The 240,226-nt window shown below is 32.5% G+C and overlaps 2 protein-coding genes and 1 non-coding gene across 8 annotated transcripts; 1 reads left to right on the forward strand and 2 right to left on the reverse strand.

The window, feature by feature from the left end:
* The first annotated feature begins 4,900 nt into the window (after positions 1–4,900).
* On the forward strand, positions 4,901–229,756 carry LOC113396502 (calmodulin-A-like). 6 transcript variants are annotated; one of them, XM_026634463.2, is made up of 10 exons: positions 95,085–95,391; positions 158,394–158,663; positions 166,518–166,559; positions 199,411–199,495; positions 202,407–202,579; positions 215,356–215,389; positions 217,664–217,765; positions 225,606–225,741; positions 226,282–226,430; positions 227,226–229,756. In XM_026634463.2, exons 2-10 carry the CDS (start codon positions 158,574–158,576, stop codon positions 227,255–227,257), a joined length of 843 nt encoding a protein of 280 aa, XP_026490248.1. In that variant the 5' UTR covers positions 95,085–95,391; positions 158,394–158,573; the 3' UTR covers positions 227,258–229,756. The 6 variants fall into 6 exon arrangements, with proteins under 6 accessions (XP_026490250.1, XP_064072836.1, XP_026490248.1 ...); XM_064216765.1 differs by having other exon boundaries at positions 166,518–166,550; XM_064216766.1 differs by lacking the exons at positions 95,085–95,391; positions 158,394–158,663 and adding an exon at positions 4,912–4,976.
* Positions 168,816–189,709, reverse strand: LOC113396503 (troponin C-like). Its single transcript, XM_026634467.2, has 6 exons — positions 189,611–189,709; positions 189,422–189,452; positions 183,710–183,853; positions 177,711–177,827; positions 170,854–170,985; positions 168,816–169,348 (listed from the first exon to the last, which is right to left on the reverse strand). The coding sequence occupies exons 1-6, from the start codon at positions 189,611–189,613 to the stop codon at positions 169,320–169,322; spliced, it is 456 nt and encodes a 151-aa protein (XP_026490252.1). The 5' UTR covers positions 189,614–189,709; the 3' UTR covers positions 168,816–169,319.
* Positions 218,765–218,838, reverse strand: Trnat-agu (transfer RNA threonine (anticodon AGU)). Its single transcript has one exon. It is a non-coding gene; the product is annotated as a tRNA-Thr (tRNA).
* Positions 229,757–240,226: the final 10,470 nt, after the last annotated feature.

The following is a 240,226-nucleotide window of genomic DNA, read 5'->3' on the forward strand; positions in this document are numbered from 1 at the left end:
GCTGAGCTTTTATTTATTCAAGTTAAAAAGTATTAAGTAGTTACGCCTATGAAATTTTAAGCAATCGTAGTTAAAACTAAATAGTCAGGCTGTATATAGTGAAATTAGAAGGAACGGCCGAGCCCTTGAGAGAGTCATTAGCCAACTCCGAGGGAATTGTCAGGCTTATTACACTTTAGTAAAGTGTATTTAAATAAGTACCTTGTTAATTAAAAATCGTTTTGTGACACACCAAAACATCTGTCGTATATACTAGATCTACTTCTCTTTTACATATGTAGTAATAATCATAATACTATACTGTACAAAAATATACAGTCTCTAACAGCTGTAAAAATAGACGGCTTTATTGCTGAAAAGCAATGACTACTAGGTAACCTAGGGGAGCATTCCACGTCACGGCAGAATGCGAAAACGATCCCGTGGCGCCCGACGGTGAAACGGAGAGGGTACTGCTGGTTTTTTAGTGGGTATTCCGGTGTACCGTGGCGCACTCGGCGTCCTCGTCCCCATACACGTGGGGGTAACGCCTAATACGTTTTTCCAGCGAGAAAAAAGGGGAGCATTTCATGGCACTCTATGGTGTACCCATTGGTCCACTAAAAATAATGCTTCTGCTGAGTCTCCGTCGAGATCGTGATACGATGTCGTGGACGGCAGTGACACTCCCCTGCCACAAGCGCCGCAAGGGACTTTGTACTCCGGGAAACCCTTTAGATTGGAGACCCGATTTGAGATGGTCCAATGTATATTAATATGAATCTTAAGCGATGGTTTTGGTTTCATTGAATGAGTGTGGTAGAATAAATTCCAACTCTTCTCATTAAGGGGGGATGACTTTAGTCCAGCAGTGAGATAAAGCCGGCTGTTTGATAGTGCTGTAGAAGTTTCTAGAACTTTTTGCAGGGATTGTATACATACAGAGTATTATAATTTTAAATTTTAATTGTATGTATAATTTTAAATTCACGAAATAACCGGAAATATTGAAATGAATAATGGAAAAGTGTCTATTATAATGAAGTATAAACTCTTTATGCAGATATGCGGACTAAGAATAATTTAACGGTATTTTATGAGGTCACTATAATTCATTTTTAAGAGTGTCTGTGAAACAGCAAAACTCTCGTTGCATTTTAAAATTTTCACTGAATCCTCAAGGGAATTCGAGATCATATGTAATTCAAGAGTTCGATGGCTTAGCTTTATTAGATTTTGAGTTTATCTCGTCCGTGGGGATACTCGGTACGTCCTACTCAAATGGAAAGCGAAATTAAGCGGAATTCTAAAAGAATAGTTTCAAACGAATTCTTCTGAATCAGCTGACTTGAGTTTCTATAAGACTAATAATTATCCGCGGCTTCGCTTAAATATTATCATGTTTCTTTTTTAGTTTATCATATAGATTAACATAATTTATTAACATAACAATAAATACATACATTCATGTAAATTTGTTTGAAGACTGGTAAGAGTTAGTACTAAAGTTCGCTGCAGCGATACATCTTAATTATGTCATCTAATCAAACTATGAAAACACAGCGCTAGATCATATATAGAGAATAGTTTTTTCGCGATCAAAATGTCGTAAGCGCCGGGATACTCATGGCGCTTACGCTTTTAGTTCAACGGAGTGCAACAATGTGTCGTCCCCATAGATTTATTTCATATTATATAAATAATACCATTTGTTTCTAAAATAAAAATCGTAATTAATACTGAGCTACCGTAGCCGTAGTTTTTTTATTCCACTGACACAAAGATCCAGGTACAGTTTGGTCGAATTTGGATCGGAACTTAATAGGGAACGTACAGTGACTTTTATAAATTAGTAGAATTAACCCCTATATGACATATTTTATTATGTTTAGCATTATCAATAATTTATTTTATATACATTAAGTTTCTATGTACTGATGTATATAAACGGCGTTATATTTAATACTTATTTGTCTAACTAAAACGACGATATAAGGTGCAATGTACCTCTGGTGAGTTTGTTTACATTTTATTATATCAACACTAAATGATATTCTTTTCCTGGTATAGCGATAATAAAATACCAATAATAAATAACTATTGATTGACCAGGAACCTTTAACTAAGTAATATTTTGAAGACGGACCGTCATTTTTCTCAGTCCGTCTGAAGAGGCAAATATTCTAGTGGTAGTACAATTTAGAAGAAAGAAAGAAAGAAAGAAGAAAGAAAAAACATTTATTGACATACACACATATAAAGAAAAAAAAAAATATATACAAAAATGGATATAAAAACAACATAATAATAAAGAAAAAATAATTAAATATAATGAATATGACACTTGTGTGCAGTCAAAAGGAGACTGCTCAGGCTATGAGGGATTTTTATCCCTCTGCTGATTTTCAGCTGTCTCCCTTTATTTATATGAAACTGTTCATATTTAAACCGATCCGAGAAAAGAGCGGTCTAAACGCCCGATTTGGATAAAATGTGAATTAATCTGCTGATGAGAGGGCACCTCAGAGACCGAAGATATAAGATAAACTTTCTCGCTGAGTTTTTTTTGTGGCACTTGTGCGTGGACGTGCAAATAAGCCACCTGATGCTAAGTTGTCACAAATGCCAACAGATATTTGAGCCATATAAAAATTATACGTTTTCTTACATCACCATTGTGCTAACAAACTTGGGAACTGAATTTTTATATCTCTTGTGGCTTTAGTTAGTTATACTGGCTAACTCATTGTTCAAACCGGAACACAACAATACTAAATATTATGCCTGGCGGTTAAATATCTGATGAGTACCTATATATGCCAAGAAGGGCTTGCACAACGCCCTGCCAAGTATACAAACGATGCTATCAACCATTGAGCTGTTTTATTTCCATCGGCAAATCTGATCATCATTTAAATAGTACCTCAACATGAGTAAAATTATGGAGATCGTGACTGTAGTTGATTTAACTTAAATCATAAGAGTAATTCTAGGAATTCTTAACTTGAATGCTGTTCAGTTCGAGATGACGTATGCTATTTGCAATTCTAAAGTAGAATCAAGAACATAGGAGTTTGGCATATGTATATATAGATATATTCACTCACAAAGGCGATCCACGATAAAATGATAAAAATATAATCTAATTTGTTTTTGTTTTGTTGTCTGTACTTTATTTGTAATAACGTTTTCGTGAGTGATTAGATCTATACTCGTATTTGTAATATTGAAACGATTTCCTTGTCTAAGTTTAAAATATGTAATGTACTTTATTAATTAGTAAGGAGTTTGTAAGAATTTTTTTCAAATATTCAAATATTCACATTAAATGTTTTATTTTTAGAAGCATGTTTATGTGTCTGCATTTACGTTCGTTGTCAATCTTCGTCTCCCATTTTTAAGAAAAAAAAAATGTTTTTCATAGTAGTTCAATGTGGAATGTGGTTACAGTAATTTTTTTTTTTTCACAGCTAAAGAACATATTTTAAGGCATTAAATTACATTATATTATAATGGTAGTGTAAAGCTTCAATTGTTTTTCTAAGCGAAGGTTAGCTATGGAAAATTAATAAGCAATCTTTATGTACAATAAGGCCTTAACTATGTACAAACAAAAATTATAAACAGTAACTGTACACCGTGAGCGTGTAGAATGGTGGCAAAAATAGCGGCATTTCCCCATTGAAACGCAATTCCTCGGGGCAAAAAAACAACCTCCTTTCACCAGTGGACCCAATAAGGGAAGGTTTTTTCACTCCTACTCCAAGGTCCAAGTATTTTAACTACAAATGGGATAATGGCATGATTTGGATTACGAAACGAATATTTGGATCGTTTGTTCGCTTTAACTTGTTTCGCGACGGCTGCGTCCATCGCGGTCCAGCGTGTCGACGTATGTAGCGTCCCACAGTAGAACCTCCTCATTCTCAGGGAGCTAATGTCAGTCCATCGGAAATTATCATCAGCTCTTGAGCAATTTTTTTTGATAATACTGTTGATTGATTGCTTTTGATAATACTGTGAGATTCAATGAGATGATGATGATGAGAGTTTCAATTCGAGGTAAAAAAAAATATTAAAACTTTGAGAACATGACGTATGATCGATTTTTATATTTAAAATGTCCGCAATTTATGTATTCATAACAAGAAGTCAAAGTATATAAAATTATAATACAAATTTTATACGACATAAAAATAAACTTCACATTCTTAAATATTTATATTCAATGCAGCTTAAATGATCTGCGATACACAATCCTTTCCCGCGATGGTCTAATGACGGCAATACTTCGAAAATACGATTTCAATAACAATTTTCAAAACAGATATAACCATAAATTTAATTTCCATTACCTAGCTTATATGTCAAGGTTAATTTTACCATAACTGCAGCAGTAATGTATTCGTTTTCATGGAAAATTTCCGAGTATAACATTCTAATAGGAACGTTCTGTGGTGAGCATATAAATTCAATTCATCCTGTATCTCTCCGTTCCGTCCAACCAGACGTAGGCAAAAGCGAGATCGCGCTAGATATCCTTCAAAAGTTTTATTTTTTCCACAAATAAATATCAATTCTAACGTTTAGGTATAGAGTCGTAATTCCAATGGACTTGGCGGTACTTAGGGTGTTTTATCTGAAACAAATCATGTGTCCTTTTCACCCCGCTTTCAGAGGGTAAGCAATCAGTCGCGAATATACCGTCCGGAGCGTCGCTCGTTCTCACTATAGAAAATATTTTACATATAAATAATACTGACATTGATATATATTTTGTAGGTTATATTATTGTCCGGATGTAAAACTGAATTAAATATTTTTTAATATATTAAATAGTCCTTAGCTCAGTGTTTGCTTATTCGCATATAAATAATTATATAAAAATACTAATATAAATTAAAAGTGCGTAAGTAGTTATATATTTTTAAAGTGTGTGTTTCGTTCAAAAAATAAACATGAAGGCTTCATCATTTTCCCTGCGTGTTATGCGAAGGGTGAGTGTGTTTTTGTTTGTTATTTGAACATCAATTGATATATTATATTTATGTAATTGGGTTTTTAGTTCAGAGTGTAACAGGTTGGGACCGCCCCCGCATCTGCGACTCTACAGGTTGGTCGGAGAATTCTTCGAAGTGTATTGACGCTCTACCGACCACACCCTGATAATATTAATCAATTAATTACTATCATTATATTATTGGACATATATTTTGATGTCTAATTGCTATCAGCCCCAGTGACATATAGGTTCAAAGCCGTGCAAAATTCGCGTAAGCTTCTGCAGAACGAATACGATTTTTATGAAAGTTATTTTTTATTATAACGGAAAATATCCGAAATATATTTATTATTGTAAAATATTCATGTTTATATTTAATATTGATATATATGTAATCAAAATATTTATACATACATACATGTGTACATTTAAGAGTTTACCATACGTTTATAATGAAATTAAGTGTTACTGGTACAAATTTTAATATTACGAAAAATATAACTTAACTCATTTATTTTAAAAATACGTTTACACCTGATTTGGTTCGTTGGAAATAGAAATATATTTTTTTATATACTCCTTGATTATTTTAAGATCATAAATGAGTGTACAAGTTTGTTATGTGTAGTGTCAAAACATACAATAGTTAAATCTTATTGTTTTTTGTTTAAAACGGGCGCTATTTAGAAAAATAAAAATTCTAATATAAAAAATTATCGTATGAATTTTATTGTTTAATAAGATTTAAAACATCTAAGACTGTCTAGATGTGAAATAATATATATTTCACTTTCCGATACTGCAAAGTCAATTCATTCATTTTCAATAAGCATTCATTGATGACCTTGAATACTATAGTAATAATTCTTAGTAATTATTTACTTTAAAACTTTAACGATTAAATATTAAAAAAATAAGTCGTCAAGGCATCCGATCTCATCAAAATGGATTAAATTTATTTCATAAAACTTAATTAGTTTTTCGTGTGCATAGGAAAAAATACGTTTTATGGAAGGACAGGACAGAAAAAAAAGAGTACAAAAAATCCTATTGTCCTCGAACTGGGTAAAAACGTGTATTTCAGATGACAGTGCTCTGCTAAAAACAGGTATATTTTGTCAACGTGTTACATAACAATTGAGTAAATCTATGACATAGTTTATACTATGTCGCTTCCCGCCGTCTTCAAGCTTAGATCTTTTAAACTACGCAACAGATTTTAATCAGTGGCGTGCATGGTAGTGCACCAGGGCCCCGGAGCTCAGGGGACTCTCTAACCTAAGCGTTGAAAAGAGCGGGTCAATCACCCCGCCGGCTCCTGAAGCTAGAAAACCTCGACTTGCCTCATAAGTTTTTTTTCCTATCTATAATTTTGAAGGGGGATAAGTTAAAACGGGAATGGAAAGAGGGAGTGAGGGCCCGATTATTTTTCTATGCACCGGGGCCCTTACCCACCTATTAAAAAAAATGTGGTTTTCATCAATAGATATAGCGATTCAAGATGAAGGTTTATATGTATAATAAATGCATATTATAGAAGAGAAAAAACGGGTATAATTTTCGCAGCCAGAAAAAAACTTTTTGTTTTCTTTTAGGATTTTCTAATCTAAAAGTCTAAGAAGACCCTTATTGTTCCCACCACTAGTACACAATATAGTATATTTAAAAACGATAAAGTTTACAAATTATTTCTAGATTTAGTTTTAATCGTTCGTCCTAACTGTTAGATAGATAGTTTTATAAGTATAGATAGACTACATTTTTATACAAAGGTTGAATATATTAGAGAAATATTTTTTTTTATTGAAGCTACGGCAAGGGAAATATTGCATTAATTGTGATTTAAAGTCATATTTTTATGGATAGAGAACTCGCAAGGTCGAGCGTGCCGGTCGTACGCGAAGAGAATATAAAATTTGTTAGAAGGAACTAGTTGAAACGAGTTGTTTCATTTACTTTTAATTGAATCTAAAAGAGAGCGTTACACTTACCCTACAGAGATGAATGCAGAATTAAAATGACATATGTATATTTAAGATTTTGCGAAACAGATTACAGATAGAACAATCTTTACTAATATTATAAAGGCGAATGTAACTCTGTCTATTTATGACGCGCTCACGGCCGCATCACTGAACCTATTTTGATTAAACATGGTATGAGCAAGTTCGAAAACCAAGAAATACGCTTTTTATAACTGACAACTAACCCCTAAAACGCAAGCGAAGCTGTGCGACACGTAGTATTATATAAAAAACAAAGTGTATTCGATTTTTCAATCCTATATAGTAAAAATAATCTATATAGTATATTTAAACTAATACGAAACCGGTTAAAATATAATTAATTTACTAATTTATTAATTATTATTACGCGGTAATCACAGCCACAGTGGACATAATTGCAGAATATACACATAACTTAGAATTAATCAAACCGAATTATCGTATAATGGACCTGTTTTGAGTTCGGTTACATAATTAAAAAACCCAAAACTTATGGATTGTAGATTGTCTAATTATTGTTTACATATTCTTATTGAATCACTCGTATCTCTCATCATTATAAATTTACTCTACTATCCGTTATTCGTAGCGTGATCCTTAAGTAGTGAGCCGATGGTAAATCTTACTATCCGTAAGTAAAACGATTTGTTCATGAGATATAGTGACTGGGCATAAGTACCTATCTTTATAATTTCGCATTGATTTAATTGTACCTTTATTGATGTAACTTTGAATGAAACGGTTCTTTATACGGACGAGCAAGTAGAACATTTTATAGTCTGTGTATTTGTTCGTGATATGTTCTTCTCCAATATAAGACAACCGTAGCACATATCATAGTAAAAACTTAGTTTTATTTAATACCTGTATTATGGTGGACGGAAGTGTTCACCATTGCTCAAGGACATTGGTGCTGTAAGAAATATTAATCATTCCTCATTTTAACCTTGGGAACTAAGATGTTATGCCCCTTGTACCTGTAGGTACTCTGGCTCACTTACCCTTAAAACCATAACACAACAATACTTAGTATTAATGTGTGGCGATAGAATGTATGAGAGGGTGGTACCTACCCAGACGGGCTTGCACAAACCCCCCTACCAAGTAATAATTTTCAATAGGTTTAATGTATATTATTAAAATTTTTAAAGCAATTGCTTCGTTTCGAAATGTTCTCATTTGTAGCTTACGAAGATAGAAATTTAACGGACACTCATACGATTTAATTACTGTTCAAAACTTCCTAGAACATTATAATTGTATGTTAATTTCTCTTTACTTTTGTTGCTCGCGAGAGCAAATTATGTTAACGCATTAAAATTCTAATTACGACATTCCAGTTTCGTTACTTAATATAAATGTCCAATTTTAAATCTATGCCTTTTACGTAAAGGTACTTGGTGATGTATAGTGACTTATCGTGATTATCAAATAAAGAACTGTTCCAAAGTGTATAGTTCCGTGGCATGCAATAGAGGCATGTCGATCGTGCAGTTCGTTTTGGGTGGGTCACGTATCGTACTCTAAGAATTGGTTATTTACTACTAATTAGATTCCAATACATTCGTTTAAGCAGCAATTGTACTTTCATTTATATAAATGGCATATTATTTCTTACATATTCATTAAGATGATAATGTTGTTATCATTGTTGATATTTTGTATTGTTTATAATTAAGAATTATACGTTATGAAATAATTGAATATTTGCAAGAACTGTTTTTAAGTCACTTTCGTGGTTAGAATGTATATTCCGATACAGTGTTAAGTTGTTTGATACAATTGTGTAAATTCGTTTTTTGAAACCTTGTCATTTATGCAATTTTTATAAACGTGAAAGTAACTCTATCTGTGTCTCACTTTTTCTTGGTCAAACCACTGGACCGAATTTAGAGAGAAGCAAGCTGGAACCACAAGGAAAGACATAGGCTAGATATTCTTTGTATAATAAACAGCTGACGACCAACCCCTAAAACGCAAACGAAGCCGCGGGCAACAACTAGTTAATATATATTTTTAAGTAACATATAACAAAGAAACGGAAATTTAATTTTGAAGAGTGTGTTTGTTTGCACGTCTTAATTACAAGATATCGGAGCCCAATTATTAGCAAAGGTTAAGACGAAATAAAATGAAGCTACAACTAACTTGGGATGTGTAACGCTTAACACGTGGAGCAGTTAGTCATTACGTAGACCCAACAGTTAGCGTATCTTTAATGTTATGGTCATAGCCTTGTGTCTGCCAATGTGTCTCAGTCATGGTAATCCTTGATACTCAATAGCTTCCATTCTCGGGGACAATATTACAATAACAAGGTTATTCTTAATTATGATTTCCTGGTGATTTTCGATCACGGTGACCATTATAATAGAAGAAAAGCTAATCGGGAAGGTTATATTACAGTAGAGCACTAAATGTGTGAATACAGGCAGACTCTCTATCTCTTTCAAGGAGTACTCTTTCTCTTAATGTTGGATAGAAAATCCGAAACGACCTGAGACGATGAAAGTGCTTGCGTGCTTTACGGTTACCAATTCAACAATTTATTGTTTTAATGAGAAACTAAGTCTTCTCAGAGCATGTCTGATCTGAATTCCAACAGGCTATTCAATAGATCTAAGAGTTATTAATTATAGATTATTGGCTAAGCTTAGCTAGGCGGTAGGACTTTGTGTAAGATGGTCTAGGTAGGTACAACCTACTCATATACGCTACCGCCAAGCAAAACATTTTGTATTGTTGTGTACGGTTTGAAGGGTGAGTGAGCTAGTGTAACTACAGGCAGATGGGACATAATAACTCAGTTCCCAATATTGTTGGCGCTTTGGAATGATTAATATTATGTAAGCCTATAAATTACTTTATATAAAATATTTATAAATAATCATTTAAGATTGTATAGCTTTTAGCTATTGAGTTATATTCAATCACAGAATATTTTTGAATTTGACATGGGAATTTTAAATCTGGGCTGAAAGGCGGAAGATAATGGATGATTGTAATAAAAGCTGGAAAAATAAATATTGTAAACTATATTAAATATTGTTAATTATTTGACGTTCCTATTTACTTGAAGCTGGGTCTTCAATTAGTAACGGCACCAATGTCTATAGGCGGGGTCAGGTAGACTATTTGCCAATCCCCTTACTTATTTCATAACAAAATGGAATGTCTTACGAATCGATAAAGTTAACATTATCAAGCGCTTAAAGTAAGAAGTGTTAGGATGAACAACATAGTGCTTATTGATTTGGTGGGCTCGTGTGTATGAGTGACCTAAATACACATGTTCCGGCTGAATATCCGCTGGGTACTAACAAGCTACTTGGTAAAGGACAATGGTTTATTGTCCTTTACCAACTTAACTTCGGAGTTAGAGTTCCGTGACTCCTTTGATGTGATCGTCTAAAGTTCCTGTTTTAATTTTTTAATTTAATACTGTACGACTGGTTATATCTACCACTAATACCTTTGTAATGTTGTGTCCTGGTTGGAAGGGCGAGTGAGTCAGTGTAATTATAGGTACAAGGGACATAACATCTTACTTCCTAATGTAGGCGTATTGACAATATAAGGAATGGTTAATATTACTTACAGCGTTGACGTCTATGGGGATGATGACCATTTAATACAAGGTGGTCTATTTGCCCGTTCGTCAATTTATTTAATAAATATATGTGTATTAAATAAAGACGTAATTGTATAGAAGTTTGAAAATTAATGGATTAAATAACTACTTTGGTGTATTATTTGTAATATTGACAAAAAACCAATCAGTAACAGTGAACTGAAGAGATTTTCTGTCAGTAATTTTAACAGAATCGAGAACTCGAAATTCACAGCAGAACGTGATCGTGGATTATGAAAATTCAATGGATACACGCGTTACACTAGCATACCATCGGTTTTTCAACATTTTACGAGTGTGATACGAAGTGAGATCTTACAGAATACCACACATGAGATACGTGGTAACGTCTCCTTCTACTCTTACAATTGGAACTCATCAAACAATTCTTAGCAATAGGCATGGCAAACGTGATATTTTAGTGTACGCGTGTACGCGAAAACCTGATTGGAATTTAATTCCATAAACTTATCTTTGTACTATTATGTTTTAATAATTTCAATATCTCTTTTATGAATAAAGTTTTTATTATGTGTGCAATCTCTATTCCTTAATTTTCCTAGCTCGATAAAACGGCGAAACCAACACTAGTGGAAAAAGTTCAGGAGCAGGACCTACGGCTTACGTGCTTCCTAAGGCAGCAGCAGCAGGCTCGATCCAGGGTGTAGGACTCAGGTTTCGAACACAGAACCTCTAGATCATCATAGCCCTCATAAGTTCATCTTAATGAGACCTACGATGGAAACATAAAATATAAATGGTTTTTAATATCTAGCAGTTTAAAATTTGATGATATTTATATATACAATTATATATTAATTTATCAAACAATGGACATTTAATTCAAAACCTTTTCTTAAATATAATGAGATCTGACAAAATGAATATATTTGCGTAACGAGTCAGTCATACTCATAATATACGCGATTGCTAAGAAATTACTCGGTCCGCTTGAGAAAGGTCTGACTAGTTTCGTTAGCGAAGCGAGAAATTACATCGGGGGTGTACAGTTATTTCTAGATTTCTATTCATGAAGTTATTACACTGATATTATTCTTTTAAATAAAAAAAGTCGACATGAACAATAGGCTCCTATTTTTTATTACATAACCATTTAGAGCGAGAGTTTGAATGTTTTGTATAGTTTGATTTTCATAGAGGATAAATATAATTAATTGGTGAATAAGAATATTTACTAACTTTCTTGTCGGTTTTTCTAGATACAATCTACAATTCGAAACTGTGGTAAATTGTAATTTTATCTTTAAAATGACGATTCTAATATCCAAGATAATATGCGTGTCCAACTAAAAGTATACTTTAATAAAATATATTTTGATTAATTTAAGGGTGATTATTTTGACAAAATATAAAGAAATTAATTATGGTATAAGGAAAATCAGTAGTTAAAATCCATATGTAATGACGTCGATACCGTACGCATGAAAATTTACTGGTGCATGACAGATCATTAGTTAAGATGCATGCATTCTAACCACTGGGCCATCGCGGCTTAGCGGAGGCAACACATGTATTTTACCAACCAGCAGGGCAATAGTTTAGCTTTAAATCATTCTTCTGAACAGAACAGGAAGCGTTATACGAAGCAGTTGGTGACATACGGGCTGTTATCCAGAGGTAATGTACAAGAAATCGTATGTATGTTTTTTAAAACAGCAAATATGAAACCTCTCTTGTAATGCGTTGCGTGTTAATATGACGTTTAACGACTAAATCGACCATTTAGCGGCGTTTATACAAGGAAAAACAAATAATGATTATAAAAAATAATTTATTTTTTGTTGTTAGCGACATTTATTTATCGTCGCGGTAATCGGGTCTTTATTAAAGTTTTTTCGCGCAAATTTAATTTGAAGTATCAATAGGACTTTGTAAGGACAGTCAGGTAGTGTGGTGCTTAGTCACATCAGGCGTGTACATTAGTCAAATCAGTTAGGTATTAAAAAAAAAATGACGCGTTCAATTTCATTCGACGTTAAAACCTTTTTAATATACCAATATCACTTATTTGATATAAATAAACCTATTCCAATATAAGTGATAAATTATAAATAAAGCAATGCTACTTACGCCCGGTCACTATATTCCAATAACTAATCGTTTCGCTTACGGATAGTAAAATTGACAACATCTTTGCTACGACTAACGGATATTGAGGTAAAGATGAAAGGTATACGACAATTACAAGTGTTTCAATGAGAAAATGTAAACTTGAATAAGAAACCGAACTTTAACTTAAAACGGATCCTTTATACGATAATTCGTTTTGATTCTTTCTAAGTTATGAGTAACTTCAGATTTACGAGTTATTTCTGCCTCGTAAAGAGATTGTAATAGCCTTAAGTTATTATTGTAGCCTTATGAATGAAAATTACGTTAGCGGGCACAAAGAAACTCTGCAGAAACTATTGTTCAAGCAGTAAATTGCTACAATGACCTAAAATACTAAGGTCGTGGAGGAAGGTCTGAGCAAATTAATTTCATATAGATATATTATTGGTAAAGAGTTCAATGTTCAAACCTTGACGAGGTTGGTAGATTGACATCTTTCTGATCAATCTTGGCCACATATATACGAAATAATTATTGGTATAAGAATATACATTTTTTTTTACATTTACAGCCTGCACATTTCCCACTGCTGAGTTAAGGCATCCTCTCCCATTGAGGAGAAGATTTGGAGCAAATTCCACTACACCGCTCCAATGCGGGTTAGTGGATACAAATGTGGAAGAATTTCGTTGAAATTAGACACATGCAGGTTTCCTTATTAACACAAATAAAGCACATGAAAATTCAGTGGTGCTTGCCCGGGTTTGAACCCGTAATCATCGGTTAAGATGCATGCATTTCAACCACTGAGCCATCTCGGCTCAATAATTATTATAAGAATATAATTATTGTTTAATATTGTGTGCAACTATAATTAACGTAATTAGGTATTATTTTACCTAACTCTATAATATTAAACAAATCTGGCAAGACCAGAATGAATTCAAGCGCAGGACCAACGGCCTAAATAGCTGCCAACTGTAGAATTTTAAATGTTATGTCCCTTCTAGGTACTTTTAAATATCCCAGCGAACATATTCTTTAAATTGGAACAGAGATACACAAACTTTAAAGGTGGCAGTAATAATCGTTATGGACAAAATCAAAATCTTAATATTTTCGACCGATGTTGTTTTGTGCGGCTTAAAGTACAAAGAACTAGCAGAAATAAAGAAGTAAGGAAAAAGCGTTACGCCCCCCCCCTCCAGGCGAACTTTTCCCTTTCTTTCTCTTTGTCTCTCAATTTTATATACAGTTTTATTTAAACTTTTGTTATTCTTTTTTTTATGACAGTTAAATGAAAGGGCAATTGGTCGACTTGGTGGTAACTGTTCACCACTGCCCAAAGGCACAGACACTGGAATGAAGATGCTACGACCCTCAAGCCTGTAGTTACCGTGTTCACACGCACCTTTCAAACCAGAACACAAAAATACTTACTATTACTGTTTGGTGGTGGAAGACCTACCTAAACGGGCTTGCACCGAGTCTTACCACCAAGTAAAATATTTAAATAAGATTTTACATAATTAAATTAAATTCAAATGTATTTTATCTCGAAGGTTTACTAATATCTCACTCGCTAAATGTTGTAAATCGACTTACGGTCATACGCTATTATGATTCGTTTATCCTTTAAATATTATAATTTTAATAGTTAATGTCGCATATCTATATCCGGCATCTACGATCTTGTTCTACGATGACTATCGAGTTTGTTCTTAAAGAGTAATTTTACTGTATGATGTTGAAAAGAAAAACGTCAAGCGGTGCATTGCATGAACGTTAATATGGAAAAGTTATTATAAAAATAACCATTTTTCATTCTGATTGCAGTTGACAAACGATTCAAAGTATTAACAGGTTGATTTAAATAAATTTGATCCATATAATCAGCGATATAAAGATCAAATTTGTTTACACATTATTTCTGCTCACCGGTGGGCCGCACCTCACCCAAATAGCTTTGAAAATGACATTGAAGAAAATTTAGCTTCGATTAAAAGGCTTATAAGTAATCGTATTACTAAGTAACAAGGGCTTTACCTAGTTTTCTTAGAAATAATTCTTATATATAAAGTGATAAATGTTTTAATATTTGAAATTTTGAGTGAGAGTGAGACATGAGATGAATATGAAAGGTATTCCTTGATAATGTTTTGTAGAATATATTTACGAGAAGATTTTTTAGAAATCAATTTGTATTCAATAATTGCACCAAGTCTTAATTTGATTCTCGTTATTTTCACGAATAGAGATTCTAAGTTCTGTCAATGGTATCGCTATTTTTTATATTATTTATTTATTTAAAATGGTACATTCAATTATATGTATAAACATCAACGTATAAAATTAAATTAGAATTATATAATATTAAGAAGAAAGAAAGTACATTCATAAATTTTATTCAAAGCTGGTAAATTTAGGAAGTTTGATATAAATTTTGGAATCAAACTAAAAAGTGTATTCCGAAAAGTGTTTAGTAAGTTTTTTTTTAATGTGGGCCGTGAAATATTTCGATGTCAGTAATAGATTTCGACATTTCATTATTGAATATAATATGCGCATATCGTTATGATAAATAATAACGGTAATTTAAAACGGAAAAGTTTTAAAACGAATCTGTAAACCAGATGGCCAAGTGGTTAGGTCCACGTGAATCTTAAGTGAGTAGTGCGACCAAGCAGTACCACTAAGTTTCAATTTGTTAATTTATGTGTATTTTACCGAAGAGGAAAATTTCATGTATCGAATGAAAATCTGGCAAATGTCACGTCACCGACCCGCATTTAAGCATCGTGGCGGAATTCCTCTAAGCTACTCATAATTAGAGGATGCACACAGCCTGTAGTAAATATGGGACGCTATAATGAACGCATCTGCAACCCCCTGGTGTTGCAGATGTCCATGGGCGGTGGTAATCACTTTCCATCAGGTGAGCCTCCTGCTAGTTTGCCCCCTATAACATAAAAAAAAAGTCGTACATACTCCTCGGTATAAATAGTCTTTCGAATTTCATATTTATAATTATGCTGAAGTCTAGCATTAAGGATCTTCTGGATTACAATCCAAAAATGACGATTCATAATAAAGATGACCAGATTATGAACAAACCGGCCTCTACTACTACTATCCAGATCGGCTGATGAATATAGAATTACACGATAAGTAATAAACTAAAATTACTCATCAAAGATCAGCTCAGAGTCAATGAAAAGTCACCTTCGTAGAGTTCAGTGCAAACTTTTCGACATAAATTTGCAATCCAAAAATTCAGATTGTGATGTTGCCTGACAATAAAACGCAGACAAAAATAAATAACATAATTTAATATAAAAATCATAAATATTATGATGTAACTATGTCACGGATAGAGCGTCTGTAGAGAAATTATAAATATATATGCTAAAGTAATTTCATGACATAGGACATATTATTATATTCATATTATTTCACGAGCGATTGGTCGTTATCGATTCTGCTATAAATTTTATTACAAAAAAAAAAAAAAATATAACGCTTAGACCTTGGGAGCGTAATGATCAATGTTGACACGATAGCTTTTACGATGCAATAATAAGTGGTTTACACTCATTCATGACGACAGTCTGTCGCACGCATAAAAAATACTTTTTAATCTTATTAATGACAATTTTCTTTACACAAGAACTAGCCGAAACTACGCGTTTATACGCGTGAAATTTATAAAACTTAAACTATAGTACGCAAACCGTCACCCCCCATTTTACGGCTTCAATTGAAACAAGTAGCCTCCGTCACCGGGACGTCTATCTCTATAACAAATTTCATCTAATTCGATTCAGGGGTTTAAGCTTCACATCACACATTTATATAGAAGATATAGAATATTTACAGTGAAGATTTAAATGAATATTGATTAAAATTGTATTGAAAATAACCGTACAAACATGTATGAACGCGTGGTTAGTCAGAACGCTATTGGCATTTTCTCATTTAATCGCAATTCCTTTTTTCCAGAGTCTAGGCGATAAACCAGCTCTACCCTGTAACCAGAGAAGGCAATAGAGTATTATACGTTTAGTACAAGTGTACTAATACTCCAAGATCTAAATGTTTCAACTGCGAATGGTATAAAAATGTAATTTTGAATGAATAGCAAATATTTGCGCCGTTTGTTCGCTACCGCAGATTCCGAGGTGGCTTGTGCCTTCATCGGTTGAACGCATAATTATGAAAATGGAGCGAATTTATGTATACTTAAGTGATGGTTCATTTTTTTACTCGGTATGGCCAAGCACCGGGCGGTTTTTTTCTTAAATACTTGTTATCAAAGTCAAAAATCTTTATTCAATATAGAACTGTTTACACTTGCTTATTGATTGTCAAAAATCTACCACCGGTTCGGAATTTAGCACCTCGGACCTGAGAAGAACATTTATAAGCCGAGTGGTTAGAATACTTATCTAATATATAATACTTATATAAATAGAATCTTAACCGATGATTGTTGATTCAAACCCAGGTAAGCACCGCTGAATTTTCACGAGGAACCGTGAACCGTGAGGAAACATGCATGTGGCTAATTTTAATGACATTCTGACACATGTTTATCCACCATACCATTGGAGCAGCAGTGTTGGATTAAGCTCCAAACCTTCTCCTTACATGGAGAGTAAGCCTTAGCCCAACTGTGGAATATTTACAGGTGATAATTTACTGTTACTTTTCCTTTCTTAGTATCATTTTATTTTGACATGGAAACTTGCTTACTATGTAGGTTATATATAAATGCATGCATATCTTTAGTACCTCACTATCGTAAGTCCCATGACCTATACGACACGACTAGAAAGGGATTGTCGCGGCACGAGAATGTTAGACTACCAATTTATCATACTAATACTATAAAGTCTTTTTTTTCGTACTTCATATTGTACGTAGCTGCAAAATATAGAAAAATATATCTAATAAACATTTAGGCAAACTATTAATTTCATATAATATCATATCAAAGTTATTATTTACTCGTATGTTTTGTTAAATACTGGCTAAGAAGGTCAGGAAAACATCATGATAAGTTATATAAACTAGTGGTCGCAACAAACCAATAATTATTGAATGAGAAAATTACTATGTCTGTCTGTTACACATTCACAGGTAAGTCCCTAAACTGAATTCAAGGAAATTTTATATAAAATCTTGAACTAGGTTTTACTGGAAAATCTTAAGATTTACCTTAGTTCGAGCTTTTACAGTGACATATATTATGAGAGAATTGTATTGATATTTAGAATATTAATTAGAAACAAACAGTTTTATTGTTTTATGTCACAATAACACGCTCTAGAGTAGGTACTTGATGTTATCCAGTTTATTGTTTTGAACATTTATTTTCATCGTCATAACAATGTAGCGAATGAGCGCGGTTAACGGGCTAGAAGTTATGACGGTGTACAGAACAATGAATTCAGAAGTGGTAGGAGCGTACCATCTACATGTTTATTGATTTTCTATCTATTCATGCGAAAAATACTCCTGCTTCAACGCGGATTGGTGGATTTAATATGAGGTAGAATTTTCATTGGACACAAGCAATTTCCATGTGACGTTTATTTTGTACGAGATTATTTATATTTCATTAAACAATTCATTTGACAATCATTAAACAAATAGTTTCAATAATAGAGGTCCTCTCTATAATTATGACGAAAAAATCTAGAAAAAATTCCTGCTCCAACGCGTATAGGTAGATTTAATATGAGGTATAATATTCATTGGACACTAGCAGATTTTCATGTGACGTTTATTTTGTACGAGATTATTTATTATTTTAATAAATTAAGCGCATGTAACTCAACAGTGCCGGGTAATGAACCCACTGTTTCTAATATATTAATGTTTTTTTTATTTATCTTGCGAAATATATATTTAGAAGTTATTCTACATAATTATAGAGAGGACTTTGAGGAATAAAAAAAAGAAACAGTATAATTACTTTGTAGTGTTCCTGACGGCTCTAGTGTTTGCGATTTTTAGCTGTAATGACCTGGTCGTTAGCCTACCACCTGCGGCGAATCGCTTTGTGGTTTTAACGCACACTACGAAATGAGGTGTCGGTCACTACTTGGTATATGGAATATGTGTAATTTTATTCAATCAAACGTACATAGAAAGTAATGTCCATTATAATAATTAATTTTATTACGCAATTTTAATAATTTATTACGCAATTGTCATTTCTAATATCTTCTTGCTTCTATAAATTATGATGATAATAATGTCGACGTAGATGACTCCGCAGAGTCAATAAATCCTTATTGGTGCAAGGTATTCGTTTCTATAATACAATTCCGCAGATATTTCGAAAATTGCCGATTCATAAATTCAAATCATTTGTAAAAATTTACATTGGTAAAAAAAGGCATATTATTCAATACAACATTTTAATAGACGATAAAAAAGCGTGGCGCAAATACTTGTTGACTTCCAAATAGGATATATTATATAAATATATAATTGTATTGAACTAAAATAACTTTGTATTTCAAATGTTGAAATAGAGTAACCACTGAGTTTCTTGCCGGTTCATCTAATTCAGTAGAATCTGCATTCCGAACCGGTGGTAGCTTTTAAAATAACGATTCTAAAGTGCTTGTATAAGCCTATTTCACAATATTTATATGTACAAATATCTACGTGAGGAGCTTACTACTTATATCAGGTGACCCATTTGCTAAACTGCCTACCTGCTTTAAATTTAAAAAATATATCTAATAAACATTCAGACAAATTATTAATTTTGATATATTTTCATACTTTAATAAAGTATATTTTGATATTGATTTTGTCTTCTCATTTCTACGTATTTGGCTAAAATTTAAGCTTCCTTCTTTAGTGTAGGTATTACTTTTTATTATTCTAGAAAGGCCGACGAAGGAATGGGTAACTTTATATCACTTGGTAATATTCGTCCATAGACATTGTAAGAAATAGAGGTCGCATATAAAATGTTATATCCCTTGTGCCTGTAACATTGGCTTACCCTCGTTTTAAAACTGAAACAAAACAATACAAAATTTATTGAAACTGGAATTATTGATGTACAGGTGAGGAGGTGGTACTCACCCAAAGGGCCTGCACGACGCGCTGGGTAACTTTGATATGAGTGCAAGATATTATTGTTAGATATAGATTGGCGGCATTTATATAATTGCTTTTATGATTGGTTGGCTTTTTAATTATTCGTGATTCGTGATTGGATAATATTGAATTACCTCCGGTACGAACTTTAATAATTTCCATTATATTATTTATAGAGTGAAAACTTAATGAGATTTTTTTTTAGTAAAGGTGGTCCAAGTATAAGTTATCAACACCGCCCATAGACGCTGTAAGAAATATTAGCCATTCCTTCCATATCCAATGCGCCACTAACCTTGAGAGGGAGATGTTATGTCCCTTTTGCCCGAGGATATACTGGACCTTGACGCACATTCACCCTTCAAACTGGGAAATAGCAATACTAAGTACTGCTATTTAGTTGTACAATATCTGATGAGTAGGTGGTAATTACCCAGAGGGGCTTGCACTAAGATCAACTACCAATTAAATTGTAAATCTCGTATCGATTTATCCTCCCAACTTTAGAAATAGAAGATACATGTATACGTATATAAATACATACATATATAGATACATATATACATATATAGATACCTAAATGCTTACAAACTTATGCACTATAGACATTATATCGTGCAGTTGACTGGTTATTAAGAATGACCTTGAATTTTGGTTAGGACTACATACGTGAAAGACTTAGTTTTACATCAAAAATGCTATATCGTTCGATATCGATGACGATATTAAGTAATTCAATGGTATATATATATATATTATATAATGGTGTTTTCTTTGAATTATTTTTAAAGGAAATAAATCGAGAAATAAAATGACTGTTTCTTTTTTTTTTATGTTATAGGGGCCAAACGAGCAGGATGCTCACCTGATGGAAAGTGATTATCACCGCCCATGGACATCTGCAACACCAGGGAAGTTGCAGGTGTATTTTTATAATCCCATAAAAATTGTTTTAAATAGTAATGATAGTAACTTTATAAAGGTAAATCATTTTAATATATAATCGTATAAAAAAATCTAAAAAAACAAGTGTAATAGTATTGTGTCTTTGTAATTGAAATGAAAATCTATTGTCATGGTATTACTTACGATAGATAGCCGCCATTTTATGAAATGGACGCCATTTGTTAAAATGGCGTCATTTTCTTAAGGCAATGACCTTCCAATTAATTTATATTTGCATTTATAAAAATCTAAACTCAATCAACGTGGATTTTTTTAGTATAGTTTAAAACATGGAAATGTCCGTTTTGTATCTTTAATAGGAATTAACGTTATTTCAAAGTCACCGTGTGAATTCGTAATAACAGACGGTCATTAGCGCAACACCCGCGGCGCGCGGTGGCGCTAACTCGTTAAATATTCACACGCTACGTAAATAAGGTAGAAGTGTGAAATACCTTAAAAGAGCTCGTTAAAACGCACAGTTTATCGTATTAGATATTTAATACATTCATAATAGTAACATACATCTTAATCCAAATCAAGTCAAAGTCAGTACTTTTTACTTCGTATTAGAATAATTTAAAACTTGATTTTATTTATTTATTTATGCATAAAAGTTTGCAAAACAAAACAATTATAGCTAGCATCAGAAAACCATCCGGGTTTGTGATAAATGCTAACAAAGAGTTAAATCTAGGTACGTTATCTACAGAACATTAATGCCAGTAGAACATGTGTATAAATTATCATAACTGACTTAAAAAGTATGATTTCAGTTTTTTCTTAATGTTACAAGGAGCAATATGTTCCCCTACATCAGTAGGTAAGTCATTAACTATATATAAGGCCGACAATGCATTTGCAAGTCTTCCGATGTTGTAGATGTCCATGGGCGGTGGTAGTCACTTCCCACTCCAAGTAGTAAGCCTCTAGAACGTTTGCCACATACGCCTTCAAAAATTACAAGAGATATGGTTGCAGGAATCAAAAGTTATATTTCAATTTGTTTGCGTAGTAAAGACAGCTATGAAATTGTAGCTTGGAACCTTTTAAATAATCTTAGTTATTTGTATTATTACTTTCATTCCTTGTTGATTATGAGAGTTTTTATTTGTGATATAACTTATCAGACGAGCGAATGGGCCACCTGATGGTAAGTGGTCACTACCGCCCACGGACAGTAGTGCTTCAAGAAATATTAACCATTCCTTACATCGCCAATGCACCACCAAATTTGGGAACTAAGGTGTTATGTCCCTTGTGCCTGTAGTTACACTGGCTCACTAAACCTTTATGCCGGAATACAACAATACTGAGTACTGCTGTATGGCGGTAGAACATCTGATGACTGGGTGGTCCCTACTCAGACGGGCTTGCTCAAAGCCCTCCCACCAATTAAAAATAATAATAAGAGTTCAGGAATAGATAGTAAGGAAATGAGAGAGTGTTAGGAAATAAAGACCAAGGGGATAGAGAGTCAGAGAAAACAGATTTAAATAATCAAGAACGTTACCTGTGCTGCAGATGCAGTACAAAGATAGTTTTTCTGAAGGTTAAAATGGCCGCCTTTGTTCAAATTCAATCGTTTTATTCTAATGTGTAGAAATATTCTGACAGAGCGAAGTAGGAATAAGTCATCAGTAACTAAAAATTCTAAAAAATCAATTAAGTCCCGTGCGAAGGTACCGAAGAAAAACGTCAAAGGGAATCAAAATAAATTCAATTTATGTCGTCAATTTTCTTATTAAAAACGTGATCGCTTTGAAATGTCGATAGAAAAATATCCGATTCTGACGTTTTATTGCAAACCAATCATATATTTATTTCTATTAGGCGTAATGGAAATATGCGGATTTATTAAGAGTAAACGTTATTATAAAAAAAAAAACAAAAAAACAAAAGTGGCTTCATTCATTTATGTTTTTTTGCAAAAGAGGTTTTATATGTCTAATTGCTTAGTGAGCAGTATTATGAATAACTGTAGTCTAATATCATCGATTCCGATTAGGGTTCCGTACCCTAAGGGTAAACGGGAAACTATTACTAAGATTCCACTGTCCGTTCATCTGTCTGTCCGTCTGTATATCATGAACCGTGATAGTTAGTTGTAATTTTCATATATTATATAATTGCCGCTATAACAACAGATACTAAATAATAGCTTAAAATACATATTTAAGGAGGTTCCGATAGAACAAACGTGATTTTTTTGCTGGTTTTATAGATAATAGTACTGAGCCCTTTGTGCGCGAGTCCGACTCGCACTTTGCTGGTTTTTGTTAAATTTAACCTGACCATTCACACTAACATACCAACATTACGATATAATCATACGATGCCTTGGTTAAATGACCGTTTGAATTATTGTATCCTTTTTTTTATAAGTTACAATACAATACTTTTGTAGAGGTTTCATTCAAATTCTTAATTTAAATTCCAACAAAGCGTATAGTTTTTGTTAGAAGTCCACAATATCGAAAATATCGAATCTGTAACTTTCACATCGCTAGCCGTATTGCGTTTGGCGATTGATGCTCAAATTGACTTTAAAATTTAGCTATAATAAAGTACCTGTACTTCTTTATAACATATTATATTTATTTCGCCTAAATTAAAACGTCTTGTAAGTTTTTTCTTAAATAAAAATCATTTAAAGTTCACCTGTTGTTGCTTCACTTTCCTCATTCAAAGAACAAATTGCAGCTATTATTTTTAAGTCGTTGTACAACGAAAGAGTATTAGAACAAGCCTGCTATTGCTATTAAGAATTCTAAGTACTAAAACCATGATGCAAAGATGTTTTCTTAGTTCAAAGTTGTTTTTAATTGAGTTCATTTGTAAAGGAAACTTTGAATGGATTTTTGAAGTTGCTAGGTTTATTTTTAATGAATTTAACTCAGCTGAGCTTAGGTACCAACGTGTATGCCTCATTTCATGATGATCGGTTAAGTTTGTTAATAATATAATTTGACGACAAACAGACACGTTTGTGCATTAATAATATTAACTAGTTGTCACCTGCGACTTTAATTGCTTTTTATGGATTGGTCGTCAGATATTACTCATACAAATAGCCCATGACCTTCCTTGGAGTTCATATTTCCTTCATACCAAATTTCATCCGTTCAGTTCCGTGGTTTGGCCGTGAAAGAGCAACAGATAGACAGACATACATACAGAGCTACATTAGCATTTATAATATTAATATAGATAGTATATATATAAGATGTTTTAAAAGGTCTTTTAGTCAAAACATTGTGAATGTGTTTGAAAAGATTTGTCACATCGAGGTGGTATGACCAGCTGAAAGTTGTTCTAACTTTGGTTACAATTTTTTTTCAAATATGTATCGGCCAACAGTTGGCCCTAATCGTCTCTACAACGTGAGGCAGTTGATGCTAAGTGGTCACCATCGCCCATTGGCGTTGTAAGAAATATATAGGATTCCTTACATCGCCAATGCGCCACCAACCTTGGGAACTAAGATCTTATATCCATTGTGCCTGTAGTTGCCCTGGCTCACCCATTCTTCAAAATGAAACATATTATAACGCCACTGGATAATGCTGTTTTGCGGTAGAATATTTGAGAAATAATATTATGCGAAAGCTTTTTCGTTTTTATATCAAAAGTAATATAACCTATCTCGTGCAAAATAGCATAAAGGAATCTATGCTCTAGTTCCAATCCCCTCAGACTTTTATATGCTAGATACTGAATCCTTTGAGACTACCGACGGCAAAGCGTGAACGTTAGATAACATATTTCTATATAGCGTAGATACGCTATATAGAAATATGTAACACCCAAGTGTCATACTCAATTCTTGGCTCCTGTCTTTATATTTTATATAAAGATACGTATCAAACTATAGTAGATAAACTAAATGACAGCATGTTCAACTCTTCTAAAAACATTGCCTTGCCGTTCTATCAATCAACGTCCAAATTGATTGCCTTTTTTATATAAAGCGAAACTACTAAATCAGATTTTCAAAAATCGAATACTTTATTGAATTCGGTAAAATCTATTAGCGACAAAATAAATGTATAAATGAATAAAATAGGCGATACGCTCGAATACACAGATGACAACAAACCCACACGACCAAACGAAAATGTTGTTGAATATTCGAATTTGCTTGCGAATTCTAAATGGAACGTTAATAAAAATTAATAGTTTTCCAAGGGATTGAAACAGCTATTTTATTTATAAGGTAGTGTGGGTGGATATCGGTGATTTGTCTTGTTAGTGAGTGCTGACAAGGCGGTCTTAATGTTGATGTATCTGTTCCAAGATGAAAAATGTTATGCTTACAACAGGTGATAAAATGACACCGAATTAAATGGCCAGTGATATAGGCAAATACAGTTGAAAGAAATAACATTTTGTATTTAATAGAATTACATTCTACTCAGATAGAGTTTATTCGAGAAGAAAATTGATTTAACATAGAATAGATACGAAATAATGCATCTTTATATATATAAATCATCTGTACGTCTGTTTGTTACTCAATTCCTTCTAAACGAATTTACTGATTTTGATGGTTTTTTGTGTGTATGAGTCGGTTTCTGGATGGTTAACATTCAGTAGGTGGCGCTGCGATCGGGAACTAAATACAATCTTGTAATAAAGATAATATCGAATTATATTAAAAGAAACCATACTTATAGTATTTTGTTTAAAAAAAACTCGTAAATGTCTCATTGAAATATGTTTTTGTCTTAAATTTCGTAGTAAAGTAAGAAATTACAGATATTCTACCGTCCAGCAGCAGTATCCAGTACTTTTGTGTTCTGGTTTGAAAGTTGAGCGAGCCAGCGTAACTATAGGCACAAGGGACATAACATCTTAGTTTCCAAGATGTAAGGAATGATTAATATTTCTTACGGCGCCCTTGTCTATGGTTGGTGATGACTACTTACCATTAGATGGCTTATTTGCTCGTCCACCTACTTGTCAACATAAAAAAAAAAAAAAAACAAAAATAATTTGAAGTGTAAGTATGGAGATAATTCATACATACAATTTTCCTCATGTTAATTTCCTTCACCGTCGAGTATGATATAAGTTATAAAAAAGATTATTTAACAATTTCTTTAAAAAGAAGTATTTAACTTGAAAATAGTGCTTGCCTGGGTTTGAACACGCAATCTTACTAACATTCACCCGTCCTGAGAGCTGACGGCCCAGAGGTTAGACCGGTTCATTTAGATGAATATATTCTGCATTATACCTTTACGACGAAAGCGTTATTACAAAACAGACGCGATATTAAACACTGTCGAGCATATTGATTTCACACCACGCTGATGACACTTTTGGATATTTTAACGTAAAATACGAAAAGAATATTCCATCGACGTCTCAAATGACGTTAACGATAAGATATTTTCTTCGCCTCGAATCAACGCTCGTAAAGTTAAATTCTATTATGATAATATACATCATATTTTATGTAGCTGAAAAATATATATAAATATATATATATATATATATAATAAATATATTCTGGGATCACATCACATGTAGGTCCAACAATGATTTATCTCCTTCTGATACCATTGATTGCACATTTGAATGAATGTGTGTGTTTATGCGTGTGCTGTGCGGTCTTTACGTGATAATATCTAGTGCGTTTGTAAACAAATACAGATATTGTCAGCATATTATTATACTCTTTATGCCTACGGTAGTAAGCACTGCTATTGCTTGAATATATATGTGTATTGGATCATTTTTATTAGAAGGTCTTTTGAGATAGTTTCAGTTGAATTACAGAAAATTACAGGTTATCATTCGCAGATAAGGACTATACGCGGATACTGTCTTGGCTCTGAAGTTTATTTGATAAATTGAAAGATTTAATAATGTGTATATCCATAAAATAATTTTCCAAAAAGTCTTACGCTATATTTGTTGAGATAAGCATAAGACAGTGATGTCTGTTATCTGACTAAAGAGGGTTCGTTATTATTTTGCGCTAGAACATTTGTTTATATTTTGTGTACTAGCTGCTCGCTCCTGAATTCGCTCGGTTATATTTATCTTAAACTTAACTGTTTACGCAGCACAGAAGCACGGAAGCTTCTGTACATTTTTCCCCCATTTTGTAACATTTTTCATTGATACCACGCCCCTATTAATCATATCGCGATGATATATACTCTATAGCCTTCCTCGATAAATGGGCTATCCGACAATGTTATGTTATGTTGAATTTTTCAAATCGGACTTGTAGTACCTGAGATTAGCGCTATCAACCGAACATACTAACAAAAACTTTTTAATATAAGATCAGATAGAAAATGATTGAAATATTGCAAGTGCAAAGCTTATTCATATTGGATAAAGAATTTGTCTTTGTTTTTAACATAAGGTTATTAATACTAATAACAAAATAAGGTTACGTTATTTTATTTTACTATACAACATTATAAAAATCTTTGTATGTATAAAATTAAGTAATTATTTTAAATACGTGACGTGTTTTGACAGTTTTATTATTTTTTTATCAAGTTGGTCAGAGCTCGTTGACTTAGATCGGTGACTGTAGAGTTGGACATGAAACTGTTCTCCCTCCCTTAATTTGTTAGTAACTCAATTAGAAGTGATAGCGTATTTTGACTATTACATAAGTGGTCGTATTTACTAGAAGCATTTATACATAAAGTGGCCTCTGTTGGGAATCTACATATCTTAATTTTTGAAGTAACCAAGTTCGAAGAAAAATTATAAAATTATAATGAGTTAACATGGTCTAAAACATTTACCTGAGTAATAGTGGCAAATATACTGATGTTACTTGTTCTAATCCCAGCGTGTTTTTAATTAATCTATGTGGTGAACAACATCGCGAGGAAACCAGAATCTATCGAATTAAACTTAGTCGCATGTGTGGATAAACAGGATAACCTAATTGGGGCCTTAAGTTAGTAGTAGAATATTGTATAAAACAATATTATTTAAATTCACAGTATTATTGATCACTTTGATAGTATCATTCATAATCATTGTATATACACGATACGTAAGGATAAGCTTATAACGCTAATTTTCCGACTCCGCAAAGACAATAAATCCTTCTCGGGGCATAGTATCCGTCTCTATAATAAAATCCCGCAGATATTTAAAAAAAATACATTAATAAAAAATGTGATAAAAAATATATAGGTGATAAAAAAGCGTGGCGCTAATACTGGTCGACTTCCAGGCAAGATATATTATATACATATATATTTGTATTTAACTAACATAACTTTGTATTTTAAATGTTGAAAAAGAGTAAGTACTTAGTTTCTCTCCGGTTCTTCGGTAGAATCTACATTCCGAAACGGTAGTAGCTTCACTTAATATAGTTTTGTGAAATGACGATTCAAAAGTGCTTGTAAAAACCTACTTGAATAAAGTATATTCCGATTTTGACTTGATTTTAACAGACTGTTATTTTTTATATATGAAATGTTTATGATTTTATTTATCAACTAGATTCACGAAAAAAACTATCAATTCGTTAGATTCAATGATCTTTAGCATTATTTGTTCGTGATGTATATTGTATATATGTTATTACGTCAACGCTTTCGAGAAGACAAATGTCTGCCCGGGATCATACCAAGCTAACGCTATAATAGCTATAATAAATACAAGCCCATTTGATACGTATAATATGTACATAAAACACAGAGATAAAAATTCGGAATTGTATATTATATGGAAATTTTTGCGTATAGTTTTGCGGTAATTTTAATCAAATACTTAAATTCTTTTATGTACGTAATATTAAGGTTTATTTTTAAATAAAATCATATTTAATAATAAATTTAAGTGAGTAAGATATTATTTTTAAGACAACTAATTAATATTTTTATTTGATAATTACAAAACTATAGTCCATTCTAATGGCAAGAGGAACGGAAATGAACAAAAGTATCATAAACACACTCCATGCTCTTTGAAAATAATTTTGTCAAATAGTTTAATACTACTCTTTATAATTTCAATTCATTACACTTAACTAAGTCAGTTTTTAACACGCCTATTTTACTGTACTCTCAATGCACAGAATAACTAAATCTCGATCAAGAATGTTCTGCTGAATTTCACTTTTGGACATTGTGTCAAAATCCGCACCAACTAGAGGTATGAAAATCCACAACAGCGCAATTTTAAGGCATTTTCATGTGGGACCAGCTTCGGCAGGCGGTTTTTCCGAACCGATACGACTTGGGAACCTTCAAGACAAGAGCGTACACATTTCTTAAAGGCCGGCGAAGCACCTGCGATCTCCCTGGCGTTGTAGATGTCCATGGGCGGTGGTAGTCACTTTCCATCACGTGAGCCCGCTGCTCCTTTGCCACCTATATCATTAAAAAAATCTTATTCATTTTTTAACGCGTATTAAAAATATTTTAAATTAGAATGAATTCTAATGCAATATTACTTATACAATACCTAAAAAATGCGCTATCGCGTAACAGAAGCTTGGGTGTCCTTTTTTTGGAAGTTTTGGGGTACTTCGGACATTATCCAAGCCATATTAAAGCCATAGCTTTAGTTGGTTTTTATTATTTATTAATATTATAGTAATTAATGTTATTGTTATTTGTATATTATAAAGCCAGATCTTTATTATTTTCATTTTATAAAAGTAGTTTCACTTAAACACTTGTCAAATAATTTAATCGCTACTTTAACTTTTACCAGTGAAAATATAATATCAAGACAAGGTCAAAGTTGTTTATTTACTTTTACTTCTCCTTCCATTGGAACGGACTATACATACGGCAATTAATTCAGAAGTTAAGCTGACGTCCAACGAAAATGTTGACTCATCAATTGCATTAAGTAAACGAAACCATGAAGACCTTATAATTTTTCTACAGAGGAATATCAACTTTACACCTCACATATAAAGTTGACATTTCAATAATCTCGTTACTCTGTCAACAGTTAAATAACTTCTGGCTATTCGCAAAATCTATTATCTATGTCTAAATCAATATTTAAGCGAATTTAAACTCTATATGGTATCTTTAAGATCCAGAATGTTTAATAAAGTATTCAATAACCGTACACGCTATCAACATTTTCAAGTGTCAACATTTTCAACAGTCAACATTTTAAATATGAATGACCAACGAACATCGATGTATGGAAATTGTGTTTAGCATGTGCTAACTTTATACCGACTTGGCAAGAAAACTATTCATTAATATCCTTTTTTCCTATATCCTTTTTATCTGTAACATGCTTTTCTATAATCTGTATGTTTGATTTCGAGAAAAAGGACGCAAGCGACGCAATGAGTGCGCGCATTGTTAGAGTTGACCTTCAGATGGTACCTATCCAATTTCCGAGGTGATATAATTTTCATGTTGCTTATTACGAAGGTGAGATATCAGATGTTACACTGAGACTATTGTAAGGCTCGGTTTTTATGGAATGATTTCTCTAATCGGTGGAGTACTTTAGCTATAGGAGAGGAGCAAGGAGGAAGTCGAGGCAGCGCGCGCCTTTTGAATTGACCAATGAGCGCGCATTGCTAGAGTTCACCTTCAGATGGTACCAACCCATCTTTCAAGGGGATATAATGTTAATGTTGCTTATTACCAAGTTGATATATCAGATGTTGCTCATTATATTCGACTATTGGAAGTCTCGCTTTTATTTGGAACGTTCTTTTACGCGGCTAGTAAAGTCAACTGGCAGAAATCGTCACGGAAGGAAAAACCGTTACCCACACGTACAGGCGACCTTTTTAACTCTTTCTCATTCTCTATGTTTCTTCTTTATTATGTATGGTTTTATATAATATTATTTAAATTTATTTTTGCTATTTAATAATTCTCAAACGTTTTTAATTTTTTTTATCTTTGTGTTTGTTATTTAACACATTAATTTTATTATATCGAAAGCAATTTCGTTTCAAAGGAAGTCCCACCAAACATCACTTTAAAATAATATTGTGTTTGATTGTAACTCTTATGTTTACTATTTTAGGGTAGCAAGTTGCTAAATGGAATTTCTCATCTGTGTTCAGAGGTTGTCTCAAATATTAGAGTTTTGTGCAACCTACTGTCTATCTTCTCTTTATCAATTTACTACGGCGAGAAAGTGGTTCCGCATAAGTAAACAGATACTCGAACAGTCTACGTAAATTTAAAGTTTCTAACAACAAGAAACGCAAGTCTCATATACATTTGTCTACGCGCTTTACAGTACACCCTTAGGGGATAACTTAAACTTAAACACAATATTCTTTTTTTATGGTGTAGTTAGACATTAAAATATAGATTAAAAAGATTAGATATCACAGGCAAGGACAAAATGTTAGTGGAGCTACAAATATAACAATTATAAAAATAATAATGTCTGAGTTATATAATACATTATACAATATAAAACATAATAATAGAATCACTGCCTTTTTGTTAGAATTCTCACTCGTGAAAGGTTGAAAACGGATATTTATTCATATGAAATTTTTATCCATGTATCCTTTAAATGTTGTAATTGTTATAGTCAGTCACTTATCACAACATTTTACGATACGTTTCTGTGGTGGACAGAATCTGTTTATACATATATAATATTGAGATCGTTGAGACGAGATATAGACTTTCATAAACATAAATGCAGGTTAGTACGACGTACGTTTAGATAACACATTTATTGAAGATCTTCGTGCCTTAACATATACCTACTCGTTTATATACTACTATAGGTAAAGTATAAGACGTGTACATAAGACATTTTTAAAAGGACCGCCTAGCCTTGTTAATAATACACAGCATATTAAATGTTTTCCATGTGGTGCAGGATATTTACGAATACATAAATTGTTTACATTCACAAATAATACATTTATTACTTAGTATTAGTATTACTAGTGACGCTTGAGTTATAAAGTTATAAAAAACATATGACCTTCATTGGATTTTAAGCTTGCTTCATATTAAATATCATCAGATTCGGTTCATCAAAAGAGAAACAGACAGACAGACAGTTACGTTTGCATTAATAATATTAGTATAGATGATTAGACTTATTTTCTTATCTTCACGATGAATCAGAAAGGAAGCAATCTGGCAGAAATGGGGTATCCATTGCTGCCAGCTTGAGTTCTTATAAACTTCGTTTTTAGTCAAATCAACAACTATAAAGTAAAATACACTTTTACAAAGAAAATAAAATTATCAAATCAACAACTATTTAAACTAATAAATTATACACGAGTTCAATCATAAACAATAGATTACAATAGTCATAAATAAAATAAATAATCACGCTAACAATATGAATTTTAGAAATTGTACCTCTTTCTATGAAACAAAATATACTTTATTAAAGCAAGATTTCACAAGTGTTTTTGAATCGTGATTGCGTCATTTCACAAGATTATATTAAATTTTAAGTTGCTACCGTCTTGGAATTAAATTTCAAATTAGAAATATTTATTAAATACATACATACAAAATTGATATAATTATAGAATTTTTTGTTTTGCAATATAAATAGGTGGACCGGCAAATGGCCCACCTGATGGTGAGTGGTCACAGCCGCCCATAGACATTGGTGCTGTAAGTAACATTAACCATTTCTTACATAACCAATGCGCCACCAACTTCGGGAATTAAGACGTTTTGACCCTTGTGCCTGTAGTTCCCGTGGCTCTGCCTTCAAACCCGGATACAACACTAATTATTATTGCTATTTGGCGGTAAAATATTTAATGAGTGCATTGTACCAACCTAGTTCTGCGGATTGTTTGTGGGATTAAGCAAAGTTTGTCACCAAGCGAGTTGATCACGTCGAGTTCTTTCATCAATTAACAATACATCTTACGTGGTACGAATGAACTATTTATCAAATACTATAAAGACTAAAGAGACAGTGAGATGCAATGAATAAGAAAGGGATAAAGGTATGTGATTATTAGAGAATTGGATACGAGTATTAAGAGATGGAAAGAGACAGGGAGATATATGTGAAAGAAAATATTCATAAAATAAAATAGGCGCGAGAGGGGAAGAACGGGAGGTTGAGTTAGTGAGCAGACCCCGAGGTGATTGGAGTTAAGAGGATAATGATGTTGATGATGAAACAAATAGGTTTTTTATATAGGTTGACGAATGAGTAAATGTACTACCTGGTGGTAAGTGGTCACCACCGCTCATAGACAATGGCGCTGTAAGAAATATTAATAATTCCTTACGTTGTCAATGCGTCGCCATCATTGGGAACTAAGATGTTTTTTGGCACTTGAGCGACATATCTGACGAGTGAATGGTACCTACCCAGACGGTCTTGCTCAAAGCCCTACCATCAAGATAATATACCTAATGCTCTTTTTCTTTTATATTGAGTTCTCGGACCAAATGAGTGATAGTTATTGATTAAATATGTGATTTTAAATCGATGTTTGTAGTTCTAAACTATCATGTGCTTAATTTGTATTTATTATGCATTACGTGCTCGGCCATATAATAAAGCATCGTGGAAATATGCATTTGTTGATTAACTTCGACATATGTATCTACTTGATAAGTATTGGGGCTGAGTGATGGAATTTCAAACCTTCCCCTCAAAAGCCTTAGCCCAGCCGAAGACTTTTACGAACAAATAGCACACATAAACAGATAAGACAATTTTTTTGTTGTTGTGTATTATCGTATTATGATATTGGGACGTTTGCCAAATCGAAACGGACGATAAGACTTAGTTGAATAAACTATTTCACAAAACTAGGGAATATATTTTTGAATATGGAGTTGCTAAATAATAGTCTTTTGAAAAATGGCGACTTATCAATGTTTACGAGATGATCGTTCCGCGTCTGGACGTTAAATACCGACAAATCGTAATTTAAATCAGTTCCAGTAGTCTTATACAATTTGAATGAGGAAAAATAATGGACGTTCCATTGTTTGCTTTTTAATACAGCTTTTACATCAGAGTAACACATATGCTCTAATATCCAGACAAGAATTGCATAGATTTCGTCATTGTAATAAACCGTATTAAAACCTTGCCAGGATAGGCGGTGTTTTTTTATTTTTATTAAATACACGCCACTGAAATGTACCCCTTAAACCGATTATATGAATTTAGATATCGAGATACTTTAGGTCCCGAGAAAGGACATAAGATAGACATATTTTTATCACATCATCGTAGAAATCATCTTTAATAGAGTAAAAAGGGGTGGAATTACCTATAGAAGTATGATGATTGATGGATCTCTTATGGGCTTAAATATACCGCATATATATGCGTACGAAGTTGCAGTCAAAACCTAGTATTATACGTTATAATTTTATGTATAGTTTGCGTTTTTGTCCGTTTTATACTCTTTTAGTTTTCACTAAACGAGTTTTAGTTAGAATTTTTGTAATTTTAATGGGTACGAAAAGGCTTTGTTGTCGTTTCAACTTCGTTATAAAAATATAAATTTGAATTTTAAATTTCTCCCGGGATTTCCACCTCTTTTTAAATTTTATCGGTAGATTATTTGTGCACGCGAATTCCTTCGAGTTTTCAAGTAACGTTGGATGGTGAATTATTTTTTTTACTTTTTGTAACTGCTCCTTTAAAATTTATTAAGAATAAATTGATTACCAATTAATTTCATGTAAAGTGTAATGTTAGTGATGGTGCCTTCGTGATCGAATTGTAGCATCAGTATCCAGCCTCAAGAACTTTAGGGTCAATTGAGATATATCGTACACAAGTGTCTCGAACTGTCTGATTGCCTAGTTGGTCTAGATATAATTTATTTCTTAAAGGGCGGCAATGCACTTGCAAGCCCCCCGGTGTTGCAGATGTCTATGGGCCGTGGTATGGACACTTTGCATCAGGTGAGCCTCCTAAAAAAGGCCGAAGATTCCGAAAGTATATTTTAAAATATAAGCCCTCTAAAATCAAATTGAATTTTATTGCCAAGATTTATTTTGTCTTCTATATTTTATTCAGCTGTAATATAAAGTACTGACGCCAGTTGTGATAGAATAGTGTATACTGTGACTATAGTCCAAGGAGTTCTATTAAAAACTTGGTTTCTCACCCTTGATATTTATCTTACTAATCTTACGATAGCATTATTAATGCGAAAGTTCGGATGGATGGATGTTTGTTACTCAATCACAGATCTGTATGAAATTTAGCACATAAATAGATTTTAGTCTGTTATGGCACATCGAGAGCCGAGATGGCCCAGTGGTTAGAACGCGTGCATCTTAACCGATGATTTCGGGTTCAAACCCAGGCAGGCACCACTGAATTTTCGTGTGCTTAATTTGTGTTTATAATTCATCTCGTGCTCGGCGGTGAAGGAAAACATCTGGAGGAAACCTGCATGTGTCTAATTTCAATGAAATTCTGCCACTTGTGTATTCCACCAACCCGCATTGAAGCAGCATGGTGGAATATGCTCTAACCCTTCTCCTCAAAGGGAGAGGAGGCCTTAGCCCAGCAGTGGGAAATTTACAGGCTGCTAATGTAAAAAATGTAATGTAATGGCACATAGGTTACTTTTTATCCCTAACACTTGTATTTTACCCCCCACTCTCCCCATTAACGTGGACGAAGCTGCGTGAGGAACTTAGTGCGTTATAATTATTATAATATCCGCATATCTATACCGAATTCTACGATTTTGAATTCTCACAGAATAGCGCTTTTGTCATCGTGTTTTCTTGTTTACTCCTTTGGATTGAGGTATAAATGTATATGTGTATAAAACCAGCGGGAATGAATATTCTTAATAAAATTCCTTCCTAAATTACAACGTTGCCCTTAAAAAGGTAATTTAGCTGTCTTAGTAATTCTTTTTAGACGTAAACTTGGCATGTAATGACTCAATTCTTGAATTTATTGCGACGGCTATTAAATTTATAAATAAAAAGTACATTTAATGGTAACGAGATAAAAGTAATAGGTATAGAGATTTTTTTATTATATCTGTGGAAGGATCGCGTCACATGATGGTAAGTGGTCACCACTCATAGACATTGACGCGGTAAAACCATTGCTTGCAACGCCATTGCGCCACGAACCTTGGGAACTAATTTGCTTTGCTTTAGTAGTCATAATGGCTTATTCACCGATCAAACGAATCACGACAATACTATTGCTGCTTGGTGGCAGAAGACACGAGTTCTACCCAAACTGGCTTGCAAAAAACCCTACCGAGTATTTATTGGTATCATCACAGGCTTTATATCAATGTTCTAAGGTTTTATTCCCGATGTGTTTCTTTGTATTCAAAAGTTACATATATATGACTAATTTATACATTATATATGTATCTGATGATGATATTATCGTTAAAAATGTCGGTCACGGTTGCTAAAGTCAACGGAGGTTGCCCAATTACACAGGAAGTAATATTACAGTTCAAGTGTGTGCGTTAGTATTGTTGCACTACCTATTTTTGACTCTTATAATCCAATCGAACGCCTATTCGACGTGAGGCGATATTATATGAAAACTTTGATTAATATTGCCTCTAATGGCGTCAAATGTAACGACGTTATTCTGAACAGACAAAGTTGGACTCTAACTAAAAGGACTAAGGTGTTCTATCAAAAAATGTATTATTCATCAATAAAGAAATACGCGTTCTCTCATAAAGCTAAAGGTTTATAGAGATGTCCTTCCCACGGCCGGCTCTTTGTATTTCAATATAAACAAAATATATTGACCTATAAAAAAGGCAGTTAATTTTTAGACTTAAAGTTAATATGGGTGTTAAATATGTAACCAATATAGGTTTACGATTATTTTGATGTATTTTTTATTCAGTTTATTTATGGATTTTCTTTCCTTTTATTTGAATATAGACTGAATAAAATAGGATTTACTAGATAGGTTGACTTTAGCCAGTACCATTTAGCTGGCGAACGAGCTAGGAAATAAAAAGCTCTTTGGTTAATTAGGAACGACCGAATTAATTGACTAGCGAGCTGGTTTAATTACGAAAAATGTAACTAAATACGTGGTACAAGTGAAAACTTTATATTAAAATGTTTATTCAATTTGCTTTTGAAATTAACTTGAAAAATAATTTTGAAATGTTCCCTTTCAGGTAAAATTATATATTAAAATCTTCTCTCAAACGCGCCGCATTTTCTCGTATAAATTTAATTTATATTATTTTAGTAGATATTTTTAAATATTAAGATTACACATGAAAAATTTATTTCAAATAATATGATTGTAGCATATTAACGACAATGAACTTTTTTGATTCAGTTTCGAATACAATTGTATGTTTTTCTTCGATTTGTTGATTACAAAAACACTTCCTGCCTTAAAACTTAGCTATAATTGTTTACAATTATCATATCTGTCCAGGTAATATTCATATTTGAAAGTTGTTAATATTATAATAAAATATTGCTCCACCCGTTAGGCTAGTGTTAAGTTGTATTGCGTATAAACCTTACTTAGTCCATGGCAGCTATCGCAAAAATATTGTTCAACAATACTTGTACAATAATATATATAATATCGTATATTGAGCTACCAGTGTTATCTATTTATATAAAATAACAAGTCCTGACTGACTGATTCATCATCGCCGAGCGTAAACTGTTAAAGTTAGGGCCTTGAAATTTGGTGAGTAGGATCTTTTTATTGAGTAGACACCCACTAAGAAAGGAATTTTGGAAATTTAACCTCTAAGGGGGTGAAATAGGGGTTGAACGTTTGTATGGAAGTCCGTCATTTTTTAAGTTATGAACATGAAACTTCATTTTTGAGATACTAATTAAAAATAAGTACATACATATTTAAGCGTTTCTGGATATTTTACCCCTAAAGGGGTGAAATAAGGCTTGAAAGTTTATAGGGCATACCGTCATTTTTTTAAGTTAGAAACATGAAACTTCATTTTTGGGATACTGATTAAAAATAAGTAGATACGTATTTAAGGGAGTGAAATAAGGGTTGAAAATTTGTATGGAAGTCCTTATTATTTAAGTTAGAAACACGAAACTTTATTTTTAGGATATAGGTTGAAAATGTGTAGATACTTATTTAAGCGTTTCTGCATATTCTACCCCTAAGCGGGTGAAATAAGGATTGAAAATTTGTATCGAAGTCTGTTAGTGTTTGAGGTAGCAACACGAAACTTTGTTTTTTCGATACTCATTAAAAATAAGTAGATACATATTTTAGCCTGGATATACTACCTCTAAGGGGGTGAAATAAGGATTGAAATTGTATTCCATACAATTTCAATCCTTATTTCCAATTTTTAAGTCGCGGTGTTTTAGAACCGGCAGCAATTCATCAAGTAAGGAAAAAGCGTTAACCCCCACCAGGCTCCCTTTCCTTTTTTCTCTGTCTCTTTCTAAACGGTTTAATATATGATTATATCTCTTTTGATTTAATTCATATGGGATTATTAATTATTATAATCATTTCTTTTCATTTAATTATTCTCAAACGTTGTCTTTACGTCTGTATGGATATAAAGGTTTCTTGAAATCGGAGACGAGTAATTATTAATCTTTTTTGGTATGTTCAAAGTTTATTTGTTATCAAAGTATAATTCTTCATTTTTAAACCTCATTTTTTCATTCATTTTCATTCTTTATTTAAATTATTTCATTATTTATATTTCAATTCGTTATTACTGTCTTGTTCTGTTCTTTTGAAGGTAAGATTTTTAATAAATAGATTCCATTTATTATTTATATTAATCAATACGATACTGTTTTAGTCGTTTTTTTCAGTTAGGTAATACAACGAATTAATGTCTCCTCACAGCCGAGATGGCCCAGTGGTTAGAACGCGTGCATCTTAACCGACGATTGCGGTTTCAAGCCCAGGCAAGCACCACTGAATTTTCATGTGCTTGAGGAAACTTGCATGTGTCTAATTTGTACGAAATGTGTCACATGTGTATCCACCAACCTGCATTGGAGCAGCGTGGTGGAATATGCTCCAAACCTTCTCCTCAAATGGAGAGGAGACCTTATCCCAGCAGTGGGAAATGTACAGGCTGTTAATGTTATGTTATGTTATGTCTCCTCATTTATTTAGTAACTACATTTTAAAGGTTCCACATACTTTGGGCATTTCTAGATTTATAATATCGTAATTTAGTTATTATAAAAACAATATCTAACAATATACCACTATTAAATACGTCAGTTCTGCTTGTACACACATTCATACCGGAACATAGAATTTTAGAGAGGTGGTATTTGGCGATATACTAACTAGTCAGGAATTAAAGCAATATATTTTATTATTCATTTCGGTTGCTAATCATATTCTGAGTATCTCACTTTAAATATCATCCTTATTGCAAATGAGTTAAGGTTGATTTAAAGAACAGAAGCTCTAAATATCAGTCTAGATGATTTATTTATCCATACTTTACATTATTCTTTTCATATAACCAAAATTCTATTTTTTTTTGTAAGGAAAGTCACTTTTACTTGACGAGAGATTAATATGTTTAATTGTTTATAATAAATTGTATAAATTTGAATATGAATCGAATAGAATTGAAGATTCAAATGATTTTACAAATACAAATGTTCAAATAAAAATGTATTCTATTAACGTAGCATTAAGATTTATTTTTAATTGTTATAAATAAATGTAATATCAATAACGTTAGTGTATACTTCTTATATACAACCTATATAAGTTCTGAACGCCACTGCTTATGTATTGCGTCGCACTAAATGGTAGACGTCGCTGCTACGTCCATTAATCTTTAACCTATCACGCGAGCCGCATTAGGAGCTATGCACCCAGTATATACTTGAGTACTATCAGCTGTTCTTTGTAATAAAGACACTGATACCTAGATCGTACGTAGAAGTAGCACTAAGGCATAATGTAGCTTTATACTAGTGAAAAAAATATTAGAGTTAGATAAAAGTTAAGTAAATTTCCCACTGCTGGGCCTGATTTCCCTTTGAGGTTCTCCTCACCTTCGTCTTCGTCCTAACCTTCTGGTTAGGAACATATTCACCACGCTGCTCGAATGCAGGTTGTTGGATTCATATGTGTCAGAATTTTGTTGAAATTAGATACATGCAGGCTTCCTCACGATGTTTTTCTTTACCGACGAACACGAGATGAATTATAAGGACAAATTAAGCACATGAAAATTCAGTGGTGCCTGGCTGGGCTTGAACCCGCAATCATCAGTTTAAAATATATGCGTTCTAACCATTAGACCATGCCGGCTTTTCTCCCCCTACATACAAATAAACAAATTTTACCTTAGAAATAAATATGATATGTATATCGACCCTAAAATGTTAAATAGGTTTCTAAAATAGGTCCATAAGATTTAGTTTTAGCTAAATCGAAAGCGAATAGAAGCAATAATTCAAGTTCGTTATATTTTATTGTTGACCAATAAATATATCGATCAACTAAAATCTCATGTTATTAATCTCTCTGTTGTCATCTCTGATCTCATATCCCGGGATTGGCCTTACAAGTTAATCACAAGACCAATGATACGTTGAGTGGATTTAAAGAATACATAACTTGCAGAGATTACTTGAATAAAATGTAACTTCAGTACTTACAATTAAATTTAACCGTTGTCAGAACTTTGTTTGTTCTCCCGTGTGTCTCCCCCGTTGTAAAATATACGACCTCGTCCCACACTGGTCCCACGGAGAGTTGAAATTGTTTAATTTTGTAAATGTTAAATGCTTTACACGAGGCTAAGTAATTGTGGAATTCAATTATTTCTAATTAACTTATAAAACAATTATTAAAAATGTTTATAAACTATTTTAATGGAACCCAGTTTAGACATTTCTTTTACAATATTTGTAATAATATTATTTAGTAATTATAACCCAGCGCAAATTTGGAACATAAACGAAGACTGCGGATTCAAATTCAGTCACTCCATATTCAGTATTCATGCGCTTTTGTATTATAATTTTTATAACAATTCTCAGGAACAGCTCAAAATTTGGAAGACAGTAGTGTCAACGATCTTGTATCAGATTGCAACAGATTTCTTTCCAGCCGTTTCGAGTTGTCGTCCCATCAGATTTTGAGGGTGATATCGCCAAGGATAGACAATAGACCTGTGCATATACACTTGATCACTTTCTCGTGCTCAATTCTGAATAGCCACTTCGTGGAGGAAAATGAATTCTTCGGCGCAGTGGTTATTGAGTATGAAGAATGGTCGCCGCATCTATAATCCCTCAGGAGGATCATAATCATTACCGTATTATTGCCATAATATTTCATTCACAGTTTCATATGTTGCAACCATTTAAATATCCCACTGCTGGGCCTTTCCATTCGAAGAGAATGTAAGGAACTTATTCCACCACGTGGCTCGAATGTCGGTTGGTGGAAACATGTGGCTTAGGGGTTCCTATCACTCACGATCTTCTTCATCGTCAAAAACGATATCAATTGTAAACACAAATTAAGCACTTGAAAATCAATCAAACTTAATGTATTATATAAATGAAGACTCAATAAAACTTAGTAAAAACTTAGTAAATATTATTGCTTCGCCACATCCCTGTGTAAGTAACTAATAAGACTTTTACAGTTAAAAACTGAAATAACTGCGGATAAATACGCGATCTCAGCTAGTTATCCAAAATAATTGTGTTGAATAATATGCTTTATTTATTAATGTTCTTTTAACAAATGATTTGCATTTTTGAATAGGTAAAGTTAAAAATAAACGTAATATACCTTCACGTCACGAAATGATAATCATTAATTAAGGGCAGTCTACTGTCACGTGTAGCTTGTTCGAGTAATTACAATTAAAACTATTTCTGAAACAACGTTACAGAAGTTTCATTGAAAATGGTACCCTCGGTTATCACAATATTAAATCAGGCCATTCATGCCTGGCAGCTTTTAAGACATCGACGATCGATCGGACTATCTTCCAACCTCCAGCACCGGCAATACTTGTTTAGATAATCCGTAAATCGAAGGTATCTTGGCCTTGATATAACTTATCGTTCCACGAGTATTTGGTGATGTAATCATTTATACACAAGTTGTATTTAAAACGTAATTTGTTATTACATTGAAAGCTCAACAGTGTGATGTCAAAGTCGCAAGAAAATTATCTAAAATAAACTTAGTGGCATGGCTTCGTACAAGTCTGTCGGTCTTGTCCAAACTCATCCTATATTCAATCGCCAAACAACAATGCTTATTGTATTTCGGTTTGAAGTGTGAATCAGTGACACTTTAGGACAAAGGACATAGCATCTTAGTTCTCAAGGTGGCGCATTGCTGATGTAAGGAATGATAAATATTTATTACAACGTTTACATCTCTAGGCCATGGTTTACACTTGTTAATTATCTGTGCATCTAATAATTATATAAAAAGATCTACATTACTGTCTACTATTTTTTTTTATGATGTCGGTAGGCGGACGAGCAAATGGGCCACCTGATGGTAAGTGGTCACCGCCGCCCATAGACAATGGAGTTGTAAGAAATATCAACCATTCCTTAACATCACCAATGCGCCACCAACCTTGGGAACTAAGATGTTACGTCCCTTGTGCCTGTAGTTACACTGGGTCACTCACCCTTCAAACTGAAACACAACGATACTGAGTACTGCTGTTTGTTGGTAGAATGTCTGATGAGTGGTTGGTACCTACCCAGACGGGCTTGCACAAAGCCCTACCACCAAGTAAATATTACTTAATATTTTGTACTACTAAAATATTACTTAATATTTTGTCGTTTTTATTGGAGCAGTGGTAGGTTTTCTTTATATTCAATCTATGGAATGGTGATTGCTTGTAAGAACCAATCTAAATAAAAAATAACATATTTTGAAACATTTAGATTTTTGATTAACGCCGGGCGACAACAGTTAATATGACACTAAATTGTTTGTTAAAATTTATAATACGCATTTCGGGCTCAAATTACGGAATTAATGCAACTAGAATAATAATCATAGCACAGGACGATCAATCAAACTTGTCGGGTAATTTACAATAACAAAGCAATACTTGCAGGAAATGATTTTGAATTTACCAATATTATCTTCCGATCTATCGTAGAATAGACATACCTATATCAATTAATTTATCAAAGGCTTGATAAATTAATACCACAATAGACTGGTAGACTAAACAATTAATGACGTATAGTCTATGAACAGTGCAAAACGAGTTTCTCTTCTGTTGGACAAATGTTGATTTATTTGTTTCACGGACAAAGGCTCGACATCGATTGATTTTTAATTTGATTGCCTCTGCTTTGTTTGCTATCCGTATTCAAATAGGAGGAGGTTTGACATTCGACGCGTACGTATCTCTTAATAATGTATGTTATATTCCACTGAACTTTAAGAGTTTGGTATAAGCTTTTATTCCCATTAAGTAACAAATTAGTATCTTATAAGCTTGGTGTGCTCAGCTAGGCACGAAGGTACTTTACCTCGTCCTATTGCCTAAAACTATACATAGTACAAATTCGGCCCCTAATGGAGCTCAGCTCTCACTTCTGGGCGAGACCTCCCCACTACAGGCTTCTTCCACGCGCATTCAACGCGGATTGGCTTGAATTATCGACGATCGGAACCTGTACCTGCAAGTCTCCCGGTGTTGCAGTTATCCATGGTGATAGTCACTTTCCATCAGGCGAATCTTCTGCTCGTTTTCCATCTACACGATAAAATAGTTTTTGTCAAATATTATAAAACTATTATTTATATTATAAAACTAGGAGAGAATCAAACTGCCGCAGAATGGAAGGGTTGGATGGAGATAATAAATCATACATAGTATTATAGTAACTGTACAGTCTTTACAAGTATTTACTCTATAGAGTAAGTCAGAGTTTTTAATTTTAGTTTTTCATCACCGGTAAACCGTTGGCAGTTCAAAAATAAGTAAAAAGTTACGTTTGCCGAGTTTGAAACCAGATGTTGTATTGAAATGGAATATTCCGGAAACGGTTATTTTCACTGTATTCGGTATTAATATTTAATTTTAGTGTTTCAAGCACAGATATATAACATATCCTAAGAAATAATTAATTTCTATTTTTAAATATTTTCGACCTGTTTGTCTAGTCAATTTAGAAAATATATTTTTATTTATTTGGAACACATAACTGATTACGGTTGATAAAGGCAACATATTATTATAAAAATAAAGCGTAAATATAATATTACACAACGTTTGCACATATAGCGCAAATAGACAGTACTGGGCTTTTATTTCGTCACGGCAGCATACGAAAGCAATCCCGTGGGGCCCGCCATTTTTTTGTGGGTACACCGGTGTACTAGTCATCCAGAGTACCTACGCGTCCCACACACCTCTCCACAAAAAAAGGCACAATTATTTAAAAAAATATAACGGCTTTGAATTGGAAAAAATACCACAAGTCAGAATAATAAATTTGTTAACCTTTTTTATGTTTAAATTATATCAATGAAAGAACAAAAGAAATAATCAAGTTTGTGAATTCATATTGTGTTTACGTCTTAATATTATGATATGATGTGAACGAAACTAATTTAAAACAGACAAATATTAAACTTGTAAACATATATAAAGATTTTATCGAGAAATATAAAAAATATTCAATTTCAGTTTTATTAAAATGATACCTCCTATATCAATTTAAAATTGTACTTTTATTTTTTGTGTTACCGACGAGAAGTGAAAATGAATTGAAAAATAAATAGAAAAATAACTATTTGACTTTATAATAACAAACAAGAATCATCAATAGCATTAATTACTCTAAATTAATTATAATTAATAACAAAATCAAAAAATCTATTTTCAAACAGACGTACGCGCGCAATTTTTTTTAATGTATTACACTACAAGGTATTAATGCATTCGGCGATAAGACTACTAATAACTGCTTACTTGACGTTTTAGTTAATTTCGTTCTCAGAAAGAAAATAGAAAATTTATATAAAAAAGAAAAAAGAAAATTCGAAATTCTGTTATATTAAAATCAAGCGCGTTCAAGTTGAAGATTGGCTAACGTTCTTAACAGAAAAGGAGGCTTTTAATCAGAAGGAAAATCTATAATATTAAAAAGTAAATCATATTCCAATTCACGTTTTGTCCAAAAACAAACAGGCCGAGTAAATTTCGTTTTATGTTATAGTATTAATCTTTCAAGTATATGTCAGGATACAGTTACAGATAGGATCATTTCTCAATGTCCTCGGGCGTCTGAATTCACATTTGTACCTCCGCTCTCATCCGTGTGAACAAATGATAGAGTTTTAGTTGGGTTTAGTTCACGAGACCGATCGTTTCTATACTCGTCAGCTGATCGAAATCACGCGGGTTTTTATCCAAAATTGTTTACGACAAAGGAGCATCGCTGTACTCGTCATACCTTACGTTATTTGTGTTTATTTTGAATATTATTATGACTGGTACATTAGTGTAACATGTGAGATTATTACGAGAATGTTCTATAAGTGGCTCAAATGGTAACTTAGGTACTTTGGCAAGTTGCGTTTTAGAACTTGTAGGTTTGTATTTCATTATAAAATGGAGATTAAGTGAATCCGATCCAAGTTAGTGTTACAATCATTTGTTATAGGGAATATTGGAACGAACAGATATGTCTACTTTCGATAAGACTTATAAAAGTTATTAGTAATTATTTAAATCTGGATTTGAATTAATATAAATACGATGATATTATTTGGTGATTGTTTGTGATAAACAATGTATCAAATTATTATTTAAAATAAACATTTAAAAGTTAAGTTACGTTTTGCTATCGGTAACTACAGTTAATATTTAGTAAGTAATCTTCGCTTTCCCACGGTATTCAAGAGATTTCTTGTTTTTGTTCGCATTGTATGTATATTTTTGATGCAGAATTATATTAAAATGTATTTTTGTATCTGACGCTTTTCTCAAAAAAACTTTTTTTATAGTAAGAAGGTGCAATATTAAAGAGTTACAAGCGACACAAGTGTGTAAAATTTCAGTCGTGTATGATGCACTCTTGAACAATTTACTTGATGGAGATTTTCCGACTACGATAGGACGACATTTTCCACACGACCAGAGATTTCAAGCTCCCGATGAACGGCTTATGGTTTCTAAGAAACGGAATTATAAGCACTGCCTAGTTCCAATCTTCGGACTACCAGTGAAAAATTCTTGACATAAAAATCCGATGCATTTCAATATTCGAACACATTCTAGGATTTTCAGAAAATCCTATTAGATTGGAATGTAATTTTTATCGGATGATATTTTTAAGGATAAATGAATCAGAAAATAAATATATCAGAAAAGAAAATAAACATTGTAGAGATTTGAGACAAAGCCCTGAGGCGCGAGAAAACGTTTTCCACTAGAAATAATGTCTTAAAATAATACTGTCTATTCAGATGGTCTTATAGAAAGGAAAGAAATTACTTTGAGATCATTTTGCGATTAATTTATTATTATTACGTGTATTTATTATTTTTAAGAGCCGAGATGGCCCAGTGCAAACACCACTGAATTTTCATATGCTTAATTTGTATTTATAATTTATCTCGACTTGGTGGTGAAGTAAAACATTGTGAGGAAACCTGCATTGGTCTAATTTCAACGAAATTCAGCCACATTGGAGCAGCGTGATGGAATAAACTCCAACCTTCTCTTAAAAGGGAGAGGAGTTACTGTTACTAGGTGCAAAGTTAAGCTTTTAATACACAGTTGTAAGAAAAGCTTTACTTTCCATAAACTTTGAAATTTTAACATAATTTTGACCCCTGATTCTGTTTCACTTGGAAGCTACAATTAGTTAATTGCTTTGGGATAAGAAGGTTACAATACGTAGGATAAATATATGAACTGGAAATAATGACTGTCGAAGTGTAAATAAGAATGTAATTTATTTGAAATCGATTACAAATGAACTGACATTGATACCGCTCGTCTAGTATATTTTGGTTATTTTCATAGTATTATATCTTATGGCATATTACTATGGGGATATGCTACTAGTGCGATTCTGTATGAAATCACTTCGTATCTCACTCGTCAAATATTGAGATCTGACTTACAGTGATACGCCATTTTGATCCATATATCCAATAATTTATATAATTATTATAGTCAAAGTCCTATATCACGTTCTGATATTTCAAGCGCGTGTTGTGGAGTGAGTTTCGAATTCATTGTTACAGAATAGCCTATCAGATATTGAATCTATTTTCATTTTACAAAAGAGAGTTGTCCGGTCTATTAATAGTCTTGGGGAATTTACAGTTGCATCACAATATATGTTCTAATATAGAATAATGTTATGTACGAGTAAATTCACAATAACATTGGTCACTTTGATAGAATCAGTGATAAAATTATTGTATAAAAACACAATCTATATTCTGGTCAGGTGGTAGCTTTACTTTTAATACAATTCTGTAAAATGACGATTCAAAAGTACTTGTAAGAGCCTACTTGAATAAAGTATATTTTGATTTTGTATTTGATTGTTTTATGTTTTTAGACAATTTTACTATCCGTTGACAAAACAAACGTACCACGTAACGCTTCAGTTGTAAAGATTATTTACTTCAGGCCATAAAAGAATTTAAGCACATAAAATAAATACAATTTTTAGGAGAGATACACAAAGGCACGGACAGCAAACAAGACGTCTGTAGATATTTGTTCGTCTGTACCATACCTGAAATAGAAAAAAAATTCATTAGTGTCAAGAAAAATAAAATTACGCGTAGAAAATTAATCAAAATACAAAAATGAAGTGATATGGGTCTTTTTACCACGATAGTGATATTTACCACGATTTTATTACACGAACAAATTGAGTCCAATTTGTAAAATCAAATTTGGTTGAAATGGATGAATTAAATAAACTTTAATAACACAAGTTTTATTGGATTCATTTGATTTTATAGAAACTTCAAATATCTTCAAGTAGCCGGAGGGTCTCCGAACGAATGGTGCAATTACAGATATTCAGAGAAAAAGTTGATTGTTCACTGAACCTTTTTATCACACTTGTCTGATCAATCAGCCAATTGCGTTGAAAATATAAAGAAATATATATATATATATATATTATTTGAACAATAACTCAAAAATATTGAATTATACAGCTAACCTTCGTTATCCTCAAACAATTATTTTACTCGAATATCTCTCGACCAAATGATATTTGGCCTGATGCTGATAGTGGCAAGCTGTTACACGAGGAATGGAAACATGAATTGAAGCATTTTGTAGCTACAAGGTCATTTATTTACGAGTAAAGAGGAGTTACTGCTAAGTAACTTGTCCAATTTCTGCACCTTGTAAAGATCAAATAACTATTGTACATTTAAGGTCTTAACGTGATGAAGAGCGAAAAGTTTTCCCACACATTTCTTAGAATAATAAATTAAAACTAACGTTCATTCTTATAAAACTTTTTATTCCGGAAGAAGGTTAAAAGCTGGAAAGTATACTTCAACGATCCGCATTCGAATTTAATTTGAAGTAATTATTTTTGTACTATTCAATTTAATGAAGTCTAATTTGAATTTAACTGCTTTTTAAATGTAGTGGTTAACTTATAAGGCTACAGATTATATGGTTCTGAGCCAAAATCCCAGGATTATCATTATTATAGAATGAGTGGGTGATACCCAGACGGGCCTGCACGAAGCCCTACCTCCAATTAAAATAATAATAAGAGTTGAGGAATAGATAGTAAGGAAATAGATGGTTAGGAAATAAAGACTGAGGGGATAGAGAGCCTTACCACCAAGTAAACATACAGCATTATATGAGCTGCGGAACTGACGCACATACATATATATTGCAAATACAGAGCCCTTGACCGTACCCAAAACTTTATTGAATTATTATTTAGGGAGATGAATAATTTACATAAAAATGGTTCTTATTCTGGTAATTTATGAACTACTAACTTTTTCTTGTACATTTTTTACAAAGGATTCTGATTGCGACCGAAATTATGAAAAGATGTCCTCATTGCTAAAGTATTTTTTACTTGAAAGATATCAAGGAATTTGAGTTTTTGTAAAAATATGTTTCAATAGAACATTATGAATACATTAAATTTGTTTTGTTAAATAATGTTGTGTAACATTACTGTAGCCCCTTACTGGGAGCATTCGCTTTTATTGTAACAGTTCGGATTTGAGCATTACATAAGTATGCCAAGCTGAAATAATACAATATGTAACATTACATCAGTAATAAAAACAATTACAGTGTAAATATAACCAAAATAACTGCAGGCAAATGCTCAAATTTTACAGTGTTACATTACAAGTGAGTGCTGCCAGTGAGGGACATTTTTTTTCATCGAACCCAAACGTGTATGATATTATATATATATATGGGGTATCTATGAATAGGTCTTCAAAAATGATAATGAGGTTTCTAATATTATTTTTTTCTAAACTGAATAGTTTGCTAGAGACACTTTCAAAGTAGTAAAATGTGTCCCCCCACCCGTAACTTCTAGAGTAAGAGAATGATAAAACTAAAAATAATATACGATATACCATGCAAACTTCCACCCAAAATTGGTTTGAACGAGATCTAGTAATTAGTTTTTTTTTAATACGACTTAAATCGAAAACCGCAGTTTACCTTTCATTCAATCAACTCAAATATAAAAAAAAAAAACATTTAATTTCATAAACATAAACCTTGTTACTTGTTGTTACGGATCCCTTCATGGGCGAGTCCGACTCGCACTTGGCCGCTTTTTTATAATTCTTTCACCAAGGTTATTTATATATAACTCAGTGGAAGGTTTAAAAGTAAAATAATTCAGCTTGTACACATGAGACAAAATTTGATCCGACTCATGTAGGTTTCCTTGCAATGAAAATAATTTTCCTTTACCGCTGAGCACGAGATAAATTATAAACATAAATTTAGCACATGAAAAATAATGCTCTTATCACAACTGGAGGCAATAATAAGGGCTCTTTGATTTACCTCAAACGAGCAGGAGGCTCACCTGATGGAAAATGTCTTAAAAATCGCGCTGTTGTGGATTTTCGGACATCTAGGTGGTGCGGGTGATATTTGGAATTTTGACGAGATGTCCGAAGGTGATATTCAGCATCCGGGATTAATCCGAACAATTCCTCGGAACATTCCCCGTGAAAAATTCTGTAGAAGATGCAGAGCGATCCAACATCTCTACGCAAAGCCAAAGGATCAAGCAGATCGAAAAGGGCTTGATCGTCGATAATTCAAGCCGCTCTACGTTGGATATGGTCAAATGGAAGGAGCTGGTATTGGGGAGCACCTGCCCAGAGGTGAGAGCAGTATTCCATGTGAGGCCGAATTTGCGCCTTGTACAGTCTTAGACGATGGGCCGACGTGAAATACTGTCTTGCCTTGCTGAGCACACCGAGCTTTTTTGATGCCAATTTGGCTTTGCCTTCCAATTGACCGCGGAACTGAACGAGGCTCGAAATATCGACGCCAAGTATTCCGATACTAGCTGTGGTGGCTAACGGAATGTTCTCTGTTTTTTTAGCAGTTAACGCGCAAACTTGCGTCTTTTTGGGGTTGAAATGGACTAGGTTTAGCTGACCCCAGTTCGAGACTTTGTTTAACGAAGACTCAATTTCAGACACAAGTTTGTTCCGGTTTTCTTCGACGTTTTCCCGAGAAATATTAGCACGGCCGGTGTATGAGGTGTCTACGGTGCTGTAGTCTGCATAGCAGTGAATGTTACTGTTTTGCAACAAGTCATTGATATGCAGAAGAAACAGAGTGGGTGATAGAATGCAGCCTTGTGGAACACCAACATGGACGAATTTTAAGTCGGAGCATGCACCGTCGATAACGACCTTGATGCTCCGATCTGCCAAAAAACTGGTAATCCAATTGCATAATTTCACGGGAAGCCCATAGGAAGGAAGCTTCGAAAGAAGCGCTTTGTGCCACACGCGATCGAAGGCCTTCGCTATGTCCAGACTGGCTGCTAATGCCTCGCTCTCAAATGCTTCCGCCCATCTGTTGGTAAGGTAAACTAGAAGATCACCGGCTGAGCGACCCCGACGGAAACCGTACTGGCGGTCGCTAATCAGCTGGTACTCCTCTAGATACCGCAGGAGCTGGCAGTTTATAATGGACTCCATTACCTTGGAGAACAAGGAGGTGATGGCTATAGGCCTATAATTGGACGGGTCTGAGCGGTTGCCCTTTTTAGGGATCGGATGCACCAAAACAGTCTTCCAGGAGTTCGGGACGTCGCCGAATGCATAGGATTGCCGGAAAAGACGCGTTAAGACCGGCGCCAACTCGGGAGCACAAGTCCGTATCACGATTGGAGGGATGACATCGGGTCCATTCGACTTATGAATATCCAAGGAAAGAAGTGCTTTACGAACTGCACTTTGCCGGAATTTAACCTCCGGCATTATGGTATCACACCGCGGGATTGTTGGTGGTGACTTTCCTCGGTCATCCAGAGTCGAGTTCGCCGCGAAGAGAGAACCTAAAAGATCAGCTTTCTCCTTCGCGGTATGGGCCAATGACTCACCGTCCCTGTGCAAAGATGGAAAGGAGGGCTGACAGAAATTCCCTAAGACAGCCTTAGCGAGAGACCAGAACGCATATGTTCCTGAAGGGAGGCGCACCAGTCTCTCGCCAATTCTGCCAATGTACTCCGTCTTCGCCTTAGCAATCACGTTTTTGAAGGACCTAGAGGCAGCGTTATATTCCTTTTTGAATGCGCTGGTATTTACATCACGAGACGCCGATGCGTTAGCCCAGTCTTGGTAGCGTTCCCATTTTCGGCGTGAAGCCGTTTTGCCGAAGCCGAAGAAACGACCAAACCAGGGCTGGGACTTGCCACCGATGGGGACCGCAGAATACGGAATGAACAGTCCTATACCGTGAAGTACCACATCGGCGACAGTGTCAGCAACAACGCTCGGATCATCTGGCGAGAATCCAATCTGCTGACTTGTAGTGCCACACTCGGTGGCAGCCCACGAAACGAGGTCGTGAGTACCGTGCAACCGGCACTTTACTCCAGACGAGACAGTGGTCCGACGAGCCTAGAGGGAGATCGACGATAACCTGGTAGCCATCCGGATGGGAAGTTAGCAGAAGGTCCAACAGGGACGGTGTATGATCCTCCACGTCTGGTATTCGCGTTGGCGAGGTGACCAGTTGTGTCAAATCATATGCTAAAGCGAAGTCGAGAACAGATCTACCCGCATGATCGGTAGTGCGTGATCCAAGCCATTCGGCATGGTGGGCATTAAAATCGCCAAGAATTACTATCTCTGCGGATGGGACCTGCTGCAGCAAGGAATTTGTAGCCATTTGGACGTGCTCAACCAGTCGATCGGTTTCGGCATTACCGCTATGGGATCTATAAAGGCACGCGTAGATTCGCGGATGGTCGTCGCAGTCTACACGCAACCAGATAATCGATAGGTCCTGCCCTTCAAGGCTGCCGAGGCGTCGAGAGCAGATATCATCTGTGACGTAAACGCACACCCCAGCTCGTTGAACAAAAGAATGTTCCAATTAGTACCTGGGGTAAGAGAGAAAAGTCGTATCGGTAGGAGAGGATATCTGGGTCTCGGTAAGAAAGAGCAAGGCCGGCTTCGCCGTCTCAACGTGAAAGTGAACGACGTTCAGGTTGGAGTTGAGTCCCCTTATGTTGCAGAAGTCCACAGTAAGGGTGGTAGGGGTAGCCTTATGATGCCTGCTCCGCTAGCCTCGAACAGTGGCGAGCGCAAAATTGCCTCCCCCAGAATTCGGAGGGCAGCCTGGGCATCCTTGCTCAGGTGGTGTACGTCCTGAGCATGTATGCCCAGAGAGGGATTCTACACCGCAGTCGCTGATGGTACCCACCTGGGGTAATAAAACGAAATTCTGCACAGCCATTATGTTTTGGGGGGGAAGGGGATCGGGCCTCCGGGACTCTCACATACCGGACGAAACGCGGTAGCATAGCTACCACTTTTTACCGATTTTAAGTGAGAGAGTGGTACTTCCCCGGGCGTGCCGGCCCATTCGGCTGCAACCCGAAGTTATGCATTGTGGCACTACTACTATAATTAGATAGAGTGTCGCATACTATATATCAGAGTGTCACATAACTATATATATATCTTGGTGTGTGACAGCTACGCTTGACAATACTACTTTACTAGTGTGTGTGTACCTAGGTGTCAACTGTTCGCCACAATTGTTTTTGATGTGCTTTGACATTCTACCTAGAAATAAAAAATATCAAAGGATCGTTTATTCAAATATAATAGTACCATATTTAGCCACCTTCCAAATAAAGGAGGTTATCAATTCGTTTTGTACGTATTTCTAAATATGTTAGTATGTTCTTCGTCAAATAATCAATATTTTTAGCCTACTTCAGTGTAAAGGAATCATATTTTTTTATTTAATAGTTTTTAGTTATACGAAATTGAAAACAAATATTCTACCGTTAGGATAAATGTAGACAAATCAACGTTATATTTCGTGTATATATTACTCGATATATTTCCTTATTCTGTCAATAAAATGTAATTAATATTTTATAAAATAATTAGCGACCTGCTCCGGCTTCGCAGATGTGCAATGCTGATAATAAATATTCTACAGAAGTGCATGTATTATACTTATAAACCTTCCTCTTGAATCAATCTATCTATTAAAAAGACCGCATCGAAATCCGTTGTGTAATTTTAAAGATCTAAGCATACACAGGGACAGACAGCGGTAAGCGACTTTGTTTTATACTATGCAACGATTTCTACTTTAATGAGAAAAAAAAACAACCAAAAGCATTATTAAACTTTTCACGTTAGAACTTATTCATTTCAAGTTAGGTTGGTTTAAAGATAGTTTTATCGTTAAATATTTAAGCTTCTTACCGCTGCTAGCGAAGAGAAGTCGATTAAAGTACTTAGTTTTGTAATTATTACATAAACTTCTTCGCAAAATAAAACGTATATAATTCACCGTGTAACATTTAAACTTAAATCTTATGCTCATGTTTGAAAGACAATTTTTTACCTTTTTGAAAGTTTATTTGTTCTGGGCAAAAGCTCATATCATGTACAGTTGTTGATAAATCTTTCACACACACACAGAAACATACAGCACATTAAAAATTATATTATATGTGGAGAAAGAAAAGAAATAGAAAATTGTATAGAATATTATGTGAAATTCGGGTTTCCTGCTACAATTTGCAGATTACAGTTTCGTAACATGAAGCGATTGAAGTATATATTTGACTTAATTAATATATTATTTACCTTTCATGAAAAAAGTAGCGAACGAGCGTAACGAACGGGCATGTGGTCCATCTAGTGGATTATATAGTAGAAATTGGTGCTCTAAGAAATTTCAACCATTCCTTACATGTCCAAGGTTGGTCGCAAACCTTGGATGCAAATGATTTGTATTTCTTGTGCCTGTTACAGTTACATTTGGTTTTGTGCCTGTAGTCACCCTTCAAGCCGGAACACAACTATACAAGACATTACTGCTTGGCAGTGGAATAAATGTTGAGTGGGTGTTACCAGACGGGCCTGCACAAAGCCCCGATCAAGTAAATCTTTAAAATATACATACATATATAAAAACCTAAAGTAACAGGCAGAGTAACTGAGACTGTAAATATTCCACTGCTGTACAAAGATCTGTTGAGGATATGGCTTGGAGCTCACTCCACGCTTTATTAGGTGGTAGGACTTTATGCAAGCTTGTCTAGGTAGGTACCACCCACTCGTCATATATTCTACCACCAAGCAGCAATACTTAGTATTGTTGTGTTCCAATTGGAAGATTGACTACAGTAAGTGAGCCAGTGTAACTACAGACACAACGGAAATTACATCTTAGCTCCCAAGGTTGGTGGCGTATTGGTATAATGATCTTACAGCGTGAATGTCTATGGGCGGTGGTGAACACTTACCATCAGATGGCGCACTTGCAGGTCCACCTACCTATTAGATAAAAAAAAAATCGCTGCTTCGATACGGGTTGCTAGAATCACGTATGGGAGAGCGTATAATCGTACATAATTAATTTAAAGTCTTCATATAATTTATGAAACTGTTTTCGTTTTGATATCAAAAACTATAACCTCGTGCAAAACAGCATTAAAGGAAATCGAAACTCTAGTTCCAATCCCCTCAGACCTTTATATACGAGATACTGAATCCTTCGAGAATACCGACGGCGAAGCGTGAACGTTATCTGAGCTATAGAGAAATATGTAACACCCAAACGTCCAATTTAATTCTTGACTATTGGCTTTATAGTTTGTCTACGATTTACGAGTCCATTATGCTATCTAAGATGTTAAGTCCTTTGTATCTATCATTACACTGTTTCACTCTCCCTGCAAACGTGTACAAATATTCTGTGTAACTCGAAACTTAATTCAGAATATGATGGTGATATGACTGATAGTGATGTAAGTGATATTGACTCATATAATTATAGCATTTACAATTCAAAATAGCGTATCATCGAATGTCTTAAAACATTTTATTCGTGAGATATGTAATGAGTTCTTACACAATAGTACTGCTGGGCATTGCAATACAATTATATTAATTGACGAGTATGTGTTACCACCATAAGATATCCACAAAAGATATACAGTTCTTTATAGGTATTCTGTAATAGGAATCGCAGAAAACGAGATTGACTATAATTAGTATATTTATAAGTATCAAAATGGCGTAACACAGTAAGTCGGTTGTCAACATTTTAAGAGTGAGAAATGACGTGACTTTTTTTTAGAATCGCACTGTTTTTTTGCCATTGCACACGGAATCGTATCGCTCGGTTTTTTTTTTAAATACGAATAACTCTTTGTTTTCACAGTCTGGACGCTTTGTGGCAATGCATTATATTAATAATCAATCAAGTGTGTGGTACCAGCAAGATTTTGACTAAAAATATATTGGGAAACACCATTTTGAGCATCGCTTGGTTTGTTTAATACGAATGTGCCTTTAGTTTCTAGAGAATGTTTTGTAGATACGAAATATATCAAAGCCATTTATGTATTAGGTAAAGTTACGTCCCAGGTGTTATTTGGTCAAGTTAGGGAACTGAATTATTTGACTGCGACAGGCTTAGTATGAAAGTTTTAACACAGTTATACGGTAGGAACAACTTTGTTGATGTTATTTTAGTTTTGGCATTGTCCGCCTTGCATGCCTAACGACTGTTAATTCGTTTTTTAATTGCGATATCATTACTTAACTTTTATGAATATTTGAAAATTATATCACTGTATAAATTATACTACGATTTATATTGTGTTTATTTTGATATTTTCAATATTTTCACAGTGGTATATATTGTAATTAGTGTTGCCATAATGGTTTTTTTTACACGCCAGAAAAGAAAAAAAAAGTGGTGATGGGATGGGGATGCCCTGTTGGAACGAATCTTTGCTTTCGATATATATTAAATAACAAACAATAAAATAATTTAACAACGTTTGAATATAATTAAAAATGTAATTGTCATAATTGTTATTAAAATCGCGTGGTAATTAAAACTATAACAAAATATAAGTTTCAATAATTTTATATAAAACCATTTACTATATAGTGGGAAATGTCAATTGGAGGGGTTATAATGCGTTTTCCTTACGTGATGATTGCTGCCAATTTAATCTACTGGTAGAAGTCCGCATAAAATAACTTCGTTTCAAAAAAAAAAATCCTACTAGTTCCAAAAATCATGAGAGATATTTAGTTTTAAGTAAAGGTCGAAAATCATATTATATTACGTCAGTCTGTCATTCTGTACACGAAGTAGAATGCTCAATGAACAAATGTAGTTGTATTTGTTTATCTATAATTCACCCAGGTGCTACAGTAACAGCACTAGCATTCGTTTCTTTTTAAATTATTTTACACAAGTAAATGATTCTAGAGAATTTCATACTTATTTACTGACGACGTTTTTGAAAACTATGAATTTTCCCGAGCTCAATGCATGTAGTCGTAATTTTTTACAAAACCTTTAACTGAACTGCATATAAAATACTAGAAAACTAATTAAATCTTTACTTAACTTGGTTTTGTTTTTAATGAATGATGTCATCATATCCAAAAGTACCTCTCTATCACTCTACAGACAATTCATGGAGTCCTATAAAATTTCAAGCCGTTATGATCTTAGCTTAGCTCTGTGTTGACTTTTAGTCAGCTAGAAGGTTGCATTTTTATATGTGCGGATGGATATACTATTATATAAAATATAAATCGGTCGGTATTTCGCAATAAGCGTCTCTTTTCTAACTTCGACATATATAATATATATTTATTTGTGCTTGTCTCGTTGAAAGGGAACGTGTGTTCTATGTAAGTGGATATGCATGTTCTCCTTTCTCTAATATTGTAAAGCTTATAGTGCTTCCAGGGAGCATTTATCTATACTTCTATACTAATATTATAAATATGGAAATAACCCTGTCTGTCTGTCGCTCTTTCATTACCAAACCAATGAACCCAATTTGACGAAAATTGTTATGAAGCAAACTTGAACTCCAAGGAAGGACATAGGCTTTTTTGCCTTACACATGACAACCAACCACTAAAACGCGAGCGAAGCCGAGGCCACTATTAGTATAGTATATGACAAATATCGTTTTTGAATATGCTCATCCCACATGTTCGTGATTCTTACCTTAAGATAGAAATGGCGAACCATGAAAGAGATGACTCAATCTTGGGACTAGCCGAGCATAATATAATTATAACATACATTGTAAAGAATTAGATACTTTTTTATTTATTTTTTATGATATCGGTAGGCGGACGAGCAAATGGGCCACCTGATGGTAAGTGGTCACCACCGCCCATAGACAATGGCGTTGTAAGAAATATTAACCATTCCTTAAACCACCAATGCACCACCAACCTTGGGAACTAAGATGTTACGTCCCTTGTGCCTGTAGTTAAATATATTTAACATAAAAAATTGTGAATTTAAATTTAGTTTACGTCCTATAATTAAACTTTAACAGTTTTACTTGCTTTTTATACTTTCTGTTTTTGTTTTTATTTTTATTGTAAGTTTTTTATTGTTTTGTATAAATTTTAAGTGGAAATATCATTTTTCTTATATTTGTTTTTTTCCATTAAGTGTAATTATAATTGTTTGTTTCCCAAATAAATAAATAAAACATCATTAGGCAAAGTGTAGGTAACCTCACGATGATCAGTAACCCTTCAAAGAAGACAAATGGCATATAAAATTCCGATTCAACAGAAGTCGCTGTCGTTGATTATTATAAAAACTCGTATGATATCGTCATGACATGAAAAATATGAACCCAGAACCTAGGAATCTGTGGCCTTATATTTAACCACTATACCAACGAGGCTGAATACTACTTTAATTAAAATAGTTATACTGTCTGGACATGAAAACATGCTGTCATTTCATATCAAAGTAAAGTATCCAAATAGAAAACATACAAGTCAATTTAGGGACGAGGACAACAAGTCTATAGAGATATGATTATTCGAGGAGAAAAAAAAAAGTTAAAATCTCTTGTGCAACAGTGGCATTTTCTATGTATGTATATTTTTTGTGAGGCTAGAAATTTCAATTCTATACTTATAAGATTATTCTACTATACAGAACATTTTTTTGTTTTTTATTCTAGTATTTTTAAGGGGCCTTTATAGCAGCCTATAGGTCGGCCCCATCGTTACACGTTATATTAAATCAAAATTAGTTCAACAAGTATGACTAAATCAGTTTGAGAGAATCAATAACAAATTCATAGATTTTAATTGCTGAAATACTCGTAGGGTTACTAAGGATAGAATTAAAAGCAACAATATTAAACAAATTTAAATTTAGTTCATATTTTAGTGTTTCTCTAAAACTGTGGTTACGGACACATGCCAATACAGTACATTATATCATGAATTAACGGATAAGGCTCTATTTTGATAACTAGCCTGATAGATCTGAACCAAATCTGGGAGGATAGTAGGTTCTGAGATTTCCCACTGTGGCCGTAATTACATCAGAAGATGTTTTTTATTATTGAAACAATACATTGATGAAGACGATATTCCTCCTAGACATAATCTTTTTGTGCCATCTTAAATCGAAAAATGCTAAAACTTCATAATACGAAAGATTTCTTAATAAAATTCTTCGGACAAGAAAGTAATTCGACCTTCAATTTTTATTAATAAGAAAGTCCATCCTACTCGTTAAACTTTAGTAGCAGTTTAAACAATACAGATGGCGCGAAGAAAATTTATATTACGGTACGAATTCATAATTTATTCTGCTTCATTAAAATACACTTTATAGAGGCTCGACCAAAAGACGCGAAACTGTCGTAAATTAAAAACGATATATTTTTTATATTAATTATTTTTTAAACAAAATCCCTCCATTATAAATTTCGTTCTAAGTGTAAATCTATGTACATATATTCCAGATTCGTGACGAAGCGAATTAAATTGCTGTGAGTGCTAACTAAACTTGTATTTACAAGGTACTAGTACGAATTTAACACGATATACCTATTTAGGAATAAAAAATTAATTTTTAAATTATTAAAATGATCAAATAGCCACCTACACGGAAAGTACAGCTTGTGTGATTATTTTTTGCCAGTTTTAAATATAAATCAAAGACAATAATAATCTCGTACAACATAGAATAACATCAATATCTCGTAGTACATTTTGTTTGAGGGTAGGACTATGTACAAACGCGGTTTTTACCCCTTTTTACGAAAAAACGCGGATGGTGAGGATGACGTTTAAGCCAGAATTATAACACAAAAAAATGAACACATGAAATTTATAAAACGTCGCATATTAGGTTTGAACCCGCAAACTTTGCTTAAGATCATGTGTTCTCGGGTTTTAATGTAACGATGACCTTATATTATAATTAAAAAAAACCGAAGCTCCATTTGCCTCTTATTCACGGTCACATATAGCTCACAATATTGAATATTTTGGAATCATGAAAATCTGTAATCTTTAAGAAAAAAAAATGTTAGTGCCATATCTAACCCATTTGTTGATCTGTGGTTTTGAAATAAAGTAAAAAACAAATATTTTGTTAAGTTAATGTTACGATAGTACTCGCGTGATGTATAAACATTAATACAGTGTTAAACAACTGGCAATTTCGGAACCTTCAAGAATGTACGAATAAAATGCTTCTTTAGTGCAGCAAATAATGCAATCACTATAAGTAACAATATGTACCGACCAAATAGAACTTGTCATGTCGTGTTGGACGAAATTTCGTACAAACATAAATATTACTCTTTGAATATGGGAAGTTATATGAAAATCGAAGGTCGTTACGCTTATTTGATTTTCAAATCGTTGGAAAATATTAACCATTTCTTACATCCCCAATGCGCAACCAACCTTGGGAGCTAAGATGTTATGTCCCTTATGATTGCAGTTACACTGGCTCACTTACCCTTCAAACCGGATCACACCAATACGAAGTATCGCTGCTTGATGGTACAATATATGATAAGTGAGTGGCGCTTACCCACAGGCTTACACAAAAACCTACCACCACTAAGACTATTCGCTAAAAACTAGTAATAACCTATCTTAAAACCACCAAACTAATCATTTCCTTCGCAGTGGGACATCATAGGATCGCTTTCGCATATTGAACACAACTATGATAATGATACTATGATGTGCTGAGAACGTGGGCTAATGAACACTTATTTGCATATATTAACTAAATCCAATTACGTGACCTTGGATTTAAAAATAAAGGCCAATTTTCAAAATGGCGTATAATTTTATTACAACAGTGTTTGAATATAAAGGAGATACTCAATTCCTATCTGATATTATTAGTCTGCAACTTGTGCGTCATATAACAGTTATCACATCAGAGTAATTGCATTTTTATTGTATTGAACATTCTAGAAAGACCTTTCGTGATATGTTTCTTAGAAAATCAAAATGACGTCTCTTTCATGTCCGTGGGAAATAGCTAAAGAGGGAGAGGAAAGGAAGCTGTTTTCTAATAGCACGTGTTTCCGCTTCGTAACGAGTTTCCTTGCTCATGTAGCGAGTTTGAAAGGCGTTACTATTGGTTATTCTGACCGTGGAATGAATTTGTAGAATGATCTGATGTACAAAGGATGGATAAAGTCCAAACCTTTTTGTTTATCTTTTATATAAAACTAGTCGAATCTGCGGCTTTGCCCGCGTGAAATTTTGAAAACAGACAACCCTCCTTTTTTCTGGGGGGTTAATTAAAAAAAGTAGCCATATTTCACATAAATCAGTGAAAGGTACTTTAATTCGAAACTGTTTGACTGATCATCATGAAAATTAACTCAGCTTAGGTTTTTATAATATCTAATTTCAAATGCAGGCAATCAACTTTTGTACTGTTCAACCAACATCTTAGGTTTGGTCACGATTTTCACACGGTTGTATGAACAAGCGATCCCGTGGCGTCCTTCGAAGAGACAGAGAGGGTACCGCTGGTTTTTTAGTGGGCATTCCGGCCCTCAGTTACTGGTATGTCCCACATAGCATAACAATGTTTCAGTATATATTTTTTATATTTGAAAAAACAAATGGTAATGATATACAAAAACCTACGACCTGAAATAATAACATACATACCAATTATAGTAGTGTTGATGAATTCATAATAATAGTTACAATTATATTTTATTATTTGCACGTACTTACAGCAGAACATTAGATTTATATAGTAGTAGCTTTGACTTACAAATATTACTTAACTTTCTCTTTTAAATGTTCCCTTGAAATATTTTTAATTTTTCTGTGTAATTTTATTTTAGAACCCAATTAGACCCGAAAGTACCAGTTAGGAATTATTCCAAGAAAACCGGCATAAACCGGATTAAACCAGTATTTATGTACAAAACTTTAAGACTATTTAATTCTTTGTATAGCTTTTTTCAAGGGCTTATTATAACCGGCTAGATTGTTTGAGTGCATTTGAAACACTGCCAAGGAAAACACTTAGCTTAAGACATTAAAGAAGTAATAAACGACTTAGTCTCAATTTATATTACACTTAACCGACTTGAAAGGCAATAAGTTTAGTGTAACCGTGTTTTAGTGTTAGTGATTCTGATTTCACGGTTAAGCAAATTGCTTTGACTTTTATTGCGTATAACTTCACTTAAAGTTTTTACTTCTACATGTGGATATAAATTTTTTAATAATTTTTGGGAGTCTGGTTTTAGAATCAACATAATTTAAAATGATTGATTAACACATTTCGACCGTGGAAGCCATTATAAGATATCCGAACTCATATTCTACCAAGTAAGGCTTTGTGCAAGCCTGTCTTGATACTTACCGGTGCAACGGATGTAACTTTTTAGTTACTGAGGTTGGTAACGCATTCGCGATATAAGGCCACAGGGTGGTGACCACTTAAAATCAGGTCCATAAGCCTGTGATTCTATTTTAAATAAAAATAAATTATACTGTATCTTATTTGTTGATATAATCAATAAACATCTTTATATTTCTTTATAATAGTTATTTCTATTAAATTATATAATATAATGCCATTTCTCATTTAAATGTATATTAAAGTGATGCTCTTAAATCAAGAGCTCGATTAAAATTGATCTCATTTTAATGGAATCACGGAGACAACCGATTCTTATTCGCTCACCGCAGACCGGCTGAAATACAGAATTAAGAATTTTTAGAAGTGACATTAAACTTATTAATTGTGTAATGAACTGTACACATTTTTTTGATATTGACGTAATATATCGAGGGCCTCATAATATATGTAGAAAACAGTTTTGTCTTTTATCTATGGTATACGGAAGTATAAATGTGCCATCTGATGGTAAAGGGTCACTACATTTTATTGTATTTAATTTATTTTCATCATATGCTCGGTGGAGAAGTAAAATATTGCGTGGACCTGTATGTGTCGACTGAAATTCTGTCACATGTGTATCGACATGCAGTAGATCAGCGTGGTGATATAAGCTCTAAACCACATAGGAGATCTCTAAATTGAACAACGATAAATATACTAATATACTTTAATTGACATTGACTATATAAAGATAGCGCTATAATTATATGGCTTCTACTCTAGCTACAACATCTACTCAAATTCTTGTTCTTAGTCCTTAACGTGGCGGCAGAAATGCAAACTCTTAACGTTTAATTTAAAGCGAGATTATGTTTCTGATTATTATGTAATAGTGAATCTTCATGAAAAATGTAAATTTAATAAAATTGTTTTCAAAAAATTTTGCTATAAACACAGTATTAATGTAAAGAGTGAAGGTTTAATTTGATTAATATTTAAGTTTACAAGACACACCGTCCTCGTTTTGAAAACTGTTCAACAATACTTGATCTAAAGAATTATATTTATTTAATTACTCAACTGTATGTATGTCCTGAAAAAGTAAACTATATTATTGTAAAAGTTTTATATCATTCGGATATAACATGTTTTTACTTGAATCAAAAATAAAGTGTAAATTATTTTAACGGTCGTAATTTTCATCCGTGTTTTGTTACCGATTGCAGTTTAGTTGTATGTAGTGTTGTACTGTATCGTTTATATTGGTCTGATGAGAACTGGATTAAGTTTTATTTTAGAACGAATATCTGAAGCTACGCTAACAGGTTCTAATCAAATTTGGCTAGCCAGGGCAACACGAGCAATAAAGGTGAGCATTGATGCGCATTTCAAAGGCCCTTCAACCAACGCCCGGGTCGCAAGTCCCAGGAACTTCTCGAAATTTCTCCATCTTCTACACGATGGATCCATGAAATACGAAATCTTTCTCGTATTGAATATCAAGACTACCTATAAAAAAAAAATAAAGTTGGATATTTTGTTAAGTAGGAATATCCTTTTAAATAGTAGAACTGAGATCGCACAGATGTTAGAAAATTGTGATTTTAACCGAGTATTGCGGATTCAATCCGAACACAAATATAACTGAATTGTCAAATTACTTTGTGTTTAAAACTGATCTCACGATTCACGGTGAAGGAAAACATCGATGAAATTGACACATACTCATATGTGGAGTAAACGTAAGGAAGCGTGGTGAAACGTGCTCCAAGCCTCCACTCAAGGAGGCTTTAGCCCAGCAGTGTCAAATATCAGGCTGTTTACATTACTTTACTTCATTTTATAAATTTCAAGCTCATAACGCTAAGTAATGTTTTCGAACCTCTGACTCATTTCTTTGCGGTATTCATTTAAAAAGCCTCTTAAGCTAGCGATTCGCTTCGCCATGAAATGAGTTTTACGAATTATAGACACATACAATAATTAATCATTAATTATTAATCATTCTAAAATCGTATATCACGAATACAATCATTAGTTTTAATAACAATATTAAGAATACAAACTTTATTCATTACAAATTATCTGAACTAACTCTTTAGCATTCAAATATTGCTCCGTATAAATGTATGACACATCCCATTATGCCTGACAGCTTCGAAATGTAATATTATTATGCAGTCGGCTGGCGGTATTCAACATCGAATTATGTTAATCAGACACGTCCTAATACTGTGATATAAGTCAGGTTTTTATATATACCTATACATAGGTACGATAGAGTCGTGTATTGATTTAACTCCACGCGTGCATATTGGTCGTCTTGCAACTGAATTTAAATCTGTTCCACACATCGGATTTAACTGAAATATTGATGTACTAGCCACCCGCCCCGGCTGTGCACGGGCGCTATTTACTAATAAATAAAATTATATGGTATAAATATACTTTAGAGAGATCATTACCGCCGAAGATTACCGCCTAGATACAAACAATATAACTGTTTGTTCCGATGTGTAAGTGCGACCTCTACCATTTCCTATATAAAGTATGTATTTAATAAAGTATGTAGACTTCCTCACAATATTCCCACCAATCACTAGCCACGAAATAAGTTATAGATATAAATATGAAGATCCGGGCTTCGGTTTAAGCTGACGTCTTTTTATACAGGCTTCTCTCGGCCCTTGAAAACTTCAGTAGTAGTAAGTAGAACTGGAAATGAAGCATCTCTAAGCTGTCGATATGTCCTATATGAGCTGCGATAACGCTTAGACACTAAAATATGATTAAATCATATTAATTAAGCAAACTCAAGGTCGCCTTTTCAGTTTTCTAATGAATTTCTCGACGTTATGTAGGTACAGTCGTATCTAGTTGTTTTATAGCCATTACGACATTTTTTTCTGATTCAAATATTTTTGTCTTTGTTTCCTTCTTATAGGAAATTAAATGCCAACAAATACTTACATTATTATCAATATAAATTGAATAAAAATAAATAATTCTTTGACGAACGCATAGGCTGAAATTTAAACAGTTTTATCGTAAATTAAAGTGAGATTGAGTGAGATGTTTGTTATTATTACGTATTGAATATTCATGGAAATGTAAATTAAAGCACATTCTATTCTACAAGTTATATAAATATGCTAGTTTGAGCAAAATACTGTTTGAGCAAAAGTTGTTTGAATAAAATACTTATTATTTTTATGATAAATGTAATTTCATCTTTTTTCACAATTGATATTTGTAACAAAATAAAAACTAAAATAAGATGAGGTGTGAAAATTAGCGAGTAACTTCATGTAGTTTTCGTATCACTATATGCGAATCTCATAAAAAAATCACCGTCATCATATTTTAAAAACACATCAAAAGAAACAAAGTTATAAATAATAAATACATAGCGATACACAACCATGCGTTTGACACACAAACATAATAAGAAACTTTCATAGTTTACGTTCATCCTGTCATCGGGTATACCTTCAAAAATTATTAAATATATTGCAGGTATATGATCTTAACCGCCCACTGCACAGAAAATATTGTAATAATAACCTCTGGATATTTATCACCGTCACATTATATATCCTACTGCCTGTTAGCAATACTTGGTTAGCAAGGTGAGTGAGCCAGTGTAACTACTGGCACAAGATACATAATGTCTTAGTTCCCAATTGCAATGTTTTCGTAGTGGTAATTTTTTTACAGTGCCAATGTATGTAGATCGTGGTGACCATTTTCTGTCAGATGGCGTTTCTAAGCTCTTCATCCAATTTTGATGAAACTTTAGAAGTGGAGAAGCTTTCTAGCTCAAGACAACAAGAGTATATGTTTGTATTTCAATATAAGGTTTTATAAAGACTCTTATTCTAACATGACCAAAGTCGAAATCAGCTAGTAATAACTAATATTTACGTCGTTATAACATTGGTACAATAGTAAATAATATTGAAAAAAGTATCCAATATAAAGAAGAGCAACTGAAAAATCTATTGAATTAAATTCTATGAAGTTATTTCATGAACAAATATAAAAATAACTTCTCCAAGTCTTAAACAAACAAAGGAAAAGATCACGATTCAAGTTTGAAATGTAAATCCTTTCGTTAGCGTCGTCTTGCTTCTGATCTGCGGATGTTTGTGACATTATTCATAAAATCAAGACTACATTACGTTTAGTTTTTCATTTCGTCACTTTGCTTTATATTTTTATTCATAAAACTTTAGTTTGTAAAATATATAAATACATTTTACCAACCATTTATGTATTTAGAAATATATTTACTGCGAAAGGTTATGGTCGAGCATTACATTTGTGATACCACGTAGTCACCAAATATTTAAGTGCGATTTATATTTTAGCTACAAATAGCCCTAAGTACATTAGGTAGGTACAATCTATTCATGATAGAATCGTAGTTTCTAAAGGTTTTGCAACATTGCGGATTTAACGGGTTCAAGAACCAATGCGACACGTGCTTATTATAGGGAGATTAATATTTATTCTCTTGTTTACGAATAAAAGAGATTGACGTAAAAAAAACTGCAGGTTTCGGCCAAAATCTGTTACAATTCCTCGAGAAGAGACAGGCTTATGGCCCGCAGAGAGATATGGAGCGTGTTTTTAGCTTATTTTGTCTAATTCTAAAATGAATTCCATTATTTTTAAATAAATATTCTCTCATTACCCATGATTAATATACAATAAATTTATTTTAGCAATCAATTGGTAATCTATCTGAAAATAACTTCGTAACTTTTTTTAGTAATTCTTTGATAAATAAGTAATTATAGTGAGAGAAAGAGAAAGGAATATGTTTATGTTTATAATTAATATTTCTAATTTTATCATGTAAAGTAAGTTATAAAGCAAACAGTATACCTTCATTAGCTAACACCCTTGCTTACGGGGAAGGCACGTAACGGAAGCAATTTCACATGCACACAATTTTGTCGGCGTTTCCGTTTAAACCGAGATTTAAAGCCGAGATGGCCCAGTGGTTAGAACGCGTACATCTTGACCGATGATTTCGGGTTCAAACCCATGCAGGCACCATTGAATTTTCATGTGCTTAATTTGTGTTTATAATTCGTCTCATGCTCGGCGGTGAAGGAAAACATCGTGAGGAAACCTGCATGTGTCTAATTTCAACGAAATTCTGCCACATGTGTATTCCACCAACCCGCATTGGAGCAGCGTGGTGGAATATGTTCCAAACCTTCTCCTCAAAGGGAGACGAGGTCTTAGCCCAGCAGTGGGAAATTTACAGGCTGCTAATGTTCCGTTTAAATATTTTCAAGAATATTAACATTCAAATAGCATTTAAACAAAAAAAAAAATTCAATTTGACCATTTTTCGACAACAAAATTTCATTTTTGAATTTTCAAAATTATTGCAATCCATTACTCAGTATATGTCACCCCCAAAAAGTATGGTTCCAAGATTAATTTCATGCATTCATCGAAGATATACAGAGGTTTGAAAAGTCGAAGTGCAAATTTGTACCAGTGTGGTGAGTGTGTGACCTCCAAGGGAGTGGTCATATGGTGTCTACGGGTTAAAACTTATGAAACATTTTTCTTTATCAAGGCATACATACGAGCATTGTATACTGTTGATATTACTGTGACACTAAAAGAAGTAATAGTTTGGTGGTAGGGCTCTATACGATCCCTTTTGAATAGGTACCACCCCCTCATCATATATTCCATTTTCAAATATAGTTCCAGTTTGAAGAGAGAGTTAGCCAGTGTAACTACAGGCATCTTAGTTCTCGAGGTTGAAATTACATTGCCGATGTCTATGGGTGTTGACAACCACTTAACTAGCAGATACATTTGGTCGTCCGCAAATATATTTGAATTAAAACCACTGATAACGCACTGACAACCAAGGTATCAAATTTGACCATTAATAAACACATATATTGAATTCGAGTAGAAAATAATCTGTTTGATATACATATGTCAATAATAAAAGTTACTATCAATTATTTTACTCGTCTGTTTTTTCTCCACATATGTATTTATATCTCTACTATGTTCGTACGTAGAGATTTCTTTTTTATATCATATAATTTTTTTTTTTAATTAATTGTATCCGTGCGTACAGGGCTGACTTGCAAGTCTATCTATTTTATATTTATAGGCGGCTGAAACGTGCCTCATTGATGTAACTGAAGCTGGTCTTAGTAACAATCTTCTATCGGAATTAATTCGTACGATGTTTTGTATCCTGGAAAATAAAAGATCTTCGGGATATAGTTACGAAAACTATTCGGTAACTATTGTATTAAAATGTTTGCACGAAAAATCGACGTTGAAAACTATACAAAAAAAACACACATATTTTTCAACGAGAATATACCTCTTTAATTCATTAAAATTTTATGTATTTTATTTTAAAAAACAAGAGCAATCCTTGTTATTAAAAATATATCTGAAAACTGAAGAAAATTACATTCATTCAGTAGTATCTATCTTTTTTACTATTCATGTAACGCTGACTTTATCTCATCTCACGTTACATAAAGAAACGTAGTATCTACTTAATTTCGACCTTGAAATTTTACTCACTGTACCCAAAGACTTTTCACTTAAAAATGAGACTACTATAAATGCGGATTTTGCTGTGTCTGTCCGTCAAAATCAAAATATACTTGATACAAGTAGGTTCATGCGAGCACATTTGAATTGAATGTCCTCCACATGATTAAATTTTATTAAAAGTTACCACCGGTTCGGAATGTAGATTCTAGCGAGAACCGGGAAAAAACTCAGTAGTCTTTTCCGACGGTCAGTTACATAGATTATTAAATACAATAATAATTTTGCCCGAATTATTACCGCTCGGTTTGGGGACCGAGAGTGCTCTCTGCTGACCAGGAGCGACTCCGTGACATACCCGCTGCGTCAGTCTTAGCCTTGGTTGATAAGCAAACTCGTCGACCCCGTTGCCCAGGGTACACAAAGTGGAGGTGAATTACAAGCACCTCATTTCACATTCTGCCTGGAACAACGAAATCTACTCCACACTTTTTTATCATCAATACAATCAGTACAATCCTGTATCGAGTAATACACCGAATTAATCAAAGATTTTGACTTTTAACATATAATTTAATAATTGACAATGCTAAAAGTATTTGAGGTATTTTAGTATATAAGCCTTGCCCAAGGAAGGATGGATGCGAAGTCAAAATCAAAAGTCAAAAAGTCAATTAATTGATAATCCAGAGTCGCGGCACAGGGCTTGTATACAGACGTCGAAACATTTTAGAGACTCTCTATCTCTGTGTTCTCTGCCGACAAATTGCGTTACGTTTTCGTTCATTCCTCTGCCAAGCTACGCGGAAATATAATTACCACAGTCGTTTCATTTGTGTACAGTTAGCACAGTTAATGATAAATGTGAACTTAAATCTTTGTATACATTTAAATGAACGAATAATAACGTATTTTTTTTAATGAATTTGCTTACTAATACGATTATAACTTATTTAATTAATAATTAAAAAACACGTGACTCCCAAGCAAAGATTGTTTGTTAAATGGTATATCTGAGTTTTATAGAAAATTATAGTAAGGGAACTTCCATAAATATGTTTAATGATATTCTTCCCCGTCCAGCTAATCGCAATATTCTTTTATACAACTATGTCGCAGTGAGTTATTGTTTATGTATATATCTTAATAAAGAAATAGTTATTAATATAATTCTATGCCCATTTCTGTACCCCTCAATTTTGCATACATGGGGTATGTAAAAATTCACGATGGTCATATGGTTAAAGTCATATGGTTAAAGAGTAACAAACGAACTCACTTTCACTTTCATAATATTAGTTAGGATTAATATACAAACAACGATATGTACACAACGTGCAATAAGCTAATTCCGTTAAACAAAGCTTCGTGTTTGCGTTTTGATATTCAACGCGTAACCGAACTTTGACCGCATTCAACTGCACCTGCTGAGCTAGACAGTGGGAACTAAATTATATAATTTAAAATGTATCCTATACGTTAAACGAATTGTATTTAAAAAATAAATGTTTATGAGATAACATATTCGGAAGGAAATAACTAAACAATTTTTCGTATACAATAATATAACGGGCAGTTAATGTCAAAGAAAATACAATGTATGCCATATATGCCATATGCTATATGCCTATCCACCCTTGTAGTTCAAGCGTGTAACGTAACAGATTTAATCAAAATTGGTTTAGTGGTTTGGCCTTGAAAGCACAACAGACAAATCCACTTCGTAAAATAAATAATCTACCGAAAAATAATGCGTTAAATTGTAAGCAGTATGTTACGGTTCACAATCTTACGACGGTTTATAATGTCGCGAGATAGATTATATTATATCTAACGGTATTTACAATTCTATACTGAAATAATATATAATTTTATGCATAATATAATGGCTGAGAATAAAAACCCTGTGTGCTTTGTTTTAACGGCTTAAACGGCTGATCTAGTTTTGGTGAAATTTTGTTAATATTATTAAAATGATAATTATTATTATGATATAAAATATTACGCTGTTAAAATATAAAGACCTCCTCTTCCACAGGTGATGTAGAATTGGATTACAATTATTATACAAATGTTGCCAGATTCAATTAAAATTATAATCACAGGAGGTTTTCCTCGAAGGAAAATGGGTATTTTGCAAAACTTCAGGGATAAGCTAGACGAAAAAGAATTAGCAAGTTACAAAATAAATTTAATAAATGTCAACATTTCTTTTTATGGTATTAAATCGCTTTTCATCTTCACAAATATCCTTTGTCGGCGTTTCGGGGTATCTTATATATTATTATTCTGAGAAACATTTCATTTTAGAAAGGAAATATTACTCTAATTTATTATAAAAATTGCTGTAATACACAGAACCAGGATGTATTCTTGGATAATTCTTATATATAATTAACTTTTAATGTATTATGTTAATTATAAAAAGTTAAAGGAATAGATCAATTAATTATCTTTTGTTAAAGCACTTGGGCAAATATACCACCTGATGGTAAGTGGTCACCATCGCCCATAGACATAGGCACTGTTAGAAATATTACCCCATCCCTACATCGCCATTGCGCCACCAACCTTGGGAACTAAGTAATTATATCCCTTGTGCCTGTAGTTATACTGGCTAATTCACTCTTCAAACCGGATCACCGCAATATTAATTATTGAAGAATATCTAATGAGTACATACGAAATAAAAATTACCGAATCTCGATCAATAAGTTATAAAGATCGAAGTCCAAATCGGATAGAGTATTATCTAATTATTTATGGCTTTCTATCTCGTGTGATTTTAGTTCTCTTGGCGATTGTCCAATATTCGAAATGCCAGCACCACAAAACATTTTACCATAAATAAAAACGTAGAAAAATTAAGCTAAATGCTTACTCGATGTTGTTTATCTTAAGTTATATATTTTCGAAATCTACTAAGTCTTATAACTATTGGTATACATATATATATGCCGGCGGAAATACAAATATTTAACAAAAACACGTGCCCGGAAATTATTGTTTTAATTATTTTTAATAATTGAAAACTGTTTGATTATTAAATTAATAATATTTAGTGAATTTTGAGATGTTAAATTAGTCTGAAATATTTTACCATTCATAAATAGGTGTTATATTGAATGAATAGTGCCCCACCCATTTTTGTTATAAAAGGCCGAACGCCCGCCGGTATCTGAAGGCTTGTTCGAGCCCTCGAAGCGATCGGACCTCCTCAGTTTGGAATAAGCCAAAGAAGAATATTTCCTGCCTTTAATTTCATACCGTCGTGGATGGATAGAAATCCAAACCCTGACATTCGTGACGTCAACAATGCTGACGTTATGTTTTTAAAAACAAGGCAGGACAAGCCACTCCCTCATAAATATATAGTTGCTAGACAAAGTGATTCGTTAATTTATTTTCCCGAAAAGTACTACTGAGTTTTATGCGAATGAATTGAATTGTGAATCAAATAGAGATTGAAATTTATTTTAATATTATAAAATAACGATTCGAAAGTGTTCGCAAAAAGCTAACTTGAATAAAGTATACATATATATATGTTTATAATACATAATAATACTTGTTATTATTGATAAAATGAGGAATACGGCATGCTTCTATTTGCTTTTTTTTATTAAATGTTTTATCATTTGTTATTTTTAGATATAAGAAAGTATTGGTTTTGTATTTCGTGTATTGTGGTGTTATTACAAATAACATATTATTCTATAAAAAAATAAGACCTCCAACAGTAGCAATATTTGTACCTTCATAATGATTGAATCAAAAATATAATCATGGATGTCTTAAGTTATTTTCGTAAACGATAGATAATCAAAGTTGAGTGGTAGGAAATTACTCGTAACGTTAACCTTTAGGGATTACTAAAACGAATGAATAGAGTTTGGTACTTACACAGGTATGTAATTCATGTATTTTACATGATATTTTTACTTCACATATATACTGTAAAATAACATTAAGTAAATGCCCACTACTGGGCTAAGACATCCTCTCCTATTGAGAAGATTAATAGCTTATATATTTGGTAGAATTTCATCCGACAAATTTTTTTTGCACTTTTTGAATGAAATTAAAATGAATGTTAATTTAAAAGATTCGGATTAAAGCATGTTGATTTCCTTTTGAGTTTCCTGCGTCCAATTTGTATTTTAATTAATCTCCTACTCGAGTGAATACCATGAGAAATCTTGCAAGCGTCGGGTAAAACCTGCCGTATATATATCCTCCTGAATGTAATGAAGCACCGTGATTGGATTCGTTCAACACCTTTTTATAGAAGAGGCCTAAACCTTGCATTGTGACAGTTGTGATTCTAAGCATTTTTAGTGACGCATGTCAAAGACTGTCGGCCTGACTTATAAACAAAGCATTATCTCTTTCTGTCATCATTGATTTGACGTGCAAAAGAAGAAGACGTCATTGCTTAACTAATCACTCCCAAAACATATTAAATTGAATCGTATATTCCAAATAAATGATTCAGAAGGAATTTACAGCAGAATTTATTACCTTTCGATTCCTATTGAAGTGGAAAATATATTATAAAGTTTCTTAAAGTATTGTAAGACTCTGAGATTCGAGTTGAGGGAACCAATCAAGTGGATGATTAACCCTTTTGAAGATGGCGTGTAATGAATCTATTAAAAACTTTTTAATCAGATTCTATTGAGTCGAAAGCAAGTTTGGAGCGAAGAGATTATTCGAATTTTAAATCAAAATATCTTAACGGTCAAAGGTATACGACTATTACGATTATCAATAGATATTTGGAACTTGGAGAAAAACTAAAAAATAGGAAGGTAGACTATCTATAAGAAATATTAACCGTTCGTCGCTTACGACATATTCAACTAACTATGGACATAATAAACTGAGATTGCCCAGTAGCTTGAACACGTGAATCTGATCAAAAAATTGCGGGTTCAAATCTAGATTAGCACCACTGAGTTTTTATATACTTAATTTGAATTCCATATAAATAAATAAATTCAAATTTATAACTCAACAAGTGTAACACTCTGTATTGAACAAAGATTTTGCTTTGGCTTTGATCTTGACTTATGACCTATTTGTTATAAATACTTAAATCTCCGATTTCTACCAGATCCCTAAGGTCATGATTTATAAGTTATTCAAACAATTATTGTTAAATGTTCGTATCGTCAATTATTTAGTATGGCTGTGTCAATTATATAATTTAATGACTTAATGGCTTACTTGGAATTTAATTATTTAAGCAAATGTTTCTATTAAATATAGCCTCAACACGAGAAAGTAATCCTTATTTTTTATATTATTAAGTATCGTTATTCAAAGAATGTGTTCTCATTACGTGAATGTAAAATTTATAACATACAATCATTGTAAAGAATAGTTATATTTAACTGAAAAAATAGTGAGAATAAAAGGAGCTTACGTAAAATATTTTAACCTTAAGTACATTATTTTAATCTATTTCGTAGCCAGCTTTTGAAATGTAAGCGCAAAAAAATGTGTTTATTTACGACATAACTTCAGAAATTATCAGTATTTCTCTACTATATCGTGTATGTATTATACATATAAACCTTCCCCTTGAATCAATCTATCTATTAAAATAAACGCATCAAAATCCGTTAAGTAATTTTAAAGATCTAAGCATACACAGGAACAGACAGCGGTAAGCGACTTTGTTTTATACTATGTAATGATAATTTATACTAATTTGTGTGTTTAATAAAAAATACATACTGATTCAGTTTTGAGACAGTAAATTTTATTTTAATATAATGTCTTGGTGAAACTACGTAATAAGTTTGTGTTTATAAATGGAACATCGATCTTTTATAGAAGCGTGTTTTATAGATGGTCATAACGAATTACCATCAGGCAGTATTTTTTTTTTTTCGGTTGTATTTGCAATCAGCCCTAGAGCTATGAGCAAATCTGTTCAGTGATGCTGTCATGCGAAGCGGCTTCCCATTGGAGGCACTACATCTGTTGCTCAGAGCTACTGCCGGTCTTCTAGCTCTAAGACGTGATGACGTTTTAGTCGTTTCACATATTTGTCCATGGTGAGTTCGCGAGCGAGGTCGTTGGGGTGACGGATTAATCGCTCTTTGTATTTAGTTGCCAAACTTCGAATTTCCTCTTTAATTGTTTTCATTTCATGGTGCTCGTGAACTTTTCTTGAAGGATTTTGTTCTGTTGGCGCTGAAGAATATTTATGTTGGATTCGCTTTCACTGCCCCATAGTTGCAGACCATATGTCCAAATGGGCTTTAGGATTACTTTATATATAAGCAGTTTGTTGTCCAAAGAGAGTCTTGAGTTCTTTCCTAGCATCCAGTATAGTTTGTCACACTTCAGCTGAAGCTCCTGTTTCTTCCATTTGATGTGGTGCCTCCAGGTTAGTCTGCGATCAATGTGTAAGCCAAGATATCTTACGTGGTCACTGTGGGGTAGAATACATTGACCCAATTTAACAGGTGGGCAATCTCCTCCTCTAAGTGTAAATGTCACCTGTACTGATTTTGCAACACTGGTCTTTATTTTCCATTTTTCGAGCCAACCGTTTACTTTGTTAAGGGCCTTCTGCAAGTTCTCTGATGCCAGTTTTGGGTCTTTGTTACTTGCCAATATAGCAGTGTTGTCTGCAAATGTTGCTGTGGTTATCCCTGGTGATAGCGGTAGGTCAGCAGTGTACAATGTGTAGAGCATGGGGCCGAGAACAGATCCTTGTGGTACCCCAGCATTAATTTCTTTGAAGCCAGAAGTGGCGTCACCTTCTTTTACATAAAATATGCGATCATCGAGGTAAGATTTGAATAATGCAAAGTATGAGTGGGAAAAATTTTGCTTAATCTTACATAACAGGCCATCGTGCCAAACCTTATCAAATGCCTGCTGGATGTCCAAAAACACTGACGAACAGTATTCCTTTTATTCTAACGACTTTCTTATTACGTCACATACTCTGTGGGCTTGTTCGACTATACTATGGTGTTCTCTAAACCCGAATTGGTGATCTGGTATCACTTTGCGCTCCAAGAGGCTTGGCATTATTCTGCGAATTATCATATTCTCCAATACCTTGGATAAAGTAGGCAGCAGGCTGATTGGTCGATAGGATGTTTTTTCCGTCATTGGTTTTCCAGTCTTGTAAATCATGATGATTTCCGAGACTTTCTACGCACTCGGTAAGTATCCTACTCGTAGTATGGCATTGAAGATGATGGTGATGAAGACAATAGCCTTTTTCGGTAGTTCCAGCAATACTTTTTTACTGTCTAGCCGTTTTATCGTTTTTATGATTTTCGCGGGTGACACAGATCTAGGGGGAAGGTCCATTTCAAGGTCTTGTTTTAAGATGAGATCAACATATTCTTCCGATGAGTTGTCTGCTATATTAGGTTTGAAAGCGCTTGTTAGATGATCGGCAAATAGGTCCGCTTTGTCCTGGCTTGTTCTAGTCCTGTCATTTCCCTTTTTTATTGGGACTTTTGGTATGTTGGGTCTGTCACTAGAAAGGGTGATTTTTCAGAGTAGTCGCTGGCTTTAATAGCAGCTAGAGACTCTAACTTAGCTTTCATCGTTAAGTTATTGGCATTCTTTATTGCTTCCTTCAATTCTACAATGGCTTTATTAAGGGCAGCCTTGTCTTGTAGATGACGGCTCAAGTGCCAAATTCTGCGAAATCTGCATTTTTATGGATCGTGATCTTTATTTCTAATGGTACGTTTGTGGACTGGTTCCTATTATTAGTAGTAGGCGTGCTTCTCAATGCGGCAACTTGTAAGAGATTAGTAAATTGCACTACTGCTTGAGTCTGATGTTTAGGTCAAGGATTTCTTCAATATGTTCCCTGAAGGAGGGCCAGTCAGTATGCTGGTTGTGTAATAATGTGGGTCTCCCGACATCAAATATAGTAGCACTGGGGTGTGGTCAGATGACCCATCAGCACATGACTCGATCTTCATATACTGATTGGAGAGTCCTTTTTTTAGGAAGAATTCAAGTATGTCCGGGATTCGATTGTGATCAGGCGGTATAGATCTATTTACTCTCGACGGCGCGGCCTTCCACGTACAATATTATCGGCATGCATTTGTATGAGTGTAAGATTTCTTAGTGTGCGTTCACGTTCACGACTGCAAAAATACGACGATAGCAAAAATATACAAATTAGATCATATCCGTTAAGTCTATTTTATTAAAAATATATAAATACAACGTGTCGGCCTGGTTTTCTAATATATAAATACAATAAATATGTTAATGTATTACATAAATGGTATGAGTTATTTGATTGAATGTTATATTTAATTTAATTATACTACTAATATTATTAATACAAGATGTATGTCTGGATATTTGTTTCTCAATCACGCAAATCGGGCTGTACGGATTTTCATGGAATTTGGAAGATATATCTTATACCACAACATACCATATACGGTACTCAACCCTTGCTCCTCTCTTACAAGCGTTTACATGGTCAATGTTAACATCAGGTGGTCCATCGATTCGTCCAACTAAGGATTTTATAATTAAATATATATATGTATATTTATAAAAATATATATTCGAAAATACACAATGTTTTTAACTAATAACCTCCTAAAAAAACTTATTGTTTTCATTGTTTATAATAACCTCTACTATTTGAAATGTAACTGAATATCAAAATATATCGTATATAATCACAAATCATCTGATGGTAACTGCTCAGACGAATCTATATTAACTCCTTCCATATGTTAATAATGAACGATACAACAATAACTAGTATGTATTAAAGAGTATTTATAATTTTAAAATAATGGTGTAATTGCAGCTTAAAATGGCGAATAAATTTGTAAATACAAACCTCGATATCTAGTTGACTTCAGACTTGACCGCTAACTGTGCCACGGACTTACGAATGTCGGAATTGGAAATCGTAGAGTTGGGGCAAGTTTGAGATAAATGCAAATGTAATCACAACTTTACGCTACTGTATTTGCTAGTCATGGAATAAGAAACTTGAATTTTGAGTAGATTTTATGAGAATTTAAGGAAAGATTTACTTCGAAATTAAAGCGACGTAAAATAGTTAAAATATCCTAATTGTTTATGTTTATAATTATCCTGGAAGAGACTATCATATATTGTTCGTTCAAGATATGGTAACTTGGTAGATCTTTGTACAAGTCTGCGTGACACTGATCACATATTCTACCGCCAAGCAACAATACTTTGTATTGCTGTATTCCGGTTTGAAGAGTGAGTGAACCAATTTAACTAAAGGCACAAGGGACATATTAACTTAGTTTCCAAGGTTGGTGGCGCATCAGAGATTATTAAAATTTCTTAAAGTGCCATTGTCTATGGGAGGCGGTGACCACTCAAACTCAAAACTCAAACTCAAATTCCTTTATTCAACATAGAAGCATTATACTTACTTATTGATAGTCAAATTAAAACTACCACCGGTTCGGAAAAGGAAACACCCTGAAATGAGAAGAACCGGCGAAAGAAACTCAGCGGGTATTTTTTTTTGTCAATCTAATTATTTACATATATTGAATATGATTAGAAATAGTCAGGAGGCGATCGTTTCATTCCCATTTCATTCATTCATTCATCATTCACTTGTCACCATGAGGCTCATTTGCCCGTTCGCCTAGCTACTTCATAAAAAAAAGATTAATTTCTACTACTATTGTAGCGTCTCAGCAGGATGTAAATGTCTTACTGATGAACTTACGCATCCTCTTCCCTTAAGAATATAATTTGAAGATTTTTAACACACTGCTAGATAGCTGATTGCTGGATACACACGTGGTGGATTATTATAATCCAAATGATCTCAGATTTCAATACAATGCTTTCCTTCACACCCGATCACGAGATGAATTTGAAATATAAATTAAGCACGTGAAAATTTGGAGGTGCTTATTGATTTATTTTATATAAGTTTTATAGAATCCTATACAGGCTATAATGACTTAACGGAGTCGAAAACTTAGTGCTGAAACTATATCTTTACTTCTCGTAATTATGGTGGTCACATTTTATAAATAGCTAACTGCTTGTCCCGACTACACTTGGCTATATTACATATTCAGTCAAACATGATTTTTGGGAAACTTTAACCATATATACTGCACACGCAACGGAAGCTCTCAAAAGGAATATTTTTTCCCCTGTTTTTGCAACATTTTTCATTGATACTCCGCTCTCATTAGTCGTAACGTGAAGGTATATAGTCCAAAGACTTTCTCGGTAAATCTAACAGTTTTTTTTTTCAAACAAATTGACTCTTCGGTTTTGTAATAATAATATGAATTTATTAAAGTGATATTTATTTATAAATTACTGTTGCAAATTTCTTGTGATCCAACAAAAGCTATTTTCTAAATATAACCAGTAAGTTCAAGATTAAAAATAAATCAAATAGCTCGTTTTTGCAGCACAAAGAGTTTTGATATCAAAATACTTCTATGATATGTCATAAAATATCTATCTATATCTGTACTTACCAGTTTTCGTTTCAAGGTTATCTGTGGGAGATCGCTATAAGTGATAAGACCGCCTTTGCGCACCATCTGTCAAATATTTTTCGTTTCTCTAATGTACTCAATTATTGTTGTGTAATAGTGGTGTGCAAAAAAAATATTTTAAATCAATTAAATAAATAAATAAAGTGTTATACTAAATAACTAAAGCTACTAATTTAGTATCAATGTCAGTTAGCTGTCTAACTTTTCAAACCGCGTATGCTGTGGTGCCGGATATTCCGTTAGTCATGAGATGTTAAATGAGAACTATGTTTCGAATCTAAAGTACCATTAACGCCATCATTGTTTGTGATTATCTTAGAATGGAGTTGAATTTATAAATAGATTCAAACTCAGGCAAGGACCGCTGAATTTTCAAGTGCTTAATTTGTATATAATCCAGCTCATGCTTTCTGTGAAGGAAAACATCCTGAGGAAACCTGCATGTGTCTGATTTCAATGAAATTGTGTCATGTGTATCCATCAACATTGGAGCAGTATGGTGTAGTTAGCTCCAAATCTTCTCCTTAACGGGAGAGGAGGCCTAAGGCCAGCAGTGGGATGTCTAGGGCCTGTTACTTTTATAAATAGGCAAAGTTTCTTGTCACGCAAAAACACTATTGAATCGATTTGAATGAAATTTGAAACAGCACTAGCTTATACTTTGACCTCACATATCTGCTTCCGTTTTGTCCGAAAGCACCGACTGAAACACGTATAGTATAAAAATAACACAAATACTTCGAACAAAGAAACGGAGATCATTTATATATACTTAAAATAACATGTGAACTAAAATGTATCTCGGCGGAACACCTACTTTTAGCTCAGTGGAAATTCTTAGAAGACTATTTATTAAATGTTAAATTCTGAGATATGATGATATAGCTTCATTTGGTGGTGGGGCTTTGTGCAAGCAAAGTTCTTTTAGACGGTGGTAACCACTTACCATTAGGTGGCCCATTATCCTGTCGCCTACCAATGTTATAAAAAATATGTATTTCATATTTAACTCCCTTAAATTTTAATCTATACTATATATTTAATATTATAAATTTGAAAGTAACTCTGTCTGTCTGTCTGTCTGTCTGTCGCTCTTTCACTGCTAAACCAATGAACCGAATTTGACGAAATTTGGTACGAAGCCAACTTGAACTCCAAGAAAGGACATAGGCTTACTTTTACTCACACATGACAACCAACCCTAAATTGCGAGCGAAGCCACGGGCGACAACTAGTATACAATACAATGTTGAATATTTAAAACTACTGCAATAATATTTGTTAGTTTTTTTTGTGAATTCTTGAAAGCAGAAAGTATTTCTGAATTTAATCAAAGACAACGGAACTACACAGAGTGCTAGTAACAAGTAAATATATTACGTAATCCTACAAAGACCGGCTGTGTTTCTGACGTTTCTTATTTCCGAAAAATAATTACAGTGTCACATTGTATCCGAATAGGATGTAGACGATTTATTTACGTACAGTTTTTCATGTCTCGTCTTATAAATGGACATTAGGTTTATGGATGTATTAACATTTCCTATTATTAATTAATTATTACTAACTAGCTTACGATAGTGGTTTCTCCCACCTATAAGAGGAGGACAGTTAGGTATCCTTTGTTTTAATTTAGGTTATAAAATATTTCAATTCCAATTTTGATTTAGTAACAAACATACACACTTTAAAAGGTATAATAAGGAGAGCCAAAACGGAAACTGAGTTTAATAGAGCTTTCGTATATGCAATAACAAATACTCGTACTATTTATTTTATGACATTGATATCATTCATTTAAAATGTTTTTTTATTTGCTTTTAATCCAATCACGTGCATGGAATTAATTTGATTGACAATGACCGTCTCTTAACGTGATCAGTGTGCCAGTGTGTGTGCGTTTTGTAAGGGTGTGGATGGTACTCCTTTACCGTACCTTTGGATCGATAGACACGTCTCGTCAACTCAATTAAAAAAAATATTTTGAATACGCAATACATATGTCTTGTGAATTACGATACTTGTTGACTTTCAGGCAGATTTATATATTGGAAAGTAGAAACTACTGAGTTTCTTGCCGGTTCTTCTAGAATATACATTCCGAACGGGTGGTGGCTTCCCTCAATATAGTTCTGTAAAATGATGATTCAAAAGTGCTTGTAAAATGCTACTTCAATGAATTATATTTGGTATTTGATTTTTTATCATTAGATGGTCCATATTCAAGTATATCAGGTGGTAAGTACCCTATATAAATATCTGTGTAATCGTTCGTTTTAGTAGCAAGATATGAAATGATAACACACGAAAGAACAAATAAATATTATTACCGAGCGTCGGTTACGTTCGGTAATAATATTAGTTAAGATATTATTTTGCATTATGTGCATAATACACCGTAGTTTCTACTAACTATTCCCATAAGGTCTTAATCAAAGCAAAAGTTCTTATTGGTTTCCAGGATTTCCAGCTTAATCGGCAACGAAAATAAGATTACCTGAGAGGTGGAAAAATACTCGTGTAGCGGTAATCCTTTGGGATTAACATTGATGCGATATATATATTTATTCTGTAGTAAGGACTTTTTTTTGTTGTTGATGGACAATTGTTGTTTGAGAATTTTTGCTGGAAATATATTTTTTGTGCCTAATTTGACAGATTTATATGCTGCATAGTCTATATATGAAATCTATATAAGATGTTTAATATATGTTATAAAAAGATAATATTTTTACTAATGCAAATTAATTAAAAATCACATTAATTTAATATGATGTCACGCTGCACACTTACGAACTGTCAGATAGATTTGGCTGAGTATTACACAAGCCATCCAGAATTGCTAAGGAATCTAGAATCCGACAGATAACAACCCTTGAAGGACATATTCCTGTTCAATGAGGATGGCGCCTGGAATCTACGACTTCAAATGAAGACCGATTTTTATATCGCCCAAAAATATCTTAAAAATTAAAGTTAGATACTTTCTGGTAATAAAAATATGCAGACGCATTAATATAACAAATACTAATTAAATAGTCATCAAAGGCACGGACAACATATCGGGCAGTAGGGGGAGGTTCCGTACTGTGATGTACCAAGAAATACCTATACTGTTTTCGTTTTTTTTCAATACTTGGGTTACAAAATATAGCTTTTTGCTAAATAGCATGATTCTAGGCCAACGGTATGATCTTGATTCTCTTTGCGAATCTGTGGAAAATGCGACATAAACGACCATATATTTTGATTGCGTAGACTTGGAGTCTTGGACTAAAAGACCGCAGATTTACTGATATCTGCGGTCTTTTAGAGCTGTGAAAACATCAAACCTCCAAGTCTACGCAAATACTGATTTGTTATTAATTTTAACTTCGTACCCCTACGCGTTCCTGAAGGGTCTTGACGGACAGACAAGGAAGTGGTCTTATATGGGTTTATTTGTGTCCTTTAGAGGTACGGAATCCTAAAAAGTAAGTCATTTCAAATGACAAATGTACATTTTTCATTGCATTTCATGCAGGGGTTTTCGTGTTTTTAGACGACCATATCATTCGAATTTACCAATATATAAATAAGTTATTTTCGGTGCTGTTCGTAATAAGCTTAAGTTGACGTTATGTGTATTTGTTTGTTACATTTTAATAAAGCACTTATTTATTACTTAATCACTAATATTGCAAATGCGAACATAATTTTGTTTGTTACGTTTTAACGTCTAAACTTCTCAAGCAATCAACGTGAACTTTTGCATAAACGATGTCAGGGGGAAAAGGACAAAGTGTATCAAACGTTTCTCATGAAACTAGTAATAAAAGGTATTATTACAGTAGTAGGTACTTACTCTAACTAGTACATTAAATACTAGGTATGCAACGATGTGTGTTTATTATGTATGCAAATGTCTAGTGATCCAGACTATTGATGAACATTAGTTCATAGAACATAGCGTTAGCGCCGCAAGTACGCATTTACAAAATTCAATTAACATGGATGGTCAAACGATTTTAACAAAAATGTTCTTAGACAACATTAACCGCCAGCAAATTTCCCACTGCTGGGCTATGGCCTCAAATGTTATTATTATTACACTGATTAAAAATAAAGACTGGATATGCCGCATGGCGTTTTTTTAAATTCCAAAATCGATTTTTTTTGTGATTCCAAATTAAAGTTAAAATCTTTCATCTACCACCACTTAAATTATTTTTAATTATTCTTTAACCTTGCGAACTAAGATATCTTATAACTGTAGTTATACTGGCCTACTCATCCGTCAAACCGGAATACAAAAATAGTAAGAATTACTGCTTGGAGGTAGAATATATAATTATTTGGTTACCTTTAAAAGGCTTGGACAAAGCCCGATAGCTAAGTTAAAGGTTATAAATATGTTTTACAGTAAGATTAATACTTATAACCTTACATTGTACTACACTATACTTTTGACATTATTAAAATTGAAACTGACCTGGAGGCGGTCGTATTATTCCCAAATAGAATATTCGTTGGTTTTGTAATATCCTCTAGCACCCAAACGTCGTTTAACTTGGGGATTGTGTAATCTAGAGTCTATCTATACGGTTCCTTTTAATTTTTTTTTGTAAGTTTGGAAAAAAGTAAGCCGCGTCAAGAGGCCAGAGGGTTAGACGAATATAAATAAAAAACTCTAGACGAAATTAAAATAAATAAAAGAAAACCATAAAGTATAATTTTGCGAACAGTATTAAATTTATGAAGTAAAAAAAAAAACAAATAAATCTCATCATTTGTAACACAGACTTACTAAAGGAAAACAATTACCTTTATAATATTATAACGTCGGGCATTCCCTTTGTGATCGCAGACAATAACGTATTTCTTATATCTTTGAATATTTTACTGAAAGGATCTCTTCGCTGACGAATTGTGTTTTCCAATTTCATTTAAATTATACTTACAATTTATATAATTTATCTCGTATAGTATCTATAGTATTGTTATTTGAAAGGAATAAAAAACTAAAAATTATATTTCATGGTTATATATTATCCAATTTTACTTGGTGGTACCGTTCGATTATCATATACTAGCGACCTGGCTCCGCACGAGTGCAATGCTGATACTAAATATAGTACAGAATATCTTTATATACAACGTTCACAATTTTTTTGTCATTATATACAGATCTTTATAAATCTGTAACATCTTCGTAAATATCTATTTAAATTACATGCCTTAAAGGGACATATGTATTTAAGGTTTGGATAAGGATTAATGTTGTATTGCTTCAAATCGCTTCGGAAATAAGCCATTATTTCTCCTAAACAGTAAATGATAAAAAATGGTTATTGTGGGATATCCCTTAGAGATAGACATATACCATAGTGGACCTTTTAAAGTCCTTTTAAAGATGTACAATACTGTAGGACAAAATTTTGATCTCTCTCGTAGGGTTCAGCCAGCATTTGCAATTTAAGCGCAAAAAATATATTTATTTACGACATCACATTAGAAACTTCTAAAATTCTTTTCAACTCATTAAAGTTTTGAACTTTTTTTTATCACACTTTTTTTGAGACACTTTTGGAACATATTAATTTCTACAATTGTAATTTTAAGTGTATTTTTGTACTTTTTGTGAGAAATAATTGTTTCTAAACCGAAAATAGAGTTTGTGAAATAGTTGATTACAGATCGATTTTTTATTTTTCCAATTTTACGAGGAATGTTGTATATGGAACTTTTACTATCGGTATGAGCACAATATTGTAACTATTAATAATTATTAATTTTAAAGATTTAGCTGAAATTATGCACAACGTCTAGAACTGATCGTAAAAAATATATGAGGTATAGTTAATGTGCATTACGAGTTCATATATATATAAATATTCGAAAATAAAAAAAATCATGTTCAACGCCATCTAACGACCTACAGTGAAACTGCAATACACGTTTCAGCAAGCTGGAACATTATGGCTACTGAAAAATAATCTGCATCACTTCATAGATGGCGCTAGTTCTGTTTCTTTAAAGATGGGTGATAAAACTAAGACAATTAAAATTAGTCTTTAGTTAATAAGTAAAAATAATTAATTAATAGATTGTTTTCTTATTTTCAGGTACGTATCACAAATTTTCAGAATATTAATCATTTTATTACAGTATACAGGGTGAGTATTAATTTACTACTACAACTTATTTATTTAAAAAAAGGCGTAGTCGCATACGATTTGAAACATCGGACATATCCTTTAAGGAATGGTTACTAGAGATTCAAGTTTTGTTTCATACGAATATCAACAGATTCATTTCAGTAGTTTCGCCGTGAAAGAACATCAGACAGACAGATAGAGCTGTTTTCGCACACATAATATTAGCATAGATAATAAATAACTTAATATGTGGTGAATCATAGAATTAAAATTTTTATTTACCTGCTGTTAGTAGCACTTTGTGCATGCCCTGCAACTGAGTGGGTGGTACCTAAACCCACCCACACATCAATTATTCTACCACTGAAGATCAATACTTTAAATTGATGTATGTAGTTTGAAGTGTATTTGAGCTATGTTAAATTACAGACACAAAGAACATTTATATTATAGTTTGTGGTGGTTTGATGATGTGCGAAATATTGTGAAATACTACCAGTATTTCACAACCTAGAAGGACAATATTACAGAAATCGTAGCTCCATAAGCAATAAGTTTTGGTTTATGTATTACTTCAAACGATAATAGATTTTTTAATTTTTGTTGTTTCCTTCGACATTCTTTCGTTGCACTATGTTTTTTTTATAAAGTGGGTAAGTGGACTGACATTTGCCCGTCCACTTACTGGTGCATGTGCATAAAATACTACTTCCTATCAGATGGCCCATTTGGGCTATTGTTAAGTTGTCCCCACCGCCCACGTCGGCGCTGTAATAAATTACCAACCTTGACAACGATGTTATATCTGATACCTGTAACCCTGGCTCACTCTCACTTCAAGCCGGAACATAACAATACTAAGTATTGCTGTTTGGCGATAGAATATGTGACCAGATGATGTTCTAGACGGGCCCTACCAATATGTATTTATTTCATTAGGTTTTTGTGTAAATAGGATGAAACGTGGTAAAATGTAAACTGTCCGCTCGGCGAAAACCACTAGATTCATATACATGACGAAATAAAAGTTTTATATATAAATAACCCTGCCCTTATTAAATCGTGCGAAACCGGGACCGATTGCTAGTTAAAGATGATAATAACAGAAAATCCACTCACAGAAGAAAAATCACAATTCATTCAATTTTTTTTTAATAATTGTAATAAGATAAATTTTCTGATATCAATTTCTATAACAATCCATGTATATTCTATAAATGTATTCTGTCTGTCTATTCATTACCACATAACAGTTAAACCGCGGAACGGATTGTAATGGAATTGAACATAGAGGCCTTTAGATTAGCTGTTGGGGACCTGAGTGAGCACGTAACGAGAATATATTTCTTTTACAAGATTTACGGTTGACGTGGGGTACTGGCGAAGATTACCTTATCGGGAAAAACTTTGATTGATTTAAAATTAAATAGTAATTATATATATCAATTAGTATATTAACCTAAAGAGGTTAAAATATGCCGAGTGACCAATCTGGCTTTAATAAATACAATATATTTTATGTTTAAAATATAATTACTATTAATGCCAACAAAATAATCCCGTTTAGTAATAATACTGTTGAAAGGTGTTTTGACATTTGTTATACATTTTAAAGAATATTTTGAAATTCAAATAGCTGTGCTTATCATCAGGAAAACAGTGCACGTTCTAAATTTCGTAACAGCTGCGAATTATATGAGATAAATTATATTTTCAACGGCAAAACCGTTCCAAAATTCACCGACTTATTGGGGAAGATACAATATCTTCTAAAATCAACTATAAATTTCAAGAATTGTGTTATATTTGTTTTGTGGAAACGAAGCTAAATATGAGGCATTAATTTATTAAAATCTACATATATTATATATCGCAACGACCAGTCTGTTTGTATATCATATTCAAACCGAAGGATCAACAAACCTTAGATTTAAATTTTCGATACTATTATATTATGTACAACAAACAGTTCTTGATTAATATAATATCTTAATTTATTCTATATATTTGTGTGTACGTATAACACGTAATAAAAATATTCAAAGAAATTAAAAAAAAAATTGATCGACACGACGTCATGATCGATTAGAAGTAAGAAATGCCACTGGTTTAGAAAAACTCAATTTTTTACTCTGTCTGTCCCTAACGAAAATTTACCTTACGAAATTGTCGTCAATTGGAAATGAAATTTTATGTTGTTATAATTCAGATACGTTATTACTGTATAAGGCTTGATATTTTTTTCAAAACATCATGATGAATAGCCCTAGAGGCCAGAAGGAACTCTACCGAATTACGAAAGAGAGAGAAAGACGATCGAGAGATATAACACATATCAAATGCATGAAAGATGAGGGTGGTAAGGTGTTATGTAGAGATGAGGAAATTAAAGAGCGATGGAAGATTTATTTTGAAAAGCTTATGAATGGAGAGAATGACTGGAATGGTATTCTCCAAGAGGCACAAGTAAATAAGGGATTAGTACAAGGAAAATATGGGAGAAGGTAATAGAGAGAAGATTGCGAGAAGAGAGTGAAATTACCCAAAATCAGTTTGGGTTTATGTCAGGCCGAGGGACAATGGACGCTATTTTTGCACTCCGCCAATTGTGCGAGAAGTACAGACGTGCTCACTAGAACCTGCACATGGTGTTCATTGATCTCGAGAAAGTCTATGATAGGGTGCCCCGTGAAGTGTTATGGTGGGCATTGAAAGAGAAAGGTTTGCCTGGGAAGTATGTAGAGTTAGTCCATGCTATGTACAGGGGATCCTGTACCTACGTCCGATCGTCTGCCAGCAACACCGACCAGTTCAGTGTGACTGTAGGGTTGCACCAAGGGTCGGCTCTAAGTCTTTACCTCTTCCTGCTGATTATGGACGCTCTAACGGCGGACATACAAGAGGAGGCACCCTGGTGCATGCTTTTTGCCAATGATATTGTACTGGTTGGTGAAGATGGACCTGAGATCCAGAGCAGATTGGCAACAGAAACTGGAGAATGTTGGCTTGAAAATCAGTAGAACGAAGACTGAATACATGTTCTGCGATTTCGGCGGTCTCTCCGGTCTTGAAGCCATAGCGCTTAATGGCGTGGCCCTTCCAGTCTGCTCCGACTTCCGGTATCTCGATTCACTCATTCAAGGCGATGGCGAAATAGATCGAACGGTGAAGCACAGGATTAACACAGGTGGATGAAATGGCGGCAGGTTACGGGAACAATTTGTGACCCCCGTATTCCCCTTAGACTTAAGGGCAAGATCTATGGTCAGACCTGCTGTTCTATATGGATCAGAGTGTTGGGCTATAAAAGGGATGACCGAAAGACAATTGCATATGGCGGAGATGAGAATGCTGAGAGCAATGTGTGGTGTTACGCGAATGGATAGAGTAAGGAATGAGTACATAAGAGGAAGTTTGAAAGTGGCACCGGTAACCGAGAAGCTACCTGGAAACCGGCTGTCTTGGTATGGGCATGTTATGCGGAGGAATGAGGACCATGTTAAGAGAAAGGTTTTGAGTATGGATGTGGATGGATATAGAGATAGGGGACGACCCAAGAAACGATGGATGGATTGTGTGAAAGACGATATTTTTAGAAAAATGTTACTTGTGAGATGACGTCTGACAGAGAAGTATGGAAGAAGAAGACATGCTGCGCCGACCCCAAGTAAAATTGGGATAAGGGCAGGAGGATGATGCATGATGATCAAGTAAATTATTCATTAAATAAAAATAGTACCTACTAAAGACACTAACATCTTCATAACATCATCATAAAAATACCATATTTTGGATTAAACAGAATCGAGGAAGAAATTCAGATTCTAAATATTGTATAAAACAAAGTTGCTTCCTGCCGTTTGTATGTTCAGATCTTTTAAAGTACATAACGTATTTTAATACGGTTTTCATCAATATACAGAGTGATCCAAAAAGAAGATTTACATGATAGTAGAGAAAAGCTGAAACCTGCAACAATTTTTTCTCTTTATGTTTATTCTTCAATCTAAATGTTCCATTATTAGTATAGAACAAGATTTCTGCGCGGTGATCATCTAGACATAGGACTCTTATGATCGTCAAATTTAAAATAAATCTGTGATAGATAATTAAATACATCTGAATTGATAAAAGCTAATTTACTGCGTGTTATTGCTTTAGTAAATAGAACGAAGATTTTGGATAACTATTTTAACATCCGATTTCATTTGTATTATTTGAAATCCCAACCCATGATTAAGTACCTAATTAGGTTCTGAATTATTTTCCTTAAAAGGAAATCGTTTTTTTTTTTGTACAACAGGAAAATACAGAATAAATAATAATAATTCGTTTTTATTTCGTCCTCATAATATTGCGTTGATTCAAATGTTCCTGCGACTGGGTCAGGTGTGTCTTGCCCAATGCTATGTTATCTTAATGTAAATATGAGTCAGAATTGAACCCACACATCCAAAATTATCTCAGAAAACTCAGTATGTTCCCTAGGTCCTCATTTTCGGTTAAATAAAAGATATTCATTGGATTTTAGTAACACCAATTACAGTTAGAATTTAAAAATTCTAACTGTAATTGTGGATGGTGAAATAAAATATAATCAATTTTTAGTAGACATTCTCCTTCAATCCTTATATACAGTGATCACAATGTAATCACAATGTGATCACTGTATATAAGGATTCCTCTAGTAAGTATATTGTTATTACATTACACTTTTCACTATCCCAATGTCACGTAACTAGGGCATGTAAATTTGTGCTAATCCTGTTTACGCAGAGCAGATTGCGTCAATAAATTACCATCAAGTGCTTGTTTTTGTCCCGCTATTTTAGTCCACGATGGCCGGGAAACGGTAGCAGCTAAAACAGTGCGAATTAGTATACGTTGTGCTGTTTTTTTTCATTTACTAAATGTAGAGATAACAGCTTGTCCTATAGCTGGACAACAGGTTTTTTCAAAGGATTTATATGAAGCTGTATTATTGTAGATTGGGTTGTTGAGTGATAAAAAATTAGTCGTCACGGCACAGACTTTTAAAAAACCATATTGTGTTTGATATGCTATTTAAAACACGTTGATATATGAGTAAAGAATAACCTGTTAATGTCTCAAGAATACAGGGCATACGTCACAAGTTCACACCTTAATTAGGCTCAGAAGATATTTCATCATTCTGAGTGGTCATTTAAAAATATCTTTTATTTACATAAGAATTATAAATCACATTAAGCTCTTAAATATATACAAATATGAATTAATAATAGTTACTGTACAAATCATGCAACACATGGAAAGAATGCTAGCAGCATTTCCCCATTGAATAGCAATTCCGATCCTCTAGGCAAAAGACGACCCAGCCCTCCTGTCACCGGTGGAGACAACAAGGTAAAGGTGTTATACTTTTAATGAAGCTTTTTGCTCTATTACTCCAACGTCCAAGTGTTTCAACAGTAAAAAGGACAAAAACATAATCAAAACGAATTAAAAGTACATCGATAAATAAATAAATATAAGTAAATAAATTAATCATGAGAAATATTATAAATATTTACTTTACTGACGACTCTCAATAGCTTCTTTAAAATTGTAATTTTTATTTCGAATACTACCAATATTATTCGTGTATTGTATTTATTAGCATTCCTAATTATCAGAAAATACAGTAGAAGCGTTAATTCTGCATATTGTATCATGTATTTGCTCATTGTTTTAAATAAATTGATCTATTCTCAATATATGACGACCTCCGTGGTCGAGTAGTGTGTACACCGGTTTTCATGGGTACGCCACTCCGAGGTCCCGGGTTCGATTCCCGGCCGAGTCGATGTAGAAAAACTTCATTAGTTTTCTATGTTGTCTTGGGTCTGGGTGTTTGTGGTACCGTCGTTACTTCTGATGTCCATAACACAAGTGCTTTACCTACTTACATTGGGATCAGAGTAATGTATGTGATGTTATCCAATATTTATATTTATTATATGCGAGACGAATAAACGTTCACGAACATAAAAATATAATTAGAATTTAAATAGTTTAAAACGCAGAGATTCGTTAATTATTTTACCGTTGGATGATTAATATTCGGTCACAAGTTAATGAGGCGATATCATTTTAAAGCAAAGTTTGGGTATGGTGGACGTTACTTGTTTGAGATGTGAATATGCAAATACTAATAAGTTAAATACGTATACATAATATATTACCTTAGTTTAACTTGAAAGCGGCCAACTTAAATAGATTATATTTTTAAAAATAAGCTCTATCACAATAACTTCGCAAATAAATTAACTTCTTTATAATATTAGTATTACTTTAATATATATGTATGTCATCGATTATGAATAATTATTAACTTAGATGATTTTGTTGTATCTGTGGGGTGTGAACGCCGTGACGTAATGAGTCACGTGATCGGAATCGTTTGAAGGGACAACTGTCACATTTTGAATTCTTTTGAGAGCGACGACTCGGAAGCTAAACTTTATTATAGAGAGCGATACAGTTCGGGCCTTCCAAACGGGACCGTTGCCGCGTTGGTTCGCGCAACTCGGATAGTTATAATATACCTACTTTATAATTTGAGATTGCTGATTACCTACATAAAGTACAAGAATTGTCATATTGTATCGTCGTGGTTAATTGACTGAGATCTACGCCATGAACCCTGTACCAGAAGCTCGTACCGATGACGGACGTGCCGCTGATCTATCGCAGTCGCCGTCGTATATGTGTATATATCTTGGCACTTTTCTCGTTTGGATATTTTTATTTGAAGAGACGAAAAGCTTGGACACATATATATTATTTTTATTACAATGGCCATATATGGTGTAAAGTATTTTTACCTCCTTTTATTGCGCTCTGGTCTTGCGTTCATCTTGTTTCTAAAGGTAGCCATACACGTTAGAGTGTGTGTTAGAGTGAGTGTGTTTGTCAGGTTGGTCTGTTTTGTTGAACTGTATACGTAAAATGGAGCGTGTTTATTGAACTCTAGTGAAAAAAAATGAGTTTTAATATTTTTTGCCTATGGGTATATCTGAGCAGTAAAATATTACGAACGAAACCGACCATGGTTAAAAAATATTTGTCTGAAGATGCCTTATCTAATAACTATAAAAATTAAACATATTTTTATTTTATGTACCAAATGGCATCAAATTGAATTTTTATACTGGATTGGATGATGGATATTGTCATCATAAAAAAAAGTGTGAGTAACATTCAGATTCATCGGCTTGGATAACCTGTTTTAAAATTCAGAAACAAAGCTTGACACCCATGTTAAGAAATTAAATAAAGGTTTTTTAAACATGTGAAAATCGGGGATTTCTGATTGGCAAAAAAGTAGCCACAAGATGCCAGGCAGATGTAAAACATCGAAATTGATGATTACTGTAAGAATTTGAAAAATAAAAGATCAATTATAATAGTGTCGTTTTTTTTTTAATATAATAATATGTAGAAACGAAGTATTGTTGAAAGGGGCGTAGATATCGACGAAGAGATGATGGCATCAAAGAGCATCCGAGTTGGCCTTACCCCAAAGGTGCGTCAAAAGAGGTTCCACTGTAAAATCTCCTTTAATCGTAGTTTACAGATAAACCTAAGTGTATATTTATCTACCAAAATAGTAGAGACTTCTGTAAGCGAGCCCGACTCACTACTAACTACCGATAAAATATATTCCTCTTATAAATAACATCTGTCATTGTTAATTTATTTTCGGTTTCTATATTTGAGAAACAATTAATTTTGAATACGAAGCGTAATTCAAAATCATCCCAATATAAAATATTCATTTCGTTGAGTCCACGCGTGACGTAGAAACTTTACCGTTCGTTAATCTTAACTCAAAAACGATCGTTTTCCAAAATTATACGATTCGTTAAATATAGCAATCCGGCGTGAGTCGTTTCCAACATATTATTGTGATCCGTAATTGATGTCGTTAAAAGAGCTTTAACTGTTTCAAAAAACACGCATCATTTAAGGATGCGATGCGACAAATTGTAAATGTGTAAGTAATCAATTGTTTAAATATTAATTAGTACATTATTTTTTATTTTTATTTTATTTGGGAAACAACACATACACTATATAACAATTAACCCGTGCACAAACCAATCAAGTTTCCACTAAAAACTAATTCATGTATAGCAGTGTACAAGCAATTCAGTGAACTATAAATATTAATTATCTAAATTCAAAAAGATGAAACATCAAAATAAAAAAAAAAACAGGACAAATATATAAAACAATGACTAAATTAACAAATGCATACTAACTTTCTCTTTAAATGTATTGAGCGAACATGAAAACATGTCCAAGTCATTAAACTTCATATTTTAATTCTTACAAGAGCGATAAATAAATTCATTATGAGCATTTAAGTTATGTATTACTTTAAATAAAAAACTTTGATTAGATTGAATAGATACTTTAAAAGCAATTAAAATATGTTATACAGTCGCACAGTTGTATGGCGTATGATAAACATTCATATGATAACATCAGATATGTTATCATATGTCTTATTTCAGTCACCAGCAGTGTTTACGTTAACAGAATGTAAATTTTCCACTTCTGGGCTAAGGCCTCCTCTGCCTTCGAGGAGAAGGTTTGGAGCATATTCCAATGTGAGTTGGTGGATAAACATGTGACAGAATTTCGTTGACATTAAACAAGAGCAGCCCGAGAGCACGAGATGAATTATTAACACAAATTAAGCACATGAAAATTCAGTGGTGCTTGTCTGGGCTTGAATACGCAATCATCGGTTAAGATGTACGCGTTCTAACCACTGGACCATCTCGGCTTTATTATGTAAAAATAATTTCTCATCCATCACACAATGATATGCTATATCAATAATAAAGAAAATGAGACATTTAAATGAAAAACGTATTAATTATATTTTGGAAAATAAAAAAACCATTGTTGATATTGAGTTTTTTTTCTCATCCTCATAATTTTGTCCCTCCCTGTGCATGTGTTTCTAATGTAATTCCAGCTCTGGTCTCCGAATGTATCAATGAGCGATTGATGTTTGTCAACAATTTATTATTAACTAACTTATGCGAATGCATAAATAATTAAATTACAATAAGTAATATGTTATTTTTAATAAATGCTGTATCAGCCCCGAACTTCCTTAAGTTCTCTTCCGTTCGTCGGAAAGCACGTAAATTGGTTTGTAATGCGGCTAACCTGCCCTGAATGTGAGAGATTTCTGCCTCGATAAAAAGTAAGAAGCAGTGGAGGACGCGTTTTTTATTTTATATCTCTCTAGTAGTCTTCGTTTAGAATGATGGCTGTGGGTGTAATTCAATCAGCCCAATGATTATTTTTTTTTTTTTATTTGTGTTAATTGTCCAATATTGACATAATGAATCAAATATTTAGGAGAGCATCAAAATTATACAGTTATTAACATTAAATGTGACAACATTTTGTATAATGTTATTAGTTACTTGAAATAGTTTGATTTTTTATTTATCGATTTATAGTGCAATATGAATTGATATCAATATTTTTCATGAATTTATGTGTTATTTTAAAGAAAATATATTATAAATGTTATCAAATTAAAATCTTGCATTAAATAAAAAAAATGTAACACGAAATGATCATACGGTGCTTACCGATTAATAGTCCCAACGCACCCAATACTTAAGCCTAAAGTTTCACCTACGTAATAAAATTGACGCAGGTTTTATCGTCTAGTAATGCGCGCGCAGCACTAAGCATGTACTCCCTACTCCGCCGGCAGTTGCCAGCCGGGCCGCACGCTTCTTCTTCCCCACGTAAACATTAACCCCCAAAACAAAACACGACCCTGGCTGGAAACAATCCGTATCTCGACAAAAATTTAAAAAAAAAAACAACAGAACGCGCCACAGACTCGTAATAATTATACTAACACGCTTTCGCGCCAAAACATCTGTCAATCTATCAACTTTTTAGTGCTAATAAAACATGAAGCAATAACACGGTGTTAATAGTTTTAATTACGTGCAAGGGTGGTTCGACGTTTTAATTTTTAATATTAATTTTTTTTGTTGTTGTCGTCGTGTGTATGTGAGTATTTTAAAGGCTAAGTATTTCAGCTTACGTAAGGTCTGCGGAGCAACTGTTTAAATTGCCGATATTGTTATCCTCCGAAAACGCTCGGGGAGTATTTTTTCACACGAAAAGGTCCGTATTTTTATTCAGAAACTACTTTCTTTGTTTTCGTTTTATTACCTTCGTGTAATTTCACATTTACGAGAACTTCCTAATCTTGAATGAAAATCTTAAATGAATTTATTTTAGAAGGAAAATTTATCGTACATTATCTAAAAGGGATCAGAGTAAGTTAATTTTACGATCAACATTAAAACCTTTTTCGTCGAAAACTAGTTTCCTTTGATATGCTACAAAACTGACCTTGTTAAAAAACAATTTAGCGTTTTTAATGCTTAATTTAATTAAAACAACTGTTTATAAAACAAGATGTTTTGTAAAAAACATGACGATATTTTTGTTTATTAATAAAAATAGTATTTCAATTATAGGAAAGCTTTTTCAATATAGGAAAAATTAAATCATATATATATTTTTGAATCAATATTTATTGCATTGATTTGATATCATATGTTATTTATTGTAAAATATTTTAAATCATACTATTTTTAATATTCCACTCGTTTCTATCCTTAATTCATATACATATATAGTGTACCTAATAAACTTAATTGGATAAAATCAAAACAGATTAAAAAAAAAAATTAAAATACTTTTTATCATTATTTAAATTATTCTACACAAAACCCACATCTATTAAACACAAATATTTCAAAGGTGAAATTTTACAAACCGACGAAATTAACATAAAATAAATTCAAGCTAAGTTATTTTTAATTTCAGTTTAGTTACAAGATACCTGTGGGTTTTTCGTAAAATGTTCTAAATCATGACCTACTTAAGGCTACTTGTGGAGAAAAAGTTCATATCAAGATTCGTCTCAATACATTTTTGTAGTCGTAATTATCATAAGTAAGATTGATGGACCAGTATATCTTATTATTGGCACTGTTCTCAACGTATCCACGTCAATGATTCGTAAGACCACTTAACATTGAAATAAAAAATATCTGATATATTTACGTAAATTAATTTTAATACTCTCTATTTTTTTTTTATTTGGGTAGACTGACGTGCAAATGCCACCTGATAGTAAGTGATGACCATTGCCCAGAGCCATTGGCGCTGAATTTTGAACCATTCCTTATATCGCCAATGCGCCACTAATCTTAGGAAGTCAAATGTCGCTTCCCTTGTGCCTGTACAATACTAAGTATTGGTGCTTGCTGGAAGAATATGATGTATGAGTAGATAGTACCTACTCAGACGGAATTGCACAAACCAAATGATTTTCGATATCACCTAAGTAAAATATCAGCTTACAAATGTTCTGCTGCTGTGCTAAGGTATTCTTACTGAGATCCTCAGTGAGAATTTATGTAGAATTGGTAGATTTGCATCTGAGATGAAGGAGCTAGTGTTCTTAATTAAAAGCATAAGGGAACGTAAGATGTCAGAGTTAGGAAGGTCTTGCAGGTCCATTGTCTACGAACAAAGGTGATTGTTTACTATCTAGTGGACCATTTTCTGAAAATAAATGACAACAAAACAAGATTGATCAGCGTAGCATGTCTTGGAATTGCATTTTCACTTTAATATCGGGACTGGTTTACTATCACGTCTGGCATCTTCATATAGAAGACAATAGTATGTCTGTATCACACGTTATCATATTTTGATAGGTAATCATGATTGCTAATTGCTTCATTGTAGTCGCTAGCTTCCATTTTCTGGTCATGCGTTTCCGTTTTATCGGACTGTGAGTATGAGAAAATCGAGGTTGCTTAAATATTTTTACACACTTCACGTATGGGTTGTTACCGGTAATGACCAGCGTGGTTGAAAGCCGTGGTTGAAAGTCCATCATTGTAGGATGAAAAGGATAAGTTACAATTGATATTACAAATATCTACGTATGTATGTACTTTTGCCAAATTAGCTCGAATATCAAGATACATTCATGAATTTCCTTTTAAGAAACCCACAAATAAAAATTATAACAACATTTATAGCTATGCTAAATATTTTTTATAGTTTTAATTCTGAAAAACCAAAAGCCGTTGTCAGACTTTGCTTGTATAGATATTTTTTTTAATATGGATTAAAAAAAATAATCATGGCTTATAAAAATACTTATTTGAATTCAAATACACGCTCATAATAATTAAAAAAAAATTAATAAATATATATTAAAAATTTTACTTAAAATAGGACAAAAAGCCTCTCAACAAATGAGATGTTTAATATAACATAAAAAACTAATGCGGACATAGATTAAAATACAATACTAATTAACTTTTTAATGTTCCTATGACGACGAAGAGGATGGTCATTTGAATAAAATTGCTCAGTTACTTTGATTTTCAGTGGCTCCTCGAGACATTATTCGGCTTCTTACCAATTATTTAATTTAGGGAAATGTTGCCAATTAAAAAAAAATACTTATACATACATCGAACTCTTATCGTTTCAAAATTGAATTACATAATCCATGTATAAACCGATATATTGTAACAGCGGTCACAAAAGTCAGTCTGTAATCTGGTCCCTAATAAATCTAAGCGTAGGGCATGCTTAGGGCGGCCTTAACAAAATTGGTTAATCTATCAACCTTCCTTATCTATACTGTTATATTGGGTAATATGTTTTGAGAAATGTCAATTCGTAGATAATTATACAACATTATAGTTACTGTAAGGTTAACGACGTTATTTTACAATATTGCCGATTGATACTTCGAATTAAGGTATTTTCTTTAGTTTTTCCTATATTGTATAATCATAAATATGTTTACATGTTACAATTTGTGAATGTTGTCTACATCGTATTTCTTATTATATGTCTGTCTAATCTGCGCTAATTCCAACATTTAATGTGACTTATTGTAATTTAATTTCGGACTTTCACTTAAAGGACTATATGAGCTAAACGCAAGTTTCATAATGCATAAAAGTATATGATCCAATGCAATAACAAATTCAAAAAAAATATATGATACTCTTCAGGATATATGCTAGTTAGATAGTGTTTTGAAAACGTGACCTCATTAATTTGATACAATAGAAAAAAATCACAAAGTTACCTGTAAAAAAAATTTTTAACGAATAAAAACTATACATATGCATATGCAATTATTCTGATTTTTTGTTAGATTATTCTACAAGCAATCTACTAGCGTAATAGTGTTTTACTTTTTTAGACCAGCCAATATATATTTTTTTAAATCCGTTATTCAGAATATTAGGATTATTTTTATTTCCGATAGGCAGACGTGTAGAAAAAATGAATAATTATGGTATTATTTTAATTTACGAGCGCGACAAAAACAAATACCAACAATGGACATTCTCCTTTAAATCTAATGTTAGAAAAATATAACTCATAAGACATAATAGATGGTAAGGGCAATTGCAACAATAATATAGGATTATTGTTGCAATTAGCCATTACCAATGGGATTATATGCAGTTACTGTGTATTTTGTTTGAGAAAAAGTCACTGCTGAGATCCACGTCGGTTCTTCTTGGTAGAATTTGCATTCTAAATCGGTGATAGCTTTACGTTTAAGTGTTTTGAATACTTCGTTTTAACATCCATAGTTTGCGCATTATGACTCTTCTAAAACGTGTTGTGTCTTCGCTGTAATCCTACATATTTTACTTTAAAGATTTATAAATATAAAGTATCACTACTTAATAATTCCCAGCTAGTTTTCGTCAAAATCAAAATCAAAATCGACATTTTGACGAGTCAATCTGTTATTGTTATAAGTAAATAAAATAACCGTTTAAATTTTCAATCTACTCGCGAGATTAGATCGTGATAACCTTTCAATATATCGGCTTGACCCGTTCACTCTAGCTCTCAGAGGCACCTGGCAATCCGATATCGTCTGTAAACAAAAGGTTTGTATTTCAAGTCAAAGGTTTATTGGGCGGCGGATCACGTACGAATGGTTTGAAATAGCCTGCCATGTGACGATATTATTTTGATGTTTCGAAACAATTTTTATATTAAATTGATTTAGACTATTACTTTAATTCAATATTCAATTTTCAAACTTTATTAGTTCCTAACTGTAACCTGCCCGCTTCGCAGGGCATTTAATTAACAAAGGAAGAATGATCAAATTAATTAAAAAATACTACGGACGATTCCGCGTCGATTGGTTATAGTCCCATACCGATATGTAGTTATCATGTGATTGAAGCCCAAGAAAAGAGGTTTGCATAAAAGCCTATACTGATAACCTAACTTTACAGTTGATACTACCTAGCAAAAACTACTGGAATAATTCGTAGTTGATCGAGTAGGCAGTATGTGGCAGAGCCGAATTTTCCATCTCGTGGCTTCTAAGCAAAGCACGTCTCAAGGCCTCGTTACCCTTTTGTAACTTCCTAAAATAAATACTTTTTCTACAATGTAGGATTTATAATGTTACTTATAATTATATTGTTTTTTTTTTTTTACTATATTACAAATATATGCCATAACGCTATTTAGATAGTAGAAATACCTTCATTAATATGAATTAGTATTCATTATTTCTCAATTTTTGGCCTGTTTGAGATCTCTAGTCAATGCGGGAATCCTAATCAGTTGCTCACACTGCTTAATGGATAATCCAGCTCTATGTTGTGGTTTCTGGTGGTAAATTCAACAATTGCACTAACTACTAGTAAACTTACTCATAATTACTTTTACATGAATACTTATAGTTACACTGTGGTAGGGTTTTCTGCAAGCCCAACTTGGTAGGTCTCATACATCAGATATTCTACCAAAAAAAGCAATCTTTAGTATTGTTGTGTTCTGGTTTGAAGGGTGAGTGATTTAGCGTAACTACAGACACATTGACCATCTTAGTTCTCAAGGTCGATGGCACATCGGTGATGTAAGGAATGGTTAAAATTTCTCACAGCGCCAATATCTATGGTCGTTACTTACCACCAGGTGACCTATTTGCCAATCGGCCTACCCATAACATCAAGAATAAGTTCAATTGAAATTATATAAACACGTTAACACTTTTTGTGGTATATATTATGTTATATTTAGTTTTATATAATTTTAAAATATTACATTATAGAAAATAAATCTAAATATTCTGTAACATATTTAAAATAGGTATTGATTGCATATACATAGATGCTAAAAAGTACTCGCTAGTAATATTCGCAAGGGCGTGGAGAAATTGACCCGGAATAGACCCATTTTCGCTGGAGCCCCGGGTTCTTTTCAGATCAACCTTCTAAGTTTGCTTACTCAGGTATGAAATCAGAAACTTGAACGGAATATTTAACTTATATATTTTTTAATATAACGCGTTACCGTAACATTTTTTTTATAGTCTGATATTGCGTGTAAAATATTATTTTAGTGATGTCGATAAACATTTTGAAAAGATGCTTAAAGTTTATTTGTCATTGGAATAAACTTTAAATTAAAATTTCCAAAGATTCTATATTCACGATGAGAAACATGGAAATTTTCGCAGTTGAGAAATAATTTGATTTCATGCGAACTGTTTAAATGAAACAAATTAAAGCTCTACGATTTGGACGCTCACTGAAATTGACATTTTTAATATTTTTGAAATATTAAAACGAATACAATTGTATTAACGAATGGATTCATATTTATCGGATTACATAATTATTTAATGTATACACACGCTAGTGATGCGTATTACTTTACACAAAACAAAAGGTTCGTCACTGGTGACAGGGGGGCTGGTTCGTTTTTTGCCCAGAGGATCGGAATTGCGATTCAACGGGCAAATGCTGCTAGCATTCTTGCCACCATTCCACGCGGTCATGATTTATACATTAACTATTTTTAATTTATGTCTGTATATATTCAAGGACTTAATGTTATATATTTATAAAGGTTTCGAATAGGCATATCTCCATGTTGGGGGGGGGGGGTCTGGTAATCTAGCAAAAAAAGTAAATCAATCTAATTCGGGATTGCAATGAAAAATAAAAGCATACAATGAATGTTGCTTAGTGTCAAACAGTTATGTAATTCCAAGTAATTTATTATATTAATAAAAGTAATAGCTTATTGATATGGCGCTAGAAGTTAAATGCTTTTAATGATTTTTTATGTTGATTACAGTTTTAATCTCGGTCAAAATCTAGAGTATTGTATCAAAATGTCGATGAGTTAAAAGATGAATACAAAATAAAAATAATCTAACCAGCCAGACATAAGCCATAATTATCTTAAAAAGAATACTTAGCTGGAATATAATTTACAGTCTGCTGAAATTAATCATCTTCTTCTAAATCAATCAAAAAAAACTATTCAAAGGTGATTTGAAAGCATAACTTTATTCCAATTTGTATGTATCGTTAGGCTCGGTTTCATTAAATTAAAATTCGCTCATTAATCTGCAAAAATAACGTTTGACCACTATCGACAAATAAATTTTGCGCTTGCTGATTGTGGCTTAAATGTGGCATTCATGTATGAAAACAATTCTATTTTAAAACATGTCACGTACGTTCCACTGACGGATTTCGTCTATTTCTGTACCATGTTGTAAATCTTCCAGTGAATTATTTGGTACTTTTTAAGCCTATTTTAGAAATTGGATCCTCGAAGAAAATATTTTATAGTTTTTCTATAAATAATATATTATTTTATTTGAGAATAATATGTTCACTTATTAATGTAGCTTTCGTTCACTATCAAGAAATTACTCTTAAATGATCTACTTTCGCAAACTTGTCTTGTTAAGGATCAGAATACGAAGTTAAGCCTACACTACTGCCCCCAAAGGATTAACGAATATTGCTTACGTTAAATCTTTTCTTCGAAACATTGTTTGGCTTCCTCACGAGTACAAAAAATAAAATCAAAAGAAATGTATGTGTAGTTAATTTGTACATTACTTTAAAAAAGGTGAATTTAAACTTACTGATTTTTTTATCTTTTCATAGTTCAGTCTAGTATAATTATGTTTTGTTTTTAAAAGTAGTCTTATTTTTATTGTTATTTATATTATATTATTATATCACTATTTTTCAAACAAAATACAACCGAAATTCCTTCAGCTATAGAGTAGTGAAAATATTCTAGACAGAGGTATTATAATAGTACTTATGTAACGATTTATATAAATGCTTAAGTTTGAAATAATTGATATCGAGTTACAAGAGCGTATTTTATTATTATCGGTTGGATGAAAGTATCTTTACACTTCCCACGTTCATTAGTTTACAGTTGAATTGCAAAGTAATGAACTGTATAATTAAAAAGTATTTAAATTGTATAGTTCTCAAGTCCCTGCTCCAATTTTTTAATGCAAAATATTTTCTTAAAATTTAATCAGGGTCAAATCGGAAGTATATTTCCCATATGAAACCAAATTGCTGGTAAATAGTACATATATTTAGCTTGAAATGCTAACTGTGAGTTCTTAACCTCGAAGACTTTTAACCGTTTAGTTAAGCTAATGTTTTCTTTAACAGTTGAACGAGTACTTTATCGATTCGTTCGGGAATAACTGTTATATTTCTAGCTTTCATGACTGTCGTACCTAAAGCTGCTTTATTCGTCTAGCTAGCTTATTAAGCTGGTGTTGAAATCCTAATCAGGTTAATATATAGAAAAAATTAGGATTAGTTCCAATATCACGCCTCTAACTTTTCCCTTAATAGAAAAAAGGTTTTTGCCCAACACATCTGTTTATATAAAATGTATTTTACGTTAAACTAAAATAGGAACACAGTCTTGCTCCAGATACATCACTTTTTTAACATACAAAAAAAGCGGTAAGTATTAATAATTAAAATGAATTTTTCTTTTTATTTCTAATGATTAAAGCGATTAGCGCTTCACAGCACGTAATACTTTAAGTGCTTCCTGTTGTAAGCCCGAACAGAGGCAAATTTTGCCTTAATCTGTGATTTCTATTTTTAGATTATCGGGTTTAATTTTGGCAACCGTGAGACATTGTAAAAACTTTGGCTTCCACTCCGATGCCAACAAACTCGCCCTTCATAAAAAGAGAGTGATTTTTTTTATTAAATTCAATCAGTTTTCAAATAATAAAAGTTCTAAAAATTTTGCCTTGCCCATACAAATATATTAAAGGATCTGACAAATACTCAGTACAACTACGTGAAGTTTAAAACCATAACTTCAGGTAAGCTAGTTTGGGTAGGTACCATCCGCTCATTATAATTATATTCTGCCTTTGAATAGCAATATTTAGATTTGTTGTGTTCCAGTTTATAGGTACAGTGTAACTATCGGCACATAGCAGTGGCGGACTAACAGTGGGGAACGGGCGGCTCGCTCAGGGTCTCCAGTCTCGGGGGCCCCCAAATGCATCCGCGTTCCCCTGATCAAATCCTAAACAAGACTTTAAAAATGTGCTTACCTTACCTACATAATTTCATCAAGATCAAAACACTACAATCTACAGTAATTAGAATTTTTACACATAAATAACTACTTACACTGAATAAAAAGCTTGTAAACTACTTTTTTTTTAAAGTTGTGCCTCATTCAGCTTTGCCGCTCCGGGCCTCTGACGGGCTTAGTCCGCCATTATCACAAAGGACATAATATATTGATCATTGAAGTTGTAAGGATTGGTTTATATTTCTTGCTGTGTCTATTTTGTAAGAGGTTATGTCCATTGCTTATCACTAGACCACGTGTCATCAGTCTACCTATTAAAAAAAACATTAGCCCCATGACAAATACATAAAATTGTTTCGGAATGAAAACTATAAATATAATTTGCACAATAACAGTTCCTTATTTATGCTTCCCATGTTAAAGGTTGTCTGCAAGAGATTACTTAAAGAAATAGGGCCGCATTTTTACGAATTAAATAAAATAAATTAATGTATATTTAACTTGCTTGTACGTATTGTTGTAAGCAATAAATTCTTAAAAATTTACGTATGTCATCCGGTAAGACAGAAAAATATAATAAGATTACTATCTGAAAATAAATCAATCTTATAATGTCAAAAGATTCAATTTAGATAATATAAGAATGCATAAATTTCACGTAAAAGATAAACGACAAAATATACACTATTGTATTACAAAACTAAAATTTTCGTATTTGTAAACATCAAGATTTCGTTGAGAGAAATACTTGAAAACGCAAAGATTTGACTTATTGTTTCCGTCGCGAAACTGTGACATTCGACGCGCGGGAATTGTCCGCGCGAGTAAAATTGTCCGCACGGGTAAAATTGTCCATGCTAGTGAAATTGTCGAAGAGAGTATTGTTGCATGAGACTCGTTTGTCAGAGCGGCGAATTTAAGTTCGCTGACGCCTCGTAACTGATTGAGTACCGTTTGCATAAAACATGTTTTGGTTTGTTTTTATTGTTTCCTTTTTAACATTATTTTTGTTACTACATATGTGCATATTCACATTACGGTAATATTAATTGCATAGACATTAGGAGGAAAAGTAAACTAATAAACCTAGTTTCCGACTTCGCAATGTTAATAAATGCTTCCTGGGTCACGGTATTCGTTTCTATAATAAGAAACTAATTATTTTTAACTCGACCTATTAAAAAAATCAAAAGTCATGTCATAAAAACATTGATAAAAAATGCAATAAAAGATTAGAATAGCAACATTTTTTATAAAATAAAAAGTAAGGAGTAAGTGGGCACCACCGCCCATAGACATTGACGCCGTAAGAAATTTTAATTATTCCTTGCATCTCCAATGAGCCATCGAACTTTGGAACTAAGATCCTATGCCCTTGTGCCTGTAGTTATACTGCCTCACTCATCCTTCTAACCGGAACATAACAATACAAAATATTGCTGTTTGGCGGTAGAATATGTGATGAGTGGATGGTACCTACCCAGATGGGCTTGCACAAAGGCCTAACAAGTAAACTTACCACAAAGCCCTTCCATCAAATGATGAATAAAATTAATTAAATTTATTTTATAAAATAAGACAATATATAATGTTTTGTTGACCGTACCCCGAGGCTGTGAACACGACGGAGCACAGTTGGTTGCATCGCGAAGCTCTTCATATCCCACATACATGTTATGTAATGCAAAACATGTTATATAATGATCTCATTGCTTTAAGTATAAATTGCTTTTCAATACGAGTGGTGCCAATTTTCAGTTTAATGCGGCTATTTAATATAGGCTAAATTAATTCCAACTGTATTTGAAACTGCATACATTTGTGGAATACCAACTTTTTCTTTTAGTAGGTCGTATTTTTAGCATTTCATATTAACATATTGAAATATAATTTCGAGTATTCTTGAAATTTTAGCGTTCCATTTTCAAATATTAGCCATCACCCGTCCGATTTGTGCGGCGTAAATTATATTATGTTTTTTTTTTATAAAAATTAATAAAGAAACGACGTTATCGAATTTTATGCGCGTTTTAGGATTGATCTAGTCTTTCGATCTTGAATGAGTAACAATTAAAAAAAAAGTTTAGTATAATATCGAGACTTGTTGACTGACTCATTGGTCATTGGTGGCTACATTATGAGGCTGCACGTTGATGGTAAATTCCTAGGTTTGAATTTTGGATGACCAATAAAAATTAGTTCTTCTGCCAAGAAATTTCGGTAGCAGTTCAGCAGTTAACTCTACCGTACCTCGGAAAGTACGTAAAGTTTTTCTTGCGTCTATCGTATCAGAGCTACTTTATGAGATTTTAGGAATGAAGATTAAACACAGCTTTATATATGCATTATAAGACTAGTTTCCTTTGCACTTTGGCAAGTTTATGAGATTGGTTGCCGTTAAATAAATTCAGTTAGGCGGACTTTATTTAATTTGATGAAAAATTTAATGACGTTGTAGAATAGAAAGAGTCTGCAAGGTAATTGGAAAGAGAGAAAAGTTAGTGGGTATTCGCATAAATTGCAGACAGATTATGCTGTAAAAAAATAAAATGAGACGAAAAAATGAATATTATAGTACATAATGTATTTTAGTAATCTAACATAAAAGTATAATTCAAGTATAAGTTATATGTATTCAAAGCAATGCGGCTAGAATTATCGACGATTGAGTCCTTTCCGAACTGCTTGATCCTTTGGCTTTGCGTAGAGATGTTGAATCACTCTGCATTTAATACCGATTTTTTTCTACCGCAAGAGAAAAGTTCCAAGGAATTGCTTGTATTAATTGGATTAATTAATGCATCGCGCATCATGATGAAAGGCATGGTGATAAGCAGAAAATACCTAGAACAACCACCGTGTGGATCCAGCTTTCACTGGCGGTTTTTTCGAACCGATACGACTTGAGAATCTTCAAAGAAAAGAGCCACAGTACACATACATTAAGGGCCGGGAACGCAACTGCAAACCCCCTGGTGTCACAGATGTCCCTTTTCGGTGTTAGTCACTTTGCATAAGGTTAGCCTTCTGCACGTTTGCCACCTAACATAAAAAATAAAAAAAAATTGCTGTTTATGACTCTCATTTAAAGTGATTCCATTTAGTTGGATAATCTATAACATTCGTCAATAAACAAAATATCTAATGCGAATATATTCTTGCCACGACTAGTTTAAGCGATAGCTAGGTACCATAAAACAGTAATAGCCTGTAAATTTTCAACTGGTGGGCTAAGGCCTCCTCTCCCTTTGAGGAGAAGGTTTTTAAACATATTCCACCACGCTGCTCTAATTCGGAAAATAGACACATGCAGGTTTTCTCACGATGTTTTCCTTCACCGCCGAGCACGAGATGAATTATAAATACAAATTAAGCATATGAAAATTCAGTGGTGCTTTCCTGGGCTTGAACCCGCAATCATCGGTTAAGATACACGCGTTCTAACCACTTATCTAATATATTACTGGGACTATGCTATTTTTATTTAGTATTTAGACTGCTATGTTTTATATAGCGAATACTTCTTCGCAACTCTCTGTATCTGCTGGGTTAACTTTTATATATATTTGTTTATTTTTTTTTTCAGTCGGAGAACACAAAAAGTCCAATCATTTATTAAATATAGATTTTAATTGGTGTAATCCATACTTCCATACTTACTAATATTATAAATGCGAAAGTAACTCTGTCTGTCTGTCTGTCTGTCTCGCTTTCACGCCAAAACTACTGGACCGATTTAAATTAAATTTGGTACACAAATAGTCTAAAGTCTGAGAAAGGACATAGGCTACTTTTTAATTGGAAGAAAGTACTGTAAAGGGTTGAAAAGGGGGATGAAAGGTTGTAAGTTGTTGAAAATATTGTCATTTTTAGAACTAGAAGCATAAAACTTATATTTTAGGCTATATATAACATATCATGACACCCACTAAGAAGGGAATTTTGGAAATTCTACCCCTAAAGGGGTGAAATAGGGGTTGAACGTTTATATGAAAGTCCGTCATTTTTTAAGTTGAAAACATAATACTTTATTTTTAGGATAATTATTAAAAATGAGTACATAAATATTTAAGCGTTTCTGCATATTATACTCCTAAGGGGGTGAAATAAGAGATGAAAGTTTTTATGGGAGTCAGTCAGTCATTTGCTTCCATACCGTTGGGTTAAGGCCTCCTGTTACTTTCGAGGGGAAGGTTTGCAGCTTACTCCACCACGCTGCTGTAATTCATTAGAACTACATATACGCACGTCCATGTTTTTATCATTTGAAATAAACGAAAAAAAAAAAACTTTTTATAAATATAACATTAATTAATTGCACTTACCAAAATATAAAATTGTTTTATGCAAACGCTACTTCATTTGTCACGTTTTGTTTACACTTCACTAAGCTCCGCAAATGGATGTAAGAGTCGAAATTAATTCGTCAGCATACGTATACAGATTTGGACTGACGCCAGGTACTTGTATCAACGTGATATGTTCCTTATTAATGTATTTTAATGCAAATAAATCATACATTTAAATATTGTTTTATTGATTTTTATGTTTTTTTTTATAAATTCACTATTGGGCAAAGGCCTTGTCAAGAAGGTTAGGAATTGCTTCACTGAGGGTCGGTTAATATTTGTATCAGATATTTAGCTAAAACGATATCTTTTTTCACCGCCGAGATACACAAATAAACGTAAAAACTAACTGATTCTCATCTTTATTTATTTTATAAAAAAAATCTTCTAAAAATATTTGAATCCTGACATATTAAAAGTGGGTACTTGATACACTGATCAAAGAAAGGTCAACATGATTTTAAAAACCTGTTTGATACTCCACTCGACACAAGATGAAAATAAAATTCACTCTCGACCCTAAACCCTAATACGAGAGGAAAATTTAAATACTGCTATTGAAACATCGTCTTGCAATAATTATCTGTCAAATTTCAAGATTTTAAATGTTGTATAATTGATCCTGTGGTATGACATTGTATTGAAGTTTGTTATTGAATTTTACTGAGGAGCGTTATGTCTGTTGGAAATAATTCAATTTATCTTTGCTAAGATATTAAATTAATTAATAAGCTACTTATCATTTTAAGCCCAACAGTGTCGCATTTACAGTGTTCATTTTCGATTACAAATACTAAAAAACTTACCGATATTTCTTTACGTTCCCGTAGGTATCTATTACAGGTTCATTTTAACAAAATATATGATAAGATTCTTATATAGATTTGAAGTTATTTTATATGAAATATTTTATATGATATTAATAAAAAATATCCATTTGTCGATAGATATATATTTTGGGTTAATTTGTGTTGTTTAATTCCATAAATAATCATAAAATTACTGTCTGATTAAACTAGCAACTAGATATAACTCCAAAGTATCCGAGGTTCTAGATTCATAACCCAGATCGGGCCGATAAACAGCTATTGAATTTTTCTGTCGAAAAATTCTCAGTAACAGCCCGGAGTTGGACGTCGGAAGGTGCTTTGGATAGCACGTAAAGCCAGGACCAATCCTGCGTCTTATTTCTGCCACGGCGGCTGGCGGTCAGGTCGTCATCATCATCACACTTATAAATATGACTTGTATAATAAATACAAACGAAACTACACTACTAACGAATCATGCATCTAATATTTAAAGACTAAATAGTTAATAACTTAAGAACTTAAAATAAGTTCGAAAACTAACAACAGTTAGTTTCCAAGTTCTGTCATTAATTTAACTTAAGATACCAAATATTTAATCTTAATGTTATAAAATAAAAGAGATGACTAGGATATCAAGTTATACTATTTCTTATAAAGTTGTCCTTCTAACCTCATTTTTTATTTATAGTGGATAAAGATATTTTTTATCGGCAATTGAGTGACCTTATGTTTAGTGGTCACCACTGCACATAGACATCAGAAATATTAACCATTCCTTACATCGTCAATGCGCCCTCAACCTTGTAAACTAAGACGTTATGTTCCTTGTGCCTGTAGTTACACTGGTTCACTCTCCCTTCAAACCATCCAACCAAAATATTGCTATAGAAATGATGTTTGGCGGCATAATGACTGATACTATTATAAATATATATAAATAAAGACCAAGTAAATTATGATAGTTTGTTAATTGATTTATATTTTATTATTTAAACGTGATAAATAATACAGAAGTGTCACAAAAAGAAAAACTAAAAATAGTAAATTATTAATTATTAGAGCCAATGAAAATTGTCACTCCGTATTATTTACCCTTAGGGTGAGTTTTATCAAAATTAGATGTGGCCAACTGCTAAGTTTTTCGGTTCATAATAGTTTTGAGGTAGTAAGCATAAATAAATACAACCAAATCTCCTCATTCCTCCATAATCCTCCTTATTTTGTGATGTGAAATGGGTTAATAAGCGTAGAGTTCGTATTCATTAATTAAAAAAACAGTAGCATGCTGGAATTACCTTTTTGCTCAGTTGTAAGACATTAACTAGCTGTTTCTTATGAAGAACAATTTGAGCTTGCCTTATAAAATGAAAGGCAGGTAGAGCGCGCGAAACATTATAATGAAAAACAAATACGAATTGCCAGTAGCAAGAAACGACACGTCCATTTGTTATATAATATTGTTATTTAAAATGATCTAGCGGGGGCGATTTAAAGGTGCAATGCTAATACTAAATAAACTACTGAATGTCTTACAACGTTCACAGTTTTTCAGTCGTTAGATTTAATACAAACCGCTATGTCCCTGCGTTTTAAAACTGTAATATCATCGAAAATATTCATTTAAATTACATGCTGTAACGGGCCATATTTAATTGTATAGGATTTAATGTTGTGTTGCTTAAAACCGCTTCGAAAAAAAAGCTATTATTTCGCGTAAAAGGTAAAGGATACAAAATGGTTATTGTGGGTTATCCCTAAGAGATAGACATATATATTTGACTTTTTTGAAGACCTTTTTAAGGTGTACAATACTGTAGTATATTATTTTGAACTATCGAGTAGGGCATTTTGTTAGCGTAAAACAATGTGCTTATTTACGACATCACTTTAGAAACCTCTAAAATAATCAGTGTTTCTATACTATATTGTACATGTATTATACATATAAATTTGTGATCTACCTATAAAAAAAAACCGCATCGAAATCCATACATAGGGATGTAGAGATCTATTCATACTTAGGGACAGACAGCGATAAGCGACTTTGTTTTATACTATGTAATAATGTATGGATATCGAAAGTGCTTTAAACATAAATTATAGATGTATTACAAATTGTTAATTACTACGCACTTGTAATCACTTTTTATTTTGTATTCGCTTTTTGTAATAAAAAATAAACTCACTTGTATTTCATCACTAATTCATCTAGAACATTCTAAATACGTTAACAATGCAAAACCTATCTATCTTTTAATAATAATAAATAAACTACCAATGAAATGCACTCGTGTCTGAGTGAAATATTAATTAAATACTTAGATGAAGGTGCTGACACGCAAGCCGACAGTAATGCGGGCATTGGTTAGCTCTGACATAGCATTTCACGTCTCACATACGCCTGTAATTACAAATCCACTAACACGTCATCGGAACACAGTTCTGTTTGATGTGATTTCAATTTATGTTTGAATTGTAATACGTAATTTTTGTATACAATAACAGCCTGTAAATTTCCCACTGCCGGGGTAAGGCCTCCTCTCCCTTTGAGGAGAATGCTTGGAGCTTATTTCACCACGCTGCTCCAATGCGGGTTGGTGGATACACATGTGGCAGAATTTCGTTGAAATTAGTCAGTCACGTGCAGGTTTCCTCACGATATTTTCCTTCACCGCCGACCACGAGATGAATTATAAACACAAATTAAGCACATGAAAATTCAGCGGTACTTGCCTGGGTTTGAACCCGCAATCATCGGTTAAGATGCACGCGTTCCAATCACTGGGCCACCTCGGCTCTCTTTTTTATATACGATGCTTGCAATTACAATAATAACCTTATAATTACAATAAATACAGTTCTTAAAGATTGATATTGTTCATATGGCTGTTAAACAATTAAAACAACTTAGCATTTTATATAGCTTTTTTTCAAGAACCAAAGCTGATTTAATTGTATAAGTTAACTTGTAAGGGAGAAGCCTAACTGTGTCCTATAAACTGATATTTACTGAGCAGAATAGATGAATGGTGGAAGATACACATCACCTAAGAGTCAAACAGTAGCGCTTAGTATTATTATGTTCCGGTTTGATGGGTAAGTAAGCCAGGAACTTGGGACATAATATATTAGTTCCTAAGGGCGGTAGCGCATTGGCGATGTAAGGAATGGCTAATATTTCTTACATTGCTAATATCTTTCTGTGGTGACAATATTATCAGATGGCTCGTTTGTCAGTCTGCCTACTTCAAATGTATTTTTATATGAAAAAAAAAGTCTTGATTAAAATTGTAGTTGGTCTAAGATAATTTGAATGTCAAAATGGTACGACGTTTTTATGTACCGAATTATCATTTGAAGTGGGCCATTGTGATGTTCCTAATAAAAGTAAAAACAGATCTTTGTGATTATTTTACGGATAAATGAATATTGTCCTCCGTTATAATAAAACGAGCCTGGTAAGATTACGAGACCTAAGTCTTAAGCATAGATAAGCTTGGATATAAAACATTTTATGTACATTCTAAGCACACAAATGCCTGAAAATAATGCAGATACGACATAACGACGTTTATACTTATACATTTAACAACGAAAAGCGTTCGTATCTTAATATATTTAAAAGTCAATGTCGCATATCAATATATAACTTTCTATGATTTCACGATCGTATTTTGAAGTTAGTATCCAGTTTGTTCTTGTAAATTAGCTCTACAGACTTGTAATAAAATTGGATTAAAACTGTTTGTTTCAACATCATTTTGTTGATTTAGCGTTTTCGATCCAACTTTAAAAATTGACATTTTTATACAATATATTTCTACTATTTTCCATACGTCAGTTATTGACAATGTGCCACATGGAATACTAGTATTATTTTAAAACATTTTGGGTTTTCCGATTGTGCGATTTTGTCAAGTTTGTGTCAAAAAGCGCTGTCACACGATTGAATACAAACCGACAAACCTAATATCCTCGTACGTCTAAGCATACGTGCTATTATTATTATTATTTTTTTAATTTTCAATTTATACGTAATGTATAGAATTATAAGAAATATTAAGTATACTATACGTGGGATAATTAACACTATTTATAATACCAGTCCCTATCCATATGTGGAAATCTTATCTACTAAAACCCCTGCGATGTCTATCTTAAATAAATCCGCCCTTTCTAGACTAAAGTTGTAATTTCCCGGTTCCTTTTTAACTTATAAGTAGAATAATTTTTTTTGCCTTCCCTTTTATATATTCCAAGAAAATATGCGATACGATTGTTAGAATTTTAAGTACTTAAATCCAAGTCACCTCATTAAAATATCTGACTGAATTGAAAAAAAAAGAGACGAATTTCAGGTATAACGAATATAAAATAAGAAAAGACGATCGGTACTTAGTAAAATTAAAAAAGTTAAGCTAACTAAGCATAAAACGAAATCAATAGAAACTGAAATCAGTTACACTTCGCGACGAGAGATAGCCACAGAATTTACTATTTCACTTCAAAGTAAACTCACCAATTATGAAAGAACTCGCGTGTTCAACAGAATTATATCTACAGCGGACTATTTAACGGGCAAGTTTTTTACGAAAAGGGGTCTTATCATCTGGTTTCCTTGTGATTCTGGATAGCATCCAAATGCACTAGAAATTCAAGCTCGAGTTAACAAACGTCCTTGTTGAAAATAGTTGTGTCGGGAAAAAAAAATTCTATTCAACAAAATAGAATCGGGTTGTGTAGTTCGAAACTAAAATAACAACATATCCAGCTTTTGTAAAGTTATAAGTATTTATATTCCACGTTGACTTTTTAAATTAAATAGTAATACACATTCCTTTACACAAAGGATTCAATATACCGTCGTTGGTAGAAAAATCAATAACAGAGATTTTGGCGAAATTACTTCTTGTTATTTTTAAATCGTCTAAAACATTTTCCTTCTTTCAATTTAACAAACTTTTCCATATCTTAACTATTAAATAATTTATAAAATTTTCATAATTTAATCGTATATATATATTTCTTAGAAATAATCTATGACTGCCTCGTTGGCGTAGAGGATGCAGATCCCGAGATTCTGGGCTCAAACTCCACATGGGCCAATAAATAGGTATTGAGTTTTTATGACAACAAATTATTAAAAGCTGCCCCTAGGTTGGTAATTGATATATTTATTTCATGGTATTTTGTCTTGGAATGTACACGAAATTGGTCATGCACCTGATTCTCTATCTCTGTTTCTGGTTGGGTCAGATTGTCGACCCATTGGATTTCGAATATCCTGATATTATATTAGATACCTTGTGACCGATTCTACTAATTAATAACGGTTACGATACGGTTGTCGATACGGTTTCCGATTCTATTCTTCACAAAAATAAACTTCAGCTGAATCGCAACGGTGCTAATTCTGTTATTTTATGAAGGATAATCGTATCCTTCATAAAGGTATCGACCTTCCCGATTCTAATTCTATCCAACATCGACGAAACTTACAGAATTTGCGCAAATATTTGAGCTCTTTAATATATCCGTTGTAGTTAGCCATTCTTCTCAGAAAATTTCCTCTGTAATCGAAATCCGTTAGAAAGACATCATCATCATACGGAAAGAGAACAAAGTTAAAAAGTATGGCAATAACTAGGAATTCGTCTTAGGAATCAGGAAAGCTGATTTATATTTTCTCGATACAATACTAAACAAAAACAACAGAGATAAAAGGAAGTTTAATAGTTTTTCGGTTAGGTGATAAAAAAGTATCTTAATTTATTAATATCGATTTTTTTTAAAATTTTAAGTGAATATACATTTTATTTATATTGTACTGTATTAAAAACGATGTAACAAAAACCCTATTGGATTTATCCGTACATCGGTATTCGTTGTCAACACTTATAGACTTCAAACTATACAATAATAACAAAATAAAATATAAAAGAAACAAAAAGCAGGTACATAGCAGATAAATTATGTTATAAGTAGTTTGTTTTTTTTTCCATAAAAAAATACAACATAATAATTAGATTGTGCTATTATGGTAAGCCTTTTTTATATTTCTGGTAACGTCATATTCAGTTTTAAATACTTATCCAATATTTTTTTAAATTATGTTACATGTAACTCGTTTGTGTGTAGAGAAGAAGAAGTTTTCCTAGCTGAATAAATTAATATCCTTCTTTTATCAAAGTGACATTAAAATAGCTTAATCAGAAACTAGGATTACTTCTTGTAGTTTCAGTCAGGGCTCAACATTATTAGGTTATTGGAACGCGAAAAACCAAGTGCTGAGCCCTTCCAATGTTTTCCTAGTATAATCCAGTTTATATTTTGTAAATAGTGCTTTTCGTGGACGAAACGTCAATCAAATAATAACTGTATATTTTATTTACTTTTTTGATTTAATATTATTTGTTTGTTGTGGATTTTTTTGTGGATTTATTTACTGTAGCCTAACAAATTCGGTCACGGCTTTACTTGCGAATATTTCGAGTGAACACGATTCGCGCAGCTTATTGTACGTTGGTACTACACCAGAAACCGTTCAGTGCTAACATTAATTACAGTACAAAATTTCAATTCAATAAATTGAGCGGTACGAGAATGCATAGAATACGAAATTTATTCTACGCGCTGTTGGAGTTTTCGGAAAATCCAGACGAATTTGACGTAACCAGACGGTTAGTTCCGCATACTCATCACATATTCTACAGCAAAACATACACATACATGCATACACTATATAATATTATCGTGTTGACAGGCATAACATTAGTACTAGTGACTTAGTTCTAAATCTAGATCGATGTGGCATTGGCGATGTAAGGAATGGTTTATATTTTCCACAGTACTAATGTACGGTGGTGAGTACCATCAGATGGCACATTTATCAGTCTTCAAACTATTTTAAATAAATAAAACAATACAATGTAATATGTACATCAAATTTATATTTTAAAAATTATTGATCTTTAGTCTCTGGAGTAGCTTAAAGGTTTTGCATCATATACATGTCTGTCAAGATAGCTAACGCTCACATAAACCCTGCAAAGGGTTCGGGCCGTCTAACTACGAGCTTCACCGGTTACAAGCGATGCGCGAAACGGTAGCATTAATTGACGTTACGAAATAGAATTCTACGTATGCTAAATAGATTCAACGATCTTTTTGAATCCGTTTCTGTTTATTAGATCTCCATTTCCAGCTAACCTAACTACCTAACTGCTTCATCTTATTTGATTTGCGTATTTTACCTGATCCAAGCAGCTCAATATTGAGTTGGCACCAGTAACCAAGCAATCGATGTTGAAATTATCGATGTTGACGACTTTGATACAAAGGTTGGCAAAGTTGGGCATTTTAAGGTATGTCTATTGGGTAATTTAACTCATTCGCGCAACAAACAGTATATCAGTTTACATAATTATGATATAATATCACACGTTTAAGTAAAATATGGCCGCCGTACTTTCAAACGACACTAAATAAGCACTAGTATGTACTAAATATAATAGAATAAATGACCGTTAATAAGTATATTAATAGTATTAATAGCCTTTGGTTCGAAATTAGTGGACGCTCATTCTATATATTAATATAACAGCGGGAAAGGATTTAATTTCAAATTGGGTCATACCATTCTCGCTCGCACATTTCGACATTTAAATAAAATAAAATATTATTCATAATATATGAAACACGGAAATTCCAAAAATATATCTCTACTTTAGGTTAGTATATCTTACTAAGTGTCATAATATTTTTTACCTAAGATTAAATGTAATTAGTATTTTAATTGGATATTTAAACCTTTAGGTAATGGTATTTAATTACAATTTATTATGATTGGAACGTAACATTGCTCCTTGTCAAATAGCCATTAATATCATTCATTCATTAATGTTAAAAAAACATGAGTGATTCGAAATAACTTGTATCCAGAGCCGTAAAAACTAATACAGTAGTTTCAAAAGTTCGTAACCTCTTAACAAATTATACAAGAACGACAATCTGTCAAAGATAGTTCGATAACAGATTTTTCTATGTTCAAAGTTTCATTAAAATTACTGTGGAATTACGAGTCTTAATACATATTCAATGCATAGCATGTTTAAGTGCAGATAAGAATCTGATATTATTTTAAAGCTACTAATACTCAAAAGACGTCCAATAATTTCTTAAGACTGAGTCATTTATCTTGTATTTATTCTTTTGATTACATTTGCTTAAATTTTATTGAATCCGAACTGTTTTTTTATATTTCTTATTTCGATACAAAACCATCCATGTACTGTTATGGTAGAATTTATTAAATATACGTTTATAATCAGCCTGTAAATTTCCCACTGCTGGGCTAAGGCCTCCTCTCCCGTTGAGGAGAAGGTATGGAGCATATTCCACCACGCTGCTCCAATGCGGGTTGGAGGAATACACATGTGGCAGAATTTCGTTGAAATTACACACATGCAGGTTTCCTCACGATGTTTTCCTTCACCGCCGAGCAACACAAATTAAGCACATGAAAATTCAGTGGTGCCTGCCTGGGTTTGATCCCGAAATCATCGGTTAAGAGGCACGCGTTCTAACCACTGGGCCATCTCGGCTTATAATATACGTTTACAACGTTATATTATTAAATGTATTTGGTGTAATATATTTGTTTGCTATTGCACGAAACATCGTACCGATGTCGGTAAAATGTTTCGTGTTTTTTAAGCGTGATAGAATTTTGGTAGGCGTCCAATGAACTTGTAGCGTTTCACTAATTAATGTTATAATTGCCAAAGTCGTATACTATTTATTCAGTCACGTGAAGGTTTAATAAAATTTATAAAAAATATTTATTATGAGAGTAGGAAGTAGATAAAAAATCGGTGAGAAAGAACATCATGATTAAAATAATATATTATTATTATTAATATATCTCCTATTATTATTTTTATGAAATGATATAAAGTAAATTATTCGTTCTGTATGAAAATTATCAAATCCTATACAAACTCCATGCTTCTTATCATCTATAATATTATATACTTGGTAGAGCAAGCCTAGTCTGGTTTGCGTCCATTCATAATGTATTCTAAGCCCCAAACAGCAATAGTTTTGTTCTGTTCCGTTTTGAATGGTGAGTAAGTCAGTGTAACTGCAGCACAAGGGACACAACATCTTAGTTCCCAAGGTAGATGGCTCATTTGTGATGTAAGGGAACGTTAATATTTCTTACAGTGCAATGCCTATGAGCTGTGGTAACCACTTACCATCAGGTAATCATAGTAAAAAAACCTTTTGTTACTTATCTCTTATATACAAGTGCATTTATGTGCATTACATTACTAAATCAATATTTAATAATTCGTGACGTCACGTCGTTCTGAAAGTAGGAAAAAAACGTTGATTATTGTATTTTATTTGTTTCGGTAAGTCCTTTAACTTATGTCTATACTCTTATGATATAATGATGGATGAAGTTATTTTCGCATTAATATAAGGAATAAGGAATGGTTAATATTTCTAAGAGCGCCATTGTCTATGGGCGGTGGTGACCATTTACCATTAACTGACCAATTTGCTCATCTGCCAACCTATATCGAACCCAAAATACTTTTAATTTTAGTAGCGGCGATTGAAACAAATTTATATAAGACGTTTCGAAAGTACTTGGACAAATAAATTTATTAAAGACGGTTCATAAGTGCATTGAAGAAACTGCTCGAACAAAGCATTTTTTATATTGATTTTTAAGGAGAGATATATTTCTCTGGATAATTGCATAGAAATGTATAATTATATAACTGTAAAAGTTAAATTATTATTTACCTGAATTGGTATTATACTATAAATATATTAGCTGAGATGGCCCAGTGATAAGAATGAATGCATCTTAATCGATGACTGCGAATTCAAACCCAGGCAAGCACCAATGAATTTTCACGTGCTTAATTTGTTTATAACTAATCTCGTGTTTGGTGATGAAGGAAAAAATCGCGAGGAAACCTATATGTGTCGAATTTCAAAGAAATTCTGCCACATGTGTATCAACCAACTGGTTTGGACGTTTCTTCTTAAAGGGAGATGATTTAGTCCGGCTTCTTTGACTTCAACACCGTTCGACCGATTGCAACTAAGTAACCTGTTTTTTTTTATGTGATAGGTAGAAAATTAGCAGGAGGCTCACCTGATGGAAAGTGAATACCACCGCCCATGGACATCTGCAACACCAGATACAGATGCTTTGCCGGCCCTTAAGGAGTACGCTCTTTTCTTGATGGTTCCCAAGTCGAAATCTTATTCAACAATCCTGACCATTCGACAGTTATCGTATAAATACAATTCACAATATTTTCTTTGCTTTAAGCAAATCCCATTTACTTTGGATATTATTGTGATTACGAGTTTATTTAACAATCAGCTTGAAATTCATATACTGTTAGTTATCTAGGTCGTCTGTTTCGGTTTGTGAGCAATTATGTTGCGATGTAGTCTACATTAGTGATAAGCTCTGTCTCTGATGATCATGGATTGTTAGTTGTTATCATGAGTAATTAATGATGTGGTTATTATACCTTAACACAGTTTCGTGATTACGTTCTGAAACTGTTACTGTCAATCCTCATAAAGTAAATTATCTGTAATAGGTTAAGATAAATATTCTTTACATCATTTATGAATAGTACAGTCATTTGATGCCAAAAACAACAGTTGAATATCTGAGATTTTATAGATTTCTAATTTTCATTTTGCTGCTTCGTGTCACTGGGTCTCGTGCGGATTTACAGAATGTCAGAAAAATACCATTTGGCTATTCAAAATTGAAACTAGAGAATAAATCCTGTAAGTTTAAATTTTATTTTTGTAAAATTCATAGTTTTTGCGGACGTGCGCTGTAAAGATTAGAGGTGACAAAGTGAAAAATTGGAGAAAGCACGTCGAAATCTATAAAAGCTCCAATTTTCAAAACTACCAAATGACTGTATTACAAATGGAAAGAAAGAATCGGGTCAGAGGTTGCTCTCTAAATAATCTTGAGACATTTGTGATAATAATTTCGCATGCCAATAGGTTCTCTTAGCCCAACGACACAGCTGTTGTGAATACTGATACGTGATATGAAAAGTCGCTTACATTGCACAGTATTTTTTTTGGATTTCACAAAACCCTACCACCTTTAATCAATTTTTCTACCGCCAAGCAGCAATACTTAGCATTATGTAGTTACGGTTTGATGGATCAAATCAAATCGAAATATACTTTATTAAAGTGCCCATTTTAACAAGTACTTTTAAATCGTCATTTTACAGAATTATATTAAAAGTACAATTAGATTTAGATTCTACTGAGAGCACCGGTAATAAGCTCAGTAGTTACTCTTTTCCAACATAAAATAAAATATTGTGTAGACTTTCATACAAACATCTAAACCTCGTTTTACCCTCTTAGGGGTAGTTTCGTAAAATTCTCAGCGGATGTCTACACCTTATAAGGAACCTATCTGCCAAATTTCAAGTTTGTAGGTGCTATTAATGAGTGGTATTTCGCTTTTACGTAATATATAGATTTATCCTGCCTGAAAGTCAACAAGTATTAGCTCCACGTTGATTCATAATCTATATAATCTTGTATTGAATTATACGCCCTATTTATTAATGTTTTTTGACAAATGATTAGAATTTATAAATCGGCAAAGTTAAAAATATCTGCGGATGCGAACGAGTGAGTGGGTGAGTCAGTTTAAGGTATATAAGATATCTTATCTTAGTGTCCAAGTCTGGAGGCGCGTTGATAATGAAAGGGATGGTTAATATTACTTACTGCGCTAATTTCTATGCTATATTATATATATTTCTAAGGTGGTAGCCATAATGAGAGCAAAAATTATAATATGGCCAGAATTTTAATTAGAGTGATTTAAATATAGGTAAATCAAATAAAAGGTTGCTGAACAAGCAAAGGCTATCCACGGATGGTATACGTAGAGAATACAAAAAAATAAATCTTTCGTAGATAATCGAGGGGTCTCAGGTTCTTTGTATACAGACCAATTTAATTGGAAAACAACCGTCGCTGTTTGGAGTATTTATTATTCTGTCGTTTGTTAGTGCACATTACCCCCTTGTATTGAAAAGTCACGGCCGGTGACTTTGTTGGTTCAATACAATAAATACGAAAATATGCCCAAAAGATTTATTTAAAATAATCAATGTACAATATGAATTATTTATAACAACAAGAATAAGTTCACTTTATGGTCTGCTCACACTAAGATCATTGCATTAAATACTTTTACTGACAAAATATCGAGTATTCGTTGTACCGATTTTCACTACTTCTATAACTACAAAAACTGCAAAATTAAATGTTTATTATAACTGAATATTCATTATGTAAATACGTGTCGAATTATTCTATAGATTTGCGAATACAAATGGAATGTATAAAACATAAATATAAACATCGTCCTTTTATAAACACTATATATTTTTGGGGAACTCAAAACATTATCTAAATTTTTCCGTCCAAAAACGGACTTTACAAACATAAATAATAAAAAAAATGTATTCTAAATTTAAAATTGTTTTTTTTGGAATATTCCATCTGGATTAATTGATTGTACCCAATAAATAAACAATATCAAGTGCCAAATATGTTTTAGGAGTGAGCTAATGTCCTTCCTGGAGTTCAAGCTTGCCTCAAACTAAATTACATCAAATGTGTCCGTGAGACAGACAGTATTACTTTCGAATTAATAATATTAGTATATATTATTGTAGGTAAAATGTCAGATGTCAAAACGATGACCTACATATAAACAGGTCATGTATAAAATAATTATACATCTCTTAATTAATTCTATGGAAACGATATCGTGATCCCGTGTCATTTGGCTATTATTTTGCGTTTGTGGGCAGAGCGGTACAATGAATCATTTCTTTATTACAATAGTAATATAATGGTCGAGATGGCCCAGTGGTTAGAACGCGTGCATCTTAACCGATGATTTCGGGATCAAACCCAGGCAAGCACCACTGAAATTTCATGTGCTTAATTTGTCATCTCGTACTCGGCGGTGAAGGAAAACCTCGTGAGGAAACCTGCATGTGTCTAATTTCAACGAAATTCTGCCACATGTGTATTCCACCAACCCGCATTAAAGCAGCGTGGTCGAATGTCGAAAGTCGTATGCTCCAAACCTTCTCCTCAAAGGGAGAGGAGGCCTTAGCCCAGCAGTGGGAAATTTACAGGCTACTAATGTAATAAAATGTAATGTAATGAATACACTTTTATACATGACAATGTATTCTTGTATTGTAATTATGCACTTACGTGTATTGGATCGCGTGAACATCGTTCTATGTACTTACCCGTTAAGCTGATATCCATACACGCAATAAATTTGTAAGGCTTTAATACATTTGTGTAGAGGTTACTAGATGTAAATTACACGTAAATTATTTTTAAATAATTTATATAAAACTTCGGAATTAAAATAGAGCCGATGGATATGAATTCTGAAATATCGATAAAACGCACTATCAAATTCACGAAACCTTTTTTTTTTTCAAAACATTGAAATGTTAGAGAGAAAGAAAGAGATCACTCTCGCCGAAAGATGTAATTACAGGTATTACACTGGCTTACACTGGCTTACCTTTCGAACTGGCAGAAAGCAAAGAAGAATCTCTCTCATCTCTCCCTCTCTCAGCAATAGTGGGTAAAATAATTAATAGTAGCTGGTGGCCATCCATAACACAAATCCCTTCTACCGGTAAAACGGTATAAAAATCAAATCCCCTGTTACGAATAACTTCTATCATTTTAGTTACGAGAAAGTTTACCGTGATTCTTATACGTCCAAAATAAATATGTTACAGTATATTTGTATGATATTTATAACTAGCAGTGCCCGCGACTTCGTGCGCGTTTGAATTTAACAAAAAAGTTATTGCTGTAACCTGAGTTACTCTTTATTACATCAACTATCTACCAGTGAAATTCCCTTCAAAATCGGTCCAGCCGTTCCAGAAATTAGCCGGAATAAATAAACAGACAAAAATTGTAAAAAAAAAATGTTATTTTGGTATATGTATCGTGTATACAGGTTATTATAATATTACAAACAGACACTTCAATATTGTTATATGTAATATATAATTTATATAAGAGTCGCATATATCTCTTAACACTCTGTATATAGAATACGTATATGGATAACTATAAGGGTATCCGATGTAAACCCTACTCATACATAGCCTTGTGTATCTATTATGTATATATATATATATATATATATATGTAACTAATCAAAGACTTATCAATTAATCAAAGATTATTGCATCGACAAATTTGAAAGTAGTTAGACATATTTCTAGTATTTTATTTTTAATATTTTATGAGTCATAAACAAGGGACGGTCTTGCACGTTTAATAAACATAATTACATAGTTTTCAAGGTAACTTTGAAACCATGTATTTAGAAGCTATGTACTCTAAATATAAATTGTACGTCACATTTCAAACTTGTTTTGAATTATCATGGTAACAAATGCCATATTTTTATATAAAGCTGAAGTGTTTATTTCATTTTTAAATGTTTAAAAGCGAAATTTATTGAGAAAGATTAAAGAGGATATCACATCACTTAAAATCCACTAACACGAAGCAGATGTTGAACGTCGGTAAAACCGCGCAGGGAACCTAGAGCTAATAACGGCAGCTTACTTTTCGATTACGAATTCCTAATGTTATTATTATTGTATTAAAAGCCCTGCGGGAACAAATATGGGCGTGTGTTTTTTTTTTAATTTACTAAAACATCTGATGGTCTGATGGTATATAAGTAGAAACTTTCATCTTCAGACACTTGGTACTTAAATAAATATGAACCATTTAAAATCTGTCAATACACCGTTAACCACAAATTCTATACCGTGCCTTACAGTACACTATTTCACCTTACCTTTCCACTTACCATTCAAACGAAAACAAAAAGAAGTGTTTTCACTCAGTATTAATGTTTGGTAACAATGTACCCAAAGACGGGTATTTACTAAGCTCTACCACCGGTAAAAATGCGATTAAAAATATTCAAAATGGCTAAATCAAATCCTGGTCCCATTTTATTAAATCTTCAAACGTAGAATTTATACTGGTCACGAGCTCCACGATTTATATCAGTGATTATTTAAACGCTTTCAAAACGAGTGACGTCGGCGTAAAGGACATTATCGTTTATATTGTTAGAGAAATTGTTTGAAAATGTTTTGTTTTTAGGCCAACATTTTACTTACGTGTTTGAATTTTTCGTTGTGTTTTATTTTGTACTGTTGATATTATCATTGGATTACTTTTAGGATGAAAGCGCGAAGCTTGTTATGATGATTTCGTTATAAAAATCTGATGTATGCATTACTGGACATAAAAATATTCAAGCGAAATTTATGTACAAAGAGATTAAATTAATCTCGATATTATTTTTCTATACAAGTTTACACATTGCGTTTTTAACGATAGTATCGAGACGTAATACACTGAATATTAAGGTAGTTTGACTGTATTCGTTCGATTGTCTAGTTTACTAGGCCGAAGATCTGATACCCGAGCGTAAACTCCAGATAGGTTTAATAAAATAGTTATTGAATTCATCACAGAATTCTCAGTATTAGCACGAAGTTTGGAAATTGGCAATATTCATCTTCTTGTGCTTCATCGTAAACTTGACCAGTAAGCATTAAGAGTTGAGAGTCGCGGCGGACCGATACATCATCATCCCAATGTCGGACATCATCATCGCCAGTTTTTACATTTTCTCACATTATTAGCAAAATTTTTCAACCTTCACGAAATTAAAACGTATTTCAAAATATTGTACACGATTTCAGTACATTCATTAAAATTTTCGCGCACGTTTTCCTCCTTTGTTAATGGTACCATTTGCTGTCATGAAAACGGCACGCTTCAGCAAATTAACCGCGAGTAGGCACGTCAGTGCTGCATCATTGCAGTATTAAGGATCGCTTATTCGTTGGCGGTTTTGAACCAGAAATTTTAAGATAGGTTTTATATTCCATGGATATTTTTTTAGTATTCAATTTGTAAGTTATTACTACATACTAATTCTCTTCATTTTTGTTGTTGTATGTTATTAACGTGATCAATTATACTGGACTTGTTAATTATAATATTTATTGCTTTGTTTAATCTAGTTAGTAGTTAATCTCTAGTATTTTAGTATTATAAAATTATTTTAGTAAAAAATATATCTGTGTATTGTACCTAAAAATGCATGTTGTGTGTCATGTGCCTGTGTGTCTTAAAGAGTCGCACAGTTTATGTTAAGTATAATTATGTTTTTATGTATAATGTGAGTGTAGTGACTGCTGATGGTCTTTAATAAATAAATAAATAAAAAATGTGTGGCAATTGTGATTTGATTACTAACAAAAATGTCTTCATTACTGCATTTCATACCAGAACATCTTCTATACATATAATAAAATTGGAGTGTCTGTTTGTAATATTAAAATAACCGCGTTTTACTAAATGCATATGTATGTATATACGGTACATATACCTAAACAACATTTTTTACAATTTTCGTCTGTCTGTCTGTCTGTCTTTTTGTTCCGGCTAATCTCTGGAACGGCTGGACCGATTTTGACGGGACATTCACTGGCAGATAGCTGATGTAATAAGGAGTAACTTAAGCTTACTTACTTTTATTTTAGAATTATATGTAAAATAATAATAAAGTCACGCTTTTTTATTAAATTCAAACGCGCACGAAGTCGCGGGCACAGCTAGTAATAAATAATTCTTGGCAGTGTTACACTTCTGTACCTTGAAAAATACGCAGAGCGTTGATCCTACACGTGATTTATGTCCCTCCTTTTCGCATTACGTAAGTCACGGGAAAGATACGGAGACGTGCTGTATTAACGCACAAATATTTGCACTGCAACGTCTGCACAGGTGCCTAATCATGGACAGTGGTCGTTGTGACTGAAATTCGATCAAAAGGACGTTTTAATAACATTAAATATTTTATGTTATTGCTTGAAAATGTTTTGTTTTTAAGTCAACATTTTACTTATGTATTTGAATTTTTTCGTTGTATTTTATTTTAAAATTAATAAATAAGTATATATATAACACGTATGTATATTAAAAGATCTAAATAAATATAAAAAAAATGATCAAACATTTCGTTTATATTCAATTCATGTTGTAAACTTATTTCACGCTTACTAAATTTATTTAAGTCTATAAGCCTCATTTCTATTTTAAGATATTTCATCCGATATATTTTGGTTATGTTCAAGTAAAATTTACTGATAAATAGCTCATTCATCGCCACAAGCAAATTACTCATCGACTAAATACCTCGAATTTCAAAGAACCCATGATTTCATTGACGAATGCGCTGTCTAAGGCTGTCTAAGATCTTCTCTGTGCTTAGTGTTGAAAAGTATTCTGCTTTTATTTGGTATTTTAATCAAAATATATATTTTTATATACATATTCCGTATTCTGATTTCCGATTTCCCCTGTATAAAGCATGCATAGCACGAAAATATAATGCTTTAATCATGCAACTTCGAACTTACGAAAAGTTTTTTGGGATGATTTTGAATTACGGATCGTAAACAAGCCCACCATCCGTAAATGAAACGAATCTTTACTTATAGTAACCGGACTTAAATTGACTCACGCAATCTTGAAAAAACAAAACTAGTATTGTATGTCTTTACTCGATACTAGTCCTAATACTACGTAATTCTGTTGTTCTAATGAGTAGCTATGGGCGTTAACCATCCGCCACAATTCACAGCCATAAAGCTTCGTATTGTTGAAGTGCGAAGGACGATTGAGAAATTGTAGGCACATCGGATGTACTAATTAGGTCACGTAGTTCAAATTGTAACGGAAATGTGTGGTGAGTCTAATGCCTTAATATGCAGTATACTTTATCCTTAATCTGAAACTGCCTTGTTTACTGTGAATTTCATCTTAAGTTTATCCCAGTTTTATCCGAGTATATTCATAGAATGCATAACGTAACGAGTTGATTTGTTGATTTCTAGGCATCTATGAATTAATTGTACTTTAATGATATACTTTGTAATAAAACTACTGAGTGTAATTCCGGTTCTTCTCGGTAGAATCTACTTTCTGAACCGGTGGTAACACTGTAACAAGACGATTCAAAAGCGCGACTACTGTTCTATTAAAATGCTATTCGGCTATGTACTTAGCAAAGAATATTTTGTTACTTAACTCATTTGAATACTGTTGCTACTTTTTTCAATTGTTAAATTAAATAGCGTTAATTCATTTTAACTGTACGATGTTAATATTTATTTATTATAAAATATGATATTGTAATGATTTATTAATAGTATAAGATGAGTAAGAGAATTAGTTTTATGAGAAATAATAGCAGGTGGGGCTGCGAGGCGGGACGCGAGAGACCGTTTTAATTTATAAGCCACTATTAGCCACGTGTTTTGAATTTTGATACTGGGTTGCACAGAACATACTTCAAATATACACTTTAAGCTATATGCTCCACCTATGAGTTTACTTACTTTTTCGTAAAGTCTGACAAACTAATATAAAAAGTTTGATCGCGCAATAATAATAAAAAATCAGCCAAGAGCGAGTAGGACTCATGCACGAAGGATTCCATATCATTATCTATAAAAACTGCAAAAAAAAATCATGCCTCTTGTATGGGAGTTCCCTTAAATATTTATTTTATTCTATTTTTAAAAAACAACAATATGAATACATCATTTGTAAAAAAATCTACTGTCTAGCTATCGCGGTTCTTGAGATACAGCCTGGTGACAGACAGCTAAGTCTTAGTAATGGGGTTCCGTTTTTACCCTTTGGTTAATTGATCGATTACCATAAAAATTGCCCCAAACATTTACATTTTTTGCGTTGTTACTAATTACCACTAGATGGCATTACTGCACATCATCTATCATAGCAGTCAATCGATAGTAATGATTGTAGATGAACCCAGGTAGGGCAACGTCTGCTAGATTTTGCTAGTGAAATTTAAATGTACTTTGAAAATAAATTATACCGTTTTGATTGAGTGACTGGTAATTAGTCGGCACGATGTGAAATAGGGTGTGCCTACACAAGGCAGGGCAAGTTCAGAATTCATAATTCGTTAAATTGAACTTAAAATTTAATTCAATAAAGATTTTTTATAGAGAGCCACTGTAAAGTGTATGAATATCTCAGTGTATAAATTACGTGAATTGTAACCGTTGATTAAGGGATCAAATTCAAGCATCATTGAGTCTTTTTACGTGATCAATTTGTTTTTATAATCTGTGACTGTAAATATATCATCGGTTGTAAATAGAAACCATCTTAACAAAATATAATGCGTATAATATATCATATGATATCTTGTTTCATATATATTGGTGTAGTAGACTAGCGTGTTGGAATTAAATCCAATCCTTCTTCCTAGCTGGACTGGATTTTTTCCAGTATTATAGCAGTACGAGAAAATTTAAGAAACCCATTGACATTTTTCGTCATGAAACCTCGATATTGAAATAATTCAAGTTTTGATTGTTTGTCCCAAGTATTTTTAATCCAAGTTTTGACAGCGCTTCTTCCCAAAAATTCTTTTCCATGATGGAATTTTAATTACTTACCTCATGATATTTGAAACAAAGATTTTAATTTCGAGCCTTCATAAGCCTTTAGGAAGTTCTGATGTATTGTATGTTAAACATAAAAGCGGCAACTTTTTGCTCTGATATTTTCCCGAGTTCTTTGTGGTACAGTTCCGCCCTAGATAATCCGGACTTTGTACAAAAGCCTTTACTTGTATTCCATTGCCCAATGGACAGACAGACGTCATGTATATCTGGTTTATTTCGGCCAGGATAGATTTTTTAAGTTAATTCGGATCTTCGTCTATTGTCATCACTCGAATGTGACTCATATCTTGGACTGGACTGAAAGGGATTCTTTACAAGATAATTTTTGTTTTCTAGATATTAGGTATGTGGGTTAGGTATTATGAAGAACAGTTAAAGTACCCAAATTGTACTTTTGGAAAATGAGGTTTGAAGTTTTCACCTTCCCCATTGATATGTCATTGAACGTAACTCTGACTACTGTTGGACAAGAAGCGATGGTCCAGTGGTTATACATGTGAACCTTAACTGAATATTCTGAGTTCACAAGCAAATGCCACTGAATTTTCGTGTATCTTATTTTTTATTTATAATTCATTTCATACTCAGCACTGAAGTGTAACATCAGAATATTTGGTAGAAACGAATGATTTTTTATAACATGAACTCGTATATCCTTATTATAATTGTCTTTCAAGAAATTTAAAGATATAACGTGAATAATTTAGTTCAAGCTATCTAAAATAAAATAAATATAATTTGGAAGGAAACAATTGAAATTAAATGAAAAAAAAAAAAAAAAAAAAAAAAAAGAAAATCTGCAAAATACTATGAACAATATAGAATGACATCTTGACCGAATTTAGCCTTGGTCAATCTCAAGTAAAACCAACCTACTATGCGGAACTAATTATAGCGTTCAAATGTGTGTGCAAATATAGGGCGTTCTCTTTTTCCTCACTCTCATAACGCAATGGAACGGCAAGTCCGACACGCCTGGAAAAAGTCCAGGCCCTGTATCAGCGTCTACGAGCTTTCTGACGTACACGAGATTCTAATGTCCACACTGGTTATTACTGAGAATTTTTCGACAGAAAACTCTATAGCTTTTTATCGGCCTGACCTGAGGTTGGAAACCATGAACTCGAAATCTGCAGCGTTATCTAGCCAATAAACCAAAAGAGGCAGTCCAATGCGTATAATATATAATAGGTAAATAGCAACGGTGGAAGTTTTATGTATATATAATGCTGCTCTGAAATAAAATCATTTTCCTAGATAGTGTTAAATACACCCAAGTCTCAAATAATTTGTTCCATCCAATCCTTAGAGAATCGAAACAAATAATGGACAATCCATCACGTAAAGGCTGAATATCATACATCATCACGCTGACTCAGCTGTTGCCATGTTCAAATAATATCGAGCTTTCTATATTATTACAAATTTACTTTATTACGAGCTATCCGTCTCGGCACTGGTGAAAATAATTTTGATAATTTGTTCTTAAGCAATTAGATATATATCGGTCGGATAGATGGTCGAGTGGTTAAGGGAGGTCATGCTGTGAGGTATCAGTCATAATTTGACTATCGTTCGCTGTTATAATAGATATATACGAATTAAATCGTTTGTTCAGCTGTTTAGGACCATTTCCTCTTATCCAACAGAGTTGAATTTTTTTTTTTGGATCCTGTGCCAATTCACTTTTACGATAACCATGATACGATTTCTACCCCCTGGATTGTCATCAGACAGTAAGACAGTAAAACTCCTCATCGGAGAACGAGAGAAGATTGTTTTGACAAAAGATGTTTTATAACGTAAGCATCTCCTAAGACAAGGCATTTTGGAAAGTTTGACTTAATTGGGAGGAAATCTTTGTATTAATTTTCATGGAACGAATCGTGACGAGCAGCTTGTAATCGAAAATACAATTAGTATCAAAATATGCGATTAATTCGGAAAATTGCTACAATTAACAGTTATCCAGGGATTTTTTAAAAGAAATTGAATAAATAAATCAAAACAACACACACAGCATAACACACAAATTAGCACTCGTGAAATATTGGTAGTCAAACATAACACCTTTTTTTGACACATTTCACGAGTGAGACACGAAGTGAGTTCTGACAGAATTACGGAATTTGTCATTTTAAAAGTTAATATTGTATATATGGATCGTACACATATTATATTTCGTTGTAGAATTTTAATTAAGTTATTATAACATGACGCCTAACAATATTCTCACACGACTTCATTATACTAAGGTCGCTGACAAATTGTTTGTCGAATTTGTTACACAGGTCAGGACACTGGTGGGTGTGAGCATGTTATTATAAGTTTAAAATGAAAACATTTATGTAGTTTTGTTAATTATACTTTTGGTCAATTAGTAATACGTCACTTTGTCGTCGTTAAATATTATGTCGATTTTTGGTTTGAAGTTTAAAAACTTACAGTCCGTTAATGAAAAATGTGAGAGACATCGAAAATGAAAAATTTAAGATCCCATAATTGCCCCACAGTGGAGCAAGGCCACCCACCACCACGCTGATCCAGTATTTGTCGGTGAATGCTAGCAATGTTGTCCTTCGCTATAAAATAAACACAAATTGAACATGTAACAACTCGGTACTAGTCCAAATTAGAATCCGCAAATTTAAAATTTAACCACAAGTTAAAATTAATGTATATTATTCACCGGGGCCATCTTAGCTCGAAATATATAAACACTATGAAAATAATACTTTTCTATCATTCATGATATACATGATTCTGTACTTTCATATTCGTTTAAATGAGTTCGACTCCTTAGTTATTATAATTTTTTTATATGTTAATATTTATATATTGTTTTTTATTATAAAACTTCCGAAATTCAATGAAAGTTCTGTTCTTAGCTCGTAAATATTATTTTATTATAACAGCTGTATGTCTTAATACGGTCGACGTATTAATCATAATGGAATGAGCCACCATATTGGAAATAATCTTACAAATAATACGACTTATTTAATAAAAGAACTCGAGGCGAATATTCTGATACAAAGGAATTTCTGTCTGTAGATGAAATAATTACTATTTGCGTGAAAGTGCTATTTCTTAACTTCGTGTACAGACAAAAGTCTATTGTTTTGATGCAAAGACTTTGTCTTTTTGTTGTGAAAGCTTGAACAAAAGTTATGAAATAAATCACCATTTCGAATGAAATCAACGTAAAACAGTTTTTTTTTTATATTAAAAAACAAGGAAAACAGAAATGGATTGGATTATTAATACTTCAACGTCGGGAAGTCAGATGCAGGGAACTGTTGGCACCAATTTATGTAGTTTAATTGCCAATTATTCAGCTAACCGCAACGCAGCGAAAGCGTACTTACGGTGCCTGAACACAATATACGAAAGCTTATGACTGCACACTCCTAGTTAATCGTCATAAAAAGAATAATGAAGTATAATATTGAATATTTGATCATTTGGTCAGGATTATGTTAGTATTTTAATCGATCCTCCGTGTCTCGTGTATTGTTCCCTCATAAATCAAAATACACGAGGTACAGGGAATATTGATTTTTAGGGATGTTGAAATCTTCTAGTTTGGTCCTAGTTGAGTACGGGATCTTGGATATGCGTGGTAATAGGGATTGCAATGCCGCTTTTACTGACTGCTAAACTTTATTAATATACTGGATGAGTGTGTATTGATGAAAGAACAATAGATCTTGTTTAGCGGTGGACAAAAATTTTGGACAAATATACCGAAGCTTAATTAGATTGTCTCTGTCAATATATTGAAGTAGACTGACATCTCCGATGATTGGAGCTCGCAGGCTTTGAGAATATACATCAGTGTCAGATAGGCTCGATTCATTAAAAAATATCTCATATTTTCAAATGATTAAATCAATAGACTACATTTTACAATTACGTAATCACATACAATCATATCATATCAATTTGGTTTAAATTCTTTTTAAAGCAGATATAATCCAATGATCTAATGTGAAAACTTAGAAAAATAGCTTGAACATGTTTTTTAAATATTGAATTTCATATGGAATAGAACGGTGTTTTAATTATTTTATAAAGCAAAAACACTCTTATTTGCTTTGAGGGTGAGATAAAAAAGCTGTCCATTCGCTGCAGCCGCGTGGAAAGTCCGGCCGAAATGTGATTTACTAAATATTTTCGTCTTTTTAGCAACATGCGATGCGGAGAAATGTTTTTTCAGTTTCAAACGTCGCTCCTTTTAACGGATTTTACCCTGAGTGCTCTCACGAGTCGTTGGTAGGAAACTTTGTTAAATTAAATATAAATCCATTTCATTGAATAATATATATTTTTTTATTATATATTAATGGAATGTGTTTAAAACCTTTTTCAATGACATATTTTGATATGAAACATCTACAATAATACAAATTTCGAGCACTTTGTTTTGCTTTATCATCTGTATCTCTTGCTACTGGATGATCAACGTCTCCTAATCCAGCTCTTGGACCCCATTCAGTTGTTTGCTTATTGCCTATTTCCTTGCTCCACCTGTTGTTTTTGCTCCGAGACAGTTGATCTGCACATCTCCATTTTTATTAGGTACAGCGTTATATTTAGACGTTACTACAACTTAAATGTTGAAATATTTTCAATAATTCCAAAAGACGTAAAATATTTTATTAGAAGATTTTATTTGGTAATTAGATTATTATTGCGAGTTTCGGTATTTCAGTTTAAAGAAATATCTAATTTTGTACACGGTTTAAACTAAGATATATGTAATTATGACGTCCTTGACCTGATGCTGCAGCCAGGAACACATTCTCGAAATTAAGCTTTGAGTTAACAGCATCATGAACGATTAATAGCATAAAAGCAACCAAAATATTTTTATAAATTTAATTAACTTTTATCCTGAAAAATATGACTATAACTTATACTTTCTATCTAACTATATAACTTAAAAAGTATTTTTAGGAGATAATTATGGGATGTTCCCATTTCATATATCTATAAAACATTTATAATATTGTCGTTGAACGACGCTATCTCAATTGAGTAGGGTTTTAAGAAGACTAACTCATATTTTAAATTAATAAACTAAAATGACCGCTTTCAGATTACATTTTCAAAAACGGTCATTTTATATAAATATTGCCCACACATATTTTTTTCGGGTCATCATAATATTATAAGTTTTTATTTGAAATGTAAAATGTACAGGTAGAAAAATCAACTAAAATACATTTTAAGAGACACTACCTTTTTATAACAAAACTATTAGTATAATACTTGAATAATACAATTATATATTCCATTTGACTAAAGAGCATTGTATACCTTCATATAAAATTTAAACTGGGTATCATTTGCTATGCTATCAGTACATGAACAAGATATTCGGAAATCAATTTTGTATTATAAAGCTTACGAACATGGAACTGTAATACGATTTGCCTAAATTTGGCTTTATTATTAATTGATGTTTTAGATCTAAAACAAATGGAATATATTTGTTTGTATCACAATTGTTTAATTGTTACAATGTTTCGCTAAAAATAACATATAATTTTACTTGGTAGTAAGTACCTACTTGTTCATCCCTGTCCCGGTAGGTACCACTCAGTCATTATATTAATTGGCCCAACAGAAAAGTATTGTTCTTTTTCGATTTAGAGGGTGAGTGCGCAGTATAACAACATGCACAAGGGAAGGCACATCTTAGTTACCAAGGTTGGTGGAACATTGATGATATTATGATAGGATGCCACTCCTAACAATTTCGGAATAGTTAGGAGTGGCATCCTATCAGGTTCCCATTTGCCAGTCTGCCTGTCTATTTAAAATATAAATAAATACTGACTTTGTTTTATATTCATTAATTTTACAAATACATTTCAAGCTAATACGAAAAAACTAAGGTTAATTTTTTTTTTTTGTTTATAATAAAGAATGATTATTTGAATTGAATTGGCTTGTAATTACGTTGTATCGAATAAAATGTACATTCCCAGTATTTACAAGAAATGCTAAAGGCTATGTAAAGGATTGAATTCAGGCCGGTTAATTTGGTCATGCATTCATTGAATGTTTTATTTCTACGTTAATTTCATTCATTAAAATAAATCAATTCCAACCGATTCAATAAATATTATTCGTTTTTATGTTTTTATTATTATTAATATTATAAATGTGAAAGTAATTCTGTCTGTCTGTCTATGAAATCGATGTAATTTGGTATCAATTAAACTTGAACTCCAAGGAAGGACATAGGTTACTTTTTTGCCTAACACGTGACAACCAACCCCTAAAACGCTAGCGAAGCCACCGGCGACGACTAGTATATGATAATGAAGTATTATTTCTTTTTTAATGTGATTCACGTATTTAACACAAGCAGGTAATTTTGTTTTACTTATCTTTATGTTTGTAGAACTTTATTGCCCAAATTATTGCAAGGAACGTAACATTTATATTCTTTGGATTGTGATATGCTTAAATGCATTCCAAGGATTGTTTTTAATTTCTTACAGTGATTTTATCTGAGTTGACCACAGTCTTTCGATTATGTGATTACCTGAAATTATAGAGCAATTGGTCCTAGTCTATTAGATTTATATGAGTATTATTTAAAGTATCGCAGTAGTGCAACCAGATGGACCACACCAATGTATATGTATAATTATTATTTCAATTCAAAGTTTTTAGCATTAAATCTATCGTCCCCAAGTTCTGTCTGTCGTGTGCTTCACCGATTATGAAAAACCCTTGAATGAATCGATTTCCTGGTAAAAGTCGTTACAAGACTAAAGATTTATACTGTCAATCTCGCTTTTCCTTAAGAGGGAAGGCATTTTCGCAGTGGTGCGACATTAATGGACTACGAATGTATAATTTACTATATTATACAATACGAGCAATAAATGTAAAAATATTCGCGTGGTTTGATTCAATATATAAGCTCTCGACAACGTGATGATTATATAAATTATTTTTGTTTCAAATCCTCTACTTACTTGTATAACAAATCCGTTCAAGACCGAGCGTCGCGTCGTTTAAACTACTACAGATTTTTGTTCCAGAAACAGCCTTTTCCGTTTTGTACATACGTGGAATAAATGTTTTTTTCTTCGTATTGTAATTGCGAGTTAATTTTTATCAGAAGAATAAAATGGGCATGTCAAATATTATGTCATGTCCAATTAATACTTCAGTTAAAAATTAACGTCTGATTCAAATATAGTTCCCTAGTTGTAATTACTTATGTTGTTAATTTACTTATATAAGTGATGTCGAAATAAAAAAATAAAAAATAATCTAAGAAAAATATGTAAAATAATATATCATTATTTCAACTAGTGTATTTTTTTTCTTAAGCGATATATATGCCTATACCAGGTATGGAAAGGTAGGCAAAGACCTAAATATCTTTCGGGCTTTACATTTTTATTTTTAAGCCTTTAAGTAAAAATAACAAATAACAAATTAAAAATAAAACACTAAAGGTCTTCAAGATATTCACAGACATTATCTCTGTGAAAATACAAATTAAACAATAAAGAAAAATAAATCTATACTAAAACTGAGTCTAAGATTTTGGTAATCCATTTTCGTAGCTATGAAATGTAATACTAGAGATATAATATATATATAACACTTCTTTAGATATTAAGCGAAATATAGCCATTATGCTTATTCGAATTCGATTACAAGGATATTTTGACGGATCTAGGTTAGGACGTGAAAGGCCTGATAGAGCCTGATTCGGGTCAGGTTGTATGCAAAGATATTTAAAATGCTTATTCCCTTGATTCATGTAACACTTACGGATATTTATAAATGTGAAATCCATTACTTTTATTTATTTATATTAGGGACGCAGACTGTTAAATGACCTGATTATTAGAAGTGTTCACATATAGTTTATATAACATTTAGTTATAAAATAAGACTATTCCTGGTGGTGGGCTTGTCCCCATCTGGATAGGGGGTACCTATTAGATATTCTACCATCAATCTGAAATTCGTAGTATTATTGTTCCCAAGGCTGGTGGTGGCGGTGGTGGTGTTGTTGGCGATTTTTGTAAACACCTTAAAGAATTATCGTCAGAATTATGAAAGCGAGGGAATCTATTCCCTAATCCCTTAACTAAGTAAATATGCAGGAGGCTACAGTAAACCAGCCATTACGCAACGTGTGAGAATTACTTCTCCTGCATATTTACTTAGTTTCTAAAACTGGGCACTATCACCAAAACTCATACAGGAGATACGTTACAACAAAATAGTGTGATTACTTGAATAATTACTTCCATAAATCTCGTTGATGTGCCAAAAAGACCGTAAACCGGGCTATCATTTAACGCTTAGCAAATAGGAATGCCCGTACAAAAACAGCGCGTTCTATTATGGCTATAACATTGTTAGCAAATGCATATATAACGGCATCAAATTTTAGTGCACCAACATAAGAAGTATAAGTTATTACAATTCACAGAGTACGTTAACAAATAGACGATATAAAAAATATTTCTCATTTAGTCAGTGTATTTCCATAATTTTGTCCTGTCGGTTTATATCTGTATTGTTGAGCAGATGTTACCGACGGTTTACGGATAGATGACGACAAGTTAAGCTTATATATTATTATATATATTTTTAGATAATACATAAAAATATATACCATTTTATTTAATAGGTAAGCGGACGGACAAATGGAACACTTAATGGTAAGTGTTCCATTTGTCCGTTATGTGTTGTTGTTGACATTGGCGCTGTAAGAAATAATAACAATTCCGTACATCTAATGCGCCACCAAGCTTGGGACCAAACATGTTATGTCCCTTGTCTATCCTTTAAAACTGGAACACAACGATACTATAATATATACTATACAATAAGTTTTGCTGATCTGTCGAGTGTTCGGTTCCAAAAATTATGATTTGAATGATTACCTTTTGGGATCACTATAAAATTTAACTTTATAAAATAGAAATTATAATTTTATAAAATATTTTCTTCGTGTGTAACATTACCTGCAAGAACTGCTCCTAATTTAAAATTGATAGATATTCAGGACATTGGTCTTATTATAAATTGTACTGAACTACTTTTAAGTTATACAAAGGTATAAAATATTTTATGATATATTAATTTATTTAATATTTTAACCACAAGAGAATTTGTTGACATTTGAATGTATCATTGATATTTTATGTTCCTTGAGTCTGTTATTACACTGGCTCACTCACTCTTCAAACTGGAACACAACAATAATAAATGTTTCTGTTTGGCGGTAGTATATTTGATGAGTGGTTGATATCTACCCGTCACCAAGTAAACTTTATAATACCTCCGAGAAACACACGATCTCATAAATCTCCGCTTTCTTTTATCAAAGACGACGGAACACTTAAAAGTAAACATAAGTCTTTGCATATATTCGCGAACATCCTTCCACAGTGCAACTTTGGTTAACTTCTGTGGATTTCTCGGCATTTCCACTGCATTTGGCGTCGGTATGATAATGCATGTAAAGTTGAACGTGAGAATATAATATGCACATACCTAACGTACTTACGTTTCAGATGTGTGTCGCAAAAATATGTAACGACTTGACAACTTCGCGTCGACACATAGACATTTGTACATTGTTGTGTTATAATAATAAATATCAAATTTGATTTCTCGGACAACATTTCTATTCATAAATGTTTTAATCTTTGAGACGCGTGTTCTTTTTTCATACGAATATTATTCAAATTACTATAATATCTAAATATTTTTTGGAATGACATTATTTTACGCGGCTTACAGTAGAGTAAATTGGCAGATATTGTCACGTAAGCAAAAAGCGTTATGCCCTCTTCAGACGACCTCTCCCCTCTGTTTCTTTCTATATATTTTATAAGGTTAGTAACACGTGTTTACATGTTGCTAATTTACGTCATTGTGTTTGTTATTTAATACATAATATATAGCAAAAGCAACTTCATTTTAACCGGTTTCCCGCGACAAATCTCTCTGTCTATTCAAGTAGGCTCTGGAATCTAAACACTATGAATCGCCATGTTACAGGATTAAATTCAATGTCATCTACCGAGAATAACCAGTAAGTAAGTTACAATTGTTCTTAAATGAAATATGTATATAAACATATATTTAATACTAACTAAATATAATGCATTAAACTACAGTTCAAAATAAATATTTCGAAAATCAGTGGCACTATCAAGGTTTTATAAGAATTAATCTAACTCCGCGGCAAGTTTTCATATTGGATTTTTTCCACCAATTATTTCATCGTCCCGTTTGATATCCACACCATATGAGTTAATTGTATATGTATTAGGTATAAGAATTAGTGTGTAAATATTTTGTATGTAAGTTAATGACCGCACCGCCTACCCAGATGTTTTAAAAGTGTATTACAATAAAGCATATTAACATTGATATTAAGATTCTGTTGAATTTTATGTACCTATTACATTATTATATTATAATTAAGAACAATAAACGTATTGTCAATTAGTTTCTTTGAAAAATGCTTGTAAGTTTATTTTTGACAAAAAAATATTTGATTAATTATTATTATGACGAGGCAGTTTCAAAGACTATCAAAATAAAACAAAAGATCTCTCATGATAAAAACCATACAAATCATTTCAATAATAGAAACTTATATAAGAAAAGCCTTTTCCGAATCAATGAGGATAACGTGGAACTATTCATGGGAAGGGTCAGGATTCGGTCAAACACGGCCCAGTTCACATTGTCAATCCTCCATTGTCATCTACGTGATGTATTAAGTTAGTTTTGAGTGTTATAACAGTACATTTGCCAACTGTGAATATTGAATTTCTTGAATAAAATAATATTATTTTCTTGGTTCATCGTGAATAACACATATATACAGTAAGTAAAAAACTCGTAAATCTTTTACTATTGCACAAAGGCCTCCTGTCCTCTTCAAAGCACTCTTCACGCTGGTCTAGTGTGGGTTGGTGTGTCAGAGTTTTATCCGGAACATTAAGCCGCGTATATATCAAACGAGATCAATTATGAAGATAAATTTCCACTTATGAAAACTTATATTATGTATATTGGCTGAATTTATCACTGATAAAAAATCTTAATAGACCCAAATAATATTGTTTTGTACAGTGAAGCCTCACGAATTTATCTACTTCTATATAAGTATATGATTTATATTATGTGATTAAGCTAATAGTACTTCTACTCAATATAACTTAAATATTAAGAAATCCCTTATCCCTGTCATTTACTCTGTTTATAATTAGTCATTATTATTATTGATGTTAATTAGGAAACTTCGAATCACACATAGCTGTCAAATAAACTAAGCTTGAGTTAGCACTACTTAGCGCTACAAAACTTACTTATCAGATGCGAACTTAATTTCAGGGTTATCAGTTCACAAAACTTGAACAGTAGGAGGTATTCTGTAAGTAGAAACTTTAAACTCACCGTTAAAAATGACCGTGAATTTGTCAGCATGTAATATGCAATTAGAATGCATTGAGTTTAATAATGTATGTGGATTGTGGGTGGATCGCCCGCGAAACTTTGCGTTTATTTAAGAGATTTTTAGGAATTCCGAATCCTCTCTAATTTTCTGCTCACCTACCGCTAGAACCCTTCAAAATAAAACCATAACCGATCTTCTATATGCAGCTATTATTCCATAACCACTGGGACAAAAATCGGCTTACGTTATTAATATATAAGATTTATAGGATACTCGTAAAATGGCGTAACAACGTAAGTCGGTTGTCAACATTTCACGAGTGAGATACGTCAGAAGGATTTTAATTAATAATTAAAATCTTTCTGACGTTTAATATTTTTTCTGAGTTAACTTTTGGTATAAAACATACACACGCGACGTATTGGCGCGTTTTGGGGGTAGGATCGACTTATATGCTCCCTTTCCGACGCCGCTCTCTACTCCCTTGTGTATAAGTGGCACGTATACATTTCGTTACCATGGATTATTATAACAATAACAATAAAATATTTCTTTTTATGACAAAACTCTACTTTTATGTATTAAACTTCATTTTTATTTACGTTAGTAATTATTTTCATCAATAACCACTAATTTCAAATTAACACGACAGGAGTCCCGCGTCAGCCAATTTTTTTTAATAATGTGTTTTCTGAATGAATCGCTTAAACTATATTATTTATTTGAATATGATTATTAATTTATAATCTACACAATATATATGTAGAACGTTTATTTATTATACAGAGTGTATCGTAACGTTAGACAGCCCTGTTTCCTGATAGCAAAGTTGGAGGAACTGAGAGTAGTTCTACGATACTTACTTAAGTGAGGGATTTAAAGTTATATATAAGTAAAATAAAGTGACAACCTGTACATGTCTCTCTGTTGGGTTACGGTCCCTTTTTCTTTTTGGGGATATGTTTTGTAGCTTATTCCACCATACTGCTTGAATGCGGTTTGATGGAAACGTATGTTCGATTTTCCGATCTGCCCGTTCCGGTAGATGTAGGTTTTCTTACACGGGATACATTAAGTAAGTGAAAAATTTGTAGTGAGAACTTGAAACCGTTATCGTCGTTTAAGATTCCCATGTTTTTTTTTATGATATCGGTCAGCGAACGAGATAATGGGCCACCTGATGGTAAGTAGTCACCACCTCCATTAGACAATTGCGCTGTAAGAAATATTAACCATTCCTTACATCATCAATGCACACCAATCTTAGGAGCTAAGCATTTATATCCCTTGTGCCTGTTAGTTACATTGGCTCACTCACCCTTCAAACCAGAACACAACAATACTGAGTACTGCTGTTTGGCGGTAGAATATCTGATGAGTGGACATCTACCCAGACGGGCTTGCACAAAGCCCTACCACCAAATGCTATTTTTATCTCAGTTAACATATTTTGGAAGCGTGATAAGGGTAGAATGTCACATCGGATAGGTACATGAACCTTATAATAAGTGGTCACCACCGTCCTTAGTTACTGGCGTTGTAAGAAATATTAAAAATCACAATGCGCCGCCTACCTTGACATTTAAGATGACCCTTGTGCCTGTAGGCACATTAGCTCACTTAATTTAATGAATAAGTAAATGATACTTGTATGTGACAAATGTAAAAAACGCTAGCAAACCTAATAAATAAATAAATAAAATTAATAGCGGATATTATTAATGTGAATAGAAAACTTCTGGACTGAATATTATCGCCCAACTATATTCACATAATAAGCTATATAACTAAAAATATATTACTATACCTATTCGTTCTGAAAACAATTTTAAAAAAATCTACTTTTCTATATTAGGAAGATTGCTAAGATATTTCACGTACGAGATAAATATATGTTAGGTTGGGGCCGATAGTTTGGGTGGTGAAATAGAAAACGGAGACACCAAAGTGTTCGTTGAGCTGATCGATGAATTAAAGCGAGGGTTGCGACTCTCAATCAATAATAAAAATTGATAAATAATAATTGATAAATGTACCACACTCTGATCATATATTCAATCGATAAGCAACAATACTTATTGTTGTGTTCCGGGTTGAATGGTGAGTGAGCCAGTGTAACTACAGGCACAAGAAATATAACATCTTAATTCTCAAGCTTAATGGTGCTTTGGGGATGTACAGAATGGTTCATATTTAATATTTAGTAGGAAGGGTCTTAAAATTATGTTAGTTTATATTTTTCATTTTATTGTATTTGATATGCACGTTGATTAAGTATTTAATTATTCCTTAAAATCAAACGGTCGCTAAAGAATAGTTTAGGAAAAAGAGAATCGGGTATCGTTTGACGCAATTTTGTGATCGAATATTTCGCTAGGGCTTAGCGTAAATCGCTACTCAGAGAAGAAAATTGATTAAAAGCGTGAAAAACATTGCGAATAATTCAAATGCATAATATAATCACAATGTAAAAGGCAGTGTTATTTAAACACTGTTTTAAATCTGAAGCAATTACTGACAATGGTTAGGTTAAACATTTGTATTCCTAACAGTCTACGTTAAAGTTAAACGATACCTCCATTTCTCTAATTGGCATACCAGTGCAAACTTTTCATTGAAATGTCATTTCTAAAATACACTTTATAGCCTTTGACATAAGGTCTATGAATAACACGGGTTCCCGAACACTAACGGCGCGATTTGTAACATTTTAAGTAAAACGGGACTATCAATCTTATGTTGAGAGCAATAAGAGCTATGCGTATATGTCTCTTGAATGGAAGGATGATTAAGTTGAAATATGACCCTTATCCCACTGGAAATTAGACTTATATGTATATTTTTATAGCAGGTTTATTTGAATGTAGCGCTTATGTCGTTGTAATAAGAGTTATTAGTTTGCATAGATTCTATTTTCTTCTGAGTTGTAGTAAAAAATAGTGAAGGTATTCAGTGTGGAAGTTGGAAGTAGATTTCTACATGAGCGGTTTCATTGCTTTGAGTTTTTTTAATAATGTCTGTGTTTCAGTAGCTTGAAACAACGATTATTTTGTCTTAATCGTTTTTTGTAATGATGAATGTGATGTTCTACCACCAAATGAAAATTCTTCATGTTGCTTAAGGGTGATTTATAAGGAATATACAATCTTGGATTCAGGGGTAGGTGGATTCAGTTTATGTTATCAGTACTATTAACCCACCATTTATCAAAATGGCTTATAATTCTTACAGTGTCAACATCATCGTCAGCGAGTTAATGACCGATTTTCAATCGACATACGATAGATCTATACATAATATAATAAAATTCGAGTGTCTGTTTGTAATATTAAAATAACCCATTTTTACTAAATGCATATGTATATACACGATACATAACCCAAAATAACATTTTTTACAATTTTTGTTTGTCTTTTTGGTCCGGCTGATCTCTGGAACGACTGAATCGATTTCGACGGGACTTTCACTGGCAGATAGCGGATGTAATAAGGAGTAACTTAGGCTACTTTTATTTTAGAATTATAGATAGAAGAAAAATAAAATCACGCTACAATATCCGAATAACTTAAATTCAAATAACGCGCACGAAGTCGCGGGCACAGCTAGTTTCTCAATATATTTCCTCGAATTCCGACTACGAGATTATAAACACTTATTCTGCTTCTTCTTTGTACACAATATGAATTATTGGAAGTCGTGTTTGTCCTGAAATGTCTTCACAGGCAGGTCGCCTAGCTTCCTTCACACTAGTCTACCTTCAGCTTCTGGCCAGTTGGAATATTTGAAAGTCAAAACGCAAATTAGGCGCACGAAAACTCAGATTTTTGAATTTAGAAAATCTCTCTTCCGTGAAATATTTTAACCATTTTTTAAATCATAAATGTGTCATCAACCTTAATAAGTGCGATCTTATGTTTCTGGTGCATTTACACTGGCTCACAAATCTTTCAACCCGGAATACAAAAACACCAAGTTTGGTTGTAGAATATACATGTAATGGACGATCCCTAAGTAAATCTTATTTAGGGGTACGACTTTGACCCGTCTAGGTGGATATCTTGAAATTTAACAAAATTTCTGATACTGAAATCTGACAAGAATTAATTTTTTTTTCTTTGTACACAGAAAGTAATTTTTGGAACAGATTATACAATTCTAAGAAAAATATTGACTGGTAGAGAGCTACATTATCTCGATTGCTACAGGATATCAATTATATTTATATAATATAATTTCCTTATCAATAAATTGCACCCGTGCGAATCCGGGGTGGGTTGCTAGTGTTAAATAAAGTCATATAAACTTTCTTGGCATCTGTGTTATGCCACCTAAGACTTGTTCGATAATATCTTATGTTGAATCGTAGCTATTAAATTTGACAACAAAGGTGACACAAACAAATTATTGTATTATCAAGATGAAACATGAGAAAAGGTATGCCAAGAGATAGTCGGAATCCAGTCAAGGCTAAAGGGACAAGTGCTTTTTTAATCATGATATACTTTAGTTCATTATTTCCTTCGAGCAAAGATATTTGCCGTACAGCCCTAAATATATAGGCACAGGCAAGGTTACATTTAATGTATTCAAAAGTAGTTGATTTTTTCAAACCCAATAGCAATATTTTTTCATTTCTAGACAACTATCTTTCTTCTTATTATTATTATTGTTATTCTGGATGTGTGAGTGTTCTTATATACGCAAATGTAAACTTATGTTCTTGAACAAAATTTATATATTTCGGCGACAGATTATTACAATTTAAAACAATTCCAATTAAACCTTAATATAAGAAAATTCTAATTAAATTCTGCTCAAAAGTGTGAACCAAAGAAAGCTGGATCGCGTAGAACATTATAGTGAAGCAACGAAAGCAAATACAAAATAAAAGCGAATACAAACTCCCGGCAATCTGAAACGACGTGTCTTTTTGTTATGACATCATAAGCTCTTCCTAAACTTAACTTTAAGTATACATAATTATACTGACGTATTCAAAACTTGTTAATTACTACACACTACCGACAATTTGCACTTTTGGTTTCTGTATTCGCTTTTTTTGCTTCAATGTAACTTTTTGAGCGCTCCTGCTGCTATTTGTTTTGTGCTATAATATTAAAAGTAAGACAAAACGAGAAGCATTGTGGTTGGACGTACAATGTAGGTATGTGGTTTGAGGCCGGACAAAACCCCGAATGCTGTAGAATTTCATGTGCTTAGTTCGCGTTTTACTATTGATCTCGTGGTTGATGGCGAAGTACACCATCGTGGGAACATCTGCATGTGTCCAATTTAATTATGCCTCATGCCTATCTACCAATCAGCAACCAATGAGTTTCTTATTGTCAGATATTTTTAACTTTGCCGATTTATAATTTCAAATCATTTCTTTAAAAAAATATTACTAAATGATGCAAATCATTCAACACAAGATAAAGCATGGAGCTCATACTTGATGACTTTCAGGCAGGATACATTATATAAATTTTATTCTATTTAACTTTTTGTTCGAATGTTGGAAAAGAGTAGCTACTGAGTTTCTTTCTGGTTTTTCTCGGTAGAATCTACATTCCGAACTGGTGGTAGTTTTACTTTTAATTTAGATCTATAAAATGACGATTCAAAAGTGATTGCAAAAGCCTACTATAAAGTGTATTTTGAATTAGATTTCTTGCTATTTTTTTTCGGTAAAACAAATTTCCAAGCCGGACGTATCTTTCAATTTAATTTGATCTTTGAAATGGCAATTCGAGCGCGCTTAGAAGAGCCTACTTACGTAAATGTAATAATTTGATTTGATTTGAAATAGCGTGAGTAAGCAGCAAATGTTCTTATTGAATGTCGACAGCAGCCTTTAGTCCAGCAGTGGACATTTAAATGCCTTAAACCAGAGCTGTTAAGCGCTGCGGACAATCATAAGATGTTTTTTGATCTTTTATCATAATAATTAAAATCATACGACTATTTTAAGTGCTGTTTATACAGTCCGAAATAAATTTCGATAGTTCTATAAAAATCACGATGTCTCTGGTATTTCACCTGGCAACATTGACTAAAAACAGTTGCATTTAACGAATGAAGCTACTGGCAAGAGTCCAGTGTTGATAGCGCGCGGTTTTGTAGCAACTGTCGCAGACTCGCCGGCGCCGCCCTTTATTGTGCCAATGAGCCACGGAAAAGATTTTTTCTTTTATTTATGTATATTGCCGTGTCTATTTTAAATACCTCAATTTATTCTTCTTCGTAAACAATTATAAGTACTTTATTATGATCGTTAAAATAAATTGTAGGATAATGTTTTGTTGTTTATTTATTTTCGGTAAAAAAGTAGATTTTTTTAAAATTTATATTATTTATTGGACCATGTGAGCTGAAATGACCCAGTGGTGAGATTGATTGTATCTTAACTGATGATTGCGGCTTCAAAGACAGGCAACACTGAATTTACAAGTATTTAATTAGTGTTTGTAATTCATGTTGTGCTGGACGGTAAAGGAAAAATCCTGAGGAAACCTGCATGTGCCTAGTTTTAATGTAATTCTGACACATCTGTCCACCAACCCTGATTAAAGCAGCGTGGTGGAATTGGCACCAAAGCTTTTCCTAAAACGGAGAGGAGGCCATAGCTCAGCAGATGGGATATTTACAGGTTATTGCTCTAGTTACTTTTATTGGATCACAAATAATATTACAAAATTTATTTTTATAAAAAATAAGCTGAGTGTACAAATCTACAGGACTGTACTTAAGGGAGGTCCTCCACAATAGCTATTTCTAAGACAATATAAAATATTTACAAAATACAAGAAATTAAGACAATTCATTCAATAATCGGCCAAAACAAAACAAGAAATTACAATTTATTTGGAAAACAATTAGACGTCCTTTATTGGTAAAACCTTTAAATCCGGCCCTTCCAGCCTTTTACAGATAAGGAACTCGTGCACGATAGATGTAAGAATTGAGTCACCTATGGTACATTCTGTGATAGTGACAATATATAACATTATATTTTATACATTAGCAGCCTGTAAATTTCCAACTGCTGGGCTAAGGCCTCCTCTCCCTTTGAGGACAAGGTTTGGAGCATATTCCACCACGCTGCTCCAGTGCGGGTTGGAATACACATGTGGCAGAATTTCATTGAAATTAGACACATGCAGGTTTCCTCACGACGTTTTCCTTCACCGCCGAGCACGAGAAGAATTATAAACGCAAATTAAGCACATGAAAATTCAGTGGTGCTTGCCTGGGCTTGAACCCGACATCATCGGTTATGATGCACGCGTTCTAACCACTGGGCCATCTCGGCACTTACAATATAAAAACGCGTAGTTATTTCATTACGTGTCAATAACAATGAAAGAAATAAATAGCACAAGTCCATAAGTGGAGAATATCGTTGCCATTTTAATACGAACAACATCTTTGATTATTAAATATAAAACAGATTCCAAATATTTCGAAAATTAAACTTTACATTCATGAATTTTCCTTCAAATTGTTTTAGTGTATATAAAAATGTACACATAAATATTATGTAGATCGTGATCAAATTATGTTGAAATAGCACAAAAACAACTCCTTAGTCTGCCTGCTTTTACCTTATTAGATAACGCGGACTATATGTTTATTTATTAGCTCTGCAATTTAATAAATGAAATGCGTACAGAACTTGTATTCGCTTCGCATTTTGCTACGATATCTACTCACATGTTTATGCATAGTTCATGTTATCGGGTTATTGTCGAAGTCGTGTTGATAAAAATATACGATAATTGTAACTGCCTCGTTGTGGCCAGATTTGAGGCTGCAGATACCGGGGTCCTGGATTCAAACCGAGTCAGGCCGACAAATTTATTGGGTTTTTCTGTTGATAATTTTTCATCGACAGTCCAGAGTCTTGAAGTTGGAAGTGGATGGTATCTATCCAGACGGGTTTGCACAAAGCCCTACAAACAAGTACAAGCTACACGGAAATATGTTAATCGTCTCAACTTCATACAGTACTGACTCTGGCTTCAGTTACCAATTTTACCTTAATTATTATATAATTATTCTGGACAAATTAAATTAACTTTGTTCTTTGAAAAGTTAAGTAGAACCTATTAAAAAGGTTAGCCGTCATTTTGAGACTCTTCCCCACTAAATAGAGAAAATAATTTCGTCGCTATGGGTAACGGAAAGAAACCTATTACAAAGATTTTTAATTATTATCCACTGAATGAGTTTTTAAATAATAAATATAAATATTGGACAACATCACATACATTACTCTGATCCCAATGTAAGTAGCAAAAGGACTTGTGTTATGGAAATCAGAAGTAACGAACGTTTTTGTCGGTTTCTAGGATTTTTTGTTTATAATATACTTAGTTGGGCCAGCTAAAGTGCCACTTGTCGGTAAGTGGTTAGCATAAACATAAACATAATCAGCCTGTAAATTTCCCACTGCTGGGCTAAGGCCTCCTCTCCCGTTGAGGAGAAGGTATGGAGCATATTCCACCACGCTGCTCCAATGTGGGTTGGTGGAATACACATGTGGCAGAATTTCGTTGAAATTAGACACATGCAGGTTTCCTCACGATGTTTTCCTTCACCGCCGAGCACGAGATGAATTATAAACACAAATTAAGCACATGAAAATTCAGTGGAGCCTGCCTGGGTTTGAACCCGAAATCATCGGTTAAGATGCACGCGTTCTAACCACTGGGCCATCTCGGCTCTTACGGTAAGTGGTAACTACCGCCCATTTTATTATTATTTATATTTTATATCATTACACCGCCAATGCGCCAGCGACCTTTGAAGTTGAGATGTTATATCCCTTGTGAAGTTAAACTCTCCCTTCAAATTGGAACACAACATTATACAAAATTTTACGACTCGATTTTACAGTTCGATGGTAGAATGTCTAATACTTTATCTGAGTGGGTGGTACCTACCCAGATAGGCTTGAACAAAGCCTACCAAGTAAGTTTGATAATGAAATTCTTTATAATATTTCAATGGTAAAGCTGAGAGATAAAACTATATTTTTATGAAGAGAAATATCTTGAATCCAGTATCTTATGTTTATACAGTTATAGGGCATAGAATATGTTCTATTCTGTTACATTATATTACTCGCCCACGAATCCCGCACTGAGACAGTGAGATTAGCTCTAATCTTCTCCTAAGAGAAAAACTCTTTGCCCAATAATATGCAGTGTATATGCTAAGAGTTACATTAGTGTCTATTAATTAGTTTGAATATGGATAAAACTTATGGTCGGTGGTGACCACTTACCATCAGGTGGCACATGTGCCCTATTCCTATTACATAAAAAAAAGTTAACCTGTATATAAATAGTATTTTATTTTTATGGAACTTTATAACTTAAGTAGGTTATTTGGGTAAATTTTATTTAAAATGAAACATTTTATGTCAATGATTTTTTAAAATAATTGTTAGGAATAAAACTTCTTATATTTTCTTATGTAAATATTAGTTATAATATATCGTTCAGTCAAATATATATACGTTACAAAATATTTACGTTTCAGCTATGTTTAATAATTTTGTTTTTAAACGATATTTTTCTAATAAAATATAATTCAACTTCTTAACTCCAGTCTCATTTGTTACGCGAGAATTATAATAAATTTCGACCTTAGTTTGACAAGGCGTCACGTGACATGTGCGCCTAATTGGATAACTTTTTGGAATTCACTTTATGAAAACTTTAAGAATAGTAATATATACTACGTATTTATATTATAGTTATGATATTTGTAATATCATAACTATCATATAAATACGTAGATTATTTAATACAATTATAATATTCATTTGTCTTTATAAAAGCAGACCTTTCGACGACTTCCATGATCGAGTAGTGTGTACACCGGTTTACATGGGTACGCCACTCCGAGGTCGCGGGCTCGCTTCCCGGCCGAGTCGATGTAGACAAAGTTCATTAGTTTTCTATGTTGTCTTGGGTCTGGGTGTTTGTGGTACTGTCGTTACTTCTGATTCTCCATAACACAAGTGCTTTAGCTACTTACATTGGAATAAGAGTAATGTATGTGATGTTGTCCAATATGTTAAATATGACTGGAAACGAGGAACTGGCAAAGCTTATATTTTATATAGCCAGGAAATTAATTTCTTAAAATATATTACTTGATGGTAAGGCTTTGTACAAGTCCGTCTGGGTAGGTACCATTAGGTATTCTGCCGCAAAGCATCAATACTAGGTATTGTTTTGTTCCGGGTTGAAGGGTTTGAGCCAGTGTAACTACAGGCACAAAGGACATCTTAGGTCCCGAGGTTGATGGTGCATTGGCGATGTAAGGAATGATCAATATTTCTATCAGCGCGAATGTCTGTGAGCCCACTTAACATCAGGTGGCCCATTTTCCGGCCCGCCTTCGTATTACATAAAAAAGTACATATTTATTTAAATTAAGCACACGAAAACTTAGTTATCTCAACAATATCCGGTTAAGATTTAAGTTTATTGAAATCAATTTAAAACTAAAAATGTATTCTTAAAGTCGACCTCCTTTGTAGACAAGCCTATTGTACTGTTAACGACTAAATCAACAATTCCTCTTGCTTTTCTCTCGAACACGTTTTAGCACTTGGATGCATCTTAAGTTTACTCAAAGTCAAAATCTGAAATGGTTCTTGCGATGCGCTTTTTTTGTCATCAAAAGAACGGTCGGTCTAGTCGTTTCAGAAATCATTTCGACATTTAGTAGCGCACATATGTATAAATAAATGATATATTGAATCTGTGAAAGCATTTTTATTGTAATCGAAAACCGAAATATACTGTCTAGAACACTTCAGAAACAGATTTAAATCATAAATTATACAATAGTATTATAAATTATACAATAGTATAATTTATAATACTAATAAATAGTGCTGGGGATTTCCCCCGTCTTGGTCGATATAATACTACCAAACATCAATACTTATTACAGTTTGAAGGATAAGCGAATGAATATAACACGCCTAAGGGACATATCTTGTCGTTGATGGCGTGATGTATTAAACTTTATACCGTATGAGCATATTTCGGTGGTGAGTATTTAACATAAGCGAATTTGTTCGCTGGGCTTCTTGCAAAAATAAAACGAGAATCGTATTGGTACCACAGGTCCTAACTTAGAGGAATATGTACTTAGTATTATTCTTTTTTGCAAAATAAATACCCGTATACTACCAAAATACGCCATAATTAAGCTGGACTCATGACTGAAGAAGTCGATAAGATTAGTTTTCTGCAACCATCTGATTGCATGTAGTGTACCTCAGCAGTAATACTATACGGATATACCAAATTTTCAAAGATGGCCGATGCACTAGAAAAAAAACTAAACAAACCTATAATGTTAGTTTTGAAATGAGATTTGATTTGTACCTTATTTAAAATTATATTAATTTGCCAATGTAAATAAAATTCAGTATCTTTAATTTTTTTTTTATTTAAACATTACAATTTCATTTTTTTTTTTTAATTTTATTCTGAAAACATAACGGCGGTTTTTTATATAGGACCTAAATAACTATTTAATAATTGAATTGAATTGAAATTGATTTAATTGACTTTCGATTACAAATAAATTTATTTAAAAAAAGAAACACATTTTGAAAAAAAATAATTGCTTGAATATTTTTGTAAATAATAGACAATTAAAGTTGAAGTGTTTGTAACAGAGTCGAAAGTTGTACGAAAAAAAATCGATGAAACAAAAGCTAGAACAAACTTCGGCCGGTTCTAAATTTCTGCGGACAGCATTATACGGAACGCAACAATTTAAACTTTTTAATTGCTACAATAAAGTTTGTTTTAAATGTAAGTTCCTTGTAATAAAAGGGGCAGCTAATACCTAAAGTCACAATGTTATATAGCAAAATAGTTAATTAAATTCGTCCTTTACAAGACTATGTACATATACTGATTCTGCAGTGACGACCCTATTTGTATAGGATCTTAGAAATGCATTGGAAAATAACTATTAAATAACCTTTTGAACAAAAATAAGCTATTTAAACAATGATTACATACCTACGTGAAAAGTTTTGAAGGATGTTATCGGTTGGAATAACATCAGTATTAGTAAGTAGGCACAAGGGACATAAAATCTTAGTTTTCAAGGTGGCGCTTTGACGGTGTAAGGGATGTGAAGGGTGGCCCATTTCCTACCTGGATTTATGAAACAAAAAATAAAAATGAAGAAACCTTCAAAAATTATCATGTATCAAAAGATCTTGACAAAATTTATATGAAACTATCGTTTTTATTTTCATAGAAAATAACGTCGAATTTAAACAAGGAGGTAAATAAACCTCTTTTTGAAGTCAATTTTTTTTTTTTTTATGTTAGAGGTGGCAATCGAGCAGGAGGCTCACCTGATGGAAAGTGATTACCACCGCCCATGGACATCTGCAACACCAGGGTGCTTGCAGGTGCGTTGCCGGCCTTTCAGGAAGGAGTACGCTCTTTTCTTGAAGGTTCCTATGTCGTATCGGTTCGGAAAAACCGCCGGCGAAAGCTGGTTCCACAGAGTGGTTATGCAAGGCAGAAAATTTCTTAAAAATCACGCTGTTGTGGATTTAAATTTTTTTCTAAATACGTCATTATAATTTTGTTAATTATGTAATTGCACCCATGTCTGCGCTAACTACAGCTTCAGTTGATCCAGTACATGAGATAGGTTGACATATAACTAGCTATCCATCCTGGCTGCGCACGGGACACATATAACATAATTGAAGTAAAAAATGTTTTTTATGGAACCGATAAAAGAGTAGGCAGATCAATTTACCTTAGTTTCCCCACTATAGGATGAATAACTTAGCAAATTATAATAAATTTAATTTAAGTACAATACCTAAACTATATAATATTAGATTGTACATTATTGCATAACAAACTCCTGTCAATTGTCATTAAAATCGACCCACCCTGCAACATGCTGTTCAATTATGAGTGCACTGTTCGTATGCTTAGTAGTGTACTAATACTAACCTATGTAGGTTTAAAAATACTTATATAACTTCGAAGTGTCTCCATGTATGGTTTCTGTAAAAAAAAATGGTTTTGTTAATTAAAAAGGAAATGATGTTCTATGACTATGAATACAGATACGTTACGTTAGTTAAATAATAAACTAATTACTTTTCAAGGACGAGTTTTATTGAAACTATTCTCTGTTAAGTGTTAGATGGATGTTTTAAATACAATAAAACTCCTGTCACTGAATTCTTCTTTCTTGTTACTTATTGTTATGCCATAAAGTAATAATAATAATAATACAAAAATAAAAATAAAGAACTTAAACATTTGTTATTTAGTTAGAGTATAACTTCTAAATTAAATAAGGATACTTTTATGTTAGATCTAACGGTTAACTGCTAGGATACATTCAATATCAATATATTTTCTTGGTGATAGGGCTTTGTGCAAGCCCGTCTGGGTAGGTACCACCCACTCATCAAATATTCTACCGCCACACAGTAGTCCTCAGTATTGTTGTGTTCCGGTTTGAAGGGTGAGTGAGTCGGTATAACTACAGGCACAAGAAACATAACATCTTTTTTCCCAAGGTTGGTGGCGCGTTGCCGATATAAGGAATGGTTAAAATAACTTACAGCGCCATTGTCTATGGGTAGTAAGCACTTACCATCAGGTGGCTCATTTGCTCGTTCGCCAAATAATACCATAAAAAATCATTATATATATATTTCTTTAATATAAAATAGGCATGTAGTCACCAGTGACACGCATAAGTGGTCACTATCGCCCATCGACAAACATGGCACCGCAAAAAAAAACATTCCTTATGACACCGACCTTGTACAAAAGTATGTCATGTCCCGTGTTCCTGTAGTTACACTGGCTCAATCACCTTTGAACCCGATAGTACTGAGTATTTCTGTTTGGCGTTAAAGCCTTACCTCTCAGTAAAATCATTGTGAATTATTCATCATTCATTCATAGCTTTGCTTATAATAAAACAAAACCCTGAAAATTTAAAATAAAAAAGAAAACTTACTTAATGTGAATAAGAAATTCAATTTAAAAAATCAGTTTCAAGACTAAACTTTTTATTAAAACACCACAAATATAAAGAGGAGAGTACTACAAGAAACCACAATAAAAAGAATGAAAAAATATTAACGTTCAGCCTCTAATTTTGCTTAACTCATTCTGAATCTGATCGCGAACGAAATTTTATCTTGAGCCCATTGTGCACAGTTTATTATCCCTTGGCAATGTAATTATAACCCCAGGCTGATGTGACTGAGAGCTCTCGACTCCCGACTTTGTATGCTTCCTCTCGTAAAGTAGGAGGAACTCGACGTGAGAGCGCTTGAGGGTGTCAATTTGTTTTATTTTTCGGCTTTAAAAGGTTGAAAGGCTGTTTTAACACTCGTTTCTTCAGCTTTAGGAATATAATTTTTACTACTGCTTGAGATCTTAGCAAGCCTATTGATTGATACGCAGTACCCATGTTTTAAATTTATTAATGCGGAGAAGAGCACGTGTTGGTATGCGCCCTCCGAAATCCGTAGACACTGGATTCGTAAGGAACAAAAAAACCCCTCGGCAAACATCCTCATAAGTTAGGTGGCATTTAGACTTGACTAGTCCAATAGCGCGGCGACCTATACAGAAAATATGTTCAAATAATTAATATAATTATAAATTGAATAATTAATTTACAATCAAGCTACACAAGGCGCGACGTGCAAGTATGAAGTTGAGTATTTAAAAAAAAATAAGAGTCACTCCAAACATTTTCATAGCAATCGTTTAGGATGAGTTCAGCTACATGCACAGAATATTTAAAACATATTATAAAGATTTGAACTATATACGTACGACTATAGGAATAAAGATTTGAATTATAAAGGCGAATTGTTATCCAACGATTTTCTTTTTTTAAATCTGAAATTTAACAATCGAAAAGACCTTTCTCAATAACAGGGTAGGAGTTGCCTTTGTTCTGTTTCATAATGTCTTCGGTATCTCATGTAAAATGTTTGACTATTTCGTAAAATTTAGATAATTTTGTTACAAGTTTCTCTCAAAGCAGAACCTTATTAACGTTCGCGGTCTTGTTATATGTCACAGAGCCTCCGCTTCCATTAGTAAAGTTTGAAGGTAATTGAAACGAGAAAGCTGACAGTCTCACTCGTTTCCTCTAAACGTCAAAGTTTCAGAGTGTTTACGTTCTTAATTGAGGTTTTGAGTGCTTGTATGAAATCGACGCGTATGTCAATATTTTAAAGCAATCTATGTATATCGACGATTCTTCTAATGATTTGTTTATTGTTGTTTACAATCTTGATTTTTTAATTTTTAGGTAACGAAAAAATTATAACAAATATAAATACATTTTAAATTTATTTATTGTTTTTTTTTTAATGTTAATTAGACAAGAAATACCATATAAATAGTAATCAGCAATCACAAATTATAAAGTAGGTATATTAAAACCTGCCGAGTTGCGTGAACCGACGCGGCAACGGTCCCGTTTGGATGGCCCGAACTGTATCGCTCTCTATAATTAAGTTCAGCTTCCCACTAATCGCTCTCCAAAGAATTCAAAATGTGACAGTTGTCCCTTCAAACGATTCCGATCACGTGACTCGTTACGTCACGGCGTTCACACCCCACAGATACAACAAAATCATCTAAGTTAATAATTATTCATAATCGACGACTAATATATCAATCACTGGTGGTTTTGTGGCAAACAATGCAACCTGGTCGCTTGCACTCTACTACTGTACTGCTTGAGTACTCTAACATCTGTGAAATTACCTCCATTTCAGCCGTTATCGGACATCTGCAGAATCAATACTCTGTGCAGTACTCCGGTTTGATAGGTTATTGAGCCAGAGTAAAAAGGGGACACAATATATATGATTCTTTGTTGATATAACGTCGGTGTAAAGAATTGCTTAGCCTTCTTTTGGTTTCAATGCCTAGGGATAATGATATAGTATCTGGGAAGGTCTGGTTTACGATTTGTTCATCTTATTTTGAACACATAAATTATACTTATATTTTATACTGTATGCTAATTCCAGACTAAATTTCCATCCTGAGTTTTATTCAGGTTAAAGAACTTTATTACTCATAAAGAACCTTACAGTTCACTTTACAATGAGCAATACGTATAACTTTAAAATAAAGTTTGTTTTAGAGATAGAATCTGTGGCAGTATTCACATTGATCCAAAAAAGAAAAGAAAAAATTAAAAAAGAATGAAAAAATTTCAATTTCGACAACATTAAATTCGTGTTTTAAATATGTGAATGATATTTACTAATTTTATTAACATATATTTTCGCTTATAAAATTTTTTAGTTTTTTTTTAAATTAATTATACTTGTACACGCTTTTGTACTATTCGGCAAACTATTATATAATTTTACCCCGTTATACAGAACGCTTCTACAACCGTATTTAGTTCTAGGATTATAAAGATGTATTTTGTGTTTATTTCTTAAGCTGTGTGTATAAGTTTTATTAGTTAGTAGTAATTCCGTATAAGTTTGATGAAGCTGAGTTTTTTTTATAAATGTACATATGTTGTTTGTGTATATCTGTTTTAAATTAAAAAAAATATTGAAATTCCTTAATTAGGATATACGGTGTTTTTTTCTGTATTCGATTTGATATAATTTTTGCAAGTATTTTTTTTTAATTTCTCATTATAATTTACATGAATTCTTTTTGCATAGACAACCAAAAAAAAAATTATAATAATTTTTTTGTATAGAACGCATTCCAATATTTTCGTGATTTCAAAATACACCACAAATAATTGAATTATTAATTCTGGATGCAATGCTATGTCACAATGCCTATTCAATTGGCATAGGCTCTTACATTGAGACACAGAGTAGAATTGTTTTGCTTCAAACCCGAATAGACCAAATATACGTAAAGGTACAATCTATGCAATTCTTCAAGTTTTTGGCTTCTTGATATAGGCATATGGAACATATTATATTTCGTGGTAGGGCTTTGTGCAAGCTCGTCTGGGTAGGTACTGTATACTCATCAGGTATTCTAGCGCCAAACAGCGATACTTAGTATAATTGGGTACCGGTTTGAAGTTATGAGTGAGCTGATTTGATTACAGGCGATACGTAAAGGCGATGTTAAACATATTTAAAAAGTATTGACCACTTTATACAAGGTTGCCCATTTGCCCGTCCACCGACCGATTTATTTTTATTCGAGCTAATTATTATTTCGAATTTATTTGTACAGTTCAACCTACATTTTCTGAGTAATGATGAATACAGCTCTCGGAGTGGTTAGAAAACTTGTCTCACCCGTAGATTGTGGGTTAAAACTCAAGCAAGAACAACAGAATTTTCATACGCTTTTTATATTTTTATAATTCATCTCGTTGCTTGGCGGTGATGAGAAATACGTGAGAAAACCTGAATCTGTTGTATAGAAATCTGGCACACGGTGTATTCACCAATACTAAATGTGTGTGGTAGATAAAGTTACCAATTTTTTGAAGCATATATCAAACTACGGTTGCTTGAAACAATTTCATCGTAAGACCAAAGGTGATTTACGATTATATTCCTTATGTGATTATGTTTCAGGTGTATTATTGCTTGTAGGTTTGATATTTTACCTCTGTTTTCATATCCTCTTAAAATATGGAGACTTCGATAAGATTTTTTATTTGTGACTGAGAACTCGGATATCTTTATTTAATGGTCTCTTGGTGATATGCAAATGAAGGCTTAAAAGTAATATTTATTTAAATGTTTTAGAGCGTTCGATATAAATTGCTAGCCTATTTTTGTCTTAATATTATGACTGAATAAAATTTACAAATATTTAGCAATCCTAAGTAGGTTTGATTACCTCGTTAGCTAGCTAAATTATAAGGCTGCGTATCTCTATATCTTGGATTAGAACTCTAGGTCGGATAAATAAAAAAAATAACATTTTAAAATTTCAATTCAAGATATGTTGGATAAGAGGCGAATTCATTAATCCTTTTTTTGTGACATAAGAAACTATTTACTGTAATAATGGGTATATTAAAAGTCGCTTACTAAAAGGCCAAGTACAAAATATATAAAAGCATATTAAAAGAAGTTGAATATTGTATATAAAATAGTCAAGGAGAATTACTGTATGAATGATAAATGGCAACATTATATTTAACTTTTTAATTTAATTTACTCACGTCGAACCACCTTCATAAAACTACTTTACAGATTATAAAATAAAAAACGAATAACAATTTTTACAACAAAAAAAAAACAACGAACGAAGGCAATAATTTTTACTAACTATTAAGTGAAAAATAAAATTTAAAAAATCTTGACTGTGATCGAAATAAATCTACAATCAAAGTGTTCGTGTTAAGTGTCTTCAAGTGAATTAAAGGTTTCAAGATGGCTTTTGCAGCGGCGCGTATGATCCTTAAGGATAAGAGGAGGAAGGCTTCCAAGGAAGATTTTAGAGATCCAAGAAATAGAAGCAAGGTATTATCCTTACATATTTTTCCACTGATAATGATACATTTATAATAATGTTTAAGTATACGGATATGTTTTCTGTCTAGCATATATGATCACAACTCCTCAAACCCCCAATAACAATACCCTGGGTACGCCAATGCTATCTAGGTAACCAAGAACTACTATAAGACATAGATAAATATACTATATATTTTAATGTCATATACGTTTGTAATATTTAAGATTTCTTTTTTAATTTTTTGTCACTATAGCAAGAGACAGAGAGAGCTAGTATTACATTCGTCATAATATTCAACTTTAAATAAGAATGTCAAAACTATAGCTTTAGTAAGGATAAAGTAGGCTGATTATTTTTCTTAGTACTCGTATATTTAGTTTTTTCGTTGGTGTTGTTTAAAAAATAAATAAATACTCGAAACAATATATTAAGGAATCAAAAATTACAAATATTTACATATTTATATTAATTAATGCCTACTTAGTTACAAAATGTAATTCTTTTATTCCAGTGCACACGCAACGGTCGGTTTATTTTTATGAATCAAGATAAAGTTTTATTGAGTTTTCATGATTATTACTCATTAGAAAAATATTATACACGACATTGCTCCTTTATTAGTAATTTATTTTTATATTTCGCCATTTACATTTGTATTTTGACTGACAGCTGACAGGTCGCATTTTTATTCCTTTATTATTTATTTTTGAAATAGGCAAATGTATTGCGTGTTACAGCGTAACAGATCAGATAATAAACTTGCTATTGATAATAATTACAAAATAAAAGGGCTTAGTATCAGTTAAATATAAAATATATTTAATGCTCTTAATTTTAACTAACTTTATTTAAAAATAATAATACATTTATGATTGTAATCGTAGAACAATGGCGGAGCTCCTAATAATATTCTGTACTTAACAGACTGCGCCTAAAAGTTTTATTACAATGACTGACTGAATAAGGTGTAATAATCGTGATATTTAAATATTTAACTCAAAACATAATTAAATATTTTACATGTCAGTATAGGAATTAAAAAAGAAGTAAAAACAATATAGCAAAGAAAAATAAAATTGCTTTGAACGTGTCTTTGTTCTGCGAAATATTTATTAAGATGTTTTATTTGGTAGCTAATGATGCTATAATTTATATTTATAAATTGCATAATTGTTTCCACTTTGTACGTATTTTATATTCCTCATTGTAATAAATAAATCGCCTCGTAAATTAAGCTGCTTTTTAAAATCAATACACAAAAAGTTCGAGTCAGAATCAGTGCTAAAATAAATACTATTGTCATGGCAATAAAGCATAATTTAGAACGGTTCATTAGTTCAGTTCGTTCGGAAATTTCTCATTAGGGCACGTCAAGTCAAAGTTAACGGGAATTTTTCACACCGCGAAGTAATTTGTAACATGTTTTTTTTTAGCTCACTTTACAAAAAAAAAAAAAAACTGGTTCTCAACTGGTTTGAAAGTAGAAAATGTATGTACATTATTGAAAGCAAGACAGGGAAAGGAAAGCGAGATATATGTATGTCTTTTTTACGAAATTAATAAAACATTTATTAGTTCTAATTAAGTGTGAAGTTTAATTACAACATACAGTTTATACTTTTTTCTGGAAAAATGATATTTTATATATTTATTTTTATTGAAATTGTTTCAGTGTGATATCTTATCTTATCTTTATATCTTATATTATAAGTAAGGGACAGGATAATATACAAAACAATCAAGAGTCGTTCGTAGCAAATAATAAAATTAATTCTTCAAACAAAGCAGGAAGAAATTGACTAGACCAAGAGAATTCGATAAAAAAAAAAAACTCTTAATTCGACCAATGAAAATAGTTCGTTGGTTGAATCAAGAGTTTATTGGTCTTATATTTTATAGTTTCTTATCTACAAGCATATTTTACGACATACATTTTCCAAAATCGAACGACCAATAAAAATGTATTACGTATAGATTTTCAAGCTTCCGAACTTTGCTGTTACCAGTCGGTATCAGTGTGATGGCATCCAGAGATTTTCCGCCGATCTTGGTAACACGAAGATCGTTACGAGGCTAACGAGGTACGCTTAATGAGTTACCAGCTCACATGTTATTTACGAAATGTGAAGCTAGCGATTATGATGTCTCTGTTATGAAGTTTTGAATGTCACTTTATGTAAATTAATTATTAGCCTCCAAGAACAAAGGGTAATTCAAATGTTTATTAATCGTATATAGAAGGAAATTTGTCATTTAATTGCCTTTTAATTTAGAAAATACAATGAGAAGAATACTGAAATGTAAGTTGTATAAGGTTTTAATAGAATTTTCTTGATGTCTGTGCTATAGTCGGTGAACTCTTGAATGAGAATTTATTGTTAAAAGTTAGTATTTAGTACTTGTTGTAAGTCCGAAATATAAATAAATCAGTTGTAGCAAGTTCTGGTCAGTGTATAGTTTTGAGACGATTCAGGGTTTTCTAAGTATAAAGTTATCTGTTTAACACTAGCCAGTGAAAAATTGGCAATTTGGAAAGACAAGTATCTATTACTACTATTATTATATAAAGTGGAATCCGTTTAATGACATCGAAAGGAAATAACAAACACGTCATACTGAGCGGACGTCATACAGAGCATTTTGTAAAAAATTAACAATCTCCTGTTTTTGTTAGTATTTATTTTAATAAAGATAAATCGAAATAAAATTATACGTAATAAGTACAATATATATATATATAATATACCTAAAAAAAATTGCTTTGTCAATGTACCAACTCTAGACATCTCTATAATCATTGTCAGACGTGCAATGTTGTCAAACCGAATGAGAACCATATTTGTTCTTCCTTCTATTATTTTTCTACAATAATGTTATTGAATTATTTTATCTAAAAATACCTTCCTCTTTCAAAAATTTTAATCTGCAACCTACATCATGTTAGGGCCAACTATTTTTAATCTGTGCATATTTCCCGCATCATGGTAACGCGGCCGGAAGTGCGGCCCACGGCCATCGGAAATTGGTTTACGCGTCGCAACACTGTCCGTATATACGCTGGCCGTATTTTATAAAATATATAAGTATTTATTATGAAATAACTTCCTATACGTGTGTAAAAGCCCTTAATTTGAAAAGTAATCGTTGTAGTCTTGGCCTTTATTAAATGTTGTTCAGACATATTGTATTATTACTAGTTCTTTTTTTTTTTAAATTGGTTTTCTTTTTTCATTCGTAGCGAATGCCTCAAAGTATACTGCGCTAGTCTATTTTCCCGTTCTGTCTATTTATCTTCAAAGTTCTCTAGACGGAATAATAACTGGGCATCATGACCGTCTCGCGGGATTGTGATGAATAAGCTAGGTATGAGTAGTTGGGAACGGAATCTCTCATTGATTGAAGTTTTAAAATAGAACAAACGATTTAATATTTATGATTTTCAACTAACCTATTGTTTTAGATATTCGAAATTCAAATATCAGTGAACAAAACTCATCATATATTCAACCGCCATATAGTGATATTTAGTATTGTTGCTGTCCAATTTGAAGGGTGAATCAGCCAGCAACTCCAGGGACAAAGAATATATCGTAGTTTCCAAGGCACATCGGAGATTTTTGAGGTGGTTAATATTTCTTACAGCCGTGTTTACTACTATTGGTAGTCGAATTATCAGTTTGACAAACTATTTTAAATAAAATAAGTCTAGTCTATTCTGCTTCCCATCATGAGCAATGGTCAGGACTGTCTTGAGTTCGAATCTCAGGTGAGATTTATAGTAGCTCTTTTAAGATATTCTTAGTAGCAGAAAGTTGGCAACGGCAGCAATACACTGCAATGAATTTAATTAAACTTATGGGAAGTATATTTGTCTGTAATCAATTACGACTAGTGGGATAGTTATAGGCACTAAGAATCGCTGGTCCGAGGTGATTCTATTCAAAATGTAATCGTGTAATCAGAAACGAATGATAAATGTCTTAAGTGATTGATAAACGTAAAAAGAAAGAAAATTAGAACTGGTCGATCGTATAGAGATAAATCTTAAGTAAATTGTTTTGGGATCACTATAAAATTAAAATGTCGTATATATAAAATAAATATTTTCTGTATGTGTACCTGCAATATCAAGAACTGCTCCAAATTGCTAAACGATGGACATTTCGTGCATTGCTCTTATAGGTAAATTATATGAATTGCATTGAACTTATTTTAAGTCGAACAAAAGTAAATAATATGTTATATTTTATTAATGTTTTAATTAAATATTCAAACCACAAGAGAATTTGTTCACATTCGAATGCCTCGACCTGAAGTTTCCGAACGAATTTTGAACGAACTGAACTACATCTCGTATATATTATTATTTTGTAGTGTCAGTAATCAATTATATGTAAGTTAACTGGTAAGTAAATTAAAATTGTATATAATTAATAATATTGGACTTTTAATAGACACTTCTTATATTAATATGTCTTGGATGGTCGACGAAACCCAATGGTTTTGGAGCGAATTTATTCTGCTGGTGTTGGTACAAGTAATTTTGTTTTTCTTCTTAAAGCGGTACCTTGAAAAGCAACCAAAAGTTCTCATCCCGTAGGTATTTAATAATAATTGTATAATCATTGTTCAAATATGGTTTGGTCTGTATGACTATCAAAGGTAAGATAAAACTGTATGTAAAAATCACAATCGATGAAAAATTTGTATCATTGTATATTTCTGTGTGTCAACAGTAACTAAACTCATATATTGTGTTATATGTAGCATTATATATTTATGTAGTTGTGCATTATACTTATTGAAAATAATATACAATCTCCTATAGCTATTCTGTATGGACTCACTTCGAAATACGATTATGACTATTACACAATTTCTGACATTACAGGATCGCGTTCTGCGGTGAGTTATAATTTGTTTTTATAGAATAGTTCGGTTCTCGTTATTATAGAGATAACATGATGATAAATATAATCACAAAAAGAAAACAATCATTCGTTTTTATTAATTACTTTAACATAAATAAATAATAATTGGATTTAATGTCACGACTTTGTGGAATGGTAGCAAGTATGTCAGCAGCATTTTTCCAATTACATCGGAATTCCAATTTCCTGAATAACAATATAATACAATCCAAAAATAAACTAGCCTTAAGTCTCTTTCCTTATTTGTGTTAATATTACATTTATAGTTTGTGTATATTTCAAAATATAGGTCAAGACATACTTCACTAACTTTTCCTAACAGCAAATAAATTTTTCGATAATATATGAAGGAAATAAATAAGAATCTCATAAAAGAGGCTTCCGGGGCCGGTGAAGGAAAATCTCGAAGGTTAGAGTTTTGTGTGACTAAAGCTTACCAAATCCGATTCAGATTTATTCGTGCCTCATCGAAAATAATGTTTTATTTTTATGAAAATTTCTACGAAATATATTGAGATCGGATAATTTAAATTTATGTCTGTATTTCGTTGCTAGAAAACTCTACTACAAAAGTGCATAACATTTGCGGAGTAAATCTTTGAACTATGTTTCCAAAAAAAAAATTAATTATATTCCCATATTTCCGAAAAAAATTTTAACATCAGAATTTTCAGGTATTTTTCAGGTTGCAGATAAACACTTTTTACTCGATGGCCATAATTAAGGCTACACTTGCGGTGTTATCAGCCGTAACATTCACAGAACAAAATTGAAGACACTTATTTGTTGTAAATAATCGATGTTGCTAGTCTTGGCAAATGCTTTGAATGTTATAACTGCTTAAATAAGTGTGAGTGTCTTTATAGCATCCCACGCAGCTTCAGCTCCAAAAACGAACATATCGGACGATATGTTACTCTCAATGCCTTTTGATACTGGTTTATGTAAGTGTGTAGGTGACTCTTCATCGATGAATTATTTTATAGCTTCTTCAAAAGCACTACAAGTACTCTTTACATCGACTTCAGTTATTAAATATTTGTAGTTATTTGTTATTTTTCTTTAATCTGTTAATTTTAGTTATTGTAAAGAGTCACTTGTATTTGCAATCGTCTACTACGCTTCTGGTGATTTAACTGAATATTTACTCACTTCTGAATCTATTTGTCTAACTTACACGAGATACTAATGCTTGCATTTATGAATATTCGTTGTATTTTGAAGTTGTATTTGAATTGATTATCTTGTCATAATTATATACTAAATGTCAAATTTGAATTTTTCAAATATAGCTTCAAATATATTTGCATATAAGCATTTGATAACTGTTCTATGTGTACCAGACCAATGAGGCTGATATGCTGCACAACTATTTCTTCTTTCCGATCTCTGCACCTTATTGCACATTCAACACTGTCACGGTAATATGGTCACAAATTTCGAAATACAGCACGATTTTCTACTTGTGCATTTTAAACTGTCCAGTAAACCCGATCAATGTTTAATGAAATTATCAACTGACGTTCGGTCTAATGCTTGACTACAATGTTCATCACATTGAGTTATTAGGTAATTACCAATCAGTGGAGACCAATTCAGCTATTAGAATTGCAAATAGCCAATAATGGAAAGCCACGACTTTGAATTGAAAATATTGATATTGAAACAAAATTTAAATAACATTTTTTTTTTAATTTTAATATTATTAAATTTAGTCTTGCGTAATTTGATTAGATTCAAAATAACATGCACTGATCTTGTGATAGCTTACTTTATCTCTATAGTGGAAAAGTTTGTACACTAGCGTACAAAAACTGTAAAAAAATAATGGAAAAAAAGTTGTTATATCAGATACAGACACAAAAAACCCACAATATAAAGTAATAACTTGATTATCTACGAACAGGATTTTAAATTGAACTAAAAGTTGGACGCATAAGTGACTTATTTATGTTAAAATGTACAAAGCATAAAAATCACGATAAATTCAGGTTGAGTTATTCGCTATTTTTATAAATAAGTTATTCAAAAATGAGTATTTAGTGTTTTAATCACAGTTGAAAAATATGCTCGCGTTCAAGCAAATGGTTATAATTAATCATTGGCCGTAAATCATTTAAAAACTGTGGTGCATTTTACAAAAATTAAATATTACTACATACTTGTTGGTAGGGCTTTGTGCAAGCCCATCTGGGTAGGTACCACCCACTCATCAGATATTCTACCGCCAAATAACAGTACTCTGAAGGGTGAGTGAGCCAGTGTAATCACAGGCATAAGGGACTAAACATCTTAGTTCCCAAGGTTGGTGGCGCATAGGTGATGCAAGGAATTGTTAATATTTCTTACAGCGCCTTTGACTATGGGCGGTGGTGACCACTTACCATCAGGTGGCCCATATGCTCGTCCGCCAACTAATGCCATAAAAAAAAAACATTAAGAAAAATATATTTGAAGTGCTAATATAATATAACAAATAATGCAAAAGCTTTTAATTTCATAGATTTGCAAAAAATATCAAGCTATGATACAGAATGACGCTAGATATTAAACTATCGTAAACGTTCGACCTCATATTTCATCTTAAAGTAAATCCTGTTACCGAACGTCGCTTAAAATTTTATACGAGGGCTCAAAACGAAATTGATGTTGAGGAAAATACCTGAATGGCTAAAAACTTATTCAATGCTTTTTGAAAATTAGCTATTAATGAGTTTCAAAATGTTGCCATCTAAAACTTTTGGAAGGTTACGCGTTACTTTATCTGAAGGTTAATCCAAGGATGCTTAGACATTTATTTTAGGATGTTTTTTTGTGACCATATTATTGTGAGACCGTAAATTAGCTAGCAAGTACAGCATGTCAATCTTTTGGTCATGTAAACTGCTAAGTGTGCTTGGTGTATAGGACCGATCTTTCTTCTTGCAGGCCCGGAGCGCTAGCACCAGTAGCTTTAGGAGTGTAAGTCAGGTAATGACAATAAATATGCTTGATCACGCCTGGCCATTGATGATTTTGATTTTGTTGGTTGTTTTGGTCGGCAATGATTTGAATCTTTAATAGACATATTGGTTTTACCATTTTTAAATCTGCATCTAGTTTTAGAATATAACAAAATTTTAGTCAACATTTCGTTTAGTATTGTTGAAACATTTTTTTCATTTCGGAAGATATTTTTCAATAAAAAATAGATCATGAATCATTGCCAAATATTTTGTCACGAGTCATTGGCTATTTTACAGTAGTTTGATTAGCAGTAGACGCATCATATTCATCTGCTGTAGACAAACCGACACTAATAAGGTAAGCAACAAATAAAATACACTTACAATAATAATTCTTAAAATAATAGTTATCAATTTTGTAATTGTCATTTAGCAATTAACACGGTATATAATTTAAAGTGTCTTCGTGTTATCTACTAGGTCAACTATTGTTTTTATATTTTGTCATTTGGTGGTATAAAAGTGTTTAGAATATTTAGCGAATCGTTTTACGTACACTTTAGCTAATGCAGAAATGTTTCGTGAACGGTAAGTGGTAATTTAGAGTTAGTAAACCTCAGAACTGGCAAACTAAACATAATAATATTCTTGACTAGTCTCATCGTTGATGATGAAATAATCCAAATGTTTTACTGTGATCTTCGTAAAGCATTTACACAGATCTTTCCCAATAAATAAAATTGAAGTATTTGTCTGTAACTTAAATTATTTTCAGGGGTTTATTTTTTAAGAATATAATAAAAAGGGCTGCATTGCTTCCGTTAATATTATTACGTTATATATTTTTTTTCTTAATCCATTTTCAAACAGAAATCTAAAATGCTGAGCAGAATTAGTTTAATGTGTTTGTATTTATCTCAGACGCAGCTGAATCTGAATAGTCGTGATAACAATGTCCTGTGACCTATATATTCCCTTCGAGCCTCAAAGTAACAACTTCCATCTTTCAATGTCTGCGCAGACGGTCGACTTCAAAATTACTTGCAATTTCTTCTCGACGTGTTTATTTATAAAGGGATTGGTTTCGACAGAATACTTTAATCGGCTTATTCTTTGTTCATTGATATATACGATTTATTATTTTGTTTTTTTATTATGAATTATATCGATAATAATTTACACCAATTAATTCAGAGTATATATATTTTAATTCGAATGTGTTCGAATTTTAATCGCATTTATACCAAATATGGTTATTTTTTACAAATAATAATAAAATTAAAGTGCCTGGAATAATGATCGAGCTTTCCGATTGTATAAGTATCACTTAAATTATTAATTCTATATTTAAATTTATAACAAAACTAAATTGCGGATTTAAATATGTATATACGATTGCAAATTAATAATAGCTACTGCATAAATCATATAATGTATGAAATTGATTTCAGTGATCGCGAAATTATTATGTTCACAGCAAATATTCATTCAGCAAAGAGCTAAGTTAGAATTAATAAAACATTGATATATAAATTGAGGTTGAAAGGTTCATATTGTAGAGAAATACGTAATATTTCTTTATTTTAATGATCTTATATGACAAAATAATAATCTTACCAAAACATAAAGCTGAAACAACAATAACAGTAGTTAGTTTCATTGAGTACAATGAAATTTTTTAACATCTTTATATAATGATATTACAAAAACGCAAGTATACGTCGATTCAATAATAATTGAAATGAAAACTTGTAACTAATTCCTGTAGAGCTATTTTGTAAAAACAATCTCGAAACACACCGCAATCGTAAGTTGTAGCAAGTCACCGTAATTCGTATTTAGGTAACGAAAAATATTAAAAGATTTATGAAACAAATTATCATTATTACCGATTTTTGATGACTGCTTATAGATAATTATGTTATTAGTGTTTGTTTTTACACTGGTTCAATTTTTTTTCTAACCAGAACACAGAAGTACAGCCGCTATTTACAAGACGTTATTTTGAAGCTCGAAATGACCGTTGAATAAATAAAAAAGAATAAACATTCCCATTTTCGAAATTCAAATATCTTTTGTTGAAACTCTTCTTAATCCTTATTTTCCTTTATAATATTTTAATTGTTTTTATCTTTAATTTGGTCAACTTACTTTTTATAAACGATGAGTGTGAAAAGGTTATAAATTAAAAACTCATTCTTGAAACGACTGCCTTTATTTTAATTAAATACAAATTTTATTATAATTTTCTTTTAAGTTAAAAAATATATTCTATGATATTTATTGATATTAAATTACATTAATTATTTGGATTGACTAGAACACAATTTTATGGAGAAAAAATTATTAATCGGTAGATATACGTCTTTGATTTGATTCGTTTGGGTGTTACCGATTGGAATGAATATGCCCCGCGCGGATGTGTGCCCTGTGCTCTGTGTTTGCGGGGAATGTTTCACAAGTCTGTTAGCACTGCCCCGCACTGATTTTTAGGCGATTGAGTGATTATATCTCGCATCGATTACAATAGTTATTTACAAAGTATTCTATAAAATATATTGCAAAAACAAGGCGAAGGTTACCTTGGAGTTGTCATATTCAATATATTAAAAACAGAAAATATACCTTTGATAGATGGCTAAATTTTGCTTATTTATTTTTATTATTTCTCAATGTTTTTAAAAAATTGTGAAACGATGAGGAAAATTTATAAAATGATGTAAATGAACATATATTTTTTTAAGTATTCTCGATAACGGATATCCACACCTTAGGAACTCACACACTAGTCCCCAGTCATCATCTCCATAAATTCTGAAACAAAATTTTATACAATAAAATACAATAAATTCTACTTTAAAATATTCAAAATCAATTTACTACAATAATAAAGTTTGTATATTTGTCAGTCAATCGGGGTAAACATTTATTCTTAGATTTTTATATTTGACATAGAACTCTATTATTTGTTCGAATTGGACAAGAGATACTCTTTTAAATATTCGAACCTAAATAACAGTTTCTTTTTTGCGTTACAATTAATGTAATATATTTTACATCGAACTCGAATTTGATCTTAAAATACTCGTCGAACTTAAATAAATTTTAATTCACTGAATGTGTATTTGAAATGTTCTATCAAGAGTATCAGTTATAAATGCAAACTGACACGATTATGTTAACAAATACTATAACTATATGATAAGGATATTTAATATAACTCAATTGTATAATACTACAAGGTGAACTTGCGGATTTACCCGCGCGAAATTAATAAAACACAAACTTCCAGCCCGTTTTACCCCCTTAGGGGCAGAGTATCGTAAAATACGGATATCTACACCCTATACGGAACTTACTTACCAAATTTCAAGTTTTTCGGTGTTATAGTTTCTGAGATTTCGTGATTAGTAGTAGTCAGATAGTCAACGATAAACTAAACTAACATATAAAAAAAACAACAAAACGATAACGACCAAAGAAACGATGGATGGATTGTGTGAAAGACGATATGGTTAGAAAGAATGTTACTTGAGAGATGACGTCCGACAGAGTAGTATGGAAGAAGAAGACATGCTGCGCCGACCCCAAGTAAAATTGGGATAAGGGCAGGAGGATGATGATGTATAGTAGAAAATCAATCATCAAGAACAAAGTTAAATCAAATTTGTGCTCTTTAAAAATATAAACGCAATCACATTTAATTCAATTTAGTTTTTTTATTGCAATTGGCTTCTAGTAGAATATTTTCGTGGTAATAAGTGTGATTCTATTTTTAGTATAATTATATAAAGATATTTCTTCTTGTATATTTGTATCAAAATTAAAATAAAACGTTGTCCAAAAATAGCTCTGTACAAAGTCGAATCAAAATGTTCAGAGACAGATTAATTAAATTTGTTCATTGGTGTTTTGTTAGTCAACGAAAGCTCAAATTAAAATGTCACTACTCGTCAGCCAGAAGTAGGTCGTGACCCGCGAAATATGTTCTATAATTATGGCTACATCACACGGGTGGACATTAGATTAAGGAAAAGCCGTTTACAAATGATTAAAACAGTAATGTCACCGTTTTTTCTTGAAATATTCACCGCGTGAACGGAGCTTTATTTAAATTAGAAAATGGCGAAAATATTCCCGAGTAAAGTACTTATTGAATTAAATTAAATATAAACAAATCTAGCTTTCGTATAAGCTAACAAGTCAATTACTTGATATACTTCAAGATTGATTATACATATTAATTTATTGTTAATTTACTTACTTTTTCAGTTATCTCGAATCTTATCCAAGAAATTTAAACGAACAAAAATGCGTACCATCAAAATCAACAGTTCCCGAAGCGTCGGTATCTATTTCCGCAATCATTTCGTTGAGTTGGTCCGGCGTCAGCTGGTCGTCTAATGCAGCGAGTATCTCCCTTAGACTAGAAGTCGGGATGTAACCGTTGCCTGGAATTGAAATAAACCAAATTACACTTTATTCAAGTAGATACTGAATTTAAGCTCTTTTGAATATAAATGTTAAATCAAAATTGGAATATGAATTCTACCAATCAGAATACGGTAATGTATACATTTATACTTGTGTTTATTAATGTTATAAATTTAAAATCAGAATAATAGATAAATATCGAATCAAAACAATACAAAAAAAAGTCTGCAAAGTTGTTCTAAGACAATTTTGAGCAAAAAGATTGCTATTCTACCATATTCCACTATTAAACTTCAGTACTGGATAGTAGACACAAAACTCGCAGCTGAACACCTCTGAACATCCTCCAAACGATGTTTACGTTTTCAGAGCACGATTAGATTTATGTAATATATAAGCAGCGGGATCTTCGAATAAGATAAATATTATATTCACTTCAGTTTTAAAATGCATGTAAAGTGACCGATCTAAATTACGATTATAGGCAAAGAAATTATTACGAATACGAAGAGAATAAATGAAATTATCCAAAAATAAATATGTAAACGTAACAAAGTATATCGAAATATGAATAAAAAATTCTTGAAACAACACCATATATGTCTAACTTTATCGTGTCAGTAATTAATAAAATAATATATACTTGAGTATTATTAATGCAAAATCTATTATAATTCCGTCATGGTATGGAGCTTACTCCATAGCTCTGATGATGCAATTGGTTGATGGAGATGGCTATATATCTGAGACATATAAAACGTTTTCCTTTGTTTTTTAATAAATATTGGACAACATCACATTAATTATTCTGATCCCAATGTATGTAGCTAAAGCACTTGTGTTATGGAAAATCAGAAGTAACGACGGTACCACGAACACCCAGACCCAAGACAACATAGAAAACGAATGAACTTTTTCTACATCGACTTGGCCGGGAATCGAACCCGGGACCTCGGAGTGGCGTGCTCATGAAAACCGGTGTAAACACTACTCGACCACGGAGGTCATCGCGAACTGAGTTAGGCATTCTAATTTATCAAATGAAAAATTGACGAGAAATCTTTGGTTGAGATTTACGTGTTCTGACTCAGTAGCCATCTCGACTTAATAAAACATCTCGATCTTAATTAGGAAACGGTTTGAATCCGGTTAAAAATGTAGTGTTTCCGTTATTCACAAATAAAAATATCGTGAATCTTCCAAATGTGAGAAACACTATTGAGATATATCTGTATAGATATTTCTCAAAAGTATTCTTCACATTTATTTAAATTCTCTCCTGATATTAACCAGCTGTTTCAATCAATACGTAAACAAATTCAATATTTCCATCGGCATAACGTCTGAAGCAATTTTCTTATCAGCTGAGCGCTTAATGCGTTAAGTGCTAATCAAAATATAAATTTTCCAAAACAATAAATACATCAGCAACAAAATAACTTGCGTTCTCGCGAACAATTCTATCCGTCAGGTATAAATCTGGCACTGAATTAAAGCAAACCAAATCAACAGACAGGAAACGTTTACAATCGCGTAAAATTTCAAATCATTCCAGCTGTGAAATAATTTGTTCGACGATTTTAAAATAAAAAAAATATGTGTTTCGTGGGACACCCGGTTTGAACGAAGTACTTTACATGTTATGTATTAAATAACATACACAATTATATAAATTAAAAACGCATGAGAATAAATAAATGGCAAGGAATAAAATTGTTATTAAAAACCACATTTGAATTAAAACAATGACAAAAAATAAGTTTAAAATAATTTTATATTAAACCGTTTAAGAAAGATAAAGTGGTATCTGGCTGCTACGATTGCTGCCAGTTCATTCTACTGTAAGCCGCGTAAAATAACTCCTTTCCAAAAAAATACAACCAAACAAATCCATTAAAACATTTCAAAACAATTTACACGAAAACGCATTTACTAATTTTATATTAATTATAGACGTAACGATTTTAACGAAATCATCGGTCCAGTTTCTAGCTAACAAAGCTACAGATCCGGAATTCTGGGCTGAACCTGGGTAGACGGTCAATCCAATAAAAATGGGATTTCTGTTAAAAGATTAAAATTACTTAAACATAAAATCACCCTTGAAGCTAGAAGTTTAAACTTTTACAGTTTTGTAATTTTCAAAAGCATCGAAAACCTCTTGTGTTTGGATTTTGTGTCGAATTTACCGTCACATCTGGTTTCGAGTGAGAAAGAAAAGACTACTCGTGTTGACGAGTAACTCTATTGCGCAAAAGATGTTACAGTGGTATAACATTTCTATAAAAACAATAACAAAAAGTGACTTAAAGTAATCTTGTGTGGAACCGTATAGTAGAAAAAGAAATATAGGAAAGGATCGCCTGGGGGCAGACATAACTCTTTCCTTACGTGAAGATGTTTGCTAGTTCACTTTACTGTAAGCCGCGTAAAAGAACTTAGTTCTAAAAACGCGTTATTAACTTTGACAGTCTACCAAGACATGTTCTACCAAGTCAATGGAAAATATAAATTTAATAAAATTAAAAGTTATTATAATGAGAAAAAAACATAAGCGGCTTTTAGTTCACGCTTATGTAATAAAAGTATAAAAATATTCTGTAGTCATACCAAACTAATTAGCACTAATAATTCGCTAATTTTAAAACACCGCCAACGCTGTACTGAAACGTCAATGAATTATTTTATAAAGTGATTGTGATACAGTGTAGTAATTGAATTCACTCGATATCGAGACGACCCATTAATCACAAGCGCAATCCGTAATTTATAATATTTACTTCACAATTAACCGTTAAACGAAAACATAATAAATAATTTTCAATTCAATAAATTGTAGACGAGTTGACTGAAAATTATGAAATTATTATTTTAGTTTTTTTTTACATTATCATTTATTCAAAGAAATCTTATAATATTTTATCGTAAAATTATAAGATAAATTCATGAATTTTATCGTAAAAAATGTTACTTAAAAAGTTATCATATCATCGTCCTGTCCTTATCCAAATTTTATTTGAGTCGGCGCAGCATGTCTGACGTCATCTCACAAGTAACATTCTTTCTAGACATATCGTCTTTCACACTTTACTTTATTTAAATATTCATTGATGGAAAATATGTTTAATTTATAGTGTACATTCTTGTGTATAAATATATTTAAGAGACTATAAAATTTTTAATTGGTAATACTGTTCGCTTGATAATAAGCCCCTTATCGATAGTAACTTTTAATACTAACAGCATATACGCGTAATGTTATAATATATATATAAAACACTAGCAATCCGCCCCAACTTCGCATGGGTGCAATTAATTAATAGAAAATTATATGATATAAATATAATTTATACCCCCTATAGCACTCAGGAATCAGGTAGCTTTCTATCAGTGAAAATATTTTTAGATTTAAATCATTCATCCCGGAGATTACCCCCTACAACAACGCACCCCCTACATACAAACAAACAAATTTTACCTCTTTATAATATTAGCATAGATATAGATTACAATTTACAAATAAATAGGTATTATAGATATAGATTACAATTTACAAAAAAAAGAGAAGATTAAAAAAGTAAAAAATAATTATAAAATTTTAGTCGAAACATAAACATAAATTTCCATATTTCAACATACAAATTTCCATGCCATATTTTCGTGCCTTAATTTTCTTAGTTCACCTACAATACATAAGAAACCTCGAGGCAAATTTGAATGTATTTAGACCCACCAGTGGAGGTTATTCTTAGTATATATCTGCGTGTATTGTTTTGATGAAAAGTTAAATCACAAGTAAATTATTAACACTGAAATGTGCCATATTTTTTAAATAAATAAATAGATTGTATTTCAAATAGGTTTTTGTTTTGAAATTACGGTTTAGTTGCGTTTGAAATTATTGTGTGTGAATTTTTAATCGTAACATGTCTGTGCACAGATAGTTTTACAAAACTAATTTAACGGTTAATTTAAAAATCGATTTGCTTCAGCGTCATCGATATAAGTCACATTGTTTCTAAATCGTTGCGATAATACAATTGTTTTTGAAATTTCATCGGTGTAGATGAAGTTGGCCGTCGTCCAGGACATCGACTGAACTGAATCACGGACAATTATGATAGATTCGCTTTTTTGAAGATGTTTTATTGAAGATTAGAAATTTCAATTGAATTAAATTAGTTATTATTTTCCATCAATTTTTATCCAATCGGTTATATTATTTACAATAATTAAGATCTTTAATAATCATAACCTTAAACTATTCAAACATGACTACGCAGGAATACAAAATTAACAACTGTTTAGTATTTAACTGCTTGGTAGCCACAAAATATACTTTTATTAAGTAGGCTTTTGCAAGCAGTTTTAAATCGTCATTTTACAGAACTATATTTAGTAAATCTACCACCGGTGTTGAATGCACATTCTACTGAGAATAACCAGCAAGAAACTCAGTAGTACTCTTTTCCAACGTTTGATATACATTATGTCAGTTAAATACAATTATATATATATATATAATATATCCTGCCTGAAAGTCAACAAGTATTAGCTTCACGTCCTTTGTCATAGTTTATTAATACAAAAACTATTCATTTTTATCATACTCATTAAATATATATAAAATATAAATTAAATTTACACGTTATATAAATCAGTTCAATAAAATATTTCATTTGGATTATATTCTTGTGTTTATGACATCACTTGCCTATGACACGTAACTCTCAACCAACGGAACTGAAGCTCGATACTTCATTTCGAAAATATGTTCATAGAAACTGTACACCGTTTTTGAATACCGTGCTTACAGCTTTGCTTCTTAGTGTGAGTGAAGCTTCAATAATTTATTTTATTAAGAATTATTTAATCTAACGTAGAGAACGGGCTTTCGCGAGGTAAATAAGCTACAAAGAAACATGAATATTCATACGCAGATTCATAAAACCCGTTCAGTAATTTTTACGTGAAAGAGTAACAAACATCCATCCATACCTCAGAGAAATCAGCCAGATCCATACACACAAACTTTCGCGAATATAATATAAGAGACAAGACAATGTCCTAATCTCCGATGTTACACGAGCATTCACGAAGGACTATGAGGTTTCGTGAAAAGTTGGTAATTATCATACCGATTGACGGCTTCTTCTTAATATTATTATAGCTTTTAAACGCTATTATACTCTTTGCTAGGTGCGACTTATAATGACATTGCGACGCATGTCAAACTCAATCGGTAAAGCAGATTATCGCTCATACTGAGCACACGAAAATAGATCTTAAGGTCACGAATCTTTTCGTACCCCGACTGTACTGGTAATATAAATTTTCGCTGTTTAAGTGACACTAGATTGATTCATTATAATCTACCGCCAAACAGCAATAGTGTTGTTGCTTTCCTTTCCTTTCTTTCTTTTCATGATATAGTTTGGCGGACGAACATATGGGCCACCTGATGGTAAGTGGTCACCACCGCCCATTGATAGTAGCACTGTTAGAAATATTGAACATTCCTTGTATCACGAATGCGCCACCTACCTTTTGAACTAAGATGTTATGTCTCTTGTGCCTGTATTTAAACTGGCTCACTCACCCTACAAACCGGAACACAACAATACAGAGTACTGTTGTTTGGTGGTAGAATATCTGGTAAATGGTGGTATGTGTGGTGGTTCTGGTTTGAAGGATGACGCCAGTGTAACTACAGGCACAAGGCTCATGACGTCTTAGTTCTTAATCTTGGTGGTGCATTGGTGATATGAGGAATGATTAATATTTCTTATAGTACTGATATTTATAGGCAGTGATGATCATTGTCTATCAGCTGGCCTATTTGGCAGTCCGCCTACCTAACTGACATAAAAATAAACTCTGAAATAACCAAAGGTTGCACTAAAGCCAGTGGTTACACTTTTCCGACAGTAAAATGCCATAGGTGCGGTCTTCTATTCGTTCTCCAGCTGTTCATACAATGGACTATTACCCGCCAAACGAAAAAGTTGTGCAACCTTAGCTGTGTTAATTAACAACAATGTATATATTATTACTGTATCGTTTTACAGTATTTAATTCAATTGTAAACTAAACCCCGTTCGGAAAGTAGATTTTCCGAAAATCGGCAAGTAACTTGTCACACTTCCATTTTCAATTTAAATTGATATCCCAGTCATGACAAACGTTTACCATAAGGATGTATTGTAATTTGTCTCTTTGTTATAAGTTATATATGTACTATGTTATGCGAATATCAATATATAATTAACAGTATCCTCATATATTTAACGTTGTTTTAATACGCGCAGAGATGAAGAGCCGAGATGGCCCAGTGGTTAGAACGCGTGCATCTTAACCGATGATTTCGGGTTCAAACCTAGGCAGGCACCACTGAATTTTCATGTGCTTAATTTGTGTTTATAATTCATCTCGTGCTCGGCGGTGAAGGAAAACATCGTGAGGAAACCTGCATGTGTCTAATTTCAACGAAATTTTGCCACATGTGTATTCCACCAACCCGCATTGGAGCAGCGTGGTGAAATATGCTCCATACCTTCTCCTCAACGGGAGAGGAGGCCTTAGCCCAGCAGTGGGAAATTTACAGGCTGATTATGTTATTATGTTTTATTATGTAATATGCGCATTCATTCGCGTAATCATAAAAAAGTTTTTGCACGTATTATTAGTTTATTTTTTATTTCATTTTTTTTGTCTTTGTTTGAATTAAGTTATCATAGTTTACCTTCTTTGTCATAAAGTCTAAAAGCTTCTTTAAGTTCCTTCTGCAAAGCCTCGTCGTCTTCATCGAGGAAGTGTGTCGCGACTCGAACAAACGAATCGAAGTTCAGCTTCCCTGAACCTGAAAGTGATAGCATTTAGTTAATTTTTCGAAAAAAACAAAATTATTTTAAGTAAATAAAATAATTTTTCATGATATATTAGTATGATTTTATATTAATCAGTCGTGTTGTCGATAAATAATACTCAGGCACACGTCGTTGCGACGCATCCGATATTATTGGTTAAATAATTTGTTTAATTTTTTTAATTTAAAGAATATATAATATATACGTATATATTATACTGAAATAAAGTATTGTGTATGTTTTTTATATATCATATTATGTTTGCATGCATATGAAATTGGAAACAATAGTGTTATTATCCGAATATTCGTTTATATACATATATAATAACATATTTTTTTCATTAGTTCTCTGTGAATAGTGGTTCTAATAAATTTACATACAGATACACATACTTACACTTTTATATTTCAATTATTTTTGTAGTATTTTTTTTATTGTATAATCTTTCAATTAACATAAATTGTTTTTGGAACAAAGTTCTTTTACGTGGCTGTATGTACAGTAGAGTGAACTGACACAAATCGTCACGTAAGGAAAGAGCTTAAAAGGGTTATGCTCCTCCAGGCGATCCTCCCCTCTCTTTTCTTTTCTTATATCTTTTGATTTCATTTTACGGTTATTTATAATATTATCCAAATTTATTTTTTTGTGATTGTTTTAATTGACACGTGATTTTAATAACATATATACATACATTACATTACATTAGCAGCCTGTAAATTTCCCACCGCTAGGCTATGGCCTCCTCTCCCTTTGAGGAGAAGGTTTGGAGCATCTTCCACCACGCTGCTCCAATGCGGGTTGGTGGAATAAACATGTGGCAGAATTTCGTTGAAATTAGACACATGCAGGCTTCCTCACGATGTTTTCCTTCACCGCCGAGCACGAGATGAAGTATAAACACAAATTAAGCACAGGAAATTCAGTGGTGCTTGCCTGGGTTTGAACCCGATATCATCGGTTAAGATGCACGCGTTCTAACCACTGGGCCATCTCGGCTCTTGTTATTTATATTTTCTCAAACGTTGTTTATTTATTTCACGGTGTTTGTGTTTTTATTATTTAATACGTAATATACAGCGTAAGCAACAAAGTTCCAAACGGTTTTCTTATGATATCTCACGATTTTTATATATTATGTATACAGCATAGTATAGTTATTAAGATAATAAATTATTAATATGTGCCACTGTGTCATACGTTACAGAAATGACGTACAATCTATTCAAGTTTTCAGCTAACAACTAAACACCAAGTATAATATGGAATTTAGTGAATACGCCACCAAAACTTGAACATTAGAGAAGTTTAACCGGGGATTATATTTGATGTCGAGTAGTTGTTTTGTCGTCGTGCTGAGCTGGACGCCGTTTCGTTTCGTCACTAATTCACACAATTTTTCATGGCAACATTTTTTTACCCTTAAATATTAGTTCTTTATACTAAATGGAGACTTTTATCGGCTCTACGACTGATTTCATTAATAATCGCGCTATTTTTTGTATCATATCATTTTTTTTTTAAATTATCTATCTATCTAAATGTTAATTATAAAAAAATAATTAATACAATACATGGAAAACCTGTATACGCTATACTAAACGATGTTGTTCTAATCCGGTTAATGAAAAGTCACAGCGACAGTTCACGTATCGCTGTTTTATGAAAAAAAAAAAAACAAACAACTAATTGTAACATTATTTATTTGCTTTGTACCTGATTTTTGTTTCTTTTATATTTTATTTTGTTATTATTGTATAGTTTTAAGTCTATAAGTGTTGACAACGAATACCGATGTACGGATAAACCCAATAGGGTTTTTGTTACATCGTTTTTAATACAGTACAATATAAATAAAATGTATATTCACTGAAAATAAAAAATCTATATATATATAGATCTAATGTACGTGTGTATGTAACTGACTCCTAAGCGGTTGGACCGACTTCGATATTTTCTTGTTTTGTGTTGTGATCTATATCACCCGGTAGGTGGCGCTGCGAACGGACAGTGAATATAATTCTTAATTCATCCGAACGAAGTCGGGACGGACGTGAATTATTTTTATTTTCCATCAATTGAAAATTATTTTGTAAGTAAAATCAAATATTTAATATCCAGTTATTATCGCTCACTGAACTCATCTTTTTCGTAATCTAATAAATAATATGAGAAATCAACGGATTACGCCCAGTTTTGAACCTCTAGTTCTATCCGCCTATACTAAAACCACTCTATCATTCTACGTGAATCATTTAAACTCTTTACATTTGATACTATCTTAAAATATATAAATTTCGAATTCTAATAAAATACCTGAAATTTCAATGATACTATCTGAAACTATTTACATAAATGTACTTAAAAAAATAGATAGGAGGACATTAAAGACCCTTAGTATGCAATACGCAAGCGTTGGAACCGGCAACCTACTATCGGATCGGAGCGATTTTAAATGCGGCCATTAATTCAAGTACCGTTAGCATATTCGATGAAATGGTTTAAAATTTCAAAAGAATTTCTAAAACTACCGTATTTATCGTTTGATTTGAATCCACCTGGATACGTTTTTGACTATAGCTTAAAGTATAATAAAATGTATTATAACATGGTTGTATACCAAATTTAAATATGGAATTGTGTCTTATATAAGTTCGGTATAGATTTTTAAAATTTCAAGTATGTTTTTACATCCATGTAAAACTGATTTTTGTACATTCACGATCCAAAAAACCATTTCTGTAGTTTAGTTTGAAATAGTCCCAAAAATGTCAACATTATAGTTTTACAATCGAGACGCTATACATATGAGAGAGCCAAACGCTAGCGCGATTCATAAACGAGCCTTTTCATACAAACTTTCAGTGCAATAATTGATTAGACAATTGTTAAATGTAAAAATATGGCATATAAAGTCGCAATAGGTTCAGGTCGGGTCAGTCACAGGTCATGCATATGCTGACCAACATATCGGGCCGATTTGAAGTGTTTTCGAGTACCGTTAGCATAATAAATACTATTATTTGGAATTGCAAATACAAAATCGAATCACGTAATCGTACTAAGCTTGTTGCTTTGTGACAGTAATCTACATGACTTTTCTATATCAAATATGTTACATACCAGGAGATTAAATAAAATCCCTAAAATGAAGAAATAATAATATTTCTTATATAATCGATACGTTCATGATAAATGATAATCTTTGGACATTGACTTCGTATATATAATGTTTTTCTTATAACGACTTAATACGTATTCGAGTAGGTAACATAGAATACGGATTGACAACGGAAAAAAATACTAATTTTGTTGGAAATAATCGCGAACATAAATCCCCAACAGGACATTACATGAGTCCCTTTAGTTGTATCAGTCTTTAGTTCCCTCGACCCTAAGTGTCTTTTAAGGGTCGTTGAGGGGACGAAGTGCTATACAGGATATTGCTTTTGTTACACGTAAATTACCCTAATAAGCGCCATTGTGAGTAAAACTTTATTAACATTGACGTTTGGAGATAGAAATTGTAACCATTATGTATGTAGGTGTAAACTACAACTGTAATGAAAAGTTACACCAGGCGCATGGGTACCACTCGTGTGGAACATTGATGAAATGAAAGACAAAATAAAAAAGAATTGACCCACCAAGCGAATTGTAGGTTCACATTTAATTGCCATGATATTATTTTAGAAGAATATCATATTATTTTAGAACAATATCATATATTTCAAACGGATTTCGATGCTATTTAGGAAGCCGTGCCCAACTTGCGCGTAACTACCGGCCTGTTACCGCGAACGCGAGGACTAATGAGTCAACTCGTGACGCGCGAGAAAATGACTATAGCGCACTTTTACTTTGAATTTTTCACTATTTTCCGAAGTTTTTATTTCTGTTTGATTCATACCTAAACCACGCTTATATTGCTTAACTTGATACTTTAAATAAAAAAATATGCATTGTACCAGTGATTAGTACGATGCCCTGAAAGATTATCAATTTAACAGTATGTAAGTCATCAGATAAAAAGATTATGAAATCTTTTCGCACATACACACAGATACAAAACATTATAAAAGACACACACTACAATCAAACTATATGAACATAAAACAAAACGTGAAAATATGTCTATATGTAGACATTAAAAAATCCGACCCATTATAATATACCCCAAATTAAAAGTAAAACTATGAAAACTATACTCATGTTACTGTACTTGGTAATATAATAAATATCTCATTGGTGAAATTATCATGTCTATCTGATGACGAGAGACATTTTATTCAACGTGAATAACTACTTGAAAGTCGTAAAAGCATTCCACGTTTAGATCTGTGGAGATATTCTATGAAATAGCTCGACTTCGATGTCGATCACGATCATAAAATACCAATAATTTGTATTGAATTTGGTGATGTAAAGTAATTTTTACTTACTGCACTACCGGTGTATGTACAGTCACGGCAAATGTGAAACGTTGAAATTGGTGGTTACTGATAGAATAATTAAAGAGATCTTGATAGAGAATTGAGGGAGCATGATCATAATGGCAAAATAATATGACATGCCATTTGCTGTCACCGCATAAGAGTCGGTGTTATCCTCAAACTAATAGATATTCACATAAAAGGAGCTGTGTCATTGGACAACCAGTTGGACCGACGTCGCTTGCGTTAAATAACAGACAAATTGTGTTTATAATTTATTTCGTCCTCGGCGGTGAAGGAAAACATCGTGAGGAAACCTGCATATGTCTAATTTCAACGAAATTCTGTAACATGTGTAATCCACCAACCCGCATTGGAGCAGCGTGGTGGAATATGCTCCAAACTTTCTCCCCAAAGGGAGACGAGGCCTTAGCCCAGCAGTGGAAAATTTACAGGCTGCTAATGTAATGTAATGTAACAGACAACATTAAATGAATTAACAACTTATAAATACTTTAATGACAAAAAAGAAAATGTTAATAAAAACCTCATATGAATTGAACCAATAAAAAAAATTGTTTAAATAATTATATATTCAACCGTATGCAACAGAAAGAGACAAAGAGAAACAGAAAGAGAGAGGAGAGATTTTTCGTTACGTGACGATTTCTGCCATTACACTGTATTGTAAGCCGCTTAAAAGAACATTGTTTCAAAAACTAGTAAGCAACGTATGTTGCCAGGCGACAATAACATCAATAATTATAATTATTAAATGATACAAGAATAAAAATAGCGTATCATAGTAAATCGTTTACAACGGTTAACGATCGAAACGAGCGTCGAGTGTTACATTGGCCGCACCGGAATAGAGTTACTGTTTTATATTGGTACATCTCTTGACTGTGTTACGATTTTTATGACATTCCTTCTCACGGCTGTATTTAGTCCAAAGATCGAGATATCGTATCGAAAGTTTATACGTGTATTTATATATGTTTTTAAGGTAAATCGTCTAAATGTTTTCCTAAATACGTAAATATTTAACTTAGGGATTTAGAATCATCTTCATCCTCCTGCCCTTATTTCAATGTTACTTGGGGTGGGCGCAGCATGTCTTCTTCTTCCATACTTCCCTGTCGGACGTCATCTCACAAGTAACATTCTTTCTAACCATATCGTTTTAGGGATTTAGAATATTGAAATATAAAAAGTCTTATTGAATTATTAATATATTTATGCAGAAAAGAATTATCTACTATTCCTTTAATAAAATAAGCACTTATATAAATAAAAAAAATTAAATATTTATTGCTTGGATTGAGCACATAATGGTTGATTAGTTAGAAAATAACATTTATATATACAAATGTTTAAAAAAAAAAAAATTAAACTATTTCAAATAAGGAATTACTTATAGAAGAAATATATTAACATACCATCTACATCTTCATTGTCCAGCATCTGATCCAAATCGTTATCATCGAAGCTGTGGACCATCGTGTTCAAAATTGTTCTAACTTTTTCCTTCTCAATGCGACCTTGCTTGCTCGAATCAAACATGCTGAAGGCGCGTCGCAACACTGCCAAAAAATATAATAATTAAACATATATATTAGGCTACATTCAAAAAGCAAATAGATTACCACAAGAGCTTTTTCTGAGACCGACGGTGTGCACTGACGACCATTTGACAGAATTGGCGATAAATCGCATACCTAATAATTGTTCAATATTATTGTTATTCTTTTGTCTAATTATTTGACCTGAGATGGCTCGGTAGGGCGTAATTTTTTAACGAATATTTTGGGGTTAATCTTCAATCAGACTAAATTTATATTGAATCTCAAAGGAAACCTACAAAAGTTGGATTAAAGTCTTTGCATATATTGGATACATAGGAGCTTTCACTAACTCGTACTAAAGCCTTGTCTCGTCCTAGCCCAACAATAAGGCATTTAATGTCTGTAAAGTACACAATTTTCAAGTTATTCATTAAAAGACTACTTTCTCTTTGAAACTCCAACTTCCCTATAAAATTACGCATCGTGAATAAGTTTGGATATTATAATTTGATCTCAAACTGAGCCGGAAGTAATACCCTGAAATTACACGCAGCGGGATCGTAAGTCGAATTTGCGTAGGTCGAGCTACATTGAATTAAGGAAAAATAATACCACGGCAAAGCTTGTTTTTTTTTTTTTTTATAGAAATGTGCAAAACTCATCAAGCTAAACGAGGTTTAGTTCCTAAAGTCACCTTTGAGAAATTCTTTAGGCGACAGCGGAGTATGAATTCTAAAGACATGGGAAGATTAAATGTCCGTATAACTCCGGATTTTGTATACGACTGTATACTTAAGCACACATGCATAAATATATACACCACACACACCTTAAGTGTATTCAGTCACATATATTTACACGTATATGGATAAAAAGACATATGAACACGCAGACATTCTTCTACACAGCACCGATTTTGGAGATCCCAGAACGTGACGAGTCAAAATGAGAACTATATGAAATTGAATTTTTATTTATATTATAAATAGAAAAGTGAGTCTATTTTTGTGTTTGTTTGCTTGTTACGCTTTGAAATATTTAACTATCATCATCATGAAATTTTGTATATTTGGATCAGCGGCACAGAAATTGATATAGGGAAGATTCAACAGCCAAATAGCAATATTTAATATTGTTGTGTTATAGTTTGAAACTTGAGTGAGCTAGTATAACTGCAGGCAAAAGGAACATAACTTAGCTCCTAAGTTTGGTGGCACATTGTTGTGATGTAAGGAATGATTAATATTTCTTACAGTACCAAGGTTAAAGAAGGCATATTATCAATACAAGATTATACAGATGATAATAAAACGTGGAGTTAATACTTGTTGACTTTCAGGCAGGATATATTACATACATATATAATTGTAAATTAACATGATTGTATTTTTAAATGTTGAAAAAGAGTAACTACTGAGTTTCTTGCCGGTTCTTCTCGTTAGAATCTACATTCCGAACCGTGTGCAGCTTCATTTTTTTTTTATATCTATTTATTATCAATCTATATATTCCTGAAAAATAAATGATTTTTATAATTGAAAAACTATATTCCAAATCGAACGCGCAGATAAAGTTTTCAATTTTCATAAAGCGTATCCCGTAAACTCCAATATTTCGAATTGACTTTTATAGCACTGGTAACTTTTTCTATACCGTCGGATAAAAGGCATCACGTCGACGCTTCATACGAACTGACAAGTTATTCAGAATAAACGTGAAAGCGAAATTTCTGACTCAATATTCGGATTTAGTTCTATTCAAAGTTTGATCCCTTCAATCTGTACTTTTAACACGGGCATATGAGACACGCCATCGCTTTTTATACTTAGTCTATCTAACTATAGTGATATATAAACTATTATTTTTAAATAATCACTTATCATCTTAAAGTGTGATAATACTTGGTGATGGGGCTTTTTGACAGACCTGTCTGGTTGGATACCCTCATCATATGTTATATCACAAAGAAATACTTTGTATTCTAAATTAACATGGTTATATTTATTACTATAAGTGCCTGGTGGACTTCTGGTGGAGCCTCTGGTGGACTTCTCTACTCTCGAGTCTCGTGAACAAGACATTCGTAGATAATGTCGAAGTATCGAGCTCCACCAAATAAAAATAAAAAACATGGTAAATATCCCGTTTCAAATACTTTGTATTGTTGTGTTCCGGTTTGAAGAGTAAGTGAGCCCAAAATCTGAGTCCTAAAGTTTGTTGACAAATTGACATTGTAAGGAATGGTTAATATTTCCTACAATGCCAATGTATATGGGCTGTAATTTACGATTGGATTGGCAATTGCCAAATAAAATTAATTAATTAACATGATACACATTCTGCCATAATTTGATTATTATTGTTAAATTCTTACTAGCTTGTGAACATAGACGTAAAACGCTCAGTGGTTTAACAATCAAACTGCGAAAACGTATACTAAAGTTAAGAGTGGCACTATTCAGGCACACTGCTAACTTTAGTGGCTAACCCCTAACGTCCCCTTTACATTATCAGTGAAAAAATCGCTGAATAATTTGTGCACGAACACGAAGACAAAAAGACAAGAAAACGAGCGATTTGCTTCTAAAATTTTATAAATTATTAATATGATTGTGTCGACTGAATTACTTTTTCTTCTTTAATTTTGTAATAGTCACTTTCATAATTGTTCAACGAGCATAATTGGTGTTTTTTTTTTATCTTTGTGTAAGCGATGTTTATGTTACCATATCATGGATAAACTTCTATGGAATTTAAAATACTCTCGTTCGTCCAATACATCGAAAATAAATAAAAATGCCACCGCGCACGAATACACACGAATGATCATTTGATTCGCGTTAAAAAATCGACACCGCGAGTACGGACGAGTATTCGTGGGGAGTACCACCATAATACACCCGAATAAGATACTCGGTAATACTCGGCGAGTGTATAAACGAAGCATAATGATTCCAGAATACCAGCACGTTTGTCTTTTGAATCTATGTATAACATCATGGTAATAGAATTTTTTTAAATGACGTCACAACAATAATGACAGCAGGCTAGATAAGTTTTATATCTATTGACGAATATGTTTATAAAAACTACGAAAATTTCTGAAAATTTAAAGAAAGTCATATGCTACATGATTATGGGTTGAAAAAGGGAAACATAATAGAAACTGCTTCGATTCGAATTGAAAGCATTTATCTAAGCCCGCAGTCGTGTATTTGCATACGAAAAACCGAATCTATTGGTAGAATTGTCTACGTTGCGTTATTTAAAAGCTACGCTAAGCTAGAAACAGAGGGCCAATTCTACTAACTTATAACGGCAATAATGAATTTTCGATTCTATTCCGATCCAAATCAAATAAAAGGCATTTTATTCAAGTAAACTTCACAATGAAGCGTTTTGGAATCGTCAACATTTAAAAACTACCACCGTTTCCGAAAGTAGCCTCCAGCGAGAAGAAACGGCAAGAAACTTGCATAGTTTCTCTTTTCAAATAAACAGATTTACAATGCTGTTATTCACAATTAGTGTTCAATCAGTTAGTGATGGAACTCGAGCCTAAATCCAGGCGTTTTTTTTTTCTAAAAAGTATTCTTTTAATGAATAATAAGATTTATGAATTAATTTAGTCTTAATAAATTGTTTACAATTCGACTATTCCTTACAACTCCGATCAATCGCAACTGAGAATCAATTCTACTTATTTATTAGTGGAATTGGCGTCAAGATGGCTACGAATAACGATCAGTGGAGTAAAAGTACGAAAATGACTGACTGATCACGATTTTAATTAAAATCCGTAATCAATATGAATCTTTTTTTTGTTTTAAATCAGCTCAGTATGATAATGTTGTAAGATATTTACTATAAGGGAATGGGAATAGCCCTCATATCATTCGGAAGGTACCTACTTTTTTATAAATAAGAACAAAAAATTTGGATTTCCAGTAATTCACTTGTATGACTTTATAACATAACATGATATCGGTATATATTTCATTCGAATTAATGCTTATTATTATATGACATCAGATTTAACACTCGAATCCCTTTACGTCAGCTACTAAAACATTCCAAGCTTAAACTTTGATATCTATATATTATACGAATTCTTGTTTATTAAAATAAACAAATATATATAGAAAAAAAAAATGTTGACATATATATATTAATATACTTGGTGTTAGGGTTCGAGCCCGCATGGACAGGTACCACCCACTCATCAGATATTCTACTTCCATACAGCATTACTTCGTATTGTTGTGTTCTGGTTTGAAGGGGGAGGCAGTTAGCGTAACAGGCTAAAAAGACACAACATCTTAGATTCCAAGGTTGGTGACGCTTTGGCAATGTCAGGAATGGTTAATATTTTTACAGCGCCAATGTCTACGGGCGGCGGTGTATATTTAATATCATGTAGCCAATGCTCGTCGTCCGTCTACCTATATAATAATAAACGCCATGAAAGTGGCATGTATATCTATGTATTTTTGTATGGAGAAGACTTTTAAATTATCCGCCTTGCTACACAGTTTAACACTTGCTACAGAGTTTAACATATCACCATGTCAATCGGTATACATTTTATCATGAAAAATATTGGAGCACAAGTCGTGTCAAATAATAGTTTACACACAACATTTAAAGAGACTCACATAGCGTACCAGACATTAGATGGTTTCAAATAAAAATGTTAAAATAAAATGTTTCCGAATTTTGTTGCTTGTTGCTGAGTCACTCGAATTTGACAGATTTTCGTGAAATCTAATATATTAGACAATATTAACACGGAGTAGGATGGATGGATATTTTATAAAATTATTTTTAGCCGACTTAGACAAAGTAAGATTACTAATTTGAAGTATTTTTAACTGTATGTTCGTCGATAGCTACTTCAATTGTCAAGCGATTCCGATGACGATATTTAAAATTATAATGAAATATGTGGTTTGATTTAAATTTGAAGAAAAGATTTATGCTCTGACTTTGAGAAAGGGATGAAAACGAGTGGATTAGTATTTTTTGTGTGTATGTACCTCGATATTTTTGTGTGTGATGAATTGTGAGCTACTTGTAATGATTATTCTTTTAATTGATTAGATTATATATTGAAATTAATACCAAGTGCTACCCATATGGGTGGAAATTTAGCAGAACGCTTACAAGGTTTTAATAAAACCTTACAACATTTTTACAACTCAAAACTTTAATAAATTAAGTAAAAAACGATTTTTAAAATTGGCTTGCGTATATTCTTTAAATAAAAACCTAAAAATAATTTAATTACGTTGAAGAAAGGCATTAAAGGTTAAAATGTATTTTTAATCTAATTTATACCCGCTGGAGCGAGTGAATACCGGACACTTTTGTAAATTTATGCATTTCGTTCATTTATATTGTGTGAAAAATGTGGTTATGAATTTCATTAATTTAATTACTCTTTTGAATTTTAAATAAATAATGTAGTTGAGTTTTGTTCCCTTTAACTTAATCATAATTTAAAAAATAAAAACCCTTTTTTTTCTCATTTAAAAAAAAACGTTTTTATAATAATGACGTAATAAATATAATAATTATAGGACTTACTTGTTATTTGTTCATCGTCAAGTTGATTATTCTGCAATGACGTAAAATAAGATTAATAAACACAGAATGTTATATCTAAAAATACAGATAAAAAATAATAATAGTGTAATTAATAGATATCATTATTTTTATAATAATTTCGTTAAATAAAATTGAAAACACTTTAAAAATTACAAATAATCAACGCACCATTTTTTTTTTAAATTCGAGTTAATTCTTTGAGCCAAGAAAACGCGGGAATATCGACGCGCGCTGGAACCAACTGGCGATTATAATGCACGAAGGAAACACGACACGCGGCAAATTGTTTTTGGACAGGGTAATGATTCGGATTCCTAAACTTGATAGAAACGTACTTATCATCACTGGGCATGTAATGCAGTCCTTATTATATATTGTATGTTATGTTACCGAGAATTATAATAATAATTTAAGTGAACTTTGATATTTTCTATTAATTTTGTTAACTACTGGAACAAAGTTCATAGCATCTTAGTTCACAAGTTTGGTGGCGCATTGGCGATGTAAGGAATGGTAAATATTTCTTACAGCGCCATAGACATCATGGGCGGCTTTGACTTCTTAACATCAGGTGTCGCATATGCTCGTCCGCCTATAAAAAAAAATGTGTCATTGTCATCATTACCTCCTCATACAGGAGATATGTCATATTAATATTTTTTAAACTGGGAGACGATCATATGGTCATATGAACTGAGTAATAATTGTAAGTCAATTTAGCTAATCATTTTCCACACTGACCAATCCCCTCGGGGGTTAAATTTAATAATGTAGCCTATGTCCTTACTTGTTGTTTAACCTAACTCCATACCTATTACTTTTGTAAAATGATTTAAATCAACTTATTGGTCAAAAATTGCAGAAACATTATTTATGTTAACAAAAAGTTAAATTATAATGAGTTATTCATTTCTTACTTAACCCTAGAAAGATAACGTGCGCCTCAGAGCCGCCCGCGAAATACATATTTCGCCGCCATTTTGTTACCGACGCGCGTACAAGAGTGTTTCCGCGCCAATTCAGTCGTCGGTCAACACTCCCGAGAGACGGCCGCTTTTTTCGGTAAGTACCACAGTTTTGCTGTTAGAGCGATGCGTTTTAACATTATGGCGAGCAGAAGAGTGTTGAATGAAAGAGAAATTGTTTCTTTATTGAATGAAGAAGATGAAGGCGCAGATGACGGCAGTGACAGTGAGATTGAGGACCATGTAAGTGAAGACAATGTGCAAAACGATACTGATGATGAGTAGGTAGATGAAATGATGATCCATGAAAATTCGAATGATACTTCATCACAGAATGTCACTGAAAGTACTGGACATGACCATCGCATAGTTATTCCGCCTAATGATGTGGTCAGGGGCAAGAATAGGCATGTTTGGGCTACTGCGAAAGGACAAAATAACATTGACAGTTCATTTACGGGCTCCAGTTCGAAAGGTTTGGGATATGTTTATAGCTCAATGTAAAACGAATTAAACCGCAGGAACCAATGTCACCATTGATGAACAATTGCTTGGGTTTCGAGACAGATGTCCCTTTCAAATGTACATATCTATAAAACCTAATAAGTACGGCATAAAAATCCCAATGATGTGCGATAGTGGAACGCATTACATGATGAACGCTATGCCATATATTGGAAAAGCTACAAATACACACGGCTTACCGCAAGGCGAATATTATTTGAAGGAGCTATCACGACCAATTCATGGCACCAATCGCAATATAACTTGTGATAATTGGTTCACCTCTATCCCTGCTACAAAGTCATTGCTTCTTGAACCATACAAATTGACTGTTGTGGGTACAGTAAGATCCAACAAAAGGGAAATTCCCGAAGAGTTAAAAAACACTCGTTCTCGAAAAGTGGGTACGTCTATGTTCTGTTTCGATGGATGTTTAACTCTTGTATCATACAAGCCGAAGCCGGCAAAGATGGTGTATATGTTGTCCTCGTGCGATGAAGGCGCCGTCATAAATTCTACAACTGGCAAACCAGAAATGATTATGTTCTATAATCAGACTAAAGGCGGCGTCGACTCATTTGACCAATTGTGTTCTTCGAAGTCCTGTTCTAGAAAAACTAACAGATGGCCAATGAAAATGTTTTACGGCATGTTAAACATAGCCTTTGTCAATTCCTATGTGATTTACACTTACAATGTTTTAACAAAAGGAGAAAAACCATTGAATCGTAGAGAGTATATGAAGAAACTGAGCACTGAACTGACAGCACCATGGATGAAAACTAGGTTGGAAATTCATACTTTATCAAGACGCTTGAGAGAAAGTATCGAGAATATCCTTCCACAAACTAACCGAGAAATGTCTGACGAAGCTGATGAGGAACCTCCAGCTAAAATTCGACGGTACTGTAGCTTATATACAAAAAAAAAGAAAAGAATGTCCAAGATGACTTGCACAAAATGTAAACAGATGGCGTGCGGAGAACATAAAAAAGATGTTTGCAACAATTGTCTTTAACCATTGGTTTTTCCAGTATTTTTTTTTATGTGAGACTGATTATATTATAATTAATTAGTTAATAAGAGAAAACACTATAAAAATTACCTATTTCTAAAAATTTCTACCTAAGTACAGAACACTTCTAATTTTTGTTCTTTTTTTTAAGGGTTTATTAAATCCTACAAATTTTCAAAATACATATTACAATAATAATAATACATATGTATTTTATTTACTTATTAATAATTCAACAATTTACAGTAGTTAATGAAATAAAAATAATTGACATTCATAAAAAAAATCGGCTATTAAAATAGTGCGCCTCTCAGGCGCATGTTTATCTTTTCAGTACAAAAAAATAACGTTATCTTTCTAGGGTTAAGAAATGATCGATTCCCCATACAAACTTCCACGATAAATTCCGTGATAAAAACTCATCTACGTTCTTCCCTGGGCCTCAAACTATCTCCACACTAAAGCGTGAAGAGGTAACAGACAGAGTTACTTTCGCATTTATTTATAATAAAATATATAATAAAAATAAATGAATAATAAAATAAAGCAATATTAATAAATTATAATAAAAACAAAAATAAACCCGCATTGGATTGCAGCGTGGTGGAGCAGTGCAGTCCAACAGCTTCTCCTCAAAAAGGAGAGGAGGCCTTAGCCCAGCAATGGGAAATTTACAGGCTGTTAATGCAAAAAAATGCAATGCAAAAAGCTATCAAGTAAAGTTTGGATGAAATCTCTCTTTTCAAGATCTTTGAATAGCCCGAATGTGCGAAGTTCATCTAGTTATTCTTTCGTCAATCGACCTCTCTACGATTAATCTACCGGTACACAGGCGCTGTTTTAGATTTTTTCTTTCCCAAAAGCAATCAGTTTTACGATGTATGTACTATGCCAATTGGCAATAGAGCTGCAATACTTCGAACTATATTGGCAACCCTAGTTTTCATAATTCTTATGCACATATCAAGTATCTGTTCCGAAGAATAGGAAAGCATAGGAAATGAACAGTGAAAGTCCAAGGACTGTTTTAGAATTTTCCAATCATCATTGTACTTTTTTCGTTATGAAAGAGCCACGGCATATTGAATATTGATTTTGTTCATTTTTATGCATTTTTAAGATTATAAAAAATTCAAACAACATTTTCTGTTCAGAGCATCCTAGTTGATACGATAAAGTATGTACATATGTATCTATGTATAATATCTGTCTACTTGTAATATATTATATAGATATGTAACTGAGGATATATCTGATTGTCTACCTGTAAAAAAATATTAGATAGATAAATATGTTATCTATCTAATTGATATCTATATCTTTATTTGTACATTAGGGTGTATTGGAAGAAAACTCTTTCAAAGATAATCATGTTTTTTATACTAATTCTCGTTTGGAATTTTCTTTTGTTGAATCTATTTTGTTCTGATACGTATAATAAAGTGTTAAACGCAATCTTCGTTCAAGATCAACGCGTTGTAGTCACTAGGCCACCAATGCAAAGGAGAAACTTATTTTTAAAACGCACATCCGAATTCGCTAGCAATGAATAAACTGCATAGAATAGATTCGGCATTATTACGACAGGCTGCCTGATTACAATCCTCCTTGGAACTTGGGGCTTTTGCTTGTGGCTCAGTTTCCCGCTACTATACAGCGAGGTTGAGCGGATTACGCTCAATCGGCTTTTACGACGCCCATGACGTGAGATCGGGTGTACTATTCTCCGAAGACATTATTATTAAATACTTTTGTGTGTTAAAAAGGACAAATTAAAATTATGAGTACCACTACTAATAAATGAGCAGACTTGTTTGTAATGACTAACTGAAAATAACTACAAAGCCAATATCCATAAAACTTATATTAGAATACGCAGCACATTTCGGAGAAGGTTTTCGTATTTAGATTATTGACGTGAGATCCTTGAATTAGTTATTTTATTATACAATTTAGCTGTTTTTTTTTAACCTATGTTAGTAACTCAGAATGAAAAAGACAAAAGTTCTATCAAAAAAAAAAAAAAATACGAATACAAGATAACGTAACCGCTTGTAATGTTCGAACACATATATAACAACATATTCATATTAGCACGAGTTAAATACTAGACGGAAAAATAAATAAATGTTTATGTAATTCTATAATATTATAAATATGCCGGTAATATAAATATAAAGTTTTAATTAATAAATTCCACAATCGTTTCGGCTCTTGTTTGTATTGGCGGAGAACTTGAATTGAAAATAGAAAACAGGAAACCACACGATTATTTCGAAAACAATAAATCTGTTTAACCAAAGAAATTATTTTTCACGGAATTATAGTGTTTATGTGCGAACAATAAAAACGTTTATCGCATCAACGTTTGTAATGTTTTCTTATTACTTTACGACTTTCTAAAGATAAAACGGAAAGTTTTTTTTTTTAATGTTTCTTTTGTATTTCTAATCTCTGTCAGCTTATAAGCTGCCAGTAAAAAATAATATTGTACAAAGTATTAAGCAGATATTATTAAATCAACTGTTAAATGTGCAATACTTAAAATTATACATAAATACATAAGATACTTTATACGCTACTAGACGTTGGTGCCATAAAAAATAACTATTCCTTGCAATTATAATTCTTATAAAAATAAACATAAACATTTTGTTTCCTTACACCGCTGATCCGTCAGCAACCTTGAAAAATGAGATGTTATGTCCCTTGTGCCTGCAGCGATCTTTCAAACCGGAACACAGGTAATTATACACATTAGTCAATTATAAAATATCGTAGTTCCGGTTTGAACAGTGAGCGAGCCAGTGTAACTACGGAAACATGAACGTTAAACCCCCGTTAGTTAATATGGATATGTTTGAAATGAGAGTTCACTTTATATTTGTCACAGTTAATTATGAAAAATTTTACTTTTATTATTATTCATAAAACTCGGCCATTGTACCTCTATATTTTATCTCTCATTAAAAAAGTCGTATTAAAAATAAGTAATGGTAAATCTGAAACTCCTTAAGCCGACCTTAAAATTGAGGGATTTTACTTTGACTGTTTGTGGTAGATCTATGCTATAATAACAATAAAAAAAACAACAACAAACACTTTGAAACATTTGAACACGTTTACTAATTACTCGTACTAATGACAGTTCTTATCAGTAATGTTTGTACATATATAATAAAAAACACATGCTCACTGCAAAATAATTTTTATTTAAAAAAAGAATACCATTTTCGAAATAAATGGAAACTTCAAACCGTTTCGTTATATCTTCATTTCCCAACGGAATCGAATGAACGAATGGAATGAAATATAATCTGGAAATCACAGTGCATTATTGCTAGATAGTCTCAAAAGACTTCGACATTTCGTTCATTGTATAACTGAGAAAATTATATTGAAATTCTAATATAAATTTTACTGCTTTAAGGCATTCGTTACGAGAATATCTAGCTTATGAAATATTCAGAATAATTTTCTTAATAAACAAAAATGAATGTTTGTATGTTTGTTCTTTAAGCCATTCATCATTATTCAAGAGTTGTCCTGCATGCTACTTACCATGTCCAAAAAAAAAACAAGGCTTTTTCTTTGTATTTATGTCCTTCGATATAATATTTTTATAAAGATCGTTCTACCCGTGAAAACTGGTTTTAAATACATTTAAAAAAAAATACCAATAGTAAATATTTAATATGATATATTGAAACTTTTTGGTTAATTATCAAAGTAATTTAATTTAAAAATGTAATTATATATATTTTTTCTTAACAATTTGGTCACATTTTCCTCAATAAATTTATAAAAATAAAAACGATATACTAAACTGAATCACGCCTAATATTACTTATGAATTTCAAATTAAATAGAATTAGGGAGCTTATTAAATTGCTTGCAACTAGTTAAATACGCGGTTTAACATACAACAAATGAAAATGACATTTTAAAACGTAACTTAATCGAAAATAATTCTGACTTTATATACTTTACTATATTTAAAATGAAAAAAACAATCATGAATTAGATTAATTAATAACATAAATCAATAATTATCCTGTCTGAAACAACCAAACTCCGCGCCAAAAGATAGCCTGAGCCTCTGCGACGGGAAGTCGCGTGTTTTTTTTTTTCAAATATATTTCGCCATAAGGAATTGAATTATTAGGCGGGAAGATTTTTAACAATATTAATTTACTTGAAGTTTCAGTATCGTTTATCCACAAAAGAAGCTTAACTACAAAATAACCGAAACTAGTTAGATTAACAAAATCCTTTAAATTAAAACAGAGAAGCGAACGTTATTAAATTAAATCCATGTCACGTTTCAGAACGCTCGCATAAATTGAACTACTTAGAACTTTGTGACATCCACGCGTAGTTTATGATGAGAGAGGACTTTGTTGCATTTCACCTTAATGAAATTGTATACAACTTTTTCGTAATAAAAGTTTTTTTTTTTATTTGTCCTTTTTTTAACAAAGAACTGTGTAAGGTGTGCATATTTAAAACATTCATCCATCTTGGTAAGATCAGTGGTGGAGTGGTACTGAAATGGGCCAATTTATACCGCCAAATAACAATATTTTGTATTGATATGTTTCAAATTGAAAGTTAAACATTTAATATATATTGTATAATTTGGCTTGAAGATGATATCCCTTATGTGAGTCGAGTCAGTGGACTAGCAAAAGAGAGTCTGTTGACACCTGTAATTACTTAATAATATAATATCAGTTATATAAAAAAACTTGTGTAAATATGACCAGGCATAAACCTCTTTTGAGAAAACCCCTTATAATAAATGAAATATTATTTTTGTAGCCGAAATTGTCAGCGACTTACAGCCGATTTCAAAGCGAAGAAAATAGTTTTAACGATTGCTTAACTACTCTTTTTATTGAAGAACAAACAATGATCCGTCTTGGAAACGTAGGCGTGTTTCAAATAGTTACTTCTTATTTCAGAACGTAAAATATTTTGCTCCTTTTCATATTTAGATTTTTTTTTAATAATAAGTTAATTTAAATATACATAAATTATTAGTAAAATTTATTAGTACTAGTAAGCTATGAGTATATACATAGGTTACATAACATGAAGAATTTTGTAACATGTAGTACATACTATATTTATTTATTATCATTTATTGTCAAATTTTATTATTTTTATTATTATTTTTATGTAATATAATATGAATATAATATAGGTTAGTTGTATAATGTATAATATTTTAGAATTCCGAACCGAAGCTGGCGTGTAACCTAGTATAATAAAAATAATAATTAAAATGAATTCCTTAAATATATATTAATATGAATTAAAAATAGTCACTGTATAAATCTTGACCGCGTGGAATGGTAGAAGAAATGCTAGCAGCATTTCCCCATTGAATCGCAATTCCGATCCTCTGGGCAGAAAACGAACCAGCCCTCCTGTGACCAGTGAAAGCAATAAGGCGAGGTGTTATACTTTTGAAGCTTTTTGCACTACTACTCCAAGGACCAAGAGTTTCAACAGCAAATGGGACAAAAAAATAATGTGACATAATACACAAATACTTAGATTGTTTTTTCGCTTCAACTTTTTCCGCAGCGGCGCCAGCTCTTAACAATGTTTCCCGGATATGAGACGAGGCCACACGAGGGTTCGTCCTCGTTCCCAGAGAAACAACGTACGCCCTACCATCATCACTAGTAGTTCCACGAGGTTCAGTAAGAGCAGCAATAGCAGAGAACATAATATATAAAGTTAATTACGCACGGCTCTGTACGCCCGTGTACGCTTCTTACGATATATAGGTATATTGCTACCCTTAATACTTAATATGCCATATTATGTTTTATAATATGTTACCCATTATATAGTCCTTATACGTACGCGAAGTAATATATTATAACTCCTAGTGTACACAATATTGTAGTTATGAAAAAGTTTTTTAATAAAACCGCACGTTCATAACGCGTTATACTAAACGGGAATTTTTAAAAAGCGCTACAAAATTGCATTAAACTCAACTTGTTATAAAATGGTAACGGCTCACATGGACTGAATATGTCGTAAAAATATATGTCATATCTGAAATAGACATTCCCAAAGTTTTTGATGTAAATGTTCCGTATAGTTAAGTTTGGGAAACAACTAATGTAATGTTTCGTCACTGAAAAAATTAACAGCTTGTAAATATTCACGGCTGGGCTACGGTCTCCTATGCTATTGAGGAGAAGTCTTAGAGTTTATTCCACCACGCTACTCGTATACAGTTTGCGTATGTTGCACGTATATACATAACACATATGGAATATTTTCATCAGACAAGTATCCTTACAATATTCTCCTTCCTGCTCGAGGACGACATCAATTATAAACTTTATCTAAGCACATCAAAATTCAGTGATGCATAACTTCCAAGACGTCATAATTTTACTCTGGTCTTGCGCAAAACTCCAAACCAATCGTTGAATTAGTGTTTATACAATTTAATTAAAACATTATACAGTAAACTGGAACGTTCGCTTGTCCTTATTACAAATACTGTTGTTAGAAGTCGCCTGCTTGACCTGGTGGTACCCCTTGAGTATGCTAGTATGTCGGGTACTAGACAACGTATAACGTTAAGGCGCTTAAATCTTCAAATAGATGTGCAATATTCTCTTACATAAGACAACCAAGATGAGAATCGAATGAGAGCCGAGATGGCCCAGTGGTTAGAACGCGTGCATCTTAACCGATGATTGCGAGTTCAAACCCAGGCAAGCATCACTGAATTTTCATGTGCTTAATTTCTTTTTATAATTCGTCTCGTGCTCGGCGGTGAAGGAAAACATCGTGAGGAAACCTGCATGTGTCTAATTTCAACGAAATTCTGCCTGAATTATCCACCAACCCAAATTGGAGCAGCGTGGTGGAATATGCTCCAAACCTTGCCCTCAAAGAGAGAGGAGCCCTTAACCCAGTAGTGGGAAATTTACAGGCTGTTAATGTACCTATAGACAACCGCATGCTGTGATCGGATGACATAAATTCAGCCGGAACTGTAAAACATATTACAGCTTAAAAACTAAATTAATATGGATCATATTAAACGAAAAAAATAACACGTATAACATTATTGTGTCAATTGCATATTTAAAACAATGAATTTGAAATACGAAAACATACCATAAGTGAAAATCATGAGCTACCCATGCCATTTTATATTTAGCAAAGAAAAGCTTAAAAGGTAAAATCTAGAAATATTGAAATGTATCTTGTTTTTTTTTTCTAGCTATCAACAATGATCAATGCAGCTTAACCGATTAGATGAATAAGCTGGCGAAACTAGGCCAGATCACCTTCGATTTGTTTCATTTCCATTGAAAATTGCAAATCATTACTAACTAGAAGATTCATTGGCTCTAGATAGAAGCTTATACATCCACTGTTCCGCCATTTTGTCTGATGTAAACTCTTCTTTAAGTTATGTAATATTTTTTTTATGGTTTCAGGCCAGAAACAAGCCGGCAGACGGCGGTGGACACGTCAATCAGAAAAACGCCGCGGGACAAAAAGCAACGCCTCCATGTCAAAAAGGTAATTACTTTTTTTGTATAGATAATGGGTCACCCCTGGCTGTTGCAGATTGATGGGAGCCTCGTAGAAACATTAAATACCTGACCATGATCATACTACCTTGCCAATATCTAAGCCTTTAAATCGTTAAGGTGTTACGTTTTTGGCTTTACTAAAGATGTTTTGGAGAATGAAATCAATTCAAAATAGTTTTTTCTTCGCATAAGGTTCGAAAGTAAATCAGATTATAGAAAAATCAGAAATAGATTTTTTTTTATAATATAGATTCGCAGACGGGCAAATAGGCCACTTGATGGTGAGTGGTCACCGCCGCCTATAAGCAATGGTGTTGTAAATAATATTAACCTTATTTTCTTTACATGGCCAAAACATCATTAACTTTTTCGCCTGATGTTGAGATGCTATATACATTGTGCCTGTAGTTATACTGGCTCACTCACTCTTTAAACAGTTAGTTAGTTTGAGGTTTAAGTGGGTGGTCCCTACTCAATTAAAAATCTAATTGGTTTTTGTATTTCAACATTTTAGTCCATATTTTATCATACACGATACAGCGCATATGGAACCTTTAATATATAATCCTGTTTTTTTTTTAAATTGAACATTATTATTTCTTTTTTAAAGCAATTAAAAAGTACTAATGAGTTCTTATTGATAAAGAATTGAACCATTCGTAACTTCAAAATTTTAACAAACAATATTATTTAAATAATATTCTTAGAAAAAAAATTACAACTAAAATTCGAGCCTATAAAAAATATCACTCGCAATTATCGTGGGTGTGGTTTTTCTTCAAATTTAAACGGGAAGTTTAATAAATAACGGATATCTGTAGTAAAAACATAAAATACAACCCTATCGATAACCTCCTTCGAGTTTTCAAATCACTTAAAAATCAGAGCATATGAAAAGTTGGAATTCCTGGTAAGTAATCATAACTGCGCTTAAATATTTGCGTCGGTAGAGTTAATTGGCATTCCCTATATGCCAATGCACCAATCGATATGCCTATATTTCTTTCTACCTGACTTTTTAGACATGATCCCTTTCAAACTAAGTTATAATCGTTCAGCTTGATGCTGAAGAAACTTATAATATTACTTGAATTAACAGCACTAATTTTCTTTTGATTGAGAGTCAAAACAACTGGTTTTTATCTTCCAACAAAACATAATATATAACAACATAACATCTCGGGCTTATCATACCCCTTTCCTCCATCTCTACTGTCGGGAAACAGTCGTGACAGCTGAAAGCGTCAGACAATATTATGTATATTTACGGTCTTTGTAGTGAAGAAAATTATAAGAGTCTTGACATTTTAAGCATCGTCAGCATCAAGTTATATTTAATATATTTATCAATTTTGTATTTTCATAACACTGTATTTTCAACATTGTTATCAAGATGAAATAATAAGCAAAAAAATTATTTAGTTAAACATTAGTTAAGTATTAAAAAATGTTAACATTTATTTATTATTACATAAGATTTTTTTTACCTAAACGTCCTCAAGATGATGATGCTGAGAGCCGAGATGGCCCAGTGGTTAGGACGCGGGAATCTTAACCGATGATTGCGAGTTCAAACCCAGGCAAGCACCACCGAATTTTCATGTGCTTATAATTCATATCGTGCTCGACGGTGAAGGAAAATATCGTGAATAACCTGCCCAAAGGGAGAGGAGGCCTTAGCCCAGCAGTGGGCAATTAACAGACTGTTAATGTTTCGTTTGTATATTTATTGCAATAGTGACTCTCTGGACAAAAATATTAGGCGGGTTGTGTGGTAAATATATTTCAGTCCATTTCATTGGTCCAAGTCAAGTTCAAGATATTCAACTGCAAACAGTGTACACTATACGCAACCAAAGAGATCATTTAAAAAGTATTTTTAACATTATGCCATAATTGTGTATCTGCTTCCGTTGCGTTTTGTTCGTTCTCGTTTGAACATGAATAAATTATTGCTTCAACTATAGTTACAATTTGCAATCTATATTTTAATTGGTATGCTAACATATTGTGAGTTTTTCATCGATTCATTTGTATGTTTCAATCAGTTCATGGGTAATAAAAACTTGTGTTGTTTGATCAGAGATACGTTTTTTGGAACTCGACATTTAAGGCTTGCGATTGTATTGGATCTTTTCTGGATACCTATCCCGTGTGAAGACATGCTCAATGTCTGAATATGTTTAAGCCATTTATAAAAAAAAAAACTTTTTGCAAGTTTTTATTTTTATTTATGTAGGTAGGTAAACTGACATATGGGACATCAGATGATAATCACTGCCTATATGCATTGCCACTGAGACGTTATGTCCCTTGTTTCTGCAGTCATATTGGCTTACTAATTTTTCAAGTCAGGATACAAAAATATTGAGTATCGCTGCTTGGCGGTATAAATATATGACGAGAATGCCTACGCAAACGGGTTTGCATAAAGCCCTACCACCAAGTACATAAAACTTAATTCAACTTAAGCAGTTAAATGTATAACTTTATATATGAAACAAAGTTCGTATTCTTAATTAAGAAATTAGGATAACTACATATATGAGATAAATTATAATACTATCAAAATACCTGGACCTGATTGGTGAAGGATTTACTTCACCTGGGAGGAGCAAATTTGAGCTCTGAAGCACACTTAATAGTGATGTAACCTGTCCTATGCCCTTGTGACAATTATTGTTAATGCTTGCGTTCCATGCATATTCATTGTTTTTTTTTTAATAATTGGTGAAAATGGATAAAATAATGACTTGATCAAACTCACTAATGCTTAGTCTATGATGATTTAATGAATGTATATAATAATGCTCTAATTTTCTAGCAGTTGTCTATGAAATAAAAATATTTAAATCACTTACATAATAATTTACAATATTTGTTTTCAATATGTCCAGGTGCATCTACAAAAGGTGGTCCAAAAACTCCAGTCAAACCATCAGCGCAGAAGGGAGCAGCGAAGACAGCACCACCGAAACAGGCGGCAGCAGCTGGAGTGAAGACGCCACAAGGAAAGAAGAAAAAGGGCCATAAGCATCAACAATACGAACTGATCGTCACAATTAACTTGGTAAGTAAAACCATAACTATAACATAACTTATAAAACGGTAAACTGCAAAATTACATTCAAAATATTCGTATTCCAACCCAATTTATATTTTAAATAAAACCTTATAAATACAAGTCAGATTTTCTCCAAATAGACGATGAGTTCTGTATTGATGAATTGTTTTTTTATTTTTAATATTTTGTCATTAAGAAAATCGTCAGAATACAAGAATAATTGCTCATTTAATATTATAAAATAATGGAGTTTGTAATTCAACATAATTGAATAATTGACAAACGGTTTAATTATGAACATTTTAATTGTTTTTAGTTTATTCAATCTGATTACAATTAATTGACGCGTTAATCTCAATTTAATCCTTATTTATTCGAATTACGAAATTCGAATGTTATTGCATCTGCATAAATTTATTTACCGCAATTTATTTGTAATTTTAATTAAGCCCTCCTAAAAAACACACAGCTATTAAAACAAAAATCGAAATGAGCATTTCCAAACAAAAAATGTAAAATATTGAAATCATTTTTCATTCATTCGTTTCATTCGTTAAGAGATAAATTTAAAGAAATTAAAATAATGACTGTCGCTTCTCAATTTGTTTTTGATAATGTTATGTATGTACGCAAAAACATAAACGATTTTCCCAGAAATTGTGACGTACATTCTATTAACACTAGGAACAAGAATAAACTTGTTACTCCAAGTACCCGATTACACAGGGTTAGTAACTCTTTTTTGGGGCAATGTATACGTTTTTACAACAGGATCCCAGAAAACGTTCAAAATTATTCAATTATAAAATTCAAAAGAATCGTTAAAGAGCGTTTGTGTGCTAAAGGATATTACAACACTAATGACTTTTTAGTTGACTGCACACCTTGGGAATGAAATGATCGCCTCCAGGCTGTTTCAAATAACTAAAATATAATTATTATTGTACATGCAAAATGGAAAAAAAAAAAAAATATCCCGCTGAGTTTCTTTCGCCGGTTCTTCTCAGGTCCGAGGTGCTAAATTCCGAACCGGTGGTAGATTTTTGACAATCAATAAGCAAGTGTAAACACTTCTATATTGAATAAAGATTTTTGATTTGATTTGATTTGATTTGATTTGATTTCTTCGTGACTTCTCTTTTGTCCAGTGCAAGCACACCATTATATACACACATTTATTAAATATCGATCGTCTGTGTCTATATTATGATGATGCAATTGAAAAATTATATATTACACGTAGTTTTTTTTTTATGATATCGGTAGACGGACGAGCAAATGGGCCACCTGATTGTAAGTGGTCATCACCGCCCATAGACAATGGCGTTGTAAGAAATATTAACCATTTCTTACATCACCAATGCGCCACCTTGGGAACTAAGATGTTACCTCCATTGTGCCTGTAGTTACACTGGCTCACTCACCTTTCAAAACGGAACACAACAATACTGAGTACTGCTGTTTGGTGGTAGAATAAAATAAAGACCGACAAGGCAATCCTCGTAGCTAGATATGGGGCTATAGACCCCAGATCGCGCTGATAAAAAGTTAATGGATTTTTCTGTTGAAATATTCTCAGTAACAACCCCGAGTCGGGAAATTGGAAGTGTGTACACTTCCTCGGAAAGCACGTTAAGCCTTTGGTTCTTCGTTTGAACTCTTTTCGGTCGGGTTGAATTTGGCGGTCCATCAAATTATTACAGTACGGTAATAGAGAGTGCACATGTTTTTGGGCACAAACTTGCGCCCTATAATATGTCCTGCGAAGTTGGCTGCTCTTCCTTGATCAGCCATCTTCGTATTAAGATGACATTACCTACTATATTCCAACCATAAGAGGAGAAAAGCCATATAAACGACATTTGACAGTAAATCGACGCGATATCATTGGTTGAGAGCTTGATTAAATTAAATTAAATATTAATTGTGTGATTTTCCGAAAAAGTGGCGTTACGAACGTTGACGAAATTGTTATCGAAATTTTGGAATTAACATTCAAGTGGAAATAAGTAGTTAAGTGTAATAGTGTTGTATTATAAATAAATATATATTAATCATAAACTCTTCATAGTGCACAATATAGCTGAGTTATTAGCAAATCGCATGAAATACGAGAATCTAAGGTTTGTTTATCTTTTTTCTTACTTCCATTGGAATAGGCTATATGTGCTTTCATGCCCTTTTGATTGTACATGAGTGACGAATTGATTATTAGGATTTAAAAAAAAAAATATGTAAAATATATTAAGCATACTGTTAACTGTTGAAGGGTTAATACGTTTGGCGTCAAACAGCTATAGATTCAGGTTATAATTACAATAAAAATGCATTGTAGAGCTATCCCGCCGTGACCAAAATCAGTCAAGATATCATCATCTTAATTACAGATGTTAGGTACCCTATGTCCTTTTTTGTACCCCTTAAAACGTGTATGCATAATTTGTTAATATACTTTATTGTATACCACAAACATAAAATACATAAATCTTAGGACTAAACATAAAAAAGCAACAACAATAGAAATTAATTGAAGTCGTCTAAATTATTATTTAAGTAATAATTATTAATATCTTAATTGTTGAAATTGATTGTGATTTTTTATTTTTACTGGAATTCCATAACTTTATGGCCTGTATAGTGAACGAGTTGTTTAGAAATTTTATGGTGATCCAGTGAAAATACAGTTAAGTTGTATAAGCGTGACGAACGAACAAAGTCGCATTTGTAATATTAGTCAGGATAAACTTAAAATGTGTACTAGAACCGTTTGTTTTTTTCTGGAAAACATTCATAAGCTTGTCCCGCAGCAAGAAAGCATTAGATATCTTACAAAATGATCGTCCTTGTAACAGTTCCTGAAACGAAGTTACCGATGATGTAAGAATATCGTAAAACATACTTAGTAAAGACTCGTTTTGTTGTCGTCTCTTTTTTATTTACAAGGAAAATATATTTCTTTCTCTATCACCGCAGTATTACTTGGAAAATGTCTGAAAGTAATAAGCCAGAGAGGAGATAACGAATTTTATGACTGACATCTTTAGAAAGTGACATAAGTTTTAGACAATGTACAAATGGTCTTAAGTTTTCGACAAATTTGATTGATATTGCCCTTTCGTTTTTGAAAACAGAATTTATTTAAAATTTGAATAAAATATTTAGTTAAATTTGTTGACTTTTTTTTTATTTTACACTGTCATTTATTTATTTGGGCTTTAAAAAATACAAGCATTTCTGTTATCAATCAAATAGGTTCTTTGGAATCGTCATTTCAAAAAAAATATTTCAAATCTATCACTGTCTAAATATATTTTATTTGTTAAAATTCCTTGGCTGTGGATACTGACTCGTTGGTCCAGTGTCAAACTAATAAGGCCACGAGGTCATGGATTCAAACACCGGGTCGGGCCAGGTTTCTCCGACGAGAAAATCTCAGTAGCAGCTCGGAGCCCCAAGTTGTCAATTTCGTGCCATCCAATTGGATTATGGAGTGTGTCACTGTATGCGCATACAGTGATACTTAAAGGCATCTCAGTTATTCTGTGGCAAATCTTAAGTAAACTATGTAATTATTATTCTAACTAGCTGTGCCCGCGACTTCGTTTGCATTTGAATTATACAAAAAGTTATTGTTCACTTCGCAGTTTTTACTGAGGAGAGCGCATTACTGGAGAGTATTTAAACATTGCAGCGTAATTTTATATATAATTCTTAAATAAATGTAGCCTAAGTTAGTCCTTATTATATCAACTATCTGCCACTGAAAGTCCCGTCAAAATTGGTCCCGCCGTTCCAGAGATTAGCCGGAACAGACAGACAGATTAAACTATTTACTAAGTATAACACGAGCTAAAGCAAAATAAAATATTGAGAACTTTTTTGGGGCTTACTTTACTAAAACCTACGGCGGCGGATTTTTTTTTTTCGCTGGTAAAACGCATGACGTGTTTCCCCCACGATGATGGGGGGTATGTGGGGCTCGCCGGCGCTGAAGGCGCCGGAATACCCACTAAAAAATCAGCGGTACCCACTCCGTCTTTTGGGGGGGGGCATCACGGGATCGCTTGCGTATGTTACCGTGACGCCCCGACGGTTGGCCCACCATGGGCCTCCAAGCTAGAGGAGTTCCCGGGGTACAGAGAACCCCCCTACTCCCGGTGACGCTTACAGTGGGGGTTGAAGATGCGCATAGCACTGATGCTTTCTCTCCGGTCTTCTTCGTCGGAGCGAATCGGCGGAGGCACTCTCCTCACGCGCCCGCTCCGCAGCCTCTTTCTGCGACATTACACTTTCGCAGAAAGAGACCATCTCGTTCCAGCACCTCTCGCTGGCTAGCATGGCGGTTATCACGTTCGGCAACGAGGGATCTCCGCCGACTATCGCCACCAGGGAATGCCTCTGAGGCCTCCAGGCGGCACACTCCATCAGGGTGTGACGCGCCGTATCCAATGGCGCACCACACGCGTGGCAGGTGGGCGTCATTTCCCGCCTCACTATCTGGTGCAGGTACTTACCGAAACAACCATGCCCGGTAAGCACCTGAGCTAGCCTGAATGTGAGTGTGCCGTGACTCCGTTTCAACCATCGACTCAAGTGGGGGCGGAGCTCGTTGGGCAATAGCCCTTACTCGCTCCACCTCCGCGGACCCTGGACGGTCGCCACTTGCTCTGGCTTCCACCCGGAAACGGTAAACTTCCGCGAGCACCTCCGCCTGGAGTTCTCAGGGTACGGCGGCGGATGCTTTATATCGACACGATCCCGCAATCTCTGCAATCGGTGCCAAGGACGGCCATGTGGATTAGTGGGTAGGAATCCCACATAACCCGGTTTCCCCCCTGAGGTCCAGGTCCCTTTCTGAAGACATCCACTGAAAAAAAAAGGTCAAAGAACATCAACTATGCAACATGACTTTCCCGCATTGATCGTCAATATCGTTGTTTGCTGTTTCTGAAATCGGTTAAAGTGCTTCGTTTCTAAGTTGTATAAACGCATTAATACATCCTCGGTTTCAATAATCATAAATCAAAATTATTAAAGTATTATTGCATCCGTTAATCTTATTAGTATTATAAATTCGAAAGTTTGCATGGTTTGCATGTTTGCATTTAAACACGCCAGAACGGCTGAACAGATTTCAATAAAATTAGGCACAGAGTATATGTATGTACATGAATATGTATATATACATATATTATTTATGTTAAGCATGACTTAAATCTTAAATAGGTTATGTCATCTTTTTTTATGGCATTGGTTGGCGGAAGAGCATATGGGCCTCCTGATGGTAAGTGGTCACCACCGGCCATAGACAAAGGCGCTGTAAGAAATATTAACCATTCCTTACATCACCTATGCGCCACCAACCTAGGGAACTAAGATGTTATGTCCCTTGTGCCTGTGATTGCACTGGCTCACTCACCCTTCACCGGAACACAAAAAACAGAATACTGATATTTGGCGGTAGAATATCTGATGAGCGGGTGGTACTTACCCAGACGGGCTTGCACAAAGTCCTACCGCCAAGTAAATTGGTGACCTGACTGATTTTGTCAAGGCGGCCAATCTGAAAGGAGATCACCCAACTACGCAGGACATTTAGTACATGAGTATATGTGCGTAAATACAGGTGCACTTCTAATCACTAACTCTCATAATCCTATGGGACGGCAAATCCGACACGACCGGAAAGCCCAAGACCATCAGCTTTACGTGTTTTCCCTCCTCGATCTGTGATTTGAACCCAGGACCTCGGGTTCTGCGGCCTTATATCTAGCCATGAGACCAACGAAGCAGTCAAGCATATAATAAAATTGGAGTGTCTGTTTGTAATATTAAAGTAATCGCTTTTTACTAAATGCATATGTGTGTAAACACGGTACATATACCAAAATAACATTTTTATTTTCAATTTTTTTCTATCTGTCTGTTTTTGACGGGACTTTTACTAAAATCTGTCAGTCGTGTCTATATATGTAGATACACTTTTTTTAAATAGATTCACAATCCAAGGCGATGAATCTTTTGTGTACAAATAACGAAATTTATATCAAAACATAGCAATAATACCTTAAAATCATGTTATATTCTGAATAAACTGCTTATACCAGAATGCCAAAGGATATTTACGAATTTATGCCTTCGGACTTTTTTTTCTGCTGGGTCACCACTCGTCATATATTCTACCATCAAACAATACTACTGATTATTATTGTGTTCCGATTTGAAGGGTCAGAGAGCCCGTGTAACTACAGGCACAAGGGACGTAACATCTCTGTTCCCAAGGTTAGTGGCGCATTTGAGATGTATTTTTTAATTTATGAAGACGCCTTTTCGTATGGGCATTGGTAACCATTTAACATCAGCTGGTCTATTTTCCCGTCATATAAAAATAGATAAGAAATAAAATAGAACAATATTTAAACTGAAATTTTCCTTTAAAAATAATATTTATTATTAATATCCCAACTAGACAATAGACATCAATGATTATTATTAAAAAAACAGTAACTACCGACTCTTTTTTTTCAATAGAAGCTAATGGTAAATGGTAATGGTAATGAGCCGATGGTAAATATATTTTTAATCTGTATATTGACATGACATACGTGCTTGTACCTATAATATAGTATAGTCATCATAATTCGATTTGATTTTCACCATTTCAAATTATCTAGATATAACCGGTTCGGATAAAACCGGAAAAATTCGGATAAAATCGGTTTCATGAAAAAATAACACAAAGTTCGATCAATGGTTTTGCAGGCGGACTTTTCAAACGAATTTAAAGAAAGCTTAAACTTTTAACACTGGGTTATTTTTGATAAAATATATAGATATATTATATTATACATTTTGTTTTATGTTACAACGGTTTAAAAGTCAAAGTTGATAGATAATTAAAGATCAAGTGCCAATAATAAACTTCGCAACGGGCTACACCAGAAAGCGACAATACTTAAAATTTCTAATTTCAGTCACAAAGTCTTTTAACATAAAGTAAGCGCTCGTTTCATCTTACGCCACTTTGAAAAACGGGCCATCAAGTCCTGGAATAGATTTACGATTGGCGGAATTATTCTGGAAACTTCAAGCGATATTGTTTCGATAAAATACCTATTATTTTCGGATTATTAAAATTAATCTATACATATAATAAAATGGAGTGTCTGTTTGTAAAATTAAAATAACCCATTTTTACTAAATGCACATATATGTATACACGGTACATATACCAAAATTACATTTTTTACAATTTTTGTCTGTCTGTCTGTTTGTTCCGGCTAATCTCTGGAACGGCTGAACAGATTTAAACGGGACTTTCACTGGCAGATAGCGGATGTAATAAGGAGTAACTTAGGCTACTTAATTATGTATAGAATAAAAATAAAATCAAGCTATAATATCCAAATAACTTAAATTCAAAGAACGCGCACGAAATCGCGGGCATAGCTAGTTTAAAATATATATAGTGCACAAATTCGGTCAAAATTTGAAGCTGCATTTTCCCATTGAATCGCAATTCCGATACTCCGAAATATGAACTAGCCCTTGTGTCATTATTTGATTTATATTTGTTTTTCGAACTGTACCTAACTGTCAAACACACCCGATCAGTTCTAATCAATCAGAATGAAAGGAATGACGTTTACAAATTTATCGCGAGTAGTACGCTCGTATGTTCAGGTCAATTCAGTATAATTTAAGTTTCTATATATTGTTAAATCAATCATCATCTTTAACTGTCAAAATGTATTATATTTTAACTGTGGCACACACGTCTGAGGACCATCTCAGCAATAAGAATAATAATTATTCTGGTTATAATTAATATTTCTTACAGCGCCATTGTCTATGGCGGTAGTGACCACTTACCAGGTGATCTATTTGCTCGTCCGCCTACCGATATCATAAAAAAAATACTTATGAATACCTTATATAAAGAATAATAACGCCATTAATAAAATTGAACATGATTATCCAGTATGTATTCAGAGTCGTTTATTTCGATAATATAAATGACTTTCGAATATATTCGTACAAAATTATTAATATGATTCGATGTATTTTTTTGTAAAGTAAAGTTTTTTTTTTTTTTAATATAACCAGAATAGTGCTCTGCGTTAACGTGACGAATATTTTACGAGAGCTAAAAGACAAGGCGTAAACACACTCCGGTCTACCGCTTTCTTCTTCACATACCGTATTTAATAGTTTATTATTTTCGACGATGAAATTTCACGGCTCCTTGAAATTGAAAAACGAAGATGACGTTGATTTATGATAAAGGCTGAGCGATAAAACGAATGTATTTAGTATTAAACGCTGATCTGTGGTAACTTGTTTGGTTCTTGTTTATTTTTAAAAGAAGGCTAATTATCGAATCTTTTAATCACACATTACAAAAATGATGGATTATCGTAATCCAGTTATTTCAGAAAGTCAGAATCAAAGTGCTGAAAGAAAGTATGAAATATCTATTGTCAGGATTTGGGCGTAAGGCAATCCGTGTGCCGTGACGGTAAGCGGCGTGACGCTCCTTTATGACGTCATATTCTTCACCGCCGCTCTCTGTTCCCTTATAAGTGCGTAATTCGAATACTATAAAATACTTTCCTGCTATAGTCTATACTAATATTGTAAATGCGAGAGTCACTGTGTCTGCTTCCTCTTCCGTTGAACCTATTTATATGAAATTAGGTATAGATGTATTTTTAGTCTGGGTACAATCGAATGGAAGCTATAAAAAATTATTATTATTAATTTTTTGTCAACATATTTTTGCACCCCCATATCTCTCACCCCTTTGGGGTATAAACGATTCTAAATGCGGTACAATCCGGTACGAACCTAGTACAATCGAATGGAACACAAAAAATATAATTATTGTATAGCTAATTTTCAACTTCACACATGTTTCAAAAGTGCTCGTAAATAATCGTGCCATATTTTATACTTGTATATTTAAGTATATTTTGAATTAGTTCTAGTCGGCCAGTTAAAATTAAATTATTCATTTATTAATAAGAAATAAAATTTCTCGTAAATAGAATCACAGATTACATAGAAATTGGTGTAATTAAACATTTTTTGTTACATAATATAAAAAATAAATTAAACCTAACATTTGTTGCGTCTTTTATATAAAGGGCATGGGCTACTCTTTATTAGTGCAATTTATTTTTATGTATTTCATATCGTTCAATCAGCTTAAGCTACATTAGCACGCTACAATATATAAAGATATACAATATGAAAATCTCGATTATCATATTAAATTTGTTTGTAATTACAATGTATCGTATGTATTACATTTTTTGGATAAGCAATTTAAATAATGCATAAAAAAACAAAGATGGAGAAATCCCGTATGAATAAAATAAACCCGTGATAACTTATATTTAATTAAAATATATATTATTAAAACACTAAGGTATTCAAGCACTAAAATTATTGTTTAATCTTAAGCTGTTGTACATATTTTAATTATTAATTTTATGAATGCCATTTGATCGCATCGTCGTCCACGTAGACGCTGATATTATTTGTAAAATCCAAGTACATTGAGCTGTTTGAAGTACAACACGCTATTATCAGTAAAAATGTAATCTCAGAACGTTAGGTAAAAGTGCTGGGTCTTATAATCTAGGTAACTTTAACTTAGTCGAACTTACTCATTATTTTGTTGCGGAGTTATTTCAAAACGTTGATATTTATTGAAATCAAATGATGTAAAGGTAAATTTTATGAATATTGTATTTATCTGGATAATAATAATTATTATGTTTATAAAACGCCTTCATCAATAACACACTATTTAGGAACAAATTTGATTACCATAAAAAAGTTTATAGTAAGCCAACTTTAAGCAATCTTTTTTTTAGAACTTAAGAACTATTAAAGAGGTACAATTCTGTCATACTTGCAAAACTTTAACCATTTACGCGGGCAAAAACAGTATTCTCATATATCGAACATTTCGCATGGATACTCTGCCCTCTCTGCTGATTGGTCGTGGCGTGACACTATATAATCTAATATACTAAAGCCTTCCTCGATAAAGGGGCTATTTAACACGGTTTTTTTTTTCAATTTGAACCAGTACTTTTTGAGATTAGCGTATTTAACTAAACAAACACACAAACTCATCAGCTTTCTTCTATCAGTATATATTCTAAAATGAAATGAACTAAAATGTATCTACTTCTAAATTAGGTAATAATTAGAAATATATTTTTTATATGCAACCTCCGATATGAAACAATGTCAGATTCTGATTTTTTTTTAATCTGTATGTATAGTTCCATGATATACCTAAGCTGTTACTGATTTCTAAATTCCGGCTATTGTGTTGTAATAATCTTTGTCCCACCCGGAAAAGTTTTGACTTCACGGGAAGGTCATATCTTGTCGTAAAAGTATTTTATTGCTGTACGCAAGGGTTTCGTTGAGTAGCGGAATCCAATATTTCCAGAGAATAATTAAACCATGAAGACTATCTCAATGTCACAGTAATGTATTTCAAAATAGCGTCGATTGCTATCTACAATTAAAAATTAGTTTTGATGTTTTAACAAATACGAGCTGCCATCTCTTTTTTTCTGTGAAAACTAAAATAGTACGTCTTATTTAAAACAGATGTCGTTGTTGCTTCGTATTAATTAACGAGTTCTCATAATTTATATTGTAATCCAATCGAAGTTTCCGTTATTTGAATTTCAAACTTGATTGCATATAAGAAAATCAAATTATAATCATAAGCATGACATGCATTTAGTATTCTTACACACCAGAATTGGAAAAGACTTTTGAATAAAAATACACAAATATATTAATATCTGACGTAATAACAAACCAAAATTGCATGAATGACTTTTAAAAAAAATAATAAAAAGCAAAAAAACAAAACGACAAATACAATAAATCCGAAAAAGGAATTTAAAAAAAGAACATCCTGAGGCAGACGATTTCGTACTCTTCTTCTTTTAAATGTTAGGTAGATTTACGCTACAAGGTGCAATCGGCGGTAAAATACTTTTAATTCATAACGGTATAAAATGTCTACATTGATATCATATCATAATGCTTATAATATATATCTATTTTATTAAAAATAAGGAAACATTTCTTTTTTCATACCCGTCCCGGTTTATTTATTTTGCATCACAAACATTCCCTATTAATAATGAATGAATCATCACATAATATAATGAAACATAAATATACAGCTGTTAGTTTAATGATCGGATCATCAAGCATGATAACTATTAATTTGGAATAATAACAACGATTTGAAGACATTGAAGTATCCATAATTTTCCCGCCAAAAGTGACCCGTTCCAAATGATTCTCGCTGTGCCAAGATCACGGAAATATTCGTTTAATCTACAATGACCGCATGTTCTACGTAATTGTATTTATTAAACTGACCACAGACCAATATCATTATATTTTTTTCTGCCGATAACTAAAATATTATGCTTGAAATAGTCTGTAATCATTTATATCAAAACCATTTTTATTATTTCCAAATACAAATATTTATTATTCTAGCAATAATATTAATTTTAAATTCTAAACAATAAAACTAAACAAGTTATTTTTACGCAAAAACTAAAGCAACGTGCATGAAACAATTTTGGCATCATTATATATTCATTTGCTATAGCGCAAAAATCCAATTTAAATATAGAGTCTACATATACCCAGCTGTCATTGTCGCCGCGCGTGTCAAGCGACCTTTATTGCTATTCGATTTAAAAAATAAAAAATGTCAACAGCATTTAAAAAAAAAAGTGTCTCGTATTGATATGTTGAATTTAACGCGAACCGACCGGCATTGAATTCGAAGCTCGCGTTCCATTTTTGAGTGTTGTGATTTTTTTTTTTTTTGATCAATACATTTGATGAAGTATTTTTGTGGCAGTTTTGGAAAAAGTTCGTTGATAAAAGTTGACCAGATGTAAATTGTTCGTCAGGATATATTGTTATTTTTTTATTTAAAAATGGCGGGAACTGCGGTGGACGATATTTACAACAAGGAATACCGAAGAATACGTAGATTGACCAGTGATTTTAATACTCGACAATTTTCAGTTAGTATTTTTTGTTTTTTTTTTTTAGTTTTAATACTTTTAATAAATTAAATTACATACTGTCGAACATATAAATAATAAAAGCCAATTTATGACTAAGTACCTATTAAATATTATATAAAATAACTTTTTAATTTTGAAATATATAAAGGACTGATTTATTGTTCTTTTTAGAGACTTTGGTTGTGAGACAGTCAAACGTGGTTTTTATGCCAAATTTTAATTAAAGTATATATTCATCAAGTATTCACTCACAAAGGGCCGCCCCTCCACGAAAATTTTTAGTATCGGTGTGCGTTAGTATTGTGTTACGCTCGTGTTTAGAAAATGTCTTAGTGTACGTGAGAAGACTAAGAGTAAAGACAGCAAAAAAATATAAAAAATAGATAATATTTATGAAGCTAATATAATAAAAAAATATTAATTTAACGGGTCTTAGTGAGTAAATAGATCTATATTGTCATGCTAATTTATTTCGTTCAAAGTAAAATATAAAGTTAGATGGATTTGATGTCTCAGCCTCTACTATCCATTGGAAAACTTATTTCCCAATGTCAAAAAATGATGATGTATTTTTTTTGCAGGTAAACCGTTATCCTTATCAGTAAAGTTCTTATCAATTTTAACATATAATATATTATTAACATTAAGAAGGTTAAGTTTTTAATAAGTTTTTTTTTTTAATTTCAGTCAGAATATGGCCTTACAGAGGAACAAGTCGCAGGTATGTAACTTTGAACTAAATACTCGTTTTATATGTATAAATACTAGTTCGCTCAATGGTCGAAATTCGGAAGAAACAATATTGAACATTTTAAGTTAACATATTTTAAAAATTTCCATAGATATATTTGATTGATATTGAAAAAACTGAGCGGAAAAAAGTGTTTTGTCGAGATAGTATTTTTTGAATCTGGCAATTAAATTGTTTAAGTAACAATTCTCAGTATAAAGATGCATATATACACATATACACAGAATACTATATAATATACCAGTGTGTAGTATAAACTTAAGGCGTACAATTTAGTACCTACTCGTGACAAATATGAAATTATTAAAATTAAAATGGGAGGTGTTTTTTTAAAAGTTTAATATAAAAAAATAACAAGACACTTTTTAAATAAAATAGTTAGATGTTAGATGGAAGAGCAATTGGAGAATCTGATGGTAAGCAGTCACCATCGCCCATAGACATTGGTAACGTTAGATATATTAACCATTCCGTACACCACTAATCTGACACCGACCTGGGGAACTATGAAGTCATGACCCTTGTACCTGTAATTACCTTAGCTCACTCACCCTTCGACCGAAACTCAACAGTATCGAAAATTATTATTTGGTGATCGAATTAGTAGGTGGTACCAACCCAGAAGGGCTTGCACTAAGTAAATAGTACTTGATGGTAAGTGACTTCTACCAGTTATTACTTGCATACTAAAAATTCAAACCAGAACAGAACAGTCCCACAAAACCCATCGCAGTGCATTTAAAACCTAATTTAATTCTTACATTTAAACTAATTTCAGTATAGAGACAGTTTATTATTATTAACTAGCTATTTTCTCCAGCTTCACACGAGTAAAATAAGGGTATGTATACAACTTTTAGATTGAGGAACAAACATAAAAGGAAAAACTCTTTTTGCCGGCTACGAAAGTTGAAATTCGCGGTTGTTCTCTACTGTAACATGCATGTCTGAAACATACGAACCTTCCTCTTGAAGCAATCTGTCTATGGATAAAAACTGCATTAAAATCCGTTTCTTAACTTAATAGATCTAAGCGTATGATTAAGATAATAGCAATCGAAGCCCTAGCAATCAAATCACTCGTAAAAATGATGACTCGTACCGAAGCACATTCAGTGATTTGGTGAGATCTGAGCCCCACCGCGCCCATTCTAATAATAATATCTTAATGTGATATTTGTCACGTCGTAATGTCATCACCAGCATCACCCATTACATAATGTATGTGTCTCGTTAACAAATAGAAACATCGAGCGCTTTGGCACGACGTCTATCCATTTACTAGTCTTCGAATTTCCTAAGAACATTACCAGCAATGATTTTCCGAAAAACTTTAATTATCTTATTAAATTTTGTCAATACAAAAGTTTATTTTAAAACCTCCGAATCATTATTTCATATGTTTCGAGGAAAGGAAAAAATGCCATTTGATTGGTATTATCGTTGTGCTCCGGTTTGAAGGGTGATTGAGCCAGTGTAACTACAGGCACAAGGGACATAACATTTTAGTTCGCTAGATCGGTGGCGCATTAGTGCTGTAAGGAACGGTATACTTTTTTTTACAGCATTAGTGTCTATGACTAGTGGTGACCACTTACTATCACTATTAAAAATATAAAGATATGAACAATGTAAGCAATAATGATCATTATATTTACTCAGGTGGGCTGCACAAAGTCTAACCACCAAGTTAAAATGACGTTTGTGTTCATTGTTCTTGGATTTTAAAAGGCGTTCGTAACATTCATACGATGCATATCTTCAATTCGATTACCCTGATATTATCGGAGTCGGTATTTAGTCCTTATTGTTTTTTAACAAGTAACAATTTAAAAATAAAAGGTAAAGGATATGAAGTCAAAAGTAAAGTTACGGCCTGTGAATGTCCCACTGTTGGTTGAGGTCTTATTTCCTTTTGAGGAGAAGGTTTTGCAGTTTATTCCACTACACTGCTCCAATGTAGGTTGAATTTGACTGGTAAAGTTGTAAAAGATATGACTAGCCATATCCTCATTAACAAATATACACTTTAACACTTCTCATCTATTCGCTCTCTTCTGTAAATAATTACACTCGCATATATATCAGAAGACAGAGATACCAAGTACTTCCTATACGTTAAGAACAGCTGACGGGGCATGCAAGAGATCTTTGTGGTGCTCACAATCGTAATAGCTACAAACTCCGTATTCATAGGCAATAAATTATTTTATTATAAGTGGTAATGAAATGAAATTGTTCCAGAATTCAAGGAAGCGTTCATGCTGTTCGACAAAGACGAAGATGGCACCATCACGATGGCTGAGCTGGGAGTTGTAATGAGATCACTGGGACAGAGACCGTCAGGTAATTTAATGTATTTTGTCAGTAGATAATTACAAATATCTCACACCTAATGATAACACACCTGGACACTTGATGTCATTGGTAATAATATATAACATAACAAAACTCGACATCTGATTGGTGATTATATTATGATATCAAAAATAAAAACGACACCTGATTGGTTTATAAAATTAATTTTAATAATTTCGAGTGTTCGGAATCATTAATAAAATATCAAATACAAGTTCAATTTTGAAAAATATCGTTATGAACAGAAATTACTACAATTCCGTCGTTCTAAAAATGACAATGGATCAATAAGCAATTGGACCTCCTTCATAAATGCTAGTAAGATTTATTTTTGTAGAAGTTACAGATATTTTAATCTGTTTATGTCCATGATAACCTAAACGTATATAAATTTTCAAACTCCATTCATAAGCAAAAACATATTGTCAGCTACTACGAAGTAATTAGGATGTCTGCCAAAAATAACAGGAGTACGACTAAAAATACCAATTAGATGTTATTGTATCGTATTCATTTGTTTCTAAATATTTCTGTACAGACACACGAAGGTGACACGTGTCATGTACGTCTTCGGCATAATCCTTTCGAAAACAAAAGTTCGTATGAAATGTATGGCTATAAAGTTTAACGGGATTATAGCTTACTTATGAACGTTTTGGGTGTTACGTTGAACATTTTTGTTCTCTTTCAGTCATTATTGATTTTACATTTGAAAAAAGAAGACGGCATTGTTTTATCATAGTCTTAAGAGTTTTTCTCGATGTTAAGGTTATCTAATAGGCTAAATCAATATTTGGGATTGATAAGGATCCAAAAGACTTGTATAATTCTTTCATTCGCTCTATAATCATAATTAGTTATCTGTTATCAGTTTAATAATTCGTAAGAAACGTTGGTTTTATTATATCGTTATATTATATTACAGCAAGAAATAAGGTTATTTACCAAATACGAATATAATATAAAAATAAAAACAAATCATCAAGCAGGCCCCGGCGAGATTCGAACTCACGATCTCCTGTTTACTAGACAGGCGCTTTAACCAACTAAGCCACGGCGCCGATGGACAGACTTGTCAAATTTCTGTATCGTATCTACTGTGAGACGTTCATATTAATAAATAATCCATTTTACTCTTCTTGCATATCACTCGCCTTAATATAGAGCAAAACTTTAATGTATAAGAAATTAACACGAATATTAAGAATTTATGAAAATATGTATGTTAAATGAAATCGAAAATAACTTTTTAATTAACATACAAACGTATTTTTACGTGCGGTTTATCTGTTTATTTTTCATATGAATCTCGTTATTTGTACGCATTTGTCCTTCACACGGTCCCAGGTTAGTTCTAAGCGAAGTTTCATTGCAGTTGGTTCAGTGGCTTACGAATAGTCATCAAAGACACAGACTACTTTCGTAATTATAATATAAATAAACATAACTAAACACGAAATAAAGGAAGATAAAATGAATATCACTATAAATCAACAAAAATAAATAAAATAAGGTTTTTGTTTGAATTAATAACATACGTCTTGTACAATGGACAAAACTTATATTGTATAACAATATCGATATGTCTGTTCCAACCACAAGAGGACAAAAGCCAAATAAACAATATTTGACATCGGATTAACGCGCTCTCATTGGTCGAGAGCTTTTATAATAATCTATGATATGAATTATGGATTTTGGAAAAAATTACGTATTAAACTTCGACGAAGATGTTATTAGAACTTGGGAGTAAAATTAAATTAAATTGAATATAGGTAGTTAAGTGAACTAGTGTTGTATTGTAAATGAAAATACATGTATTAATCGAGACCTGTTAGTAGCGTACACTATAGGGCAAATCGCATGGAATACGTAAATCTAAGGTATATTTACGTTTTTTTTTTTTTTTTTGAAATATTTACACCAACGACTTATGACTAAGCACTTAAAATTAATATATATGATGTGGGTAACATTCAAAGTGATACGTATTTAAAGGTGTAAACAACATTGATGTTCGTGCCTTCTTCAATTGGAATAGACTATATATATAAGAATAAGCAAGTTTACAGTCATCAATGTATCTGCGTATTATTTGAAATCGTAGATCTCCTCCAAATTCCAAGTCACTGTGTCTAGTTTAAACTTTAACAACGCACGTTGATCAGTAACGTTTTTTAATCATTCAATGTTTATTCATTTAAAAAAAAGTAATATCATATAAGTGTATTAGTTTATTAAAAATTCTCAAACCCGAGAACTCAACTCAAAAACTAATTTCTCGGATTGAGAAATCGAATCAAGGATGAACCTTTGGTAACTTAAATATTACCTAATTTATAGTCAGTATTCTAATTGCCATAAAATTCATCTAAATAAATAAAAAAATATTTTTTCTGAAAAAATTGTAAATCATATACTGAATACCGTAAAAATAGTATTCAGATTTAACAATTCAAACGTGCTTAAAACAACCTCCTGGTAATATTCGAATACATAACTATAGTTAATGTGTCATTGTTTAAAACGAATGCCACAATAAATCTGTCATTAATTTATAATTAGCATTAATTAACTATATTTACCGTTCTATAAATAATCAAACAAATATAATTTAGTTTGATTAATATTTGTTGTGGCAAGACATAAACTACATTCGTATCCGGATGTTTCTGCCAGACATATAAAATAGTTGGCGAACGTCAGTGTTCGTCATTTTATTACATTACGTAAATTTATAATATTTATTTGTGTGCGTAATGTCATATGAAATGTTATCGGTAGAACTTGTCTATTCAAATGAAGGTGGTAATCTTCGAAAAAAATCTAAAACAATATTTCGCTGGTCGAAAGATTAAATAAGAACATTATTCTTGATAAGGTATGCGTTATTTTTATATCATATAAATTAATTAATTAATAAATTGTACTCAAACGAAGCCGCAGCGGTTTGCTAGTTATGATTATAGAATGAAAAGTGATAAAATGTTTTACTTAAGCGAAAAATCACTGTTCTTGTCGACATCATTATTAAGTATGTGTTGTTTGGGCATCGTTATATAAACGCAAGCACGAACCAATTATTTGAATACTAATTTAATACTTTTATAAATCACTTGTTGTCGCTTGCGTTTTAGGGGATTGGTTGTCACGTGATTGGCAAAAAGTAGCGTATGTCATTCCTTGAATGGCAAGTTTGCTTCATACACTTACAATTTTATCAAATTGTGGCAGTGAAAGAGCGACAGACAGACAGAGTTATTTTCACATTTATAATATTAGTATAGATTTCATGGGACTCGTAAGTATTAGGTAAAAACAAAAAAAAATCTATGTCCTTCATCGGGTTCAGCCTAGCCTCAGTAGAGTTCAGCCGTGGAAGTATAACATACAGACAAGAATTACTTTCGAATTGATAATATTAGCACAGATAACACATATTAATAGTTAAGTAACTAACTTTACAGGTAAACCAATAGCGAATTTTACATAGAAAGCTAATTGCAGCAGATTCGCAGCACTGATAAGCTATCTCCGATTATTAAGATGTAGAACTCGATCTATCTACTCGCATCTATTATAATTTACTTCGAACCAATTAGATACGGACATCCTAGCAATTCTCTGCTCTGATTGGCCTATTCGCCTATCATTAAGACGATATTAATATAAGAACTTAGTAATCGTTATAATTATTTGGAATTTTCAAACACGTGAATCTTAATCAAATATGTTTTCTTGTCTCCTCCAGATTTTTTTTTTATTTCATCTAAGTAAGTTAGGGCGTCATTTGGTTACCTTGCCCTTTGGACCGATTAGTGACCAATTTTGTCCACCTTCCATTTGTTGATCTTGCCATGTGACAAGCCCATTTCCACTTCAGTCGTTTCGTTACTGGAGAACATTTATAACTAAAGTTTTTTTGCGTATGTCACCTGAGTTTTGCTAATTCATGTCTCATAAATGCTGTCACCTAAATCCACTAACCGGCTGAAACTGGACCAAGTATCAAACCTTATCATTTAGAGGATACGCTTTAATAATAATATTGGGTTCAAAACCTCATTGTTTATATTATTCGTATAAATAAACCTTCTCCTATTCCAGGAATTATTTAGCATACATATTGAGATTAATTCAAAACACTTGATACACACATACTTGGTGGTAGGCCTTTGTGTAAGCCCGTCTGAGATATTAAACCGTCAAACAGCGATATATTAGTATTGGTGTGTTATGATTTGAAGGTTGAGTGAGCTACGGGTACGGACATCAGGGTTGAATAGTGAGTTTGCCATGTAACTACGGGTACAAGGGACATAACATCTTAGTTCCCAAGACTGATGGTGTGCTCGAGAAATGATTAATATTTCTTGGAGTACCAATGTCAGTGTGCAGTGGTGATCATTTAACATAAGGTACTATATCTATTTACTAGGACGCTTATCTATATGGAATAGATGTTATATATCTGCTATTCTTCAAATAAAATTTTAAGCCAGCAATATAAATACACGAGGTAGTAATTTTGTAAATTACGTACGAAGAAATGAAAATGCTGAAGGTTTTGAATTTTCAACCTTCTTAAGTAGATTTGATGTCCGTCTTATTTTTCCTAATTTCATCGTAATTGGAAAGGCGTCTCGGGATTGAATGGGCTTGCCTTTTTTCGTCTTTATATTTACGATCCTCATTAAATTAAATAACGTCAAGTATATATTTCAATTATAAATTTGAAAGTATGTCAATATTTTCATATCTTAAAATTTTCTATCAAAATGTAATTATATTTTTTTTATATTATGTTTAATAACCTGTATGTTTTAATTGTATATTGTAGTTAATACATTTATGGTATTATTTTTAATACTAAATTAATGACTGTTAATCTCGTCAAGTACTCTCTGTTCTTCTAGTTCACTATCGTATTAATTTCTTCTCCTTATGATAAGGATAATCGTGGTTTTTTAGATCAACAAACAAAACATGCCACAATTTTAAGTTTAGGTATTAAATTAGATTTAAAAATTATCGTACGATATATTTTAATATTTTTTCCTGGTTGAAAAGTAAAAGTGGCACACCGTTAATATCTCACTGCAACCTCTCCTCTTATATCGCTCCAGTGAGGCTTTTGCTGATTGGAATTTGACTGGAAAGTCCAGCTTCATTTTAAATACTAACTTCACAGATCACGTATACAGACATACTTTTTCCAGAAAAACTCAATTCGGCGTATACATTTTAACAAAGTATATTGTAATAACGTCACGTCAGAGTGATCATTTATTCAGCATGTTATTCTACGTAATATACTGAAATATTCGTATTATGATCGTTGGAAGTAATATTCAGGACGAAGTTTCACCTGTGACTTTTGCGTGTATATTTAAAGGCTACTAACCTCTGTGATAGATGAACGTCGCTCACTGCGACAGCTAAGTGCTCGAGATTCCCGCTCTGAATGGGAAATAAACCTTATGAAAATTTATAGCACCACAATCTGTTCCATTTTCAAATGTCTTCAAAGTTATTGAAACTCTAATTACCTATTTAATTTAAATTGATAATTGCCTACTTTTTAATGTGCTCAACATTTGTCCTGTGTCATGCTCGTAAATTTAAGAGCTGTGATAAAAACCAGGACTAAAATAAATGTATTTCAAGTAGGTTCTAAAAAACACTTTTGAATAGTAATTTAAAAAAGTTAAATTAGTCAGCTGGATCAGAATGTAGATTCTACGGGAAGAATTGGTTAAATATTCCGTAGTTACTTCATTATACAAACATAAATATATATGGTATTCATATTTATATACAACTTCATTTTTATAATATCCTGTATGAAAATTTAAGCTACAAGTACTGGTTCCGCATAGGCAGGAAAAGGGTCAAAATAGAACGTTAATAATGAAGGAAAAACATACAAAATATTCTTGGGCGTATCACTCAGCCAGGTATCACAATCAGATAAGTTCACACTACCCTACACAAATATTCATTATTATTTATAAATTTAATATTTGTTTATTTTAATAAACACGATTTAATTCCTTGTATTAATGTATTTTTTCAATGATTTCGGAAAAAGTTGTGAGAACATTATTGAAGCACTGGTTTTGTTTTTCCAAACTGTTAAAGACATTTGTTGTCTTATTGACTGAATAATCCTACATAATATATTCGCTGTTGAGGTTGTCCTCAATATTTAGGTAAACAAGAGAACGGAACTACCATTTCCACAAATATTTGTTAATGGTGTACCAATTGGTAAAAAATGAGCCTAATGTCTTACTAATTTAATCCGGAGATATCTTGTATAGGATATTTTTAAGGTATTCCAAGACGATGTTAGAAAAAAAGATTAGTTTACAATGATCTTTAGCTTTTATGATGATATGATTTTGATTTTAACTTTGACTTCAGCTATTAAATTATAAAATTCATGCGTTTATTTGATCTATTCCCCGTTATTATATAGTATTCATTTTTTTATCTAATTCAAGCTAATAGTACATATTTTTCACTCTCAATTCCGCGTGAATCGCAATATTTGGAATACCAATGAATAAATGAATACAAAGGTAGACGTTTCTATTTGCGGCTCAGGATGAATGGATTTTCATGAATTTTTATCTAACTTTAACCAACGTAAGATGGTCTCTTTCAAAATCAACTGTGTAAAATAAATAGCAATTAATGTAATTGTATAAATGCTATTATTAAATTGTTAAAGCTGACATAAATGACTGGTTTGAATTCGACGGGTTTTAATTGAATCGACTGTATTTTGTTACATATAATTATGTAACGCAATATAATTCTCTACTGATCAGGAACTGATTAATGTAACTCATTTAACTTTATAAATATCTGAATAATAAATTTATGTATAAATTCTGTAGTAAAATATATTATTTAAAGTTTTTAGTGGAAGCGTCGCTGCAAAATTTTGAAGTGAAATTTTAGTTATATATATTATATATATAAATTGCGAACCGATTAAAATTACAAATACGACACTATCTAATTTTATTCCTGTCACATGTGTACTGAACATACTATCTTTTCTGCTAAAAATAAAATACAAGGCGCCCCTACTTCGTATTTGTAAAATACCTCAACACATTTTTAATCTTTAATTTAAAGAAAATCTTGAAACCTAATGGCATTGCCACCTACCAGTATCAATCGTCTAGCGTCCAACCAATCCAACCAGCTCAAACACACATAATAGTTCATAAAAATCCGTCCAGCCATTTAGGAGGTGTCCAGTAACATATACACACATGCAGAAGAATGATATATATTATAAAGGAAATAATGACGAATATGAGTTAAATTACAAATACGTATATTAAAACCAAAAGGTTCAACTTATGTTGGTTGATTGTACAAGGTTCACAAAGCCATTGTCCAACACAACATTACGTAGTAAACAATCCCATTTAAAACGTATCCTCAAAATGAAATGTCTAGCTGTGCGGATCTCTTCTTTATTTATGGCCAGTATAATATACTCAGCTTTTATAAAATGCAGGCTCGGAAAAAGCCGAATGTTTTATAATTGCATTATATTTATTGCTTAAGGGATTTGTATTTTTATTTAGAGAAATTAGTGATTATGTCTGATGTTAAATAATATTTTTCCAAGGTTACCGGTTGAAGATCTTATCGGGTCAATTTGTTGCCAACCCAGGATCTACAATATGGATGATTTATATGTGAACGTGTCTGTCCCATGTGTCACATATAGGGCTAATGTTTTACTATTGTGTCTACTTTTTGGACAGTGCAATTGTTAAAATGGACCAAAATGTTTTTCCAGAGACTGAATTACGAGATATGGTGAAAGAAGTGGATCAAGATGGCAATGGAACGATTGAATTTAATGAGTTCCTTCAGATGATGTCTAAGAAAATGCGCGGAGCAGATGGCGAAGATGAACTCAGAGAGGCTTTCAGGTATATTTTTGGTCACATTGTTTCTTTAATTAACTTTTCTCTTCTTATAAAAAAGCTATGCGTCAAACCTTCACAGAATAGCTATAAAACAGTCAAAGTCAACGGACTACTTAATAAACAGTTTTAAAATGAATAAATAAAAATGAATGAATGAATGATTTCCATTGTACCAATTTTTTAGTATTTGAATCTAACGATGTCAGCAAAAGTATTTAATCGAGAGCGACACAATTCTATTGAATTATTTTGATAACGTAGCACATTCGAGTTTATTCTTTTAAATAATTATATCAAATTATATAATAATATATATATAATGTAATACTATGAGCGCAAGAAATGGTACTTGCCTTTTTCTTAGTTTTGATTAATTATTCGTTAAAAATTTTGCACTTTATTAGCGACTTAAAAACGAACAGTGCTCAGTATGAAAATAAATGTTTTAATCGCACTAAAAATATACTTTGAATACCGGTTGTTTTTATATAATAATCTTCTTTCACTAAATATATTTTTAAGACTTCTTCCAAAACATTTCAGGGTATTTGACAAGAACAACGACGGGCTAATATCCTCAGTAGAGCTCAGACACGTCATGACCAACCTCGGTGAGAGACTTAGCGAAGAAGAAGTTGATGACATGATACGTGAGGCTGACCTTGATGGTGATGGCATGGTCAATTACGATGGTCAGTATTATTTTATAAAACAGAAGATAAAAGGAGCATAGTAAGAGAGAGTATTTTTTATTTGATGGTAGGGTTTTTGTGCAAGCCCGTTTGGTTAAAGTACCTTCCACGTATTATCGCCATCTACTATAGTAGTCATCACCAATAGTTAGTATTCTTGTGTTCCTGTTTGAAAGGGCCAATGTCTATAAGCGTTGTGACTACGAATCAGCACCTTGGCGTATGGGTCACCTAGTAGCCACCTGATAACACAGATGCTAAGCTCGATTTAAAAAAACACATTTGGTGCTGGCGACGACATAATTAAATTTACATAATTTTGTAAAATATATCAGTAGATAAAAAAAAATTAGTTCTTCGAAAAAAAAAAAACGTGTGCGTGCCAGGACGTCCGACAGAAGTGATAACTTAAACTGTCCGAAATACGGCTAGTACTGTGGGTTACAGTGAGAGAGGATGAGCATGCCTACCATTGCCGTATGCGTAAGAGAAAGGGAAGCTACACACACTGGCGCTGTAACGCGTTACGTAACGAAGCGGTTTACCCTCTCATAAGAAGTTATCACTTCAAAAAGTTACGATTAACTTAATAACTTATTTCATTCATAAGATCACTCTTAGAGTTATTGGAATCGCCAGTTAAATACAAAAGAGCTAACTGGCGATCAATTTCCGTAAAAATAACAAATGTTAAATGATCATTTGATATAATAGATTTAATATAATAATTTGTTATTCTGGCGAAGTTAACCGCTGATTGTAAAATCCCTTGATATATTATTTTGGTTTTTTCAGAGTTCGTGACAATATTGACGTCGAAAAACTAGTATGCAGAGGAACAACCCAAGAGAGATCGTTCCCCACCGCGTCAGTGTCCGTATCCGGAACTAACCGAGCTTGGCGGGAAAGAAACTCTCATTTAAATGAGTCAGTGTAAACTCAGTTTGGAAGTGTTGTTCTTTACGCCTCAGGGAGTGAATTAACTGTTAATGTGAAACGAAACGCCTAATCTCCCAACGAAGTTTTAGTTGCATGACGTGAGATACGAACGGCCTTTGTGGATGTACCTTTTATATGTGCCGTGAACTGTAACCTATATTATAATTTATTTATCGTGTCGTATATTTGTTCGTTTTATTTTCGTATTGAAATGTTGGCTCGCTAATTTTGTAGCGGATGTGATAAATTGCGGTATGTCTCTTTACATGACATTTAACATCAGTAAAGTTATTCAAAAATAAAAAGGAAGTCGGATTCAAACGTAGATTCGCTAGCTAATAAGGCTGTTGCATGATTATTTGGATGTGCTTTTTAATTAAAGCTATAACGCTTAATGTTTGTACGATCTTGTAAACTCCATTTATCGGAAAGTATAAACGGTCTGTAAATAATGCGTGTGAAATGTCTGTAGATGTAAACGGGCCTCTAAGACCTTTACGTTTCAAATTTGATGCAAATGAGTATATTTGATGTTGAAAACGTTGATGTTTTAAATAATATATGTGTAAAGATATTTATCGGCTACATATTAATAATATATGTACTTAGATTATCGAGATTAAAAGACGAAAGAAAAAAAGTATTTTAAGCGGTGTTTGATCATCATTTGCGCGTCTAATACGCAGTCGTCCCATTAATGCGATCGCTGGAACATGTTTGAAAAGAGAAATCTTGATTAAAGTACGTTTAAAATATTTTTGTGCCATATGTGTAATTATGGCATAATTGCCATATTCATTTCACGAATCATGTCAGAACATGGTTAGCTATTAGTTTTGGTTGATCAAAACGACGGTCACGGTCAGTGTTCACTAAAGCACGAAGGCCCTTGGTATATGATATTGGCCCTTCGTAAGCTAGCATCGTAACTACAAGTAGAATTTAAAATGTTACAGATTGGACTACCAAGAGCTAGCTAAGACAAGAAAAATATTTATTAGTTACATCTGGAACACGATATTCAATTTAAATGTCTAAATTTATTTTGCTAAGTTTTATTTTATCTCACTAAAATATAAAATTAATATTCTAAAATATAATAAGTATCTTCACGTAAATCGAACCATACGAACGTGATGTAATGAAATACATCACGTTCGTATGGTTTCATTTACGCTATAATGCACGTAACTAAACTTAATAAAATTTTATTAATCAATTACATGAACTTTCCTGAGTACTTATTTGCCTAATACTCCTTTGAATGTACCTCTATCAGTGTCTGAAAATCGTAAAGAAACATAAATAATCGTCCATTGGTTCTTGGTCTATAATTTTCAACATATAATACTCCCTTAGAAAATATAGACGTGTCATTTTGATATTGAAATTATTAATATATCTGCAGTAGAAAAAAAAAAAAAAAGCAAAATAATAGTTTTAAAAATAATCGGTTGTGTCCATTTTGTAACCGTAAAATCATTCTGTATACAAACAAGTCTAACAATGATAGTAGAATTAGTCGTGTGTTATTGACTAGATTGTGATCTCCGTTAGTCTTCCAAATCGTGGAGGTTGACTTAAATAAAGATCGTAATGTTTATTATTACTGAATGTGCTTGTATATTTTAGTGGATGAAACCGCACCATTATTGTGACAGCATTTTTTTGAACACTATGTATTATGTCATGTATGTTTTTAAATGTAAAGTTTATTGTCCCCTCGATAATATTATTTGAACAAATATCAAAACATTTTTTTTTAAACCGTTCTGGCGAATAAAGATGTGTTTAAAACTTCCTATTTTGTGTTATTATTTTAAATTAATTTTAAAATTAAAATAACGTAAACATTGTGTATTAAAAATAAGCTAAAAACAATAATAACATCACTTATTTATTTTAACATATTCATTAAAAATGCCAAGATAAGCGAAATATTCTAATAAAATAAATATTATGTAATTAAATGTAACTTCATTTAAACCATTTACAAATTCATATAAAAAAATAATGAATAGTTATTTAACATAATCGTTGTTGATGTATAACATATTATACTATTGTATTAATAATAAATGTGTTCTAGTTTGCATTATATATGTTTAGCAGAGCCCTATATATTATATAAAGTAGTAATATGCAAGATTATATCTATTATAAATTAAATACAGCCTATAATGATTGGGCTTCCTCTTAATTAGGATTGTATTAATTTATTTATTTAAGTGAAATTATTTTATGTACAATAAGGACAATAAAACATTTCTCGTTCATGTCAATTTAACAGATACAAAAAATATAAAATATATTTCTGGATTTTAAAAAACGAAGCACGATATTATGTCGCATATCACGAGCAATAAATGAATAAATAATTAAGTAAATATTTTTATTTATTATAATTAATGGATACAAAAATATATTTACAATTAAAATTATTTTACATTTATTTTTATAATAATAATTTTTAAAATAACCTCATGAATGAATACGTTTAGTCACATAGATATAAATGTTTGTAAATAAATTTAAAAGTGTTCTATAAAATAACTAATTCATATATAACCATAATAATTATTACGTTAATAATAATTAAAATATAAGAATACACGTTTCATTTATTCTGAATTCATTTATTCGTATAATAATATAATTGTTTGGGATATTTCAGAACGCTACAGTATGGTACTGTAATTTTAATCAAAAATATCATCTCTCTGTGTGTGATTCTTAATTATGAAAGAAATATTGGCAAATTTATTTATTGTGAAACAATATAGAATTTTAATCATATTATTATATAATATAATATATATACATATATTATTATGTATTATGCAAAGTAGATTGGTGTATCTAGTTAAATGAATTTACAAGCTTCGTATGAGAAAAGACATTTTAATAAAATTGATATGTGAATTTCGATGACTTTCAATTTCCTATATATAATATATAATGTATATTAAATCTGTCTGTACAGAATTAACACAACACGTTTGAACTAAAAAAAAAATTGGTCGAATATATTATTGCTTTAATTATTTAAAAATATATATTATAACTAGCTGTTACCCGCGGCTTTGCTCGAGTAGAATATGAATATATTTACAAATTCACTTAACATATTACGTTAATGTAATACCTCTGTGTATACCAATTTTGGTGTGTATTTCAGCCCTTAGGGTAGAATGTCCAGAAACGCTTAAATGCGCATCAACTAATTTTTAATCGGTAGTCCAAAAATAAAATTTCGAGCTTCTAACATCAAAATGACGGACTTCTAGACTAACTTGTATACGAAATGTCAACCCCTACTTTTTCCCTTTAGGCCTAAAGTATCAAGAAACGCTTAAATACGTATCATCTACTTATTTTTAATTAACATCCACATAAAGACAATCTATGCAGCCTGGGGATAATGACTGCATCGTCGATGTTAGTGTCGGTGTCTGTGAATTGACCTGGGAATCATTTTGCTGACCGTGTCTTTCCTGGGTAGGCTTTTTGCAGCGGTAACCGACATCCACGCGGGCGGAGCCGCGAGCGACCGCTATTAAACATATAAAAATATAATAAGCTTTGAATTTTCAAAAAATATTCATTGTACACCTACAGATTCGGTCGATTTACTCCTTAATTATATGTATAGAAAAAAATTGGCGGTAAATAAGTTTATAAAATCAAAAATCAAGTCATAATATGACTATTTACATCACACACACACCCATGATCTGTATAGTGTTATAGAGTTTTCATAATTTTCGCAAAGTTTAAAAATTTCATCTTTTTACTTCTATTTATTTTTTATTTTGTATCTCTATGGGTTATTTTGATTTCCTTTTGAGATACGCAATCCTGTCACAAATCCGGAATCTACGCAGACGAAGTCGCGGGCAGAAGCTAGTTTTTAATAAGTAGTCCAAAAATAAGGTTTCATGCTTGTAACTTCAAAACTGTTGGTCTTCGAGACTATCCTATATACGAAATGTCAACCCGATTTCTCTCTTTAGGCATAAAATATCCAGAAACGCTTAAATACGAATCAACTTATTTTTAATCGGTAGTAACGGAAGAGTTTTATATATATTGATTACTTTTAGAGCTAAACTAATTTAATGGAATATAATTAATAATGAATATATAATTTTAGTAATTAATATTGTAATTATTTTTAATTTTGATCACAACAATAAACATAATCTGTTTTTATAATTCACTACACCCAGCTCCAGTAGGCGACTCAATCCAGTATTGGAATGATATTGGCAATCGCTTGACGACAGCTGTCTCCTTCTTTCCAATCGTCGGTATTATATGTGTGACACGATGCACTGCTGTACATCTGCAGTTTATTTACTGTAAATCACTCTCATTGTGTTTGTTTTGAGCGTCCGATCTTTCATCTGTCATATACTTCTCTAACTAACGGACTTAAGGGCTTGGAATTCTCGCATCTGCACTCTCACCTTCTACGTTCCAATAGCATTTAAAAAATGGAAAAGAGCTATAAAATTTTAATCGCGTATCAATTTTAGTTTTCCAGAGACTAGAGGCGAAGACTCTCTTGCTATGTCTTATTCCATATGCTATGTCTGCTTATTTATACACAGTATAAAATTAAATCGCTTCCCGATGTCCGTAAGCTTAGACCTTTAAAACTACGTAACGGATTTTGTTTTTAATACGGTTTGCATCGATAAACAGAGTGATTAAAGATGAAGGTTTATACGTCTAATAAGTGAAGCCGATAATTTCAACTTTCCTAGCTGGAAAAAGAAGAATTTATATTTTGACATTCGTTCTTCATACTAAAAGCTGTTTATAGACACTTAATATACCCATATGAAGCCGGGACCGGTACCTAGTATATAAATAATAGATGAAATATAAAAAATAACAAACTACGCGAAAAACGTTATTAACGTTATTAACGTTATAAACGTTATTAACGTATATTTAGTATAAGATAACATATCATTATCACATTATCGCATATATTTATAAAATAAATATTAAATTAGCACTGAAGATAATTAAATCATAACAAAGAAGATTATCTCGTTATATAACACTATTTAAATGATTACATTAGAAATATACCGTTGATACTATAAGAGGTATTTAAACAGATTTACTTTGATTGTTATTATTAATTTCACTTAAGTCATTTTTACAATATTTAATCTTTGTCACGGATCCGAAAGGCTGTGGGATCTATTAAATATATCGCATCTCGTGATGTGTTCTGGTCATAGCTCATAGATTAGATCTCTGGAGGCTTTAGATAATCTCAAACTTCCCCCTGCACTCCTAACTTCAGTATTGTTTACCTACTTTCATAGAATTATCTTTTATACTAATATTTTAACGTGCTAAGTCTCGTTTTTTTTTTTGTTTCTTTTTTCCATATCATAAATATATATATATATCAATGTTTTCTGTAAATATTATTTTGTATATTTTTTAGAAAACATTTTAATATCCACTTCGAACCAATTTTCATGCAAAGTCAAAAATTTTATTTCATTTTTTGCTTAAAATCTTAAAATGTCGAAAGTGACTTACAGTCGTATACTATTTTGATGCATGAATTTGTCGCGATTAAAAGCGGATTTTATAAAAGTACATATATCTAAATATTAACATACATAACTATAATGCAAAAATCATGTTTTATGCTAAATATAATAAATATGTGATTATATATTTAATATTATCAATCATAAAAGCATGTTTTCTGCCAGTTAGTTATTTGAGCAAATATTTTATTTTGTATTTCGCTTATCCGGTTTATGAATGTGACATCACTTGCGCACGCGCAACTAGCTTCGACCAATCGCATGGCGCGCTCGGCACACGCCTGTCACGCGTCATGCGCCTGCGCTGTGGCCGCGGGGTGTCGAGAACATAAATATGGAATGGGACATGTTTATATAAAATAAATCTAATTAGTTTCGTATATTTTATGTACAAAACAATAAATATGATTAGATCTTGGGTTACTTTAGAAGGTTTTGGATTTCATTCAAATTACTGCATCATTGATACAACCGACAAAATTTCAACAGTTATTTTGGTACAACGGTAACAATATGGTTATGACTATAGATATAAATTATTATCAAAATATTGTTATGTTTAAAACTAATAATAAAAATAATACTAATATTATATCATATTTAATTTATATTATTGACAAAACCATTACTTTAGACCTGTTTAACTAGTGCCCAAGTTTTGCAGTATACTTTAATGATAATAATTTCATAATTTCAATAATCAATAATCATTAATAAATAATAAAGCAAAGACGCTACTCAACTGTCTCATGTCCACATACACATACTGACAGTGGTATAAATGCACTAGTTGAAATTGTAATTCAAGAATATGTACGTTTCTGTGTATTGCTGAGCCAGTTTCATATATAATAAAACAGTATGATATATAAAATAAACCATTTATCAATCAATGAATTAAACTATTCTTTAAAAAAAAAGTCGACTCCATACTCGTATACCATCGTCACGTTTCAATCTCGAGAAGGCACGTCCCGGTCTAAAAAGATAAAATAATTAATTCAAATAAACGAATAAAATACTTTTCTTATCTGACTTTTTATAATTAAGTACGATATTATGTATAAATAGATAATGACAGATATTAATAACTTTAGTTATGTTAACCGAAGATTTAATAGGTAGCGACCCACTCGCAGTATTGTTGTGTTCCGGTGAGTTATTGTAACTGAAGGTACATAAAGTCTTAGTTCCCAAGGTCGGTGGCTTATTGGCTATGTATGAACGGTTAATATTTCTTACAGCGCCATTGTCTATGACCGGTGGTGAACACTTATGTACCATCAGGTGGCCCATTTGCTCGTCCGTCTACAAGCATCATAAAAAAAGCGATATATTTACATAGTACCTAATCAGTTAATTTTGCAGTTACTTTATATTTAAACAGAATAGCCTTGCCTTGCTTTGGTTAACACTGACTCAGAAAATAACTGATTAAATACTGTAACTATTGAAATACTATTTTAATGTAATTGTAATGTCAACTAGCCGACACCCGTCCGTTTCGTTAGACATTAAATAAAAGCAGGGAAAATTCAACGGAATTAAAAAAGTAATAATCCATAACCATTGACGGATACTTCCATTGGACATCACATTGATACTTTCAGAAGTATTCTCGTGATTGGCTCACAAAGAAAAAAGCAATGTTTTATTTTTTTATTAAAGCATATTATTTATAGAGAAAAAACAGCCCAACACAACGTGAAGAAGACCTTATATACACGTTCCTCAAATAAGACGACTACAATCAACATATACAATTATATACATATCGAGTAATATTACTACAACTGACTACAAGTCACGAATCCCTTACTACCTTACACGTCTTCCATATTTCGCAAGACTTTGTTTATTTAAATTTAAAAACATACAAACTTTATGTGAAAAGAATTAAATTTTTGATATACTATCGCACCCTACAAGCATGAGGCCGGTTCCTTTATCAGTTTGTAAAACTGTTTTTATTTAAACAACTGTATCTTTAAATTCTAAATTGAAACGATCGCTTTCAAAGCCGAGTCATGTTTACCCTCACATAATTGTCAAGTTCATATTTATAAGAATTTAATATATTATTTCAATAGTGGCTCGGTATATCAATTTTAATTTTGTCCCATAGACTAAGAAAATCTATCTTTTATCATGTTCGAAATGCGACACCCGAGTTAATCCGATCCCTATAATCTCTATTAAAATTAATTACTAAATAAATTACTTCACATACGATTACAAATCACCACACTAACACTATTCTTGTGGTATCAAAATGGACGAACGAAGAACATTGTTTATTTAGTTTATGCTTCGGCTTTATGCAGGTGGTAGCCCGGTAGATACTGTTTGCGGTTCGAATCATGATCGATCCTCTGTAACTACAGCCACAAGGAGGAGATAACATCTTAGTTCCCAAAGTTGGTTGCGCATTGGCGATGTAAGGAATGGTTAATATTTCTTACAGCGCCAATGTCTATGGTGGTGACCATTTACCACCAGGTGTCCCGTTTTCCCGTTCACGTACCAATATCATATCATCATCAAAAAGAGTAATTTTATGCCCCATTTTTAATAAAGGAATTACTAATACCCCTATTTACCCCCACCATTTAAGCTTAAAGCATGTACTAGAAATGGGGATGACAATAACCCAAGGGTTAGAAATGATTCTGCGACAGTTTACATCGCTAGTCGGCCCTTTCGCTATTGAAGCTATAAAATATAACTTATATGAAAAAACTTGAATACTATAAAGTAATAAGCAATTCGTATAACTGAACTGACATTTACATATGTATACACTGACATTTTAAATGCTTATAACGTCTAATTATATTTATTAGTGAACTTGTACTTGAAATACGTTGTCAAATATTGACCATGACTTTAAAAACAATGACGTTGTAACGAAACATTTGTTCAAATACAGGTTTTATTTACCATATACGTTGAAACATATATATTTTAATGATAGAGTTTTGAAAAATGATGTTTATTGAAAGTAGAAAAGATAATTATTCACTATCTAAACGATCTTAGAAACCTTCTATAGAAGGAAAATTATAAATAGATCATAAACAACTATTGATATGCAATTGCACGTTGATTTTATTTAATTCTACTTCGATTCGAACATAGCTTACGTAAAATCTATATAATTTAAGAAGTGTACCACAAATATCTTTCCGCGTTTACTTAGGCAAACGCAAAAAATATACACTTTTGCACGCGCGTCAATTATTCGTCATTCTGCACATAGGTATAAAAAAAACTACAGCTTGAGTGCAAAATTAGTCGGCATAAATCGTAACGTATTTATATGAATAATAATAGCAATTTATAAGGAATGATAAATCAATTCATAACATTCTCATTTACCTCTGTAATTGAACGTAAATCTATATATATATATGTATCCTAGGAGTAAAAGGTCAGATCAGAAGAGAGAGAAAAAGAAGGATCAATACAACATAATACTATGCAAATGCGTGACGAAGAGTCTTTGTGATCAAAATAATGCAAATTATTGTCTACATCGTACATATGAGTAGACAAGATTATTTAGGTCGAGCAAAAATAAAAATTCGGCTTACAAGACATAGACAAAGACTTACTACTAAACGATACGATACATATTAGTAACCCAAGGCAATGAACACTGTTTTTCTTTTACACTTTTTTGGCTAAGGAAATTGCTCTGCACACTTTTAAGTCTGGAATTTGCATTTAAAAAGATATATTGGACAACATCACATACATTACTCTGATCCCAATGTAAGTAGCTAAAGCACTATTGTTATGGAAAATCAGAAGTAACCATAGCACCACACACTAATGAACTTTTTCTTGACAACCGGTGTGCACACTACTCGACCACAGAGGTTGTATTAATGCATTACAGAACATATATATTAAGTTGAGAATATTTCGACATAATAAATAAATAAATAAATAATATATAAAAAAATATATTAAATTTACATTTTTAATTTGAGAGATATCCAAAAGTGCTATGACGTTAGTATTATAATTATCAAACATGGTTTTTGTTTTTTATATGATTTATGTCACATTACCTTGGGCCAGCTTAAATTTAAGAAAAAAAAATTAAAAAAAAACTTTACTACTAAACTACATATAAATGAGTGATCGAAATGAAAATGCTCTCACGAAGCGGGGTCAAAGTCATTCGATACCTTTACAACAATCAGGTCGCACGATTCCAATACAAACAGATCATTTAATGTTCTATGGCGCTCAAGGGCCGTGCCTTAATATTATTTAGCCTTTTAATGTTTAATTTTAATTGTATTCATAAATTGTTTGAGAGAAATTTCTTTTGGTTAAAGACAAATGTTAAGATATTTGAGAGTATCCTAAAAATGTATGGTCTGTAAGTTGTCCAAAAATCCATTCCTAAATAATGCTTTCTTTAAAAATTAAACCTATGTTCCAAATTTTAGCTTGCTAGCTAATAAAGTTTAGCAAAACTCAGTTTAGATTGTACGTTGATAGTCAGTTAGGACAGACGATTTTATAAGTTAGCATTTTACAGAAGAACATAAAGTAAGTAAAATTTAAATATCAGTTTTATTAAGAGCACGAAGCTATAAAGCTAAAAACTATAAGACATTAAAATTTTGAAATATTGTTTATCGATGTACGTTTGATCAGTCAATAAGTACTGATTAATAAAGCTTTTGCCAAGACATATGTTTACGATTAAAATTGTTGTTGAGTTTTCTTGGCCAAATAATTTAATTATAAGTAATTATATTAATAAGATAAGTTTGGTAGTTTTTATAACGTTCATCAGCGGTAGGATATTTAACTTATAGAAATATTTTTAAAAGTATAATAACAATAATATAAAATTACTTCTCATTATAAGACCACTTGCACAATTTGCTAAGAAGTTTATTTATATTTGACTAAATATAACTTTATTTCAGTCAATCTGGTGACCCTAGATCCCTTGCAAGTACCCAATATTACGAAACTTTCCGAAATCTTTTCAAGCTTTTACGCGTCGATTATCTAAATCAAATCAAAACAATATTATTTACACAATACAGAACCAAAACCATCTTAGTAACTGCAAAAAGTTCTTACGCGAAAGAAGACAAACTTAAAATTGCAAAAATTGTGTTCCATTCGTTCGTTTTTTAAATTCATGGTGGATACGATGACTCTCATTAGTAACTATATAACTATTTTAATAGAAAATACTATCAAGGTGAGCAATAGAAACGACAATAACACAAGGTACTACAATACTCTGTGAAGGACGTACCGTATCAGTCAACGATGCAGTACTATCACAATGGCCTGGCGGATCATTCACATCCTCCTTAAGATGAATGGCGCCCACACAATAGTGTGGTATGGACGAGTAAACAATTATAGTCAGTTTACTGTTTAGATGATACGATGGGAGGTCCGAAATTTTACGGAACAAAGACGAAGACGGGTATACTTACTTGGTACCATTGTAATCGGGAACTTATTAAATATCTTAAATCCTACTTAGTTTATTTGGAACTGATTTACCTCCAAACATTTTTTTAAGACATTTTCTGCCTCGCACAACCACTCTGTGGAACCAGCTTTCGCCGGCGGTTTTTTCCGAACCGATACGACTTGGGAACCTTCAAGAAAAGAGCGTACTCTTTCCTGAAAGGCCGGCAACGCAACTGCAAGCCCCCCGGTGTTGCAGATGTCCATGGGCGGTGGTAGTCACTTTCCATCAGGTGAGAAAATATTTGTTCTATTTTGGACACGATTACAGCCGTTGTTTATTTTTTCTTAAAATTAAAATATTTGAATAAATTATTAAAATATAAAGTTTTTTTTTTGGATCTGTTATTTTTTTATTTTCATAATTTAAACAATTTCGACTACTATATTAACCTAACCTAACTTAAAAACATATTATATTATATTAATATTATATATATTAGTATAATATATGTATACATATGGTCGTATATATAAATCGCGTCGATAGTGTCACACCGTTCAATACTGTTCAAGTGGTTGACGCATAAAGAAAAAAAAAAGCAATATGTATATATTAATGTTTAAATATTCGAGTGATTTATATAATATAGTAGATAGTTTATATATATATCTAAATATAATGGATTACAATTCAAAACTTAAGCGTAGTTTTTGAGTTAAGAAAACTTTTACTTTGTTTTACTTACTTTTAAAAATTATTCTTTTTGGACAACTTGCGTTAATAAGAATGCTTTTAGATAAATTCAAAATATACTTTATTCAAGTAGGATATTTCGTGTACGCCATTTATAGTTACCAGTTGGTAATTTGTAGGTGGTAACTTAAATTGAACTCAACCGATGTTCAGGATTTAGTTTCTACCAAGAACAATTCATTGCTTGAAATTTACTTAGTAGTAAGTGATACGGCTTGCACATGCACAAATATGTGTGTGTCTTTGTGCTTTCTTACCATGCAAATGTCTATGTGGTGACGACTGACCATCAGGTCAATTTGCAAGTCCGCCTACCTTTGCCATAAAAAACAACCAGCAAAAAAATCAATAGGTACTTTTACGATATTGAATTTGCGTGGAAGTCAATGAGATATTTAAATATAACCAAAAACAAAATTAACGATATTACTCAAATTAAAAAATAATCTTATCCAATAAATATGCTCAAAAACTACGACATTGAAGTTGCGTGGAAGTCAATGAGATACCTATTTAAATTTCACCAAAAACTGAATTAACGATATTACTCAAATTAAAAAATAATCTTATCCAATAAATATGCTCAAAAACAAGTCGAATATTTTTTTAAAGTTAAGCAAGCTAATTTTTATGAAATATTGTTTGTTAAAAAATGATCATTTAAAAAAAATTGTGTCAGATAAGGCGTCGTGCGTCAGTCTTCTCAGACAGTGTAGACTCACGGTGGTGAAGCGTGGTACAATTATACAGGGCGTTCTTGAAATAAAGTTACATAATTACCATTTTTTATTTATGATTTATTTAAAAAAATATTTATTTTTTATGATAAAAGAACTTTTTATATTTGTATATTAAATTATGTGTTTTTATTGTATTAAAGAATAAAACTTTATAAAACGCCTATTTATAAGTCCGTTTGGGTTTAACAGAGGTATTAGTAAAAAATGTTTTTTAACGAGTGAACATGTAGTTTGTTCCTCATGCCTCATTAGGGAGATGACTTCTATAATCGGTTTTGTTTATACTTCATACATTTTAAATGTCTATGAGTAGAAGACATC

This window comes from Vanessa tameamea, chromosome 13, assembly GCF_037043105.1.
Source record: "Vanessa tameamea isolate UH-Manoa-2023 chromosome 13, ilVanTame1 primary haplotype, whole genome shotgun sequence".
In the NCBI taxonomy this organism is placed as follows: Eukaryota; Metazoa; Arthropoda; class Insecta; order Lepidoptera; family Nymphalidae; genus Vanessa; species Vanessa tameamea.

Excerpts from the sequence above, each read along its gene's own strand:
- LOC113396502 (XM_026634463.2), top strand. The coding sequence starts at position 158,574 with ATGGCTTTTGCAGCGGCGCGTATGATCCTTAAGGATAAGAGGAGGAAG. Across the intron at positions 225,742-226,281 it reads GAACTCAGAGAGGCTTTCAG|GGTATTTGACAAGAACAACG; the intron begins GTATATTTTTGG and ends AAAACATTTCAG. Across the intron at positions 226,431-227,225 it reads TGGCATGGTCAATTACGATG|AGTTCGTGACAATATTGACG; the intron begins GTCAGTATTATT and ends TGGTTTTTTCAG.
- LOC113396503 (XM_026634467.2), bottom strand. Across the intron at positions 183,854-189,421 it reads TGACGATGAACAAATAACAA|TGTTGCGACGCGCCTTCAGC; the intron begins GTAAGTCCTATA and ends ATTTTTTGGCAG. Across the intron at positions 170,986-177,710 it reads TAGACTTTATGACAAAGAAG|GCAACGGTTACATCCCGACT; the intron begins GTAAACTATGAT and ends TTTCAATTCCAG.